Source organism: Hyperolius riggenbachi, chromosome 3 (genome assembly GCF_040937935.1).
Source record: "Hyperolius riggenbachi isolate aHypRig1 chromosome 3, aHypRig1.pri, whole genome shotgun sequence".
NCBI classification, from domain to species: domain Eukaryota; kingdom Metazoa; phylum Chordata; class Amphibia; order Anura; family Hyperoliidae; genus Hyperolius; species Hyperolius riggenbachi.
In genome coordinates, this window is record NC_090648.1 from 223,284,906 (window position 1) to 223,567,952 (window position 283,047).

Genomic DNA, 283,047 nt, shown 5'->3' on the forward strand with positions numbered 1-283,047 from the left:
GTGCACGTGTGACTTCAGCCGAAGTTGCCGGATTACCAGAGCCTCAAGTGGGACCACAGAAGGGATAAAGAGGATCCCGGGGGACCTCGCGGGCTACGGGGGTCTGGAGGAGGCCCCAGGTATGTCCAGATTTCAATTTAGGGCACTGCTCACGGTGACTGTGCCCGGCAAGTACCCTCTACCATATGTACAAGGCTTTCCTGTGAAATGCTTGCCTGAAGAGAGATTTTAGGTTGTAATGGAAGTTAGTAAGGACAGGTGCGTGCTGAACATGTTTGATTGGGTACAGCAACCTTACATTTTGATCTATGCAACCAAGATAGATCATGACATAGCTACTGTCCACAAGCTAGATCATGTGATAAGCTATCATGCCATTCAATATTTTCATACATATGAATGCTCGAAAAACTGTACAGTTCTGTGTGAAGATGAACCAAAGATAGGTCATTAATTTGGCCAGAATGTATGCTGAATGAATTTTCTAGCGATGTCTTTACCTCAAAAATGTTGACTGATACATTTCTATTTGGACAGTCTATTGATTTAAACTATTACTCATTTTTACAAGCAGCGGTAGTTTCATCAATGGCTTCATAGTCTTGCACTGCACTGAGGTGTACAAATAAAGCAAGGCAGCAGTTTTTCAATCAGCTGTACTGCGTGGTGTAATGTGGTACATCCATTGCTGTGCCTGAATCATTTTTTTACTTATTGGTCCGCCATGTTTGGCTGGCTTTAAAGAGAACCAGAGACGAAGCACCCTCATGTGTTATATTACATTTATCAGTGGGAACATGACAGTAAACACCTACCCTGCTTTTAGTTTAAATCTTCTCTGCTTAATCTGTCTACAATCAGCTGTGATAAGAATCCCTGACTGAGTCAGTCGAGGTTTGACCTGGAATCATTATAGCTGAGTCACTCTTTTGTGGAGTCTTTTCAAGCCCAAGCCTGCCACCTCCTGGATTAGATTTCCTGCTTTACATACTGAGAGCTCTGATGACATGGGAGGGGCTTCTGCTGCAGCGAAAATCTCTGAAACAGACAAGTGTGGCTGTGTGATCTGTGTGCTCTGTCTGTGCAGACGGTCATCATTATTATCAACTGTATGCAGTTTCATTACTATGAGAGACACTTCCTACAGGCAGCCACACAGCATACCAGAATATGAAGTTGAAAGCACACAGATGAAATGCTGCAGCAGCAGCCCTGCTTGTCTATAGTCTCATAGAGGCTAGACAGCACATCCAGAACACCTCATAACCTGGAAGCAGAAGGGATATGAGCCGGCGGCCATATTGGATATTTCCTGGAGCAATAATGGATAAAAAGCACTCAAAAAGGCACACCAGAGTGGCAAAATTATCGGGTAGAGCATTTATTCTTTAAAAAGCTATCAACTGATATGTTTATTTTGTGTGAATCGTTCATCTCTGGTTCCATTTAAAGACACCTTTAGACTTACTGATAATTTCTGCACTCCTGACATTCATCTAGATTCATGTAGAGTCTGTCATCTTAAATCTGTCAATTGACACAGATTAAAGAGAAACCTATTTCTCTTACAGTCAATGAAATGCAATGCCCTTTAACTTGACAGTGAAATCAGATGTACTAAGTCAAGATATATTAGGTCAAGTCAGATATACTAAATCTACTTTTTATTGGAGAACTCTATCTGGATAAAACAGTCATTTTATATCTATAGCATACATTAACGGCCATCAAACCCTCTCCCTTCTACAGTGGCTTGCAAAAGTATTCGGCCCCCTTGAAGTTTTCCACATTTTGTCACATTACTGCCACAAACATGAATCAATTTTATTGGAATTCCATGTGAAAGACCAATACAAAGTGGTGTACATGTGAGAAGTGGAACAAAAATCATACATGATTCCAAACATTTTTTACAAATCAATAAGTGCAAAGTGGGGTGAATACTAAGTGCAAGGGGGCCGAATACTTTTGCAAGCCACTGTATATACCCATCTTTCCCTCTGTATATTATCTCTGCAATATGATTGAAAAGAAAGTTCTTCACAAGGTTCCATTTCCACCTGTGTCCTGCTGTGTCCATCTTTTATCTTTTCTTATGGTGGATTGTAAAATATTGAATACACTTGTCTCAAAACTTTGGCCCCAAGCTGTTTAAATGGATGCTGTAGACAGTGACCACCACCAGTGTAAATCTACAGGTGGACACAAGTAGACTCCTATTATATCATTTAATATGTTACACAAGTACCTTAAAGGGGCCATGTAGTGAGCAAAAAAAGTGGTAAGATACTTGTGGCGGCAGGTAAGGGGGGGGAAGGTATTTACTATCTGTAAGATCCTTCTCTCCATCCTTGCTAATAGTGCGGTGGTATCTTCTCTGGTAATTTTCACTGCTGACCAGAGCTGACACAGATGTAGCCTCAGCCTCCTCCCCCAAGTGACATAAGTCCCACCCACCTTTTATTCAGTGGCCCATAAGATCACATAAAGATTTATGTAAGTCAGAAGGAGGAGGCTGGTGCTGAGTCTGGATCAACTCCTCCTGCCCTTACAGATGGTTGGATTGATGTGCAGATTACTGAAAGATTTCTCTCCGCCATACTAACAAGGATGGTGAAAGGATCCTGCAGGTCATAAGTACTTCCATCCTCTACCTGGAGTCACCAGCAGATCACCAATGTTGTGGTCACTGCAGGGTCATTTTAACCTCCTGAGCGATAATCCCGAGCTGAGCTCGGGGTATATCGCGCAGGAGGATTTCTCAGGCCCTGGTGGGCCGATTTGCATAATTTTTTTTTGTTACACGCAGCTAGCACTTAGCTCGCCGTGCCGTGCAGTCCCCCCCCTCCCCGACCCCTTGCGCAGCCTGGCCAATCAGTGCCAGGCAGCGCTGAGGGGTGGATCTGGACTCCCTCCGACGTCACGATGTCCATGACGTCGGTGACGTCATCCCGCCCCGTCGCCATGGCGACCGGGGAAGCCTAGCAGGAAATCCCGTTCTGAACGGGATTTCCTGCTTGCTCTGATCGCCGAAGGCGATCGGAGTGGGTGGGGGGATGCCACTGCGCTGCGGCTATCATGTAGCGAGCCCTGGGCTCGCTACATGATTTAAAAAATAAAAAATTTTAAAAAATAGTGCTGCGCCACCTCCTGGGCGATATAATTGTATCGCCCAGAGGGTTAAGGAGCATGCTTCTGTTGTCCATATGATGCATAAACATTCCTTGCTGAAGTTACAAAACAGGAATGTAGTTTCATTTTCTCTTAGTCTTTAGCATATCAATGTGTTAAGAATTTTGTAGCATAGCTCATTGTGGAAAATATAGTTTAGAAATGATACCGTAACACGCTGAAAAGAATTAAGATATGCTTTTCTTCAAGTAGGCTGTAACCAATCCCGACATGTCTCTCACAATAAAATACAAATCTCAACCATTGATCATACAAATGATCCATTTTATGAATGGAGAGAAATGGCAATGCATTATTTAAAGTGTCAGGCTAACAGTTCTCCAGGCAAGTGATACTGATCTGAGTTATGACAAGCAATCAGCATGAGACCATGTACTGACAAATGGCTGACAGCTTCATGTCCTTCTGATAGGCTTCATTTCACAGCATACAGTGTACACTATGATTGTTCTGTTTACTGCTGCCAATGTAATAATAATCATTAGTAGTTCTCAACCGTTTTGGTCAACCTAGGTCAAAAATTACTTTCATTTCCATACAAAGAGATATAGTGAAAATTATTTTATTAAGCTTTTTTTCTATAGACAAACACTATTCATAATTCCAAACTGGATAAAAGTAGCAAAAATATACACAGATATGGTGTGTGTGTGTGTGTGTGTGTGTGTGTGTGTGTGTGTGTGTGTGTGTGTGTGTGTGTGTGTGTGTGTGTGTGTGTGTGTGTGTGTGTGTGTGTGTGTGTGTGTGTGTGTGTGTGTGTGTGTGTGTGTGTGTGTGTGTGTGTGTGTGTGTGTGTGTGTGTGTGTGTGTGTGTGTGTGTGTGTGTGTGTGTGTGTGTGTGTGTGTGTGTGTGTGTGTGTGTGTGTGTGTGTGTGTGTTATGTGTGCATTTTTTCTAAATGCTGTGCACTCTCATATGAAATGTATTAAAAAGCATACTGTATATGGTGCACAAAAGGAAGCCACAGGCTGGCATGTTTTCTTTGCGCACCTGGAAAACCACAGTGGATATTAATGAGTCCATTCATTAATAAAGACTGTCGGGTCTAACGCATTTTTGTGCGTGGAAAAAGTGTACGTTACTACATTAGAGTACTTATGATCAGGAAAATGTGTTTAGTTACATATACAGCCCTAACATACTGTATCTAATGGCCTTAAAGGGATAAACTCATGGTCAAAAGTTTGTAAAAGACCTCATGCAATTCCCTTTTTCTCCTAAGTTTTCTCCTATGAGATTATTTTACATCTTCTGTTTAAAATAACTTTTCAGCACTCTCCAATTAAAGAGAACCAGAGCTAACCTAAAGAAAAGATTCTATACATACCTGGAGCTTCCTTTAGCCCCATACGCACAGATCGCTCCCATGCCGCCATCCACCACTGTCCGCAACTACGAGAACCGGCTCCCCGCTCTGCCGTCAGTCGGAGCCAGTCTAGCGTAGCAGAGGTGCGCTCTTTGCGTATCTCTGCAGCAGTGTATGGAGAGATACGTAGATGGCGCACTTCTCCAGCGTAGCCCGGCTCCGTTGACGTCACTGACGGGAGCCGGTTCTCGTAGATGCAGGCAGCGGTGGACGGCAGTGTGGGAGCGATCCGTGAGCATGGGGCTGGAGGAAGCCCCAGGTATGTATAGAATCTTTTCTTTAGGCTAGCTCTGGTTCCCTTTAAAGAATTAACAAAACATAGGTGATATGGTACTGTCAAAATGTTCTTGTTTGCTGGTGGCTTTTTTCTTGCTTGCTATTTTCTTGCTTGATGGTGGATTAAAGGGCATTTTATTGATAAGGTGTAAAATTAATTCCTCAGGGAAAACGTAGGAGAAAAAGTGCATCAAAAAAGGGGCCGCAGAGTTATTGTTGAACAGTGCAGCTGGAGTCTCACTTTCATATTGTTCAGCACTAAACACATAAAAGAGAGGATGCTGATGGGAGCAGCAAAGAACATTCTTTTTCTTCAAACACTTTTGATTATGATGCTCTGAGGCAGCAAAAAGAATTAGCAGCAGCACCAAAGGTCAGTAAGTGCGTAGTGTGCACTAATAATACATCTACATTCCTTGTGAAATGTATTATTGATTTATATGATGTCACAATATTCTGTTGCACTGTACACGGACTTCCCAAATTAGTCACATGAGCAAACAAGGGCAGTATGGACCAAAGCCCAGTTGTATAGCACAACCGCTCTGCACTGCCTGCCTAGCCTGGTTCCCTCCATTGCCTGGATTTCCTCATTCACAGATACAGCACCCTTCACAACAACCATGGCATGACGTTACAAGCGTATTTTCGAGTGGTGGAGATAGGTGGCCCAATTCACTTGTATTGAAAACTAGGCATGAGCTGCACAGTTTGGATTCTGCATACTGAATGAAACAGAGCTTTTAAACGTGTGGCCGTAGGAGGCGGGTTAACTCACCCTTGTCGCCGTCCATAGCCGATGCACTCCACATCGTGTTCCATCTCTCCAATGCTTCCTCCTTCATACCCGGATAGAGGATATATTGAAGTGATGTGGAATGCATGGGCTATGGTCGGCGGCAAGGGTGAGTTAAACCCCCGCCCCCCCTCCCGTGTCTACAAGTTTAAAGGCACCATTTGTTCCCAATGTGGAATCCAAACTACGGAGCTCTGCGGGGTTCACCCCTATAATGAAATTAGCTATCCAGCATTGGTGCCAAGCTATGGGCACTGCTCAGCACTGCAGTCTGTGTGAATGGACCCTTGCTGTTTTTAAACAAACTTACAAAATGCTGACTTCAAGTAAGTGTGACATTCTCAGTACCTTACAAGTACTTATTCCGACAGGATAAGCCCCTAAACACACGTAAAATGTAACTTTTATTTATACATGTATAAAGTCCTAATAGATTGAGGCAACAAAAACAACAACACACACACACATATGGAAATTGTGTAAACCAGACACACAGCATGTAATAATTGTTAGAATGTAAGTATACTTGAATTCTAGGCCTCGGGTACTAAAGTCTAGTAAAGACTTGAGATGCAGGGTCTCTTTAAGCATAGTTTCTCTGAGAGAAATTATGCAGTCATTTACAAAAAGCATGTTCCTCTAGAACAGGGGTCTCAAACTCGCGGCCCGCGAGCCATTTGCGGCCCTCGATACAGTATTTTGAGGACCTCACCAGCAAAAGCTTCCTTATAGTTCGCTTCAGTGCTCCCAAGTAACCCGCTGCATCCCCGCCGCTAAACGAGGGCTGCGGAGCCCCCAAATCGCCCGGGGGGCAATCCGACGGCATTTCCTGGAAGGGGCAGAGCTTTCAGCTTCAGCTCTGCCCCTCCTGACGTCAATCCCAGCACGGATCGCCGCCTCTCCCCACCCCTCTCTGTGAAGGAAGAGTGAGAGGGGCGGGCAGAGGCAGCGATGCGCCACGATTGTGAAATTCCTTATGTGGCCCAGCCTCATCCTGACTTTACCTCCTGCGGCCCCCCAAGTAAATTGAGTTTGAGACCCCTGCTCTAGAAGGACACATAATATGTTTTCAGGTCTAAATTTCCTGACATTCAGACTACGAAACGGTAATCAAAGCCGATATTTGGAAAACATTGCATTCCGTGCATCTAGGGCATAAAGCACTGGCGCACTAGATGATGAGGTAGGTCACATGTCCATGTCCGCCAGTTGTAGGCTTGGGGGTATGGCTCGGGTGATGTCAGAATTTAACTTTTTGATGTTCATATAAAAGTAATAGACGGGATGGCAGAGGGCTTTTCGTCTTCTGCATGCTATACTGTTCTCTACGCTTCCTATTTAGAATAATAGCTTCATGTCTGTATGCTGTAAATATATGTGATGTACATAGGACACATGTAACAGTAGATGCCTGATTGCTGAATAAACCCCTTAAAGGTGAAGGTGGCTGTCTCCGCTCTATCTCCTGTATGCTGTCACTGTGAGTTGCAGCTCTAAGGAGTTGCTGGTGCCGGCGTAAAAGGTGTGTTGTGCGGTTGCCAATAGCAACCAACGTATAGGTTCTTACAATAATGTTTGTGTGTTAGGACACTTAAGAGCTTTTTGCAACACAGAGGGAGATGAACTAGATATACAGTACGTTCAATCTTTGTTCAAATTTGAAGAAAAGAATGCAATCAGTAGGCCATATACACCAGTATAGGCCACTACCTAGTGCATACTATAATACTGTATGTGGCCTTAGACTGACGCCCTCCCTATCTCTACTACAAGCTAACAATTAGGTGGCAAAGTTAGTGCAACACCTCATCAACACATCCCACACCCAACATGTTTCACCCTTATCAGGCTTCGTCAGAGGTACAAATATTTACAATGCACATGTGTCAGAACGTAACTATAAACCTCCCACCAAAATAATAAATAACTGCTAGCGGGGGCGGAGTTAGCGCGCGATGCGGGAGGACGCAATTTAAGTGAGCTCCGTCACACTCCTAAAATCCAAGGCTAATATCCTGCTTTATAGCGAACTTACTTGCTTAATCTGGGTCTCGTGGCACTGCTGAACTCCTGGGGATCATAACCATGTCCATCAAGTTGGACTCCGCCAAGGCAGCCGCTGAGAAATTAGCGCAATACCAATGAACTTCCTCCTCCCAAGATGGCGCCGACGGGGAATCCATGCAGGCCGCAGAGGAAGAAGCAGAGGCCTCTAATAGTGATAGCGAACCGCCTATTCTGATTCCGGCATCTGAAGATACCGGAGAACTATCCTTGACCACGATCTATGAGAATCTTCTCTCAGCCATTACGGAATCGAAAACGTGCCTCACCACTAAGATAGAGAAGATGAAGGCGGAAGTTGGCCTCCTGCGTCAAGACCTCGGTATGCTCCGAGAACGCACTACCGCCTTGGAGGATCTGACAGCACCGTTCCCCAAACAGATCAAAGACCTCCAGACCTCTGATACGGCTACTAAGGAGAAGATTGACGATATGGAGAATCGTCTCCGACGCAACAACGTTCGTATAGTGGGCCTGCCGGAGCGTGCGGAGGGAGATGCTCCAGAGGCCTTTATGGAGCGATGGGTCGGATCCACGTTCGGGTCGGAGGGCTTATCATCAGCTTTTGTGGTGGAAAGAGCGCATCGGATCCCGGGCCGGGCCCCAAAACCTGGAGCGCCCGCCCGTCCATTTATAGCTCACCTTCTGAACTTTAGAGACCGGGATGCGATCCTGAGAATGGCCCGTCAGAAGGGAGCTCTCCCTTTTGAGAACGTTAATCTACAGGTCTTTCCGGATTTTTCGCTGGCCCTACAAAAGAGGAGAGCCACCTTCATTGAGGTAAAGAAAAAGCTGCGGGCCAAACATGTACCCTATTCTATGTCCTATCCTGCCCGCCTGAGAGTCGTACATGAGGGTAAGACGCTTTTCTTTGAGACACCCTCAGAAGCCATGGACTTTGCTACCAAGGTAACAACTGTTTAAAAGTTTGCAAAAGCAATGCTGTAGCGCTAGATGAGATGACATAATGTTTTTGGGCAGGTTGTTTGCCATGAAGAGACTCTCTACTACCCTGTTTTTTTCTCTTTTTTCTTCTGGAACTTTCCTCTAACAGCCTGGAACTTCTCCTTATCCTGTGGACATGGATACAATAGGCACCAGGTCGCCCAGAAACAGTCAGATTTGCATATTTTCTGAAAGTTCACTATTAATCTGAAATACCAGGAGTGAGATGGTGGACTCATGCCGCATTCACCCCCCTCAGAGGAGTAATCCTCACGAATCTGCACAAAATATGTTTTGTTTTTTCTGTTTATGCTTAGCCCTGATCTCCCCAGCTCCTTGGGTTGCGATATTAATCTCACTATATGGCATATATCATGTATGTGATGCCTATCAATCTTTATTATTCAATACATTCCCGTTGAGGCTGGTGGGGGGAGGGGTGTGGGGTGGGGAAGGGATTCTGGTTATGTTACGAGGGTATGATCGTGTGGTCTCAATGTATAGCAGAGTCTATCCTGTGGAGAATATTACTGTGAAGCTGGATAATGGCTAGGAGTTTAAAATGTATATCATGGAATGTTAGAGGACTAGGGACTGTGATGAAACGTAACCTTGTATTTTCTTTCCTAAAAAATATGACCCCGACATTTGTGTTCTCCAAGAAACGCACTTGACTGGAAGCACCTCCTCTAGACTTCGCAGACACTGGGTAGGGTGGGCCGCACACTCGGTTTATACTTCCAACTCCAGAGGGGTCTCTATTTTGGTTCATAAGAGGGTAAGGTGGCACATGATAACATGCAAAGTGGATCCAAATGGCAAATATATCTATGTACAAGCTGAGGTAGATTCCCTCCCGATTAAGATCGTAGCTGTCTATCTGTCCCCACCAGCTGCCCTTTCTGTTCTGATACCAATTATACCCTGGATCTTAAATGACAGGGTCACACCCATAATATGTGTTGGGGACTTCAATTTGGTGATGGACGAGACTATTGACAGGTTCCCTGTCCCCGCAGGGGCAAAGGGGTTAGGTCATACTTCCCTATCAGAATGGGCCCTTAATTTAGGATGGTTTGATGCATGGAGAACCCTAAACCCAGAGACAGCTGCCTTTACTTGCTATACACCTGCCAGGAAATCCCTCTCCAGAATCGATCTAGCTTTAGTCAATGACCTGGCCATTGCCAGGCTGGAATCTGCTGTACATTTAAATAGGGGAATCTCTGATAACTCTCCACTGCTGATACACTTCCGCTTGGATACCAGACAGGTTAATAGCCCCTGGAAGTTCAACAGCTTCTGGTTTACTCTCTTCCCTTCCCCAGATAGAACCATAGAGCAAATAACTACATATTTCCTTTGTAATAAAGATTCGGCCGCCCTATTCAGTGTCTGGGAGGCATTTAAATGCCACATGAGGGGATGCTTGCACGCCACAGTATCATTTATTAAAAGGAGCTCTCGGGAAAAAGAGGAGCGCTTGTCTGAGGCCTGCTCGGATGCTGAGGCCCTATATATTACCCAGCCATCTGATCAGAGCCGCAGACAATGGCTTCTAGCACAGAGGGAGCTAAACATCTGCTTAAATCATAAATCTAAGAGGAAATTGTTTTTTACTAGACAATCCTTCTTTGAATGTGGAAACTACACTGGAAGACTACTGGCCCAACTGGCCCACGGGGCTAGAGGATCTTCAGTGATTACAGGTTTAGGTAAACCTGATGGCTCTCTGGTTAATGCCACTTCTGACATATTAGAGGAGTTTGTCCTTTTCTATGACTCATTATACATCTCAAGACTGATATACTCTGAACATGACATTGTGCGATACCTCTCAGATTGTACCTTCCCTACTTTATCCCCTGAACAGGTAAAAATGTTAGATGCCCCCATTACAATCGAGGAAGTGGAGATAGCTATATCCTCATTGCAACCTAATAAGGCCTCCGGCCCTGACGGAATTCCAGCAGACTTTTATAAAAAATATAGAGATTTGATAATACAAGATTTACTAGCGGTATTACTGAGTATAGATTCCCAATCCGGCCTCCCCGATAGTTGGAATGATGCTACAATAGTTGTTTTATTAAAAGAAGGGAAAAATCCATTGCAGTGCGGCTCTTACAGACCGATATCCCTGCTAAATACCGATTATAAGATTTGTACCAAAATCATTTCCAACCGATTAGCCAAGGTAATTCTTGACATAATCCACCCCGACCAGACAGGATTTATGCCTGGTAAGGGGACGTCTATCAATATAAGGAGGACTTTAATACACTCGCAGATATCGCACAATGTCACTGGAGATAGAGCATTGGTGTCATTAGACACCATGAAAGCCTTTGATTCTATAGAGTGGCTTTTTCTAGATACCTGCTTGCAAAAATTTGGTTTTGGTCCTAGGTTTCTGGGCTGGGTGAGGGCGTTGTATCGGAGTCCAAGGGCAAGAATATCAGTAAATGGACTCTTTTCTCGATCTTTCACTCTTCATCGCGGCACTAGACAAGGCTGCCCACTATCACCCTTTTTGTTTGCTATTGCAATTGAAGCTTTAGCTATTAAATTTCGTTCTGCTTCTAATATCCGTGGGCTTACCTGCGATTCGCATACTGATATTATTGGCTTATATGCGGACGATGTAATTTTATTCCTTGAAGGCACGCATACTTCACTTAAAAATTCGATGCAACTAATTAATCAGTTCGGGGAATTCTCAGGTCTGCAGACAAATTGGGAAAAATCATGCATTATGCCCTTGGACTCTGATGCTATCAGTTTGAACTCAGTTGAGTGCCCCCTACAGATAGTTCAGAAGTTTAGGTACCTGGGAATAGTAGTAACCAGAGACCCAGCAGAGTTCTTTAATGCTAATATTTCACCTCTTCTATCTGAATTAACAGCCAAGTGCAAAGCTTGGAGCTCTCTCCCCTTGGTAGTAGTGGGAAGGGTGAACTTAATAAAAATGATTTCTCTCCCTAAGATTCTATATGTGGTCCAGCACTCGGCAGTCCCCATCCCCAAGTCATTCTTTTCTAAACTAAACAGCGTTGTTGCTTCCTTCCTGTGGGGCAATAAGATTAGAATAGGATTAAATTACAGACACTCACTAGGCCATTAGATGAGGGTGGTTTAGCCCTCCCTGATTTCTTTTTATATTATTTGGCCGGCCAGTTAAGATATTCAGGCGTGGATGCCCGGCCATAATGAATGGACTAGCGAGTTGCTACTGGCCCAGAACCTTCGCGGTAAAAATTTATTCACTTTTTTGGAAGCTGGCGCTGGGAACTCCTATACCTCTCTTTTGCCCCTACACAAGCTGGCACTACAAGTTTGGCGCTGTGGAAAGCGAACTTATAAATACTCTGAAATCCCTCTTGAAACCCCTTTATGGGAGAACTCCAGCTTTCCACACCTGCTGTCTATCCCAGAGCCAATCTTCTGGATCAATAAAGGTTTAATAAACGTATCACAGGTAACGACCAATAATGGTCTGACTCTCTTAGCCGAAGAGATTACAAATCGGTTTCAGGTCCCTAGATCCTCTTATCTTAGGTCATTCCAGCTTTCACATTCTCTCAGAGCCCAGTTCGGTAGAAGTAGCCTTCCCATATCTGACTATCCCTTGATTGGACTCTTAAAAACACAGGGTGTCCAAGGTTTAACATCATATCTATATACCCATCTATTGAACGCTAAATTTGAAGGTCTAGACATGAAGGGACCTGCCAAATGGGATACTCAACATTTAGAAATACAGGAGGAAGACTGGGAAGATATTTTTCTCTCAGTTCGCTTAGCTTCCCCAGCTGCTCATAACCGACTAATCCAACTATACATTGTACATCAAGCATATTGGACACCTGTGACGCTGAAATCTAAATATCTTAGAGACACAGCAGACTGTCCTAAATGTGGGAGCTCGGATGCAGACTTCCTCCACTTAATTTGGCAGTGTCCCAAAGTGTCCTCTTTTTGGGTACAGGTAACTCAATGTCTTGCTAATATAGTAGGTACCTCTGTCCCTCTTGCTCCTTTATTGTGCCTGTAATGGAGGAGGAAGACAACCAGCGATACAAACAAATCTTCCTGAGGGAAACACTCTTTCTAGCTCGGAAAACTATAATACTTAAATGGCTGGCTGCTGACTGTCCCCAGATTCAACACTGGAAAAATTTAGTCAATGAAGTGGTTCAATATGAGAAGATCCTTTTCACTCATAGAGGTGCACCCACGAAATTTGGGAAAATATGGGATATTTGGCTCGACTCCCAGGAAACACTGGACTCTCCACCAGAATGATGACTCAAATACTTAGTTTAAAAAGTACTGCGAGACTGCATGACATACCCCCGTGTAGAAGTAGGATGTTATACAAGTGCCCTGTTGGCACTTGGGTTGTATAAGTGACCCTGTTAAATTATCTGGCAACGTAGGATGCTCTCCTGTGCAATATACCATCATGACTGTATATGACTGCGATTCATATGATCTGCATGTTAATGTAAACTTAAGTTGATACTCCAGATATGTTTCAGTCATGTTGGATTGTATTACTCTTTTATGTCAATAAAAAGAAGTTAAAAAAAATAAATAAATAACTGCTAGCAAATATAGCCCAAGTCAGACCTCTAGATTTTAGTAGGGCTTAAGAGGGTGTTAGTCTGAACCTATATATTATATCATAGTATGCACTAGGTGGTGGCTTCTACTGGTGTATTTGAACAAAGACTGAATGTATATCTAGTTCATCACCCTCTGTGCTATAAAAAGCCATAAAGTGTCCTAACACACAGACATTACTATATATTGTGTGTCTGGTTGACACAATTTCCATATATATATATATATATATATATATATATATATATATATATATATATATATATATATATATATATACTGTATATATATATATATATATATATATATATATATATATATATATATATATATATATATATATTGACAATTCTGGATTTTGTATATTGGTGTACACTATTGTCTGTATTGTTTTGGACCCCATGTTTGTTTCTCACTTTGTACAGCGTCATGGAATATGTTGGCGCTTTACAAATCAATAATAATAATATGGGCCCCGGCATTAAGTATATTTCTCCAGAGCTAGTATTTACTAAAGAAAAGTGATGTATATAAATTCCAGTAATGTTTCCTTCTCATCTTGTCTTTTGCTTGCAGTGCTTTCTGCACACTATGGCAAACTCCATACATAACATTTATTCATGTGGATATAACATCATTGTAAACATGCTTATTATTTATGATAGGCCATCTGTCAATTCTTGTGTAGTAACATCTGTACATTACATAAATGCCTAATTTACCTCTGTTATGGTGCTTCCCTTGTTGGTTTAAGCACATTACATTTCCCAGGAATTAATTCTCTTAAGGGAATCAATATCAGCATTGAAGAGGTATCGTGTCAATTATCACATGCCATAGAATCTCTAGTGTGAATATCCAGAAATTATCAGTCATCTGTGTACACATGGGACTTACCTAACTCCAAATCAGACTTATGAATGAATTATCACTGCACAAGGAAAGCCTTTCCTATGTTGTCCAGGATGCAGTTATGGCTCTGTAACACATTCCCTGATGGGCTCTTGTTACTCTTCACATGTGGGCAGAATTCACAAAGCAGATTTATGCTGTAAGAAGTATGTTCATGGTGACCATTGCATTGCATTCCCCATAACAGCAGGGAACAATACAAATTGGAAAAGCAGCTCCACGCATTATGTTCATGTTGCGTCAGACACAGTGAAGCATACAGTAAAAGTATGCTTCACTTTTACTGTTAATGCACATGTTTTGTACGCAGTGCTTTATAATGCTGTATGTCATTATACCACAATGCACTCCCGCACTGTGAATGTCACTAGGTGGTGTATTGCCATGTGGCTAATTGCCTTACAAAGCAGCCGTTATGCCACACCACAACGCACCTCTGTGAAGTAGCCTAAGGCTGCAACAATTGACATGCATTGCACTTGTTTTAAAAACCCCAGACCAAAACCGGAGCCACGGATACAAATGTTAAAAATAGCAGCCGTGTTTACAGACTTCTCAAAATGGTTCCGGGGGATCCTTTTTGAAAAAACTGAACGGAAAGTCCAGATTTGTCGGGACTTAGCGGACCCCAGAAAATGCAAACATCTGGAGTTATTATTACATATTGATAGGTACGTGGAAGTACATCTTAAACTCCATATGAGGATGAGGACAGCAGAATAACTGCATTTCTATGTACAAATCTCCATTCTCCAAATCAGACCATAGAGTGAGTTGTTCTTTATGTGTTCAAAGCAGAATTAAATTCTGGGATGACAATTAAAAACCTTTATGCAGTTCCTCATTGACAATATACTTATCCTACCTGCCTTTCATCCAAAAGTAATGCAATGTTCCTGAATGTTCAGTGTTCTATCCACTTAGCTTGCACACAGAAGCACTCTGTTATCAATGAATCTCATCTCCTGCCATTAAAGATAAAATAACAATCCCAGAAGCCTAAAGCCTCTTACACACTTTAGATGGTTCTCAGCATATCAGGGCCTCCTCTGCCGAGAATCTGGAGTGTTGCGCACAGTGATCCCTGATTCTAACACCGACACCTCCCACCCACCCGACAATGGACTGCTGGGTTACAGTCCTTACATGATGTGTGTACAAGGCTTAAGCCAATCTCAGGAGAGCATAGCTCAGTGTGGAACACTGCTAAGGCTCCCAAGAGAAAGCAAAATTGAACCCATTAACCCATTCAGGTAGTTATTAAAGAAGGAGTTGTTCTCAGAATATCAGGATAATTAATAGTGTGGCTAATCAGAAGGGAAATTTAGACCATAGATTGGCTTTAACTTTGATACTATACATTCCTCACATTACTTTTAGTTGTTTTTTTGTTTGCTGTATGCTAAACAGGTATTACTATTATATAGATAATATGGAAATAAAGATAAGGGGAAATAACTCTTCAGAAAAGTTTTGCGCATCAGATACCATGTATGAGAAAGTTCCAGTCACTTGAAAGCAGACATGTCCCCTTCCCAAATATTCCATAAACTTAAACAGCTAAAAAAAGAATTGTTAATGTATGGAAAAAGCAACTCGGTCCCTAATAATTTTTGTTCCACAGCTCCTCCCAGCCATCCATGTACAGAATTGCTAGGCTTAGAGATAAATGCGATGCAGATCTACAGATAGGATCCCTTCAAACCAAAAACATTATTTTGTGGATTAACTCTCTTTTCTCTTCTGATATTTCTTGTTGTTTGAAAAAACACCGCACAGCTGCACTACATCTTTGTTGGTTATTTTGTAGAAAGAGCTAACATCACAAGTGCTTATCAAATACCCTTTTTTGTATTTTAGATTTTTCAGTTATATACAAGTAAATGGTTTAAGAATGTATCTTCCTAACCAATTGCTTTGGAAGGAGCTTTGCAAAATTAAATATTCTAGATGCGCCCCTGCACCACAATTACTGAGGGTCCAGGTGGGTTATGTTTCTCCCCATTATTTCCAGTAACATGTAATAATGGAAATTGTAATCTGTTCCTTTATCACCTTCGTGTTACTGCCAACTTTGTCCTCCCCTTCCACTATATATATTGTTCTCATATTCCCTCTGATAACTATCTTTTTTATATACCTAATGTGCCACCTTCCACAGAACTGTTTATTTACGTCAGAGCACTAGCACTATTAGAAATGCACATACAAATGCACGTTTTCTGCAATAAGAGATCATTCCCTTCCTCGGGCATAAGGTTATACAAAAAAAACAAAAGCACAAGCTTATATCCAGACAAGCACATTGCACACCAAAGGGCAGCCATTCATTAAATAGACAGAGGAGCACCGGGGAGAGGAGCAGCACAGAGAGGTCATGATTATTCCTGAGAGTCCATAAGTCTGAAGTGTGGAAATCAAACCATTAGATGACTGTGTGCTCTTCCCACCTGTCATCTGTGAGGGGATAAATAAGATGGCCAATAATGCATAGGCTACAGTTTATCCAGTTAACCCGGAGAACCACTGCCTTAGCCGTTTACCTTATGAATGTCTGGCAAGTGAATAAGTACTAAAATAAAGTATCACCTATTTCTTAATTAGGACCATGTCCATCCGTAGGGTTCATAATGCCTTATGTAAACTTTTTTTTAATGATGCCACAATCTGGACTAAACAAATAAGAATCAGGCTACCAGCTTCTCACTGGTCCACCCTGACCGACTCTCCAGAAACCGCAATAATGCAAATCACGGAATATGAAAAGATTAATGAAAGCTGAAGAAGTAGGGCAGACAATTTACGAAACGTTGTCCTCAGCTGTATGGCTCTATAGGTGGGGGGCTTTTCAAGGAAATGTTTTGTGTTCCACAGGGAAGGTGCCAGAGGCAGAGAAGGTGTCATGTACTTCTCTAGGGGCTGGGATAGCTGGTGCCCCCTCTTTAAATCACTGCATGCAACCTGCACCCACACCGGCATGTCAAGGGCTGTATCTGTTCAAGATCAACTTCTTTTAAGTATTATCTACTCGAAAAAATTAGAAAAGTCATGAGAGGTTTAATAGCTTCATTGTCAATTAAAGTAGCAAAATAATGGTTCAGCTTGGAAAAGCAGCAAGCTTGGTACACACTCTTGTTGAAACCTTGCAGAGTATATATAGCAAAGCAAGCAAACTTTACTAGATGATGGTGGAGTTTACAGTTTTTTAGATACATAAAAAAAATGTATATACAGATAGAAGAGTGCTGTTATGCATTTGCAAATCCTGTTTTGGATATTTGCTATATTTCCTGACCCAACTCAAGAATAAGAAGTCGCTCTATGTAGATGAGAAAAAGGGGGTTCAATCCTCCACCCAGGGTGGACTCAATATTATGCAGGAGAACAGAGGCGCCAAAAGGATAAAAGGAAGCTAAATGAGCTTAAAAACCAAATTCTTGGTAAATAGAGGAGGTAGTGGTGGACTTACCTCCTCCAAGTAGACACACAACGACTGTAATAAAGACAGTCAATATATTTTATTTATGAACTCCAAATATGCAATGCGCTTCCCAGGTTTGATCCTGCTTCATCAGGCAATAACAACGGAGCAATAGCATATGTGGTCAGTAGAAGAGGTGCCTGGCTCTTCTACTGACTACATATGCTATTGCTCTGTTGTTATTGCCTGATGAAGCGGGATCTTTACTACAGTCATTGTGTGTCTACTTGGAGGAGGTAAGTCCACCACTACCTCCTCTATTTACCAAGAATTTGGTTTTTAAGCTCATTTAGCTTCCTTTTATCCTTTTGGCGCCTCAGTTCTCCTGCATAACCTAGCACTTGATGATGGATGTTCTTTGTATGCCCATTCTTTTCCATTACAAGAATTTCTCAGGCAGTAATAATACAGTGAAATCTCAATATAGTAAACTCTGATATAGTAAACCGCTGAGTATAGTAAACTCAGTCCCCAGGTCTCGACCATCTGTATATATAAACATACAAAGTAAGACCAGTTCAGATATACTGTGGTAAACCGTAGTAAACTTCTGTTATAGCAAACTACTTGGCCAGGTCCCTTGAAGTTTACTATAAAGGCATTCTACTTTGTAAAATACCTACTCAAAATATGGTTGACATGGATCACATATACCTGCAGTTTGATTACTTTATATCTGTCTATCTACACAAACATAGACTTAAACCTATTAAACTTGCTGTATGTCGAGAAATACAATGTATATTTTTGCCCTGTGGGGACATTCCAGTGACTATCAAGACTCTGTAAAGCACTGTGAAGGATGTTAGCACTATAAATACATAATAGAAATACTAATGATAGTAGATTGCCCTGTGTGAAGATTTGAAGATCCTATGAATCCCATTAGCCCACATGTGATTACTATGAGGTGGTGTTGTCATACTAGAGTTGCAGGAGTTACAGTAGGTCCCTTTGATGTCCCCTCTGGAGTCTCACAGCTGCACCTGTAGCACAAAATCCTAGCTTCTTCATGCATATTAATCATTTCCCATACACCTGCACACGTTCAATCTCCGCCAGCATGGACAATGTAGAGTTAAGCCCTGCACACTGAGCAAACACGTGTGTAATTCTTCACAATGCTGCTGCCCCCCTCCTTAGGCACCTACTATATAAAGTGACAAGGGGGCAGAGAGGAGAGATCTGCACAGACATCCCTCAGACTCACACATCTCCACAGAGCGCACAGCACAGACATGTCTGCAGTTCCTCTCTCCAGAATCCTGCCCATTGGCTTCCTGGCTAACCTGCTGCTCTTCTCCTTCATCTCACTCTCTGTCTGCGTAGAGTTCACTGAAGAAACCGGCAAACTGGGAAAAATCAATGTGCTTCAGAGAGGAGGAAACCAGTGGGCAATCGGTGAGTGGAGCTTTTATAATACAAATATACAGACCTGCTTACACAAAACAATGTAAAAAGGTCAGTTCCAGGCAGGCAGGAGTAGGTGGATCTGATAACGATGACCTGTAAAGTTAAGATGCCCACTAACGGTACAATTTACAGTGAAGAATCGCCCGAGTGATCAGATAAATGTGATCGGCTTGGCAGAAAATAAAGTTTGTTGACATTTAATGATTCTAATGGTTATTGCTTGACAACAATATAGTCGATAGGAAAAAAGTGTTTTCTTTTATAATTGGTTGTGATGGATAGAAAGTACAGATTGTTTTTTTGATGGTGAAATAATTGTTGTATTACAACATTTTATTTCTGATTGCATTTATCTGATCGCTTGGGCGATTCTTCACTTAATATTTTACATTTAGTGGCACCTTTACAAGTAGCGTATCACAAAATATAAAAGGTAGTGCACATGATACAATTTCTGGCAGATTTGCCTGCCAGATAGATTTTTCCAACACGTCCAATCTGGTTATTGATCATTTTTCCGATCGATTTTCCGTTCACTTCTATGGAAATCGATCGAAAAAATGATCAGACATGTTGGAAAAAATCGATCTGGCAGGTAAATCTTCCAGAAAATTGTATCGTGTGTACCTAGCATTATTAGTGCAATAATAGTGCAAGAATTAAGGGCTCTGCGATGTGCTTCTGATCGCATACGATACGCAAAATGCAGCACTTGTAGTTAACGATAGAAGTCGCAGGACCTCTTTTCCCTCTTTACGATTGCGCTGTGATTTTTCACAATTAGAAATGTTGCACAGTCATAAAAATAACATTATTGAGCTGTCACCTCAGCCAAGAAAGTCACACCAATATTATGTCAGTATGACAAAAGTGACTTGTTAGATGGTTTTAAGCTCTCCTGATTTTGACTGGTTTCTTTCCTTGATGTATAGAGAGGGACATGCATGACAGCAAAAGTAGGTTCGGAGCACTGGCTGCTTAATTGGAACTGTCATCCTGCCAGAGTTGACATGCCGAATTAAGGAGGACATAACAGTGAAATGCTAATTATTTCTGTAGCAGGCAGCCACATGTTGCTAAACAACTTTATCTGACAAGCTGCTTAGAAAAGAGAAAATGACCAGGGATGTGGTACATAAATAATCCATAACAATGATAGTTATCAGAACAACATGAATCTGATACATTTGCTAAATGCTGATTATTTTATTGAAAAATGTATGTATGCACTTGATTTGTGATATAATCTAAACTCAGTAATACTGCAACAAGGCAGAGCAGAGAAGCATGAAACTTTACCTGATTACTGGTGTCACCATGACTGCTGAGGAGGAAAAGCTTCATAACATCTATAGCATCATTAGCAGTACTCTGTGTTACTGGATTGCTGTCTTGTGATCTTAGATTTAAAATTAGATTTCATTTACATAAGTCAACCCAAATGCAAATGATGTCATGGCATAGGGAGGTGCACTGTTTCTTGCAGAATATTAATGTTGTCTAAATGCTTGCCTATGTCTTGACTTAGAATGATGATAAAAATAAGTGAAATCTCTACCCCAGCAGCGTCCTGCATCTTGTCGCAGTGCTATATATAATATAAATTTAGTTTACATGTTATGAAAAATGAGTTCAGCCTCCACAGCCCTTCCCAGGTTCTGTTTACAGCGGATCCACCATCTGAGGAAAACAAATCCAGCCACATCCAGAGACAACCACTGGTTATAAAGGAAAAAGGGGACAAATACAACAAGCAATAAGGGGGGTAGCAAGAACTGAGTTTAGAGTGGACCGGGACTCTTGCACGGGACAGAAGGAAAACATAGAGAAATGCACCCTGTATGTATTTAGAGAGTTTGGCAGAGTCTAATAGTTGTAACTTGATCTCCCCCGTGTCACCTAACTGCTGTGGCAGATGAGCTTATTTGAAAGCACAGGATGTTAACAATATGTCTGCCTTCATAAAAGCAGGAAGTAAAACACTTCAGATTTATTGCAGGATTTGTATCAGCTGTAACAAAGACATGTTTTTCTTTAAAGGTTATTATGTTGTTGCGTATCTTTTAGAGCAGAGAGGAAGTTTTGAGTTCAAGGGCTGCATTGTCAACACACTTGCAAGAAGTGTGGAACAAATGTTTAGCTGTTGTCTATGGCAACCACACTGAATAACTTTTGCATTTATTTAACAGCTGGAGGCTGACAAATTGCTCTGCCCACTTTTGCACCAGTTCTCTTTGGAGCTGTCTTAATGAGCCTCCCCCTCTGTGAAAGGAGGCCAACATTAAAAATGTGTAAAATACATACATATAAATGTACATTTCTCCCAAAGTAAAATGCACTATATATTACTTTCTTCCTGTGTTTCTCTCACAGTAGGTAGTAAAAATCTCATCTTATGTGTGAACCCTGCCTTACTGAACTGCCGTTGCTCAAGCCAACTGCCATAATAGTTTGCAAACGAGTAGGCAGGCTGGCTGACATCTTTGTATAGTTCCTTTCCAGGGAGTGCTTTTGTAAATAAACACTGAGAACCCCCATGAGGAGATGGACTAGTCCAAAATCTGTCAGATCTGCCAGCTTTTTACTAGCTACTGTAAGTGATTGCAGCATAGGAGAAAAGTCATTTATAGTGTTTTACTCTGGATAAAATGTACATTTTACATGTATGTATTTTATATTTTACAATTTTTCACAATACTGGTCCTTTAAAAAAAAAAGGTTTCTTAAGTTTCATGGATAAGGGCCTGTTTCTGTAAGATCCTTAGAGTGACCTGTGTTTCAGTCAAAGATTATGTGCAGAGTTCTCTTTCTATACAGATTCTAGAAGGCCATAGAATGGAATAGAAGAGGGAACATTACAGGGAATAGGAAAGGTCAGAACGCAGCATTATCTATGGGACGTGCAGACTGGCTGTCTGAGCCTGGGATGGCCAGGGCCAAACAATGCCAAACAATGCCTGGTGTTTCTAAACACCAGCTTCTAAGTATTTAGGGTACAGGGCATAGGCTTCGCGCTTGCGCACTAGACGGATGTCAATCACAGAGTTCTGGATGTCAATCACAGAGTTCTATAAGCCAATAGCAAGTGTTTAATAGGGGTGACATCTGGAACCCACCCATATCCCACCTTCGGGGGCTTGTGGTTAGTTAACACTTGTGGGTCTGGAGGTTTTTCCATATATAAGGTAGATCCTTGTATGTTGGGGTTAGCTCGCTCATATTAATCACAGCTTTGCTCAATATCCGTATTATTACCTGCTGATGTTTGCTTTGCTTCGTATGTTTTTCAATATAAGTTTGTAACCAAGATTGTATCGAGTATCCCGGTTGGATACAATAAAGACTCTCTTAATTGGCTCTGGCGTTCCAAGTTCTGTGGAAATCTGCTACCGGCTGAATACTTCCCGAAGGTGATAAGGACCAGCGCTAAGGCTGTCAGGTAGTCACACACAGAGCCTAAATATTTGATTATTACAGTTTCCACTACACGCAGATTGGATGCAGAATGGATGCAGAAAAACTGACTCCAGTGAATGCCTATGGGTCTGTTTCCACTAAACGCGATTTTTCTGATGCAGATTTTCCCATAGGCATTCATTGGAGTCAGTTTTACTGCATCCAATCTGCGTGTAGTGGAAACAGGCCCTAAGGCTGGGGCACTAGGTGGTTGTCTGCTGTAGATAACGTGACCTGAAAATTATTACTACTGATGCACATATGGATAGGTAGCATGTTAATGCCTGTGAGAGGAGAATGGGGGAATAAACCCCCTTATGCTGGAGATTATAAAAGTAGTCAGTCAGGAAATTCCAGCTTGGTCCAAGTTTATCCCACAGGGATGGGCAATGTTCATACATACACACAATAGTTTCCCACCTTTCTTCTCATTTATCAAATGCTGCTCCTTTTTGCCAAGCTGTTAAAACCTGATCAGCAGAGTGGGTGACAATGGCTCACCTGAGAGCCATTGGGGGGGCCCAATGCAAAACTTGCACCGGGGCCCATTGCTCCTAAGCTACGCCACTGGTTGCAGCTACCTAGATTGCCACACTTCTGGAAGCTGGAAACACCAAAGCTGATTATGGGAGGCTTCCAGCAGAAGTACCTGTATGGTAGACAAGCTGAGGTCATGGTCAGGCAGAGTTCAGGCAGCATGGAAAGCCAAAGTTGCTACATGGTTCTCGTAACAGTCTTGTACAAGTAAATGAACTGGAGTCTAGGCATCAGGATCTATATTCATTCTTTGTGATCTCTCTGTATTGTGTACCTTCTTGAAGGTGGTTTAAACTTTAAATGCATTTCCTGGAGTTTGGAGACCTTTCTTAAGTTGAGGGGTGGTTTGGCACCATAACGTGACTCACATTTGTAAACAGCAATGTGTTGATTGAAGCAAATTTGGCCAGGACAATGTGGCAATATGAAAATGTGGCCAGGGATGTTCATCTGCAGAACAATACTAGATTGTGGGACCTAGTAAGTCTCATAACACAAGTGTTTCAATTCTAATTGTGCTAACCCACACAGCTCTCTACCATCTTGCAATATATTTCCATATATAATTGCAGGTATCATCCTAACTGCACCCTCTGTTCTGTACATTACTTTCTCCTGTCTTTCACTGGTGTCACCTCCATAAGTTCTTATATATAGTTCTTCTTACAAGCATTTCTAGTGCTCTGGAAATTCCTTCCCCATCGCAATGTTCATTCTTCAGCTGTAAGGATCTCAGGATGAACAAGAGTCTCCCCAATCTGCATTGCGATTTAGGGCAAGCCCCCCACATGAACAGAAGATAGGATGCGCCTGCCTGGCTACAGTTGCCCCCTGGACTTGTTTGCAGAAAACAAAGAACTTGAGGCTGAGGAGACCAGTAAACGCATAGAGAGTCAAGACAGAAAGCAGAGCGCAGGAACAGAACCAGAGATAGGCACAGGTAATAAGATAGTAGAGAGTTCAGAGAATAAAGTAGACTCATTACCAGGCAGCACAAGCCAGAGATTGTACACTTTGGTCAGTCAGTAGGTGATCCAGGAGATCAGACAGACTCATGCAGATTTAAGCCAGGAATCATGCATGGGTAATTAATCAGCAGAAATCCAAAGGGCCAGATGAAGATGATAGCAGAGAACACAGCCTAGCAAATCAGATAAGTGATCACCATGACAAGGCACTGAAGCACTGGGCAAAATCAGGATTTTCAAGGGTGGCGGGATTCCTGAAAGATCTCCCTCAGCCACACACAATACAGTATAATAATATGGTAGGACATCATGCTGGGTACACATAATGCAATTTCTCGTCTGACTGACAGGATCTGACGATTATTTCCTAAATGTCTGATCTGCTCCCGATTGACAACGGGATCGATCAGGAGCACTTTGGATACAGATAATAATAACAGCCAACATTGCTATGAAGGAGAAAGTGAAGCATTCACCCAGCAGGGGCACAGGGCTGTGCTCATACCTGACTCTGTTAGGTTCCCCAGAACTGCCCCATGCTCTTTATACATGCCGTTGCTCCATGCTCTGTACACAAGCTACTGCTACATCCAAAGTCAACTGTAACAGGGAAAGAAAGGGGGCGGTGCTATGGGCTGCAGGATACCTGCAGATATTCTGGTGTCTCAACTTGTGCCTGTCCCCAGACACTGCACCGGCCTGCACTGGTCTGAGTGGGGATTCTGGGCAGATGTAATCCCTCCCTGCATTTGCCTATGAGAACAAGGCTTGTGAGCATAATCGGACCCACCTGGAATGAATAAGGATTCTCAACTGAGTCAAAGGTCCTCAGGCTACATTACTGAAACCACCACTAGATGGTGGCAAACATGCTTGCTCATACTCTTTCTCTTAGCCCAATGTCAGGCAAGAGTAATATGGGGTTCCAGACAACATGTGGGAATGCACCCGCTAACCAGAGATGCTGTGGAGGAGGCAAGCAGAAACTTGGGTGCTTTCATTTTCAGTGTACCGGACAATATGCAGGCATTCTCCCACTGACTGGACAGGCCTCTAGAGAAACAAGGCAACACTGCCAGCAATGCATGTTCTGCCTATAGAGAGGCAAGCAATGAGCCTTGACAGTAACTCCTGAAACCTTCAAATTACCCCTACAACTAACTTATTCAATTAAACGTATAACTAACCTAAGACATTCACGTCAGTCACTGACTATGCACAGCTGCGTGTAGAATTTCACTAAGGTACTTAGTGCTACCCAATGGTCCATGTATTCTCAAATAAATGCATTTGAAGAGGGCGGGGACACCAAAAAGTGGCCTCTTATATCAGATCTCAGTTCTATTTGGTCTGTGCAGTTCATGCCCGTACCCCCTCATCAATCCCATAGCCCTTGGACACCCTCCTGCAGTTCAGGCTATGCTGTATATCTCTCCCCCCCCCCCCCCTCCCCAACTGGACCCTTAATAATGGACAGTATGCAACAAACCATGCTGGAGAGAGTCTGTAAAAGCTACCACACCTGGTTCCACCCACCAGATGTTCTTGGTTCAGCTGCTGCTTGTTCACATGTCATCCAGGTCCCATTGGTGCTTACTTAGTCCGTCTTGCTGCCACCATCATTGCTCTGGGCTCTGATCTCCACTGCTGATATTTAGCTTCATTGCGTCAATGAAGGTAAATATTGACAGTAGAGTGGAAATTAGTATGAGACTGAAAGAGAGTGACAGCAGAGGGACCTGGGAAACACAGTGGTGGGTCCGAGAAGACACACAGTCATATAGTGGATAAACTGAGAAGACACGACAAGTGGAACTAGGATAGTATTTGCAGATGAATAACCAGACAATGTACGGTACTTATCATGGCAGGTGTGCTGAGGAGGGGGAGACAGCAGTGGGCACCAGAGGGTGCACGGCCTACGACGTTTATCTGTGGTGTGAACCTAGCTTCTTGTGGTGTGAACCTAACTTCTTCCAAGGCTGTGCGTGCACACAAAGCCTCAGAAGAAGCTAGGTTCACACCACAGCGAAACGGTCTTGGGCCCACCACTGTGTTTCCCAGGTCCCTCTGCTGTCACTCTCTTTCAGTCTCATACTAAGTTCCACTCTCTACTGCCTCCCCCTTCTCAGCAGACCTGCCATGATAAGTACATTGTCTGGTTATTCATCTGCAATTGTTAAGAACTGTTATGCACTAGATGAATATAATGTATGGTTGCAAGCACTTTATTAAAAGCTACAGTGCCAACTTTTTTCTCTTCTTGAAATTTGAACATTGTGGTCTATACGGTTTTAGCACGTGGCTTCCTGCTGAGGCTCATCCTTATACAGTCTTATTCAGTACTTCCTGTACATCACAGCAGTTATTCTGAATGCCTGCCAGCTATCTATCATTGTTGAAACTAGGATAGTATGAGTATCCCTCTCTAGCATTCAAATCCCTTCATTGGCTTCCAATTCACTTCAGAATTAGCTTCAAGGTCCTATGTTTGGCCTACAAATCCATACACAAGTCCTGCCCAAGCTACATCTCTGACCTGGTCAGCAGATATACACCTGGCCGCCCACTTCGCTCCTCCAACAACCTCCTCTTAACCACCCCACGCATCTCGCACTCCCATGCACGACTGCAGGACTTCACTAGAGCAGCCCCCATCCTGTGGAACTCTCTCCCACTGCCCATCAGGCTCGTTCCCACCTTCAACACCTTCAAAAAAGCACTCAAAACTCACTTCTTCAAGGAGGCCTACATCAACTCAAAACTGCCCTAATCCTTTCTGCCAATAACTTCTTGCTGCACCCCCTCCTTTTGTGTCACCAACCCCTCCCTCTAGATTGTAAGCCTTTGGCAGGGCCCTCTCCCCTTGTGTATCATACATAACTGTGTGCACTTTACCCAGAATTTGGAACTTGTTACCACTCCAGTTTATGATCTGGCATTGTACTACTGTCTGCATTGTGTTGTGTATCTTTTTGCTATTACCTGTATTTATTTGTATCTATTGTCTATTACCTGTATTGTTCTGTCACCCCTGTTATCTTTGTCTGTAACCTTATTTATTGTACAGCGCTGCGTAATATGTTGGCGCTATAAAAATCTAATAAATAATAATAATAATAATAGGATATATGCCTATACCAGTAACCATACTGTGGGTCTCAAGAGTATAAGGAGGACTAATGTGGGAGCTAGCGCTTTGCTGGGAGCAACAATGGAGGAACAGGGCCGTTTCTTGGGCAGTGCGGGCAGGGCGGTCGCCCTGGGTGCAGACCAGCAAGTAGAAGAAGGGAGGCGCAGGCAAAAGGACATAACCACTAGGGAGCTGGTGACGCGTGGATAAAATGGAATAAGAAAGTTTACCAGCGCGATCACCTTCCTTGACTCCTCCTGGGCTGCCTGCGTCAGATGTCAAGTCATCATCACGTCACCACCGCGTGATGACACCTGAGGTACTGCAGGCTGTCAGTGTGCGGTGCCAGGGGAGGAGTCGGCTTTCTGGGCTCTCTTCACCTGTGTGTTTTCCTATTCCCTGCTTCCGCCTGGATGAGCAGCTGGTCACTAGTAATTAGGCAGATCTACTTGTGACCTGTGACTGTGTGACTATCCCTAAAGAGTAAGGGTTCACAAGTCCATGGGGGTTGGAGGGGGGGGGGGGGGTGAAGGGCACAATTTTTACACCATTGCCCTGGGTGCAATATAGCCTAGAAACTGCCCTGTGGGGGAATAAAGGGTCTTTTGATTCATAGTTGACCATTATACCTAATTTCTTTTTTAAAAATTCTTTATTTAAAGTTTTACACATAGCATATAGAAAATATGATATTGATACAAGGGAACCGTAAATAGTACACCCGGTTACATTTGTTGACAGATATTCCTATGCAATAGGTCAACCAACCGCGTTGACTTCCAAAGTCCATAACCAAATGATTAAATTAAGCTAACATATCCCTTTATAACCATTAATTGAAGAGATAGTAAATATTTTGACATATTGAAAACTTTTCTTAAGCTAAGAGAGTTGCACATGTCTGCCACTCATGTGCGCTTAACTATATAATCGGAGTTAGATTATAAGAGTTTTTTTTTATCTGCATCAAGAGGGACCTGAGGCCCTAAAGGGATCATACACTCAAGTGATCCCCTTGACGTAGATCTATTGTCTCTGACATAGTGACTGATTTTCAATTCGTAGAGTCAATGAAGTATTGCTCGTACATGTATATTACCCATGTAGCATAGATATGAATGCACACCAGGTGCACTCAATGTATACTGTTATTGTCCTTATTTGACCCACTTATCAGTATATGCATTCAGATGCTTAGTTGGGTCTATAATATCTAGTCTAGTGCTGGCAGTAACAAAGCCAGCGAAGTAGGAAAGTAAGTGGGAAAGAAGAGGGGGGAGAAGGAGGTATAGGATAGACTATAAAGAAACAAGTTTCAAATTCGACCCATCGCAGCCCATATAGCGGTCACACACAGTGAGGTTATTATTGCATTTAATGATAAAAGGGGAAGTATAAATTCTTTCATTATCATATACTCTGACAGTTTCAGAGTATTTCTCCATAATCCTGCGTAATCCGCCAAACATCCCATGGCCTCCAGATCTCATTAAATTTGCCTAGTGTATCATTTAGGCGAGCCGTGAGCTCTTCTAATCTCTTAACCTCCAGAATTTCGTTAATCAAAGCATCTTTAGTTGGTGGGTTTGTTGAACGCCAATGTTTGGCTATCAAACGTTTAGCCGTGTTTAAAATGATATTCACGAGCTTACTGGTTTTACGTGTTTGTCCAGGGTATGGGTATCCCAGTAGCATATTTAAAGGATTGCATTCTAATTGCGTTTCCAAGATTTCGCTCAGGATATTTTTAACCTTGTTCCAGAAGGGGATTATACGGGTGCACTCCCAGAATATATGATATATGCTGCCCTGCGTTTTCTGACAGCGCCAGCAAGAGCCAGAAATAGTTGGGTTCCATTTGTTGATAATCTCTGGAGTTCTATACCATAAGAAAAGAACCTTATAATAAGTCTCCTTATGTGTCGTACATATGGGGAGTAAAGAAGAAGCATTCCAAAGTCTCTTCCACATAGGGGGTGTAATATCAATAGATAAGTATTGTGACCATTTCATCATATATCTATGTGTAATTATATCAGATAGTGGGGTGGCTAATATTCGATATATCGTTGAGATGAGGTGAGGTTGAGTATGCCCCCTCGCGCATAACATCTCAAAAGGTGTGGGCGTCTCAAATGACCATGATCCACTTAATGAATGTATAAAATGTCTAATTTGGTGGTAATTATAAAGCATCAATGACGATAGTTTGAATTTCACCTTCGCTTGTTCTGGGGTGTATATGGTTTTGGTTAAAGGATCTATTAGGTGTCTTAATTGGAAAACTCCCTCTTTCAACCAGTGTTTTGCAAAATAGAGCATGGAGCTATTAGGTAAGTCAGGGTGAAACAATATATTGGTTAGCGTGGATGTTTGGGATATTAAGCCAAATTTTTTACTACTGTAGGACCAGATATGTTTGGTAAATTGTATTGTCTTCAGTAGGGGGGTGTGCACTAAGTTGGCGTTCCATAAGAGAGAGCATGGATGAATTGGTGCCAACCATATTTTCTCGATCTCCATCCATTTAGTATATGCATAATAGTGAGTCCATGGCACCACCTGCCGTAGATGGGCAGCCAGGTAATATTTAATAATATCGGGTAGCCCAAGACCTCCATGTTCCTTCCGGGTGATCATAACAGAGTTGGGTATTCTATGGAATTTCGAGGCCCAAACGTATTGTATTATATCTCTCTGTAGGGAGCGTAACGAGCTCATTGGGATCCTAACTGGTAGAGTCTCAAATAGGTACAAAAGTTTAGGGAGAATAGTCATTGATACACTGTAGATTCTCCCGAAGAAGGATAATTTGAGAGGTGACCATTTAGTAAGCAATTGTCTGATTTCTACAAAAAGGGAGGGGAAATTAGTGATATATAGTGAATCATAGTCCGAGGTAAGTTTAACCCCTAAGTATTTCAGCGATGTGGAGCACCATTTATAGGTAAACCTATTTTGCAGTAGAATGAGCTTGTCTGGGGGAACATTAATAGGGAGGGCTTCTGTTTTAGTGGTGTTCACTTTGTATCCAGACAGGTCCCCAAATTGACGTAGAAGCTTATGCAGATTCGGGAGTGATATATGTAGGTTAGTAAGAGTAAGGAGAATGTCATCTGCGAATAGTGACAATTTGTACTGCTTATGACCTATCTGTATACCTGAAATATCTGGTGAATTTCGTATAGCGGACGCCAGAGGTTCTATGCAGATAACGAAAAGTAATGGTGAAAGGGGGCATCCCTGCCTTGTGCCATTCTTAATGGGAAATCTAACCGAGGTAGCATGTGGTAAGCGTACTTGAGCTGAGGGAGCAGAATATAAAAAATGTAATGCCTGTATAAATGGGCCTTGGAAGCCTAGATATTGTAAAAGCTTAAACATGTATGGCCAGCTAAGCCTATCAAAGGCCTTTTCAGCGTCTAGGCTAAGTAATAAAGCCGGTGTTTTCGTATGTCTAAGAGAATCTATCAGGGAGATTGTACGTCTGGTGTTATCTCCCGCTTGTCTATAGTTAATAAATCCGACTTGATCCTTATCGATCAGGTCAGGTAATAAACCTGCCAGTCTGGTCGCTAGGATTTTAGTGAATATTTTGTAGTCGGAGTTTAAAAGGGCTATCGGTCTGTAGTTGCCACAGTCTGTGTCATCTTTCCCTGGTTTGAGGATTACTGATATATATGAGTGGCCTAGGTTGTGGGGGTGTTCTTTCCCTTCAAGAATGGCATTGAACAGTTGAGTTAAATAGGGACTTAAAATATCTTGATAAGTCTTATAGTATATATATATGACAGACCGTCTGGGCCTGGGGCTTTATGTAAGGGTAGTGATTTAAGGACTAGCTCAATTTCCTCTCGGTCTACAGGGGCATTCAGGACTATAATACCCTCAGGTTGTAATTTTGGTAGATCCGAATTTGATAGGAATTGTAAGAATGACTCTTTATTAAACTCGGGATGTTTCCCCCTCTCCAAGCAAGAGTAGAGTTTTGTGTAATAACTGGCAAATGCGTCTGCAATTCGTTGTGGATCTAGATGTTGTGTCCCTAATGGATCAATGATTTTATCCGGTGAGTGTTTCTGATTGGGACCCCTGAGCATCCTTGCCATCAAAGTATGGGGTTTATTCGCTTGAGCATAGAACCTCTGTCGGGACCATAGTAAAGATTTAGCAGTGCGGGTCACATATAGGTCTTTCAAATGGTTTCTTAAGGATACTAACTTTTTTAATGTTGTACGTGAGGGAGTTTGAGCATAGATTTTTTCAGCCTCTTTTATTTTCTCCGAAACTTCCCGGATCTGCATAAGCTTATCCTTTTTTCTCTTTGCCCCTAAAGCCATACACTGTCCTCTGAAGTAGGCCTTATGGGCTTCCCAGAGGGTCGATATCTTATCTACCGAACCTGTATTGATTGTAAAATATTCCTGTAGAGATGATTGTAGGAGGGATTTAGTTTCCTCATTTTGCAGGAGATATTCGTTAAGTCTCCAATGATAGGGTCTGGGACTTAGTGTTTCCAATTTAATTTCCAGAGTTATGGGGGCATGATCCGACCATGATATATCCAGTATATCGGCTGAGAGCATAAGTCTCAAAATCGGAATTGTAACCAGGAAGTAGTCTAACCTTGTATGGGTTTTATGGACCGGGGAGTAAAAGCTATAACGTCTTTGTGTCGGATCTGAGATTCTGACCGTATCAAAGAGGTGGTGGGATCGTATCCATTGTCGAAAATCTTTAGATAATTTAATTGTGGGTGTAGGGGGGTCGGGTTTAACCAGAGAATCTCGATCTAGATAGGGGGAGTGTAGCAAATTTAGATCACCTCCTATAATCATGGCTGGGCAGTCCATGTTCTCAATAAAAGTCATCACCTTAGAGAGAAATTGAATTTGTTTTACGTTCGGGACATAAAGATTGGCCAGTACAAACTGGGTCCCACCCAACAGACATTTGAGTATGATAAAGCGCCCTTTCGGGTCCAGTTTTTGATCTATAACTTTAATTCCTGAACCATTGGCCAGTAGGATAGCGACCCCTGCCTTACCTGATACATCACTTGCCGTATATGTATTCTGGTAGTGTTTAAGGGCAAACTTTAAGGAGCCTCCCCTCTTAAAATGTGTCTCCTGGATAAATATAATTTCAGCCTTTGAGTCTATAAATTGTTTTAGAGCTAGGTTACGCTTTTTAATGGAATTTAACCCCTTTACATTGTAAGAAAGGAGCTTCACTGTGGATGTCTGTGGGGTAGAACCCAATCTGCGTCATATGTCAATCTTAATTTGTATTTAGAAAACTGCTGGGCTGCGACAGGTCGAATAGAAACATAATCTTGTTTGAAAAATTGAGGGTCAGTACACTTGCAACAAGCAAATTTAGCAAAAGAGAGAAAATAACAACATAGCATGTCAAGAACAACAGAAATCAACATCATCATAGCAACGATTGCTAGGAAATAAAATAGAAAAAGGAATATTATTATTAAACAACTATATAGAAGCTTTGCCTGTAATTAAAATTACAGGACAGAAGTAAGAGCAAAATAGTACTCTGAGCCCAGAGCACTACAGAGTATGGTGGTGGCCTGTCCACTACACCTGTAGGGGTTAAGTGACTGGCGTCGAGGAGAGGGGGGGGTCTCCCCTGGGCTCCATACGAAAGCTCATATAAGGATTCCAGGTTGGTCGATAGTCTTTTCATGTTTCCATAGTAGATATGTTGGCTGATCGCCTGTTGCTAACACGTGATACTTTAGAGGGGTGTTCAGTCCACTCTTTTTGGGGTGACCGAGCATGTTTCACCGGAATATTCGGACGCATCTCTGTTACCGACTGTGGGATGCCCAGTTTCTGTAAGAAGGAGTCAGCTTCATTTATGTTGCCAATTGAGAGCATCCGGCCATCTTTTCTCACTAGTAGTTTGAATGGATAGCCCCAACTGTATGGAATGCTATGTTTGCGAAGGAGCGCAGTTACTGGTTGCATGTAGTGTTGGGCGAACACCTGGATGTTCGGGCCGAACAGGCCGAACATGGGCCAGATGTTCGGCATGTTCGGCCCGAACGCCGAACTCAATGGGAGTCAATGGGACCCCCGAACATGCCCATTTTGGGGGCCCTATGGGGTCGCAGGCATAAGGGGGGAGCATGCCCCGGTCGCGGGGGGGGTCGGAAATTCCCCCCACCCCCTCCGCTAGCGCTCCCCCCTCTGCCCGCTTCCCCATACAAAAAGTTTAAATCAAGTTCAATAGTACCTGGGCTGGTGGCATTGGCTGGCAGTGGAGTGAGGAGGAGGAGGAGTCCGAATAGCAGAGTGACGTTGAGGCCGGGCAGCGGGCGGTTCAGCGCTAGTACCCTTGTGGTACTTCCGCCCTTTCTCTGACCTCACGTCCTCTGCGTGATGACGCATACGAGGGTACGCGTGATGCGTACCCTCGTATGCAGAGGACGTGAGGTCAGAGAAAGGGCGGAAGTACCACAAGGGTACTAGCGCTGAACCGCCCGCTGCCCGGCCTCAACGTCACTCTGCTACTCGGACTCCTCCTCCTCCTCACTCCACTGCCAGCCAATGCCACCAGCCCAGGTACACTACTATTGAACTTGATTTAAACTTTTTTTATGGGGAAGCGGGCAGAGGGGGGAGCGCTAGCGGAGGGGGTGGGGGGAATTTCCGACCCCCCCCCGCGATCGGGGCATGCTCCCCCCTTATGCCTGCGACCCCATAGGGGGGCCGTATTGCGGCCTGTTCGGCCGAACAGGGCCCTGTTCGCCCGAACAGGGGCCCTGTTCGGCCCTGTTCGGGGGCATACAGAAGTTCGGGGTGAACCCGAACTTAAAAGGCCGAACACCATCAGGTGTTCGGCCGAACTCGAACATCACCCGAACAGGGTGATGTTCTGCAGAACCCGAACAGTGGCGAACACTGTTCGCCCAACACTAGTTGCATGGCCCTCCTTTTAAGCAGAGTAGAGACTGAGATATCGTTGAAGATTTGTACACGAAAACCATTATGCTCTATCGATTCATGTTTCCGTGCGGCGCGCATTAGGATCTCTTTACTTTCGTAAAAGTGGAATTTCGCCACTATGTCTCTGGGTCTTTTACCCGGTTCCGGTAGCGGGCCCAGTGATCTGTGGGCTCTATCAAGTCTCCAATCTCCCTCGGTTACGTCTGGAGCCAGTTTAGGAAAGAGTGATATCAAAAATGGTTTTATCTCCGGATCTTTAAGTGATTCTGAGACTCCTTTAAACCGTACGTTTTGGCGTCTGTCTCTATTCTCCTGGTCTTCTTGTTGTAGTTTCAGAACGGTCATATCATCCTTTAAAGTAGCATTCTCTTCCTCTAATGTATTGACATATTCCGTAAGCTGATCCATTTTTTTCTCCATATCATTTGTACGTGATCCGATTGAGGATATTTCGCCTCTCAGTTCATTTGATAGTTTGGATAACTCATTAGCATGTGACAGAGTAATTTTCTCAAACAATGCTGCTAATCTTTCATCGAGTACTTCCACTGTAAGAAACTGTGTGGCCAGTTGGTCTGGTTGTGGAGTCTGCGCCATTTTTCAATATCTCAATAATAGCACATACATAAGTCTTGTCGTGTGAAGTGAGAGTCAGCAGAGCTCTTTTTTGATGTTTAGCCCCCGGATCTTTATATAGTCAGTTGGTGGCTAGGATGAGGGTAAAGGCAGTTCAGGAGTGAGTGTAGTTGATGGTTGTGAGGGGAGAGGGTGATGGTGCTTATTAGCAAAAAGGAGTCTCAGACAGTTCCAGAAAGAAGGGAGACTGGAGGATTAAGATACCTGTATGGTCCTCTGGTAGTCTGCGTAGGGCTTCAGTATCAGCCTCCTGTAGTCAGATCTGCTCTTTGCAGCAGGATGCGTAATAGCGGCCTAGTCGCGCCGCCGAAGCCGGGGCCTCGCGTAGTTCTGCCGGCCGCAGATGGAGCACGTTTGGCGCGGATGTCCGCGGATGGCTGGGGAATCAGCTCTGGCCGCTTGATTATGGTGCTGGGAGGTCAGGAGTCCTTGCCTGTGTGCCCCCTCCTATTTTAATTCTATATTGCAGCTTTTATGGGGCAAATTACTGAGTCCAGGAGGGGAGCTGGGAACTAGGCTGCCATCTCCATCGGTTCCAGGCCACGCCCCCATTATACCTAATTTCTTACGAAAAAAATAGGGCTCAGTTAAATCTCTAATTGGGTTTTATCTAGCAAATGTGATACTGTCTATCCACTGCCCTATCTTGTTTCCTTCCATATAATTTTGGATTGCAGGGGCTCATAAAGACAGGTCTCTCACCTCTATATATATTTCTTGGTATCTCTGTATGTTTCCACAGACACCTGTCTATATTAATTGTCACATGTATGTTTTTGTACTATCTCTGTATTCTGCATTCTTTTTGTATATTACTCTTTGCATTGCCATGGAGATGATGATGCTATTATTGTATTATTGTTGGCATTGCTGTTGTTGTTACCAATTTTGTTATCTTATAGATACCCGCCAAAGACTAAAACACGTTGATAGCATTTTAATGGCATAAAAAGCAGATCATTTTAATAATGTTATGAAACGCTATATATTAATAAGAGCAAGACAGGATTTACATGTTGGGGGCTTTTGGATCACACAAACCTAGCTCATTAACCTCACCCTTCAGCATATTCCCCACCCTAACCTACATCTATTATCTGCTGATTGTAACGATCGGTGAAGCACAGAGAGAATCTGATTACCGGTGATCTGCAGAATCACTGGGAATACAGATGTATACCAGATTATAAGTGATCTGCAGTATCACCGATAATCCGATATACCAGCTAACCTCTGTTCACCTGAGTAGAGTGTAATGTTGGGTGTAACAGTAACACTTTAAGGATTAAGCCTCAGCGCAGTAAGGAGTACTGCACCGATTCCTTCCGAAGACCTGGACTCTCCAAGACGGGAGGAGTCAGGCTGAGGGTAGGAAGGATTGTCTTGAAGGAAGTGTCACTAACTGAACGGGGAACCGCCTCTAACAGTAAGGTCGGTTCTCGAGGTCGGACAAGCCAGGTCGTACACACACGGACAGATAAAGTACAGTATCAGGAGGCAGAAGCGGAGTCTAAGGACGAGCCGGGGTTCGGCAACAGAGTATCAGAAATATCAAGGTACAAGATCAGGATTCAGGAGGATAGTCAGGCAGGCAAAAGTCATAACAGATAATCACAATCAAACTAGTACTTTAGCTATCAACAGAATCTAGCTAAGTGTAGGATTACAGCTCCAGCTGGTCCCGGCACACTTGCGGATCTGACTACGGATCTGGGTGCTCCCACGTATGTGATCGCAACGCCAGACAATCAGCAACTGAACAGCCTGCAGTATATATACACAGGCACCTCTCCAGCACCTCCCTAAGTGCTGGACCAATGAGAAGTGGAACCAGAGTCAGCTGACCAGCCTGGTCAGCTGACTACCTCTGGCTTCCACAAAAAGCCTGCCTGAGTGCGCGCGCGCGCGTCACTCTAACTCCAGAGGGACTACGTGTCCCAGCCACACCAGCCCCGCTCTGCGGTGCCTCCGCAGCAGGGGCATGCGCGCTAACCGCCGCGTCCAACGCGGCGGTTTCTCCGCGCTCTGCTGAGGCCTGCCCGGGGACAGCCGCCTCATACTGAGAGGAGGCGGCTGCCTCTCCGTGTGCAGCGTCACTGTGTGCGGAAAGAGCCGCCTGCCGCTGGCTTATGGCGGCGGCTCTTCCACGCTTTCTCACACTGATTAAATAAAATGCAGGGATAAATACACTGGCATGTTTCATGACTCTCCCTTCACTGGTCCTGTAGAAGGGATAAGCTTATTCGCTCACACTGTCATCACAAGTGAAGGCTCTGAGTGGGGTTTGAGACAGCCAATGCAAGTTGCTTCTGTCAGTCTGGTGGTGCTGGACTGAATGTGCAACACTAAATATGCTGTGTAGGTAGGCCTTGGATGCTAGATGAGGTTGTGGGTGACAGAGTACTACCTCTAGTAAAGTGGGCCCAACATGATCACATGACCATTATTAGTACAATTAGCTTGTTCAGAGGGTCACTGTAACTTTTCATAGATGGTGGGCTAAAGTTTTGTTATTTAGGAGAGTGAAAGTGAACCTCTAGACTAAAAATCTACTCAGCAGCACTGAAAAGGCTTGGTGTTTTTTTAACAGTTTCACAGCAACAGAACTTTGTTTTTCTTACCTAAGCCTTATGTTTAGCTGCACAGAAGCTTAGCTCCGCCCCATCAAACAAATCTGCCCAGGCATTTTTCCCCTGATGCTGTGCAAAGTATGATGGGATTTCTGATGTTGTTGTTGCATAGCACGCACAGCTGGGAGGGGTGATCAGGACGCAAGACAGTTGGAACTGTGTCTTATGCTCCCTGTCACCTCCTTTCAACCAATAAGATGGCTGGCCCCATGAAATCACAAACATTTGCCTGTTCTTTTAAACCAGGGTGGATAAGAGATTATATTACCTATCTATTTCAATTAACATAACTAATGTAACTGACAGATAGAGATTGCCCGAACGGTTTGCTGGCGAACTTCCGTGGTTCGCGTTTGCGGAGAACCGGGAACTTTTCTGGAAGTTCAATTCACCCCCATAGTACATCATTAGGGTCAACTTTGACTCTCAACATCACAGTCAGCAGGCACATTGTAGCCAATCCGGCTACACTCCCTCCTGGAGCCACTCCCCCTTATAAAACGCAGGCAGCGTCAGGCATAGGACTCGTGTGCCTGCAGTAATTAGAGAAGGGAGAGCTGCTGCAGACTCTCATAGGGAAAGCTTAGTTAGGCTCTTGTAGACTTGTTAGCTTGCTCCTTGCTGATTCTTATTGCTAAAAAAGCACCCCACAACAGCCCTTTTGAGAGCTAATCTTGTTTTTGTGATCTTTTTTTTTCTTTTTTGTGTGTGTGTGTCCCACAGACACTTGTGTTGCATAGACAGTCTTGGTAATTCCTACTGTGTGTGCCACTGCCAGGCCCAGCACATTCAGTGACTAACTGTGTGTGTGACAGGTGCACATTGTAATACCCATCACTGCATATACCTACCTGTTGTTCACAGTGCACCTATCTACCCACGTGAGCGCACGCAGTGTCACTGTGCCTGTCCGGTACCTGTCTGTGTGTGACAGGTGCACATTGTAATACCCATCACTGCATATACCTACCTGTTGTTCACAGTGCACCCACCTACCTACGTGAGTGCACGCAGTGTCACTGTGCCTGTCCGGTACCTGTCTGTGTGTGACAGGTGCACATTATAATGTCCATCACTGCATACACCTACCTGTTGTTCACTTCAATGCACCCACCTACCTACGTGAGCGCACGCAGTGTCACTGGGCCTGTTCGGTACCTGACTGTGTGTGACATGTGCACATTATAATACCCATCACTGCATATACCTGCCTGTTGTGTTCAGTGCACCAACTTACCTACGTGAGCGTACGCAGTGTGATATTTAATACCACCAGTCACTGTACCTGTTCACGGAACGTGTATCTGACAGGTGCACATTTGTAATACCCATCACTGCATATACAGTACATACCTGTTGTTCACTTCAGTGCACCCACCTACCTACGTGAGCGTACGCAGTGTGATATTTAATACCACCAGTCACTGTACCTGTTCACGGTACGTGTGTGTGACAGGTGCACATTTGTAATAACCATCACTGCATATACCTGCCTGTTGTGTTCAGTGCACCAACTTACCTACGTGAGCGTACGCAGTGTGATATTTAATACCACCAGTCACTGTACCTGTTCACGGAACGTGTATCTGACAGGTGCACATTTGTAATACCCATCACTGCATATACAGTACATACCTGTTGTTCACTTCAGTGCACCCACCTACCTACGTGAGCGTACGCAGTGTGATATTTAATACCACCAGTCACTGTACCTGTTCACGGTACGTGTGTGTGACAGGTGCACATTTGTAATACCCATCACTGCATATACATACCTGTTGTGTTCAGTGCACCCATTTACCTACGTGAGTGCACGCAGGTACCACTCTGTGCATACCTGTTAACTGCACCTGTGTGACTGCCTGCCTTAAGACTAAGTCGCTCCCCACACAGCACCTCTGCCCGTAGGCCACTTGACTGCCTTCTCCGCCACCACCAACAGGGTCCAGGACTCCAGGTGGATTCCTGAATTTTTAAGGCCGCTGCTAGCAGCGGCCGCTATACAAATTTTTCTGGTGCGTGTACATGCCTGCCTAATTTTTCTGGCTGCACCGCAGCTGCAACAACAAAACAAAAGGCATGTATATGTGCCATTTCCCCTTCATGATCATTACCATGCCGCGGTGAAGGGGTTTGCGTATCACAATGAAGCAATGACTGACGGCGATATGAGTATTTCGGGGGGGATGGCACACCCAAGATAATAAGGTCGTTGCTTCATTGTGGACAGACCAAATTTGATCAGCTGGACAGTCACTGTTCTATCATTGAGCTACCACAGCCCGGCGACCATATGGGCTTGAAAACCGCCATGGCCTGCACTCTCGCCATGGTGCGCACCAGTCCAGCACGGCCGTCACTACACAAACAGCTGTTTGTGGTGCGTTACATAGTGAGTTTGGTGTGTCAGTGTGAAGCAGTACTCTAATTACACTCCCTGATTGATGTATACACATGCAAGATGTTTTAAAGCACTTTAGGCCTGCAATTTAGCATTCAATGTGATTTCTGCCCATAAAACGCTGCTTTGCGTCAAATCCAGATTTTTTCCCGGGACTTTTGGCGTCTATCCCACTCATCCATGGAAAAACTCAGATGTTAGTCCCCTTGAAACATCTTTTCCATCACTTTTGTGGCCAGCATAAGTGTTTCTAGTTTTCAAAGTCCGCCTCCCCATTGAAGTCTATTGCGGTTCTCGAAAGTTCGCGTGAACCAAACTTCTGCGGAAGTTCACTTTTGCGGTACGCAAACCGAAAATCGGAGGTTCGGGCTATCTCTAATGACAGAATGCTTGTTTAGGCTGAAGGTCCTCTTTAAAGAGAATCTGTATTGTTAAAATCGCACAAAAGTAAACATACCAGTGCGTTAGGGGACATCTCCTATTACCCTCTGTCACAATTTCGCCGCTCCTCGCCGCATTAAAAGTGGTTAAAAACAGTTTTTAAAAGTTTGTTTATAAACAAACAAAATGGCCACCAAAACAGGAAGTAGGTTGATGTACAAGATGTCCACACATAGAAAATACATTCATACACAAGCAGGCTGTGTACACCCTTCCTTTTGAATCTCAAGAGATAATTTGTGTGTTTCTTTCCCCCTGCAGCTATCTTCCACTGAAGTGTCAGGCTGTTTCTTCCTGCAGAGTGCAGACAGCTCTGCCTGTATGTAATTCCTTAGTATGTGAAAGCCCAGCCAGCTCAGAGAAGGATTTATCCAGCTTGTAAAAGATATGAGAGAAGAGAGAAGCTGCCCTAATCTAAATAATACACAGGCAGTGTGCAGAGAGGGGCCAGGAGGGGGAAGATACATCACAGAACCACAACACTGAAGAACTTGGCAGCCTTCCAGACACAGGCTGACAAGTCTGACAAGAGAGAGATAAGTTGATTTATTACAGAGATGGTGATAGTAGAACGTGCTGCAGTAAGCCAGAAAACATTAGAATAGCTTTTGGAACTTGTAGGATGATAAAAAACAGGGTGCAATTTTTGTTACGGAGTCTCTTTAAGCTCAATGTAGCTAAATTCTTCCTACAAATTGAGCGCCATTCATGACTTATTGCCACTTTCTGATAAATTGTGTAAAACTATGTTGAACCCTGTCACTTAAGACCAATACCGCTGCTGGTGTGAGCTCTGCCAAGGCGGATAATAACGATAATGAGAATCCAGCATGTGTACAGCAGCCCCTGACCCCTCTTGGCCTTGCAAATCAGTATGACTGGTTTTAGTTATCCCTTTCTTCTTCCATATCAGGGTCATTGTGGTTTCATTGTGGTTGATTTACTAAGATTTCCAATAAGTTTTGAAATCTATGTAGAACACTGGAGAACATAAGTGATTTAGCAAATCTGTTGTGTATTATTTTTAAATGTGTCTGCTTTTTGGTGGCAAAAGTTTGAGGCAGGGGTCACACTTGTCTTTCAGTTTTCTACACTTTGCAGAAAACTGAAAGACAAGTGTGACCCCTGCCTTACAGCAGCTAATGTAATTTATAGAGAAAACTGACAAATTGCGCAAGATGTCAGTTTTTTTTCTGCGTGCGAAATCTGCATTAAAGTGTGACCTTGCTTATTGATTAACATGAGTTCTCAGTAGAAGTCAGTTTTTCTGTGCAGAAAACGCGTACGAAAGCCTATAAGTGTGACCCCTGCCTGAAGCCTTCACTCTGGTGAATCTCTTAGGGCCTGAGCCCACTAATGCAGTTGAGTCCACTTTTCAGTTACACATCAATGTTACAGGTGCTGAAAAGCAGACAGAAGCGGACACAACTGCGCTAGTGGGCTCAGACCCTTATAGAATATAAGGTTGCATATAAAAACTGAAAATGATAGCACCAAGTTCAGCTGAATATGTGGACCTCTTAGTATTTGCAAGAAGGACACAGAGGGGATTTATAGATTTTACATCATCTGACAGAAAGGCGTAACAACAAATCATGGGGTCATGTAGCCAAAACCTGATCCCGCCCCCCACTTTAGGCACACTTTAGCAATGGCACACCCTCCCACATAGATATGAGAGGATATGGGAGCTCACACTCACAACAAGCAGCATGTGAAGGCTGGGAGGAGAGTTGTTCCCTATAGTTGCTCAGGTGCATAGCCTGCAGGAAACCAGTGAGGTCACCTCCTGCAGGGAGGAGAGTAGCCCTACATTATTCAGTTAAGAGTGTTCAAGAGGAAATATATTTTCCCTGCAAGCCCCTCATCAGTTTTTACACTTTCTTCCATGGAGTAACTGCATTATTCATCAGAAAATGTTTCTGGGGAAAAACATACTCTCGTGCCAGTTCTACATCTATGAGAACCCATTTATTTCCCAAGCTATCACAATGTACATATCTGGTAGTCATTTTAAGTGACTGATGGTCACAGGGTGAGGGGGGCACATGAATGGCACCGCCCCCCTAATGGTCGTACTGCTAAATGCCTTCCTATGTGTTTCAACCCACGGACCATCCAACCTTGTGGATGCAAACAGACAGGCTAGGAGGGAGCGTGTGAGCGCCACAAACACTTTACTACACAATATTTCAGTCACCAGGCTGCCACCACCTCTGTAGAAGGACAGAGGACCTGCTCTGACTATTCAAACCTGTGAATAAAATTGTTAAATAATACTTCAGGTAGCGACTCTTCAGAAAGGCTATGATTCTTTCTGCGGTGCTTAAAGCAGGTATGCAGCTGAGGAAAACGACCTTAAGTGTTTTATTGGAAATGCAATACAAATAATTAATATATACAGAAAATTATTAAAAGTAAAAATTATGGAGATAGTATTCCAGATAAAATAAAAGGTAAAAACAAAGAAAATAAAAAGAAATTCAAAGTTCCTTTGTTTTAGAATTCCCGGAATCTAGCCGTGGGTTCTCTTGCCAGCTTCAATCCATATGTGGTGTTAACAAATGGAGAACTCTTTGCTGAAATTGCTGTGTTTCTTTTATCCAGATCAGCTCTGAGGGCAAAACTCAGAGCCAGCCCCTGGGCTGGGGTTCGGGCTTTTTTTATTTTTGGCAGGAATCTTAAGTCCAAAATATACGACATTTCCACATCTCAGGCCACATTCATCACACACAAATAATAGTAGCAGATTTTGCAATCTCAAAGAATATGGATCACATTAATAGCAGACATGGATAGTGTAAGACATTCTGTTACTGAAAAGTTGGATAACGGTGCTGTGGCTTACCATGGCTCTGTACAAGAGGGATGAAAATGACCGTCATGTTACTAGTGATCAGACAATATACTTTTCATACCTATCATAAGTATGGTATCTCTTAAAAAGGCAAAATAAGAAATTATAGTTATTATATGTAGCCAGGACTCTCGCTTCCGCTCTGTCTGCCCCCATGCTGAGCTGAAAGCTTGCTGCTGGCCCCAGTAGCCAAATGGGGCTTTCATGCTAGAATTCACAGCTAGTTGTTAGCTGGGGGAAGCTGTTTCCAAGAACAGAGGTGCCACATGGTTTCCTGAATAGAATCTGTGTTATCTAGCTTGAATAGCCAAACCCCAGGGCTTTTGGCCCCTACACCCTGCACAGGCCATCTGAATTTAAACGTGAATCACAATCAGTGCAGAAAACTGATGTCGATTTTCATGGGTTCGTTCATGACAATGAACATATGGGCAGCTTAGCGAAAAACTGGGCCCCAAGCTACCCCAGGGGGCCTAGTCTGACTGGAACAGAATGAATTTTTGAAAGTCTTAATCATAATTTCCACCCACCAATAGAATTAAGAAGATTACAAAATAATAGTAATTCAAACTGATCATCTTCTACAGGTGATTTCATATTAGCACTCACAGCACCATATACCATGTGGGAAATTGGATTTCTCACAGGATTTTGTAAATAACCTATGCCAACTTGATAATATGAACCTTTTTGACCTACAATTAAAAAAAAATAAACAAAATTAAATTTGACATATATATATCATATTATTAATGAATGCAGAAATATACCTCTTTATTTATTCATTTATTTATCGTATTTATAAAGCGCTAACATATTACGCAGCGTTGAACATTAGTTACTTTCTTGCTATTAGTAAAAACATTGCTTCCCTATTTCTACTGTGTGTGTTTTAGCCACTGCTGCAGGACAGGAAGTAAAATCCGGGGGGGAGAGTGGATTGCATTTGAGTAAAGAGGATACAGCAAAGCGGGCAACAGTAAAGTAACAATGATGCCCATATGGAGCCTATGAAGGTGCACTTTTTTGTGTTTTGTGTGAAACAATTGTCAGGCTTGCTCTAGATGTTCATCCAGTAAACTGACAATGATGCCTATATTGAGCATCTGAAGATGCGCTCTTTTGTGTGAAACAATTGTCCAGCTTGCTCAGGGCACCACTCTAGATCAGTTATGTCAAACTCCAGTCCTCAAGGTCATCACACATTTTTGGCACAGCTCAAATTAATTGATAGGACTGAATAAGGAAAAGTGTGGTTCATCAACCTATTTTGGTTCCTGGACATAGAAACTACGTCCAGGAACCATGTGCGCTCCCGGCCGCGGATCGTTAGTCCAGAAATCAGTGAATCGGGCCATGGTGCCCGATCGCTGATTCCTCTCCCCCGCAGAAAAAGCGACAGCTTCTCTTGGAAGCTTCGCTTTTTCTGGCTTTTGCAACCCCCATGCGTCTCTCTAAGCATTTGTTACGCTTAGAGTAACGTCATGTAAACAAACTCATGGCCGCCATCATGTGGCCAAAAAGTAAAACTACAACTAAAAGTAAAAAAAAATAAAACACACATTTACATTATAAAACTATTGTTTACATCCAACCCTCCCAAAAATACCCAAATAAAATATTTAATATAAAAAAAAAAACATTACAATAAAAAACAAACAAACATGTAAATATTTACCTAAGGGTCTAAACTTTTTAAATATCAATGTAAAGATGAAATATTTCTATTTTTTTTTTTTTATTTTAAACTTGTAAATAGTGATAGGTGCAAAACGGAAAAAATGCACCTTTATTTCCAAATAAAATATTGTCACCATACATTGTGATAGGGACATAATTTTAACGGTGTAATAATCGGGACATATGGGCAAATACAATACGTGAGTTTTAATTATGGAGGCATGTATTATTTTAAAACTATAATGGCTGAAAACTGAGAAATAATGATTTTTTTCCGTTTTTTTCTTATTCTTCCTGTTAAAATGCATTTACAGTAAAGTGGCTCTTAGCAAATGTACCCCCCAAAGAAAGCCTAATTGGTGGCGGAAAAAACAAGATATAGATCAGTTCATTGTGATAAGTAGTGATAAAGTTATAGGCTAATGAATGGAAGGTGAACAATGCTCAAGTGAAAACGACGGAACGCGAATGGGTTAAGAACACATTTCTCCATTTCTTTGTCCATCCTAAAGACTGGCATGGATAAGACCCTCAAGGATTGGAGTTCGACACCTGGATGATCTTTTTTTGTCAGCCTTGTTAATTACACAAAGTAAGTGGGATTAATGCCTCTCGTTATTGCACCCTTTGCTGCTTACTCTTTATATATACAACTACTCTTGTCCTGTTTCATCAGATCTGTAAGATGAAGTCGGAACTTTACATACACCTAGGGTGAATTCTTTAAAACTCATTTTCTAACCTGTCCTCAGAATTTATACTAACAAACGATGAATTTGGCATATTGTCTCAGACATATATTTTGCGCAGGACAAAACTATTGTTTCCCAACAATGTTCAAAGATCTTTGTTGACTATATCACAATACCGGGGAGACACACATTTGCATGTCGTGCCTTCAAACAGCTTTAAAACTTCCAGAAAATGCCAAGCCTTGAAGTAATTAGACAATTAGCTTCTGATAGCCAATTAGCCTAATTGGAGTAGGTATGGGGATGAATTCTGAGGCTTACCAGCAAATTCACTGACTCTTTGCTTGACACAATAAGAAATTAACTTAGGCTACAGAAAAAGTGTCCTTCCACAAATCTGGTTATTAGGAACATGCAAGTAAAAACATAATGGGATCACACTGCTCTTATACAACTTAGGAAGGAGACTCATTGGCCCTTATTAAATTCCCTTTTCCTCCTAAAGGTGCGTGCACACGCACTACCAGCGGCAACGACGGGTCCGCCGGACCTTCCCGCTGGGCGGTCTTTAGCCGACAGTAGTGCGTGTGTACGCACTGTCGGCGGACTGATAAGGCTGTTTATGAACGCGAATCATTCATAAACAGCCTTATCAGTCCTCCAACAGCGCGTACGCACGCACTACTGTCAGCTAAAAGACCGCCCAGCGGGAGGGTCCGACAGACCCGTTGTTGCCGCTGGTAGTGCGTGTGTACGCACCTTAAGTTTTATCCTGATTTATATTTTTACACCTTAACAATGAATCACCAGCACGCAAGAAAATACTCAGAATAATTTTGACAGTACTTTTTCACCTACTTTGTGGTACTTTTCCAATTACAGAATGCTTAAAAAAATATTTTATATAGAAGATAAAAAATTATCCCCAGGAGAAAACTTAGGAGAAAAAGTGAATTGAATATGGGCCATTCTGTCTGCTAGAGAAGGTAAATCACTTCGGCATGAAACATGAAAAATAATCCCAGAACATCAGTAAATGACCTTGTGAATATGCTAAAGGATAAAGATGAAAGAGTACCTATATCCACGGTAAAATGAGTCCTACATCAACACAACCTGGAAGGCTGCTGGTCAAGGATGAAACCACTGCTCCAAAACCACCATAAAAGAAAACGGACTGTACAGGCACAAATGGGGCTTCTAAAGTCCAAACATAACTTTAAAATTGTTTTGAGGCCTGACTGACCATATGCTGAAGGTCACCATTTGTTCACCATGGCAAAGTGAAAATATATTAACCACTTAACCCCTACAGGTTGTGTTCCCCTTATGGACCAGAGCAATTTTCACCTTTTAGTGCTCCTCCCATTAATTGTCAATAATGTTATCATATACAGTATATAAGTAATGGGGAGCACTAAGTGTCATATATATGTTAATTTATTTATTGAGGTAAAAAGTAAAGGAACATATAAAAAATATATATAAAAGTCATCAATTGGATAGTATACACTCTGTTGCTTTTGAATCGGTTCACAATTTTGCATGCATCAAAATGACCATATACACTATACACTCACACATCACAGACTCACTAATGAGCCACCTGGTGATCCCGTTTGTAAAACTATATATATATATATATATATATATATATATATATATATATATACACACACTAGGCGATCTAAGCCCGTTTAAAAATGGGCTCTAGGTCTGTCACCGCCGTAGCATTACAGCGGGCCCATCCGCCATGACAGCCGTGCGTGCAAACGCCCCAGCCGGCCCGCCCTCTGGCCTGTCCTGCGTCCTGTTCCAACGGCTATCAGTGCAGTACATGTGCAGTAGTGCAAAAGCACTGACGCAGGGACATGGGACGCAGGGACACAGGGAGATTATATAAAGAGATACAGAATCTCATCTGAAAATTTTTTTTTTTAATCAGTTGGGATTTTTTCAGATGATATATATACTGTATATATTTTTTTACAATAGGGATCACCAGGTGGCTCATTAGTGAGTCTGTGATGTGTGAGTATGATCATTTTGATGCATGCAAAAGTGTGTATACGATCCAATTGATGACTTTTATATATATTTTTTATTTGTTCCTTTACTTTTTACCTCAATAAATAAATTGACATATATATGACACTTAGCGCTCCCCATTACTTATATATATATATAGTTGTATGTATCGTCCTACTGTATATATAGTTGTATGTATCGTCCTACTCCTAAACATGACTTAAAAAATTTACATTTTTATTTTGTGTTTATTGTCTTAGCAGAATGACACAGTCTTAAAGAGACACTGAAGCGAAAAAAAACGTATATTATGATTTGTATGTGTAGCACAGCTAAGAAATAAAACATTAAGATCAGATACATCAGTCTAATTGTTTCCAGTACAGGAAGAGTTAAGAAACTCCAGTTGTTATCTCTATGCAAACAAGCCATTAACTCTCCGACTAAGTCTTAAGGTAGCCATACACTGGTCGATTTGCCATCAGATTCGACCAACAGACAGATCCCTATCTGATCGAATCTGATCAGAGAGGGATCGTATGGCTACCTTTACTGCAAACAGATTGTGAACCGATTTCAGCCTGAAACCGTTCACAATCTGTGGTGGTGGTGGTGCTGCCACCGCTTCCCCCCATCCCGCACACATTACCTGCTCCGCCGGCGCGAGTCCCGGGTCTCCGCTTATCTTCTCCGCTCTGGTCTGGTCTGGTCTCCGGCATGCTTCCCTTCTTCCTGTCTGGGGGAAGTTTAAACAGTAGAGCGCCCTCTACTGTTTAAACTTCCTGCTGGGACAGGAAGAAGGGAAGCATGCCGGAGACCAGAGCGGACCAGAGCGGAGAAGAAGAGCGGAGACCCGGGAGTCGCGCCGGCGGAGCAGGTAATGTATTGCAGCTCTATTGCGTCGGTCGTCGGGCACTCGAACGCTGCTAGCGAAGCGCTCTTTACCCACGGGCGATCGACGGTTATTTTCTGCACGGCGCGATCGACGGGATCGGATGGAATGGATCGAAATTTGCCGTGTAGTGCGAACGATTGGCAGCAGATTCGATCCCAGTGATCGAATCTGCTGTCGAAACGGCGGCAAATCGGGCCAGTGTATGGCCAGCTTTAGTCCTGGAGAGGGCTGTTATCTGACTTTTATTATCTCAACTGTAAGTGAACTGTTTACTTTTTCTCTGCTAGAGGAGAGGTCATTACTTCACAGACTGCTCTGAAAGACTCATTTTGAATGCTGAGTGTTGTGTAATCTGCACATAATATAGAATGATGCAATGTTAGAAAAAACACTATATACCTGAAAATAAAAGTATGAGAATATTTTCTTTGCTGCTAATCTTCTAGTAATTATTCATAGTACACAACCAATTCACTATATCATATTTGTTTTTTCGTTTCAGTGTCTCTTTAAGCCAGAAGCCCTCTGGGAGTGATTTTCTGAGCACTTTGCGATTCGAAAACTCGTGCTAATGTAATGCTATGGGTGTAATCCCACTTGAGCAATGTGATTTTATAAAAATCCCCCATAGCATTGCATTAGCAAGAGCTTTTTCAAATCATTAAGAATTAGCAATTGCTCCTAGGGGGTTCCAAAGCCAAAATCTTTGAACTATTGGCCCTTGTTTTATCTATTCCCTGCACTCTAAAGTTGTTTTCTGCCAGGCAAGAATGTTATGGCTTGTAATTACTTATCATTGTGAGTTACATAGGTCCCACTACAGAGAAACTCTCATTTGCATACCTGAATTCTTAACCCTTTCAACTAGAAATGGAAATGTAGACTAGTTATATGTATACTTGGCTCTGTACGTTTATCTCATCATATCACATGTTAGTTCAGGTGCCCTTTAAGGACAGAAAGGTCAAGGTATTGGCATGACCATCACAAAGACCACTATCTGAGTTTGTGTGGGTGAAGAGATCTACAAACCTGTCCCAATTATGCTTCCTTTTTCTGTACTGCTGCACGCGGCTGCGTGCTCCCACACGCGATCGTGCCGCCACTCGTTAGCCCGGTGATCAATGAATGGTAATACAGTTCCCATTCATTGATCAAAGTAATGAATGGGAATACAGTTCCCATTCATTGATGAAAGTCCCCATTAGAAAGACCGACGGGTGTCTTTTAGAAGCCCCGCTCTTTCTAAAGAAAAAAAAGTTTCTCGTCCTCCCTTTACTTCCTGTAAGCAAGAGAGCTCACTTACAGGACTAAAAAAATGTTTGGGACTGGGGCCATTTTGTGGCCAAATAGTAAAACTACATCTACATACATTTTTTTTTAATAATACAATTTATTACATTTAAAATTACACACACACTCCAAAAAATACTCAAATAATTTTTTTAATAATAAAAATAATTACAATAAAAAAAACAAAAAAAAAACATAAATAGTTACCTAAGGGTCTGAACTTTTTAAATGTGCACATAAAGAGGGAATATTACTATTATTTCTTTTTAAATTATAAGTGTGAGAGATCGCGGAAATGCCGCCGCGAGTGCTACTGGGCAGGTGGCTGATTCCACGTCCAGTGCGGCGGTTTGCACGCAGCAGCGTGCAGCTGGTGTGGCTGAGCCTGTTAGTTCACACAGGTTTAGAGCTAGGCACGCGCGTTACAAGTCAGGACCTTTATGCCAGCAGGAGATGTGTCAGCTGATCAGGATGATCAGCTGATTCCTGCTGGACTCCTGATTGGCTGAGTGGTTCAGGCGGGGCGGCAGAGTCCTGCAACTATATATACAACTTGCTTGTCAGTTGCTGGTTGTCTGCCGTTGCGATCACTACGTGGAAGCACTCAGACCTTTAGCCAGATCCTACAGTGTGTTAGAACCAGGTGAACCTGGGAATTCACACTTAGCCAGATTATTTGAATTGTATTCTGTTTATGCTTAAGCTAGTTCCAGGGTGTAGAGACCAAGGACCTCACACCCAGCTTAGGGAACTGTGTTATCATCTGTGTTATTGTTATACTCACCGCGGGTTTCCTGTCTGGCGTTCCCGGGCGCGTGTCATTACGCGCGCGCGCGCGGGTGCGCTGGGCTTTGTAGTCCACACTCCTCACTCCGGGCGTACGGCGCTACGGCGTGCGTGCGTGCGCACAAGCGGGCACGCGCGCATGCGCAGATCATGACGCGCATGACGCACGGCGCACTGCGCATGCGCAGGCGTCAGTTTCGGCGCCAAGTTCAATTAACCATAGTATATAAACAGCACTGCCCTCTATGGCAGTGCTGTTGGTTCTGACAGTTTTGGCTATTGTGCTCCTGCCATTATTATCCTGATTATTTCCTGTTGCGACCCCGGCTAGTGACCTCGACCTACGCTCTGATCTCCGCCTGGCCTGACTTCTGCTTGTGACCCCGATTATCCTCTGATCTCTGCCTGCCCTGACCTCTGCTTGTGACTCCGACCTTCCGCTGATTGCCGCCTGCCTTGATTCCCGGCCTGTTACTGGATTACGTGTACTATCTCCTCCATACCGCAGTGTCTCCTGTTCTCCAACCCACTGTGGGATTACTCTGAGCGCAACCTGGTGGGCACTAGGCAGCGAAGTTCCCACAGCCCCCTCCTGGGGTTGTGGTCCTGCTTCCCCCTCAAGGGGTCGTGGGTGAAGACCCGTGGTCACTTAGATTCTGTGCTCAGGTGTCCCAAACAGCAGTGGGGCGGTCAACAGTCCCCGTACCGTAACAGTAACCAACAGCCAGTATGAACACTGATGGAGGAAATTCTCCGATGGAACTTCTCTGTGAACTGGTCTCTCAGCTCAGGATCTCCGTTGATGAAGTCCAGAGAGGCTACCTTGAAATCAGAGAACAGCTACGTGGCCCAGTTCCGGGCTCAGCATCTGCTCCAGCTCAAATGGCCGCTCCAGCTCCTGCAGTCTTGCCGAGACCTGTTCCTATGGAGGCAGCCGCTAACATCATTCCTGAACCCAAGTTACCTCTGCCTGATCGGTTTTCTGGGGATCGGTCGAAGTTCCGTTTGTTCCAGAGCGCCTGCCGGTTGCACTTTTCACTTCTGCCTAGAACTTTCGCTAATGAAGAAGTAAAGGTCGGGGCGGTGATATCACTTCTCCAGGGGGAACCCCAGGCCTGGGCCCTCCGTCTGGTCGAAGAACGTGACACTTCCCTCGGAAGCCTGGATACTTTCTTTGAGGCTATGAGTGAGCTCTATGACGATCCTGGAAGAACCGCCTCAGCTGAGATCGCGCTCCAGGCCCTCCGCCAAGGGAAAAGACCCGTAGAGGAGTATGTGACAGATTTCCGCCGCTGGTCAGGAGATACCAGCTGGAATGAGTCGGCCCTTAAATTTCAGTTCAGGCAAGGACTCTCCGATCAATTGAAGGACGAACTGGCCAGGGTCGGTGTACCCACAACCTTAAAAGAACTGGTCCATCTGTCGATTCAAATTGACCGCCGACTCAGAGAAAGACGGTTGGAGAGGTCCGGATCATCACGTCCTATCTGGTTTCCCACCGTTCCTGATGTATCCTCAGCTATGAATGCTCCAGTGCCTTCTTCCTCTTCTTCTGCTCTCGACATCCCTGAGCCTATGCAATTAGGTCTGGCCCGTCCGGCCTTGTCTCCAGAAGAAAGACAGCGCAGAAGAGCATCTAACCTCTGTTTGTACTGTGGGGCTCCGGGACACTTCCGAGTCAACTGCCCGATTAGACCCACGGGTGAGCCTCTGTTTCCAAGCTTCATTGATAATGTTTCCATCACCCCGACCTCCTCTCATATACCCCTTACCCTCTCGTTGCAGGGCCTCCAAGGAAAGATCATTAAGATAAGAGCCATCATAGACTCTGGGGCCTGTTCCTGCTTCCTTGATGTTGAACTCGCCCAACAACTTCAGCTTCCTACGCGTCAAAAAAGCCTGCCCCTGACCATCCAATTGGCCGATGGATCGGCCATCCACTCTGGTCCTATCACTGCTGAAACTCTTCCGCTTCTAATCACTATCCAGGAGGAACACCAGGAATACCTATGCTTTGATTTGCTTCCTTCCCCTTTGTTCCCAGTCATTCTGGGCATGCCTTGGCTAAGAACCCACAACCCCGTAATTGATTGGAGAACCGGTGAAGTTTCCCTCCGTTCTGAATATTGTGCACGACATTGCTACCCCCGGGCCGGCATTCTGTTCTGTCTGAACTCTCCCAAGAAGGATTTTATCCCAGCCGTGTACCATGATTTCCTGGACGTCTTTGATAAGACGGGGGCTGATGTTCTCCCACCACATCGCATCTATGACTGCCCTATCGACTTGCAGCCCGGGGCTTCCATTCCTTTTGGGAGGATCTATCCATTATCTGAACCTGAGACTCAAGTACTAAAGGACTACATCGATGAAAATCTAAAGAAAGGGTTCATCAGACCATCCACTTCTCCCGCAGGAGCGGGCATCTTCTTTGTCGAAAAAAAAGATGGATCCCTACGCCCTTGTATTGATTATCGGGAAATGAACAATATCACTATTAAGAACCGATATCCTTTACCGCTCATGCCTGACCTGTTTCAGAGACTTCGCACGGCCAGAGTTTTTTCTAAGTTAGATCTTCGGGGGGCCTACAATCTGGTGAGAATCCGAGAGGGAGACGAATGGAAGACCGCTTTTCGCTCCCGTTTTGGGCACTTTGAATATCTAGTGATGCCCTTCGGCCTATGCAATGCCCCGGCCACCTTCCAGCACTTTGTCAATGACATTTTCCGGGACTTTATCGATGACTTCATGGTGGTCTATCTCGATGATATACTCGTATTTTCCTCCTCCATTGAAGAACATCATACTCACGTCAAAAAGGTGCTGGCCCGTCTTCGGACCCATAGACTCTATGCAAAAGCGGAGAAATGTGAGTTTGGCAAGGAGTCCATTCAGTTCTTGGGCTTGAAGTTATCCCCTGAAGGAATCAAGATGGACCCCCAAAAGGTTGCTTCTATCCTGGATTGGCCAATACCATGTGATCGAAAGTCTGTACAAAGATTTATTGGTTTCGCCAACTTCTACAGGCGTTTTATAAAGAACTTTTCTAAGATTGTGGCTCCCATTACCCAGCTGACGAGCACCCGCCAGACCTTCCGTTGGACATCCGAAGCCCAAGTCGCTTTTGAAAGATTAAAATCATGCTTCACGTCCGCTCCAGTTCTAAGACACGCTGATCCGTCTAGAGCTTTCATTCTGGAGGTAGACGCCTCTGAAATCGCCATTGGAGCCATCCTTTCCCAACGTTTTGATCCTAAGGCCACGCTGCATCCTATAGCCTTCTTCTCCAGAAAACTGAACTCGGCCGAAAGGAATTATGACATTGCCGATCGAGAACTTTTAGCTATCAAGGCAGCCCTGGAGGAGTGGCGTTACCTGTTGGAAGGAGCAGAGCATCCTGTACTGATTCTTACCGATCACAAAAATCTTGAATATCTCCGTTCCGCTAAGAGACTTAAACCCCGACAGGCCAGATGGTCCCTCTTCTTCTCCCGGTTTAATTTCCATGTGACCTACCGTCCGGGCCTCAAGAACTCAAAGCCAGACGCCTTGTCGCGCATGTTTCAATCTGAGTCTACTACCCAGTCAACGCCAGAACACATCCTTTTTCCGCAGCACTTTCTTCTTCTGCAATCCGGTCTGCTGGAAGCTATTAAACAATCCTCTTCCCATCAAGATGTTCCTACCAATTTGATCAACAGAGAAGGTGTTCTTTACTTCAAAGACAAGATCTTTGTCCCGCCAGAGGTTCGTCTCCTTGTTCTACAGGCCTGTCATGACAACAAACTAGCGGGACATTTTGGGATCTCTAAGACCTTGGAGTTACTTCAGAGAGTCTTCTGGTGGCCTGAAATGATTAAGGACTGTAACCACTTTACCACCTCATGTGAGACTTGTGCCAGATCCAAGAGCTCTCGTGCCAAGCCTTGGGGTCTACTAAACCCCTTACCTATTCCCACACGGCCGTGGGAGAGTATTGCCATGGACTTTATTGTGGAATTACCATCTTCCAAGGGATTTACCACCATCCTTGTAGTAGTAGACAGGTTCTCTAAAATGTCCCATTTTCTACCCTTAAGGGGGTTACCAACCGCGGCCGAGACCGCGGAAGTCTTCATTAAAGAGATTGTCAGACTCCATGGACTTCCTACTGATATTGTGTCTGACCGAGGCGTTCAATTTACTTCAAGGTTCTGGCAAGGACTATGTAAGAGTCTAGGAATCCACACTTCCCTCTCCTCTGGTTTTCATCCGCAAACAAATGGTCAGACTGAAAGGACTAACCAGACTCTTGAGCAGTACCTCAGGTGTTTTACCTCAGCCTCCCAAGACAACTGGTCCTCCCTCTTACCCACTGCTGAATTTGCTTTTAATAATGCTGTGCATTCATCAACCAAGCAATCTCCGTTTTTTGTAAACTACGGGTTCCATCCCTCTTTTCTGCCCGGAATTTGCCCTGATTCCAATATTCCTGAGGTACAAGAAAGAATCACAGCCCTGGTGGACAATTTCTCAAAATTACAGGAAGAACTAAGACACTCACAAGAAAAGGGAAGGAGATTTGCCAACAGATTGAGGAGAGAGAGCCCGGATCTTTCTCCGGGAGATCTCGTTTGGCTCTCTACTTTAAACCTAAGACTTCGTTTGCCTTCTAAGAAGTTGGGTCCTAAATTCATTGGCCCTTTCTCAGTCATCAAGAAAATAAACCCAGTAGCCTTTAAATTATCCTTGCCAGACACGCTAAAGATCCATCCAGTTTTCCATATTTCTTGCCTGAAAAAAGTGGTACCCAGTACTTTTGCCAACCGTTCCTCCAGTCCACCTCCTCCAGTTCTAGTTGATGGAACGGAAGAGTTTGAGGTAGAAAAGATCTTGGACAGTAGAAGGATCAGAAATTCCGTTCAGTACCTGATCAAATGGAGGGGTTTTGGGGTTGAGGAGAACTCGTGGGAACCAGCCCAGAATATTCACGCTCCCAGGTTGATTAGACAATTTCATAAGAAATTTCCAGACAAACCATGTCCTGAGGGCACCCGGAGGTTGCCCCTAGGGGGGGGGCAATGTTATACTCACCGCGGGTTTCCTGTCTGGCGTTCCCGGGCGCGTGTCATTACGCGCGCGCGCGCGGGTGCGCTGGGCTTTGTAGTCCACACTCCTCACTCCGGGCGTACGGCGCTACGGCGTGCGTGCGCACAAGCGGGCACGCGCGCATGCGCAGATCATGACGCGCATGACGCACGGCGCACTGCGCATGCGCAGGCGTCAGTTTCGGCGCCAAGTTCAATTAACCATAGTATATAAACAGCACTGCCCTCTATGGCAGTGCTGTTGGTTCTGACAGTTTTGGCTATTGTGCTCCTGCCATTATTATCCTGATTATTTCCTGTTGTGACCCCGGCTAGTGACCTCGACCTACGCTCTGATCTCCGCCTGGCCTGACTTCTGCTTGTGACCCCGATTATCCTCTGATCTCTGCCTGCCCTGACCTCTGCTTGTGACTCCGACCTTCCGCTGATTGCCGCCTGCCTTGATTCCCGGCCTGTTACTGGATTACGTGTACTATCTCCTCCATACCGCAGTGTCTCCTGTTCTCCAACCCACTGTGGGATTACTCTGAGCGCAACCTGGTGGGCACTAGGCAGCGAAGTTCCCACAGCCCCCTCCTGGGGTTGTGGTCCTGCTTCCCCCTCAAGGGGTCGTGGGTGAAGACCCGTGGTCACTTAGATTCTGTGCTCAGGTGTCCCAAACAGCAGTGGGGCGGTCAACAGTCCCCGTACCGTAACAGTTATACTTCAGACTAGTTCCAGGGTGCTGAGACTACGGACCTCGCACCCAGTCTAGGGAATACTGTATTATAATCTGTGTATTCTTCAGACTAGTTCCGGGGTGCTGAGACCAAGGACCTCGCACCCAGAATAGGCATTGTTTGATATATGTTATGACTTATAGCTTTTCTGACTACTCCTCTGTCTTCTGATTCGGTACCTCGTATATCTGATATTCCGTTGCCAGACCCTGCTTGACTTGGATACCGAATCAGCCTTCTGTCTTTGTACTGTACCTGTCAGTGTGTTACCGACCAGGCGTGCCCGACTTTGAGAGCTATCTCTCCCCTTAAGAGATAGTCTCCAGACCAGATAGTGACATCCATCTTTGGGTGTCACTCACTTCCTGGTCCTTCCTACCTCCAGCCTGACTCCTCCCCTTGGAGAGCCTCAGGCTGCTGAAAGGTTCCTGTGCCTTCCCGAGCAGTATTCCAGCACTGCTGGTGCATTGCTCAAAGCAGGGCCGGGCCGAGGCATAGGCTGGAGAGGCTCCAGCCTCAGGGCGCAGTGTAGGAGGGGGCACACAATTCATTCAGCTGTCATTCCTAATTGTGTATGAAGCAGAAAGAAATAAGAAAAGGGGATACATAGCAGTGACTGCAAGCCAGATAACTATATATTAAGGTGTTGGGGAGGTTGTGGGCCCTGTGGCCCTCTTAGTCTAATAGCAATCCGTGTGTGACAGCTGGGGTTGGAGGGATGGAGGGGCGCACTTTGATGTCTCAGCCTTGGGTGCTGGAGGACCTTGTCCCAGCTCTGGCTCAAAGTATCACTGTTACACCAAACACTCACATACCTATAGGTGTCCAGAGGTTAGCAATATATCTGTATTATCGGTAATGCTGCAGATCATCAAAAATCAGGTATATATCTGCATTTTTGGTGATACTGCAGATCACCAATAATCAGATTCTCTCTGCGTGCTGACACCAATCGTTACAATAAGCTTGTAAATAGTGATGGATGCAAAACTGTAAAAATGCACCTTTATTTCCAAATAAAATATTGGCGCCATACATTTAAATTGAGTAATTACCGGGACATATAGGCAAATAACATACGTGGGTTTTATTTATGGTAGCATGTAGTATTTTAAAGCTATAATGGCCAAAAACTGAGAAATAAATGATTTTTTGTCTTATTATTCTTGTTAAAATGCATTAGTAATAATAATAATTAGTCTCGGAAAAACAAGATATAGATCAATTTATTGTGATAAATAGTGATAAAGTTATTGGCGAATGAATGGGAGGTGAAAAATGCTTGGATGCATAAGGTGAAAAACAGCATAAGACTGAAGTGGTTAATGAGCCACATTATTGGCATGCATATTTGCATATTTAATATGCGTCCAGAGAATAGGAATAATCTTCTATTCATGACGCCATTAAAGTGTAACACCTTTGAATAATATTCTCTGCACCATTAGAGAGTTTACAACGAGCTGTAGGGCTACTGTGGATTTAGTAGGATGGGATTCATTAACTAGAATCAATAATGTAAATATTTTATAATAGAAAAAGACCTGTACCAAAATAGCTGGTAATCTGATTTGCATTACACAGCAGAGGCCAAAATTTGCATGAAGTCAGCACACAAAGTAAAGCTAGTCGGGTAAAAAGTTGTGTAACCTTTCACTAATCTTTGTGTTTTAGGAATATTTGTATACGGTATTTCCCCTGGTATTCTATTTCCCATTACTGAATATAACCTTTAGTTTTCTCATTTCCTAGTACAAAATCTACTTCTCTCTGATAAATCAATACACTTTTACCAGCGTAATTGCCTTGAAGCTTTTCAGATTGCTGAAGGCATTATTTTTTACTGTGTGTGCAGGGCAAGGAACTGACAGGATATAAATAAATTATAAGTACATTTTGTAATGCCTTTTTTTTACTTGATACTAATAAATGTTAATAGTCCATATCTGTGTAAGTTAATTAGATCTTTTCTCAGAATCTATGATTTTATAACATGTTGAGTCTTTGCAGAAATGTGGAATGACATTACACTGTATACACGTCAAACACCCAGTTTGACATGACAGCCGTGGACTAGCTCCAATCACTGAATCCTTCACTGTCCAATCACTGAAATTTATGTCACAAAGTCGGGGCCTATTGAGACATTACTCTCTTGAGGAACCAGTCGTTTTCTATAATGATTTCAGCCCTGGGTGTAGTCCCCTAGGGTGGGAATCCTGGCTTTCTTTATGCCCCCTTCAAAATCAAAGAAGCCACTCTCCTGGGACCAATTGAAGGTGGCCACACACTATACATTTTTTTAAAATATCTTTTCAATTCTAGAATTGCAATCAATTTTTCTGACTGATTGTAACATTTTCAAAAATCTGACCAATGTACCACTCACATATTTTCAATTTCTCCTCAATTATGATAAAAATTATTGGAAACTGAGAAAAAAATGCTTAAGTCTGTACATCAAGAAATTGTCAATGTACCACACACCATTCAATTTTCATATAAATTGATCAGACAAATTCCAACACTCCTGCTCTTCTGTTATCGAATAAAAACAGGAAATTAGATTTCTCGAATGAATGAAAAAAAACTTTCGATTTTTTGGTACAACCGAAAGTAATTATCAAATTGGTGTAAAAATGGAACTTTTATGGTTTGTAACCACCTAGATCTCATTCCTCCTATCTTATAGAATCTGAATTTCACTTGTATTCTCACATGCCAGGTTACTTTCTACTATGTACTTTGAAATCTGGTACCGATCTCTGGAACAGGTCTCCCCAGCAATGAGGAAATGGCATGATAGGCTTGGCTGGTCTTCGGACCATAAAGAATGGGATTATATTTCTTTGAACCTGGCCAAATCCTTTTAATTCATTACACTATTGGGGAGAGAGGATATACAATTCTCTATTACTGGTAAAGGACATGCTCCCTGCTGTTCAATAGGGGATTAATATCATCTGCCACTTGTTTTAGAGGATGTGGGAAGTCTGTTGACCAAACAAACAAACAAACACAGAACTCTTATATCGCATTTTTCTCCTGGCGGACTCAAAGCGCCAGAGCTGAAGCCACTAGGACACGCTCTATAGGCAGTAGAAGTGCTAGGGAGACTTGCCTAAGGTCTCCTACTGAATAGGTGCTGGCTTACTGAACAGGCAGAGCCGAGATTCGAACCCTGGTCTCCTGTGTCAGAGGCAGAGCCTCTGACACCAACACACTGTTGGTGGTCTTGCCCTATAGCCAGCTAGTACTGGGAATATTGTTTTAGCATAGCATCCAAAGTCCCGGAGTCTCCTTCTTGTCTTACTTGATCCCTGGGTGTCCCTGTTACACAAGAAAGCCCCATCCTTAAGCAAACATCAAAATTCCCTAATGATACAGTTTTGTAATGCAGCCAAGGCCATTATTGCTACAGAATGGAGGTCTACTATCAACTTCATAATGTTTTCTCATAAAATTCAGGCTATTTATTTGCTTGAAAAGATCACATGCTCACTGAACAAGCGAGACGAGTAGTTTAGGAAGGTGTGGGACCCTTAGTCCTCCTGGCGACCTACTCAGGTGTTATTGTCTTTACTGATGCTATGGTACTTGCATTAACATGCCCCTCATTTATTCAGTAGATGTGTGGAGTATTTTGGTCTTTTATGTCTCTCTAAATTTTTATTCAGGTCACTATTGTATATGGCGGTACATTTATTGTCTCTTCCTCTAACCTTTTTTAGGGGATTCACAGCGGTTCTGGATGCTAGCCTGGCTTTCAGGGGCATAAAGAGATAATATGCATATTCAGTAGTGGTGCATTGTGGGTAACCACAGATGTTCACTTAAAGCTGAATTATTGTAAATTCCTCTGTTTTAGGAAGGCAAACTAACCTAAGCACTGCTTTTTAATAGGAGGGCGTTTTGGTCTCTTTTAGTTCCCTATACTCTCCTTGTGGTTTTGGGTCACCTTGAGCTGCTTGGTTACTGTGTCTTGCAAATCTGTAATGTTTATTTTATGTTCATAAAATATTTCCTGGTTGAGAAAAGAGAAAAGAAAAAGTAGCAGCTCCAATGTATATATGTTACGGCCAGAACCCAAAGTTTGGCCACTTCTAGTTCTGGCCGGCCACTTCGGTTCTGGCCGGCCAATGTGCGAAGTGGCCGCTGCGCTGCAGCCAATGTGAGAAATGGAATGATTCCTGTACCATTAATGTATCTTCTGGCCGCAGCGCAGCGGGCAAATGTATCGCAACCTAGTTCATTTAATGACATTAAGCCGGCTATGGGCAGCCGGCAGGGAAACACGTGTCCCCGAGAGTCGTTCGTCGCGCCAGGGAAAGCAGAGTGGGGAGGCTGCAGACATTGCTTCTGCCAGCACCCGCTCTGCAAGAACGGCAGAGAAGCCTGCAGCGACGAACGACTCCGGAGGGGACACGCGTGTCCCCAGCGGCTGCCAATAGTAAGAGAAGGAGAGAGAGGCGGAGGGGAGGAGAGAGAGGCAGAGCAAAAGCAGGCGGCTTCATCTGTTTCATTGCCGCCGGCTTAATGTCATTAAATTAACTAGGTTGCGATATATTTGGCTGCGGCCAGAAGATACATTAATGTTACATGAATCATTCCATTCCTCACATTGGCCGCAGCGCAGCGGCCACTTCGTTCATTGGCCGGCCAGAACTAGAAGTGGCCGGCCAGAACTAGAAGTGGCCAAACTTCGGGTTCTGGCCGTAACATATATATCACTTTAGAACACAGTTTATTCAGACCTACTTGGAACCACTTTGGGTGTGTACAGCTTTCAGAATATACCTTGGACTTCATTCTGTAATACTTGTTTAACACATTTATTTCTATGTATTGCAGCTCAAAACATAGCACAGATCTTTAGCTACCACATACCCTTCATTAGGTGATCACCCACTGTAGTTTAAAAAGTGTGAGAGCCAAGGTCAATGTAATTCCATAAAAGGGTTAGCAGTCTATTTTTCCTTTGATATTAAAAATGGTCTTTAAATAGCTACTAATTATTCTTGACAGTACATCAAATTGTGGAGTACGCATCAAATTCTACATTAGTTGTATGCATTTATACTTGTGTTGTTGGATGTCTAGATTGTGCAGTGTGTTGTCCTGATTGTACAGTGTGTTGTCCTGATTGTGCAGTGTGGTGAACTGCTCATTTATCTATGCTAACCCCACTATCTTCGGTTTTGTGCTATGTACAGCTCTACAAAAGATGTTGGCACTATATAAATAATAATATTAATAATGGAGTATCAATCTAATTATTAGATCATTTAAACAATCAGTTGCATTCTGAATGATCAGATCAGTTAAACAATCATGTTATTGTACATATACTCTCTAAAGCCTCATACACATGTACCAAAGCAGGTTAGTGATATCTTCTGTTGCTATGGAAGAAAAGGAGGGCCAACAACACGGCGCACAACACAGTAGCACGGAGTATGCAGAGTAAGTAGTAGACGGAGTGAAATGCTCTCGACCTACCAGCTGAGTCGCTCCACCAATCTTATTTCTCGCTAACACATCCATTGGAATTGTTGTTTGGTTTGCTGTACATACACTAGATTCTTGGCAGAGGCAGCCCTCACCAGCCGCCACACCCAGGAATATAGCGTGTGTACTGTGGCGTCTGATCTCCCTCAATGCAGCAGTGAGTGATCAGACTGGCAGATCGTCTGGACCCAGCGCAGGCAGAGGACAAGGGGGGAAAAGGAGGGGGAGAGCTCACTCAATAGACAATTTGAGAAAACTGGTTAGCCAACCGTGGAATAATCTCACCTGAGATTCTTGCCGATTAGCCCATATGGGTTGGTTGGCTAAAGAGCTTTTGTCCCACTCAGAACCGGGGACCAGGTCTTTCCAGCGATCTTCCTCCACAAGATGTACTGGCACATATGCTCCTCCGTCCACTGAACTTCAGTCCTGGATCAGATGTATGTTTATTAGAATAAATACTTTTACCTACACTACACGGCAGCCGCCTTTTATCCTTTCTACCACGCACTTGCTTGTCAGCTCACAAACTTACCTCCAGGTGCCTGCTGCTTGCTTGTGCAAGACACGCAGAGTGGAGTTTCTCCCAGCCATTACTCCTCACACAAACAGCCAGTTCCTGGCTCCAAGAGCACCTGCAGCCTGTGGCTTACAAGTGTAAAGCATACAGAGCTGCGTGGAGTATTATAGGCACAAATCTGATCCCTCCTGCACATCCAAGACACCTCTGTGCAGACACTCCTATGCATAAATGCGGCCGCCTGTAGCGGTAGGTAGCATCTGCGAGGAGTGGAAATAGATCTGATCCAGGACTGAAGTTTAGTGGACGGAGGAGCATATGTGCCAGTACATCTTGTGGAGGAAGATCGCTAGAAAGACCTGGTCCCCGGTTCTGAGTGGGACAAAAGCTCTTCAGACAACCAACCCATATGGGCTAATCGGCAAGAATCTCAGGTGAGATTATTCCACGGTTGGCTAACCAGTTCTCTCAAATTGTCTATTGAGTGCACTCTCCCCCTCCTTTTCCCCCCTTGTCCTTTAGAGATATCTTCACCACCCAGAGTGGCTTTTAAAGGAGCAGCACCAACTAACATACTTTGTCTATACTTTACATCGGTATTGCCAAGATCACTCCCTCTGTCGAGTACAGAGGTCAAACAACCCTTTCTTCCTCAGCGCAGGCAGAGGGCACAGTTCTCCTACTCTCCCCGCCCACTCTGTGCTGCTCCCTCGTGCACTGTGCTGTCGGCCCTCCTCTCCTTCCATAGCAACAGGATGTGTCACTAGACTGCAGGCTAGCAACATCTATACAGAACATGCCCCAACCTGTTGCCCAAGGGATTGTATCCCAACCCTTGCAGGCAACAGTACTTGTAGACAAGTCTTAGGCAGGGGTCACACTTACCAGCTTTCGTACACGTTTTCTGCACAGAAAAACTGTTTTCAACTGAGAACTCATGTTAATCAATGAGCTAGGTCACACTTGAATGCAGATTTCGCACACAGAAAAAAAACTGACATCTTGCGCAATTTGTCAGTTTTCTCTATAAATTACATTAGCTGTTGTAAGGTAGAGGTCACACTTGTCTTTCAGTTTTCTGAAAAGTGTAGAAACTGAAAGACAAATGTGACCCCTGCCTCAATATTCAGTTATATTTTCTATGAAAGTCTTAGGCAGGGAACACACTACATGCGTTTCTGCGCGTTTTGCCGCGAACGGCAAAACGCGCACGATTTTAGAGGCTATTGAAAATAATAGCCTAGCTCGGGAAACGCTGCGCCGCATGCGTTTGTGCGCGTTTGCGTTCGCGTTTTTTTCCGCGTTTTGTAGCCGCACAGTTTTCTGCTTTTTTCCGCACATTGCATGACACTACATGCCATGCAAACGCAGAAACGCAGAAACGCACGCGGAAAAACGCACGCGTTAGACGCGTCCGCAAAACCCGACGGAAACCTGGGAAACGCAGGGGAAAACGGCCCTGCAAGTGTGTTCCCTGCCTCAATGAACAGTTATATTTTCTATCACCCTCGAATTAGGTTTTGATTGGATTGCAAGTTAACGGTTGAATTATTGTTAATATTTTCAATCAGCGGTTGCCAGATTGAATGACAGATGGCTAAAAATCTAAGGTCACCAAAACTGATTTCTCATAGGCTTCAAGTTCTGTGCAAAAGGCTGACTAATCTGAAGCTACACATATGTGTCTACTGAAAATTACCATCAATACTACTGTACTGCAGTATGAGCAGCAATTATAATATAAAATATCAGTAAATATATATACCGTGTATAAAACACTCACTATGCTGCCTTGATGCAGCAGAACTGTATACTAGCGCATTACCAGCAGAAAATGCCACATTGTACTAGTAGGATCAAAGCACCACAAATAATATTTTCTTAAAAGCAAATTAATGTTCATGACCTCCTAACCATCAGATAAAAACAGGAAATTATTTAGTAGAAAGCTGATGTGGGCTTAGTGACAGGCAGGTGAGAACAACTCATTTCTTTCATATGTACATTATAACATCATTATTTCTAAATGAAGAAACAGTACAATGAGTATGCATTCACTATGAGTAACATTGCCTAACTGTGCAACTCACTTTTTCACTGAAGCAACCTGAGTCCTGCAGATCTTTGGTCAAAATGTTTTTCTGTGGTGCTACAGTAGAAGTGTGGGGGGAGTCACCCCTATAACCACTCATTGTAATCATGATAGCTATCAAGATATGCTCCAAAATTATTACAAGAAAACTTTATTCATGACATCTCATAACAAATACTCATAGTTCGGAGGTTTCTGGGCCATGAAGTCTGGTCCCTTTCTCAAGACATACACAACCAGATAGGATAGTGAAGCATTTACCATATATGTGAGTTACAGAGAACCCAGCAAGCTCATGGTGGACCAGAACTTCTAGGAGTGTGTACGGGGCTACAATGGACCAAAAAGCCCTCTTACTAAAATGCTATGTATGTGTGAGAAATGTGATCAGTAGCCATTCACCAATGATGTGCTAAAAACTAAAGTTGAATGTATGTAAGAGAAAGAATGTAGCAGCATGAGATCAGTATGATCAGCTGATTAGCAAGGTTCTGATTTGCTGTGATCACTTCCTATTTTACTACATGATCATGACTGACCAACAAATCACAGGCTTACAAATCTATCACCAAACTAATCACTTGTTTCTCTGCGGCCTCATTCACAGTGGTGCGGCATAACAGCCCCTCTGTAATGCAGCTCGCCGCACTGCAATGCGTCACCTATGCGATGTTCACAGTGCTGCATTGAGGTACAATGGAGTGTGGCATTGTAACATACTGCATGCAGTGCATTACCGCGAAACACATGCACTAACGGTTATGGTGAAACATACTTATCATTGACTGTATGCTCCACTATACACATCACGCATTGCTGTCACAGGGAACGTAACGCAATGCAACAGTCGCTGTGAATGTGGCCTATGAGTCCTCCTACAAATGAGCAACACTACTGATGACATCATTCCAGCCAAAACCAAACATAAACAAGAACTTACCGGTACTCAATTTCATGCAGTATCCAAATAATAATAGAATAAACCAATAAAAATAGGTTGCACAGTATTTCCCTAAATAAAAAATTACTCATGCCATTGTAAGTAGCCAGTTGAGGTGGTCAGTGTACTGCTAATGTGCTCATCTGAACATGAAGCAGGTAACGGGATGGAGAACTCTGCATGCCAGCCATCCTGTGCCATTGGTAACCACATCTGGATTGTCAGGAGCATCATCTGGACGGTCAGGAGCGATGGAGTGGGTTGTTATGGCAGCATATGAACATTGCAATCTCATTAAGCAAAAAGTCCAAAACAACAAATATTCAAGAGAGAAAAAAACCTCAGGGAGGGAGAACAAACTGTAAGATTAAACACAGAAATAAACATGCAGATATGAGGCTATTATTCTGTTTCTGCAAAATAGCTGTACAAAAAAACTGAAAGTTTTAACCTTCTGCTTTATTAAATTTAAACAAAACAAATAAATCACTAGGTTAGATAAAATGCACATACTGCAAATGGCTCTGTCTAAAGTAGAAACTGAACTGCAAGCAGTAAAATATTGGCGTAACATCCTCAGTTCTGTAAACTAATATCACAAGGATTGCATTTACATAAAATATTGATATGCTGGTGGAATATGGAAGAGAAGCTTATAGTGTGGCTAAATAACATCATAGGATGTCTGTCATTTACAGCATTTGGATCACATGGGTGTGTGGTATTAAGTGTGTATATTAAAAGTCTTTCTTTTCAAGAGTGGATTATTGTGGTCAACACAATCCATCATCTTTCTGGCTCCTTTTCTACCACCATCTTTCTTAATTTATGCATCTAATATGAACACTGTGCAAACATGAATACATCATGTTCTTGTTGGATAATTTACTTTCTGGAAGGCAAGTGTGATATCCCTTCCATGTCTTTGGAAACTTTTGATGCACCCGTGTTTTCAAAACATAAGATGGCACAGGCACTTTGGTAATGTGATAATGGGGTGGATTTGCTAAGGATGAAGAGAACATCATTCATGTACTTAAAGAGGAACTCCAGCCTAAACAAACATACTGTCATTAAGTTACATTAGTTATGTTTATTAAAATAGATAGGTAATATAATCTCTTACCCACCCTGTTTTAAAAGAACAGGCAAATGTTTGATTTCATGAGGGCAGCTATCTTTTTGGTTGAAAGAAGGTGACAGGGAGCATGAGACACAGTTCCAACTGTCCTGTGTGCTGATCACTCCTCCCGATTGCTAGGCAACGTGAATAACAACATAGGAAATACCATCATGCTTTGCACAGCATCAGGGCAGTTTTCTTTGATGGGCTGAGCTTAGCTAAAAATGCAGCTAAAAATGATGTTTTGGTAAGGGCCTGAGCCCACTGATGCAGTTGTGTCTGCTTCTTTCTTATCTTTATTTTATAGTAATGTTTATATATTTAACAATGCTGTAATGGGCTTAAACAAAATAATGTCTAATTTAAAGTGTACCTGAGACAGGGGTGGGGTGAAAATTCATACATACTTGGTGCTTCCTCCAGCCCCCTTCAGACCTTTGTCTTCCTCACCGTCCTCCCGGGCCGCCTTGATCCTCCACTAGGGTCCCCTGAAATTTCTCCGGTTGGAGCCAGCCGGCGCATGCACAGTTCAGCTGCGCAATCGCCCCCATTGTGCTCTTGTCACCGAGAGCATTCTGCGTCTGTGCAGGCTAAGTACGTGCGATGGGGGTGCACGCACACTTTTGCTGCGCATGTGCAGTACGCCCAACTGGAAACATTTCAGAGGACCATAACAGAGGATCAAGGTGGCCCAGGAGAATGGCGAGGGAGCCAGAGGTCTGAATGGAGCTGTAGGAAGCCCCAGGTATGTCTGAATTCCCCTATCCCCCCCCCAACCCCCACCTCTGGTTTTCTTTAAGAGCTCAGGTTTGAATTGATGTGCAGTAACTCAGCATTTTTTACCCTTAGACTGCCAGCTTTTTTTTTTTTTACAAAAGCTACACGCCAGTGCCAGCTATGTTTGTATTGTGTTTATTAAATGTCTTGCTCAAATCTACATGTAACAAAGTCCAAATTAATCAGTAGGTTTGTTATTATGGTGCAAATAAATTGGAGAGGATTGAGAATGATCATAATTATTATGATACAAAATTATACTAATAATTATGAACATCTATTGTAAAATAATCAAATCTTGCAGTAAAAGCATTTCATTAGTCCATCTTCAAGCTGCAGAGACTTGCAGTACAATTTGCATATTTCTGCATCAACTTAGAATTATTTTCATATTCCAAGTAAAGTAGAAAGTTGGCACTGAGCGAATACTTTCTACTAAATGCCTAAATCTCTGTGGCAAACGCCTAAACGTAAGTGGAGAAGGAATATGGGGACACAAAAAGGCTTTTAGACATCCGCTGCAGATGGAAGTAGTTTTGTATTAAAAAGCTTTTAGACATCTGTGGCCATATGGATGCGAAAATCACAGAACTCCTATGGACGTCCACTGGCGCATGGAAGGGGGTGTTCTGGGTGTCTGGAACCTCCCCCTGCACCGAGACTGTCAGTATAAATGTGTACAATTGTCCCAACGATGCTGCTGTGCATAGGCGCTTCACTACAGAGAGCCGCTCTCCGGGCAGCTGAGTAAAGAAGAGTCCTCCTCTGTCCCTCCCTTCCTCCCTTAGCTCTCTCTCCAATCAGTGGCAGCATTTTGAAACTGGCACCTCTCTTCAGCCTATAGAAAGAGAGGCAGCCGAGCCAGCCCACCCCCACACGCCTGTCAGCGCGCACATGGAGCCGAGCCTGGAGGAAAAGCACACTCCTCCAGTCCAGGATGACTGCACTGTCTGCAGAAGGAGCGGCTGCCGCTGGGTCACCCGATGTACTTCTTTCCCCCAGGGAGGCAGCCAGCCACTCTCCACATCCAGCTCTGCCATGTCACCACGCAGAGACCAGGGAGAGAGCACTGCAGCAGCGACAGTCACACAGTCAGCTGAGCTAGCCAGGTAATCTAGAACTGTTTTTGTGGCTCAGTCAGACTCCCGCATTCATCAGCCCTTCCTTGCCGCCTCTCAGTCACACAAGCTCCTCTGGCTGTCACTCGCTGCTCCTATATGTTTGTAGAAAGGGTCAAGGAGTCAGGACAGGGCAGATGATTAGCCAGGGAAGGGAATGTGTGTGGCTGGCTTTCTCATTCTCAGTTCTCCTCCCCAGGCTGCAGTGAACCCCCAGGTAGCAGTAAACCGGCATAATGTAACATGGGGAGGGGGACAAGAGGGGATTACTGACAAGCCATTACTGTGTAAGAGGTGTGAAGGGCAAGTTCTTTCTTTGTTAAATGTGTGATGTGAACAGGGCAGAAGGAAAACAGATATGCACCCTATATGTATTTAGAGTTTAGCCTGTCAAATCCCCCCCCCCCCCCCAATTTGTGTATTATTATTTAGCATTTATATAGTGTGACATTTTCTGCAGTACTGTACAGATTATATTGTCTTGTGGCTTAGCCATCCCTCAGAGGGGCTCACACTCTAATCCTACTATATTATTATTATGTACAGTACTTATATAGCACTGACATCTCCTGCAGCACTTTACAGAGTACATAGTCATGTCACTGACTGTCCTCAGAGGAGCTCACATACTAATCCTACCGTCGGTGGCAGTCTGAGGGTTAAACAATTGTCAATTACAGCCTTCAGGTTTAGCTTTAAAAAACCCAAATGATCTTACAAAGCCCAGCTGTGCATGAAATGACCCCATGAAATGACACAAAGCCCATATCTGCAACCTCAGAGTCAAGTGGAAACACACAACTAAACTATGCACACTAACAGTAAAATAACATGCCTTACAGCAGCTGACAATCCATAAGCGTTAAGCACACCTCCACAGGAGTTATTGAGCCTATTTGCTGTTGGCGGTGGTAGTTATTCTTATAAGTGCCCTAAGGATTGAACTTAACCATACCGTAAAAAAAATCTCACTACTGTGCAACTGTATGCCATCCTAGAAAAGAAATTAAAGAAATTAAAACATTAAAATCAAAATCAGCAGCTGTCACTCAGTTAGCTGGCAGCTGGTGAATTAGCAAGCAGCTGGACAGACTTGATTCTCTAAATTTAATTCCATTCCTGGGATAAGGGGGGAGTTGCATGATGGAAGAATGTTTTGCTCACCACCTTTTAACAAGCAGGTGACTAAAACTAGTAAAAGGTAGATACTTTATTGCTGAACAAGCCAATCACCTCATTACTACTGACATACAGGAATATTCTACAAAGCAGCTGCTGAGACATATAGTAACTAACACCCAAGGCATAAAACCACCCAATATTTATCCCCTTTCCCCTCCCTATTTCCATACACCACCCTAGCTGCAACTTCCACTCTGTACACAGACTTCTCCTGTCCTCCACTAGAAACCCCTCCATGGGCGTAACAATAGGGGCTGCAGCGCTCAGGGCCGATTTGGGGGGCTGGAGGGGTCGCAGCATGAGGGGAAAGCTATGACCACACTTGGCAGGGAGGGGGGGCGCCCCCCCCCCCTCCCTCACCTCGGGCTCTCCCCTACAGCTTAAATAACCATATGTGAGTAGCGGCGGGCAGCGGCAGCTACATACCTTCCATGTACTCCAGCGTGGACGCTTCTATCTCTAGCCTCTGACGCGACTTCCTGTATAAACAGGAAGTTGCGTCAGACACTAGAGAGAGAGAAGCATCCGCTCTGGAGCGCACGGAAGGTATGTAGCTGCCGCTGCCCGCCGCTACACACGTATGGTTATTGAAGCTGGAGGCAGGCGCAGAGGGGAGAGCCCGAGGTGAGGGAGGGGGGGACTGTCCCCCCTCCCCGCCGAGTGTGGCCATAGCTTTACCCTCATGCTGCGACCTCTTTAGCCCCCCAAAACAGCCCTGAGTGGGTCCCGGGGGGGCCCGCTTAAAATTTCTGCAGGGGGGGTAGGGGGCCCGCTTAAAATTTCTGCAGGGGGGCCCGGTGGGTCTTAGTTACACCCCTGAACCTCTCTTCACATTTTAATATACAAAACTTCTCACAAGCCTGGAATTCTCTTCCAAAACAGTTTATCACTCTTCAACCTTTAAAAACTTTTAAAGTGTAGCCCTTAAACTCACTGTGTAAAGCAAGTATATATTTCTAACCTTTTCTACTCTCTTTAGCTTTTGGCTAAGGTCTGTTGCATACTAAAACAGGAAGTCACTGCCTCTTTATACAAAGCTTATTGATTCTCTTAATACTTGTTTTCTCTCTATCCTTAGTCAAGCAAGGCTCGATTATGAACCAATGTGACTATCACTCTCCAATTCAAATCTGAAAGGTTTCTTCCACACACAGCACTATTGATTTTCAATACATACCAGCATGAAAGCCATTGAAAATCAATTGAACCACAATGTTGCACTGTTCAATGCAGTGAAGTGTTATGGGCCATTGACTAACCACAGCTCCTGCCCAAACCCCTGTTGCCCTAGATTTTCCTTCCTCTCTGATAGATACTTGTGATCAATTTTTCAATTCAATCAAAATCTGATGGATTGGACATGTTCAATTGATTAGACATGCTAGTTCAAGATGCCTAGTAGATTCAATTAGAGATGCTAGCAAGGGTAGCATTCTCGTCTGTATTGTTTCTTGTAATTGTTGTATGCTTTATTAGATATTTTTATCACCATTATAGCCCACTGTCACTGCGCAAAAATTGATTCAGTATCTGACATTTGCTAAAAGACGCATGCTGTGTTACCCCCACACAGTGTAACAGCAACACCCGCGTGACCAACCCTACTGTGTTTTCAGTGATATCTTTTTTGGTCCTACCTTGATTGGCTGTACCGAAAACAAAAAAATGATATTACTAGCCTGGCGCATGCCATTCACTCCAAACCTCATGTCTGCTCTGGCTACAGGCCAATGCTTGTAGAGGGAAGGCAGCACCGATATGCCGACAGTTGGAGCGTGCCCTGGTCCAAAAACACCCCAGTGCCTCCTGGGGAGTGCCAAGTAGAAACACAGGAAAGAGGACCGGCACCGCTCAGATGTATCAATAGCTCTTTATTAAAATTGAAAAGGCAGCTGCCCTGGCGCATGCCTGTTACTTCTTGCCTCACGTCCGCCCTAGCCACAGGCACAGCTATCCTGCACCACCACCAGCACAGCACACAGTATGTCATTTAGTCCTACTTTGGTGGGCTGTACCCCTAAAAAATTATTATTACGCTGGCGCATGCCTGTTACTTCTGGTCTCATGTCCGCCCTAGCCACAGGCACAACTATCCTGCACCAACACAGCACACAGTATGTCATTTGGTCCTACTTCTGTTGGCCCCAAGTATCTCATGTGGTCTTACCTTTATTGGCTGTACCCCCATCCCACCCCCCAAAAAATTATTGTTACCCTGGCGCATGCCTGTTACTTCTTGCCTCACGTCCGCCCTAGCCACAGGCACAGCTATCCTGCACCACCACCAGCACAGCACACAGTATGTCATTTAGTCCTACTTTGGTGGGCTGTACCCCTAAAAAATTATTATTACGCTGGCGCATGCCTGTTACTTCTGGTCTCATGTCCGCCCTAGCCACAGCCAGGCACAGCTATCCTGCACCAACACAAACACAGCAGACAGTATGTCATTTGGTCCTACTTCTGTTGGCCTTACCCCCTCATACAGAGGATGAATTTTAAATATTTATTCGGCAGGTAATTGTCCAGTTTTTCAGGCCTCCAGTGTGGCTGCATGAACAGAGTATTTACATGGTTTGGGCATTCCTTTCCTCTTTTATCAGTAGTGTATTTATAAGCTCTGCTTTAGCTCATACAGTTATCTGTCCAAGTCTAGCTGCAGAGTAATAGAGCCAGAGATCTGGGAAACCCAGGCCACAATTAATTGAGAGTCTGTAAAGAGAATTCATTTTGATTCTAACTGTTATGAGAGTTTGCCATTTCATTAATTTTTTTCTTAGAAATAAAAATAGGCAGAGCCTGAAAGAATAATAAAAATTGATTAAGAACTATCATTTTAATTACTGTTATTTGTCAAAGTATTTTTATGGGATTAATCTCTCAGTCTTTGAGTTGGCAATCCAACTTTCTGATAAGTGGATGAAATTCAGCGTCAAAGAGGGCTAGTATGGTAGAAGTCAATTTACAGTAATCCCTAAATATACAAGCTTAGTAGTTTTATAGAAAAAAAAGAAAAACTGACCCCAGCCCCTGGGGATTTTATGTGGCTGTATGTATGGTTAAAAGTATAAAATGGATGCAAACAGATTAGAAATTTTACAATTGGGCACAAAGACTAAAGATCAGATGTCACTGCTACTTATTGAGTGCAGTGATTGGCCAAATGACGGTGCCGTGGTCCCACCCACAAGACTATCGGCACCAGTTACCAAACGGAGCAAGGGGTGTCTGTGATTGGCTGGTCTGGTGCCAGCACCTCCACCTGATTGGTTGCGTGCCAAAACTTTCCCTCTGACCGGCCATGGTGATCTCTCACCAGTGATTCACCAGTGATTGGTTTTTACTGTAACAATAAGAGGCATATATGGACATTTCACCTACTTATAATTTCATAGGGAAGGGCAGCAGGTGCTACCTGTCAAATGAGGATGGGGATTCGGGGATGCCTGGATGAGGAGGGTAGTTTGTGTGCCAGGAAGGCGGGTGGGAGAGTGAAGAGGAGGCAGACACCAGGTGGCCTAAACTGTTTGCCCAAATGTCACCCCCTATCAGTCCCACCAATCCGTCCACAGTGTGAGGTCATTCAATGGAAAATTTGCAGAGCCATCTTCTGATGACAAATATTAAATATGCAAATTAACTTTAATTTCGCTAATATAAAATATATATTTAGAAAATCTATATATAAACAAATAAATTAGAAATATACTTTTTGTCTTACCAGGACACTTCATGGGTAAGAAGAGCTTACAGGATACATACAGATTAACAGAACAAGATCTGGAGGAGGAGGCAATCTTTCCACCACGTTCTATGGATAGCCTGAGAGCCAGCCTGCTACAAGAGCAACGCAGAGCACTGACACCAAGCCAAACACAGGAAGCACAGGTCTGTTTATATAACCAGCAAAAGACAAATAAGAAAAATCTGAAACACATATGTACAAATATTAAAGCCCCTTTTACACTTAAAGGGAACCAGAGACGAACGTTGTCTAAAAAATGAAAAAAGATGTCATACATACCTGGGGCTTCCTCTAGTCCTATAAGCCTGGATCGCTCCGACGCCGCCATCCTCCGCTGCTTCTATCGCCAGTACCGGGTCCCGTCACTTCCGCCGGATGCCACCAGTCTTCCGCATACCCAGGGGCTCCCTCCGGCTCTGTACGCATGTGCCTGCGCAGTACGGAGGGAGTGCACTGCGCTTACGTCGACTGGCTCGACTGGCCGAAATGACGGGACCCGGTACCGGCGGACAGAGGCAGCGGAGAAACGCGGCGTGGGAGCGATACAGGCTTATGTGGCTGTAGGAAGCCCCAGGTATGTATAACATCTTTTTATCTTGGTCTCTGGTTCTCTTTAAAGGGACCCTGAGCAGTGGATGAAAATGAAATTGGTACTTAACAGTCCTGCGCATGCGTGGTTCAGTCAGAAAACCGACACCTAATGGCTGGCGCTGGTCCAGGAAGCAATGTTGGGCCGACACTGTAGCGGAAAGTCACCGCTAAAGGAGCCGCCAGCGGGACCTGGAGATGAGCCGCAAGGATGAGGGAACCTCGCGGACTATGGTGGGCTGGAGGAAGCCCCAGGTAAGTACCAATTTCATTTTATTCCACTATTCAGGGTGCCTTTAAAGAGAACCCGAGGTGGGTTTAAAGAATGTTATCTGCATACAGAGGCTGGATCTGCCTATACAGCTCAGCCTCTGTTGCTGTCCCAAACCCCCCTAAGGTCCCCCTGCACTCTGCAATCCCTCATAAATCACAGCCGTGTGGTGAGGCTTTGTTTACATCTGTAGTGTCAGTCTCAGCTGCTCCCCCCGCCTCTTGCAGAGCTCTGGTCCCTGCCCCCGTCTCTTCCCTCCAATCAGCGGGGAGGGAAGGGATGCAGGCGGGGACTGGAGTTCTGCAGGAGGCAGGGAGAGCAGCAGACTGACACTATAGAGATAAACACAGCCAGCTCTGACAAGCTGTTTATCAGCAGCGTGGCTGTGATTTATGAGGGATTGCAGAGTGCAGGGGGACCTTAGGGGGGTTTGGGATAGCAACAGAGGCTGGGCTGTATAGGCAGATCCAGCCTCTGTATGCAGATAATATTCTTCAAACCCACCTCGGGTTCTCTTTAATGCATTGCTGCATCACGGAAACATTGCATCTCGTCGCAGGAGCAGTGATAGCCCTATAGGGTTATCACACTGTACGCAGTGAGAAATGGTTGTGGCATGCAGTGCGTTACCAGGCAACTTGCATGTATATCCCAGAAGTGAGGCATACTTTCAATGTAAAGTATGCCTCGCTGATTCGATCACACTGTGGCTGTAACACATGGTGCGACTTCTCAGGCACAGTGTGATCGTTAAAATCGTACTGCACCAAGTGTAAAAGCAACTTAAGTAATTTACATAGGTAAGTGTGCTGGGAAATTATTTGGTTAAATAGGTAAGGTAAACCGGCTTATTAGTTTGGCACACTCCAGAGCGTAATTTCCCTAGGCTGCGTCCATGTGCTCTTGCCATGATTGTTCGACCCCAATGGGGGAGATTCAGCTGTCATGTCCTCAGGTTTGCTTATGTAAGATTGTTTATTTAAAAAAAACAAAAATACTTACTCTGTTGAATCGATTGCAAAAAAGTCAAATACCCCCTGAACTCACCATAAACTCACTTGCATGTAGCAATTGGACTAAATGGGCGTTGCCATAGACGCCAATACAAGATAGCGGTCTTTGGGCACCAGAGCCGAAATTTGGGCATCCGATATATAGCAGGCGCTAATACACGTCCCGCTTGAACAGGAGACTGGAAACATCTGCCCGACTTCGGTTTCACCTAGGTCCTAGTGCGCAAGGTATAAAGACTGAGGGGAAGAAGGCAGAGAAACGAACAGAGCGCACAGACAGGAACAAACGGGAAGTCAAACCAGCCAAGGTTATACACAGGACATAATAATCACGTTAAAAGGGTTAGGCACAATATATAGTCCAGATACAGGCAAAAGGTCGGCCCAGGCAGCAATCGAGAATAGTCAGGTTCAGGCAAACGGTTAATTCAGGCAGCAATCAAGAATGGTCAGGTTCAGGCAAAGGTCCAGGAGATCAATCACAAAAGCTAAGTCTAATACAGACAGGAGAGCACCCAGCAGCTTGCAAGCTAATGCTATAATGGGCAGTGAGTGAACGAACCAGCAAGCCTTTTATACAACACATCCAATCAGTGGCTGGCCACACACATCACACACATCCAATCAGATGCAAGTCCCTGCCTACCAGACGCCAGCCACTAAACCTGACAGCATCTGAGAGCATAGGACGGGGGCGCATGACCATCTGCGCTTGTCCCCTGAGAGAGGCAGAGTGCGCGCGTGGCCCCGCCAGAAGGAGCATCAGAGCTGCTGCGCATTTGGACACAGAACAAAGTGTCGGGATCCAGCCCCGCCGCATCGGAAGCGGCCGCATCGCTGGATCCCCGAGATAAGTTTCTGACAATCGGACAAGTGCTCGGAGGCTTTCGATTGAAACTCTGCCTCCAAAATGTCCAAAAAATAAAATGAATGATAAACGTTCACCCCTGTAACCGAATGCAAGGCCGGATTTATAATTTTTGTGCCCCTACACCAACCATGCTGTGGCACTGCTTTCATGTGCAGCAGCGCCCCTCCCATGTCATGTGTATCCACCTTTTCCCAGCATTTGATCCATGTACTGTAGCCCCCTCTTTCATGTGTAACATCCATGTACTGTAGGCCCTCTCTTTCATTAAAGAGAACCCGAGGTGGGATTATATTATGCTAGTGGGGCACAGTGGCTGGTTGTGCACACTATCACCAGCCTCTGTTGCCCCATGGTGTGCCTCCATGTCCCCCCTGCGCGCCGCTATACCTCCCGCAGTGCTGGCGACAATGTTTACCTAAGCGCTGTCTGTCAGCGCCGCTCCCCCACCTCCTCCTTATCGGCGCTACCCGCCTGTGTCCCTTCCCTCCCGCTGATTGGAGGGAAGTGACGCGGCGGGTAGCGCCGATACGGAGGTGGCGGGGGAGCGGCGCTGACAGACAGCGCTTAGATAAACATTGTGCTGGCGACACGTTGCATGTCGCCAGCACTGCGGGGGTATAGCGGCGTGCAGGGGGGGTCTTTGAGGCACACCATGGGGCAACAGAGGCTGGTGTTACTGTGCACAACCAGCCTCTGTGCCCCACTAGCATAATATAATCCCACCTCGGGTTCTCTTTAACAGCTCCCTTGGACATCAGTTTCCCTTTTTCATGTCTTGCTCCCCATGTTCAGCCTCCTCTTTCATATGTAGCAACCCCTCTTTCATGACCAGGTGCCCCCTTGGGCTGTAGCCGTCCAAGGCCCGGGCCTTTGTGACCTTTTCAGAAATCCGTCCCTTACCAAATGTACTGGAAGTTGGCATGTCAGTTAATTAATCATTAAAGAGGACTCGTAACAGCTCATAGTAGAACAACAAAATGTGCAGAATACACATTTTTACAAACCCTTCTTGTACCTATTTATTGCTATTGGCATGTAAGCCGGAAACAGTAAATTCGGGCGCCTGAGGCTAGTGGACAAATCGGGCGCCGCCATTCACTCCTATAATAAATATCGTTTAATGGGCGCCCGATAGGAAAAAAGGGCGCCGGTGAAAAATAACGTTTTAAAAGCGGCGCCCGGAGACTTAATGTTTTATTACTGCTTCTCATGATTACACATTATTTAATGATTTATACATTTTTAAATATTATTTTTAAACGAAAAACAGTACAATATTTTTTTTCAAACATTATTTTTAAACGAAAAACAGTACATTTTTTTACATTATTTTTAAACGAAAAAACCAACAGGGGGGTCTTAGGTTTAGGCACCAACAGGGGGGTCTTAGGTTTAGGCACCAACAGGGGGGGTCTTAGGTTTAGGCACCAACAGGGGGTCTTAGGTTTAGGCACCAAAAGGGGGGTCTTAGGTTTAGGCACCAACAGGGGGGTCTTAGGTTTAGGTACCAACAGGGGGGTCTTAGGTTTAGGCACCAACAGGGGGGTCTTAGGTTTAGGCACCAACAGGGGGGTCTTAGGTTTAGGCACCAACAGGGGGGTCTTAGGTTTAGGCACTAACAGGGGGGTCTAGGGGTTAGGGGTAGGTACAGGGAGGGTTACTTAGGCACCAACAGGGGGGGTCTTAGGTTTAGGCATCAACAGGGGGGTCTAGGGGTTAGGGGTAGGTATAGGGAGGGTTACTTAGTAATTTTTTTTTTTAACGTTATTATACGTTTCAGTATTTAAACGAAAGATTAACGTTTTTACAATTGCCGATTTAATGCACATTATTTAATGATTTATAACTTTAAAAAACATTAATTTTAAACGAAATACAGTACAATACATTTTTAAACGTTATCCATGCTTATCGTTAAAAACCCGGCGCCCTTTTTTCCCAGCGCCCCTTTTTAACGTACGCATGTAAGCCCACCCTCCCAGTGATATTTAGCCTATACTATGATGTAATGCAGCCTTCTGCCTCAGAGCACTATGATTCACCTTGCCAGCAGTAAAGATGCTGGCATCACTGATACATTAAGGCTAGTTGCATACATGGTGCAGTGCAATTTGCAGGCAACAGAAGAGCCTACTGCAGTGCATCACAACATTGTATGCAGATTGGTCCCTGCAGCAGTCACATGCATGCTTCCAGACAGGAAGTGCATCATGCAATTGTTGTTATGCGCATGCACGTTGCACTGCTACCACAACCATCTATACAGATAGTGGTTGTGCCATTGACTCCCATACAATCATGTGCTGAGCAGTACTCAAAGCACTGCAGCCTCTGTGTGGCCCAAGACACTCCCATCGTATCGCGTCGCACCGCTGTGGCCTGTGGCCTATCTCATAGAGATTGATGGGCACTATGGAGGGGGCCGTGAGGGAGAGCAACACAATGCAGTAGTGTGAAAGCAGCCTTAAAAAATGTAAATCATGGTGAGGCAAGATTTTAATGTGGGCAAACCTAGACTAAATCATTTATAAATGAATATTGAAACTCCAAAGCTGATTAATCCTGTGCAAAGTTCTAGTTCAGCCATTGTTAACTCAGTGTCTATATTATACAATAAAAAAAAAGATGAAGACAATGATAAAGGACAAGGAGAGAACAATATGGGTGTGGCAATAACTGAGTGGCTTGTGCATATGTGGGTAGTGGTAATGTCTGTGTATGGGAAGAGGTAAGCCAAGAGCAAGGGAGGAAGCCCTGACAGTCCACAAGGCAGGTTAGGGATAGGTGTGTTTGTGGTTTGGGGGAAGGTGCTCTTGTTCGTCCTGTTTCTGGGATGTCCTCCACAGTGTTTTGGCCGGTTGGGCTTATGGGTACACTGGGTTTATTGATTCACTGGTGCCAGGGAGCTCATGCTGTTTGCTACAGAACATATAGCACAAGGTGAATGGAAGTGGACGTTACTGAACATTGTGTATGTGTGCAAAGTACATGACTAAACTTTGTGTATGTAGTGGGGCTCTTGCTTTACAGTGTCACTGTGTGTGCTGTGTTGCAAGTTATTTTACTGAGCACGCACCACTGTGTTTTACTTTAGTAAACTGCACAGGGGGTGAAGCTATAGCATATTGCTGACTGCATGCTATAGGAGTGATGTAATTTATATGTCCTCTGTTTAGTCACAGTGTTTGAGCTGCAGAGAGGACATGTGCTATTTTACCGCAGTGCCAAACAATCTTTTCTCCAAAAAGACTATAAATACAATAATTACAGGCTTGGAGAATCCCATTCATCATCCAATAGATCACCCTTCCCATAATGTTTACCTGCATCTGAAGGTACACAAAGAAATTGCAATCCTCCCATGATCCAGCAGAAAATGCATGAAAGGATATCATAATTCTTACAGCTTCAGCATCCTGGTCTTATGTGACCCTACAACCTAGGAGGAAATCAGTCAATGATATACATGTATCCTGTATGGCCCTTTAACCTGTGTGAGCTCTGTGCAGTTATATATATCCTTACTGTGATCCTATAACCTCAGGAGATAAATGCAGTGACAGACATATTCTATGTGGTCCTATAATGTGGATGAGTCCAGTGACAGGTATACATCCCATAAGGCCTTATTACCTGGGTATGATCAGCACAGTATCAGACCTGCATCCAATATGCCCCTATAACTATCCTCCTCTTGTCGCCTCCACCTAAAAAAAACTCTCCTGTATCTGCCCTTTTCTCTCACAGGACACTAACAAACTTCTAGTGCAGGCCCTGATTATCTTGCGACTAGATTAGTGCTACTCCCCGCCAACTGTTTAGCCCCGCTACAGTCTATCATGAACTCAGCTGCACGACTCATCCACCTCTCCTCCCGCTCCTGCAGCCTAATCCCCCTATGTTAGTGCCTTCACTGGCTGTCAGTTACAAAAAGGATACTATTGCCTACACAGCTATCCACAACCTAGCTCCTTCTTATCTAAATCAACTTATTTCCAGATACCATCCTACACGCAATCTCCACTCTACTAACAATATCCTTCTGTCTTCTTCCCTGGCCACATCTTCTCACTCCCGCTTACAAGACTTCGCTCAATCCTCTTCCCTCCTCTAGAACACTCTTCCTCAACACATCCACCACTCACCCACACTTACTTTTTTTTAGGCACAGTCTGAAAACTCACCTCTTCAGACAATCATATACTCCTACCTAGGACATTTCAGCCACTGACCACCATTTGTACCATCACATACACAACTTCCCTCTACCTACTGTCCTATCCCTTAAACCTTAATGCTGGATACACACGGTGCGTTCCCGAACTCGATGCGCCGCTCGATTCGCGTCGACTCGAATTTTTCCGACATGTCCGATTCGCGTTTCGATGGATCGTTAAGTCGATTTGGCATACTTTACATGTGAATCGACCTAACAATCATCGAAATGCACTCGGAAATAATCGAGCGGCCGGAAATCGAGCAGTGCATCAAGTGCGGGAACGCACCGTGTGTATCTAGCATTAGACTGTAAGGCCTTTTGGCCACGGCTCTCTTCCCCTTTTGTCACTCAATGCTGTGTAATGTGTTTGCATACCTCCCACCCGTGTAAAAATATGTAGTTGATTTGTTCACTGCATCAGCCTTAATCCACACTTGTCTTGTATGAACTGTTGTTGTTATACCCTGTATGCTGTTGTACAGCGCCATGGAAGATGCTGGCGCTATATAAATCAATAATAATAATAATAAAAAAATGTAACGTGAGTTGGGGATAGAACAGGGAGTCCATCTAAGTGAATCAATATCCCAAATTACTGTTAATCAGTAAAGAAATACAATTACCTGTTATTTTGGTTGGCTTTCTCCAAGTAGCAGCACCAATAGAGCTTGTCGAGTACCTAGGCTCATTCACTAAGGATACAAATCTGGGTCAGTGGCTCATTTAGAAACATCACCACTTACGTTGGTAGTGAATTAAGTGCAACAGCTAGTGAAGTGCTCCTTTCTGTGTGTTTTGTATAATCCACTAAATGGGTATGGAACAGACACGCAGATCATAAAAGCTATTCTTGCATTTAATGGCCATTAATACTTTTATTTCTCATTAAACAGCTGCAGTGACATGACCTGCACAGTGCACTTTTTCAGGTCATTTATGCAGCTGCTTGTACTTCATACATGTTTTTCAATAAAATATTTGAAACAGAAAATCCTTGGTCCTTTGTAGAGGTGACCTGAATAGTTCTCCGGCGAGCACTATTCAGTGAAGATCAGGTATTCATGCTCGCCCAGCCAATCAGCCTGCACTCACTCATGGACCCTCCCCCCGCCCCCTATAAAAAGCAGCGCCCGCCATGTTCCAGTCTGTGTTCAGCTGGAATAGCTAGAGCAGCCTTTTTCAACCTTTTTAACCTGGAGGAACCCTCCAAATAATTTTTGGATCTCAAGGAACCCTTGCATTTATTTTAGAGGAGACATGGACATGAAAGTAGGTGTGGCTGGCTATTTTACTACCCCTATTACACTGTTACTCATTATACTGTCTTCTTGTTCTAGTACTTTTTATTGATAGGCTCATTATTAGTTTGATCCCCGATTTAGTGCTTCTTTTTACAATACCCCTATTATATTGTGCTCTATCATACTTCCCCCACGATGGAGAAAAATGCCAAGGAACCCCTGCAGAGTACTCAAGGAACCCTGGTTGAGAAAGCCTGAGCTAGAGGAAAGGGAGAGACATTGCTGGAGGTAGGGAAAGCGGTAGTTAGGCTTGTTTATTTTGATCCTCGCTGGCTGATAGCAATTTAATCATCCCGAACAGCCCTTCTGAGGGCTACTTCATTCTTCTGTTTTTTTTTAGTGTGTGCAACACTCCACAGCCCACAGGCACCCACTACAAGCAGTGCTCCATGGCCTGTGTCATTATCACTGTATTGTGTTTGAACTACTGTTGCAGCATTCTCAGTGTCTGTGTATTAGTGCACAGACAGCGCAGTGGCACAGAGCCACACACGTGCCCACTTACTCTGATATCGAATTGTGTGCTATATAAAAGCCTTTTTTTTCCACAACTGCTGCAGGGCCTCTATTATTATCACTAAATTGTGTTTAAAGTGTTGGTGCATATTCTCAGTGTCTGTGTGTTAGTGCACAGACAGCACACTGGCACAGAGACGCACACGTGCCCACTTACAGTAATATCGAATTGTGTGTCACATGTTTACCAGTAGTGCTCCAGGGCCTCTGTTATTATCACTTTATTGTGTTTGAACTGCTGTGTATCTCGGTGGGTGACCCTACACAGCCCACTGACAACCAGAGCCGTGTACACTAGAGCTATTGTTTCTGCCATATTCAGTTGCAGGCACCTCCACTGCATTACTTTTCACTTGTTGCAGGCATAGTATCCCAATAAAAAAAAAATGCCAGGCAGAGGCAGGCCACCCCACAAGTGTCCTCAAGGTTGTGCTGCTGTGATTTCCTGCGGCCCTGGAAGAATGCAGTGTTCAGAGGGCATGTACCCTTAACCTCCAAAATTCTGAGGACATGGTTGACTGGCTTACACAGCGCACCACATCTTCTATAGCTTCCGCACAGAACCTCCTTGACGCACTGTCCTCCTCTTGCTCTGCTTCTGGTACCCAACAAAAACTTACCACCACCACTAGCAACACAGCTGCTCCTCTAGATGTGTCAGAGGAGTTATTCACACATGATGCATTTAGTGATACACTTGGGGTCATCCAGCCAACGGGCCCTTCAACGCCTGCTGTTGCCACCACCAGAATGCCAATATTCTAAAGCTCACCAGTGTGGCATTTTTTTGTTTGTGTGCCTCTGATACCAGCAATGCCATCTGCAACCTCTGACAAAAGAAACTGAATTGTGGGAAACCCAACACTCAACTAGGGACAACTGTTTTTTACGAAGGCACCTGATCGCAAAACACAAACACCATGGTATGCACATATTAGTAAAAGCAGCACACAAATATGTTAGAATTAATTTTTGATAAATTTGACAAACAAAAGAAAATAATAGGTTGTACAGTGAGCCAGTATGCTTGCTACCACCATAAAGTTCTATAGTAAACTTCACATCCCATCCAGAGCTCTGGTACACGTGACAGCATGGCGTGGTGCCACGCTGGTCCATTTACTTGAGCATAACGCACTAACTTAATTAACTTTCTGTAAATGACATTGACATTTTCTTTAAAAAAAACAAATACTTTTTTTTATAAATAACAATGCCCAAGCTGGTCCGTTCGGTTGAGCGCACATGCAGCACCGGCACAGCTAAGGGCCATACAGACCTGTTACCGCCCAATCTCGCATGGCTGCATAACTAGTTAGCATGGTGGAATTCCAGAACCTCTGTTATCACTGTATTGTGTTTGCACTATTGCATAGCTCTGTCTGTTAGATATTCCACAGACAGAACACTGTCACTAAGGGGCTGCGGGGAGGAGGAGACCTTTTGTGACCTCAGTGAGGAAGAGGAGCTGGCTATCTCGGCCTTGTTCAAATGGGGTCTTTCATGCTGTCCTGCCTGTTGAGTGAGGGACCACAGTATAAAAATGCTACTGGACCCTCGCTATAAGCACAAAGTGGCGGAACTGTTACAGAGGTCTCACCACTTTTAAACCCTTAGCTCCTCTTGATGTTTGTATGCCCCTCTTAGTAAGCAGTAGTGATGGCCAAGCCCAGTTGAGTGGGATACTCCCACTCAACACACTAACTGTTGTTTGGTTTATTTTGTATTGATAGCACCCCCCCCCCCCCCCCCGAAAAAGAAAATTACAAAACATCTAAAACAAAAGATTATTTCAAGCTAAATTAGTTTTGGAAGAGATCTAGTGCATGATCCCTGGGCAGAACAATAAAAACAAAAGGGTAGGCTATTCAAAGCAAAGTAATTGTGTGGGCTATGGGCAAAAAATGATGCTGGTTGTTTCCAACACTTAAAGAGAGATAAGGTTATCACACAGCTGAATGGAAGGCTCATGGTGAAAGAACTTCTCATACAGGAAAGCCAGCTTGTGGACATATTTGCAGGGTGCTGGCACTCGGATGGTCCCAGGCCAGTTCCAGTACATGTGGCACAATTTGAAAGTCAACCTTTGTAGATGGTCATGGCTGAGGTTTGCAGTGTTCATTACACATATATAGTGAGTGGGAAGGGCTCGTCGGCAGGTATTAGCTCTGGAATTACCACAGTTATCAGAGTAACATATCAGGAAAAAACAATGTAGAATTTTATTTTATAAGTTTTTTTTTTCAATTCTCAAAATGTCAAAAACACAAATATGTTATATATGTAAGTATATTTTCAAAAAAAAACTTTGTCAAGCAAGGTCAACTAAAAAAAGAGGGTAATTTCACTTCAGATTTCCATACATGCGTCGTTAGACTCAGAGGAACTATTTACTAATATTTACTAATGACTTTTTTACCATCTAGCCGCCAAAAAATCTTCATACTAACCATAATTGTGTACTTGTTTTCCAGCAGATACTGAGGAAGATCCTGGATCACTATTTTAGCAGGTCTCGGAAGTAGAGAAGATATTTATTTTCCTGTACATACAAAGTAAATATATATATATTTGTGCCTGAGATGCCGAATTTATTTCAGACATTCCAAAGCTTATTGTTTACAAATAAAACAAAACTACTAATGACAATGTGGAGTGTTCTCATTCATAATTTTAAAGTGAGGTTTTATATTCATGTTTAAGTAATGACTGTCGTCTACAGACTATGTATGAAGTATTTTTTCTGACGCTTTGCACAGTGTTCCCAGCAAACCTGTGAATAAAAGACATTACTTGCACACAAAAAGCATAATATTACTCTCTCTGTATTGTTGGCATAAGTCATGGTCTAATGTATGCAAACGTTGCTTTATAAATAAATGCAAAATAAACGAATCAACTCTTGTAAGCAGACTGACATGTTAATGAAACTGCAAGGCCAAGATGCAGATGGCAGCAGCAGTAGCTGTCTCTCCCACAGCCTTATTGAGAACGGTAGCCCATACAATACAATCCCAGCATGCCTCTGATTCTTCCCTTCATTTTTCATGCAACTGCAGCACCTAGCTAAGAAAACGGACTTGGATTCAATCGATGATTTAGCATAAATAGCAGTCATAAAGTGGAGCTCTGACAACGTAATGTTGCTATTCGGCAATTTAGAAATTGTTATTGCATTTTGAACATTGTTCCTTGAGGCCTCACTCACAGTGGGACGTTGCGTTATAATGTGACGTTAAAGTCACAACGCAGAATTACAACTCGACGAAAAAAAGGTGGTAACGCACATTAATACTGCGTTACAGTCCTATAGGTACGGTAAAGCATATAGGCAATGAAAAGTATGCTTTCCTGTACCTGGTAATGTGAGCGTTTAGAGGTAAAGCACAGCAAGCAGTGCATTACCATATGCTACACGTTACAATGCGACGCTGTCGCACTGTGAATGTCCCATAGGAGGAGCATTGCAGTGCGGTAAGCTGTGTTATAAGAGTTTATAACGCAGCCCGACCACGTCCCACTGTGAATGAGGCCTAAACCCACTAAATGGCTCACACTGAATAGAATACTGTGTGAAAAGGGCAAAGCGTGGTACACATCTTTAATTATGATTAGCCAATTACTAACCAATACCGCCTCCTTGTAGTATGAGGGCCAACTGATATTGAATACGATGAGCAGATTGTCTAGGTAAGCTTTCATACTAAATATAGGTGCTAAAATTGGTCAGTGATTGGCCAATTATAATTGAAGGTGTGTACCAGGCTTTAGTCTGGATGTAGTACTATCACGGAAACTTAACTATGTTCCTCTTATGTGCCATAAATTACAGGGTCACTGAGGCCCCTTGCATGCTGCATCGCACCCAGGGCCGGCCCGCCCATGAGGCGGGGTGAAACTTTTGCCTCAGGCGGCACTTCTGGGGGGGGCGGCACCCGCCCGTGTGTGTGGGGGGCCGCCCGAGCTGGAGGGGACAGCGGGCAGGAAGGGGGGTATTGGGCCTAGCGGCGGGGAGGGGGGTCGGACCCCCCCTCCCTCACCTGGGTCCCCCGTCCTCCGCTCCCCTCCAGCTTTAACAAGGTCCGTGCTGGCTGCAGCTATTTGTAAGAGGCAACGGGCGGGGATTATTCACCTCTTCCTCGTTCCAGGCCAGCGTGCGCTCCACTGACGTCACTTCCTGCTACGCCGCAGGAAGTGACGTCAGTGGAGCGCACGCTGGCCTGGAACGAGGAAGAGGTGAGTAATCCCCGCCCGTTGCCTCTTACAAATAGCTGCAGCCAGCACGGACCTTGTTAAAGCTGGAGGGGAGCGGAGGACGGGGGACCCAGGCGAGGGAGGGGGGGGTCCGACCCCCCTCCCCGCCGCTAGGCCCAATACCCCCTTCCTGCCCGCTGTCCCCTCCAGCTCGGGCGGCCCCCCACACCCACGGCTTGGGGGGGGGGCAGCGGCGGCGATTTCTTTGAAAATTGCCTCAGGCGGCAAAAAGTCTAGGGCCGGGCCTGATCGCACCGCTTTACTTTTCCACACCACAAGACCCCTGCAAGTCTATGGCGACTTGCACAATTCACGCGATGAGATGCAGTGCACCGGAACTATCCTAATCGCTGCAATGCCAGCACAAGGGCTGACGCGTTACCGCATGATCTGTGCCTACTGCACAGATTATGCAGTAATGTAAGTCAATGGGCAACACAGTGTGTGCACGACGAGAGCGCGGAACGACGCAGTGCGCATGTGCAGATTGACAGGAATCCCAGTGACTTACTTCCTACCCAAGCAGGAAGCCTTCATGTGGCCCTGTAACCGCACCGTGGCACAGGGTTATATGAAGGCTCATATTTGCAGTGTGATGCTTGCACTGCATCGCACTACTAACAATAATCCTAACATTTGTATAGCACTTTTCTCCTGTTGGACTCAAAGTGCTCAAGAGCCACCCTGCAGTGTTAGGAAGTCTTGCCCAAGGACTTCTTACTGAATAGGTACTAACCCTAGCCATATTAGGAGTGCAACCTGCCTGAGAGTTACACATTTTCCAATACATCTTTTTTTTTTTTCTAACTTAAAGGACAACTGATGTGGATGGTGCATGGAGGCTGCCAGGTTTATTTCCTTTTAATCACTTGAGGACCAAAGTGCTAAACCCCCCTAAAGACCAGGCTGCTTGTTTCATAATTGGGCACTGCAGGTTTAAGGCCAAGCTGCAGGGCTGCACAACACAGAACACGAGTGATTTCCCCCCCCCCCCCCCCTTTCCTCCCCACCAACAGAGCTCTCTGTTGGTGGGGTCTGATCGCCCCCCTTGTGTTTATTTTCTTTTAAATAAATATTTATGTTCATGTTTTTTTACTATTTTTTTTTCTCCTCCAATGCCCTTCCTCCCCCCAGCCGGCCAATCACGCTATCGGCTGTCATAGGCTTCTGCCTATGAGAGCCGATCGCTCTCTTGTCCCCCAGGGGGACAGCCGTGTTACACGGCTGTCCCCAGTACAGCGCTGCTGCTGATCGCAGCACTGCACTGTGTAAATAGACGGCGATCACGGCGTTTAACAGTCTCCCGAGCAGCAATAGCCGCTCGGAGACTGAAGACGGGGCGGAGCTCTGCCCCCCGAGGAGATGCGCACGCACCCTGTGCGCGATCTCCTTCAGTAGCCGACTCCAGGACCTGATGCCAATTGTCGTTAGGCGGCCTGTGGCCTGCCGCCGCAGCCACGCCCATTGGCGTGAAGCGGTCTTAGAGTAGTTAAATAATACCAGTTGCCTGGCTATCCACCTGATTTTCTGCCTCTAATACTTTTAGACATAAACCCTGAAGAAGCATGCAGCAGATCAGGTGTTATGGACATTTTTGTCAGATCTGAAAATATTAGCTGCATGCTTGTTTCTGGAGTGGACAGAGGCGCCACAAGGATAAAATATTCTAAAACATTTAAAATGAGAGGAGGCAAAGGTGGACTTACCTCCTCCAAGCAGACACACAGGACTATTGTGTATATTCAAAAGTAACAATCATTTATTTACATACTCCAGAAAGACACAGAGGCGCTGAGCTTTGCACCAGAACTATCTGAGTTTTATGCTCCATCTCTATTGCCTGATGAAGCGGGATATGCCCACGAAACGCATTGCACTTGCACTTTCTGGAGTCTTTCTGGCAGCCTGCATATACCTCTCATTACAGTTGGCCTTTGGGTCTAGATCATTAAACACCTGAACTTGAACGGTTGCACATATAAAATACAATGTAAATAAGAATGAAGTGAAGCAGTGAGCAATAATAACTTACCATTGGTCATGGTGACCGCACTAAACAAAGGAAGAATGATGTCTACTTGGTAAGGTTTCATGCACTTGCTACCTGAAAGTTTTTCTCAAGGCTTAGCAACCTTGCTTTTTAAAATGTGGGCTAAAAATACTTCACTTATACACAATATTCAACCCTTTCAGATTACAGGTACCCTAAATTCAATATCAAATTAGTTGAATTCTTTTAATTTTCCTATTTGCTCCTGTATGTATTTGATGCTAGTCTTATCACTCTACCACACTGCAAGGACATAATACTTGCATGTATACATGGGATCTTTCAAGAAAAAAATGGAGGTTACCGGTACTTACTTACCTCAGTAGGGGGGAGCCTTTTAATGGTCCAGAGGCTTCCAAGATACTCCTGCAGCCCACTGTTCCAGCTCAGGCTCTCTCAATATCCATTTGGCTTACACCAGTCTAATAGGTTTCTTCTGGCCATGAGCGCAGCCGTGGATGAGCACATCCTAAATGAGTATGCACGAGTAAGGTCTTTGCATACCCAGTAGAACAAAGCTCTCATGTACGGAGGAAATAAGCTGTGCATGAGCAGCTTTATTCTACTAGACAGAAACCTATTCAACTGGCGCAAGTCAAATAGGTACAGCATGACCCTACATTGGAACAATGGGCTGCAGGACCATCCAGAGGCTTTCCACTACTGTGGTAAGTATGCAACTTTTTTTTCTCAGTTCAGGTGTATTTTAACTAAGACTCATATAGGGACTGTCCTGTGCCTTGACAAAAGGGACCTCTAGTGGTCCTGAAACGATTGTTGGCTCTACACGGTCAGATGGCATGTTGTGTGTGTAATGGAACAATAAACCTGTGAGTTCCTGCAAACTGTTTGAGTCGGGGCCCTTCTTTGGAATACTGTGTATTTTACCTAGACTGAAATAACGGTCAGGTGAGAATGGTGAGTTTCTGGATTGCTGGTGCATACTTGCACTCAAGATCATGGGCAGCACGGTGGCGTAGTGGTTAGCTCTCTCGCCTTGCAGCGCTGGGTCCCTGGTTCGAATCCCAGCCAGGGCACTATCTGCAAAGAGTTTGTATGTTCTCTCCGTGTCTGCATGGGTTTCCTCCGGGCACTCCGGTTTCCTCCCACATTCCAAAAACATACGGATAAGTTAATTGGCTCCCCCTAAAATTGGCCCTAGACTACAGTACGTACACTACATAATATATAGACATATGGCAATGGTAGGGATTAGATTGTGAGCTCCTTTGAGGGACAGTTAGTGACAAGATATATATATACACTGTACAGTGCTGCGTAATATGTCGGCGCTATATAAATACTTAATAATAATAATCATATGAATTAACAGCCAAGTATGCAAAATTGCACAGCCATTCTCAGGCATGCGCAATGTGTGATGGCTTGTGCATGAACACATATGTATTAGATGCCACTGGCACCAAAAAGCATGTATAAGGTTGGCCATGGGTCAAAGGTAAAGCGCAGTGTTAAAATACGTGTGGCCCTTGACTGATGTAACAGGACATGGGAAACTCTGGAGCTAGTGAACTGACCACCAGCAGCTCTTAAATATGTAAGTATTTGCGCTATCATAGACACTGACTTAGCAACATCCTGCAGCTAATAATTGGAATTCACTTGGAGTAAATGGCATCTGATATGCAAGCCTGGTTCATTTTGATAAGTTTATCAGGCAGTCCACATTCATTGTGGACAGTCAGATGTGTCAGTCATCACCCCTTTACACTGAACACCCTTTCCAGTTTTCAGAAGGGTAAGTCAGCACCTGCATTATACACTTTGCAAGTTTCAGGGACTGAGCCATCCTATGGGCCAAGTGGGCTCTCCACTGAGGTGAGTAATTTTTGCACCTGGTGCCAAGGTTGTTAATGGTGTTGCCTTGTTTAAAGGTTGGAGCATAGATGTTGTAGAGGAGAACAGTTCTGTCAGAAGCTGAGGTTTCAAAGAATGCCATGGAACTCTACATTGATGGCCCCTCTGAGGGACAGTTAGTGACTAGACAATATACTCTGTACAGTGCTGCGTAATGTGTCGGCGCTTTATACATACTTAAATAAATAATAACTCTCATAAGATCTTGCTGCTGCCTTGCAAGATTGTACTCATCCTCCCCCTGCCGGTCCACGTATTCATGTCTTGTAAGGTCAGCCACCATCTACCATCTCCTGACTGGACCTAATTTCAGAGTGTGTGATGAGAAGGTCCACCACTCTTTTTACATGCTGGTGATCGCCTTCTTTACACAGGGCCCTTGGGGTGCCGACTGTGGACAACTAAAACACTAACCTACATTGACAAACCAAGTACAAATGAGAAATAACAAACCTTTTTGTAAATGAAATGGCCTGTGTCTAAGAACTGTTTGCACAGTCATTCCACAGAAAGGAGAGAGCTTACTCTTCCACGGGGATTCTGACTCTTCTGACTTTGCATGTATGACATTTTGAGTAATCACTCGTATATCAGTAACAGCTGAGAGCAAGGAAAGGAAGCTTCTTCAGTGAAACAAGCAGAGTTACTGCATAGTGTGACCTGAGGAGACAAAAAAGTACTCACAAGTAGATCGAAGAAATATATTTTGTTAAAATGTAATGCTAAACTATATAGTAGTGATTTGATAAGGTTTTTTTTTTTGTTTGAGAAAACTGGAGATACCAAAAGGAGACTGCAACAGGGTTTCCAATACAGGCTGGCCATCTCTGATTGACTGACTAGGGAATTATGGGATAGCCAACAAACCCAATTTAATGTCATTTGTATTGCAATGCAAACAAATATTTACACTGTCTCAAAAGCACCATAAAAGTACATTTCTGATGATGAAGCTCATCGATAAAGAATATTTTTTAAGGTCGGTTCACACTTGTTTCAAAATCGTATCCGTGGCTCTGTTTTTTGCCCTGGACAAAAACGGAGCCACGAATACCAATGTTAAAAATAGCAACCGTCTTCACACACTTCAAAAAAACTGATCCGTGGGCTCCATTTTAGAAAACTGAACGGAGTCCGGATTTTGCAGATTTAAAAAAAAAAAAAAAAAAATGGATCTCCCTCTACACAGAGAACTTTTGCACAAAAAACGGATGCCAAAGCAGATTGCCTACTGCCTACTCCTTCCCCTTAGCATTCCGACCTGCAACCTGACAAGTGTACACCGACCCTAAATGAGGTTTGGGAAGGACTGATGCTGTGAATTCTTCACACTCTGCTCAAGTAAAAACAGAACATACCAGTATGGGTGCAAAAGTGCTGGGTACTTAAGAGCCTGACAGTCATTTTGCACTTCTTCCAAGGCTGTCCCATCTACTGGTCAAAAGAAATCCTGCTCGTGTTATAGTATTTTTTGTGACCTGGTGGAATTTGTGTCCCAGAAAAGGTTAGTGGTAGGTAGTGGAGAGGTTAGTGTTAGTTAGGGGAGCTTAGTGTCAGACAAAGGAGGGGGAGTTAGAGTTAGATAGAGGATAGGTAGAAGGTAGTTTTAGGCATAGGAGAGGGTTGGTTAGTGTTAAGCAGATGGGTTTTAAAGGTGGAGGATGCAAGGAAGTGGATGATGCAAATCCTATTTGTTGTTTGCTTCATAATAAGTTGTAGGCATGTTCTGTCAACGAAATTGTGCAAATTCTCAGACAATTCATTTTAAATCCAGATTGTGAGGCAACAAAACACTAAATGGGGGGGGGGGGGGGGGAGAGGACTGGGACCTTTTGGCCTGGGGGGACAACACAAACTAGAGGCCCGTTTCACGGCATCCCCAGCCCAAAGCCATATCTTTCTTGTGTGCAAATCTTCAAATTGTGATGACTAACAGCCCCAGCCACACACGCACGCACACACACACTATGTACCTGATGCCTAACCCCATTTCTCTGCACAATCTACCTGTCTGTGTCTGATGCCTAACCGTAAAGGAGTTATCAGGCTTTTTTTTTTTTAATAAAAATAAGTGCTACTTACCCAGGGCTCGTCCAGCCCCAAGCTCCCAGCATGTCCCTTGCCGCAGCTCTGCAGTCAGCTGTTCGCTGCCGCTGCCTCCCAGCCCCCGGCGATGACGTCAGGCCGACTGCGCCTGTGCGAGTGGCGCTGTCAATCACCGCCACATGGACCAGAGCGTACTGTGCAGATGCAGAACTACTGCGCCTGCGCAGTACACTTCGGTCCACGTGGCGGTGATTGACAGTGCTGCTCGCACAGGCGCAGTACAGGCCGACATCCAGGTCGGACTGGTGCCATCGCCGGGGACTGGGAGGCAGCGGCAGCGAATGGCTGACTGCAGAGCTGCGGCGAGGGACATGCTGGGAGCGTGGGGCTGGAGGAAGCCCCGGGTAAGTAGCACTTATTTCATTAAAAATGCCTGATAACTCCTTTAAACAACCCCCCCCCCCCCCACACACACACACAAACCTACCTACCTGGTGATGCCCAACCCCACTCCTGCCCACCCACCATACAAACTACTTGTCTGACACCTACCCCCCCCCCCCCCCTCCAACTACCTGTTTGACAGTGCCTAACTGCCTTCCTCTCCCCTCCCCTGCCGCCAATCACACCACAAGAAGAAAAAACGTTCCCCCTCAGGCCAGGGTCAGAATGGGGATGATTATCACACAAAAAAAACTCAGAGGGCACTGGCCTGGGCAGAGAATTGAATTTGATAGCAGTAGCAGGCAGGCAGCAAAGTGTGAGTAACTCAGTGACAAGAAGGGAGAAGAAGTACAGAAACAAAATGTATAAAAACCACCTTCTCCTCTGGCAACCTGGACCCGACCTCCTCTATCCTCCTGTCTCCTCAGTCCTACACCTCCTCCTCCTCCACAGCAGCAAGCAGCTATAGGTGGCATCTCCGACTCCCAGCCCCCAGAGTGTCCGACTCCTCCAGCCAGGACAGCCAGCCAGCCACTCGTAGCCGCAGCTCCAGGCCCCCAGCCCCCCCAGCACAGAAAGCTGAAGAGTGAGACAGCTCACTTCGATGACACCGCAGGCACAGCAGCACGTTGCGGGCGGCAATGGCTCCAGGTGGGGGGCGGAGTCAAGCAGGGTCAACCCACCGGGCCGGAGAGGACCTAAGCTATTTGTGTCCTTGTGCCGCTCACATCCACCGCAGGCGCAGCCACGCACAAGGGCACACCACGGCCGGCCGCCTCAGCCCCTTCTCTGATTGGATACTTCAACTTGCCGGGAAATATCGTGCGAGGTTGCGATCCCCACTGCGAACCTGTCACCTGTGGTATGTCTGCGGCCGCTGCGTATAGCAGCGGCTGGCCCTAATTACTTAAGATTTGGGCAGCCCGGGGGGCAATTGCCCCCCGTCCCCCTGGGCCAGTCCTCCCCTGGGGACGACACACGAATACCTTTGCAAGGGACTGTATGTAATGCAAATTACAGCTACGCATAGACTATACAATGTTACTTCCAGCAAGGATGAAAATGTGTGTAAATGAGTAGTCCACCAACCTCAGGGAATACAATGCGGTGATACAACATACAAAACCAGCACAACATTTCCGGCCTGTCGCCCTTTGTCAAGAGCGCAGGCTTCTGACACAAATATGCAACACATATAGAGAAATGACTTACGCACCACACCCAAACAATTGGGGGGAGGGCACATTTTTGAACATTTGTTAACCCTTACGAGGGTAAAGAGCAGCAACACATATTAGAGAAAGCATCTGAGACTGAAATCTGCTTTTTACCCTGGTGTGTAAGTTATTTGCCTATATTGTTACATTTTTGTGTCAGAAGCCTCAGCACTTGACAAAAGGTGACAGGCTCGAAACGTTGTGCTGGTTTTGTATATCGTATCACTGCATTTATGAAGAAAAAAGAAGTTGCATACATCTCCATTAAGGGTCGAGTCCTGCATGGGAATCATTGCATACCGTACTTTGAAAATGTGTGTAAACATTCAGAGAAGTCACTAACAAATAAGTTCAATAAAACAAAAAGATTATAAATTAGTATACAGTTATACCATATTCTATTTTATAAGCTATTAGTATGTAAGTCATTTAAAAACAGGAACTTGGAACACATTGCATATGCAGACATTAGGATAAAATGCTGCATTCTTTTATATTATTATATTGTATTAGTGGATTACAGTGTTATGCGGTTGGAAATAAATGGTTCATGGAAGGAAACATTTTAAAAGAGCCTCTGATCAAAGTTATTTCAACCAAGTGAGACTTTTCACTTGCAAATCACAATTTAATTACACTACATCACATGATTGAAGGTAAAAATACGGTTATGATCAAAAAATGATTCCAAGATGACAGGCAGTTCTCGCTGGGAAAATTAGATACATCTCAGTAATGAAATAAATATGTCACCTCTTGTTCAATTAAATGCAATCTGCCTATGTGTATAGAATGAATGGGGCAATAATGGGTGTATGTGTGTTTTAGCCTTAGAGGACCCATTTAGCCTGATGGTGATTAAAAATGGCACCTCTTTATAGGCAATCCTCATGTATATTCTCTGCTGTACTCTTCTGTCAGCTTCTAAACTCTGAGGCTAGGTCCACACTAGGCACGGTTGCAGGACGGACGCTGCAGTCCGGGATCAGGGGAAGTACCACCAGACCACAAACTGATCCATTTTCAAAAAAAAAGTGCATCAGTTTTTTACCCCAAAAAACGGACAGAAAACGTCTCTATCAATAGGAAGGTAGTGGGATTATTTTTTGGGCCAATAATAAAGTTCAGGCTATCCGTTTTTTCATCCGTTTTTGGTGCTATTTTGCCTGTGGAGATGGAGTTGCGTTTTCCCATTGCTTTTCACTACCCATCCGTGTATCCGTGGTCCGTAAACATGCAGCAATTCCGGACCTTTCGTTCAGGTTTTGAGAACGGGTCCTTGAAAACGCAGACAGATCTGTTTTTTCTTGGGTGAGGACGGCTGCTATTTTTAACATTAATATCCGGGACTCCGTTTTTCATCAGGGCTGAAAAACGTAGCCACAGATACGTTTCCGGACCTAGTGTGGACTAGCTGTTAGGGCTTGATCCAGAAAAATGGTGCTAACTTAGTTAGCATGCCTAAAATACCCACAGTGCGACTTTTCGGGTGCACCCAGTGCAACGTTTTAGGGGCACCCAGTGCGACGGTTAAGTCGCACCCGGTGCGATGTTTCGCTAAGCTTTGCACGCGATCAGTTAAAGCTTTGGGCATGATAACTGCTTAGCACCCTAGTTAGCACGCCCAAAGCTTTTAGGCGTGCTAACTGAGTTAGCACTCTTTAGTGAATCGAGCCCTTAATCTCTGTACCAGTCCAAATGAAACATACAGTGCGTCTCCCCACATATACTCACTGCACACCTGTGGAAGCTTACATAACAACAAATAGATGGAAGGATGCACACTGTACAGTCTTGTCACCTTTGCAGCAGAGCTGCACTCACTAATGAGGCTCTGCCAAGTCCCAGTGTTTGGACAGACTTCCTTGCCTGGAACGTAACATATGAACTACTCCAGCACCAGTCACACTGTCCTCATCACCGCAGTCTCTAGCCTCCCATTGTCACTAAACATTGTACATCTCTAGAAAGCTTCTGCATATCACAAGACATGGAACCATCAGGGGCAATACAGAGTAGGTAAAACACTCAGCTCTACTAATCTGAATTTGGACGGGGTCTGGTAAGCTCATGCTATTTCTGATACTGCAGCTGCAATTGCACATTCTGTTCCTATAACTTTGTCGAAAGGCTTTCCCTGCAGCCATTTATAAGCCATGTGCCACTTGTCCAGCCCAATCTCTTTAGATGGTTTAAAACAGGAGTGTCAAACTCCATCACAGAAGAGGCCCAAACCTGAAATACTGTACCATCTTAGGTGGGTACCACACCCATCTGGGGTGGGTGGGTCTCTGGTGGGCACCCTAAAAATATCAGATGTAATACCTGGATGTGGTCCCTCACCAATGTGCTCCTCTGGATGGGAAGGCAGCATGCTGTCATCTGCAGTAAAAGAAAGGTGGCAATGGAGAACGCCAGCCTATGTTGTATACACTATTGCATAAATCTGCTCACAACAAACCAGAAGTTACATATGCATTGTAGGATACCCAGGCCACTGGATTGAGTTGGAGTGGAGGGACTGGCAGCTCCAAACAGCTAATAGCTGTCTCACTTAAAAGAATATTTGATCACAGCTTTCGGCAGTATGGCAAAGATTCCATGCTTTTAAAGGATACCCGAGGTGACATGTGACACGATGAGATAGACATGTGTATGTAGAGTGCCTAGTACACAAATAACTATGCTGTGTTCCTTTTTTTCTTTCTCTGCCTGAAAGAGTTAAACATCAGGTATGTAAGTGGCAGTTCCTGTCTGTGTCAGGATTGAGTCAGGCTCCAGTGTGACCCTCACTGATAATAATATGTAGAAGCTTTCCAGAGGCGCCAATAGAATAAAAGTCACTTAAACGAGCTTAAAACCGATGGCGCAGTGGGGGAACTATACCTACCATCCATGCGGACAAAGCAAACAAAGGAAGGACTGTGGCATCAACAGTCAAACAACAATTTATTTATACTCCACAGTAAAAATAGGCAACGCGTTTCACGGGCTCAATCCCGCTTCATCAGGCCAATCAAAAAGGAGCATACAGCTTATCAGCATCAAAACCACACTGAGCGCCTCTGTCTCACTGATAAGAAATTACAACCCTAAAACACTTTCCTAGCGGAAAATGGCTTCTGAGAGCAGGAAAGAGATAAAAGGTCAATAGTTCATAGATTTTAGCTCTGACATACTTTGACTATTGAGCAAAAACAATAAAACAGTAAAAACTTGAAAAGTAGATTTAAATATAAAATAAAACAGTGGAATATCTTAAAAAGTCATTTTTAGGAGAAGGAAAATAGATACAATTGTTTATTTCATTCATTTATTTTCACCTCGGGTGTCCTTTAAATGGGCAGCACGGTGGCGTAGTGGTTAGCTCTCTCGCCTTGCAGCACTGGGTCCCGGTTTAAATCCCAGCCAGGGCACTATCTATTGTATGTTCTCCCTGTGTCTGTGTGGGTTTCCTGTGGGCACTCTGGTTTCCTCTCACATCCCAAAAACATACAGATAAGTTAATTGGCATTCCCAGACTTTATGGCATCCCTGACAATATATTTTCCAACGTAAGAGTCCAATTCACTTCCTGGCTCCAGCAAGAACTGTGCAATAAACTTCAAATTCATCTGCAGCACAGTGAGGTAGTGGATAGCACTCTAGCCTGTGTAGCACTGGGTCCCCAGCCAGAGCACTATCTGCACGGAGTTTGTATGTACTCCTAATGTCTGTGTTGGTTTCCTCCGGTCACTAGTTTCCTTCCACATTCAAAAAACATACATATAAGTTAACTAGCTTTCCCCTAAATTGGACCTAGACTACAATGAATATATGACTATGGTAGGGATTAGACTGTGAGCTCCTCTGAGGGATAGTTAGTGACATGAATATTTATTCAGTAAAGCACTGCGGAAGATGTTGGCACTATATAAATAATAATAAATCTTTTACTTCGCCAGACCAATAAGTAAACAGAAAAGTCTAATCAAGCACCGTAACAGTATTTAAAGTGTACCTGAGATGGTACACTGGCCCTTATTTATACCTACTTGGGGCTTCCTCCAGCCCCATAAGCACCGTGGGCTCCCTTGCTGTCCTCTTTGGCCCCTCGATTCTCGGTAATCCGGTCAGGCGCGGAATTCTGAGCATGCAAAGCTCAGTTACGTGCGTGCCCCTGCCGTGCTCCCGTCCACTGAAGCATTCTGCGCAGTACTGCTGCACAGGTGGCACCCGAGGATCAAGCCGCGCTCATGGGGCTGGAAGAAGCCCCAGGTAAGTATACATAAGGGCCAGTCTCAGGTTCACTTTAAGATGTTTCTACTTGGCCACACAAGCTAACTGGGCAAAAAAAGTAAACACTTATCTGTGTATGTTGCCATTCTGCTAAGACGTTTCTGCAAAATAAAATTATTTTGTTCATTAGTGAATTTGTTTCATTAGAAATGAGAGGCAGCCTTACTTTCTATTCACCGAAAGATGCCAGTCTTTGTGATTCACCACTGCTTACCTTAGCCCATGTTAACTTCAGGTCAAACAATGCCTGGTGTGATGTAACCAACAAGTGCAGGAAATCCATATTTTTTTAATTACAATACAAGTTTTCAACTCCATCACTTGTTTGTACTGCATATTTAGCTGATGGCAATGTTTCTTGCCTGTGGTCTTCACCCGTCACAAAAGTGTACGTGGTAAGCAAATCTTATGTGCAGGTGTCTAATCAATGCGACAAAACGTCTGAGATTAAATCAATGCTTGTCTGCTTAGCAAAGGTAAAACTTCGAATAAAGGCTAGGAAAATAAGCAATACAAAATCTTCAACCGTGGATGCTTTGCAAACCAATAAGAGCTTTTGCTTTACGTTTGATTGTATATACAGTATAAGTTTGAATACAGCACAGTGCAATTTGGAAGGACGTCTGTTACAATGCATTCCTTTGAGGGTCATGTCTACATAAAATGACCAATATGGTCAAACCATCGTGCTCTAAAGAACAGATCAGCTGCTGTGTCACTCATTTTTTTTACTTGCTTAGAGCCAGAGTAATATCTAGAAATCATGGGGCCCCATAGCAAAAAAAGGTAATTTTGTTCCCCAGGTAACTACCAGTATAGGGAGCTAGTTATACCCTCCCCAGTATTAGGTAGCTGCAGTATAAGTAGAGGTACCCGCAGCATGGGTTGTCAGATGGACCACTACAGGTAACCAGATTAGCCCCCCAATATAGGTAGCCAGATTAGCCCCTCAGTATAGGTAGCCAGATGAGCTCCCAGTATAAGAATCCAGATAGCCCAGGCGCCCCCCCATATAGGTGGCCAAATTAGCTCCCACCCCCCTTCCCAAGTATAGGTAGATATAAAAGCCTCCAAGTATAGGCAGACCACAAGTGTAGATAGCCAGATGAGATGCTCCACGTATATGTAGCCAGCTTAGCCCACAAGTTTAGGCAGCCCCTCAAAGTATATGTAGCCTCTAAAAATATAGTTAGCCAGATTAGCCCCCCAAGTATAGGTAGCACCTAAAAGTATAGGTTGCCCGATTAGCCCCCTCTTCCCAAGTATAAGTAGCCCCCAAGTATCGGTAGCCAGATTAGCCCTGCAAGTACAGGTAGCTAGACTAGCCCCCCAAACTGTAGGTAGCCAGATTAGCCCCCCCCCCCCCCCCCCCCAATCGCTGGCCAAGACCACTATAGTGATCCCAAAATGTTGCTTACAGCCATACTGTAATAATCAAAGGAGGCAGGAGCTACAACCCAACGTATGAGTTCACAAAGAGCCAGCCCTCTATTAACCGCTTGAGGACCACAGGCTTACACCTCCTTAGTGACCAGGCCATTTTTCACGATTCAGCACACTGCAGCTTTAACAGTGTGCTGCACACCCATACAATTAGCACACAAATGAATCTGCCCTCATTTTCTTGCCACCAACAGAGCTTTCTGTTGGTGGCATCTGAATGCTTCTGCCATTTTTTTAATTAATATTATTGCTTTATTTTTTTCATTTTACTTCCTCCCTGTTCACTCCATCCAATCACATGGATCGCCTCTCATAGGTATCAGCCTATGAGAGCGATCTGTTTCCCTGCCTATCTAGGGGACAGCCAAGTGACAGGGCTGTCCCCCATACAGCGCTGCACTAGGCTGCAGGGCTGTCCAAGTCATTTTCGCCTTTGTTTTTTGTTTTCAGCCTGCCAGCCACAATCGCATCTCCATAGCTCAGTGGGGATGCGTGTGCGATCCCCGCTAATCTCCGCCCCCAGGACTTGACGCCGATTAGCATTAGGCGGTCCTGGGAAGCCACCTTCCCAACGTCTATCGGCGTTAGGCAGTCGGGAAGGGGTTAACGTTAACCCGGAGCAGCCCGGAAAAACAAAAAAATACTTACCTAGGTAGATGGAAGCCTCTAGTCAAAAATATCCAACAAGAGCTTGTCAAATATGTTCTTGTGGCCACAAGCTCTTGTTGGATATGTCCAGAGGGTCCATACTGCACGAGTTTGACCGCACCTACGCAGTAAGCCAAGCTACTGCAAAGGCATGGCTCACGCAGGAGCAGTATGGTCACATGTATTCATGAAGAAGAGCATAGTGGCAAACTTTCAGAGGGTCCTGGACAGTTGCAATGGTCTTAAGGAGGACTTGAGTAGGCTTTGGAGGATCCCGAGTCTTTTCTTTTCTTAGGTAAGTATCCAGGGCTGTGGAGTCGGTACAAAAATCTTCCGACTCCAACGTTTCTGAAACCACGACTCCGACTCCGGGTACCCAAAATTGCTTAGACTCCTACTCCGACTCCGTAGTCTAATACTTAACAGGGCTATGGATTTTGTACAAAAAATCATGCGACTCCGACTCCTCAGTTTCTGAAACCACGACTCCAACTCCGACTCCGGGTGCCCAAAATTGCCCCGACTCCGACTCCACAGCCCTGTAATTATCTAACTTTTTTCTTTGATGCCTCTGGTTTGTTTTAAAGTGTGATGAAACAGGAAATTGGAAACTAGGTACAAAAGTATTAGTGTAACATAGTTCACTCCCACAACTTTTTGTTATATATTTATACATTTATCTGTATCCCTGCATACTGGAAGGAGCAGAGCAAAAGGAAGCTCTATTCTGGTTATAACCTTACTCCTCGCTGGCTCCACCCCTATAGTGACTTGTTGCCGTGGCAACAGCTGACACATAATTTGGGAATGAACCTGAATTGCGCAGCTGCCACTGGCTCAAACACGCTGACATCACAGTGACTGGCATCATGTTTGGACCAGTGGCAGCTGCACAATTTTGACATTCTTCACTTGGGGTGTACTCACTTATGTTGCAGGTGGTTGAGACATTAAAAAAGTCATCCGGCAATCTATCCAACCACCCCGATCAACTTACCTGGGGCTTCCTCCAGCCCCTTGCAGCTGACATGTCCCACGCCACAGCTCCACTTTCAGCCACCAGCCCAGGCCCCCGCAGGTGCAGAGGCCGACCTCGAGGTCATCCTCTAATGCGCCTGCGCGAGTGCCGCTGTCAATCATGTCCACGTTGTCTGGACTATACTGCACCTGCGCACTACAGTCCGGACAACGTGGAATTGATTGACAGCGGCACTCGCACAGGCGCAGTAGAGTACGGCCTGGTGAGACACCGTCGGTAACCCCGGGCCGTTGGCTGAGAGTGGAGCTGCGGCGTGAGACATGTCAGCTGCAAGGGGCTGGAGGAAGCCCCAGGTAAGTAGACCGGGGGGTATGATAAAGGAGCCTGATGACTCCTTTAATGGCTGTGTTTTATTTTGATGTCATGGCATATTTACACTCTTACACAAGCTGTACACTGTTACACACTGACTAATTTACATTGTATCAAAGTGTCATATCTTCAGAGTTTTCCCATGAAAAGATAATAAAATATATATAAGAAAAAAGGCAGCAGCAAAGCAGTGTCATTGCTCATTTTCTTAAAAAAGGTGTAATCTGCAGACAAGTACGGGGCATATGGAGACTGACATTGACTTTAAAAATGTTGTTTTCCTGGGTGTCATTCTATTCTTCTGGTATTAGTAGTATAAGTTATGCACCTTTCATAAGCAAGCAGCCAGTATTGTTGGTGTTCTAAATCAGAACAATGTTCCGAATTCACCTGAATACTACACATCAGCGCCATTCAAACCTAAACATGCAGAGAGGGTGAGAGGGCGTTCACTTACATACGCTTCACAGCGCCATTTACTTGACTCTGATACTTTCTCCTTTCGGCTTTGGAAGGAGGAAGTAAGTAATTCTCCCTGACTCTGTCCATAGGTTCAGTGCTGAATGGTGCTGAATTGTGGTGTTTGGGTAAATTATGAACAATGTTCTGAATTGGAACATCAACACTAGCAGCCAGTGGAGTCAGAACACTTTATCGGCATACTTGCTCTCAGTCAGTGACTCAGAATGCATTACAAGGCTTGGGAGTCAGCACAAAAACCTGGAAAGATTTTCTTGTAACGAAAGTCCAATGGCACCTTCCATATTTCTTTCACTTCAGATTGATTCATGTATAATCTTTTTTTTTAAGGAAACATTAACTGAAAATGAACGTATGAGATAATTCATTGCATGTGTGGTTCTTATGGTTAATAGAACTATCTAGGAGTCTCAATTGTCAATTTAAGAGCTGTATTGATAAGACTGAATTCTAAACAGCAGCTACAGTCAAGTCCATAAATATTGGGACATCAACATAATTCTAACATATTTGGCTCTATACACAACCACAATGGATTTGAAATGAAACGAGCATAACGTGCTTTAACTGCAGACTGTCAGCTTTAATTTGAGGGAATTTACATCCAAATAAGGTGAATGGTGTAGGAATTACAACAGTTTGCATATGTGCCTCCCACTTGTTAAGGGAGCACGAGTAATAGGACAATTGGCTTCTCAACTGTCCTATGGCCAGGTGTGTTATTTCCTCATTATCACAATTACAATGAGCAGATAAAAGATCCAGAGTTAATTTCAAGTGTGCTATTTGCATTTGGAATCTGTTCCTCTCAACTCTCAAGATGAGATCCAAAGAGGTGTCACCATCAGTGAAGCAAGCCATCATTCGGCCGAAAGAACAAAACAAACCAATTGTGGTTGTGTACAGAGCTAAAAATGTTAGAATTGTGTCAATGTCCCAATATTTATGGACCTGACTGTATCCAAGTGTGATGTAAAACCTGCTTCATTCAGCTGCAAAACAAAAGACATAATAGTCTTGAACTTTCCAACCATACTCTTTTATTGGCAGTATTTCATCAGCTAAATAGTTCTGTTTTGGTTTACTTTTTAGGAGAATTGCTGCTTTTACATTGCCTCATTTGCACAGATCATAGGTGTCAAACTCAAGTCCTGTAGGCCAAATCTGTCCCATCTCGCCATTTGATGTGACCCGCAAGAGCTTCAAATGTGCATGATTGTCTCTAATTACGGTATGTTTAAGACTATAAGCCACTTTTTCTCACCCAAAAGTGGGAACAAAAGTCACTGCATCTTACAGTCCGACTTACAAACTCCTGGCCACGCCACAATGATGGGGATTCCCTGCACTGTCCTTTGTCCCGTGTCCTCCTTCCCTCCAGTGCTCCCTCTGTGCAGAATACTTAGCAGCAGACGCCAAGCATGTGTCTCACCTGATTCGTGGGTGGCTGAGGAGATCAGCAGCACCTCCTCTCCCTCACTGTTCCCATAGTGCCGGTTGCGTGTAATGATGCAATCAGGAAAAGCCGGCATTAGAGCAACAGTGAGGGAGAGGAAACGCAGCTGATCGCCACAGGCACCTACAGATCAGGTGAGACACGCTCAACTTCCGCTAATTACTCTGCACGGAGGGAGCAATGGAGGAGAGGAAAACACAAAGGACAAAGGAGGACACAGTGGAAGACACGAGTGAGACAATAGAGGACACAAAGGGGCACGAAGCAGGACACAAGGGAGAGAAAACAGGACACAGGGGGGCACAAATGGGAAAGGAGGAGGACATGAGGGGGACAAAAGAGGACACAAAGGGGGACATAACAAGGACAATAGAGGACATCAGGGGCACTAAGGAGCATGGAGGAGGACCAGTGGGGGGACAATAAAGGGCACAGAAGGCTACCAGTCTATTTGAATAGACATCAGGTGAAACATAAGGGGAGGGGACTGCGAGCACCCAGGGAAACGCAAGGGTAGGAAGTCCGCTAGACCATCAGTGAAACGTAAGGAGAAGGCCTGCCCCCTCTTACTGATTGGCTAGATGCCTTGATGGGAGTTACAACTCCACAGCCCTCTCACTGACTGGCCCCTATGGCAACCAGTGCTAGTGATTTGCAGCCACCACAGGCTGGGACCTCCACCTTATACTCCGATTGGTTGGATGCCTTGCCTTGATGTGTGTTACACCTCTGTCCCCTTAAATTTCACAGGTGGTCTAGTGCTCTCCCCCATGTCTCCCTGGTGGCCTAGTGCTCCCCCTCCATTTTCCTGGTAGTCTAATGCCCACCCCCCACCTTACATTTCCCTGTAAGTTTAGCGGTCTCCCTCCACTTACATTTCCCTGGTGGTCTAGTGGTCTTCCTTCTCTCACATATCTCTGGTGGTCCTCACCTTATGTTTTCCTGGTGGTCTACGAGTCCCACTCCCCTTCCCTGGGTGTCTAGTGGGCTCCCTGCTTTTATGTTTCCCTGGTGGTCTAGTGGTTCTCCTCCCATTTTCTTGATAGTGTAGTGGCCCCCCTTATGTTTACTTGTTGGTCTAATGGTTCCCCTATCTTAAAATATCCTAGAGGTCTAGTGTTCCCCCTTCCCATCTCTGGGGGTCTAGTGGATCTCCTGTCTTTGCATTTCCCTGGAGGCCTAGTGGTCTCCATCCACTTAGGTTTCATGTGGTTCCCCTTACATTTCACTGGTAAACTATCGGACTTCCTACCCTTATGTTTCCCTGGGAGCTAGTGGTTCCTCCTCTCCTTATGTTTCCCTGGTGGTCCTCCTTCTCTTACATTTTCATGGTCATCTAGTGATACCTCTCGCTTATTTCCTTGTTGGTCTAGTGGTACCCTGCATTGTATGTTTCCATGGAGGTCTAGTGGGCTCCCCTGCTAGTTTCCCTAGGAGTCTAGTTCACCCCCCTCCCCTTACATTTCCCTGACAGCCTGGTCCCCACTCTGCTTACATTTCATTTCTCTTGTGGTCTAGTGGTCGCCCTCCTCATAGATTTCCCTGGTGGTCTAGTAGACCCCTTTCCTTTAAGTTTTGCTCATGGTCTTATGGTCCCTCTACACTTGCATTTTCCTAGTGGTGTATTGGTCCCTCTCCCCTTACATTTCTTTGGTGGTCTAATGGTCCCTCTCCCCTTAGGTGTCCCTGGAGGACTAATTGTACCCTCACCTTAACATTTCATTGGAGGTCTTGTGGTCCCCCTCACCTTACATTTCCCTGGAGGTCTTGTGGTCCCCCTCCCCTTACGATTCCCCAGAGTTCCCCTTTCCCTTACATTTCCCTGTGGTTTAGTAGTTCCCGTAAGCTTCCCTGGTGGTCTAGTGGTCCCCCTCCCCTTATGTTTCTCTGGTGGTCCTTCTCACCTAATGTTTCACTGATGGTCCACCTTCTTTTTCATTTCGCTGGTGGTCCCCCTCGCCGTTTTCCCCTGGTGGTCTAGTGGTCCCCTCTCCTTACATTTTCCTGGTGATGTAGTCGTCCACCTCCCCTTATGTTTGCCTGGTGTCTAGTATCCCCCACCCCTTATGTTTCCGTAATGGTCTAGAGGTCCCCCTCCTCCCCTTACGTTTCCCTGGTGGTCTAGTGGTCAGCCCTCCACTTACGTTTCCCTGGTGGTCTAGTGGAGCCCTCCACTTATGTTTCCCTGGTAGTCCCCCTCCCCATTCGTTTCCCTGAAGGTCCCTATCTCTCATATGCCGAGATCGGCAGCAGGAGACATAACTGGTAAGAATCTCCCTATACCATCAACGAGCAGCGCTCCTATGCAAACACTCCATCTAGCCTCGTACTGTCTGCTGCATGTCCCGGCTTGATGACGTCATTAACCAGAGACCAGGTGCTGGTACTTGTGGCTGTACGAATCTGGCTGCAGTGCTGATCGCAGCCAAGCGGGGGTCGCCGGTGAAACGGACGGAGGGTAAGATCCTGTTTACCTCTGCATTGCTTCCGGCTGCCGAGCGGCGAGCGCTGCATGGGGACGAACGGGAGGGGGGAGAAAAGGAGGGACATCGGACTACACACAAGCTTTTATTTTATTTTTTTTACAAATACATATAAAGAGTGCCATTGTGTTGCTAACCTGTATTGTACAGAAGGTGAGAAATGTTAATATAGTAAGTAAAGTTTCCTTGTTTGAGAACCTGGTAATTGTTACAGTGCTAAAGTAAACGCGAGACGAGGGATAGCAGGATTTATACCTACCTGGGGCTTCTTCCAGCCCATATAGTCCATCAGCTCACTTGAGACTAGGGATAAGATAGTTTATACTTACCTTGGGATTCTTCCAGCTCCTATAGTCCATCAGCTCACTTGAGACTAGGGATAAGATGATTTATACTTACCTTGGGATTCTTCCAGCTCCTATAGTTCATCAGCTCTTTTGGTATCCATCAGGTTCCATCTGCTCTGCCACTGACAACTTCAGTGGTGGATGCCTCCTCAATTGCGCTCACGTTGTGGGGAACATTCTGTGACTGTGCTGGTGCAAAATGCTCTCAGCCATGTGTAGGGTTGCCACCTTTTGATGGAGAAAATACTGGCTATGGGGTGTGGCCTGGAGGGTGTGGCCTAAAAGTGGGAGGGGTTTGTTACGACCCTTTTTAAAAAAAATAGCACAAGTAAAATTTAAAATTATAAAAATAAACACAAATGCTGAAATGTTAAAGTTTAAAGAACACCAGTATGGTTAAAAATTGCCCCGGGGAAGCCTATAAATCCTAATGAGGCTTCCTCCATCCTCCTCAGCCAGACCGATACTGTGCTGGGACCCCCGTTGTCGCTGCGCGCAGTAGCAGCTTTCCACTTGGGCTCTGTGAAAGTAGTCGAGCCTGATCAGGTCTGCTGTACCAGAGCAGTGCTTTTCAGCGCTGCTAAATTTGGGCGCAGCCGGCGCCACCATCGACTATAATGTCAATCACATCTACAGCGGTGCTCAGTGAGTAACGTCTGCGCCGTCAGAAGACGTAGCCGAGGTTGCTTAAAAAAACACAATAATTCAGCCTCCAGCAATCGCTGGAAGCTAAATTATATCATTCCCCCACTATCCATGGCGGCTTGGAGGGGGAATAGTAATTAACATGGCCCGGACTTGTGCAGAAGCAGGATCAGCCATATACCGGCTGTGTCCTGCACCCAAGTCCACCGGCACCAATTTCAAATGTATGCCTGCTGTACTGTGCAGGTGCCTGCAAAGTAGGTCAGACCCAATCAGGCTCGGCTATTTCTGTTATGTGCCAACAAGGAGATCTTGGGGGGGTCTTTAATATCCAGAAGCTTATTCTATTCCCTCCCGAGGAAAGTTCTCCCTAGGGGCACTTTTTTTACTAAGGTACACTTTAAAGGTGTCCATTAATGATATATTTCCACGACTGATAGATCATTTCCAATCAATGTGGTAATCGATCTGATGCAATTGGCCCTGCCCTATTAATGACTGAATAACTGGTAGCTAAGTTGATCAGATTATCAGAATCAAACTGGTTTTCGGATCAATCCTATCGAATTGGCTAACGGGAATTTGTCCATTAATGGGCATGACCAATTGTTTCTGCCTGATTACCATGGAAACGATCAGCCGCAGAATTGCATCATTAATGGGCACCTTAAGAGTCTGGAAGGGAGGGCAGGGGCTGATGGAGGGTTGGGGGAGACAGGGTGGGGGGAGGGGGGGGGCAAAAGAGGAGGAGCAAGAGAGAGGGAGGAAGAGAGAGAGGGGTAGGGGGGTAGAGAGAAGGAGGGGGGGGTTAGAGAGATAGAGAAGAGAAAGGGGGGGGAGACACACACACACACACACACACACACACACACACACACACACACACACACACACACACACACACACACACACACACACACACACACACACACACACACACACACACACACACACACACACACACGCGTACTCTGCTACCTGCTTCGTTGTCTTTACACAGTAGCACTTCAGCTGTGACAAGTCATTTGGGGGACCTCTCTCATCTCTTGACGCTGCTGTCTGGGGGGCTGGGCTGGCTCATTGGTTGCTGTTTGTCACTGCACACACCACAAGAGTCAGATTCAAGAGGCAGAGTCAGACCAGTCCTTTTCCTACACATTGCAGCTCACACAGACAGCAGCACATTAATTACGTGCTGGCTCTGCTGAAGACGTTTCTCTGCCTTCTCAGCGGAACTCTTCCGTTCCTCTGTGTATTTCTCTCCCTCCACACACAGTGTACTGTGAGGCTTTGCCTGAGCTGAGCAGCTAACTCCTATAATCATGCCAGGAGGACAATTCAGAAGAGTCGACTCACGCAGGGTCGGACTGGGTCCCTTGGGGCCCACCAGAGAAATTTCAATTTAGGGCCCATCTGGGCCCACCCAGCCCATGACTCGGAGGCATAGCACACATACCCAACCTTAAAGAGACTCAGAGAGGAAGGAAAGTACAGCTCTGATATTTACCCGGGGCTTCCTCCCACTCCATAAACACGTCTAAGTCCCACCCCGTCCTCCTGTGGTCTGCCGTTCAGCTGCGGTGAACTCCGTTACCAGCCTCAGTCGATGCCAGTCAGGGTCTACTGCGCATGCGCAGACCTCCCGCGCATGAACAGTAGACCCGGACTGACGTCACTGTGCCTGTTACCAGGGCTCACTGTGGCTGAATGGCAGACTGCAGGACGACGGGGTGGGACTTAGACGTGTTTATGGGGCGGGAGGATTAACAATTACTTGTTAATTCTGGTACAGACGAATGACGATTGTAGACAACAAGGACTTGGACTTGATCCATCTGGCGATAGCTTGGGGCAAATTACTTTACAGACACATTATCCTGTAGGCTAGTGTTGCGTTCAGTTGCTTGGAGGGAAGCTGGGGGACAATGAGTGGTGCATAATGGATTGGCACATAGTGGGCTGGGTGAGTAGGAGAACAATGGCATTGTCCTTGCCTTCAGACAATATAAACTGTAGTATGAATCTTTTACTGATGCATCAGGGCCGATGGACAAACACTAGATTCTACACATAGGTGGCCCCAGTTGGCTGACTCTGTTGAGAACTATCTAGCATGTGTATAAAGCCTTCAGTTCTCTGTGAGCATATGGCCTTTGTCTCATTGTGTATCTGAAAATATTATGGATTTCTAAATCTGATCACTGAATTCTTTCTCTATTATATATTCAATTTTACAGCTGGTTTCCACAATGCCTCTTGTGCTATTATGTGGTTTTCCATGCAGTGGGAAAAGTCAAAGAGCATTACAACTGAAAGAGCATCTGGAGCAGAGTGGGCGAAAAGTTTGCATAGTTGGAGACCATTCTCTTGGAGTTGATAAGAATTCTGTGTATGCAGGTAGGAATACTTGTTTTTCATGACAGCGTATAAACTATAATAATAAAACACAGTTGATTTCTCATGTCAAAACTTTTATAAACTTTTGAATCGACTGAATAAAACCAGTGAAAAACATGTTCCTCACAGCTGTCCCCCAGAGAGTGCTTTCCTTTGACCCCTTTAAGCCAGCTCATACATTTTACACTCCACTTTTAGAGACGTGGCTCTGAGGAAGCACAGAGACTATTGACTATAATTGGCCTCAATAAGTTTGCAGTGAAAGAGTTAATATAATTAATTTTAAATCTGTGTACCGTGACCATCATTTCTTTATCAGATATTGCATATACAGTACTCTGCGGTTTTTGAGAACCGAAGCCTACTGTTTTCAATTACTTTTTCACAAAAATGGTTGTGTAAAGATAGAGAAAGGTATGTGAGAAAACCTTTTCCTCAGTGACAACTCCAACAGGCACTGCTCACAGGCCCCTGAATTATGGTCCTATCGGTGACATCGAAGCGTTACAATCATTGTTGTTTGTGTTATGTAGTTGTTGCTTTTCTGACTGCAGCTTCATTTTGGATATACGACTTTCATTGTTTGCACTGCCTCCTGCTTTATGCATACACTGGGAATGAGAACGTGGCTGTCAGGTAATGTTATTTGACACTGTCGACCACTCCCTCCTCCTCCACTCCCTGCAGCTAATGGGCATTCAGGACCTAGCCTTAGCCTGGATCTCCTCCTACCTCTCCAACCGCTCCTTCACAACATTTTTCAATGGCTCCTCATCCGCTCCTACACCCCTCTCAGTTGGTGTTCCTCAAGGTTCCGTCCTAGGACCACTCCTGTTCTCACTCTATACTGCCTCAATTGGTAAAATCATCTCCTCCATGGGTTTCAATTATCACCTGTATGCCGACGACACCCAGATATATCTCCACACCCCAGATCTCTCCTCCTCTACCATGGACAAAGTCTCTGCCTGCCTCACATCCATTTCCACCTGGATGGCTGCCAGGTACCTGAAGCTTAACCCTCTGGCAGATAATCCCGACACTGTATCGGGGTGAAAAAAGATGCCCATTTAGATAATCCCGATACAGTGTCGGGGTAAAAAAAAAAAGTTTCCCAGCACTTTACCATGGGTTGCCCTGGTACAGGGTGCACAGTCCCCTTTCTCCGGACGGTCCCCAGTGTCTCTGATGCCTTCTGGTCAGGACGAGCCTTCAGATCCCGCCCTCCGATCCCGTCCTCTGGTCCCCTCCGGTTCGCATCTCTTTCCGCATCTCTTTCCGCGTCCCTCCACCCTCTTGTGCCCTCCGATCCTCTCCTCTGGGCCTTCCGATCACGTCCTCTGGGCCACCGATCCCGTCCTCTGGGCCACCGATCCCGTCCTCTGGTCCCCTCCGGTCCCTCCTCCTTTCGCGTCTCCTTCCTCCTCTCCTTTAGCCACACGCAATGACGTCGCACGTGAAGTCGACGCTAGGGGGCGCGGCGGTAAATTTGAATTTGTATTGGATTGAATACACATGTATCCAATCCAATACTCAGTAAAAAATAACAAGTTTGAAACAGTATAAATAAAATGACACATAGGAAAAAAAAAACACCATTTGCTGTTTGGATTTTGCTGGTGACACTTGCACTGATATTTCTGCTGATTTTTCTGGTTTTGACCCTTGCTTGGACTATCGACTATTCTATCGACTGCCGCCTGGATTTGACCCTTGCTTTTTGATAACGACAACACTTTGATTGCCGCCTGGATTTGACCCTTGCTTTTGGATAACGACGACGCTTTGATTGCCACCTGGATTGACCCTTGCTCCGAATAACGACTACGTTTTTTCTGCCGCCTGCCCTGTAATGGCTTCCAGCTCCCGTAGACGCCTCTCCCCGCGAACCCTGATGCAGGAGTTTGATGACAGCGAGGATGAGCAGCTGTTATTCTCAGACTCAAGTGACAGCTATGTGGCGAACATGTCATCATCTGACTCAGAGTCTGACAGCGATGACTTCACCGAAGAGGTTGAGAGCATCCGCACATGGATCGCTAAAGACCCTACCCAGAATAATCCTGCCCCCCCCGCGATTCCCATTTACAGGCGAACCCGGCCAAAAAGTTCCCTGTGATCCTAACCCCCTGGCCTATTTGAAACTTTTTTTGGACGAGGCCATAATCCAAATTATAGTGGAGGAGACCAACCGCTATGCGGAACAGCAGCCTGGTCCATTCAGGAGGTTTGCTAGGGGAAAAAGGTGGGAACCAGTCACCCAGGATGATATATGGCTATTCCTGGCCATCCTCATCCTCCAAGGGGTTGTGGGGAAACCCCGCCAGACATCATATTGGAGCACCAACCGACTGATTGCTACACCTTTTTTTGCGACTGTCATGTCAGAAAACAGATTTAGCCTCATCATGAAAAACCTGCATTTCATGAATAATGAGACCTTTGATGAGGCCACCCATCCTGCCCCCAAACTGTGGAAGATCTACGACCTATTTCAAATGGTCATACGCAAATTTCAGTCCGTGTATGTTCCAGAAAGAGACGTTAGCGTAGATGAAAGCCTAATGGCGTATAAGGGGAGACTTGCCTGGAAACAGTATATCTCTTCCAAGCGTGCCAGATTTGGGATAAAATCGTTTGTATTGTGCGAATCTAATTCCGGATATATTTGGAATGCCATTATATACACTGGTAAAGGCACACAATTTGACCCCAGCTACAGCCAGTTTGGCCTTGCATCTGCCTCTGTCCTCTCCCTCATTTCACCGCTTCTTGGTCAGGGATATTGCCTGACCACAGATAATTACTACACCTCCCCTGAACTATATGAACACCTCATCAGACACAAGACTGATTCATATGGCACTGTCCGGGCTAACCGTCGCAATCTGCCATCAGCCTTTTTAGCTCAGAAGCTGAAGCCAGGGGAAATCACAGCATGGCAGAAGGGTAAACTGATGGCCCTCCGCTGGAAGGACAAAAAAGATGTTTCCGTTTTGTCAACAGTCCATAACACTGACACTGCTGCAGCCAAGAATCGTGCTGGGAAGACAATCCAGAAACCCCAGGTCATTCTGGATTATAATCAGACAATGGGTGGGGTGGACCGTGCTGACCAGTGCATAACATTCTACCCCGTTGTGCGCAAACAGCAGCGCAAATATTACAAAAAAATCTTTAGACATCTGGTGGAGCAGTGTCTTTGGAATTCTTATGTCCTCTACAAGAAACAAAATGACAGGCCTCTTCCTCACTTTGACTACATTTTGAAGGTTTGTGAGGAAATATGCTTACAACATCAGCAACCACAATCTGAGGCGAATAGACCAGGACGTCGTGCCTCCTATGTCGTAAATCCAGTGCGACTAACAGGACGTCATTTTGTAGAGCATGTGCCACCCACTGAGCGCAAAGCAACACCTACCCGCATGTGCGTGGTGTGCTGCTCTAAGAGGGGGCCGAATGGAAAAAAGGTGCGCAAGGAGACGCGCTTTTACTGCCCTGAATGTGATGTAGGACTTTGTGCTGTCCCTTGCTTTAAAATATTTCATACTCAGGAAGTGTATTGATGTTTCAATACTTTTTGTGCTGCAACTGCTGCTTGATCTGAATTAAGATGTTTTGTTTACGTATTGTTACTATTAAATGTTTTTTTTTGCCATGATTTTCATGTTTTATTATTTTATTATGCTTAGGATAAGCACTAGAACCTTGTTTGCTAATGATTTGGTAAGTTACAGGCCTGAAATATTAAAAAAAAAATTCATTGGAAAATTCCATAGACTTTTTTGGACAGAAATTAAGGGAGAATTGAAACGCCCAGGAGGTTAATTTGGACAAGACTGAGCTTCTAATATTCCCACCCCGCACAGCTGCACCCCTCCCAGATCTGCACGTCACTATTGAAAATACTACTATCCACCCTACCTCCCAAGCCCGCTGTCTAGGCGTTACGTTGGACTCTGAACTTTCCTTTACAGCCCACATCCAAGGTATTGTCAGATCCTGCAACTTCCACCTCCGCAACATCTCCAAGATCCGCTCCTACCTGTCACTTGACACCACTAAACTCCTTATCCATGCCCTTGTCATCTCCCGCCTAGACTACTGCAATTCTCTTTTATCTGGCCTCCCCTCTAACCGTACTGACCCACTTAAATTGGTAATGAATGCGGCAGCCAGACTGATACATTCTTCTCACCGCAGTGCCTCTACAACTCCGCTCTGTAAAGCACTACACTGGCTCCCCATCAGCTTTAGGATCAATTTCAAAATCCTGTGCTTGGCCTACAAATCAGTGCACAAGACCTGCCCGACCTACATCTCTGATCTGGTCCACAGGCACATACCAGCCCGCCCCCTCCGATCCTCCAATGACCTGCGCCTAGTCGCACCACGCATAACTCAGTCACACGCACGATTGCAGGACTTCACCAGGGCTGCCCCTACACTTTGGAACTCTCTCCCACCAGCCGTCAGACTCGCCCCCACCTTTAATACCTTCAAACAAGCTCTCAAGACTCACCTCTTCACGCTCGCATACCCCCCTACACCAGTATCATAATATGTTCTGTTAGACCCCCTCTCAAAAGACGCACCTATTGTCTCCACCCCACCCTTTAGATTGTAAGCCTCTGGCAGGGCCCTCCTCCCTAATGTATCCATCTTGATTATGCAATCTTACTCACAACCACCCTTCTTGTAGACTCGAACAGTCTCTATCTTGACCTATGACACTGTATTGTTATCAAATCATTTGCATGATCTTGTTTTGTTGTGAGTTTCCGTATGTTCTACCTGTATGTTAACCCATTTATCTATTGTGCAGCGCTGCGTAATATGTTGGCGCTTTATAAATACAATAAATAATAATAATAATAATAATAATTTGTTCAGAGGGCTGGCTGGCTGTGATGCTGCAAAGGGCTCACACTTGACAGATAATTTTACATCTCAAAAGGCCAGAGGATCATGTCTGAAAATAAATCATTTTGCAAAGAAAGAGATTTGCAGTGCTTGTAGATTTTTTTTTTTTTCTTTTTCCTTTCTTGGCAATATAAAGATTTTAGAAATCATTGTTCAACTATGCTGATAAACCACCTCGAGTACTGTAGCTGTCTTGTTTCAACTGTCTTTCTACTAATTCAAGTAACACTAGGTGAAAGCAGTTCATAGAAAAAAAAGCTTTACTAAGGTGATAGATGTATTGATGCTGGCAGTATTTATTAAATTGGACTCAATTAAGTATTCTTCAGACAGCAGGAAAGCTCTGAGGGGATTTAACCCTTCTCCACTTTGTGAAAAAAAAAGTATTCATTATTATTAGTACTGTATTGTGTATTTACATAACGCTGACATCTTCAGCAGCACTTTTACACAGTGTACATAGTTATGTCACTTACTGTAGCACTTCATGATTTACAAAGCACACACCATTGACAAGGCCAAGTCTAAGCAGTTTTTGTGACGAGCATGCACTGCATGAGTACAAGGGAAAAATGGCATAGTGTTAGCTCTCCTTGCTACAGGTCTGAGGTCTCTTACAGCTATTGTGCGAATCCAGTCCTGTGATACTGAAGCTCAGAGGCGCCTAAAGCCATAGGCAGTCCAGGCAATAGCTTGGAGGGCAATGATGGGAAAAGGCACAGTAAATTACTGTCAGCCCAGGGAAAAAAATTTCCCTGTCCTGGAAGAACGTGTTAAAGGTCTGCAGAGAAAAAGCTTTCTGCTTTCTTAACAATTGTTCTAATGACTGCATCTATTGAGCCACTGATAAAGAATCATTCAGATCTTGTATTTATAGACTTTCCCTAAGCAGAAGGTTATTTATTTTATTTATTTATTGTATTTATAAAGCGCCAACATATTACGCAGCACTGGACAATACATAGGGATACATACAATATTTAGGGATGACATACAGCAAAATGACAATACCTGAATACAAGAAAGACCAGATCATGCAGCACAGTATGAGTACAAGGTAATGCTTAGTCAGTCACTGGAGGGGAGCATGGAGATTAGGCAAGTTAGGTTCACTCAGATGCCTAGCCTAGATGGTCCTTTGGGTTCACAGTAATGGAGGTGCATGATCAGGTTGGACACAAAAGGAGGAGGACCCTGCCCAAAGGCTTACAATCTAAAGGGAGAGGTAGGGACACGAGAGGTAGGAGACCAGAGTTCAGCTGTAGGTTTAGAGCACTTGTGAGGGGTAGTAGGCCAGAGTGAAAAGGTGAGTTTTGAGGGCTTTCTTGAAGATGTTGGAGGGGGCTGCCCTAATGGGTGGAGGTAGGGAGTTCCATAGTGTTGGAGCAGCTCTTGAGAAGTCCTGGAGGCGTGTATGGGACTGGGTGATGCAGGGGGGGCGGTTAGGCGGAGTTCATTGGAAGAGCGGAGTGAGCGGCTAGGTGTGTACCTCTGAGTAAGATCGGAAATGTAGGTTGGACAGGTTTTGTGGACAGATTTGTAGGTCAGACACAGTATCTTGAATATGATTCTGGACCGGATCGGAAGTCAGTGGAGGGATTCAAGGAGGGGATCCGTCATGGTGGAGCGATGGGAGCAGTGGATAATTCTGGCTGCCGCATTCATGATGGACTGCAGTGGGGCTGTTCGGGTCATAGGGAGACCAGACAGCAGGGCATTGCAGTAGTCAAGGCGGGAAATTATGAGGGCATGGATGAGGAGTTTGGTGGTGGCAGAGGTCAGGAAAGGGCGAATCTTACAGATGTTACGAAGGTGGAAGTTGCAGGACTTTGTGAGGTTTTGGATCTGGGGAGTGAAGAGAGTGCGGAGTCCAGGGTGACACCCAGACAGCGGGCTTGAGAGGTAGGGTGAATGGTAGGTTTTGTTTATAGCTTTCATCAGCACCTCTCCTCCCCTTCCAGAGGCTTTCATATCACAGAGCTGATTAGAAAAAAAAAATTTATTTTCTGTTCCTGAGAGACTGACAACTAATGGCGCATACACACTTTTTCAAACTACGGGTCCATCAGAACCTCCCGCGTGGCGGTCGTTCCGATGACTGTTTTTGACTGATCCACTCAGCGGATCAGTCGAAAACAGTCTTGTCAGTCTGCCGACAGCTTATACTCACGAGGAACTGTGCATGCCTCCCGCGGGGCGATCGTTCTGACGGACCCGTAGTTTGAAAAAGTACAGCGTGTGTACTCACCTTAAAGAGACTCTGTAACAACATTTTCTGCCTTATTTCTTCTATCCTATGAGTTCCTATACCTGTTCTAATGTTCTCTGGATTACTGCAGCCGTTTCTAGTTGCACATACATCACTTCCTGGTTAGCGGCCATGTTTTTTGTTTGTAAACACTGCCTAAAACTGGCAATTAAAAGCCAAGATTGCGGCGGGGAGCGGCGGAAACGACAAAGAGGAATCCAAATCACAGTGACTTAATTGGTATGTTTTTTATTTGACAAATCGGACAGTACAGATTCTCTTTAAGGGTATGAGAGAAAAGCTTTCTATTCTCTGCACAATTATTCTAATGGCTGTGTCTGCTCAGCCACTGATAAGAAATCATGCAAAGTTTTGTAGGGTTACAGACTACCCAGCAAGCTCATGGTGAACCAGAATACAAATGTAAGAATTATTTTAAAATGTTTTCCACCAGAACTCCTTTGAAGAGCTTTAATTTCTCTTTCTGAGTTGTATTTGGTATATAGTAATGTTCATAAAAGTGTGCTGTGTCACCTCCTCTGGTAATTTAAACTTCTGTTCTGTTGTAGATTCCAGAAAGGAAAAAGACCTACGTGGAGCTTTAAGAGCTGAAGTCGAAAGGTTACAAAATCCACCATACCAAATGTTAACACAGATTTTACTAGTGAGCTGACTTATGAAAATGGGCACAAAGTCAATAAATCTTCATACATCTTTTTATTTCCACGAGGAATGTTACTGTTTATTTGTCAGTGCTTCTGAGTGCAATCTACACTGATAGAGAGCTGTGCAGTCAGGACAATTATAGTGTGCTGTTTACAGATTGAAGAGGATAGTACATCATTATACAAGGTGGCTTCTGCCAATAGTAGCTGACTATGATGGGGGGTGAAGGGGAGCACAATGCCCAATTAACCATATAAGAAATAAGCTGTTTGGAGGCAGTTTTTTTCATTGAATGTTAAGCCAAGCTCTAATTAGATATTAGTAAAATTGTTACCTTAAAGTATTTTTCAATTTACATTTCCATGTGCTTACTATCATGTTACCATCAATGTATTAAGTACTGTTTATAGATAAGAAGCTAAGGCGGTAAATAGTAATCTATATTTGAATATTTACGACTGTTGAGCTAATATACTGGCGAGTGGCTACACAGAGGTCATTTCAGTTTTCCCAATTTGCTAAGGTTCTCAAGGGTAGAAGATCAGTGGGGATCAAAAGGTATTCTGGAAGCTGTAGGTGCATGGCCATGGCCTCAAATGTATAACTGATAATTATTTTTTTTTTACTACCCTTGTTATGATCCCATGTGGCCCATTCACAAGTTGGGAACTAGAATTGTGCCTAGCTATCTACTGCACCCAGAGTTAGTGGAAGAGCAGCCTCCATTTGGTTGCCTGTTTTATACAGCCAGAAGGAAGTCAAGTGTACCTTACATGCAAATCTACACCTAATGTTTATCTACTGTAGTAAATGCCCAGTTTTTGTACAGTAGGACTGCAATTACGGAGGTGGCTGTGGCTTTCTGTATTTGTAGACATGTATCTGATAGTGATTAAAAAATACAGAATATGGTGGCAGACACTCCTTTTTGTGTACAGAGTTGACCTCCTATAACAGCAAAAAGACTTGAGCATCACCATAAAAGGAAAGATTGCAAACTGAATTGAATTTTGGTCACTCCTAAATAAGATGTATATGACAGCATTATTTTATGACATTTTAAATAGATCTAATCTGCAATATAACATCGCAATAAATAAATAAATAACCATTCAAATAGTTTGATTATAAAACAATGTAAAAATTAGCAAAAAAAATAAATGATTGTGCCCCGGCATGCATGAACCTCAAGCAATATGTGCAACTAACAAGGGTAAATTAATTTTCTAGATCAAAAATTTCCAAAGTGTTCAGACATAATTGTATGTGAATATATATCACTTGTTGTACTTTGCGTCACTGGCTCCAGGACCTCACGCATTGATACTTCCCCACCCCCAATTGAACTGTAAAGAACCTTCCATAGTCCTATCAGATCTGTAATGTCCGTCAATTTCAAAATTACGATTGGGCAGCATGTTGGGGCAACACTTTCATAGTATATGGATCATACACATTATAGATTTTTGTTACCCTTCTGTTGGTGTCCTGTCATGTGTACGAACGTCTTCTACAGACAGAAGAGTCACTACCATAGTACTACTACTATACGTAGTCTGTGGCAGACCGCTTAAATCGTGTCTTCACTCTTTCTGTTGTCACGTGTGTACAACTCTCACCAACTCAAATTGTCGCTGCCATAAATATGCTGTTGTCTCTTGTCTGTTTATCATTGCCTAACAACAACAACAGACAAATGTATGCCGTGTGTATCGGCTTTTAAGATGGCCAGAGGTGATGAAATTAAAAAGTTTGACTTTCTGTTTTTTTATTAAAATCGATCATTTGTACAGCAAAGTCGATTTTATGATCAAAAAATTTAAAGGTGCAGGATTAATTGTGAATTTCTTGATTTATAATCTAGTTGTAACGATCGGTGGGCGCAGAAAGTATCTGATTACCGGTGATCTGCAGTATCACCGGAAATACAGATATATACCAGATTATAAGTGAACTGCAGTCTCACCGATAATCCGATATACAAACTAACCTCTGATCACCCGAGTAGAGTGTAGTGTTTGGTGTAACTGTAACACTAAGAGGACAAGGCCTCAATGCAGTAAGGAGTACTGCACAGATTCCTTCCGCAGACCTGAGCTCTCCAAGACGGGAGGAGTCAGACTGACAGTAGGAAGGGATATCTGAAAGTGACCCTCAGGAGGAAGGATCGCTAACAGAGCGAGGAACCGCCTCTAACGGTAAGGTCGGTTCTCGAGGTCGGACAAGCCAGGTCGTACACACACGGACAGATAAAGTACAGGATCAGGAGGCAAAGGCAGAGTCAAAGTACAGGCAGGGTTCAGCAACGGGGTATCAGAAATATCGGGGTACAAAATCAGGAGGCAGAGGCAGAGTCAAGGAACGAGCCGGGGTTCGGCAACAGAGTATCAGAAATATCGAGGTGCAAGATCAGAGTTCAGGAGGATAGTCAAGGCAGGCAAACGTCATAACAGATAATCACAATCAAACTAGTACTTTAGCTATCAACAGAATCTAGCTTAGTGTAGGATTACAGCTCCAGCTGGTCCCGGCACACTAACGGATCTGACTACGGATCTGGGTGCTCCCACATATGTGAACGCAACGCCAGACAAGGAGCAAGTGAACAACCAGCAGTATATATACTCTAGGACCTTTCCAGGACCTCCCTAATTGCTGGTCCAATGGGAGCAGTGGAATTTGTCAGCTGACCCAGCTGGTCAGCCGACACCCTTCTAACTGCTATTTAAACTCTGCCTCTGTGCTCGCGCGCGTGTAAGTCTGAATCTTGGTGGACTATCAGTCCCAGCCACACCAGTACTGTTTTGCAATGTATCTAATGCGGGGGTCGCCTCTGATGTGGATTCCGCCGTTACCAATGCGGATTCCGCCGCACTGCCCATGCGGCGTTTTTTCCGCGTTGTGACGCCATGCTGGACGCGGAAACAGCCGCCTCACCTCGAGAGACGGCGGCTTTTCCGCGTTTCCTCACAGTACCCCCCTCCCGAGGAGTGGACTCCGGACAACTCCCACCAGGCTTCTCGGGATGTACAGCATGAAATTCCTTCACTAACTCGTCCGCATGCATGCGGTTCCTAGGTACCCATTGCCTCTCCTCAATCCCGTACCCCTTCCAATGTACGAGGTACTGTACCGAGTTCTGTACAGTACGTGAATCTATGATCTTCTCCACTTCGTACTCGGGTTGGGCATCCACCAACACGGGAGGAGGAGGAGTAGGACCCACCTGGACTGCTGGTTTAAGAAGGGACACGTGGAAGGACCTCACCCCCCGCATGCTGGTGGGAAGGTCAATGGAATAAGTAACATTATTAATCTTCTTGGTCACGGAAAATGGGCCCACAAACCTGGGACCCAGTTTGGCAGATGGCTGCTTCAGGGTCAAGTGACGTGTGGACACCCAGACTAGATCCCCTGGCCGAAACTTCCATTCCACGGACCGTCTCTTATCTGCTTGACCCTTCTGACTCTGGAACGCCTTCTGTAAATTCCCCTTAACAATTCCCCAATTGTCCCTGAGTGATCTCTGCCAATCTTCCAGTGCTGGAAATGGAGACGAGACAACTGGAAAAGGGGAAAATTTGGGTGACCTCCCTGTTACAATCTGAAATGGGGAAAACCCAGACGAGGAATTCTTTAAATTATTTTGAGCGAATTCCGCGAAGGGCAAAAATTTCACCCAGTCACTCTGCGCCTCAGCAACGTAGCATCTCAGAAATTGCTCCAGGGATTGGTTAATGCGTTCTGTCTGCCCATTGGTCTGTGGGTGGTAGCCTGACGAGAAAGACAATTTCATGCCCATTTGGTGGCAAAATGCCCTCCAGAATCCAGACACAAACTGGACTCCCCTATCAGACACGATGTCTTCCGGAATGCCATGCAGCCGGAAGATGTGAATGATAAACAATTCAGCCAGTTCTTGAGCCGAGGGGAGTCCTTTCAGGGGCACAAAATGGGCCATTTTGCTAAACCGATCGACTACCACCCAAATGACCGACATGCCTTCAGACCTGGGCAATTCCCCCACAAAATCCATGGACAAGTGGGTCCATGGCTCACTCGGGGTGGGCAAAGGCTGCAACCTTCCTACAGGTGCCAGCCGGGAGGGCTTACTCTGGGCGCACACCGCACACTCCCTAACATACTCCTTGCAATCTGTTGCCAAGGAAGGCCACCAAGCACACCTGGCAATCAGATCCTGCGTTCTGGCAGCTCCAGGATGACCAGCATTCTTATGGGCGTGAAAGAGTTGCAGAACCTGTAACCGGAATGGTAATGGTATGAACAAGACCCCTTCGGGTTTCCCTTCAGGAACCTCCTGCTGAAAGGGACCCAAGATCTCTGTCCACTCTTCCCAAGACTCCGTGGCGGCTAACACCAGTTTCTGCGGAATGATGGATTCAGGAGTGGGAGGCTGTGCTGTCTCAGGTTCGAAACACCTGGAGAGGGCATCTGCCTTGATGTTTTTGCTACCTGGAGTGTATGTGATTATAAACCTGAATCTCGTAAAAAACAAGGACCACCGGGCCTGACGGGGACTAAGCCTCTTAGCCCCCTCGATGTACTCCAAGTTCTTGTGGTCGGTGTAAACAGTGATCGTGTGCTCTGCCCCCTCCAACCAGTGGCGCCACTCCTCAAATGCCAATTTAATGGCCAGGAGCTCTCTGTTGCCTATATCGTAGTTTCTCTCCGCCGGAGAGAACCTACGGGAAAAGTACGCACAGGGGTGTAGTCTTCCCTGTAACCCTGATCGCTGAGACAGCACAGCCCCTACCCCGACCTCCGAGGCATCGACCTCAACAATGAACGGATAAGCGGTGTCGACATGTCTCAGGATTGGTGCGGAACAAAACAATTTTTTCAGACTAGAAAATGCATTCTGAGCCTCCGGAGACCAGTGGGTAGTATCTGCCCCCTTTTTTGTGAGACTGGTAAGGGGTGCAATGATCGTGGAGTACCCTTTTATAAACCTCCTATAATAATTTGCAAAACCCAGGAATCTCTGGAGGGCTTTCAGGCCCACAGGTTGCGGCCATTCTAGGACAGCTGTGACTTTAGCAGGGTCCATTGACAGACCTGAGGTAGAAATCACATACCCCAGAAACGTGACGGATGTCACCTCAAAAATACACTTTTCTAACTTGGCGTAGAGTCTATTCTGTCTTAATTTGTTTAGGACCAATTTCACATGGACCCTGTGTTCGGGGAGGTTATTGGAATAAATTAATATATCATCGAGGTATACCAGTACGAATTTACCCAATACCTCCCGGAATACCTCATTGATTAGTTCCTGGAAGACGGCGGGCGCATTGCACAACCCGAAGGGCATCACTAAGTATTCGTAATGCCCGTCGGGTGTGTTAAAGGCCGTCTTCCATTCATCGCCCCTTCTAATGCGGATTAGGTTGTATGCCCCCCTCACATCTAACTTAGAAAAGATCTTTGCAGTAGTGACCTGCGTGAATAAGTCGTCTATCAATGGTAACGGATAGCGATTCTTCACCGTGATTTTATTGAGACCTCGGTAGTCGATACAAGGTCGAAGACCCCCGTCTTTTTTCTTAACGAAAAAGAAACCGGCCCCAGCAGGTGACCGAGAGGGCCGAATAAACCCCTTGGCCAGGTTGTCACGAATGTACTCCTGCATGGCCAACTTCTCGGGACCGGACAAGTTATACAGGTGACCCCTAGGGGGCATACAACCAGCACGGAGATCAATGGGGCAATTGAACGGGCGATGAGGAGGTAATTGATCAGCAGACTTGGGACAAAAGACATCAGAAAAATCGGAATACACCTCGGGAACACCCTCCACGTACACCTTGGTCTGACCCAATGTCACCTTTCCTAGACACTGTTGGTGACAACGATCAGACCATCTGGTTACCTGACCCGTGGCCCAGTCGATTTGTGGAGAGTGGGCCTGTAACCAAGGCATGCCTAAGATAATAGTGGAGGTTGACATGTTCAAAACGAAAAACTGTAGCTGTTCCCCATGCAATACCCCTATCGTGACCCTCACCTGCGGAGTCTGAGACAGGGGACGATCCCGTTGCAGCGGGGAATCGTCTACTGCCGTGACCTGAATGGGGGGACTTACTGGAGTGAGAGGAATACCCAACTCCCGAGCAAATTCAAGGTTCATAAAATTGGCCGCTGAGCCAGAGTCAATAAAAGCTTCAGTGTCCACAGACTTATCATCCCACGTAATAGTACAGGGGAGAAGTAACTTCTTCTCTTTTTGGGGTGAGAATGAAGTGCCTAGGGTGTCACCCCCCACTACTCCTAGGCAGACCCGTTTCCCGACTTGTTAGGGCAGTTTCGCACCCTGTGCCCTGCTTCTGCACAATACAGGCACAGTTGTTCTGTTATTCTCCGCCTACGTTCCACCTGGGTCAATCTTGATCGACCAATTTGCATGGGTTCGGGTGGTGGTGAGGCTGGAGAGGGTGACACCGGTGGAGATGCCGTTACTGCGGGCATACTGTGAGGTGCCACATACGAAGTCACCCTGACCCGGTGACTGCCCCTAGTCTGCCTCTGATGGCGTAGTCGACGATCGACTCTGATGGCCGATGATATGGCCTCATCGACTGTTGCGGGCTCGGATAAGGTTAGCATCAAATCAGAGACCTCCTCCGACAACCCAGATAGAAAATAATCCATCAGAGCAAAATTGTCGAATCTGGCGGTAACAGACCACCTACGAAATTCTGCTGCGTAATCCTCGACCGACCCTCTGCCTTGCCGCAAAAGTTTGAGCTTCCGCTCTGAAGTTGCCGCAAGGTCAGGGTCGTCGTATATTACGGCCATAGCCTTAAAAAATTCCTCGACTGAGGTCAGAGCTAAATTAGTGGGGGACAGGTTGTATGCCCAGGACTGGGAATCACCAGTTAACAGTGTTTTAATGAAAATGACCCGTTGGGTCTCAGTCCCCGAGGATCGGGGTCTTAACTCAAAGTATGACAACACTCTACTCTTGAAATTCCGGAAGTCAGACTTGTGGCCGGAAAATTTATCAGGTACAGGCATACGTATGTCATCACTAGGAGGGGATCGCACTGAATCAACTGACGTCTGGAGGGTTTGCACAGAGCCTGAAAGGGCATCAATCAAAGCTTTGTGCTGGCCCAGTGCTTGATGGAGGTTATCCACCGAAGTGGCAAGCATACCCAGACGACCAGTGTTTGCGTCCATTTTGATTTTTGGTCTGGCGTTCTGTAACGATCGGTGGGCGCAGAAAGTATCTGATTACCGGTGATCTGCAGTATCACCGGAAATACAGATATATACCAGATTATAAGTGAACTGCAGTCTCACCGATAATCCGATATACAAACTTACCTCTGATCACCCGAGTAGAGTGTAGTGTTTGGTGTAACTGTAACACTAAGAGGACAAGGCCTCAATGCAGTAAGGAGTACTGCACAGATTCCTTCCGCAGACCTGAGCTCTCCAAGACGGGAGGAGTCAGACTGACAGTAGGAAGGGATATCTGAAAGTGACCCTCAGGAGGAAGGATCGCTAACAGAGCGAGGAACCGCCTCTAACGGTAAGGTCGGTTCTCGAGGTCGGACAAGCCAGGTCGTACACACACGGACAGATAAAGTACAGGATCAGGAGGCAAAGGCAGAGTCAAAGTACAGGCAGGGTTCAGCAACGGGGTATCAGAAATATCGGGGTACAAAATCAGGAGGCAGAGGCAGAGTCAAGGAACGAGCCGGGGTTCGGCAACAGAGTATCAGAAATATCGAGGTGCAAGATCAGAGTTCAGGAGGATAGTCAAGGCAGGCAAACGTCATAACAGATAATCACAATCAAACTAGTACTTTAGCTATCAACAGAATCTAGCTTAGTGTAGGATTACAGCTCCAGCTGGTCCCGGCACACTAACGGATCTGACTACGGATCTCGGTGCTCCCACATATGTGAACGCAACGCCAGACAAGGAGCAAGTGAACAACCAGCAGTATATATACTCTAGGACCTTTCCAGGACCTCCCTAATTGCTGGTCCAATGGGAGCAGTGGAATTTGTCAGCTGACCCAGCTGGTCAGCCGACACCCTTCTAACTGCTATTTAAACTCTGCCTCTGTGCTCGCGCGCGTGTAAGTCTGAATCTTGGTGGACTATCAGTCCCAGCCACACCAGTACTGTTTTGCAATGTATCTAATGCGGGGGTCGCCTCTGATGTGGATTCCGCCGTTACCAATGCGGATTCCGCCGCACTGCCCATGCGGCATGCGGCGTTTTTTCCGCGTTGTGACGCCATGCTGGACGCGGAAACAGCCGCCTCACCTCGAGAGACGGCGGCTTTTCCGCGTTTCCTCACACTAGTCTAATGAATAGGATGTACAAAAAATGTAAAATGGTGCATTTTTTGCCAAAGCTATGCAACTGTGGGTATTAGGGAAATATTTGTCTTTTCTGTGTTGTAAATACAAAATGGAATGTGTAATAGGTAGCCTGTTATGAACAAACAGCTGAACAGTGTATCAATATCAGTAATTATAATCAGTACAACAAACACATTTATGCTAAATTTATACATTTATACTAAAGCAGATATTGCTGTAAGCAAATACATCTGTTAATGTTTCTGGATGGATTTGGCCTTTTATCCAGAGGTTGTATAGAATAAGAGAGTCACAGAAGTATGTTAATCATTTGGGTAGCTTTATGAATTAAATGATCCTTCTTACTAACTAGCATATCTTATTCCAAATGTTGTAATCTTTACTCTTGAAAGAAATGCCCTCACATTTCCTAATCAATAGTACTAAAACAAAAAAAAATAATGTAATTTGTTGGAAGCTTTCTATCTTAGAAATTAAGTGGATTAGATTTAGCAAAATTTGTGCGTCTTGGAAATTTGTATTGAAATGTATTATTGTTTTATGCTATTTTAGAAAATTGAATAAAGAAGATGTTGTGATTCTGGATTCCCTCAACTACATTAAAGGTGACTGCTTCTTTTCCTTCAGTATCTTCTTGTTACCATTGTTATTAGATTGTGTTCATGTTCTCTCCACACTATAGATGCCATCTGATTAATGATCTCTCAACTTATAATGGGCTTTGACTTGGGTGTTCCTTCCCCCGTTGTCCTCTTCTTCTTAGTAATAATAATATTATTAATAAAAATGACGTATGTAAAATGGTTTCCTCCCATATGACGCAAAGTGCATCCTCTTCTCTCCCGTATGCGCTTTTTTTTTTTTTTTCTTTCTTTCTTTCTTTCTCCATTTTGCACTTTCATATTCAGTCTTGAAAAGGACAGTGCTCATCTTAAACAGTTGTATACAGTCATCATTTTCTGACAGTATTAGGCTCCCTGCACACTGCAAATCCGTTTTGATTCCGATTTGCATTTCCGATTTTCCCTGAATGCAATCAACAGAATCAACAGAAATTGCAATCAACAGAAAAACGGAGGAAAAAACGCAGCATGTAGTAACAATTAAAAATCGGAATCTGATGTAAAAACCGATTTAAAGGGATTCTTTTGCGAAAAAAGTAGGCAGTTGCAAAATGTGACAGATGACAGGTTTTGGGCCAGTCCATCTTTTTAAGGGTGGCCATACATGGTACCATTTTTTTTCATCCAATCTTATCATTTCTATGTAATATAAGGGAGCGGCCTAAATTATCCTTTCAATATATTCGCTTAATTTACCCTTCTACTACATAGAAATGGTAAGATTGGATGAAAAAAAATGTACCATGTATGGCCACCTTAAAGAGGAACTCCAGTGAAAATAATGTAATAAAAAAAGTGCTTCATTTTTACCATAATTATGTATAAATGATTTAGTCAGTGTTTGCCCAGTGTAAAATCTTTCCTCTCCCTGATTTACATTCTGACATTTATTACATGGTGACATTTTTACTGTGGGCAGGTTATGTAGCTGCTCCTAGCTGTTTTGGCTGTTACAGACAGCTGTAAACAGCTAATTCCTGTCTGTGAGCCTTGTTACATTGTGGCAGTTTGCCCAGAGTACCGCGGTACTCAGAGCTTCTTGTGGGAGGGGTTTCAGCACAAAATCAGTCACACAGCGCCCCCTGATGGTCTGTTTGTGAAAAGCATTCTATTTCTCATGTAAAAGGGGGTATCAGCTACTGATTGGGATAAAGTTCAATTCTTGGTTGAAGTTTCTCTTTAAGGGGGATTCTCAGGGCTTTCTTTGTTTTCAACAGCATTTCCTGAACAGCAGTTTAACTGCCAAAATAGCAAGATACCAGCCGGCCTCCCTAATCACTTGCACACTATTATGTCAGTTAGATTTTGCAACTGTTGTTCAGGAAATGCTGTTGAAAACAAAGAAAGCCCTGAGAATCCCCCTTAAAGAGGAACTCCAGTGAAAATAATTTAATAAAAAAAAAGTGCTTCATTTTTACAATAATTATGTATAAATGATTTAGTCAGTGTTTGCTCATTGTAAAATCTTTCCTCTCCCAGATTCACATTCTGACATGTATTACATGGTGACATTGTTACTGTGGGCAAGTTATGTAGCTGTTTCTAGCTGCTCTGGCTGTTACAGACAGCTTTAAACAGCCATTTCCTGTCTGTGAACATTGTTACATTGTGGCAGTTTGCCCAGAGTACCGCGGTATTCAGAGCCTCTTGTGGGAGGGGTTTCAGCACAAAATTAGTCACACAGCGCCCCCTGATGGTCTGTTTGTGAAAATCATTCTATTTCTCATGTAAAAGGGGGTATCAGCTACTGATTGGGATAAAGTTCAATTCTTGGTTGGAGTTTCTCTTTAAGCTGGCCACTAATGGTCCAATTTCTAGCGAAAAATCGTTTGAGCGATCAGAAATTCTGATCGGATTGGTTGTAAATAATCTCCATTGGTGGACACAATCGATTATGAACGAGTGAAAAAAATGTCGCCCGAATGAATTTTCGTCGAATGAAAATTTGGATTTTCTTGGTGGTCGTGATAGATAGGAAGCAAAGATTGGTTAGTTGATGGTGTAGTGAACGATTTTTCGTCCGATCAGAATTTCTGATCGCTCGAACGATTTTTCGGTAGAAATTGGACCATTAGTGGCCAGCTTTAAAAAGATGGACTTTCCCAAAACCTGTCATCTGTCACATTTTTTAACTGCCTACTTTTTTCGCGAAAGTACTCTTTTAAACATCAGAATCGGATTCGCATGCAGTGTGCAGGGAGCCTTAAAGTGACATTGAAATGAAGAAAAAAAACTCACGATATAATGAATTCTTTGTATGATACAGATAATTAATAGAACATTAGTAGCAAAGAAAAAGGTGTCATATTTTTATTTTCAGGTATATAGCTTTTTTTTTTATAACATTGCATCATTCTCTAATAATTGCAGTTTCCACAAATACACTCAGCATTGTAAAGGATTTCACAGAGCGGGCTAGTAACCCTTTGAACTTTTCTCTGCAGAATAACCATAAACAAATAAGAAACAATGAGAGACAGTTGAGATAAGTGCTTCAAAAGACAGTGCTGTCCATAACTTTATAAAGTAGCAGAGCTCAAAGAAACTCTTTTTACAACTGTACTGGAAACAATTTGTGACTCATATCTGTGCTAATAATGTTCTATTTCTTAGCTGTACTACACATACAAATCATTATATCATAAGTTTATTTTCACTTCAGATTCCTTTTAAAGCGGTATTGTCACCATAAAAATGAAATTTCAACAGCAACTGGTCTGAGTGTATTAAGTGATAAAGATGCTAATCCTGCATTCAAAACTTGCAAAACTTTCTGCTGTTATGGTTTGGAGTTATCACATATTTTAGGAGCACTGGCCCTAGTGCCAAACAGTGCCAAAAAGTAGAATGCTGGGAGTTCTTTTGAATGCTGGGAGTTCTTTTTATCTATAATATATTCCTCCTCTTCCATTTATTTCTTTTTCCTATTCCTCCTCTTCCATTTATTTCCCTGCCTAGCTGATCACTTGTTTACAAGCAAGGCTGAGGTGACTCAGTGATTGGATGTGTAAATAAAACAAAAAGACTCTGGGAGGAGGGCAGCTAATGAATACACAATGAGCAAGAGAAAGGAGGGGGGAAAACAAGAGTCAGGGAGGATATGATGTCAGCATTAGCTTGGCAAGATGGCCACTGCCTAGAATAGGATTTTCTGCTTTTCCTTTATAAAATTCACAGGAATCATTACGTGGATAGCACAATACATCTGTTATGTAAGTAGAAGTAGTATTTATCTACCTATATATGTGTTTTTTATTTCTAGGTTAGAATGGGTGTCGCGTGTTCTTTAAGGTGGCCATTAATGATACAATTAGCTGATCATTTATGAACGATACTTTGTATGAACGATCAGAAATGATCGTTTGAGACCACGGACAAAAATCTCCTGGGTTGGCAGAGTTTTGTCTATTAGTGGTCTCAAAAGATAATTTCCGATCATTCATTCAAATAATTGATCGTAAACAATCATTCAGCAAATTGTACCATTAGTGGCTATCTTAACAAAAAATTACATTAGAGGTATTTTGTAAAATCAGATATGTATGTTCTCCTATGATTACTTTGTGGACTACACCATCTTGGTTAATGGTATTTATTTATATTTGATTAACCATTAGACTGCCGCTGACGTCTATAGGCAATTCTGTGTTTCTGCATCTATACGTCACAGACATCTGAAGGCGGTTTGGAACAAAAGCACTACTTCCTCCTGCCACGGATGTCTATAGGCATTTTTGTTCCTCTATATTCCTTTGCCACGGACAATTAAAGGCATTTTAGGACATCGTTTTGGGACAGTGCCAACTTTCTACTTGGCTGAGATATGCATATAATTTCAAATCGATGCAGAATTAGGCAAATGCTACTGCAAATCTATGCAGTAAAAAACAGACTGGCACTTCTCCAGTCCCTACTGAGCTTTGCTGATCTCATCCTCCTTTCTCCCCGCAGCTGTAATGCCACCTCTCTTTGCCAATACCTCCATTGGCTGCAAATCACCCAAACTCCTACTATCATTCAAATCAAAGCTCTACATAGGCTATCCTCTCCATACATTTCCATATTAATATCCAGATGTCATCCCTCCTGGAACCTTTGCGCCTCCCAACAGACCCTTTTCCTCCTCTCACTCTCGCATGCAGGACTTTTCACAAGTGTCACTTCTGCTTTGACACACTCTTCCACAGCTTGTCCATCTTGCTAAGCCTGGAAATTTTCAAATGTACCCTCAAGATACACCTTTTCCATCCATGTCAGCATACTATGGGGTTAATCCCGCCCCTTAACCCCTCCAGGACCTGTCATTATAAATTTGTAGCCCTCCCCTGCACCAGTGCTTTTTTTTCTCGTCTTCCTCCAGAACTGTCACTTGTACCCTCAAGATACCCCTTTTCAAAGAAGCCTATAATTTGCTATAGCTGTAATTTAAAGCTCACTGCCTCATTTGCTAACCCATTTGTCTATTCTTTGTGTCCCAACTCCACTACCCTCTAGATCAGGCATGGGCAAACTTGGCCCTCCAGCTGTTACGGAACTAAAAGTCCCACAATGCATTGCAGGAGTCTGACAGCCACAGTCATGACTCATAAAGGCAAATGCATTGTGGGACTTGTAGTTCTGTAACAGCTGGAGGGCCAAGTTTGCCCATGCCTGCTCTAGATTGTAAGCTTGCAAGGGCAGGGACCTCTCCCTTGTGTTTCCTGTTTTTGTGCATTTTAGTAAATAATCTTCCATCAGTATTGACGTTTTTCAAACTAAACAATCAATTGTGTATGTCTGTACTTGTATCACTAGTTGTCCTGATTGTACAGTATGTTGAACTGCTCATGTATCTATGCTCCCCATTATTATGTTTTTGAACATTATACAGTGCTACGGAAGATGTTGGCGCTATATAAATAAAACAAAATAATAACAAGCATAATTCTCAATCGTCTCAAATGTTTTTGCACATCAATTACCATCCCTACTGACCAGTGTGGACTTCAGGACATATAGATTTGAGGAAGACATTTACCGTATATACTTGCATATAAGCCGAATCGCGTACAAGCCGAGGTACCCACTTTTTCCTCAAAAACCAGGAAAAAGGTGACTGACTCACATATAAGCCTCTCCCCAGTATAGCCCCCTCCACAGTAGCCAAGTCATCCCCCCCAAAGCCCCAAGGATGATACAGCTGTGTCTCAAGTTGTCATGGCGTCATAGATATGAGACAGCGATTGCCACATAGGCAGAATCCTCGATAATTGCACCACTAACACTTTGCTTGCATGCTCCACCCCACAAGCCAGGGGACATAGGTAGTCTTGAGCAGTGCACTCTGCACACCATATTGCAGGGAGCCAGCTGGAAAGATCAGGATCACTAGTGCGTGATCTTTAGACTCCTCAGCCAGTAACAAATCCTGCTCCACCATCTGTTCTGCTCCACTGACTTGCATATAAGCCGAGGGGGTAACTTTTTTTTTCAGCACATTCTTTGTGCTGAAAAATTAGGCTTATATGCGAGTATGACAATATTCAAACATCACTGGCATGTAGCTTTAAAAAAAACAAATACTGGCAGGCTTAATGCCGGCACCCAAATTAGTCACTGAGCACTGCTAAAGCCTTCATTCTCATTACGTGCTATGGATGCACCCAAATCCTCAGTGCAGCTCTGTGCCAAAATTAGCTGTCTTGCTGCAGGAGGCTGGAAGAAGAAGAATCAATGTACTTAAAGGAAGCTAAAAACATCACATCATTGACTGGGCTGGCTGATAGGCCAAAACTTATTGGTTTAGTGTACCCTGAAGGCTTATACACGCCATGCAATTTTCTCATCAGCTCAACAGATCCATTGATAATTTCCAGCATGTCTGATCTGCTTCCAATCGAGAAATGGATTGATTTTGTGCAGTACTGATCTAAAAATCAATCCCTTTCTCGATCGAAAGCAGATCATCAGACATGCTGGAAATTTTCGATCCATCTGTCGATCTGATGGGAAAATTGCATGGTGTGTATAAGCGTTTTATTATTTTTGCTTTGTATACAGAATGAAGATGGACCAAATCTATCCAAGTTTAAAAAGGCAATGGTTTCCCAGTTGCTAGACCAAATTCAAATAAAATAACTAGCCTGTAAACATGGACATGTCCTGCAACCGTGCATTTAAATATGTAGTCATCTTGAAATATTAGGATATGGTATTAGTAAATTGACTGTACAATACAACCTATCTGTAAATGGAACTATGCAAAAGATAATGGAGCAGATGGCAGCTACCGGTAAATATTTAAATCCAATGAGAGCAGATAACAAGTGCACACTTGCAGTCGATTACAATACATATTCGGTCTAACCTGTAAATAACCTTTTCCCTGTGGACTGCTTCCTGCTTATTAATGGAATGACGCAGGGATTGCAACTGATGGCTTCTTTTTTTTAACTTGTCCTCTTTAAGGTAAAACTTTACATATCTCATGATGGTAATACAACATTGTAAACATGGCTCTCTTGGTGTATGTTTTGTGTCACTGAGGGATGGATCACACTTGGATCTGCAGGAATCACGGGCGATTCCTCGCAAACATTTTGCTGCACAATTATGCGTTTTGTGGTGCATTTAATTTTTTTTTTTTTTTACAGTAGCCATTGATTTTAATGGAAAATCACATGCATTGTGCAGAAAAGTAGTGCAGGTTGTGTTATTATTAATTTTTTAATTTTTTTACACTATGCTGAATCGCATATGCCTCCAGAAAACGCAACAACCTCATAGGCTATCATTGTAATTACAATTGTGATTCTGCATGCATTTTTTGTATGCGGCAAAACCATGTGGATTTTCTCAAATGTGATCCCTGCCTGAGAGAAATCAGACATTTTGTGGGTCAGTTGTATGTTTTGATTGAGATGTAATCAGCCGACTCACTGGTCTGGAATGACTGTTTTGGGAAACCCACCAGAACCACATGGGCAGTAATACAAAATCCTTGCTTTGTATTCCGGTCAGTTAACGTAGTTTTATAGGCAATACAGGATAGCATGTGTTGCCCAGTTCATTTTTTATGACACTGTCATCCCATTATTGGTCATTTTGCGCACCAGAAATTACTAGTCAGAGTTCACTAAAGATTGTATGTATAAATACACATTTTTTTATTTTAATTTTTTTTGGTTATTTTCTAGGATACAGATATGAGCTGTTCTGTTTGATAAAACATGCACAGACTCCACACTGCCTGGTATGTTGCATATTTATATTTGGATTTTATTTTTTATTTTTTTACAACTGATTTGGGACTGCATGGCTGAAGTGAAAATAAACTTATGAGATAGTAAATTGTATTTGAAATACGGATGATTAATAGAACATTAGAATTATAGAAAAGTCTCATATTTTTAGTTTGTTTCATAACTTTTATTTTAAAGATTGCATGTGACCGTCACAGTTGCAGTTTACAATCTACACTGTGCCTTTTAAGCTGAAAAAGCATAAGTGATGACCCTTTGTACTTTCCTGTACTATGGGCTCGTTCAAACTATGAGCGTTTGCTGATTTATTTTTTTTTAAGCGCTGGCGATTTTAGAAATCAATCATTTGAGCGTTTCGATTTCTTTAAAATCGCAAATGTTCTACATGTACCATTTTCTGCGCACTTTAGCTCAATGGCAGGTATAGGGAAATCGCGAAGTGCTTGAAAAAGTGTTTTATATAGCGATTTCCCGAGCGCTTTTAAGAATAAATACATTGTATTTATTCTTTTTTGGTTCAAAGAGTTCACTTCCGGACTGATGTCAGGAAAATAAAAATCACAATCGCTCATCAAAAGCGCTTACAAAATCGCTTTTCTAAGCTCAAAGTGCAGGGAAAAGCGCTTTAAAAAGCTCAATAAATCGCTCAGCGCTTGCGATAGCGCTGGCGATTTATAATGTGAACAAGGCCTCAAACCTTATTTGTCATCTCCCTTATAGATATGAGCCTTTTGGCTTGTATTTATTTTTTAGGAAACCTGCCTGAATTCAACAAGCTGTTTGACAAGCTATTTTGCCTAGATAACTTACATCTTTTTTAACTCTTGCTGTACTGTAATAGAAAGGGATTTCAGATAATTTCTTAGTAGGGCTAGTATGTTTATCTTATCTTGTCACATGATATCTCATCGCAGAGCCTTTTTTTACTCCTTTTGTGTGATCACAGTGCAAAGCAAACAGAGCTCAGCTGTCTTCGAACAGCTGAGTGTAGAGGGGAGCGGGAGTGCACGGAGCCAGTGTATTGAAATCTATGCTTTGGCACTGATAAGAGTCTCCGAACAGGGCATAGAGCACATCCGGAACCAGTTCAAATCAGTTATGTATTTTACATTGATAAATTAAGGAGCTTCTATCCAGATTAGAACAAACCCTGCTAATAAACAAGGCAGATATGTGAGGGCTGCTACCAGAGCCAGAAGGGGCAACTATAGTTACAGACAAGTTTCCCACATGTACTCTTCTTCAAATATACATATGTGCTCTGCATGTGGTGGGAGGGGGGCAGACCCAGACCTAACCAGAAAATTAACACTTTACACTCGCAGATAAGTCGTTATCCCAACACACACTCCACCTTCATGGCTCACATTTCTGGTTATCTTTGAGTATATACAGTGTATGAATTGTATTGATTTAAATTTGATGTAAATTTAAATGTTACTCAAGCTCTGAACTGCCCTTACCACCCAAGATTTTGGCTAAGGTAAAACAGCAGGAGGCAAGTGACTCTGCATAAAAATCTGCATCTTCCAACCATATAGATGGGAAGAGATTTATTTATTTATTTTATTTCTTTTTTTAAGTAGAAAAAGCCTATTTTTATTTCTCTTTTAAACTGTATTCACATTTCTTTAAGTATGTCAGTATAGCAACACCCTGGCCTGTTTTCATTGTGATGCCTGGAGTTTTGCTTGTCAGTCTGTAAACCTCTTAGAAATTGGACTCCACTAATGCAGTATAATATAACAAAGTTAAATACTGTATACATTTCAATATTTTCTAAACACCAGAAATTACGCATACGCATTTGCTTTTGCCGCTGAAACGAGTTGCATCACAGATGTGAGTTCTTAGAGTTCTCCCTCTTCTCTTTCCTGATGAAGGAACCCTCAAGTGGCCCCGAAAACGTTGGCTCGATTAGACAATAAAAGCTTAATAATTAATGTCAGAAAGTCTTTAGTCACTATTCTGAGGGTAACTCTTTTATGATTCAAGTAACATTTTCTTGTCTTCCTGTGCGATGGGGCTGACCTCTCAGGCAGCTGTATAAGGCCTGAAGTTTCCATTTTGCAGTCTAATTATAAAAGATATTCCTTTTATCACCTTTCTCTTTTTTTTATACCAGTGTCTTGAGAATGTCACCTTGTCTTAATGGGTCCCATTTATACTTGTGAGATTCTGAACCCAAGGAGCTAACGTAAAGGACAGAATGATGGGTGATAATGGAATGCTGTAGGTCTTATCTGTTTGTGTTTTGTAGATTCATTGTGTGACATCTACAGACATCAGTTCCAGCTGGAATCAAGACAGAGGTCCAGATGAACAGTATACAGAGGACATGTAAGTATCAGGATCCCAAAACAAGACTGACCTGCAGAATAGGACTTAAAGGACACCTGAGTTGAGAGGGATATGGAGGCTGCCATATTTATTTCCGTTGAAACAATACCAGTTGCCTGGTTGTCCTGCTGATCTCTTTGGCCGCAGTAGTGTCTGAATCACACACCTGACTCAAGCATGCAGCTAATCTATTCAGAGTTCATTCAGAAACACCTGATATCCATGCTTGTTCAGGGTTTATGGCTAAAAATATTAGAAACAGAGGCTCAGCAGGACAGCAAGGCAATCTGCATTGTTTAAAGGGACTCCGAGCTCATCTTAAAAATGAAAATTGTACTCACCCGGGGATTTCTCCAGCCCAGTGCTGGTCGGGAGGTCCCACGACGGCGTCCTGGCTCCTCTCCTAGTCCCTGCTCCGGAATGGCTGACCGGCGGCAGCCCGGGCGACACTCGGCCGAGTGTCGGGCTTCTTCTTCCGCGTATGACGCGGCTGACGTCACACGCCGGCCGCCTTGCGTCATCACGGCGGCCAGCGTGAAAGTACGGCGTATGCGCGATTAAAGCGCGCATGCGCCGTACTGCCACGCCGGCTGCCGTGATGACGCGAAGAAGAAGCCCGACACTCGGCCGAGTGTCGCCCGGGCTGCCGCCGGTCAGCCATTTCGGAGCGGGGACTAGGAGAGGAGCCAGGATGCCGTCGTGGGACCTCCCGACCAGCACTGGGCTGGAGAAAGCCCCGGGTGAGTTTTAATTTTAATTTTTAAGATGAGCTCGGAGTCCCTTTAAAAGGAAATAAATGTCAGTCTCTATATCCTTCTCGGTTTAGGAACACATTTGTTTTTTCATACATCACAAATCTGGCCTGTGCCCACAAACTTTGCTAACACTGTGATTTCCAGACTAAAGCTTCTCATTGGCCCAGTGCACACCAAAAACCTCTAGCAGATCCGCAAAACGCTAGAGGTTTTTGAAGCAGATTTCAGAGCGATTCTAGGCATGTATAGAGAGGTTTTCTAAACATGCCTAGCGTTTTTTGCAGTGTTTTTGTGTAGCAGATTCAAATATTGTTACAGACAGTAAAGCTGTTACAGAACAGCTTCTGTAAAAAAAACGCCTGGAAAACCGCTCTGATTTAACGTTTTTCAGAGCTGTTTTCCATTTTCCTATACATTACCATTGAGGCAGAAACGCCTCAGAAATCTAAAAAGTGCTGCAGCCCCCCGAGTTTGCGTTTGTGGAAAAAACAAGCTGCACTGGTGTGCACCATCCCATTCACTTTCATTAGCCAAGCGGTTTTCCCCCTGCAAGCATCTTAAAAAGCGCTTCAGAACCACTCTGGTGTGCACCAGCCCATACACAGTAAGATTGGAATCTGATGCCTTGCATAATACAAATACATAATAGTTTGATTTTTGAGTATTATATCTCTGACCACTTCAGAGTATGGACCCAGTCATCTATCTATAGCCAGCAAGAATAATGTTTGCTGCTAATCCTGCTTTACAGGATATATAGAACTATACTAGATGGATTGTAATTTACCAGAAAAAAATAGAATTTCCTATTAAATGGTCATTTAGATAGCGAGGCTTTGAAACCATTGCCGATGACCAAGCTGCTGAAAATACAAATGTTATTCCTATTTAATTCCCAGTCTAGTGTCGCTTTGTGGAATTTCCCTTTAATGTTTGTGAATTTGCAATAGTATGTACACCTTCCTGTAGTAAAAGCTTTTACTCAATTCAAACTTTCCTGGATTTTGTAAGGCTGAAATAAAAATCTGGCTGCAAAATCTGTATGGAGGATAACTAATGTCTTTCCTCAATCTGTGCTTAGTATACTGTACATTATGTATAAATGTACTGAAGCACAGGCCATTTAGGAGGACGAAGACAGAACAATGACTGCAGATATTTTGCAGATGTTCTTCACAGACAGCAAGCATTGGTCTTAATTCAAGTAGGAGAGGTTTCTGCAACGTGTGTACATGGCAAGTATAGAAATACTAAAAATAAAGAAAAAAAATGTCAGTATCTTTAAAAAAACATATTTTGTGTACAGTGCTTTTTTTTTTTTTTTTTTTTTTGCTGATGGTGGGAAGAGAATTTTACTGATAAGGTGTGAAAAACTACTGGGAGAAAAGTTTATTAAACCAAGGCACGGACAAGACAAAGAACATTTACATTGCGCTTTTGTCCTGGCGGACTCAAAGCGCCATGCGCCAGAGCCTTTGCCTCTTCCATTTTTCCATAAACTTCTGAACTGCAAGCAGTTGTCTCGTAGAGTCTTGTCTCCACTCCTGTAAAGGCTTAAGTGACATAGAGAGCAGATGAGAATATGGTTTATAATTTTCAATTTAGATAAAGTTTGCAGAATTGCAGTTATTCTCTGACATTTTTCAGCCCTAAACAACCTTGCTATACTGTATCAGGGCATACTGTCTCTAAACCTTGAGTGTTGTTATTAGTATAGAAATCTATCCCAGGATCACACACTTCTAGAATGATAGGGCAGAGCCACATAGGTTCCATCCCATATCCTCAAAGGTCTGTAATAGCTAAAAAAAACCAGAACAATTTATATTTACATGAGTAAAGACAGCTTTGACCATTCACTGGGCCACTGGGGGTCTCCTTTGTCAAGGCACAGCACCCCCCACAATGATTATCTGTGGACTGTTAGAACTGTAATTACGCATGTAATAATAAATTGTTTTTTTTTCGGGACATTGTGACCAAGTCTCAGCACGTGCAGCCCACAGCATCGGCAATGTTGAACATACCTTCCGACACGAGTCCAACACTGTCCGTCCTCTCTTGCTGTGTGCCGGCTCTTGTGCACGGCATACTTCCTGGTTCCTGTATGTCATATATAGGAAGTATGCTGTGCATTGGAACCTGCAGGAGGCAAAGTGGATAGACGGGCATCACTGAACTCGTGCTGGAACAGCTTTGGAGGACAGAGGGGGCATAGAGGGGCAAGAGAGAGACCTAGAGGGGACACAGACAAAGGGGGCACAAAGAGAGACTGGGACAGAGGCGTACAGAGGAGGGGAACAATGCTTGAAGGAAATTGTGAATCAAAACGAAATTGTGATTTTGGACAGACATCGCTCAATTCAATTTTTTCCTAAAATCGTTCAGGCGTAATTATTGCTACATACCAGAATAGGGAATTGCATGGATATTTCCATCAATCCTAACATAATATTCATTTACGTTGTTTTCTCAGAGTATCCGTTGTATAGTCAGTGTTCTCCCCAGAATTGTTTTCCAGCCGGGTGGCATGGAATAGTAGCCGGGTGGCATAAAAAAGTAGCTGGGTGGGGCAAGATGAGAGAATGCAGGGCCGGTGCTTCTGTGTGCTACTCTGCTTACAGCATAGGGGGAGGTGAGCTGATAACAGCTGGGTGCTCACTAAAAATAGCCGGGTGGAGCACCCGGCTAAAAGAGCCTAGGGAGAACACTGATAGTGCTGTGCTGTGCTGAAGGGGATCAAAGTGACGGACTTTGTTCAACACTTTGATCCCTGTAGCCTGATGCCATCCCTGACTAGACCCGGAAATGGTGTCCCTAGGGGCAAGCCCAAATACCCTCACATAATTAAATAATGTGGCACAGAGGCAAGGCTTGGGGCTGGCAGTAATCAAAGCGTTGGACTTAGTCCTGATGCCATGCCGGACTAGGTCCCGTAACAGTTCCCCTAGTGCAGTAATGGCTAACCTTGGCACTCCAGCTGTGGTGGAACTACAAGTCCCATGAGGCATTGCAATACTCTGACAGCTCTAAGCATAACTCGGGAAGGCAGAGGCATGATGGGCAGTAATATGAAGAGGAGGTGCACAGGACCAACCACAGCAGGCTTCCCTAGAGTGCTCCAAGCCCAAAAACAGTTCCACCAGACCAGTTATTTGAAGAGATGAGAGCAGCTGGGCACATCCAGTAAAAAAACACGCCTTTATTAGAACAGGTTAAAATCAATTTCAAAGTAACGGCATCAGTCTACCAGGAAAAAGAGGGACAAACGTGTGAAGGTGTCAACAGCTGTTTCGCACTCAACTGTAGAGTGCTTTGTCAGGACAAAAGAGCCCCCCCCCCCCGTAGTCACCCCTTAAATAGTGTACTCACTTATTTCCAAATCGATGCGGGAGGACGCCAGACCCAGCACACCATCAAAATGCCGTCCCCGGAAGTGGTCACCCGCAGCAAAGGACAAATCAGAGCTGAGGGTCCACAGAGTACCAAGCCCCGGCCCTTGTTAGTGGCCAAACCCGCCCGGCATAGAACCTGCCCCCTACAGATCTCGAGTGACGTATACACTCAACAGAGATCTGCGCCTATCACCATCCGGAGTGCACGAGATGCAGTGCAAAAAAAAGCAACGCACCCCGCACATCACGGAAGCGAGAGGCGTCCTTAGTTACTGTTACTACCTGCATGAGAATTGACAGCAAAAGCTGTCTACACACGGGGAATCTCACAGACATCAATCTGCACCAATATTTGGGCGCAACAGGCATCAAACAGAACGGGTATCACCCAAGCTATGAAGGACGGCAGCAAAAGCTGTCCTGCTGCATAGGGACCAATGGACTTATTTACCTGACCAATCTCGTCTTTAGGTGCGCTGCCGCTGGCCTCCCCCCACACACAGATCAATTCCTAAAAAACACAAAAGGTGAAAAAAGGGAGTGTAATTAAAAATACAATAAGCAATATTAAAAAGCAACATATCTCATTACAAAAACACTGAAAAATCATTCCTTTCATTTAGTCCCAAAGGACCTACAGCTTCAAAAAAAGAAATCCAGAAGCTTTCCCTGTGTTGTAATTTTCTGACCCAATCTCCGCCCCTACCATCTCTGGTTACTACTTCCAGCCCAAAAAACCTTAACCCAAATGCACAGAGTTCATGTGGTCCATAACCCTTGGGCAGCCCTTAGCACGAGGATTTCCCAGAGATCTACAATGTTCTTGGTATCTATCCTGCATCATGCGGGTAGACATACATACATATATAAATTCACAGGGGAAGATAAGGGCATATATAATTCCCTTAGTTTTACAATTAATAAACTGTTTAAATCTCACTGTTTTTCCAAATCTGCTGAATTGTCTACCAGTGATTAAGAAATTACAACAGGAACAAGAGTTACATCTGTAATTACCGGGGGGTCTGCTTCTACCCAGCCAATTAGAGGTATTGCTGCTCACAAATTCACTATGGGACAACTGATCCTTCAGGTTGGGAACCTTTTTATAGGATATACAAGGGGTCTGTCGACACTTGTCTTCAAGGAGCTTGTCCTCCTGTAATATCCACCAGTTATTATTAATCGATTTCTTGATCTTATCAAATAGAGGGGAATAAGTAAAGTGCATAAAGAATCTATTCTGCTGTCTTTTTATTTTGGGAATCAACAATGACTGTTTATCCTTGTTGGCAGCTTTTTGAAAGGCCTCAAGAATAATTTCCTCCTTGTAACCCCTGGCACGAAGTCTATCCCTCAGCTGTTCCGCCTGTTCCAGGAAGTCCTCCATTGTGGTCACGTTCCTCCTGAGATGGAGGAACTGGCCAAAAGGGAGAGACCGGATGGTAGAAGGGGGGTGGTAACTGGAGGAATGTAGAATTGAATTAACCGCTGTGGGCTTTCTATATGTCTTAGTGATCAATGACCCTCTACTGACATCAATGTTCAAGTCCAAAAATTCAATGGATTTCTCACCCCAAGTATGAGTAAAGGCCATATTAACATCGTTGTCATTTATAATCGTCATAAATTCCTCAAAGGACCCAGCATCTCCATCCCATATAAGTAGAATGTCGTCTATGAAATGGATCCAGAGTTTGATCCTCCCCAGAAACGCGTTCCCCATCGAAAAGATGTGGTTGACCTCCCAGTGGCCCATGAAGAGGCCGGCATAGGTGGGGGCAACCGGGCTCCCCATTGCCGTGCCGACCTCCTGACGGTACCACTGGCGGTTAAACAGGAACGCATTCCTGGTGAGGACAAACTCCAGACCCGCCGGAAGGAACCACTGTTCCTCATCTGAATATTGGAAAGCTGGGAGAAAATGTGATATGGCCTAAAGACCATCTGCATGGCAAATACTACTATACAATGCAACAACATCTATCGTGGCTAAATGATATGAGGACTGCCATTCAAAAGAGTTCAAAATATTCAACACCTCTACTGTATCCCCCACATATGCTGGTAATGATCTCAAGAGGGGTCTTAATTTAAAGTCCAAAAATTGGGAAAGGGACTCCTTAAGGGAGCCAATTGCAGAAACGATTGGCCTCCCAGGCGGTTTATCAGTAGATTTGTGAATTTTTGGGATGGCATACCACACCGGACTTCTAGGATGTTGTGGTACCAATTTGTTGGCCAAAGTCCTATCTAAAGTCCCATTCATTACTGCTTTTGACAGGAGATTCTTAAGTTCCAAAGTGTAACTAGGGGTAGGGTCACAAGGCAATTTCGTATAGGTGGCTCTGTCGTTTAATTGTCTAAGGCACTCAGCCTGATAGTCCTTAGTGGCCATGACCACCACCCCCCCTCCCTTGTCGGCTTCCCTTATGGTTAAATCTTTATTATCTTTTAACCATTTTAAGGCCTGTGTCTCCAAATGGGAAAGATTCATAGGTGCTGTAGGGTAGATCAATGCCCTGCAATCTTCCATCACACTCTTGACAAAAAGTTCCACTGAACCACCTGGGATGGAGGGTGGGAAGAGCCTAGGGAGAACACTGATAGTGCTGTGCTGTGCTGTGCTGAAGGGGATCAAAGTGACGGACTTTGTTCAACACTTTGATCCCTGTAGCCTGATGCCATCCCTGACTAGACCCGGAAATGGTGTCCCTAGGGGCAAGCCCAAATGCCCCCACATAATGAAATAATGTGGCACAGAGACAAGGCTTGGGGCTGGCAGTAATCAAAGCGTTGGACTTAGTCCTGATGCCATGCCGGACTAGGTCCCGTAACAGTTCCCCTAGTGCAGTAATGGCTAACCTTGGCACTCCAGCTGTGGTGGAACTACAAGTCCCATGAGGCATTGCAATACTCTGACAGCTCTAAGCATAACTCGGGAAGGCAGAGGCATGATGGGATTTGTAGTTTTTTCACAGCTGAAGTACCAAGGTTGGCCATCACTGCCCTAGTGGAACCTAAGTGTTCATATTCCATGGCCTGCCATGCTGTCAGCTGTAGCTTAGTTGAGGGTAGCTTTGGATAACTGTTGGTGATGACCTATTGTTGTGGATTCTTTAACCGTTCTTACCATTGCAAGGGATCCTCTTCCCAACTGAGATTCTATACCATTAACAGCCAATCAGGATCACAGTAAGACCTTGTTGAGATGAATCTGCTCATTAGCAAGAGATGTCTTGAAAATCTTTGACTTGAGTAGAATCATCTGACTGTTATTAGCCTCTGATTAAATGATTACATTGTTCAACTATACTGATTATTCTAGCCTGGCAGATATATTTTGGCTAGATACATTCATTCTATTCCATTCCCTCCATTTTAGCTGTGCAAGTGCCTATGGGGCCAACATATCCAGAGTTCCCACAAGGCTATATTTATCAATCCTTTTGTTGTATTACGACCTTACTTTATACATGTTTTGTTTGGACTCTCCATTAGTTATACATTGACGTTGTTTTCCGAGGACAGTGTTTGGAATTGTAATGTGATTATCAGTAGAATTCAAAGTATGCTGCTTTTTTCTTCATTGCGATACTGTCACTTCATTTGTTTTTCTTGACTGACAGGGCACGAAAAAGAAAATCATAATTTTGCCTTGGAGGGAAACAGAGAATAATTCATTAGAAGCAGTTTTAACATGCAGAGCTCCACAAGCCTCTCTCTGGGGGGTTGTACGGATTTCTGAATTGGTTAGTTCAAAGGCGCCATCGACGCCTGCTAGAAATCTTGTACGTCTTTTATTCCAACAAGAAGCTCTTTGAATTGCAGATGAGGAGGAAAGATTTTCAGATGTTTAGAGATTAGTTGGAGGCGACTAGAATACCAAGTTTTTTTCTCAGCTTGCAAAAACTGTTTTTGAGAACAATTAAAATTGCTTTTCTTCTACTTAATATTTAATATCATTATTTTAACTGATTTATTTCCAAAGTAAGTAGTGTTTTGCTTCTGGAAAATGCTGAAATTCCAAACCTTTCCTGATCTTTATGCCACTACTTGTTGATGAGTAAAAGGAGTAGCCAGCGATTCAATACCAAGAAAATGGAAGGTTCATGTCATAGGGGTAAAATAAACACTGCCCTTTTTCAGGTGACAACATTCATATTCAGGTATCTGATTCCTTTCCTTGTGGCTCTGGGGTGAGAGACTGTTAAATGGCAAATGTTCTCTGTACACATTCTGCAGTGTTTCCCATATTTTATATTAAATGAAGATATCAGAAAATGTGCCTATGTATGCAACTCAACAGATCTCTACTCCTCTTTCAGATACATTTTTGATAGCTACATGATATCACTTATTGTACAACTTTGCATCCTTTAGATATTAGGCTTGAAGGCTTAAAAGTTTGTGCAAGTCTGTCTGTAATGCTGACATATATGCAATAAAGCAGTGACCGGGGTAAGATCACCTGGATTTGTGCACTTTTTTAATTTATGGAATTGGAGGTAGAGATTGGCTAAATCCACCTAATTATTATTATTATTATTTATTAGATTTATATAGCGCCAACATATTACGCAGCGCTGTACAATAAATAGGATTACAGACAATGATAACAGGGTTTTTGAGTAAACAGATACTAGTTGCGCTGGGTCTGTATCATTCACCCAATATTATATATATTCAAACCGTTATTCAGTAAAGCATCTGAAGATTTATTGATACAATAAATTACATTACATTACATGTGAGTCAAGCAATAATAGTATATAACTGTCTCATTCAGACTAACAATCATCCACAGACCCTCCAATGTGCATAGATTGCCAAAAAATAAGTAAATAGAAAATATAAATATGTAAAAAAGGCCTTAGAGATAAGCAATTGCAAAAAATAGAAAAAAATAGAAAATATCATGCGGATACCTGAAAATAGTATATCAATAATTATAGATTGGACTCCCTCCAACGGAAAAAAATGCTTGTATGTCCCAATATAGATCACAATGAAGTCTCATAGAGGGATGACACCCCACGACTTAATATGAAATCGATCTTCCAATGTAGGTTACGCTTATAGATGCCAGGCGTCAAAGGCTCTAATCGGCAGTGTAGATTGCATATAGTTCATATAGTTCATGAGTGGACTCACCTCCTTCCTCAAAAGCCAGTAGTGTTTACAGGTTGTGATAACGGTGAATGTACTCACGTCCTGGGGTAAGAGCTGCTAAGAGATTTACAGGGGGTCCAGTTCGTGTGTCTGAGCTCCGGCCGGCAGCTCAATGACACTATTCGGCTCCGTACTGTATCCACGACCATCCGCAGCGATCGGGTGTAGTAGTTCCGGGTGGCCGCTGGTCTACTTCCCGGTGACGTCACCTGCTCCTCGCACCATGCGATCAAAGTCAGTTGACTTTGATAAAGGCAGCTGAAGTCTGGCGAAACGCGTTAGTCTTATCCCTCACTCTGCACCATCCTACATTGTTTAGCGAGGACTCTTACAACAGGCACTACTAGACATAATTTGTCTATCATCCTCCGCTAACCGCAATCCAGCGATAACCTAGCAATAGAGGACGCGAGGAGCAGGTGACGTCACCGGAAGTAGACCAGCCGCCACCCGGAACTACTACACCCGATCGCTGCGGACGGTCGTGGATACAGTACGGAGCCGAATAGTGTCATTGAGCTGCCGGCCGGAGCTCGGACACACGAACTGGACCCCCTGTAAATCTCTTAGCAGCTCTTACCCCAGGACGTGAGTACATTCACCGTTATCACAACTTGTAAACACTACTGGCTTTTGAGGAAGGAGGTGAGTCCACTCATGAACTATATGAATTATATGCAATCTACAATGCCGATTAGAGCCTTTGACGCCTGGCATCTATAAGCGTAACCTACATTGGAAGATCGATTTCATATTAAGTCGTGGGGTGTCATCCCTCTATGAGACTTCATTGTGATCTATATTGGGACATGCCAGCAATTTTTTCCGTTGGAGGGAGTCCAATCTATAATTATTGATATACTATTTTTAGGTATCCGCATGATATTTTCTTTTTTTTGCAATTGCTTATCTCTAAGGCCTTTTTTACATATTTATATTTTATATTTACTTATTTTTTGGCAATCTATGCACATTGGAGGGTCTGTGGATGATTGTTAGTCTGAATGAGACAGTTATATACTATTATTGCTTGACTCACATGTAATGTAATGTAATTTATTGTATCAATAAATCTTCAGATGCTTTACTGAATAACGGTTTGAATATATATAATATTGGGTGAATGATACAGACCCAGCGCAACTAGTATCTGTTTACTCAAATACAATTATTTTGTATGAGGAGAGTGGGTCCCCATATTTAACTAGTTAGCAGCGGGCAGAACAGTTAAACATACCTACCTAAAGCGACCTCCACCTTTTTAGAATTATAACAGGGTTGACAGAACAATACAGGTAACAGACCATAGATACAACAATACAGGTAATAGCAATAAGATACACAACACAATGCAGATAATAGTACAATGCCAGATCATAACTGCAATGGTAGTGGTAAAAAAAATTTCCAGTTCCAAATGCTGGGTACAGTGCACACAGTCAAGTATGATACACAAGGGGAGAGGGCCCTGCCAAAGGCTTACAATCTAGAGGGAGGGGCTGGTGACACAATCTAGAGGGGGTGCATCAAGAAGTTATTGGCAGAAAGGATTAGGGTAGTGTTGAGTTGATGTAGGCCTCCTTGAAGAAGTGAGTTTTGAGTGCTTTTTTGAAGGTGTTGAAGGTGGGAGCGAGCCTGATGGGCAGTGGGAGAGAGTTCCACAGGATAGGGGCAGCTCTAGTGAAGTCCTGCAGTCTGGCATGGGAGTGCGAGATGCGTGGGGTCGTTAAGAGGAGGTCGTTGGAGGAGCGAAGTGGGCGGCCAGGTGTATATCTGCTGACCAGGTCAGAGATGTAGGTTGGGGAGGACTTGTGTATGGATTTGTATGCCAAACATAGGATCTTGAAGCTGATTCTGAAGTGAATTGGAAGCCAATGAAGGGATTTGCGTAGGGGAGTTGTGGAGACAGAGCGGTGGGAGGAGTAGATGAGTCTGGCTGCTGCGTTCATGATGGATTTTAGGGGGGCGATGCGGTTTTGAGGAAGGCCTGACAAGAGGGAGTTGCAGTAGTCCAGGCGGGAGATGATGAGGGCATGGACAAGGAGTTTGGTAGTGTCTGGGGTCAGGAAAGGCCGGATCTTGGAGATGTTGCGTAAGGGGAAATAGCAGGCTCTAGCTACGGTTTGGGTGTGGGAGGTGAAGGAGAGGGCCGAGTCCAGGGTGACACCCAGGCAGCGGGCTTGTGTGGTTGGATGAATGATTGTGCCATTGACAGTGACATAGAGGTCAGTGGGGGTGAAGCAGCACAGGGCGGGAAGATCAGGAGTTCAGTCTTATCCAGGTTTAATTTTAGGAACCTGGCAGACATCCACGATGAAATAGCTGAGAGGCCAGAGGATACCTTCTCCATGGTGGTGGTGGAGAGGTCAGTGGTATGGAGGTAAATCTGGGTGTCATCTGCATATAGGTGATAGTTGAAACCCAGAGAGGAGATGAGTTTTCCGATGGAGGCGGTGTAAATGGAGAACACCAGGGGACCAAGAACAGAGCCTTTGGGGACCCCAACTGAAAGTGGGAAGGAGGTTGAGGAGGAACCATTGAAGGAGGTCTTGAAGGAGCGATTTGAGAGGTAGGAGGAAAACCATGCTAGGGCATGGTCTTGGATACCCACAGATTGCAGGGACTGGAGTAGCAGGGAGTGATCAACAGTGTCGAATGCTGATGAGAAGTCTAGGAGGAGAAGGATAGTGTATTTTCCTTTGGCCTTGGCAAGCGTGAGGTCATTGACGACCTTGGTGAGGGCAGTCTCGGTGGAGTGGCCTGGCCGAAATCCTGATTGTTGGGGGTCAAACAGGGAGTTGGAGTCAAGGTAATGGGCCATGCGTTGGTGGACTAAACGCACCAGGAGTTTAGATGTAAAAGGGAGTAAGGAGATGGGGCGGTAGCTGGATGGAAGTGAGGGGTCTAGTGAGGGTTTTTTAAGTAGGGGAAGTACAGTGGCCTGTTTGAAGTCAGAGGGGAAGGTACCCATGGAGAGGGAGAGGTTAAACAGAGGGCATGCTCCAAGATGTGGCTAACAAATATCTGAATTGGTACGCCACTGCGATATTACGATTTTCATTAGATATTAGACAATATTTCAGCAGAAATCTTGTTTAATCTAGATTGCGTCTCCAGTGCTGCTAGCTTTGTATTGCATTACTAGCATACCTAGCTACCAAGTGCCTGGTCAGTGCACAGGAGCAACAGACAGGTGGTGAATTTACCACCTCCAGCATCCTATCACTTGCATACCTACCTACCAAGCGCCTGGACAGTGCACAGGAGCAGCAGACAGGTGGTGAATTTACTACCTCCAGCATCCTATCACTTGCATACCTAGCTAGCAATCGCCCAGACAGTGCACAGGAGCAGTAGACAGGTGGCGAATTGACCACCTCCAGGAACCTATCACTTGCACACTTGCATACCGAGCTAGCAAGTGCCTGGACAGTGCACAGGAGCAGCAGACAGGCGGTGAATTTACCGCCTGCAGCATTCCATCTGAAATGAACCTTATGGTGGTCACTAATGATTTAATCTTTTTACTCCAATATTAAGATTTCTATGTACCATAATGTAAGAAACTGCCTAAAGCAGGGGTCCCCAAACTTTTTCGGTCAAGGGCCGGGTCAAAATACTTTAGACTGCTGGGGGGCCGGATGATGTAGAAAAACATTATACTGAACCTAGGTATTGCAGACAGTGCCTACTTACAAGTGCAGCCTCATGTCTCAGCATGCCAGCATGTTCAGATAGTGTGCCCCCCCCAACTCAGCAAGTGCAGTTATTATTCCACCAACACAGCGAGTGTAAATATTGTGACCCCTAGCATAGCAAGTCATATGTGAGCCATAATGTCATCCCCCCTCCCCCAAAATAACACCCTATCTCCAGTAGTTGCATGAACTGCAAATTACCCACCCCTACACATGGGCACACTCATTCATGCGGTTCCTGAATATGTTTTTGTGTGCCAGACAGTGAGGCATACCTAGGATTGGAAGGCATTGAATGACTGCTTTCTGGCTTCCATGTGGAAGGGTAGTGCCAACACTGCTATTCTATATGCAGTCACCAGTATTTAAAGATGTAGCGGGCCACATCTGTATGTAATACAGTTTGTGTGTGAAGGGCCGGTAAAAAAGCCTCAGGGGAGCCGCATTCGGCCCACGGGCCTTAGTTTGAGAACCACTGGCCTAAAGTATCCATTCAATATATTCAATCAGTTTTACATAGATTTGGTAAGATTGGACAAAAAAGGGGCCACCATAAAAATGATCTTTGTCTGCTTTCCTTTGTTTGTGTGGATTCTCTCAAATATTATTTTCTGCCATGTCCCAAATATTGTGGTAGGTTAATTAAATCCAGTCAATTGTGCCTTTAAACTGTGACAGACATTTGATTTTACCCCTTAAAGGACAGTAATTTATGTGAACTGTGGCATTGCAGTCTTTAAAGAGCTAAGAAAAATAGTCTGTTATTATGTGAATGAGTAAAATATAATAAGACACACTCTTGCTCCCTTCTGGATACAACCTGAAAGACTTGAGAAAGACTGAAATTGATGGGTGTAGGTTTTCATAACTGTTACATTGATAAAAATAGTTTACGCTTAGAAATATTTAGATTTGTGTGATGTATATCTCAAAGCCCTCAAGAATGTCAAATGTTGTAGTAATGGGTTTGTCATATGTGCTTTTACTTGACAGATTTGATGCTTTGGTACAGAGATTTGAAGCACCTGATTCTCGGAATCGGTGGGACAGCCCGCTCTTTACTGTACAAAAGGATGATGTGCTTCCATTGGAAGAGATCTGTAATGCAATTTTCCACAGGAAAGCCCCTCCACCCAACCAATCCACACAGACCGTAAGCAATATATCCCTTCTTTGCACATCCACACGTGGTCTTGCAAGACAGGAGAAGCAGTGCAACACTCTCGGAGATCTCTAGGCTCCATTGCAGAAATCTGCCTATCAGCAGCTGATGTATTGATCCTAGTACTGATTTTCTGCATTAGAGGATACATTCTCTTTTCAATTGCTTTGTAAAAAGCGACGGTAGTGCAGCAAGGAACTCTATTGTTCAGATGTATCAAAAGGATAAGGTAGGAAATCAGTCAAAGGGACCATCCTCAGCATTGTTACCTACTGTTGTACACTCCGTGTTTGAACTTCTCCCTGTATGATTCTATAATTTAGAGGGCACTCAGAATCTGATGCACCAAGGCCTCGTACGTTCAAAAAGCCTCAGTGGTGATATCATGCAGGAACTTCCAGATAGTAACATGATGGGAACTAGAAGAAGGTCACTGTGTCACAGCAGAGGTTCAACCTCTTGCAGCCATGCCCCCTACTCTGGTACTGATAGAGGGGGGGTATGGCTGAGGAGAGGGTGTTCAGCTTAGAGCACAAGTGGAGCAGCTTGCAAATTTGCATGCAAATACCTATTACAAAGAGCTTTGCACCATTAGGATCTGAACTATACCGGTGTAGCCACAGCTTGCCTTACTGAACTCTCGGCAGCTTTGCATGTTTTAATGTTGCTTTTTCCATATGGGTCTTGCAAGCAGCTTTAAATAATATTTGTATATGAATATATGATCTTTGTGGTACACAATTCAAGATAATTTTTTAATATTTTACATGATTGCTTATATATTGTTATAATTTGGTTCTCTTTAAACAGTATGTAGGCTAGTATTCCCTCTGCCAGGCTGATGCTGGCCTTTTAAGATGGTAGAGGGAAAATTGATCTTACCATTTATATTCTTCCCTTATATACTGTTGGATAGATGGATTATGTTCTAAATGTGTTTTTTTTTTTCCAAACAGCAACCTTTGTCTTCCACAAACTTCCTACACGAGTTGGACAAGGTGACGCAGGACGTTGTGACTGTGAGTGTCACATGACTTGTATGCTTTTGCACATACTATACATTAGGAGAATGACTTTTAGTTGCATTTTGATGTCACCTTCCTTTTCCCCAATGAGATAAATCTCCCCTGAACAATTATCAGTAAAGGTAACAATATTACTTACATCGATGTTCTTTGAACAAAAAAAAACCCTCAAAAATTTAGATTGATGGCAATTTTGTTTTTTACTCATTAAATTAGTAAAACTGAAATCCTTCTACTTAAAGGGAACCTAAACTGAGAGGGATATGGATGTTTCCTTTTAATCAATACCAGTTGCCTGGCAGTCCTGATCCCTTTGGCTGAAGTAGGGCTGAATCACAGACCTGAAACAAGCATGCAGCTAATCCAGTCTGACTTCAGTCAGAGCACCTGATCTGCATGCTTGTTCAGGGGCTGTGGCTGAAAGTATTGGCAACACTGGATCAGCAGGAGAGTCCGGCAACTGGTATTATGTTAAAAGGAAAAATCCATATCCTTCTCAGTTTAGGTTCCCTTTAAAGGATACATGTAGTGAGGAGGTATATGGATAAATACAGTATATATTTTCCTGCCAAAATTATCCCCTCCAATTTTCTGACAAAATGTTTGGTAACCAGGATATTCAGAAGGCACTGAGCTTTGAAAAGGTTCGCATCAACAATACAATCCTGATTGTACAATCTTTACCATATCTGTGTAGTAGTTGGGTGAATATATTTTAATACTCTTTCTCGTTACTAATGCTGGGATTACTGTAATTGGAAACATTGGGAGACCCAAAAACCATATCCTCAATGGTGTGCCAGAACACCAATAATATACTCATATAAGTACAAGGATATATAGTAAAAAAAATATTTTTGAAGAGACAAAAGTTTCAAGATGATCTTACATTTTAATGTATCAAAAAGTTCTTCTGTAAAAACAGAGTTCACTAATCTTCAAGCGAATTCATCTTTGCAAACAACATCCCATTATCAAGTACCAAAAACATACGTTGAAATATGCAATTGTTTAAAGAGACTCTGAAGCGAGAATAAATCTCGCTTCAGAGCTCATAGTTAGCAGGGGCATGTGTGCCCCTGCTAAAACGCCGCTATCCCGCGGCTAAACGGGGTCCCTTCACCCCCAAACCCACCCCCGCAAACCTTGGTCGTAAATCTTCTTTTCCTGGAGGCAGGGCTAACGGCTGCAGCCCTGCCTCTAGTCGCGTCTATCAGACGCGCATTGCCGCCTCTCCCCCGCCCCTCTCAGTGAAGGAAGACTGAGAGGGGCGGGGGAGAGGCGGAGATACGCGTCTGACAGACGCGCGATTAGAGGCAGGGCTGCGGCGGTTAGCCCTGCCCCAATGGGGAAGCGCTCCCCCGCTGTACGGAGGGGATTTGGGGGTGAAGGGACCCCCGTTAAGCCACGGGATAAGGCGTTTTAGCAGGGGCACACATGCCCCTGCTATCTATGAGGTCTGAAGCGAGATTTATTCTCGCTTCAGACTCTCTTTAAAAAGATTTTTTAAAGGATTGCATATTCCAAAGTATGTTTTTGGTACTTGATAATGGGATGTTGTTTGCAAAGATGAATTCGCTTGAAGATTTGTGAACTCTGTTTTTACAGAAGAACTTTTTGATACATTAAAATTTAAGATCATCTTGAAACTTTTGTCTCTTCAAAAATATTTGTTTACTATATATCCTTGTACTTATATAATGCTGGGATTACACTATATGTTGTTTTTGTGTAAGAATCGTTCCGATAGATGCCTTTGATGATAAAATTCCGACATGTCCGATGTTCCGCTCGTTTCGTTTCCGCTCGATTTCTTATAGAAGTCAATGGGAAAAAAATAAGAAAACCGAGTGGAAGATAAGAGAATCGAGCAGACAATCGAATTGCTAATAGATCACGCGCCGAATCGAATGCGAAAAACGTACCGTGTAATCCCAGCATTAGATTTGATAAGATAATACAATCAAACCTCTATCATTGATGGGGACCTTAAAGCCTGCTACACACCTTCATCTTTGATTAGCCAATCACTGACCAATTTTACCACCTCCATTTAGTATGAGAGTTTATCTACACAATCTGCTTATAGTATTCAAAATCTGTTCACCCTAATACTACATGGACGTGGTAAAATTGGCTTATCATTGGCGTTTACCAGGATTATGTCATCTTGTGTTCCTCACCAAAACTTCTCCCTTATCAGAGCAACATGTAATTAAAGAGAGTCTGAAACCTAATAAAATACTTATTTTTACCTGTACTTTTGTTAAGCAATATCAGCAGTGCTGAAACGCCGCGGCAGAACGAGGGCTTTATACCCCAAAATCCCGGGGCAAAAATTCATGACTTTCCAGGTCGTGGATTTTGCTGCCCAGGGAGGCAGAGCTTTGTGCTGTAGCTCTGCCTCTACTGGAGTCAATCTCCGTGCTGATCTCCGCCTCTCCCCACCCCTCTTTGTGAAAGAAGATTGAGAGCACCGAGAGGAGATTGACTCCAGTAAAGGCAGAACTACAGCACAAAGCTCTGCCTCTTACAGGAAGCACTCCCCGAGTTTTGCCCTAGGGATTTCGGGGGTATAGAGGCATCGTTCTGCCGCGGGAATGCGGTGTTTCAGCACAGCTGATATTGCTTAACAAAAGTAGCAAGTAAAAAGTATTTTATTAGGCTTCAGACTCTCTTTAATGATATGCATTTAAAGGAGCCATCAATCAAATGATCCTATCCCCAGTACTACTTACTCGGGGCTTCCTCCAGCCCCTGGCAGCTACTATGTCCTTCGATACAGCTACGCTCTTAGCCGCTGGCCCCCGATGGTGCGCTGGAGGACCTCCAGGTCGTCCACTACTGCACTTGCGAGAGCGCGGTTTTCAATCACCTGTACGTGGTCCAGAGGGTACTGCACAGGTGCAGTAGTTCTGCCCCTGCACAGTAGGCTCTGGACCACGTGGAGGTGGTTGACAGCAGCGCAGGCACAGTAGAGGACACCTGGTGGGGGACTGGGAGCCAGCAGCGGAAAGCGGAGCTGTGGTGAGGAACATAGCAGCTGCCAGGCACTGGAGGAAGCCCTGAGTAAGTAGTACTTGGGGTAGCATCATTTGATTGAGGACTTCTTTAAGTTTAGTTAAAGTGGGATGAAACTCAAGTGTCATCTTTGATCTAAAGCATTAAAGTATAAAATAGCTATAAACATAAACTGGTATCCAAGTTAAAAAGGGTTAATACTAAAAACTGCCCAAATAGAAACAGGCCTCCCTATTGCCAGAAGACTCCTTTTTAATAACTAGAAGAGTAGATCCCCCCCCCCCCCCCATGCAAGAATGGTGTAGAGGAGTAATACATTTCTTCTGCGGGGGTCTGCGATTTCGTGGGGGTAGGTTGGGCGTGAGGATAGGTAAGCAAATGCGTGAGAATGTTCCCCTGTGTGAATGGAAGCAGCCGTCCATGGGACAGCGCCTCCATTCATAAAGAACGTCCATGCATCACTTCCTCTATGGGTCGTAATACGACACATAAAGTGAGTGGCAAGGACATCTTGTGGCCAAAAAGTAAAATTACATCTACATTTTATTTTTCAATAAAGGACCTATTAGAACTTATTTTTGCATTTTAAATTAGCCCCTGACCTCACACACTCCCCAATAGCCCTCCCCCCCCCCCCCCAAAAAATACAAATAAATACATGAATGGTTACATTAGGGACTGAACTTTAATGTATGTCAAGAGGGTATATTATTATTACTTTATAAATTATGGGCTTGTAATTAGGGATGGACACAAAACTGAAAAAATGCACTTTTATTTCCAAATAATATATTGGCGCCATACATTGTACTAGGGAAAAATTTTAAACGTTGCAATAACCAGGACAAATAGGCAAATAAAATGTGTGGGTTTTAATTATGTTAGCATGTATTATTTTAAAACTATAATGGCCGAAAACTGAGAAATAATACATTTTTTTTTCTTATTTTTCCTGTTAAAACAGTTTTAGAATAAAATAATTCTTAGCAAAAACTACACCCCAAAGAAAGCCTAATTGGTGGCAGAAAAAAACAAGATATAGATTGTTTTGTTGTGATAAGTAGTAATAAGGTTATAGGCGAATGAATGGAAGGAGCGCTTACAGGTGAAAATTGCTCTGGTTTTTTAAGGGGAAAAACTCTTGGATATGAAGTGGTTAAAAAATATGTAGCCAATTTTTTTCAAACAATAATACAAATCCTATTCTCAACATTAGGAGGACACCAATGAAGACCTATGAACTTTTGGGTTATGGGCGATCTGTCGACAGAGGCGCTTAGCCAGGCTATTGACCCAACTTTGTACCCTCCAAAAATGTTTGCCTGATGGGGCAGGATTGTGACCCGTGAAGTGCGTTGCAACTTTGGAGCTTTTAATAAAAAGTTACTTTATACTGTGAGTAACGTCCCATTGTCTGGTTTTCCTTTCTATGAGGGAGGTGAGTCTACCAACTTCCCCCTTTAAAGAGAGTCTGAAGCGAGAATAAATCTCGCTTCAGACCTCATAGATAGACACGACTGGAGGCAGGGCTGCAGCCGTTAGCCCTGCCTCCAGGAACGACCAAATTTGCAACCGAGGTTTGCGGGGGTGGGTTTGGGGGTGAAGGGACCCGTTAAGCCGCGGGATAGCGGCGTTTTAGCAGGGGCACACATGCCCCTGCTAACTATGAGCTCTGAAGCGAGATTTAGGAGTCTCTTTAAACAGCTTTTAATCGTTTTTACTCGGCGCCTCTGTGTTAATTGATAAGGGAGGGGAAATGACCATATACAGCACCACAAGCAATTGTATAAAGGTAAATCAAAATTTATTGAATATCAAAACACTATATAGTCATAAAAACAATTAAAAACAACCCCTGCTGATTGGTCATCCTCAATAATGAATAATAATCACCAATATAGGGTAATAATAGAAGTGAAATATAGGTTTATATAATCATATAATCATATGAGGTGCTCAATGTTTGAGCAACCACAATGATAGAACCCGGGTTCAAATAGACTCAATAAACATAAGTGCAATGTGCAAAAACAGTGATTATGGCACAGGTTATACCATGCAAACAACCATAAATATTAACAGTAATAAATAAAGTGCATAGTGTATGGAGGAAACATGTGAGATGCAAAAAGTGCTGAGTATGATGCTGGAACTGCGAGAGCATGTGCAGGGAGGAGAGCGCTTACGTGACCCAGGAGGATGAATGAGAGGAGACCAGCAAGGAGGGATGCCCCCGGCAGACGACTCAACCGGTATCGCGGCAGTCACGCCGCTTTATCAAGAGAGGGGGATGATAAAGCGGTGTGACTGCCGCGATACCGGTTGAGTCGTCTGCCGGGGGCATCCCTCCTTGCTGGTCTCCTCTCATTCATCCTCCTGGGTCACGTAAGCGCTCTCCTCCCTGCACATGCTCTCGCAGTTCCAGCATCATACTCAGCACTTTTTGCATCTCACATGTTTCCTCCATACACTATGCACTTTATTTATTACTGTTAATATTTATGGTTGTTTGCATGGTATAACCTGTGCCATAATCACTGTTTTTGCACATTGCACTTATGTTTATTGAGTCTATTTGAACCCGGGTTCTATCATTGTGGTTGCTCAAACATTGAGCACCTCATATGATTATATGATTATATAAACTTATATTTCACTTCTATTATTACCCTATATTGGTGATTATTATTCATTATTGAGGATGACCAATCAGCAGGGGTTGTTTTTAATTGTTTTTATGACTATATAGTGTTTTGATTGATTTACCTTTATACAATTGCTTGTGGTGCTGTATATGGTCATTTCCCCTCCCTTATCTATTGAGCAGTTTCTTGTGACCTAGCACACATTGTTTACACGGTTGTGCGAAAACACTCCTGTTGTTGCCTCTGTGTTAATGCTTTACAAATTGACCCAGTTTGCCCGTGTTTCAGTGGTTTATGCTCTAGAAAAGGCTTGGTGGATGAGAATGGAGCAAACCTCTGGAGGAGGCAAGTATCTGACTTTCCTTTCCCTAAACCTCACTGGCTTTACGTACAGTTATATTGTCTGTGTAAGAAAATAAATGTATTTGTTTTTACAGGCTGTATTGCAAGCTCAGAAGACAAGCGTTCCTGGAGACATCGTTGCAGTGCCAGGGGCCAGTGAAAAAATATCCTTTGACATAGCAGTGAATGCATATTCATGAACATCTCTGCTCCAGAATGGAGCCACTGATAATCTGATTCCTCTACAGCCTGTGTAAAAAACACAGAATGTAATCATTTAAAAATAAATGTAAACCCTGAATTAGAAATAGCACAACTTAAAGTTGAAATGTAAGCCCCGTACACATGCAAGATGTAACTGCCGCCGCGGCCTATGACGGCCGCCTCTGCCTAGAATCCAGCATTTGTAAAGCGGGCCCTGAAGTCGCTCAAGTGATGTCCAAGAGCAATGTCCTCACCGGTTACCTTGGTGCCGCTCCATTGGCCCTCTGTCCAAGTTGTTTCTGCGGCTGTTGTTTGTATCCTAATGTCTGTTGGATGAAATAGAGGTATTGGCTTCCTGCACCTATCCAAGCTCTGCAGACCGTTTTGTACATCGGCAAAGTGACGTTAATAACTCAACATGAACACTGACTGTCAACCCATTAGTGCAAATCTGCATGATGTATGTGAACTAAGGCTTCGGTGGATTAGTCTCCAACACCTTTAGGCTACTTTCACACTTACTGCATCACGTTAGGGCAGACTCCCCCGCTGCTCTCCTGTCACAGTGGCCATTAGTCTCAATGAGACATGACACACTATGTGCAGTGCATCACCGTGCAGCAGAGGTGATGCAGACTCTGCAGTGCAATTGCTGAGTGGGACAAGTAGTACCACGTGGCAGGCATTTGCACTGGAGTCTATGGCACTGCAACAATCTATTAGTATTGTTGCGGTGGGGCTCGCATGCACCGATTGGCCGAAAAACAGTGACGCACTTCTTGTCCAGCAGGAAGCCTGTCACTTTGTGAGGTGGAGCTATGAATATTACTCTGCCAGCGCACTCTGCCACAGGGCAATGTGCACGGGGTAATGGTACCATAGAGCAACATGCACAGGATAATGATTGTCCTGCCCTGGGCTCTCCTGATGCAGGACAATTGCACCGCACCATTTGTGAAACTAGCCTCGAAATCCACATATCCAAAAGTTTTTATCCAACCAATGTTTGTTACCAAGTCAGTACAAAAATCACCCGACTCCTCAGTTTTAGAAACCACTGATTCCAACTCCAGGTACCCAAAATTGCTCTGACTCCTCTACTCCGACTTAGTCTAATACTTGCCAAAGCTCTTGAGTTGGTATAAAAATCATCCGACTCCAGGTACCTGAAATTGTTCCGACTCCTAGAGCTCTGACCAAGCAAATAACAACCTTCAATTCAGGCAACTACTCTATTCAATACTTGTTAAACCTAATGAAATTGTAATCTCATTCAGGCAGGTCTTATGCCATCCATTTAACAAAGGTGCTGCAGTAATTTGGACACTGGGGATAGCTGTTGATAGACTATCAGTAAAATTACTGATATTGTACTAATGGGCAATGGGTAATACGATCGTACAGTGTTTCTCAAACCTGTCCTCATGACTACCCAATGGTGTATGGTTTGCAGGCAACCTCGCCTATGCACAGGTGGGGTAATTAGTTTCCCAGCTACATGGAATCCACCCAGCTGAGACACTAATTACCCCACCTGCACATAGGTGAGGTCGCCAACAAAACGTGTACCGTTGGGGAGTCACGAGGATAGGTTTGAGAAACACTGCGATAGTAGAACATCTGTAATTTCTATTAATATTTTACTATTGACAAACCGACCCTATTCTTACACTAAATTTCCCTCTATCGCTGGCTAACCCTTACCGGACCTGCCTGCCACAGTATTCACCGTACTTGCGTTGCCTTTGCTGCTAGAACCCCCTTCAGCAATATCTGTGCTGCCTAAAAACTAGCATCATCGGCGCTACCAGTCCTTAAATTGTATCCTGGGTGCTGCTATAAAAGCAATTGACATTGCAGTCTATGTGGCGTCCATTTAAAGGACCTCTGTCGCGAAAATCGTAAAATTTAAAATATATGTAAACCTACACAATTAAGAAGAACGTTTCTTCCTGAGTAAAATGAGTCATAAATGACTTTTCTCCTATGTTGCTGCCACTTACAGTATCTAGTAGAAATCTGACATTACCGAAGTGTTAAGAATATCCAGTTGTTGGCAAGGTTTCTATCACCATTTACAATAGACCTTCTGTTATGTGAGTGTTTATGTCCATGATGTACTAAAAAAGAACAACAAAAGTTTTTGAGGTCTAGTTGTGTATTTTATTGCTATTTGATTTGTTTTCCTTAATAAGCATACATGCAGTTACCCCGGATCTTGACTATGTCGGAGCTGAGGAGGCTTCGCCAACAGTTTATTAGTTATACCAAGCTGCATCCCAATGAAAACATTTCACAGCTTGCAAATATGTTTGTGCAATATCTAAACCAAAGCATTTGCTGATAGCACAGTCACCAGGAGATGGGTTTACTGAGGAGATACAGTTGTCTGCTACAGCTTTCCATTCCCCTGCAGATCGAAAGAGGACAGACTCCCTGGAAAGACTGTTTCTTTATTTTTATGCTTTTAATGAAGCAAAGTGTTCTGAAATAAAATATTTAATTTCTCAATATGTTGAATTTGCTCACTGATCAGGATAGCACTAAGGAAACCCTGCACAAGGGGATTTGTGCTGCAGGGCAGGTGCTGACCGGTTTTTGCGCATGGACAGCATGGCTGCACTAGTACACTGACGAGAGCACAGCCACAGTATCATATCTGATTAGACCATGTTGGATATCCTTAGAGGGTCCCAGCGCTAGGCTCGAGGAACATGGTGGAAGCCTCTGGTCTATACAGATTCCCGACGCTTCCCTCTACTACGTTAAAGGAGAGCTGAAGTGGGAGGGAAAATTCTACTACCTACCTACCCCTGGTAAGTAGAATTACTTAGTTCTACCTGGGGCTTTTTCCAGCCCTCCGCAGTATTTAAGGTCCATCAGAGTCCTATGGGTCCCCTCTGTTGTGCTGCTGTCACCCTAACTAAAATCCGCAACTGGCCGACTCGCACAGTTACAGTTCTTTACAACTGCACATGTGCAGAAATCTCCCGGCAGTGAAAACTGCAACTGCGCCATAGGTCGTGGACTTTAGTTGGGGTGACAGCAGAACAAAGGAATAGAATCCAGAGGACTCTGAGGGACATCAGATACTATGGAGGGCTGGAAGAAGCCCAAGATATGTACAACTGAACTTTATTCCCCCGATTCAGGTTTCCTTTAAAGGGATCTTTGCAGCAAATACCAAACAAAGTTTAAAATCGGTGGCAGACACAATGCTTCACCCAGAGTATCTTAATGGCAATCTGGAGCAGTGCCCTGTATTATTTTACCTTTATTTTCCTGCAGTTTCTCCTGATTTCAAATACCTGTAGGAGCTGCCATGTTAACACGCCTCCCTCCTCACTGCCCTTAGCCAGCATCAGGGTGTGAAGTTGAGCATGTGTGACTTCTCTGTTTGAAGCACAGTGCCCTGTCATCCTACTGATGAGAAATTTTTTTTGCTCTCTACTACTGTGTAATAAATATTAATTACAGCTGCAATTAACTGCACCCTGAGTATAGCAAAGCTGCGTCTCTGTCCTCCACGGCTCCAGGCTTGGCTCTGCTGCCCGCCCACTGCACCTATAGCGCCCACCTATGCTGTCACCCTGGAGCACCCATAACATATCAGGGAACTATGGGTGTTCCAGGGTGACCGCTCAGATGGGCGCTTTTAGGTGCAGTGGGCGGGGAGGAGGGCAGAGCCGGGAGCCGCAGAGTACAGAGACGCAGGTTTGCTATACTTAGTATAGCAGAGCTAAAGCACCTTTCAATTTGGATCCAAGGCTCCACATTGGTCTGTTAATAGACCAATGGGGAGCCTTGGAGTGAAATTCAAAGATGCTTTGGCTCTACCTATACTAAGTATAGCTAGAGCTGCGCGGGGACCAGTGGTGTGTGGCAGTGGTTGCGCAGGTCATCGGAGATCTTCAATCAAGGTAGCAAGATAGAGGTTATTGGCGTAGGACATTAATTTACTAAGGATATTGGGGTGGGAACATTTTTTTGAAGGTACAGGAAAGTATTTCTGGCTAATTTAGACCAGTTGTCTGTCCTGCTAATCCTCTGCCTCTAATACCTTTAGCCATAGACCCTGTACACGCATGCAGCAGATCAGGTGTTTCTGACATTATTGTCAGATCTGACATGATTAGCTGCATGCTTGTTTCTGGTGTGGTTCAGACACTACTTGTATTGTTTAAAAGGAAATAAATATGGCAGCTTCTGCACGTGCCAGCGCATCCACATCATGTGGCGTGTACTGCGCCTGCTCACAACTACTGTACAGGGGGAGTATGCACCAGATGACGTGGATGTGCGGGCTTACTACGCCTGCGCAGTAGTTCTGCGCAGGCACAGTACTCGCTGGATGACGTGGACGCGCTGGCACGAGTGCCCGCGCAGGTGCAGAAGATGGTCGCCATCGTTGCGGGCGGCCAGCAGGGGCACAGAGGACCACCGGAGCTGCGGTGAGGGACTGAGACTGCTGCTTGGGGCTGGAAGAAGCCCCGGGTGAGTAAAAATAGATTTTGTTATTCGCATTGGAAGACCATTAAAGGAAACCTAAAGTGTAAGGGACTATTTCCACTGAGCCTGAATCTGGGCCAAATCTGCAGCGTTTCCCTCACTTGTGAGCTGCACAGGGAACCGCCTGTCTTTCTAGCGGCTTGCCTTCCAGATCACACTTCGGTGCGAATCTGGATGGCATGCTGCCGAACCACTATAGCTGTGCCTAGCGCAGCTTTAGGGATTTGGGCTGAGGCTAGGCAGCCTAACGGAAGCCACGGCTTGCAGTGCAAAGAAGTCCTCACTTAGGTTTCCAGTTTAACTTACCAAGGGCCTAGGCCTTGTTCACATTGCGTTCGGCTCGTGTGTCCGGCGCGGTGGGCTTTTTTTTTTCCGCGTGTTTTTTTTTAAGCGGTTTCCGGCATTTTCTGCAAGTTCGCTAGTTTTTGAAGGCGCTTTTGCGGTTTGGTTGTCCAAACCTGCACCTCTACAATTCGGAGTGCCACAAGGATCAATCCTATCCCCTCTGCTGTTTGCAATCTACATGTTGCCACTCGGTACACTTATCCAACGACATGGCCTGACGTACCACTGCTACGCCGATGACACACAGCTATACCTGTCCTTCAAACCTGGTGGAACAGACCCTACCCCAAAAATAAACTCTTGCTTAGCTGAGCTTCAGGCATGGATGAATGATAACTGGTTGAAACTGAATGCTGACAAAACTGAGGTCCTGTTTGTCTAAAGCCAGTGCTCGCCATCAAAACAGCTCTATCCTAAAGCAACACCAATCAGGATTGGGAATTCAGACATAAACAGCTCCAACCTTGTGCGCAGCCTTGGCGTACTAATCGATGGGGAATTGAGTTTCAGAAACCAAATTTCATCTGTAGTTAAATTTTCCTTCTTTCATCTGAAGAACATTGCAAAGATTAAACATCTGATTCCCCCAGAGGATCTTCAAACCCTAGTCCACGCCTTCATCACATCACGGCTGGACTACTGCAATGCCCTTTATGCTGGCCTCCCCAAAAAAGACCTGCGTCGCCTGCAATTAGTGCAGAATGCTGCTGCCAGATTGCTAACAAACCAGCCTCGCCACTGTCACATTACACCGATCCTTCGCTCACTGCACTGGCTACCAGTAGAATGGAGAATACTCTTCAAGATTGGACTGCTGACATTCAAATCCCTGCACAATCTGGGCCCTGGATACATGAAGGACTTGCTGAAGCTGCACCACACCTCTCACAACCTCAGATCAGCAAGTTCTATAAACTTGGTCACTCCCAGAGTGCACCTCAAAAAATCTGGAGACAGAGCCTTCTGTCATGCTGCCCCTACTCTTTGGAACTCCCTACCACATCCAGTAAAGACAGCACCATCCCTGGAGCTATTCAAATCCAGACTGAAAAGCCACCTGTTTAGCCTGGCATTTCCAGATTTATAAAATTCTTCCTCTGTACCACGATGGTCGGAGCCATGCTTATGCGCTTTGAGTCCCACGGGAGAAAAGCGCTTTACAAATGTTATTTGTTGTTGTTGTTGTTGTTTTGCAGAGACTTTTGACCAGGAAAAAAATTCAGAAAAAATAAATACAATGTATTTTTTTAAAAAAACAGCTCACACAATCGCTTGCCAAAGCGATTTTGTGAGCGTTTTTCCTATACCTTCCATTGAGGCAAATCTCCTCAAAAATGGCCCAAGCACCGCTTTTCAAAGCGGATCGCAAACAAACTACTCTGATATGAACTCTCTCATAGAGAATCATTGCACAAGCGCTTTCAGGGCGATTTTGAAAATCGCCTGCGCTTAAAATTTAACAAAACCGCCTATAATGTAAACAAGGCCTACTGCTTTTTTTTTTTTTAATTAGCCAATAAATGGTATATCCTGGTCAAAACTTCCTGTGTACAAGCTTTTGTCTGCAGCAATACTTAGCTACTAAGATAAGGAATTACACACACAGGCCCATATGCAATTAACGTTCTCTACTAGGAGATAATTTCCACTTTCTATGTAAAATAACTTTTATGCATTTTATAATTGCAAAAAAGTACCTAAAAGTTGGTGAAAAAGTGCTTTCAAAATTATTTTGAGTATTTTCTTGTTTGCTGGTGGTTCAAGTCATTTTATGAGAAGGTGTAAAAATATCACCGAGAATTGCATATGGGCCACAGTTTGTCTCTCCTTCCTGCCTTTTCCCCCTCCCCTTGCTGTCAGAGGGCTGGTGCACACCAAGACTGGTTCTGAGCGGTTTTTAAAACGCTTTCTGGGGGAAAACCGTTTGGCTAATGTATTGGAATGGAATGGTGCACACCAGAGCGGCTCGTTTTTACCCCAAACGCAAATTCGGGTCCGGCAGCATTTTTGAGATTTCTGAGGCGTTTCTGCCTCAATGTAAAGTATAGGAAAGTGGAGATCCGCTCTGAAAAACGCTAGATCAGAGCGGTTTTGCAGGCGTTTTTTTATGGTTCTTCCATAATAGCGCTATCATTTGGACAATCTGCTCTGGAAGAAGCCCCAGGTGAGTGAAACTTTTATTTTTTAATTTGCCAGATGTATACCTCTTTCACAGTAGGACGTTGCGTTTTTGATGCGACGTCAAGGTCGCAACGCAAATTACATCGCAATGCCCCGTTATCGTCGCATACTGTAGAGCATACAGGCAATGAAAAGTATGCTTCCAAGTCATTACTGAGCATGTGCAAACAGTCTAACGCAGCTAATAACGTGTATAACGCACAGCATGCAGCACTTTCTAATAACGCTACATGTTACACACAAACGCAACGTGTGCACTGTGAATATCGTACAGACTTAGTATTGCTGTGTGTTAGTCTGCGTTGAAACATTTTCTAACATGTGACTTTAACGTCGCACTGTGAAAGAGGCCTCAAAGCGATTCCGAGCTGAAGCTCTGGATCAAAATCAGATACTCACTTTAAAGAGAGCCCGAGGTCAGCTCAAAAAAAAAAATAGGCTACCTGATGAGAGCTGATCAGGTAGCCGCAAAAACCACCACTCCCGTGGGCTGCCATAGCCCACTTTCACTTACGTGACCCCTGGGTTATGACGCTGCACTGAGAGACTGTGTTGTCTCTCATAGCATGTGGGGGAGCGGCAGGAGGTGCTGCAAGGGATCCTGTAAGAACGCCAGGGCGGGGCCGAGGCATAGGCTGGAGAGGCTCCAGCTTCAGGGCGCAGTGTAGGAGGGGGCGAAGAATTCATTCAGCTGTCATTCCTAATTGTGTTTGAAGCATAAAGAAATAAGAAAAGGGGATACATGACATGGCAAGCCATATAACTAGATATTAACCCATTCGCGTTCCGTCGTTTTCACTTGAGAAATGTTCACCTCCCATTCATTAGCCTATAACTTTATCACTACTTATCACAATGAACTGATCTATATCTTGTTTTTTCCGCCACCAATTAGGCTTTCTTTGGGGGGTACATTTTGCTAAGAGCCACTTTACTGTAAATGCATTTTAACAGGAAGAATAAGAAAAAAACGGAAAAAATCATTATTTCTCAGTTTTCAGCCATTATGGTTTTAAAATAATACATGCCTCCATAATTAAAACTCACGTATTGTATTTGCCCATATGTCCCGGTTATTACACCGTTAAAATTATGTCCCTATCACAATGTATGGCGACAATATTTTATTTGGAAATAAAGGTGCATTTTTTCCGTTTTGCATCTATCACTATTTGCAAGTTTAAAATAAAAAAAATATAGAAATATTTCATCTTTACATTGATATTTAAAAAGTTTAGACCCTTAGGTAAATATTTACATGTTTTTTTTTTTTTATTGTAATGGTTTTTTTTTTTTTATATTAAACATTTTATTTGGTTATTTTTGGGAGGGTGGGATGTAAAGTAGTTTTATAATGTAATTGTGTGTTATTTTTCATTTTTTTAAATTTTAGTTGTAGTTTTACTTTTTGGCAACATGATGGCGGCCATGAGTTTGTTTACATGACGTCACACTAAGCGTAACACACGCTTAGAGTGACTCATCGGGGGGGGAACGGCCAGAAAAAGCACAGCTTCCAAGAGAAGCTGTCGCTTTTTCAGCGGGGGAGAGGAATCGGTGATCGGGCACCATAGCCCGATACATTGATTCCGTGGCTACCGAATCCGCGGCCGGGAGTGCGCGTGCACGCGCGCGATCGGCCGCGGGAGCGTGCGGTAGCGCGCATGGTTCCTGGACGTAGAAACTACGTCTAGGAACCAAAATAGGTTAAGGTGTTGGGGAGGTTGTGGGCCCTGTGGCGCCTCTTAGTCTAATAGCAATCAGTGTGTGATGGCTGGGGTGGCAGGGATGGAGTGGCGCACTTTGGTGTCTCAGCCTTGGGTGCTGGAGGACCTTGTCCCGGCTCTGAAGAACGCCCCTGGTGGGCGTTTTAAACAGGGAATTCCTCTCCCCTCTGTTTATCTCTGAGTTAGTGTCAAATCTTGTTGCTAAACTCGGTGGGCTATAGCGTGGTGGTGGGGGGAAGAGAGCAGCGGTTGGGGACACAGAGTCATGTCATTAAGCAGAGAACATGGCTCTGTGTCCCTTCTGCCCCCCCCCCCAAGATTGACCTCGGGTTCTCTTTAAGAGAGGGAAACCTCAGGGTCCTATTGAGGCTTTCCTCTGTACTCTGCTGTCCCGTCGCTGTGTGCGGCTTCCCTCCGGCTCCTCGTCTTGCAGTGTGGCCATGCATATACAGTAGGATGAGGCCCTTGGCTCTGGTTTACTGGGCAGGCTTGCGCTTCCCTCTCTTTAGGCAAGTATCTAATTTTGTACCCGAGCTTTGGCTCGGTTACACTTTAAAGGATACCTGAGATGGGACTACAGGTCGTATTTATACTTACCTGGGGTTTCCTCCAGCCCCATGAGGTGCGTGAGCTCCCTTGCCATCATTTTCGAATCTCCCCGGTAATCCGGCTGGCCGCGCTCTAGTGTGCATGTGTGGCTTGGCCACATGTATCCCCTGTCACGCTCCCGCAGAAAACTCCCAGGCACACAGGAGCACACAACTGGCCAGGTTTCCCGGGGAGGAGGGGAGTTTGAAGACAATAGAAGGACCAGAGAGGATGGCGAGGGAGCCCATGCACCTCATGGAGTTGGAGGAAGCCCCAGCCCCAGGTAAATATAAATATACCCTGTAGTCCCATCTCAGGTACACTTTAAAACTAATAGGTATAAAAACAAGACGGATTCTTGCCTAAGGAGAGGGAATGCTATGGGTCCCATAGCCTTACCGCATGGGCCACTCTTTCCAGCGGCAGCTCCTCCATTTGAATCCCCAGCCGCTGAAGGCTTTAGAAGTCTTCAGGAGCCGGAGTCCTACCGAAGACTGGCGGCTCTGTAATGCGCATGTGTGAGCACGACAGTGTGCTCGCACATGCACAGTAAGGAGCAGCCGTCCTAGGTAACACTTGGGTTCCCAAAGACTTCTGAAGCCTCCTGCAGCAGCAGAGTGCAATATTCCAACGATTGGTTGAGTACTGCTACTTGGGGACTCAGTGCTGAAATGTAGGGACTGTGAGAGGAGTGGGAAGGGCAGGCTCTATACTAGGACCCAGAGCCTTCCCTCTCCTTAGGTATCAGTTTTTTTTCGATTCCCATCAACTTTACAGAGAACCAGAGATAAGAATATAACATATTTATACATACATGGGGCTTCCTCCAGCCCCATAAGCCTGGATCACCCCCACGCTGCCTTTCCCTGGTGCCTCTGTCCGCCGGTACCGGGTCCTGTCATTTCGGCCAGTCTAGCTAGTTGATGCTCCCTCCGTACTGCGCATGCGTACAGAGCCGGAGGGAGCCCCTGTGCATGCGAAAGACTGGTTGCGTCCGCCGAAAGTGACGGGATCCGGTGCTGGCGATAAAGGCAAAAGAGGACGGCAGCGTGGGAGCGATCCAGGCTTATGGGGCTGGAGGAAGCCCCAGGTATGAATAACATCTTTTTTTATTTTTTAGGCAGTCTTCGTCTCTGGTTCCCTTTAAGGTCGGGTTCACATTGGCACGCATCCGCTCCTGCGCTGCGTTCCGCGAAGTGGAGCAGAAGGATTGTGCAGGTCGGGAACGTCCACTCCAACAAGCGGAACTGAGCGAAATGTGAACTTTTCCATCGGGAAAGCATTGCTTCCGCTGCTGCGATCCGCTCATTGGAGCGGAACATAAGCTATTTAGAGCCTGAACCAAGCCTAACTTTAACCACTTGAGGACCGTGGGCTTTACCCCCCTTAAGGAGCAGGCACTTTTTATCCATTCAGACCACTGCAGCTTTCACGGTTTATTGCTCGCTCATACAACCTACCACCTAAATGAATTTTGGCTCCTTTTCTTGTCACTAATAAAGCTTTCTTTTGGTGCTATTTGATTGCTGCTGCAATTTTTACTTTTTATTATATTCATCAAAAAATACATGAATTTTGTCAAAAAAATGATTTTTTTAACTTTCTGTGCTGACATTTTTCAAATAAAGTAAAATTTCTGTATACATGCAGCGCGAAAAATGTGGACAAACATGTTTTTGATTAAAAAAAACAATATTCAGCCTATATTTATTGGTTTGGGTAAAAGTTATAGCGTTTACAAACTATGGTGCAAAAAGTGATTTTTCCCATTTTCCAGCATCTCTGACTTTTCTGAGCACCTGACATGTTTCATGAGGGGCTAGAATTCCAGGATAGTATAAATACCCCCCAAATGACCCCATTTTGAAAAGAAGACATCCCAAAGTATTCACTGAGAGGCATAGTGAGTTCATAGAAGATATTTTTTGTCACAAGTAAGCGGAAAATGACACTTTGTGACAACAACAAAAAAAAAAAGTTTCCATTTCTTCTAACTTGCGACAAAAAAAAAATGAAATCTGCCACGGACTCACCATGCCCCTCTCTGAATACCTTGAAGTGTCTACTTTCCAAAATGGGGTAATTTGTGGGGTGTGTTCACTGTCCTGACATTTTGGGGGGTGCTAAATTGTAAGCACCCCTGTAAATCCTAAAGGTGCTCATTGGACTTTGGGCCCCTTAGCGCAGTTAGGCTGCAAAAAAGTGCCACACATGTGGTATTGCCGTACTCAGAAGAAGTAGTATAATGTGTTTTGGGGTGTATTTTTACACATACCCATGCTGGGTGGGAGAAATATCTCTGTAAATGACAATTGTTTGATTTTTTTTTTACACACAATTGTCCATTTACAGAGATATTTCTCCCACTCAGCATGGGTATGTGTAAAAATACACACCAAAACACATTATACTACTTCTCCTGAGTACGGCGATACCACATGTGTGGCACTTTTTTGCACCCTAACTGTGCTAAGGGGCCCAAAGTCCAATGAGTACCTTTAGGATTTCACAGGTCATTTTTGTTTCAAGACTACTCCTCACGGTTTAGGGCCCCTAAAATGCCAAGGCAGTATAGGAACCCCACTAATGACCCCATTTTAGAAAGAAGACACCCCAAGGTATTCCGTTAGGAGTATGGTGAGTTCATAGAAGTTTTTATTTTTTTGTCACAAGTTAGCGGAAATTGATTTTAATTGGTTTTTTTTCACAAAGTGTCATTTTTCGCTAATTTGTGACAAAAAATAAAATCTTCTATGAACTATTCCTAACGGAATACCTTTGGGTGTCTTCTTTCTAGAATGGGGTCATTTGTGGGGTTTGTATACTGCCCTGGCATTTTAGGGGCCCTAAACCGTGAGGAGTAGTCTTGAAACCAAATGTCGCAAAATGACCTGTGAAATCCTAAAAGTACTCATTGGACTTTGGGCCCCTTAGCGCAGTTAGGGTGCAAAAAAGTGTCACACGTGGTATCGCCGTACTCAGGAGAAGTAGTATAATGTGTTTTGGGGTGTATTTACATATAACCATGCTGGGTGGGAGAAATATCTCTGTAAATGACACATTTTTGATTTTTTTTTTTTTACACACAATTGTCCATTTACAGAGTTTCTCCCACCCAGCATGGGTATGTGTAAAAATACACCACAAAACACATTATACTACTTCTCCTCAGTACGGCGATACCACATGTGTGACACTTTTTTGCAGCCTAGGTGCGCTAAGGGGCCCAACGTCCTATTCACAGGTCATTTTGAGGCATTTGTTTTCTAGACTACTCCTCACGGTTTAGGGCCCCTAAAATGCCAGGGCAGTATAGGAACCTCAACAAGTGACCCCATTTTAGAAAGAAGACACCCCAAGGTATTCCGTTAGGTGTATGGCGAGTTCATAGAAGATTTTATTTTTTGTCACAAGTTAGTGAAAAATGACACTTTGTGAAAAAAAAAACAATAAAAATCAATTTCCGCTAACTTTTGACAAAAAATAAAATGTGGTCTATGAGGGGGCGAATTTTGTGGAACCGGTCATAATCAGGGTGGCCTTTTAGATGACAGGTTGTATTGGGCCTGATCTGATGGATAGGAGTGCTAGGGAGGTGACAGGAGGTGATTGATGGGTGTCTCAGGGGGTGGTTAGAGGGGAAAATAGATGCAATCAATGCACTGGGGAGGTGATCGGAAGGGGGTCTGAGGGGGATATGAGGGTTTGGCCGAGTGATCAGGAGCCCACACGGGGCAAATTAGGGCCTGATCTGATGGGTAGGTGTGCTAGGGGGTGACAGGAGGTGATTGATGGGTGTCTCAAGGTGTGATTAGAGGGGGGAATAGATGCAAGCAATGCACTGGCGAGGTGATCAGGGCTGGGGTCTGAGGGCGTTCTGAGGGTGTGGGCGGGTGATTGAGTGCCCTAGGGGCAGATAGGGGTCTAATCTGATAGGTAGCAGTGACAGGGGGTGATTGATGGGTAATTAGTGGGTGTTTAGGGTAGAGAACAGATGTAAACAATGCACTTGGGAGGTGATCTGACGTCAGATCTGCGGGCGATCTATTGGTGTGGGTGGGTGATCAGATTGCCCGCAAGGGGCAGGTTAGGGGCTGATTGATGGGTGGCAGTGACAGGGGGTGATTGATGGGTGGCAGTGACAGGGGGTGATTGATGGGTGATGGACAGGTGATCAGTGGGTTATTACAGGGAAGAACAGATGTAAATATTGCGCTGGCGAATTGATAAGGGGTGGTCTGAGGGCAATCTGAGCGTGTAGGCGGGTGATTGGGTGCCCGCAAGGGGCAGATTAGGGTCTGAACTGATGGGTAGCAGTGACAGGTGGTGATTGATGGGTAATTAGTGGGTGATTAGGGTAGAGAACAGATGTAAACACTGCACTTGGGAGGTGATCTGACGTCGTATCTATTGGTGTGGGTGGGTGATCAGATTGCCCGCAAGGGGCAGGTTAGGAGCTGATTGATGGGTGGCAGTGACGGGGTGATTGATGGGTGATTGACAGGTGATCAGGGGGATAGATGCATACAGTACACGGGGGGGGGGGGGGGGTCTGGGGAGAATCTGAGGGGTGGGGGGGGGGGGGTGATCAGGAGGGAGCAGGGGGCAGTTTAGGGCATTAAAAAAAATAGCGTTGACAGATAGTGACAGGGAGTGATTGATGGGTGATTGGGTGCAAACAGGGGTCTGGGGGGTGGGGAATCAGTGTGCTTGGGTGCGACATAGGGTGGCTGCAGCCTGCCCTGGTGGTCCCTTGGACACTGGGACCACCAGGGCAGGAGGCAGCCTGTATAATACACTTTCGGGCTGGCACACATCATCCTTATGGCAGGCTTTCACCTGTGAGGACAAGTCACGGCCTGTGTCTGGTGGAGAAAAAGGAAGGTTAGAGCCCTGTTGACAGTGGATGTAGGCAAATTCGACGTGTAGGTTATCACGTCGGAACACCCTGCCTGCACTCTAGAGCTAAGCTACATGCAGGAAGGACGGAGGAGGCAGGACGGGGAGAAACATATTGCTGCACAGAGCTTGTTTTCGGGGACCCTATCGGTCACAGGACACACATACAGGGAAAATAAATCACTTTAGCTACAGACTGTCCTTAGCAATGCTAACGCGTGGATACACTGTACTTTCACCTTTCGCAAAGACTTCCTGTGGGTAGTGAGGTGCATTTCTATCAAAGGGAACCAAGGAGATCGTGCAGTGTACGCGGGGAAGCTAATTCAGTGCAACACGCTCTCGGAGGGGGACAAGTTTAGAGTGGGACGTGAGGTTCCAGGTGGGTGAGTAGAAGTTGCACAGCGTTTCCTCCTCGGAAGTGCTAAAAGAATGTGTTTATGTCGGGGTGAAGCAGCGAGTTCCTCTCACTGCTTACTCTGCTTACATTGCTATAATGCTGGCAGGGGCTCGGAGCTGAAACACAGGCAATAATCACTGTAAATGATTGGCAATCTGTTGCTTGTTTTGCATTTCTACATTGTAAAAATAAAGGTAGTGTTTGCATGTGCTGCATTGGATTCTGGAAACTTTCATCCCTAGTTCTGTAATTCTTTTCTCTTAACCCATATAAGTCCTGACCAATATTTAAACCCCATATATAGGCACAGATCTAAAAATGTCATCTAATATGTATTTGTATGAATTGAGGCTTTTATAGTTACAAATGATGCCTTACATTTTGATTGCTTGACCTGAAACAGAGTTCAGTGATACAGCTTTCAACCACTGTGGGTGTGGCTGCTGCAGAATTCATGATTATCTCTGTTGCGAGAACCTGGCAGTACACTGTTTCATACCTGGCATGTCATGTGGGCGGTTAATCATTTTCCTGTGTTTTTACCTCCACCATGTGATATGTAATCTGGATCCGGCAGCAATCCGACTTAATATTTTATGAAATGCTGCCAGCACTAGCCTTGTCCGACAAAAATACACACCACGCGCTTCCACCACAATTGATCCTTGTTTATTATTCAATTGCTAAAACTGTCAAATATGGTCTTCTTTATTATAGACTTACGTTAGGTTCTTTGAAAACATTGAATTGGACTTCCGATCTGCAGAAAAATTGCAACCACATAATATACAGTCCATTAAATCTGTTTTGAGAAAATTGCAGCTTATGGCACAGTCAGATAGTGCTGCAGAAAAAATACATAAGTACATTGTCAGGCTTTCTGACACTATTTTACTATTGCTATATTATTTTTTTATATATTAGGTGATTAGGGAACTTGCAAAATGATAAAAATAGAAGCTCTGCAACTGAGTGCCTGCACAGCTCTAGGAAAACATTTGTGCAGGCACTATAGTATATGCACGCTCCATGGTTGTAAAAGTCCATAGAAACTTTTATTGGCACATAACAGGTACAGTATTGAGTCGGCTGAGATGTTTCGCACTAGGCATCCTTACTCATAGCCTTAAAGTGGGATTGTCAGCCATAACATCAAATTCATTTACCTGCTGCTCTGTTTTTATTATGCAGTCTACAACCTGACCCTGCATTGCAAGCATTCTAATATAATCATAAATGTTTCTGCTGTTACAAATCTTACCTCAGTCAACCTGGCTCTATTTGGTACATTGCCGAGGAGAGGGAAGATTGTCATCTCTCCCCTCACATTCCTGCTCTTCACTAATTGGCTGAGGACAGTTCAGTGTGACACAAGGCTGAGAAGGGAGAAGCTGCTGAAATACGTTCTATCCTGTGCTTGTGTACATGTGTTTATAAAGCAAGCTAGATATGACAGTGCAGTTTGTAGGAGAAAAAAAAAGTCAGGCCTTGTTCATATTTCGTTCGGCTCGTGTGTCGGTCCACGGTGGGCTTTTTTCCCATGTTTTCTGGCTATTTTCTGCGCGTTCAATCGTTTTTGTGGGCGTTTTTGTAAGCGCTTTGGAAGAGCGCTTCAGTCTTTTGATCTGGAAAAAATAAATGTAATGTATTTAAAGAGAACCCGAGGTGGGATTTAATTATGTTACTGGGGCACAGAGGCTGGTTGTGCACACTAAGACCAGCCTCTGTTGCCCCATGGTGTGCCTCCATGTCCCCCCTGCGCGCCGCTATACCCCCGCAGTGCTGGCGACACGCAGCATGTCGCCAGCACAATGTTTACCTAAGCGCTGTCTGTCAGCGCCGCTCCCCCGCCTCCTCCGCATCGGCGCTACCCGCCCGTGTCCCTTCCCTCCCGCTGATAGGAGGGAAGTGACGCGGGCGGGTAGCGCCGATGCGGAGGAGGCGGGGGAGCGGCGCTGACAGACAGCGCTTAGGTAAACATTGTGCTGGTGACGCGCTGCGTGTCGCCAGCACTGCGGGGGGGTGTAGCGGCGGGCAGGGGGGACATGGAGGCACACCATGGGGCAACATAGGCTGGTCTTAGTGTGCACAACCAGCCTCTGTGCCCCAGTAACATAATTAAATCCCACCTCGGGTTCTCTTTAAAAAAAAAAAAAAAAAACGCTCACGCAGTCGCTTGCCAAAGTGATATTGTGAGTGTTTTGCGGTTTTCCTATACCTTCTATTGAGGCAAATCACCTCAAAAATGGCCCAAGCACCGCTTTTCAAAGTAGATCGCAAACGAAACGCTCTGATATGAACTCTCTCAGAGAATCATTGCACAAGCGCTTTCAGGGCGATTTTGAAAATCGCCGGCGCTTAAAATTTTACAAAAACGCCTATAATGTGAACAAGGCCTGAGGGCCTGTTTCCATTACATCCAAATTCGTATTGCAATTTTCTGCAGTGGCTCCACAACCAATGCATATCAATGGCGTGGTTTCCATTGAACGTGGGTGAGCCATTGCAGTGCGATACAATGTGCTGCAGGGCGAAATATGGATTGCAGCACACATCTAAATTCCCTTTAGCAGCCAGTGACACATCTGGACTTCCGGGAAGACACCTGTAGTTGTATGCGAAGCGAAAAGCTGAATGCAGAAAGCATTGGAGCATTTTACTAGCACTTTTAGCTTGTCTGTAAATCACTAGAGCTTGAAAAAGCGCTATGGCAATGCAAATCAATAGTTCACACTGTGGTGATCCACAGCGATTAGCGTTTTGCTGAAATCTCAAACTTTGTGCATCCAGCATTTTTGGAGCAATTGTATTTCAGTATTAAAGAATCACAAAACGCAATTGCTCCAAAATCGCTTTTCTGGCAGTGAAAAATTACAGGAAAATCGCTGTGCAAAACGCTAGTGATTTTACTAGCGTTTTGCAATTCCTAGTGTGAAAAGGGAGGATATTATATCAGGACTGTCTTTAGTCAGAGGCAGCAAAAATGGAAAATGCCTGAAACAGTTTTCTCTCTATTTTACTATATAAAATTAACTGAAATCAAAACATGGACAGTACAACACACATTATGTAATTAGAGCAAGTATTTATCTACATATGTGTTTTCTTCCTTTCCTTTGGATGTCCCTGCTGCTTTAACCTCCTTGCCGGTTATCCCGAGCTCAGCTCGGGGTAACCTGCGCAGGAGGATATCTCAGGCCCCGCTGGGCCGATTTGCATAATTTTTTTTTTGTTACAAGCAGCTAGCACTTTGCTAGCTGCTTGTAACTTTCGATCGCCGCCGCTCGCCGCCAATCCGCCGCGCCGAGTCGCTCCCCCCCGCCCCAGAGCCCTGCGCTGCCTGGCCAATCAGTGCCAGGCAGCGTTGAGGGGCGGATCGGGATTCCCTATGACGTCCCGACGTCCATGACGTCGGTGACGTCATCCCGCCCCGTCGCCATGGCGACCGGGGAAGCCCTGCAGGAAATCCCGTTCTCAACGGGATTCCCTGCATACTCTGATCGCCGAAGGCGATCGGAGTGGGTGGGGGGATGCCGCCGCTTAGCGGCTATCATGTAGCGAGCCCTTGGCTCGCTACATGATTTAAAAAAAAAAAAAATTAAAAAAAATGTGCGGCGCTGCCTCCTTGCCGGATTTTTTAGACCGGCAAGGAGGTTAAACAAATAACATCTTTGTGAGGTGTATAAACTCTAAGGGCTCGTTCACACTTGAGCGGGAATCGTTTTTAAAAACCGCTAGCCTATGTTAGGGCTGGTTCAGACGGACGCTTGCGGAGCGTTTACCGCAAGCGTTCGGACAGTCGCGGTAAACGCTCCCATTCAAGTGAATGGGAGCGTTTACACTGAGCTTTTGCGCGCTTTTACCCGAACGTGGCGTTCGGGTCCCGATTTTCGCGAGCGTTCGGGCTGCCCCTGAAAGCAACGTGTAGCTTCCAGGGATCGGCCAACTGCGACGGCTAATGTTCCCCTACGGGAAAAAAAAAACCGCGACCGCATCACGACGCGACCGAAGGCTACTGAAAGCCTGACCGCGCAGCCGCCGCAACGCCCCCAGACGCGACGCTACGCAGACGTCCGTCTGAACCAGCCCTAAGCCTATGGCAGTGTTCTCGTTAACCACAAATGCGTAACATGCAGAGTTTTGCCGGCAAATCGCGATTAGCTTGCATAGCACCGCTAATCGCGATCGCTCCCAAAACTCTTTTTCCATGGAAAAATCACTCCTGCAAAACGCTAGCGGTAATCACTGGTGTTTTGCGGTTTTAGGTGTAAATGGGGCCTAATACTCCCTTAGGGTGTGCATGCCAGAAACTCTCATCCAAATTTTAAAGGCAAACTGTCCCTAACCTTGCTCATAGCCATACAGGTAAAATTATGCAGATACAAAACCTTTATTCAGTTCACCACAAAAAGACTAAATATAAAAAGATATCAACAGCTTCTTGTAGGAGCAACTTGTGGAACATATCCCCTCGTCTAACCAGAGTGATGAGAGTTTCTGGGATGTACACCTTAAGGGGTGTGTCTTAGCGTTTATATACCTCTGTCAGATAGCATTGCCTTGGATCAGTAAAGGTGGGTACACACACATCAGATAAAAGTCTTTGGAAAATGAAAGATCACAGACCAATTTTACCCCCTTCCATGTAGTATAAGAGCCAGGGCTGTGGAGTCGGTCCAAAAATCCACCGACTCCGACTCCTCAGTTTAGGATTCCACCGACTCCACGACTCAGACTCCTCTAATTTGCATATTACAATTTTGTTGATTAAAAGTATGTAACATGAAATTCGTCTCATAACTGCCAACGCTTAGGAATTTTACAAGACAACTGAAGTGAGAAGGATATGTAGACTACTATATTTATTCCCTTTAGACTAAAACTAGTCCTTAGTAATAGTACTTGTAAAAGGTACAAACCGGAACAAAGAACATCTATCAGGCCCTAGGCAATGTAAGTGTGGGTACATGTAAGAATGATGTGCAGGTACTCTGCAGGGGAATGAGGAGATTGTAAACAGACAACACCTCTGTGTTCAATGTGCACAGCATTCTCAGTGGATTCCCTGCAGCTCTGTGAGGAGTGCATATGTAGAGTATAGTACTACTGTGTAACAAAGTAAACCTGAGACAGATGAAATTAAAGTTTTATACATACCTGGGGCTTCCTCCAGCCGCCTTCAGGATAATCAGTCCCTCGTTGTCCTCCTCCACCACCTGGATCTTCTGCTATGAGTCCAGGTACTTGAGCCAGTCTGGCGTAGTGCGCATGAACACACTCCACCGCTAGGAGCATACTACACCTGTGCAGCACTATTGCGCAGGTGCAGAATGTTCCTGGCTGTGGGAGTGGCATGCGGCCGGACTGCGCTGACTGGCTGAATTACCAGGACTCATAGCAGAAGATCCGGGTGGTGGAGGACAGTGAGGGACTGATTAGCCTGAAGGGGGCTGGAGGAAGCCCCAGGTATGTATAAAACTTTACTTTTCATCCGTCTCAGGTACCCTTTAATTTGTAGTCACCAAACCAAATTTTAATAACATATCAAATTATTTGATTTCATCAGCAAAGGGAGTGCATACATTTGCATAAATCAGCATCAGTGCAGAATTATTTCCATCTCATTGACCATCTCTATTAGTGACACAGCTACACATCAGGCTTTATTCTTACAGCATAGATGTTATTTAGTATATATAAGAGATTCCTGTGTACGCATCATATATACAGTCACAATCAGATATGTATATCTGACCTTAAAAATACGGGGACTGCTTTATTGAAGCAGCACAAGTAACTAATTTTGATTGGTTTATTTCATTTTTGTGGACTAAGCACAGCTATTACTGTATATATACATTATTTTTAATGACTATTATCTGAGAAATAGAACATTTTATCATATTTTCTATTTTAATTACAGTTACAAATTCATTAGGAGTCGGAGTCGGAGCATTTTTTCCCGACTCCGACTCCAGGCACCCAAAATTGCCCGACTCCACGACTCCGACTCCGACTCCACAGCCCTGATAAGAGCATACCTACTCAGTATATTCTATTGAGCTGAACTCCCCATCAGATAAAAATCTTTGCAAGATGCTGTACACAAAGATGCTGTACACATGCAAGAGATCAGTTCCTGCAAAATATCCGTTCCTGCAAAATGCATTCATATCTGCAGATCTCATACACACCTTGTTTAATGGACAATCATCTGCAGATCAGATCCACCAGGATAGATCTTCAAATCTGCAGATGATTGTCAGATCTGCAGATGAATGCCTGTTAAACACGGTGTGTATAAGATCTGCAGATATCATAGACTATGAATGCATTTTGAAGGAACTGATCTTTTTCAGATACTGATCTTTTGCATGTGTACAGCATCTTTGTGTGCAGCATCTTGCAAAGATTTTTATCTGATGGGGAGTTCAGCTCAATAGAATAGACTGTGTAGAGTAAGCTCTCCTACTACATGGAAAGGGATAAAATCGGTCTGTGATTTTTCATTTTCCAAAGACTTTTATCTGGTGTGTGTACCAACCTTTAATGGCAACTGTTTTCCTTCACTTAAGGTTCCCCTTAACACCCAATACACACTATTTACTGGCTGAAATGATCATTTGGGATTGTTTCAGGCGACTGTCTCTCATCAGCCAGTGATAGCTTATGCACTCTAGGCTTAGCTGAGCTGCATATATTGATAAGTAGAGAGAAAGCAGGCAGCTCCATGAAGTTCCCCGGGGCAGAGTAATTTGCCAAAACATTCTGTTGTGGATGATTGCCTGTTGCTCGTAATTTGACAGGTACAGACAATGACACGCCTGTACAAACATCAAACTGTTGGTGTGAACAATCATGAATCACCACTGAAAATGTATTATCTTACTTTTATTTCAGGCTGGGCCACTATGGCAAATCTAGACATGCAGTGTTCAATGCAGGCAACCCCTGATTACCTACATTTCTTTTATCACGTATTGTTTTTGCTTCAGTGCTGCTTAAAAAGTCAAAAGTCAGTTATTGCAAAATCATCACTCTTTTTATCTTAAGTAATGTAGTTGTAGTCGCAGAGTAAAATTATAGATATAATCTGGGTAGAAAAAATAATGGGTTTTTTAAAACTCTAGTTTGACCTCACGGTTTAATGCATACGATAGTGAATCTTATTTAAGTAGCAAATCACAAAGTTTTATACATTGTACATTTGAACTTTATGTAAGTAAATACTGGCTGCACTCTGACACTACTTGCTACTAGCAGAGCGGGAGTTGCTTCCCCAGCACATAACAGATCAACTAGCACACCACCTCCATGTGCTGTTGATTGAATAATTGCAAAGTGTTAAAGGATACCCGAAGTGACATGATGAGATAGACATGTGTATGTACAGTGCCTAGCCCACAAATAACTATGCTGTGTTCCTTTTTTTCTTTCTGTGCTTGAAAGAGTTAAATATCAGGTATGTAAGTTGCTGACTCCGTCCTGACTCAGACAGGAAGTGACTACAGTTTGACCCTCACTGATAAGAAATTTCAACTATAAGACACTTTCCTAGCAGAAAATGGCTTCTGGGAGCAAGAAAGAGATAAAAAGGGAAAAGGGGGCATTTCTTATCAGTGAGGGTCACACTGTAGTCACTTCCTGTCTGAGTCAGGACCGAGTTAGCAATTTAAATACCTGATATTTAAATCTTTCAGGCAGAGAAAGAAAAAAAAGGAACACCGCATAGTTATTTGTGTGCTAGGCGCTGTACATACATATGTCTGTCTCAACATGTCACATGTCACTTCGGGTATCCTTTAAGGCATGGACACACACTCAATGTGCCTGACTGGGATTGGAACCTTATAGCCTGGTACACACATCCAATTATGATTGGCCTATTTTACCACTTCCATGTAGTATGAAAGCTTATCTACACATTCTGTTCATAGTAATCAGTCTGTTGGCCCTCATCTACATGGAGGTAGTAAAATTGTCAATTGATTGGCCAGTCAAATTGGATGTGTATGCACCTAATCCCACGGGCGGCATTGCAGGGCGAGGCTAGGCAGGCGCATTGCTCACATGAAGAAAAAAAAAAATCAACCTGTTCTGTTCTATGCTGCGGGGGCTGGAGTGACATCACTAGGTAAGTGGGAAAACCAATGTTACTGGCCAAAGTAATCCAACAGGACAGATTGCTGGCCCGAATGGTCAAGAGGGGTGGTTGGTGCCGTACCCATGCTTGTTTCTCAGCAGAGGAGGCTGTTATCATCTAGCATGTGTTCAGAGCTTTAGTCCGTCAGCAGCAGAGAGAGGAAGTGGATTGGGTCAGGTGATCTGTGATCAGAGAGAGAGAATATCTGACGTACACTCTCCACACAGAAACCTTAACTGTGGGGGAGGACTCTGGACAGCAAACGTTTCAGTAAAATTGCAATGTCATTTCTGTATGTAATAGAACTATGGAACTCAGCTGATCACATATTTTTATTATATTTGCTGCAAAATGTACATATCTGCAGTGCAAAACTATGTGCATTTTGCAGATTTGCTATCATATGCCTTAGAAATGGGAGGTTGAACTACTAGGATTTTAAAAAAACGGCTTCTCTTCAGGCTCAACAAAGTGTATCACACACTTGTCAACTTGTCTTGTCCATCTGTCAGACACAGACCATACTGGGACTGTGCAGTAAGCTTCCGGCGACGTCAGCAGGAGCGCGGACGTGCAGGTGCAGTCGGAAATTCCAGAGGTAAACCGGAGGCGGGGACCGGAGCATCGGCGAGTGGCTGCACGGACACAGGACATCTGCGAGGGGCCATTAGAAGCCACAGGTAAGTTCAACTCTCTTTTTTCCCCCCTACAGTACTCCTTTAAGTCAAACATTGATTTGCATTCTTGTTCAGGGTCTATAACTAAATGTATTAACCTCCCCAGCGGTATGGACAGAAATGTCAGTTCAAAAAAACATGCTGTGAACAGTATAAACTTGCATACACATCAATACTCTCCTGCACTGTATACTAGACCCTTGCTTGACACATTTTGGCAAGTTACAGGAAAAAAAAGTTTTAAAAATAAATGTTATCACTGTTTGCACAGAAATCCTGGGGAAATTGAACGCTGGGGAGGTTAAAGGGAGAGGATCAGCTGGACTGCCAGGCAATTTGCTTTGATTAAAAGGAAATAAATATGGCAGCTTCCATATCCCTCTCACTTTAGTGTCCTTACTTGAGGAGGTGAGCATGGATTCTGTGTCTTTCTTGTAATTTATGCTCCTTGTGGCCAGAGTTAAATCTAGTGTTCTCTATCTCTGTTCTGTAACTATTGTCAGCATTTACACAGCTCCTGCTGTTGTGTGTATGGTGCATATGAATATATATATTGGCTTCAATTCACTAAGCTTAACTCCTGTCTTTAATAACTCTTCTGAGCTGTTTTACAGTCATCACCATGGTGATATAATTGTGATAACTGTAAAACAGCTCAGAAGAGTTATTAAAAACAGGAGTTTAAGCTTAGTGAATTGAGGCCATTGTAGGGCCTTGGTGAGGTAAGTCTGAACCACTTTCTATTCCTTGAGAGAACGTTCATGTTGCAAGACAGGACATTAGGTTATGTGCTCCTAATCTTTTGCTAGGCCGATGCACTGTATGCTTGTGTACTGCTTTATGCATGCTATAGAGACAGATTAGGAGACATACAAATTCAGGGCAGCCTCTGGATGGCGTACGTGACTACACAAGATAAGGAATTGTTTTTGCAAACTAAAGGTGCCCATAGATCTAGTGATGTATGGGCACATTCGACCAAGAGACAAATCTCTCTCTTATCGAATCTGAAAAGTGAGAGATCTGTCAGCTGCCCATACACCACAGGCAGATTCCCGATCAATTTCATGCTGAAATCAATCTGAAATCGGCCCTGTGCGCCGCCTCGCCGCTGTGCCCCCCATGCCCGCCGTGCTAAAGTGTATACATTACTGTCTGCGGCCTCCGCTTGTCCCCGCCTGTTCCGGGTGCATTCTCCTCTCCATACACGCACGCCCCACGTGGTTTCCTAGTAAGGGCGCTTGTGTGATGTCACACATGCCACGTGGGGTGTGCGTGTATCTGGAAGAGGAGAATGCGCCCCGAGCAGCGGGGGACAAGCAGAGGCCGCGGACAGGTAATGTACCGTATATACTCGCATACAAGCCGAATTTTTGACCCCCAAAAAGGGGGCCAAAAGTTGGGGGTTCGGCTTGTATGCGAGTCATGTTGGTCCGCGGGTCCCCCCCCCCCCCCTCCGCTGTTCCGCGGGTCCCCGCTCCCCCCATGGCCGCCGCCGCTGCTATTACCTGTCCGCATCTTCTATTTCCCTCTCCGTGCTTGTAAACATGCACAGCAGCGCGCCCGGGTGTTCCGACGTGATAACCTACACGTCGAATTTGCCTACATCCACTATCAAACGTATACCAGGAGGGTTAGGGGTTAGGGTTGGGGGAGGGGAAGGGATAGTAAAAGTCTATGGGATGTAGGTTAGTTCGACGTGTAGGATAAAGTGTTGGAGCACCGGCGCTGCTACTGTGACGAGGCAGGAGGCAGGAAAGAGCACGGCTTCCTGTTACTATGGGAACCGCTCTTTCCTGGCTCGCCGCTCGTCACAGTAGCAGCGCCGGGCGCGCTGCTGTGCATGTTTACAAGCACGGAGAGGGAAATAGAAGATGCGCCAGGTAATAGCGGCGGCGGCGGCCATGGGGGGAGCGGGGGACTGTACTTGCTGAACTGGGGCACTTTACTAGCTATACTGAGCGCTAAACTGGGGCACTATACTAGCTATACTGAGCACTATACTAGCTAAACTGGGGCACATTACTAGTATACTGAGCACTATACTAGCTATACTGAGCACTATACTAGCTAAACTGGGGCACTATACTAGCTATACTGAGCACTATACTAGCTATCCTGGGGCACTTTACTAGCTATACTGAGCACTATACTAGCTAAACTGGGGCACTATACTAGCTATACTGGGCACAATACTAGCTATACTGAGCACTATACTAGCTAAACTGGGGCACTATACTGAGCACTATACTAGCTATCCTGGGGCACTTTACTAGCTATACTGAGCACTATACTAGCTAAACTGGGGCACTATACTAGCTATACTGGGCACAATACTAGCTATACTGGGCACAATACTAGCTATACTGAGCACTATACTAGCTATACTGAGCACTATACTAGCTAAACTGGGGCACTATACTAGCTATACTGAGCACTATACTAGCTATCCTGGGGCACTTTACTAGCTATACTGAGCACTATACTAGCTAAACTGGGGCACTATACTAGCTATACTGGGCACAATACTAGCTATACTGAGCACTATACTAGCTATACTGAGCACTATACTAGCTAAACTGGGACACTTTACTAGCTATACTGAGCACTATACTAGCTAAACTGGGACACTATACTAGCTATACTGAGCACTTTACTAGCTAAACTGGGACACTTTACTAGCTATACTGAGCACTATACTAGCTATACTGAGCACTATACTAGCTATACTGAGCACTATACTAGCTATACTGAGCACTATACTAGCTATACTGAGCACTATACTAGCTATACTGAGCACTATACTAGCTATACTGAGCACTATACTAGCTATACTGAGCACTATACTAGCTAAACTGGGCACTATACTAGCTATACTGGGGCACTACCTACCCATACTGGACACTTTACTAGCTATACTGGGACACACTCGGGGAATAAGGCGGCCAGCATTTCCTACCCCCGGCTTATATGGGGGTCAATCATTTTTCCCTGGTTTTTCAGGGAAAAGTTGGGGGGTCGGCTTATATGCGGGTCGGCTTATATGCGAGTATATACGGTATACACTTTGGCATGGGGGGGGGGAGCATAGCGGCGAGATGGCAGATGGTTTCGTCGATTGTCGGGAAATTGCACGCCGTTCCCACCATGCGCCCCACATCTTGCATCAACAATGCGACCAATTTCCGTCCCAAAATTGGTCGCTTTGTCAGTTGGGCATGCACTTGGCGGCACTGACTCATAGTTACATAGTTACATAGTTATTTTGGTTGAAAAAAGACATACGTCCATCGAGTTCAACCAGTATAAAGTACAACACCAGCCTGCTCCCTCACATATCCCTGTTGATCCAGAGGAAGGCGAAAAAACCCTTACAAGGCATGGTCCAATTAGCCCCTAAAGGGAAAAATTCCTTCCTGACTCCAGATGGCAATCAGATAAATTCAGTTTGAATATAATAATAGAATTGGATGGTCAATCGGCCACACCAAGTCGCCTGATATATGACCACCTTAAGACCTCTGTTTTTAGCTTAGCTGTAGGGATAACAGTGGTTCCTGGATGCCTGGTCTGCAGTGAGTATTTGCATGAGAGTGTGCAAAGAGTTATTTGATTTTGCTGTCGGATATGACAAGAACAAAGCTCAGTATAAACAGCTGTGTGACCACACTTCTCCACTGCAGAGCTAAACAGCACCGCATAGGTCAAAGCCCACGATTATCATTGTCAGGATTACAGCCGTGCACCACCCAATATCAATCAGATTTCTGAAAGAAAAAATTGTAAAAATGTACCGGAATGCCGCCACTGTTAACTTTGCATTGTATGATGCAGTATGAAATGTACTGCTAATGGGCTGCTTCATACCGGCCTATCCTGATAAGTTTTGATCAAAGGTGCCCTAGGTTTTTTTCAATTTATTTTTGTTTGATTCAAAGGTTTTTTTTTTTTTTTTTTATCAAATGTCTAATTTATTGAAATTATTGCTTAATACTGTATATGTCTGTTTTTACACTCATAGCACTAAGCAATAGAGTTTGACTGGCTCTTGAACCAGCTCTTCAGTGAAAGTGCAGAGTGTGCGGTGACTTAAAGTGAGCCTTAAAGTAAAACTTTTACTGCTCAAAAAGGTTTATAAATGGTTACTGGCCTTGCTTCCATTATAGGAATTTTGGTTTCCATCCTTCTGCAGGTGCAATCCCTACTGCCAATGCAATAAGGTAGTTTATGATAATGTGTAGATAACATCTGTATAGAAAGGGTTATGGCTGTAGATTTGGCCTCAGGGATTTGCATACTGATGTGCACGCTGCCGTCAGGAGAAAGATGGGACGGGAGCCTGGCTACCAAAAGTTTCCTATGTTGACAGCAGGGCAGGTAGCTTTTTTTATATGCTGTATGGAAGTAATAGGAGCAGTCTGAGCATGCATCTTCTACTTTTCAATGGCCAACCATACCAACAGTCTATGCTTTCCTAATAGACATTTTTTCCTCTTCTATTTAATCCTTGTCAGCTGTACGATAGTACACTATGGGAATCCGTTGTGCTTCAGAGAACACTCCCCTCTCCCCCTTGCTTTTTTCTTATTATATATACCGTATTTTCCGGCGTATAAGATGACTGGGCTTATAAGGCCCCGTTCACACTTGCGTTTCTGGGACAAACGGACTGGATGACCGGATTGGATCCAGATCGAAACCGTACGGTTCTGATCCGGATCCGGTCCGTTTGCATCCGTAGCATCAGGTATGAATACGGCTGCGATCCGGATCCATTTGTTAAAAGATATAACACACTATATACAATTGTTGGGGTCTGGGAGGTCAGCAGACGCTGCACCTGTAGAATCAGTTCCTCCGTTGTGTAGGGCCTCACGTCCGACATACTACCAAACAGCTCCAGCACAAAGTCACTGCTGCTCCACTCCAGAAATGCTGGGCCCATGTGTCCCCATCCAAAATGGCCGCTAGAAAACGCATAGGAAGTGGGGTAGAACGTCTGGATTTTATAGCCAGTGTGTTCTGTGTTTTCCGTTTCCCATTGGTTTCTATGCACGGATGGTACAGTCAGGCTCCGGTCCGGGTGCGTCGGACGCATGTGAACGGCCGCATAGACTTTGCATTGCTATGCGGAACGTACGTTCCGTTTGTACAGTATACGGTCCGGATCCGACTCGGCGAATCCAGACAGCGAACGCTAATGTGAACCGGGCCTAAGACGAGCACCAAGTTTTCCAGTTAATAAAAACATTTTGGGATATACTCGCCGTATAAGACTAGTCCTCTTGACTGTTGGACATTTGTATACTGTACTGTATGTACTTGTGCTATACTGTATAAACAGGTACAGATACTGGTGCTTTACTGTTTGTGGCATCCAGTATATAACAACCAGTCAATCACGGCAAGCTGTGTACGCTCCCGGCGATTGGCTGGTTGTTGTATACAAAGCCTGCTTGGATTGGTCAGCTATCCCTGTCTCCAAGACTACTTGTACAGCACCACCCTTGCTGCTTTCATATGGTCGCCTATTACGGTGGGGATGCGGCCGCGGACGTTTTTGTGCTCGCCCCACCATATGCGACAACCACAGATTCTTCAGTCTGGCTCGGAAGTTTTAGCACCTGCCCTATAAGACAACACCCGGCGTATAAGACGACCCCCTACCTTTGACAGGATTTTTCTGGGTTAGAAAGTAGTCTTATGCGCCAGAATATACAGTATTTTGCATGTGTATATGTTTCATGCGGCCTGCTTTGTGTTTCCCTACAGATTGCAATGGCTGAGAGTGAAGCACAAGCTACAGAGCTTCCTGCCACCAGTGAAGAGAATACTGGCCAAAGTCTAGATGCCACAACACAAAATCAGCTGCCACCTTTGTGCAGATTTTTTTCCAAAGGTTACTACTGCCAGTATGGGCGAAGATGCCGATTTTTACATCAGCGTGCAGAAAAGAAGGTTCCCCAGAAAAAGGACAACCTAGAAAAAGCACCTGATTCAAGTGAGGCAGCAGGTTTATCTCTTCCCCAAAGCAAAAATCCAGTGTCCACAAAACCTTACTCTGAACCTGCAAAGAGGAAGCCTCAGAACAGAAGACTGTGCCGCTACTTTGCATCTGGTTACTGCTCTATGGATGCAAACTGCAGATTCTGGCATCCAGAAAAGCTTCCATCTGTATCTAATGACCAATCTGTGAGCAAGAAACCAGCCTCAAAAGACAAGACGGAGCGGCCGGCAGCAGGTCCAGCGGAAATCAAGGTTGTAGATGCCACTCCTGACACTAATGCCCAGTTACGAAAGACAGAAATCTCCCAGCTATTGAAGAGGTTTCCTAAAGCAATCGTTCAAGAAAGGGAAGATGGAAAGGTCACGTATTACAGGTTAACGATTGAGCCTACAGATCCAGACTGGGTAAGATGTAGTTGCTATGTCATTAGTGTGAAAGAGAATTGGCCAACATACTGAGTACCAGCATTGCTAGTTTTAGATCCTAATCAGCATATGTGCTATTTCACATACAGTCACTAAAATGGGTTACAGGCAACAAGTCCTTTATAAATAGGAAAAAAGAATTGCATTGGCAGCTAATTTTTTATCAGGATAGGTTCACTTACAGAATTGTTTCTGGTTTGGTGTTCCTTTTCGGTATCCTGCGTTTGAAAACCCAAATTATACTGAACATCGTACTTTAGCACCCAAATTAATAGATAGGATTACAGGAAGGCCACTCATGCCGCGTATTACATGACTGTTATGCTTCTTGCTTCCGGCTTGGAAGGAGGAAGCATAGTAGTCATGTAAAGTGCTACACAGACTGCAACCCCCGTGACCCTGTCCACTAGGTTGGCTACTGAAGTCCGGTATTAATTCGGGTGTCTGAATGTAGGTACCTGCATTCAAACACCACCACTAATTGTTTCTTAGCACTGACTAGTCAATTTAAGAGACCTCATTTTTGAATATTTTAATAAACGCTGAGGTCTTGGTTGTATACTTTTTGCAGATAGTAGGAGCCACACATCATGTCCAGGTTATTTGTGTTGTGCTGTACTACCAGAGCCCTACACTGGGATGTATAAAGCAATAGAGCAAGTGTACAAGGAAATGTGTTGTAAAGCCAACCTATACTTGTGAGACTTATTGGCATGTCCGGGCGTTGTGGAGTGCTTCATTCCTCTGTGATTCTCCTGTATGTACCTGCCCTTTGTGTGACAGAAGTCTATTTTTGTGCAGTTTTAATTGTTTTGAAAGTAAGGATGGTTTATTTTATGATTTATGTGTATTGTGACCTGCACATGTAATATGGTTTCTATATGTCTGTTGTAGACGATGATGACCAAGGTCATCACATTGAGGAGGTTATCTGGGTATGGTGTTTCAGGGTGTGGCTCATCAGTCCGCTGCAGGCTCGGAAGAGCTGGTTATGGTTTAGCTTTAGCGTATCTCGCATTTCTTCTGCCCCACTGTTATCTTGCATCTTTGCTGGTGCAGATTTGCCAGGTGCAGCAGACTTGCACTAGGATTTCCCAAGGGTCCAGGTCCATGCCAAAGCTTATCAGAGAGACTTTCATTGTGTCTTTTGAAGCACTTTTTCTGTCCATCTTCTGTGTGTTTGCTTCCCACCAACTCATAGAAGTAGTATAGGTAATCAAATAGTGACACCTACACATTCTGCGGTAGTGTTGGTGTTCCAATTCGTTCTAGTGAATTCAAACAACCAAATACTCCTGACTGTAGCTATTCAGTTCTCAAATAAGTGGACAAGGTTGTGCTTCATTTGACGTGACACACAACAGTGAACTCCTTCTCCTGACCCTAGCTGCTCGTTCAGGTGCTGAACATCGGTGGTTGGGAGCATTCTGGTGTTCAAATTCACTATACCAATTTCAAATACCAACAATAGCTCGAGGTATGAAAACCACAATAATGCCCTTCTATTTCTGCTGCATTTAAGGACAGATAACTGCATAGACAGGTGAATGTATAAAGGAAAATTACCTTCTTATGGCCACTTCACATCAGGAACTTTCTCATAAAGGCAATGTATCTATCATGTTAAAGTGTGCTTTCTTTACTACTGGCTGCCAATAGAGCAATTTAGGGCTGGTTCAGACGGACGTCTGTGTGGCGTCACGTTTGGGGGCGTTGCGGCGGCTGCACGGTCAGGCTTTCAGTAGCCTTTGCGTCGCAATCCGATGTGATTGCGTTTTTTCTTCCCCCTATGGGGACATTAGCCGTCGCGGTTGGCTGCTACATGTTGCTTCCAGGGGCAGCTCGAATGCTAGCGAAAATCGAGACCCGAACGCCGCGATCGTGTAAACGCGCGCAAAAGCTCGGCGTAAACGCTCCCATTCACTTGAATGGGAGCATTTACCACAACGTTCTGAACGCTTGCGGTAAACGCTGCGCAAGTGTCCGTCTAAACCAGCCATTACAGGCACCATTTCAGCAAAGAATGTTCAAGAACTTGAGCAGTGATAAAGCAACAGTGTTGCTGAGTATTGTTCGAAGTTCTGAATCATTTTGATGTTTTGTCTCAGTTAAGGCATCCTAATGGTGTGTACCGGTATTTATGTTTCTAAACAAATCTATGTATCCCATTTTGATGTTGCATGTACAGTATATAGCTGTGTGCTTTAAAGAGAATCTGTACTCTAATATTCTTACACTAAAAAGCATACCATTCTATTCCTTATTTTTTCCTGTGCCCCTCTGTGCTGTTTCTGCCAATCTCTGCTGCAATCCTGGCTTGTAATTAAGTTTTAGGCAGTGTTTACAAACAAACTAACCAGCTTGTTATAGGCTTATATAAACAGAGTGTGCAGGGGGCCTGCAGAGGGTGTGTATCGCTTCTATCCAATCACAAGCAGCCCTGCACATTCCACACATTCAAGCCTTAGCCCGACAGACACGACAGAAGAAAGGAGATAAGATGTATTACAGAGACAGTGCAATTAGGAAAGGCTGCAGTAAGCCAGAGCACATTAGAACAGGCATAGGAACTTATAGGATAGAAGAACTAAGGCTGAAAAATGTGTTACAGAGTCTCTTTAACAACTTGTCAGCATACAGGATTCAGTCTGGTGAAGGTTGAATAGCCGAAAGCTTACTTTTATTCTTTTAAGTTAGCCAATAAATGGTATCATCCTGATTCAAAACTTCTTGCTTTTACTGATGGCTAACCTGGAACAGTACTCTGCTGTTACTATTCAGTGGCAAGTGAATGATTACATAGGCTTGCAGCTTTAATGCTGGATCCACTCCATACAATTTTTCGGCAGCTTTACCTGCCCGATCAATTATTTCCAGCATGTCCGATCTGAGAATCGAATGATTTTTTTTAATTTTTTTTTTTTTTTTTTTTTTTTATTTAAATGAACGAACGGAAATCTGTCATAAAATCTTTGGACTCTCAGATTGGACATGCTGGAAATATTCTCTTGCAGGGGCATCGCTAGCCCTATTTTGGGGGGGCCCGTGCCCCCAATCTGTCCTGGGGTGCCACGGATCTCCCGGCCGCTGCTGCCCTGCTCCGCTGTCCCCGCTGCCATTCAGACTTCGATCAGCGCCGGGCGACCAGATAGAGCGGGCGCTAGGACCTAGTGGACACTGCTGATATGCGGAAGTGAAATCACTTCCGCATATTTGTGCCCGGCGCCCGCTCTATCTGGTCGGGTCGCTCGCTGATCCTGAGGTCTGACGCGGCAAGGTAGGTGGGGTGGGGAGCGCGCCTGTCACTCACTACCTAACGGGAGTCCCTGCTGTCACTTACTACCTAACGGGGGTCCCTGCTGTCACTTACTACCTAACGGGGGTCCCTGCTGTCACTTACTACCTAACGGGGGTCCCTGCTGTCACTTACTACCTAACGGGGGTCCCTGCTGTCACTTACTACCTAACGGGGGTCCCTGCTGTCACTTACTACCTAACGGGGGTCCCTGCTGTCACTTACTACCTAACGGGGGTCCCTGCTGTCACTTACTACCTAACGGGGGTCCCTGCTGTCACTCACTACCCAACTGGGGGTCCCTGCTTTCACTCACTACCTAACTGGGGGGTGCCTGTCACTACCTAAACTGGGGTACTCCTGGTGCTACCTTAACTATCCAGGCCAGCCAGCCCAGCATCACCACCAGCCAACCAGCCCAGAATCACTATCAAAAAGGCCACAGCATCACCACCAGTCAGGCCAGCATTTACTTCAACCAGCCAAGCACAGCCCAGCATCACTGCCAGCCAACCCAGCCACAACATCGGCCACAGCATCACCGCCAGCCAGGCCACAGCATCACTGCCAGGCCTTTCAGCTCACACATCATCCCCAATCCAGCCAAAAACAGTATTGCCAGGTACAGCAGCCAGTAGAGGAGAATTCAGAAGCCAGGTGAGAGGTGTCTACCATATTAAGGGGGCATTCTGCCTATTTATGTGAAATGCTGTCTATTTATGTGCCTCATGACTGCTGAATTTGTCTTGTTGGGGGCCTCATGATTGCTGAATTTGTCTTGTTGGGTGTCTCATGATTTGTTGGGGGCCTCATGATTGCTAAATTTGTCTTGTTGGGGGTCACATGATTGCTAACTGCGAGACTATGGGAAAAGCTGGATCATCATCATATGAGACAATAGCATTAAACCTACTTTTTTAGCTTTTTAAAACAGAAAATAAAACTGGGAGGTTCTAAAAAAATGAATTTATTTTTTCAGCAGTAGGATGGATGAAATTGTTTATCTTTTCAGTTTTTCAACTTGGATTTTCCATAATGTTCATGCATGTGTTAAAACGTTTGTATAGTATTTAGTTTAAATTGCTGTTGCCACTTTGTGATAGATAAGTGACTTGTGGGTTGCAGTTTGGGCCTCCAAAAAGTTCGCCACCACTGTCCTAATCTAATGTATGATTGGCCCCACCCATGGCCACGCCCACTCACTGCATGACCATGACCATTTTTTGCCGCTGCGCGCGCCGCACGTAGCCCCCACCTAGTGCCCCCAGGTGCCACCGATCTCCAAGGACCCTAGGAACGCCCCTGTTCGCTTGGGCAGGTAAATCTGCCGAAAAATTGTATGGTGTGGATCCAGCATAATACAGTACTCTTACCTCACTCCTGCCTCCTCCCAATCCATCTTACTGATACTAAATGCAGGGCTGTGGGACAAAAAAAGGGACAAAAATCATCCGATTCCTTAGTTTATGAAACTACCGACTCCAACTCCGGGTACCAAAAATGGCTCAGACTCCAACTCCTCGACTCCGACTCCTTAGTCTAATACTTACCAGGGCTGTGGATTTAGTATAAAATCATCTGACTCCGACTCCTCAGTTTATGAAACCACCGACTCCAGGTAACCAAAATTGCTCCAACTCCTCGACTCCAACTCCCACTCCAAAGCCCTGACTAAATGTGAGGAATAGCCACAGTAACCAATGAGAAGGTGTGGGCTGCAACTTGCTTTAATTTTCATTGCATCTCTTTGTCAGTTTTAACATTTTTACTGACTATAGCTTTTGGCTCTGTGTCTGGTATTATAATTTTTGTGTTTGCTTTTTATTGCCTGGTAGTGCGATAGGTTTGCGTTAAAGTTAAAAAAAAACAAAAAACCTTGTTACTGCTGCCTAACAATATTATAAGAAAGAGCCTTTATTATTATTATTATTATTATTATTTATTGGATTTATATAGTGCCAACATATTAGACAGCACTGTGGGGGGCGTGGCCAGCCATGAAGCTGTGAGGACGTGCAGATCCCCAGCTCTCCCTTACCCGTGATCTTTCCGGCGGTATCCTGCTGTCAAAATTAGCCCAGCCGTCCTCAGTCTGGTCCCGGAGGCTGAGGGGTTCACAGAGGAGCGAAGGGATGTCTTCCAAACCAGCCCAGAAAGTGGTTGGACCGGCAGAAAAGCTCGCGCGGTTCGCCCGCGGGACGACACAAGATGGCGCCGGCGCTCCTGCAGTGGATACAGGCAAGGCGGCGGAGACGGAGAACTCGATCCCCTGCAGGGAATCTTCCCGCCAGCCAGATGGTTCACATCCACACTCCTCGGGTAAGACCCAGCCATCTCCCACTCACCTACCCAAGAGAGACAAGCTGAAAAAAGCTGCGCAAAACGGGGACAGTCAGTGCGAGGAAGCCATAGTGGGTGTGTCGTAGGCCACGGCAACATCTCCCAAATCCACTTCTACTCCACCCAAAGCTCCTGATAAACCTGGCGGCAGAGCACATATTGGGTCCCTGACCCCACAATCTGGGTCACCTTCATGCGGGTCCAGTAAAGGGAGCGTGTCTGCTGGGGAGGGAGAAGAGGGAATAATGGAGGAGGTAGGGGAAGAAGACAGCCAAAACACAGAGGAGCCATCTAGAACTGACATTATGGAAGCTATTAAAAGCTTACACACATCTCTTACTACAAGGCTGGACTCTATTCAGGCTGACCTATCCTTTGTCAAACATGATTTATCCAAAGTAAAGGATCGCACAACTGCAATAGAACGTAGAGTCAGCGAGTTGGAGGATACAGTCGCTCCAATGCAGCAAAATCTCCAGAGAGTGACAAACTCCTCATCTGCCCACTCCACTAAATTAGATGATCTTGAAAACAGGGCGCGCAGGGACAATCTGAGGCTGGTAGGGGTTCCTGAAAAGGCAGAGGGTTTACAGCCTGAAATCTTTTTTGAGAACTGGTTTAAAGATGCCCTGCCTGGTCTTATTGTTTCTCATGCCTATGCAATTGAAAGGGCACACAGAGTTCCTGGGGGTCCGCCAAAACCGGGGGCTACCCCTCGACCCATTGTGATGAAATTCCTCAACTACAGAGACAAAGTGGCCATCTTACGGGAAGCCAGAAATCAACCTGATCTTTTCATTGAAGGAGCTAAAGTTTCGATATATCAGGACTTTTCGTTAGAAATCCAGAAGAAAAGAGCCACTTTTATCCAGGTTAAGAAACGTTTGCGTGATAACCAACTGCAATACAGCATGTTGTTCCCAGTAAAGCTGAAAGTAATGAAGGACAACAAAGCGCACTTCTTTTTTTCCCCAGAGGAAGTATCTCAGTGGTTGGATGCCCAAGGTCTTCCCATATGATAACAGAAGATCACTTCGCTCATCAAACAATATCTCTGACTATTAAGCCACTACCTACAAGCGCCACATCCTATATAATATCACTGAATTTAATACAAGGGTGACATTACGGGTCTTCACCAGAAAACTGAGGCTTGTATGATATGTTTATGTGTTTTCTTATATGCTTTTTTCCCCCCTGCTTTTTCCTCTTCGCAGATATACAAGCCTTAGTAGAGGACTAACACTGTTTCATACATGTATTGAATGTATCCAACTGGTCACGTACGTTTATTACTACATGGATAACTGGCGCAACTTATTAGTATGCTATGTGCAGGACTCTCACAGTTCTAGTGGCCTGATTTATATCAGTCACACTTATATTCTACACCATTGATATATATGGCTATAATAATAAGTAAATAAGTCTGGGTTAATGCTTATCCTACTTAAACACGGGTGGGGAGGGCTGGCCACCTTGGTTACCCAGGTTTAAGTAAGTTCGGGGAATGAAACTTCCTGGAGTTGGGAGCAGGGAGTGGGTGGGTTAGGGGTTGTTGGAATGTTTAGGTTAGTTAAGAGGACCCTACATTCATTTACGGCTGGGATGAATATACCATCAGCTTCCGCTAATGATCCAAAAGCTCATACTAAAGACATATATTATGATTATGGCTAATTTACGCATAGTATCGTGGAACACTAGGGGTTTGAACGATGTGATAAAACGCAGATTGGTATTTGATTATTTAAAAAAGCTAGCGCCACATATAATCTGTCTACAAGAGACACATTTAACTGGTGGTAGAGTGCTTTCCCTAAAAAAGCCCTGGATAGCTGGTTATCATGTGTCTCACTTCTCCTCTTTTTCAAGGGGTACAGCAATCTTACTTAGCAAACAATTTACAGGCTCAGTGCATAGTGTCCAGGTCGATACAGAGGGCAGGTTTACAATTGTCACGATTATTGTCGAGGGGAAAAAATTCACGATAGTATCTTTATATGTACCTCCCCCTTTCTCGGCCTCGGTCCTAGATGCCTTGGCTAATAAAATACGAGACAAATTGGATAACCCCATTCTGATAGCTGGTGATTTTAACGCAGTCATCGATCCACAAAAAGATAAACTCTGTAAGAGTTCCCGGTCCTTTCCTGCCCTCAATGAGTGGATTTCAAATTTAAATCTTACTGATATTTGGAGATGGCGTTTCCCAGACAATTCAGAATTTTCATGCTACTCGGATCAATTTAACTCCATGTCTCGTGTTGATATGTGTCTGGGCACCAGGGATATTTTACCATTGGTTGAGGAAATAAGATATCTGTCTCACGGCATCTCGGACCATTCTCCAATGGTCTGTGTTATTCGCTGCCCAGCTCCTTTCCAGACGGGTCATTGGAGGATGGGTCCCTGGTGGCTTGAAGATCAGACAATTTTAAACCCTTGTAAAGAAGCAATGGTACACTTCTGGGATGAAAATACAGGATCAGCTGACTTTAACATATGTTGGGATGCAGGTAAAGCAGTCTTAAGGGGGGCATTTAGAGCCTCATTGTCAATAATCTGACAAAATGACCAAGCTTCACATGATTTTAATGAAAGAAAAGTAAAGGAGGCTAAAACGCAACTAATTCTGGCTCCTGGACCAATTACATATGAGGCTTGGGCTGTGGCAAGGAGATCATACGAGCTGAAGCTGATGTCACGGGCAAAACGCAGGGAAATTATATCTAGACAACAAACCTTTGAGTTTGGTAACAAATGTAGTAAAATGCTGGCGTATATGCTAAGATCGAATGATTCAACGACTGCTATACCTAGAATCCTGGACAGTTCGGGTACACTCTGCACTTCCTCAACAGATATTGCTAAAGAATTTTTTCAATTTTACTCAGAGCTTTATACTAGCAAAAGTAGTAAAGATTTGAACTCCATCTCTAAATTTCTGAGCGAAATAGATCTTCCACGTATTGATGAGGCGACTAGGCTGGCGTTGGATTTGCCCATATCGGAGTCCGAAATTTCCCTAGCCATACAATCCTTTAAGAAAGGCAAAACTCCGGGCCCGGACGGTGTTCCGGTGGAGTGGTACCTCAAGAGTAAATCAATCTCTATCCCACAGTTGGCTAAGTTGTTTACTCACTCTCTTCATGTCGGTCAGTTTCCTGACTCTATGTATGAGGCTTTAATTATTTTATTACCCAAACCCAACAAAAACCCTGATCTTTGCGAGTCATATAGGCCTATTTCGCTGATAAACACTGATGCCAAAATTTTAGCCAAGGTCCTGGCCCAGAGGCTTAATCAATATATTCCCCATCTGATTCATGAGGATCAGACGGGTTTTATCCCTGGTAGATCCACTAAAGGTAACATCAGGCGGCTTTTCTCCAACATTCAATTCCCTCACAGCAATAAAGGATCCAGAGTCATCTTGTCCCTTGACACTCACAAGGCCTTCGACTCAGTCGAATGGCCTTATATGAGGGCAGTGTTGGATAAAATGGGCTTTGGCGAAACATTCCGGAGATGGTTTGACATTCTGTATGCCAAACCACGCGCAAGAATCAGGGTCAACTCCTATATATCAGAACCCTTTAAGATCCATAGGGGAACCAGACAGGGCTGTCCCTTATCCCCTCTACTATTCGCATTAGCAATGGAACCTCTGGCTGAACACATTAGGTCATCCTCTTCTATTTGTGGGCTTAAGATCCATAAACTAGAAGAACGTATTTCATTGTACGCTGATGACGTCCTTTTGTATTTGGCAGATCCCGGTCCATCGCTGGTCGAAGTCTTCACAATATACAAATCTTTTGAGAAGATATCAGGCCTAAAAGTGAACTGGTCTAAATCGGTTCTCTTTCCAATCGATCCTGCGGCAACGGAGGTAATAGACCCCTCCTCTCAATTAATGGTAGTTGAGTCCTTTAGGTACCTTGGGGTAAATATAACACGGAGGATAGAAGACTATATACAATTTAACCTTATCCCTCTTTTAGCTGCGCAGGAGAGCAAATTTAAAAACTGGAATAAGCTTCCACTTAATCTTGTGGGTAAAGTCACAATAATTAAAATGGTCTATGCCCCTAAATTACTGTATGTTTTACAGGCGTCACCAATCTACATCCCTAAGAGGCTCTTTAATAAAATAGACTCTATGGTAGTTAGTTTTCTTTGGGGCAGTTCCACTCCGCGACTAGCACTATCCACTCTACGTCTTCCAACAGCTCTTGGGGGTCTGGCACTTCCAAATTTTCGCCTATATTACCTTGCGGCCCAATTAGGAGTCATTCAAAAATGGATGAGCGCTGATAGACTAGATGCATCCATGAACCTGGAAGCTGATATCGCTACCTCCTATGAGGCGTTAGCCAATATTATATATAGAGGTGTAACGCCAGGTAAAGTGGGAACATCTCTTCTCAATTCCTCATTAAAAGTATACACCTCAACAGAGAAACTGTTTCCCAGCACAGAGCGTGCAATTTCCCCCAGTTCCCCGTTGTGGGCAAATCCTCGCCTGCCTGAACTTATTAAAATGGAAGATAGTCAATTCTGGATCGAACGTGGGATTAAATACACTAATCATATCTTTGCGGATGGTGAGTTTAAATCTTTTGCTAGATTCAGATCTGAGTTTGGTCTTCCTCGGCATTCGTTGTTTCGCTATTTCCAGCTTCGTGATGCTATTAGGTCCCAGATGGGTACCTCAGGGGTATATTTTGAGCCTTCTGAGCTGGAACTGATGGTTCTAAATAAAGACACTTCTAAACAAATTTCTAGATTTTACATGGCTTTGTCACTTAAGCTAGGTTTTCAAAAATTTGAAATAATTAAATCCAAATGGCAGTCTGAACACTGCGAATTAAGTGCAGCAGATTGGACAGAATTAGAAACTTTTTATATGCCTAGTGTGATAAGTGCTAACGATAAACTAATCCAAATCAAGTGGCTCCATCAAATATATTATACTCCGCTCCAGTTATCTAAAATGGGCCGTGGTATCAGCTCGGAATGCAATAAATGTGGCCAGTCCAATGCAGGGTTCATTCACTGTGTATGGGAGTGTATACCGGTCCAGGGTTTTTGGGGGCAGGTTACCCAGCTTCTTACCCAGATACTACATAGACCAGTAGACTTGTCCTTTAAAGCCTCGATGCTAAGCATCATAGACAACACTTCCTGTGGTAAGCATAAACAGTTATTCCTCAGGTTAGCTTTTTTCTACGCAAGGAAATGTCTATTATTCAAGTGGAAGTCTTCTTCTGTACCAACTTTGAATGAATATAAAAAGTTAATTAATCAGAATCTGCCCTTGTATTGCCTTACCTATCAAACTCGGGGGCATCCCACTAAATTTGATAAAGTATGGGGGCCCTGGGTTGATAATGCTAATTCTGTAATTCCTAATTTGGATATCACAGTACATATTTCAGATCTGCACTTGTAAATGTTTTTTTTCCCTACAATCTTAATAATTTCAATGCTCTTTTGGTGTATTTAGCTCATATGCTGGTATTGTTTTGGTCTGTATGAAACAATTGGAAGAAATTGTAGATGGTTTTTTTTTTCATTACCTAATTATTGATGGGGTCCTCTTGGGTTTGGGGATTGTGGGTCAGGGGGTGGGGGGGGGGGGTCTTGTTGGGATTGTTGGGATTGTATGTTTTTCTTGTACAAAATTCAATAAAAATTCTCTTTTAAAAAAAAAAAGACAGCACTGTACAATACATATTACAGACAATGATAACGGGTGACCGACAACACTATAATACAGGTAATCAGCAATAAGATACAACCACACAATACAGATAATAAGCAATAAGATACAACAACACAATACAGGAAGACCGTATGATACACAAGTAGAGAGGGCCCTGCCAAAGACTTACAAGCTAGAGGGGGGGTGGTGACACAAAAGGAGGGGGAAATGCATCGAGAGGTTCTCTGCAGAGAGATAGCAGCGTTGAGGTGAGGTAGGCCTCCTTGAAGAGGTAAGTTTAAAGGGCTTGTTTGAAGGTGTTGAAAGGGGAGGGGGCAAGCCTGATGGGCAATGGGAGAAAGATCCACAGGATGGTGGCAGTTAAGTCCTGTAGTCGTGCATGGGAGTGCGATATGCGTGGGGTGGTTAGGAAGAGGTTGTTGGAGGAGCGATGAGGACGGCCAGGTCAGAGATGTAGGTTGGGCAGGACTTGTGTATAGATTTGTAGGCCAAACATAGGATCTTGAAGCTGATTCTGAGCCGTATTGGAAGCCAGTGAAGGGATTTGCATAGGGGAGTCATGAAGACAGAACGGTGGGAGGAGTAGATTGGTCTGGCTGCTGCATTTATGATGGATTGTAAGGGGGCAATGCAGTTTTGAGGAAGGCCTGACAGGAGGGTTTTGCAGTAGTCCAGGCGGGACATGATGAGGGCATGGACAAGGATTTTGGCAGTGCCCGGGGTCAGGCAAGGATATTGGATATGTTGTGTAAATGGAAATTGCAGGCCCTAGCAAGGGTTTGGGTGTGGAGGGTGAAGGAGAGGGCCGAGTCGAGGGTGACACCCAGGCAGCCTTCCATGATGCCATGTGCTTAAATGAGACTGTCTTTTCGGTAGGTGTGGATAAGTAGATGAGGTGGTGAAATCCTCACTCTGCTCAGCTCCGTAAGCTTACATTGCTGATTTGATGCTTGACATAGCAAGAAAAGCGGGCTGACAAAGGTCCTGGTGATTTGCACTTACTTGCAGGTTCCAGGAGAGAAATGGCTGTTCTTTTATAATACAGATGTATTCACATTTAAACGATTAAATGAATTAGCATGAAGTTCTGCTATAAGGCGTTCCATACAGAGTAAAAATTGCCTGCATCAGTTTTGTTTTTTTTGTTTATTGATTTTGCTCCTTTTAGCTATTGGCAGGTCAATTTGTTTTTTCTTTTTTTCTTTTTTAATAGCCAACAGAACAACAGCTGGCAGTGTCTACATCTTCCTGCCACTTCACTGAAATAAACATCCTGACCAACCTATAAAAAAGGCAATGGGCCACAGTTGCAAGCCATTGGCATCCTACTTAAAGAGAACCCGAGGTGGGTTTGAAGATTATTATCTGCATACAGAGGCTGGATCTGCCTATACAGCCCAGCCTCTGTTGCTATCCCAAACCCCCCTAAGGTCCCCCTGCACTCTGCAATCCCTCATAAATTACAGCCAAGCTGCTGACAAACAGCTTGTCAGAACTGGCTGTGTTTATCTCTATAGTGTCAGTCTGCTGCTCTCCCCGCCTCCTGCAGAACTCCGGTCCCCGCCTGCATCCCTTCCCTCCCTGCTGATTGGAGGGAAGGGACGGGGGCAGGGACCGGAGCTATGCAGGAGGCGGGGGAGCAGCTGAGACTGACACTACAGATGTAAACACAGCCTCACAGCATGGCTGTGATTTATGAGGGATTGCAGAGTGCAGGGGGACCTTAGTGGGGTTTGGGATAGCAACAGAGGCTGGGCTGTATAGGCAGATCCAGCCTCTGTATGTAGATAACATTCTTTAAACACACATCGGGTTCTCTTTAACGCCAAAGTCTCCAGCACGAAATCTGCCTGCAGAAAATAAGATTTAGTTGTACCAAGTCACTGGGGCAGTTTGTATTGTGTTCAGTACCAATGGTCCCAGCAGGAAGAACATATTGGCAGATGAGGATTCTGGTATTTTTAGATGCAGGAAGGAAGCTGCTGTCTTGCAGCTTAAACAGAGGTCTTGAATGGAAGTGATTTTAGCCTTACAGGTGTGCCTGGAGGGAGAGAGCAGAAGATGCTGTCTCACAGCTGCAATTCTGTCATCCATACCTATGCTATGACTGCCACAGACTTGAGAATAATGCTGAAGTGGCAAAATGAATGTAAAATGTTTGCGTTCTTGATCAGAGATGAGCGTTTACATTAAACTTACAGTTATCAAGAAACATTGGATATTTTGCCAGATATTCTATCTTTATAAAAGAAATTGTTGTATACCGTAAGCTATTCTGTAGTTACACTCTTGATATCTAAGGGATCATTAAAGATAACGGTCTTAGGGTGCCCATTAACAATACAATTTTAGTGAGCAACTGACCTTCTGATTGATAACTGCGATGAAAAGGAATCGATCTGGCACATACATGGAAGAAAAATTATATAAACAATCTGATCATTTCAATTACAATTAAACCTTACATTGGATTGATAACCCGACTGATGAATTTATTCTCTGTTGTTGATCGGCACCATCAACACTATTCAGTCGGTGCAATTGGAAGATTGATCATTTATTAAAATTGTATCGTTAATGGGCGCCTTTGGTAACATTTCCTTATACTGAAGCAATACTTATGAAAGCTGATTCATATACAACATGACATGTAACCGCAAGATAAGCTTCTTCTTCCGGATTCGCCGTTGTGTTAGGCAGGGCTGTATCTGTTTGTGTCACATGCACTTCTTATCCCATCCCCTACCTCCTGGATTATATACTCATCTGATTATTTATGTTTCCCTTTCAGCCTTTTGACCTCCGAGAGATGGAGATCATGCTAGAGTTTCCAGAGGATTATCCCATGCAGGTATTTGTGCTACGGGGGCCAAGTCTAATCTAGTGCTTGCTGCTCCTGCTTTCTCCTGTACATGTCACGCTTATGAGACTTACTGGTCCATATGCTATCCACTTTTTCTCCAGAGTTTTGTCCTAGGTGACATTTTTACACCTTGTCATAAAATGACTTTTAAACCACCAACAAGTAAGAAAATACTCAAAATAATTTAGATAGTACCTTTTCACCAACTTCTATGTACTTTTTCCATTGTAAAATGCTTGAAAGATATTCTTAAGAGAATATGAAAATGATCTTCTAGGAGATAACTCAGGAGAAAAAGTTACTTGCATATGGGGCAGTGAGTTGGCCATATGCACTTAGATGGAAGTTACCATGCTAGATGCCATTTATGAATGAATAGGTCACTTTGATTAAATATACCTGAAATGGTTTTGCTGAACCAATGATTAATTGATATCATTCCAACTGATTTTACAGGTCTGTTTGATTGTTACCCAGTCTGCAAGTTTATGGTCAGATTGAGAAATTCCATGTAGATGACTGCTGTTGGTTTATCCAAGATAAGAGTTGTCACAGTGTCACTGCCTGTGTGTCCCCCTTCCTTCATTGTAGCAATGCGTATAGATGTATGGCAGACTAAAGCATGCATATTTGTGAAAGGTCATTTGTATAACATGTTGGATTATGTCTGCATGTCTGACTACTATCTGAAGTCTGTAGAAAGCATTTCTCTAGTGGTTTTGTGCCTCTGTAGGAAGCTTTTCTCTAGTGGATATTTTATACCTTATCGCTTCCTGGAACACTATATACATATTTACTATTTGGCCCATCATGCATTGTGAAGAGTGAAATGTAGTTCCAATGTCTCCTATCTGGGAGAGCAGTCAGGCTTATCTATATTCTCCTTTCACCTCACACATGCAGGAAGCGGAGTTCATTCTAACAGCCTCCTTCACTACAATTAATTCCACCTCCCTTCACTCACTCTTCTTTTTTAAAGATTACCTTCAGAGGATTAAAGATGTCCCCACGCAGATTCCCAGAGGGAATTTAATAAGATCTGTTAGTTTTGCTATGACGTCTGCTGTATTTTCATCGTTTCATGCTAGTGCTTTTTGTTGAATTATACAAACACAAAGATTGACAGCAGATAGCTTTGTTTTATATGGTCCCTCTTACTGCGCTTCTTGCTGCTCATATCTGCTTATCATCCCCTCTTTCCATCATAGTTTGAAGTATTAAGTCATTTAAATCTTATAAAGGAGAATGCCTGGTTATACTGAAGAAAACGTATATATTCTGGCTGTAGCAGTTTTTTTTCTACTTTGTGAATAGCTTTTTTTGTATGTCTAGCAACTGAGCTACATAAGCAAATATACATGTATTTATTTGACTTTTAGGTGTTTACAATACTGATGCCTGAGGATCAAGTTTTACCCTCATCTATGGCCAGGTAAGGCAAATTCAACAGTATGTAATAGAAAACCACTATTGCTAGTTGGGGGTACGAAAAGGGCAATTACTAGAGATAAACCGGTGTTGTTCTGACATAGAAAGGATTCTATTGTTCCCCAAAAGAAGGTTTGGTTGGGGCAAGTCTGCCAAATGTGTAGAGTGTGTCCTATATCAAGATTGCATCCCAAGCACAGGGCTTTTTTTTGGGAAAATTTGATGGTGGGCATTGAGTACCATCGGTTGACTAGTTTCAATTGTAATAGTTGTAGACCAGGGTCTGGTACTATCCAGATAGATTGAATTACTCATGCCTAAGTATACTCCATTATAATATTATATAGCTCAGCTGCCTACCTATTCCTCCCCCACCCACACAGTTTTTCCTTATGGCTTGGTATAACAGGTGCGAGGGGAATCAGATTTTTGAAAGAGGCTGTGGCATAGTCTGGGCCACACTATACTTCTCAAATTCAGAGAGTTCCCCATCTATTCATTGCCAGATTTCTCTAGTTTCTTCATATAGCTTTTCAATTGATTCTCTCCCATCTGTGTACCACATGTTTTCCCCGTCTATAATAATCTTTCATTTGTTTCAGGGACGTAGCAATAGCCATAGCAGCCATTGAAACTGCTATGGGGCCCTGGAGCAGAGGGGGCCCAGGTGGTTCTTGATGTATTCACCATTAACTTCCTTGTGTTCCTTCACCCCCTCAGTGCCCATGGACTATATTCAGTGTAGATTGCACGAGAATGTAAATTGCCCAATCAACTCATATCCATAGGGTAGGGGCAGATGGCATTGCTCAAAAGCGCCTACATCTGAGGCCCCCATTAAAGTTTTGCTATGGGGCCCAATAATCTCTAGCTATGCCAGTGATTTGTTTAAATCTTATCTCTGGGTCAAAACCGTTGCTTATAAACCATCCAAGTTTGTCTGTAACGGAGAAACAGAGGATTTCAGTGTGGCTAGGATTAGTGTTTGGTTTGAAGGGTTAGCTTTCTGTATGTACTTTAACCGTTGATAAATAAGGAGTTTTACTAGAGGATGGCCACAATTACTTACAGCATGTTTTTAATTAGTTTTATGTCTAGGAAAAGTTTGTTGGTGTCAATATTTGCCAACTCCATAGGTGCTTAGGGTTTAGCGTTTATTCGCCACGCTAGGATTCTACATAAATGAACGCTTTGGTAGTGTTTGAATACTTCTTTACAACTGTCATGTTGATTGGGGTAAGGCTGTTAATAAAGTTTGGGAGGGGGGTGGGCATGCTGTTGGAGGGGGTGGGTTAATTTTATATATTTTTCTTTACAAAAAAATGAAAACAACTTTATTTTATTTTAAGAAATAGGATATTTTATGAGCATATTCCCTGACAAAAAGTTTGAAATATATCCCTGCATGCAGTAAATACATCTGTGCAGCAGCTTTGCATGTTATTTAGCAGGCAAACACTGTTGCCATTTTAAATGGTCTTAGTAAATGCACATTTGCAAGTTTTTGGCACTCACTCTTCCTGTTATGCTGGATTCACACCATACAATTTACCTGCCAGATCTATTATTTCGAGCATGTCCGATCTGAGAATCAATCGATTTTTTTTTTTGCGATTTTCTGAGCAATTTCTGTTTGTTTCTACAGAAATCGCTCAAAACATTGATCGATTCTCGGATTAGACATGCTGGAAATAATCGATCTGGCAGGTAAATCTGCAAAAAAAATTGTATGGTGTGGATCCAGCACAACAGTAGTACTAATTGATGTCTTGATAAGTAGTGTAGTGCCATTCGTGACCTGTAGTATTGTCAAAGCACATGGCTTATATTTGAGTTCTGCCTGTGATTACGGTTGAAGGTATTTATAACATTATCTGACTATTCGTATGTTACAGGTATATTCGTGAAGCCTCTGAGGCATGGCTGCAAGGAAAACATGCAACTAACCAGCTGATTGGGAAGGTGGAGCTTTTATTCAGGCCCTATCTACACTGGTTAGATCGCAACATGGAACGATTGTTTACAGAAGCAGCTCGGCTGGTAATGTCTTTGGTATTCTTTGAGAGCAGATTTAATGATGATAAAACATTAGTGGCAGTTTATTTATTGTTTTTACTTGCCATATCTAGTTGAAGAGAGACATTGAAGCAGAAAAGGCTGGACTGGAATTTGTACCGTATCAGCAGCTCCAGGCTGCCATCACAGTTAAATCAAGTGAAGAAGTTAATGCTGATGGTGATGTGCAAGAGAATGATCTACAAGACAGCTCTGCAGAAGATCTGGAAGACGATGAGTCTGATAGCTGGGTTAGCTTTGATGAGGATGATGATGATGAAGAGGAGGAACCTGGCACAACAGCTGATGGCATGAAGACTGTAGAAGAAGGAGGAAGTCATGGGCCAAGGAAGGGGACAGAAATACGATTCTTGGGGTTGAGACTAGGCGTAGGAGTGGGAACGTTAATCGCATATCGAATTGTAGTGAGCTTGCGCTGCAGCAGGTAAGAAATGAGAGCTACCATAAGAAAATATCCTAAATAAATCCTTGCCCTTGGATTATAAAAGTATCACATCTGATACCAGAGGAGCATATGTGACCTGTACCTGTGGGCATTATTAACTGCACTTTTCTGCTGTATAAAAAGCTATCCATAAAACTTTATTTTCTCTTGTGGAAATTGGGAAGCTTAAATGCGAGACCACAAGCCATTATTAGATACGATTTCTTGTGCCTCATAGTAAGGCAGTTGAGCCACTGATGTATAATCATTCACATACTTTATATTTTTGCTCTGTCTTTTCTTATAAAAGTAAAAACCCTCTCATACGACGCTTTGGGAGTGATGCATGTTAGGAAACCAAAGTTGCTTACTTAAAGAGACTCCGTAACAAAAATTGCATCCTGTTTTTTATCATCCTACAAGTTCCAACAGCTATTCTAATGTGTTCTGGCTTACTGCAGCACTTTATACTATCACAGTCTCTGTAATAAATCAATGTATCTTTCCCTTGTCAGACTTGTCAGCCTGTGTCTGGAAGGCTGCCAAGTTCTTCAGTGTTGTGGTTCTGCTATGCACTCCCCCCTCAGGGGGGAAAGAAACACACAAATGATCTCTTGAGATTCAAAAGGAATGCTGTATACAGCCTGCTTGTGTATGGATGTATTTTCTATGTGTGGACATACTGTACATCAACCTACTTCCTGTTTTGGTGGCCATTTTGTTTGTTTATAAACAAACTTTTCAAAACTGTTTTTAACCACTTTTAATGCGGTGGGGAGCGGCGAAATTGTGACAGAGGGTAATAGGAGATGTCCCCTAACGCACTGGTATGTTTACTTTTGTGCGATTTTAACAATACAGATTCTCTTTAAAGCAAATACATTAATTGCAAATACCTTCTGTTCTAAATGGAACCTGAGATGGGGCCACAGCATAAAAATATACATACCTGGGGCTTCCTCTAGTTCCCTCCAGCCTGATTGATCCCATGCCGACCGCTTCTAAGTCCCCATTCGCCCAAATTTTGCCCCAGAAAGTCCTTTGGTCCAGGGCCAACTGCACGTGCGTGGCTCCCAGCGATGGGAGCGAGATGGGGGAGCGCCTGGCCGGGCTGCAGCTGTGCCATCTTACCTCAACTGGCGGATTTTACAGGGCCAGTTGCTGGAAATGGGGAGTGATCAGGCCGGAGAGAGCTGGAGGAAACCACAGGTATGTGTTTTTATGCTGTGGCCCTCTATCAGGAAGAAGGCAATTTATACTTGGCGTTGCTTTTAAGTAGGAGGGCTTTTCAGTTTTTCCTAGTGGGTTTTGGTCACCATGAGCTGGGCATTCTGTATGCAGTTAAGCTATTGCTTGTATTTTTTTTTTTTTTTTTATAAAGCTACTGCTTGTTTTTTACTATTGCTTATGTATTCTCTGTGGCATCTTTTTAGGTGTAACATCACAGCCGACCTATCACTGACTGGAAAGCTCCCATGTACAGCCCAGTGTGATAAATGTAACAGTCAGATCTCTGGGACATTCTATCCCAGTATCCTGCATCAATACTCTACCATCCTGGGATATGTGGAATTTCAAGGAGCCGCTGCCAAGGATCTTGTTTTACCAGAGTGCACTTTCATGGTTGGCTGTCTAAATTGTTCTCATGAAGAGCCAGTGCAGGTACTGGGGAACACTGGGGAAATCGGGTTTCTGGACATATATAAATCTGTGATTCAGTTAATTGTGTATTGCCTGTATAACTCTATTGAGAGACTATATCCACTCGGTAATTCACTGACCTGGAATAGTAATGCAAGTTAATACTTTCACATGATTGCTGGTTCTGCATCAGTGACTCATTACGTAACACAGTGCATGACTAAATATAAGGGGACACTAACAAGTTCCAAATAAGTCAGAAATTAAGGCAGCTTCCATATTTTGTATCATTAGATAGCAGTTATCACAGTTTAATTTTATTTTCAAACCCTCGGTGCTGCTTCTGTGGCTTGCATTGGCTTAGTTCCATTTTCATGACCCCTGGGGTCATGGCACTGGAAGCTCCGCTCTGTTCATCTCACACAGAGCGGAGTGCAGGGAGGAGGGGGAGCGGCCATGGAGAGGCAGAGCTGTCCAATGGCAGCTAGGGAAGGCCTTCAGGAACTCCCCCAGTGGGCGTTTAGCAAGGAATAACTCTCCTACCTTCCTCTCAAGATTGACGACAAGCTGCAAGTCGCCAATTTCGGGGGTGATGGGAGGGACACCAAGGCATGTCATGCAGCAGGAAACATGCCTCTGTGTCCCATCTGCCCCTCACCCGCACCTCCTCGGGTACTCTTTAAGATTTAACATTTATTGAACAGTCTCAAATTAAGTGGCGTAACTATAGCGACCGTGGGGGGGGAGGGGCAGTTGCTACCCCCTTTTGCTGAGTAGCACAGTGGAGCAGTTTTATATACCTGCACAAGTTCTGTTTTGTAGAAAAGGATCAAGATAAAATATGGCCCAATGCTAGCCTTCACTTTCTCTATAGTCTTTTTAGTAAGCTGAGGTTGGCGTGTAGGGGGGGGGAAGGAGGGGTTACTAGTCACACAAGGGGATTTGTTCCCAAGAGGGGGCCCCATGGTAATCTTGCTGAAGGGTCCCACAGGTTATATCTGCACCCCACCTCAAATTGACAATGTTTCAATTAGAGACTGGTGTGCTCCTCTGGGTGGGAAGGCAGTGTGCTGTCGTTTACTGTTTACAGTGAGGCACACTTGAAGCTCTGTAGGGCCACATAAAATGGTAAGAAGGGCTGCATTCGGCCTGTGGGCCTTGTGTTTGACACCTGTGCTCTCATTAGTAGACTTGTGTTTCTTAAAGGGATACTGTAGGGGGGTCGGGGGAAAATGAGCTGAACTTACCCGGGGCTTCTAATGGTCCCCCGCAGACATCCTGTGCCCGCGCAGCCGCTCACCGATGCTCCGGCCCCGCCTCCAGTTCACTTCTGGAATTTCTGACTTTAAAGTCAGAAAACCACTGCGCCTGCGTTGCCGTGTCCTCGATCCCGCTGATGTCATCAAGAGCGCACAGCGCAGGCCCAGTATGGTCTGTGTCTGCGCAGTACACTCCTGGTGACCTCAGCGGGAGCGAGGACACGGCAACGCAGGCGCAGTGGTTTTCTTACTTTAAAGTCAGAAATTCCAGAAGTGAACCGGAGGCGGGGCCGGAGCATTGGGGAGTGGCTGCGCCAACACAGGATGTCTGCGGGGGACCATTAGAAGCCCCGGGTAAGTTCAGCTCATTTTCCCCCGACACCCCTACAGTATCCCTTTAAATCTTGTCGTATCACAACACATCCCATGTAATTACAATGTTTTTTTTACACATAGCATCATACATTATAAGCAGAAACCATAATAACAGTATTAATCAGAAAGCATGTCACATGAGTTGAGCTGCCACAATACATGAATGTGTCATGGCATATAGGTTAGGAACCAAGGCAGTATAACTACACAGAGGAGGAATACTATTTTGAACTTGAAAACAATGTACATTTGCAATTTTGTCTTTACTATTTATTTAATTATTTATCTTTTGTGTAATATTTATGTAACTATATAACCTTTTTATTTCGCTTGTTTCATCAATCTGAATTTCTGCATTTTGTCGTCCTCTCTCACCAGAATTTGTCTTTTGGTGTAACTAAAGACATGAATTGCCTTAAATGCCACAGCAAACTCAGCATACTTGCTGAAGCTGCCAGATTCCAGAAGGTTGAGCGGTTCCCAAATAAAGCCTTAGGTATGTTACATCCTTTAGTGTTCCTTAACCTTGTCCTCAAGGTCCTCCAACACTGCATGTTTTGCAGGAAAAAAAATGTTCACCAGGTGTTGAGGTCTTGAGTGAGACTTGCTACTTCAGTTTTGCTTTATGATCTGCTCCCTGGCAGCACTCAGACACAACTGTATGTAAACAGTTGTTTTAATGTGGGCTGAAACGACAGGAACTGCAGATCATAAATAAAAACTAAAATAGGAAGTCTTGCTGAGACTTCAGCACCTCTCTGGGCTTCAGTGATAGAAAGAAAAACTGCCCCAGAATGCACAGTGGCTCATCTGCAGCGTAGGCCAATAAGCATGTTGAAAATCAAAAAATGTGCATACATAAGGCTGGAATCATGCTTTAGAGTGTAAAAATTATTATTGGTGATAGTCCTGTCTAGGAGAACTCATGGAGAAGCATGTGATTTGTTTGGTCAGCTGATTGATTTGCAAAGCTCTGAATTGCTGTGGTCACATGACCATGACGATCAGAAACATACACATCTATCACCTGACCAAACTAATCTCATTCTTCTCCATGAGTTCTAGACATGACCCTCACTAATAAATCTATAGATTTTAAGGGCACTCTCTTTTTAATTTTAATATGATTTTTAATTGGAGTTTAATCCTGCTTTAAATTCAAGTGAGGTACAAATCAGAGATCAGAGGCAAGTCTGTAAACAAACCAAGAGTTGGGGCAAGCTGCAGTCAGTCAAGAGTCCAGGAATGGGCAGAGATTAATTGGGTCATAGTCACTCAGGTCAGAGCAAGTTACACACTCAAAGGCAAGGTTAATGAAGATGGATAATCAGGTTTGTACATGGATAACAAGAATACAGAGACCTGGCAGAACTGGGTTTCCAGACACCAGGATTCCAGTGAGACAAACCAGGTTGAAGAAATGAAATAGCTAAACATGCTGGGAACTCGGTGACTAAAATTGCGGAGCCACAGCTGTAAGGGATATAAAAAGATATAAGCTCTCAGCAAAATGGAGGTTAAAATAGGAAAGAGGAACAGCATGGAAGGGAACCTGCATGTATAAACAAGTGACATTTCATTGCGTTCAGATACTAACTCCAGATTCTGGGCTGGTGCACACCAAAACCCGCTAGCAGATCCGCAAAACGCTAGCAGATTTTTAAACGCTTTTTTTTATTTTTATGAGGCAGTTTGCTAGCGTTTTGCGGATTGCTGCTGCGGTTTTCAGTATAGTAGATTTCATATATTGTTACAGTAAAGCTGTTACTGAACAGCTTCTGTAACAAAAACGCCTGCAAAACCGCTCTGAAGTGCCGTTTTTCAGAGCGGTTTGCGTTTTTCCTATACTTAACATTGAGGCAGAAACGCATCCGCAATCCAAAAAATGCCTCACCCAGGCATTTTTCGTTTCTGCAAAACGCCTGCCGCTCTGGTGTGCACCACCCCATTGAGATACATTGACCAAGCAGATCCGCAGCCGCAAGCGGATCTGAAAACGCCCAAAAAGCCGCTCGGTGTGCACCAGCCCTCTGTGATCATAACAATTGATTCTCCATAGCAGAAGAGAAAACTGAGCGAGTTAAGTATTTTTGTACTTGATGAAATGAGCCCCCAAAATAGAGAATGCACTACTGCAGTTTAAATATTTAGCAGATATTTAATTTTGTTACTTGGTTTTAAATAATTGCAATTTGTAAAATTTCAAGCTTGTTTAAGGTGACAGAAAATATTTTTGTAATTGCTAAACTTAGTAACTTTTTTTTTTTTTTGCTTAACTAAAAAAAAATAAAAAATGTGAGAACGTGTAACCTTAATGAGCTGTAGAGTGTTATTGCAGCTTGACTTTGTTGTAACATGTTAATTAGGACATAAGCATTAGTAAACTAACTTTAAACATGTCAGTCCATGCAGGGATTCTTTTTTCCTACTAACAATAATGTTGTTACAGGTAGCAAAAATCAACTACTCTATGGAAAGAAAAAACTTAGAGATCCGGCAATTAGGTCTGGGAAACCTCTTCCAGATCAAGGGACCTGTAGACATTACAGGAAGAGCTGCCGCTGGTTTAGGTGAGCCGAGCAAAGCTCTTCTGTAGAAACACATGGAACATGGGGACAAATTGCATTACATCCTGACTATAATAAATGTGAGGCATTTCTATGGACTATATTCCTAAAGAATAACGTTCTTTCAGTGAAGCCTAGAAAAGAAAGGGATTGCTGTCATAGAAAATAGGAGAAAATATCTTACTGGTTATTGTGTTTTAGCTTCAAGCTGTATTGATCAAAGAATCAAGGCATTGAAGAATACAAACAGTATTGTGACAGAATCCCATGTAGGGGAGTATCAAAAGATATTCATACAACAATACAAAAGACAACACTGTAAAGAAAACACATTATATGCAGCAGGGGGTAAGACACACGTTTAAGGTTCAAGAATGTAATACACTTCTGTCAGGTTAGCCTAAAGCTGAATATTCAACTTGCAATGAAGGAATATGGATCACCGCAATATCCCACATTGATGAACGCTCCCCGATTCATCTTCCTGCGGGCAGGTATGCGCAACGTCACACGACGGGTGTAAACGAGACTTCAAGCAATCGCGGTACTTTGCAGGGGAGTTGTCGTGGATCTTAAAGATGAGCACACCAAAGCTGCTCGCGTGGTATAAGGGGAGAAGGGATTGTTTGACTAAATAGTGCTGCCCAGGGATTCAGGGCAATCCCATTCCTTAAAGCATCAGACATTAACTGAAGGTAGATCTACCAGAAAACTTCAACCTAGATTCTCGGCAGAGGTGGCCGTCATTGGCCGCCTCAGCCAAGTTTCCTCTAGCGTGCGTACAAGGCTTTTGGACAATGATTGCTCAGTGCCAAGCCCTTGACATGTACAATCATGTAAATTTGATACCAGTTGTGAGAAATGTTAGTCTTTCGCTTTAAAGTGGATCTAAACTCAGAACTTCATATCTGCTCTAAAAGATTAGCCACAGCACAATAACTTTTAGGGAAAAATATTTCAGCATTAGTTTATGGAAATCCTAAAGAAGAAAAAAGTTTAAATTGGTTTCACATTCTTGGGAGCACAAAAAGGGTTAAGTTTCACAGTTTACTTTACCAGTAGAGAGTCACAACTTTTGAGGAGGAGGCATCTGATGGCTCTGATTCACATCTGCTGATAAGACTAATTGGAAATACAAGAAGAACAGAGCTGTGAATTTATTAAGCAACTATGTGTTGAACAAAGACTTTTAATTGTGTGCTTTGCTAGAGTTCAGGTCCACTTGAAGAATTCTGAGGCGCTTTAGCCATGGACTGAAATATTTCAGTACACTCACCTGCTCATTCATTATGGTCTCCTGCCACCTTTTTGGTGGCTTAATGGGGTGCAGAAAGGAATCATACCATATCATAAAATTAATCTGCAAAATCCACTAATTATTATTAGGTGATTTCATATGAAGCTTCTTGAAGACCTTGAGCTCTACTTTCTCATGTCTACATATACAGTACAGCTCCATACTTACATGAATCTAAAAAAAAAATCATGAGAAGATATGCTCTAAAATGAATTCTAGGCTTAGGACAATCAAACGCAAGAAGGAAGACAACACCAAGAGCCGGTAGTACATTATGCTTCATTTGGTGGAAATAAAGTAGATATAAAATGCTTGTTTACAAACCCTGGTTGTCATCCAGATAACCACTCTGTTGACTGAAGGGGGGGGGGGGGGGGGGGGGCGGGTAAGCCCGTTCCCACTCAGGTCTCCAGAAGTTCCTCTGTGTGAAAGTCACTTTCCAAATAACAAGGGTAGTTTGTGTGGATGGAATCCATAGCCCAATGTGCCAAACTCAAGGACATCTGCTAGCAAACTGATATAGAAGGTACCCAAAAAGAATAAAATAATTAAAAGTTGTTTAAAATAGCATGGTAAGATATCACTTTCCACCCAAGAAAGGGGTGTAGAGATAACTTTATTCTAGTACCATCAAATAATGAGGGAGTCGTTCTGTGCTGTAACACGTCCTCCTAATAAACAACTTTCCCATCATCCATCAACTGGCTCATTGAGTGAATGACTTTGCTGGTCCTGTACAATCACCCAGCTAGTTCTAGTGGGAAATTTGGATTTTCCAGTCAAGGCTGTTTTACAGGACCTCAACCATATATGCAGATCATTGATTGTGTATGCAGAGGCCTGTGGATGGCACAAACCATGAAAGGCTAGTTGATTTACAGAGTGACAGCTCCTCTTGCTTCAAGTTGCTTCAATACATTTGCCTTAAGTTGTCTGCTTTTAATAAATACCTAGGGATCTGCCCATGTTTTCAGTATGTTGTATATTTGTGTAATTTCTAGGCAACTTTATTAGTGGAACGTTCGTTCATCACATACAAGTGAGATCGGGTAAAGTTATTAAAACCGTAAAGTGAGGCTTTATTCTTTTATTTTGTAGAGTATTATGGAGTCACATGACTGTTACTTTTCTATTTAGACCACCCATGATTCTTTGGCTTGAGAAACATGATGAGGGGGCATGCTATGTTGACATAATTACCTTTATACGCAATTTTATTGGAGGGAACAGTGAACCTCGTCCTACAGTTCAAGCAAAATAGAGGAAATGTTGCAGTCACATAAATAGGAGTGCCATATTGTAAACATAGCATAGTGGTTACCATGCTGTTCAGGGATTGACATGTTTTCCTGGTGTTGATGTTTACATTTTTAAGTACTAATGCATTATACTTGATGAAAGCTGACTGTTCTGATTGCTCCACTCTTTCTTTCAAATGTTTTGTGCCAGGTTTCCATGCTGTGGGAAAGCCTATCCTTGTGATATCTGTCACGATGAAGTGGAAGACCATGTTATGGAGTTAGCAACTCGCATGCTATGTGGTTTTTGTGCTAAGGAACAGGTGAGGAGTTCATTCTAGTGCCAATAAGCACATGCAGGATTCATCCAGCAGATGGCAGCCAAGTCATTTCTTTCTGAGAGCCAGTAATTTCTTTGATGATGCAGATTACCTCTGTATGGACAAATTATAAAACAAGAAAGCATCTAGTGGTTAATGTATAAAATGACAAATACTATTTAGCTGTAGAATAGACACAAGATAAAATGTAACTGTAGCCTTTAACGCAGGATGCTACCAAACTTCTTTTTAAGGTGTGTGCGCGCCTTCAGTGCCAGGATTGAGTTTGATCCTGTTGGTGACTTTGTGGGGAAACTGCGCCATACAGACATGTTGCTCTGGTATACCAGAGCACCGTGTATGGTCTCTATCGAGGCCTCCCGCTTCCATAGAGATGCCACAGCTTCCAGCAGAAGTAAGGAGAGGGAGGATTTACAGTATGAATCTTTCAGCAACATATCAGAGTGGCTGTACACACACTAGATTGTTGGCAGAGATGTGCCTGAGTGCCTCTTCGGAGGTTAGTCTAGCATGTGTACAAGGCTTTAGATAAAGCTGATAGCACACACTACAAACTTAGAGAACACTTACTTTCTCGTTATAATTAGTAGTCCTAATCAAATTTAAGGTTTTTCAAGTAATGTGGTCCCTATTTATAAACTGGATGAAGTCTCTCTGTTGTCCAATCAAATGCAGCCAGCACAACCTTGCATTATCTCCTGTGCAATAATTTACCCTAAACCTTTCCATTATTGCCAACATATACAGAATAAGTTACATAAGACATGCAATGCTGACTTTTTGGCTTGACTACTGATCCATTATGAACACCTTAGTTCTGAATAGGAATGTGAGGAGAGAGCTTACAGATCTAGAATGCAATAGTGTGTGTGTGTAGTCCTGTGCAGGAAGAAAGGTGTGTGTGTGTGGCCATCAGTGCGAGTTTGGTCAGAGGACCTGTGAGATTTCCAGAGGGTCACAATACAAACAGTAGAGGCCTGCAGGATTTATTGCATTGCTGTGACCTCTGAGATAGCCCATAGAAGAATATGAGTGAAATAAGTTTGATGGTGGCACGATTTGTGGTGTCAATAGGAATGTGAAAGACACCTTGGAAGATGATGCTAGTGATTTCAGTACTATCACTTTAGAGCGTGGCCTGATGAACTCCTCCCTCTTTCCGCCATACTCCAGACCTGGCACCATGGTGCACATGAACGTGTTTGCGGATGCACTTAAAAGCATCAATAATGCAGAGAACCGTGTCAGGCGTCAGGTCCTCATCAGGCCGTGCTCTAAAGTGATTGTGGGCTTCCTTACTGTGATGATGAAGCATGGCTACATTGAGGAGTTTGAAATAATTGATGATCACAGGACTGGAAACATTGTTGTCAATCTTACAGGCAGACTAAACAAGTGTGCAGTCATTAGCCCCAGATTTGATGTGCAACTGAGGGAACTGGAGAGGTAGTGATTTCAGTAGGCAGGAACTGGAGAAGACAATCAGAAGTTATCTAGGAAAAGAAACCGTGGCTAGGAGGTAGAGATCATTAAAAACTGGAACAGCATTCTGAAGCATTTGGAACAGCACTCGAATCTGAACTTTTGCGGACCGTGGCAGGAAGGTTATCTCACCTTTGTCATTGCCTATGTGTGCTGTGCATCATGTTTCCTTCAGTCTTTCCAATACTTCCCCCTTCCGGCTGTGAAGGAGGAAGTATCGCAGAGATGGACCGTGACATGGAACACAGCGCATAGAGTTAACTCCCCCACCCCCTTTTCCAAAGTCTGCAGAAGTTTTGATTCCAGTTCTGATTTGAATGACCATGCCTAGTTGAGAGATAAATGCAATTTGGAGGGAAATATAGGCAAACTGCATGGACTTCAAAAGATGGAAGAAAGGGGCTGAGTCATTGCCATACGCAGGCAGTGAATGACAATATTATTGGTACTAACCACAGCAGAGCACTGCGGATCACGCTTATTGCACAACACGCGGTACTCTGCTGTTGTTAGTACTGGTAATATTGCAATGTGCTGCCTGCGCACAGTAATATTACTATAAGTATGTGAATCAGGCCCAAAGAGAAAATGAAAAGGAGTGAGTGGCTTAAACAAGCAACAGTCAGATGAAAACCCACCCCGCCTTCATGTTTGTTCCCACTACTAGGAGCATTATAAAAGTGTAGTCCACTATATGGGAGGACAGCAGGTGAGACCATGTCAGATAGGCTTAGACATGTTACAGTGACCCCAAAGAAAGTAAGGACATTACAAATAAAAAGGTTTTGAAGACTGAGCAGGCATTCCATAGGTTACCAGATATAGGTGGGTTGAGTGGGAAGAAGTGGAATACGAATATGGTTATTTATTGACAAGTTTTAAAATGTCACCTAGTTGAAAACTCAGAAGAAAAAGTTAATTACATATGGGCCCAGGTGTTGTTTCTACTGACTTCCAAACAAACAAACATTCCTCAGTGATGCACCAGCCAAAAGTAAAGATGTTGCCACCGGTGACTTGCCTAAAGTCTTAACTGAGAAACTCCTTATGTCTGGTTATTAGTTTGCATCTTTTTATTTATTTATTTATTGATTTATTAATTTTTAGATCTCTTTATTAACCCCTTTGGCACTAAGAACGTAACAGCTACATCCTGCATTTGGCTGTATGGAGCTGACGGGACTTAACTGTTACTGACTTCAGGTCTGGGCAATCGCATCGGGACTGAACAGGGAGATTAAGCTGTCACATAACAGCTGACATTTCCCCTCACTGGCTTCTGATCACATGATCGCTATGGCCTAGTGCACGGTCGCGTTTTCAGATCCGATTGCAGATGTGGAAACGCTAGGGCAATGTATTTTAATGGGGTGGTGCACACCAGAGCGGGAGGCATTTTGCAGAAATGCATACTTCCGGGCTGCTGCAGATTTATTATTGCGGAGGCGTTTCTGCCTCCAATGTTAAGTATAGGAAAAACGCAAACCGCTCTGAAAAACGGCAGTTCAGAGTGGTTTTGCAGGCGTTTTTGTTACAGAAGCTGTTCAGTAACAGCTTTACTGTAACAATATCTGAAATCTACTACACCAAAAACGCTTCCCAAAACCGCAAAATGCTAGGTGAAACGCTACAGAAAAATAAGAAAAAGCGTTTCAAAATCTGCTAGCATTTTGCGGATCTGCTAGCGGTTTTTGGTGTGCACCAGGCCTATGTTTACCGCCAATCGTAGTGATCACAAAGCGGAGGCGGAAGAAGAGGACCCACTCACCTTTCCTGACGCTCCTCCAGCGACCGTCTCTCCCCTCCACTCTGCCCGGTGTCCAGCCCTGCACTGCCTCTAGTGTCGGGTCCTGGCTTGATGATGTCATCAAGCTGGGACCCGATACTTAGTGGCAATGCGAGGCTGGACGGCAGGGAGAGCTGCTCGTCGCTGGACCTGGAGAGGTAAGTAAATGTCTGAGGTCACCTAATCCTCTTTATGCGGGTGAAACCTATGCCTGGCTATCTATACTGGGGATACCTCTGCCTAGCTATCTATACTGAGGACACCTATGTCTGACTATCTATACTGGGGTCACCTATGCTTGACTATGTATACTGTACAGTGTACCTACATAAAAGCATTAATACTTACCTGGGACTTCCCCCCCCCCCCCCCCCAGCCCATGGGCTCCCTCTCCATCCTCCAAGGACACTCCTATCCTCCTTCTTGCAGGCCCAGTCTCTCTCTCTAGTGGTCCCAAGGCATGCTGTACTGCATATGTGCGTCACAGCGGCACGCATCCTTATCGTGCTCATAACCCCACCCACTTTTAAAACCACACCCTCTACATAATACAATTTTTAATTAACCTTTTCTGTTAACCATTTCTTTCTTTTTTTTACCATTAAAAATACTTGTATTTTTTTTTCAGTTCAAGGCAAAAAAAAGTAACACTGTAGCAAAAACCCATCTTTATTTAAAATTAAATATCATCACCATAAATTTTAACAGGATAATTTAAGTTTTGTGATAAACTGGAGAACTAGCCTAATACATTTTCTGGCTTTTATGTACAGTAGCACGTTATAAATTTATAGTTTTACACCTTATAGTATTTAAAACTATAATGGGTAATAGCTAAGAAATGTATTTTTTCAGGGGCTTTTTCTACTTTTTTGCTTTAAAAAGCATAAAAAATAAAATCTTTCTTGGGAAATAAAAATTCCCAAAGAAAGATTTGTTTGTTCTGGGAAAAAAAATAAAAATAAATAAATATATATAATTATCTTAGTAGCCTTGAGTAGTGACATAGCTAAAATATCAAAATTACTCTGGTCCTTTAGGGGTTTTACCGTATATACTCGCAAGCAAGCCGAATTTTTCACCCCCCCAAAAAAGTGGCCCAAAAGTTGGGGGGTCGGCTTGCTTGCGAGTCATGTGCAACAGTGCCAGTATGGGTAGATGGGTGGGTAGGTAGTGCCCCTCCCCGCTCCCCCCGCGGCCGCCGCTGCTATTACCTTAGGAGGCGCCGCTTCCTCTAAACCCGTCATGCTCCGGCGGTAACTAATTCACAGCAGCGCGCTCCTCGGCGCTGCTGTGTGATGACGGAGGAAACCATAGAGAGCGGCTTCCTGTAGCGGCGATATGTATCGCCGCTACTATGGGAACCGCTCTCCATTGTTTCCGACGTCATCACACAGCAGCCGCCGAGGGGCGCGCTGTTGTGAATTAGTTACCGCCGGAGCAGGACGGGGTTAGAGGAAGCGGTGCCGCCTAAGGTAATAGCAGCGGCGGCCGCGGGGAGGGGCACCACCTAACCACCCACCCACCTACTCATACTGGCACTATGCTAGCTATACTGGGGCACTATACTAGCTATACTGGGGCACTACCTACCCATACTGGGCACGATACTAGCTATACTGGGCACTATGCTAGCTATACTGGGGCACTATGCTAGCTATACTGGGGCACTATGCTAGCTATACTGGGACACTATGCTAGCCATACTGGGCACTATACTAGCTATACTTGGCACTATACTAGCTATACTTGGCACTATACTAGCTAAACTTGGCACTATGCTAGCTATACTGGGGCACTATACTAGCTATACTGGGACACTATGCTAGCCATACTGGGCACTATACTAGCTATACTGGGGCACTATGCTAACTATACTGGGCACTAGACTACCTATACTGGGCACTTTACTAGCTATACTGGGGGACTACCTACCCATACTGGGCACTTTATTAGTTATACTGGGCACTTTACTAGCTATACTGGGCACTATACTAGCTATACTGGGACACACTGGGGAGATCACGCGGCCAGCATTTCCTACCCCCGGCTTATATGAGGGTCAATCATTTTTTCCTGGTTTTTCAGGTAAAAGTTGGGGGGGTCGGCTTACATGCGGGTCGGCTTGCTTGCGAGTATATACGGTATATGCCGATGCTCAATTGATTAATGATAAATTAATTTGGGTTCTTTCATAGTAATAATAATCTCTTCTATTCATCCTTGTACATTTATTTGTTTCATTTCTTTCATACATCTCCCAGAGTTCAGTTCTACTTTGGTATAGGGTCTATTCATTCCATTCTTCCTCAAACATTAGGACCTCTCCACATGCCATCTTAATAAATTTGTTCCATTCACTTACATGCATTTATTATCTTTTCAGCCACCTAAGTTGAGCTCTTCGTTAGTAGTAGTCTATACATTCCTTTCATTCTCCTACATTTAGCTAATGTTGTCAAATCTGACAATAATGCCAGAACACCTGATCTGTTGCATGCTTGTCCAGGGTCTATGGCTAAAAGTATTAGAGGCAAGGGATTAGCAGGATAGCCAGGTAACTAGTATTGCTTAAAGAAAATAAATATGGCAGCCTCCCATATTCTTCTCGCTTCAGTTGTCCTTTAAGGATCAACCCCTTTCAATATAATACACTCTGTTTTTTGTTCTGTATCCGATTGATTACCGATTCTAAACAGAGGTTGAAGAGGAGAGGGGAAAAGGGGCACCTTTCCTCACACACCATTCTGCAATCTGAAGTCTCTAGCTACACAGACGTTCAGCCTTACACAGGAGAATTGATTTTCATACAATTCTCTGATTCTATCTATAAAAATGCAATTTATACGGAATATTTATGTTTTACATAAGACATGCCTTGATATTATATCAAAGGCCTTTTCGGCATCAACTGTAGCTACTATAGTCTTTTTTTAAATTTATTTATTTTTTCTTTTCACACTTATGGATAAAGCTGAGGGCTGCATATACAATTCCTTGAATAAATATTTGTAATCGGGCTGAATTTGGTTGCATGTATGGACCAGACCTGCTGCAAAATCTTAGGCCGAAGAGCTCGATTGGGTGTGCAGCAGTAAGGTGTGCGATATCGGGACGAGCAACAGAACTCCCAGCGCTGTCCCCCTAGAGTAGAATGTGCCCCCTCCACCCTGGTGTCTGTGCATGAATACTTCACCTGTCAGTGTCTGCCGCCGTCTCTGTCTCCGCACCAGTACACCAACAACCACGTGGGGCACCTGTGTGGTGAGGAGTGCAGAGACCACAGCAGACACAGACCGTTAATGTATTTATGCACCGGGGGGAGGGGGGGGGGTGTACATCTTCATTTGGGGTCCAGTTTCCAAGGTTAGTGAAGTTTATGGTGGCCAACAGATCTCTCTCCAATCAGATTTGATCAGAGAGAGATCTGTCTCTAGGTCGATCAGCTGCTAAAATCACTAGATGTATGGGTATCTTTAGAGGGCAGAGGATCAGCAGGACAGACCGGTAATCTGAATTGTTTAAAAGGAAATAATTATGGCAGCCTCCATATTCCTTTCACTTTAGGTTCCCTTTAAGTGATAAGTCTACTTTAAATTGCAGTGGATCAAATGGATGGGAAATTCTAGCATTTGTAGTGGATGACCTTTAACCACTATAGGACCGCCGGTTGGCGTGAACGCGGCGGCTCCTTCAGGACCGCGTAATGCCAATTGGCGTCAAGTCCTGGGTGCGTGTATTCCAGGAGATCGGACACACATCTCTACTTAAATGACGGAGCTCTGCTTCGTTATCAGTCTCCCATCGGCGATTGCCATCTATTTACCACCGTCTATTTACACTGTACCGATCTATGGCAGCGCTGTACTGGGGACAGCCGTGTCACTCGGCTGTCCCCTTGGGAGGCTCAGGAGCGATTTGCTCTCAAAGGCTGATGCCTATGACAGCCGATCGCTGTCATTGGAGGGAGGGAGGGAGGGAAAAAAATACAAAAAATAGGAATGTATTAAAAAAATATATAAACAAGTAAATACACCAAAAATAAATAAAATGGGGGAGCGATCAGAGGCCATAAACAGAAAGCTCTGTTGGTGGGCAGAAAAGGGGTGGGGGATTCATTTGTGTGCTGCATGGTATGGCTCTGTAGCAAGCTTTTAAAGCTGCAGAGCCCTAAATTGTAAAACAAAATAGCCTGGTCACTAGGGGGGTGTAAGCCTACGGTATTTTTAAGAGGTTACCGTAATCTTGCAGATGTTTGAATACACCTTCAAAAAAACTTTTTTCTAATTTAATGATTATTTCCTGTTTAGTTTTCACTGTGCCTTACAGAGTACAAATTCCTATGGTTTTATTTCTATGAATTTGAATCTTTGTCCTCTCCATCTAGGCATGTAGTAATGGGAAGCCGTGCATAGCCTGTGGAAACATGATGAATAAAAACATCCAGTCTGTGCATTGGGAAGGAGGCAAAGGCTGCAGGAACAAGGTGAAGATGTCTAGGTATGTATTTACTTCATCACTTTGCACTTTTGTAGTAATATGAGTATGTCGTATACTGCTGGGATATCGTTAAGCAACTCACCAACTGCCTACAGCTCTACAAAAGAACCATAGGAACAGTTACTAGGTTTGATTCAATGGCTGATGCAGTAAACTAGTCGGTTGTGGCTATGTTACCTTTTGCTTCAGCATTATATGTTGTTGTTTGTTTGTTTGTTTTTTGTTTAGTTTTTTTTGCTATTCCCTGTGTTTTTGCCTCTACTTTTGTTTGTTCATTTCCTTGTATGTCATTTAGTTTCTTAATGAAGGGCCTGTTTCCACTATGAAGTGATGTTCGTGTGGCTACCTTGCCGCATCGCATCACTTTCGCTGCCAGTCGCGTCACTTCCACATCGGGAGATGCGGAAGTGTATGTGGGGGCGACGGGCGGATGCGCGAGAATCTGCCGCTCTGCACACAATGAAAACTGTTCCATTGACGTTTATTGGTTTCAGGACACCCGCGGTGCGATTTGGCTATGTAGCCGCATCGCACCGCATGTAATGAAAACGGGCCCTTACTCCCAGTGTTTATAATTATTGCAGTCAGTGACATGGGATTTTGTCTTTAGCCTTTGCTTTTATAGAATGTATTTAGTTTATTTGTGACCCTTTGGTTAGTGTAGATCAGGCGTTCTCAACCAGGGTTCCTTGAGTACTCTGCAGGGGTTCCTTGGCATTTTCCCCCATCGTGGGGGACGTATAATAGAGCACATTATAATGGGGGGTATTGTAACAGGAAGCACTAAATTGGGGGGTCAAGAGACAGCGTAATGAGTGGCAGTGTATTAGGGGGTAGTGAAATAGACAGCCACACTTACTTTTAAAGAACAAGCGACACCCATGCTAACCTAGAAATAAAAAACACATATATAAGTAGATAAATACTACTTCTACTTACATAACAGATGTATTGTGCTATCCATGTAATGATTCCTGTGAATTTTATAAAGGAAAAGCAGAAAATCCTATTCTAGGCAGTGGCCATCTTGCCAAGCTAATGCTGACATCATATCCTCCCTGACTCTTGTTTCCCCCCCCCCCTCCCTTCTCTTGCTCATTGTGTATTCATTAGCTGCCCTCCTCCTAGAGTCTTCAGACACTCCCACTGAGGTGTATACTAACAACTGCACTGTCTTTTTTTATTTTTTTTTATTTACACATCCAATCACTAAGTCACCTCAACCTTGCTTGTAAACACAAGTAATTAGAGGGTGTTTCTGATAAGCAGCTAGGCAGAGAAATAAAGTTTAGCAAGTTTTGAATGCAGGATTAGCATCTTTATCACTTAATACACTCAGACCAGTTGCTGTTGAAGTTTGATTTTTATGGTGACAATCCCGCTTTAAAGACCATGCCTCCTGCAAAATAAATGCAGGGGTTCTTCGAGACCAAAACATTTTTTTGCAGGGGTTCCTTGAGATTCCAAAGTTGTTTGCAGGGTTCCTCCAGGGTAGAAAGGTTGAGAAAGGCTGGTGTAGATTTTAATGGTCTTGTTAGTTACTAATACTATAATTTTTCCTGACAACGATAATATATACAGATAATAGCTCTCTAGACAATCTAGCCACCTCAGACTTTACATCAAGGATGTTTTGTATTGACGTGTATAACAGTCAGTACTGCTAGGGAGTTTAATCACTTGACCACTGAGGGGTTTTTCCCCTTCTGGACCAGAGCAATTTTTACTTTTCAGTGCTCTTCCCTTTCATTCACCAATAACATAATCATAACTAATCACAACAAAATGATCTATATATTGTTTTTTCCGCCACCAATTAGGCTTTCTTTGGGTGGTATATTATGCAAATAATTATTCTAAATACATTTTAAATGGAATAATAAGAAAAAAAATATTTCTCTGTTTTCGGCCAATATAGTTTTAAAATAAAACTTTCTACTGTGTATAAAACCCACACATTTTATTTGCCCATTTGTCCCAGTTATTGCAACGTTTAAAATATTTCCCTAGTTCAATGTATGGTGCCAATATTTTATTTGGAAATAAAGATGCATTTTTTTTCAGTTTTGCATCCATCATTAATTACAAGCCCATAATTTAAAAAATTAATATACCCTCATGACATGCATATTAAAAAAGTTCAGTCTCTAAGGTTTATGTCTGGTTTGTTTTTTTGTCATTTCATTTATTTATTTATTTAATGCAAAAGTTTTATTTTGGTAACTATGGGAGAGTGTGGGAGGTAAGGAGAATTTTAAATGTACGTGCTGCTTTTATTAAAAAAAAAAATGTATGTAGGTGTAATTTTACTATTTAGCCACAAGATGTCCTCGTGCATTATCTTCCCATGAGTACTATTAGTACGCTAACCAGAAGTAGTGCGTGGATGTGTTACTTTTGCTATTACAATGATCGCAGGCATGTTATTGATGCTGGCGATCAGTGATGAGCTCCGGATGAAATATGAATCAGTTTTATTCAGATTTCATCCAGATAATTAGTGCAGCTGATGTGGCTGGCGGGGGGGGGGGGGGGGGGTTAAACTTACCCAGAAGTCGTCTTCTTTTACCCATCCCACGTCGCGTCTCACACTGCGTTCCAAGCCGCTTCACGTGTCTACAGTGGCTGGATAGTGTACTGGTTAAGGGCTCTGCCTTTGACATGGGAGACCAGGGTTTGAATCCTGGCTAGGTCAAGTACGTATTCAGTAAGGAGTTCAAGGCAAGACTCCCTAACACTGCAGGGTGGCCTCTTGAGCGCGTCCCTGTGGCTGCAGCTCTTGAGCGCTTTGAGTCCGACAGGAGAAAAGCGCTATACAAATGTTTGGATTATTATTATTATTATTATTATTTACTACGCTTCCTCCTTCAACCCGGAAGGAGGAAGCGCAGTAGTCACAAGAACGCGGCTTGGAATGCGACGTGGGAGGGGTTAAAAAAGAAAACTTCTGGGTAAGTTTAACCCCCCTCACCCACCCGCTCAGCTGCACTAATTACCTGGGTGAAATCTGAATGAAACTCATTCGGATTTCTTACGAAGCTCATGCCTGCTGGCGATCACTGACATGGGTACTTAGATGAATGAATTAATCTCCCCTCTAATGATCGGCGGTGAAAACGCGCACGGGAGCAAGTGGGAGTGCGCGGGTAGCAATAGACTAATATCTACGACCCTGGGATTTCAGATGAAGTTAATACACCGCCCATCAGACTTGCTCCCTCCTTCAACACATTCAAGTCAGCCCTCAAAACTCACCTCTTTATGATGGCCTACCCATCCCCTACCACATAGTACCTCTCTACTGAATATTTGTTCCACAGCCCTACCTAGTGCTTCCACCCCCCCTCCTTTAGATTGTAAGCCTCTGGCAGGGTCCTCCATTGCCTAGTGTAGTCTATAGGATTGTGTGCTCCTTTCCTATGTCAGCCTATACTTGTATTACTAAGCCTACCTAACAGCATATATCACATGATCGTGTATCTTGTACCGTTTGCCTTGTATAACTTTGTTCTATGTTACATAACCTTGTCATGTCTGTCATCCTTATATCATTGTATATATTGTCCAGCACTGCGTAATATGTTGGCTCTTTATAAATACAATAAATAGTAATAATACAGATCAAGTCCTAAATTAAGACTTTATGTGATTATTTGTCTACATCATAAAATTACATTTTATATTTATGTATACGAATGCCTTTTTGATGCATATTATTTTATATTTTATTTTTTGCTTCCACTTGGGGATTGTTCTTTTATTTATGGAACAGTTTTCTTTTTGTAAATTTAACTTGTTACTTATGCTCTTATGTATGCATCACGGCCTGTTTCCACTACACGCAGATTCTGCATGCAGAAAACTGACTCCAATGAATGCCTATGGGCCTGTTTCCACTGAACACGAATTCTCTGATGCAGATTTCCCATAGGTATTCATTGGAGTCTATAAGGGCCTGTTTCCACTACACGCAGATTCTGCATGCAGAAAACTGACTCCAATGAATGCCTATGGGCCTGTTTCCACTGAACACGAATTCTCTGATGCAGATTTCCCATAGGTATTCATTGGAGTCTATAAGGGCCTGTTTCCACTACACGCAGATTCTGCATGCAGAAAACTGACTCCAATGAATGCCTATGGGCCTGTTTCCACTGAACACGAATTCTCTGATGCAGATTTCCCATAGGTATTCATTGGAGTCTATAAGGGCCTGTTTCCACTACACGCAGATTCTGCATGCAGAAAACTGACTCCAATGAATGCCTATGGGCCTGTTTCCACTGAACGCGAATTCTCTGATGCAGATTTCCCATAGGCATTCATTGGAGTCAGTTTTCTGCATGCAGAATCTGCGTGTAGTGGAAACAGGCCCTCAATAGTTTTTTTCGTAGCCAGTTTACTTTTAGTGTCTGTTATATATAACTGGGTTACAGATGGCAAACTGGTGCCTTTTGAAGACTCCAGTGTGATCTTTACTGGACTTGTTAACCACTTGAGGACCACAGTCTTTTCGCCCCTTAAAGGGACACTTAAGTCAAACAAAAAAAAATGAGTTTTACTCGCCTATGGCTTCCAATAGCCCCCTGCAGCTTTCCAGTACCCTCGCCGTCTCCCTCCGATCCTCCTGGCCCTGCCGGCAGCCACTTCCTGCTTCGGTGACAGGAGCTGACAGGCTGGGGACGCGAGTGATTCTTCGCGTTCCCAGACACATTAGCACCCTCTATGCTGCTATATGGTATATGATATATGCTATAGCAGCATAGATGGTGCTATTGTGGCCAGGAACGCGAAGAATCACTCGTGTCCCCAGCCTGTCAACTCCTGTCACCGAAACTGGAAGTGGCTGCCGGCGGGGCCAGGAGGATCGGAGGGAGATGGCGAGGGCACCGGACAGCTGCAGGGGGCTATTGGAAGCCCCAGGTGAGTAAAACTCATTTTTTTTGTTTGACTTAAGTGTCCCTTTAAGGACCAGAGCCTTTTTTTCCATTCAGACCACTGCAGCTTTCACGGTTTATTGCTCGGTCATACAACCTACCACCTAAATGAATTTTACCTCCTTTTCTTGTCACCAATACAGCTTTCTTTTGGTGCTATTTGATTGCTGCTGCGAGTTTTACTTTTTATTATATTCATCAAAAAAGACATGAATTTTGTCAAAAAAATGACTTTTTTAACTTTCTGTGCTGACATTTTTCAAATAAAGTATAATTTCCTATACATTTGAGCTCGAAAGTTATTCTGCTACATGTCTTTGATAAAAAAAAAAACATTCAGTGTATGTATATTGGATTAAAAGTTATAGCGTTTACAAACTATGGTGCCAAAAGTAAATTTTCCCATTTTGAAGCATCTCTGCCTTTTCTAACCACCTGTCATGTTTCATAAGGTGCTAAAATTCCAGGATAGTATAAATACCCCCCAAATGACCCCATTTTGGAAAGAAGACATCCCAAAGTATTCAGTGAGAGGCATGGTGAGTTCATAGAAGATTTTATTTTTTGTCACAAGTTAGCGGAAAATGACACTTTGTGAAAAAAAAAACAATACAAATCAATTTCTGCAAACTTGTAACAAAAAATAAAATCTTCTATGAACTCATCATACACCTAACATAATACCTTGGGGTGTCTTCTTTCTAAAATGGGGTCACTTGTAGGGTTCCTATACTGCCCTGGCATTTTAGGGGCCCTAAACCGCGAGGAGTAGTCTGGAAACCAAATGCCGCAAAATGACCCTTGAAATCCTAAAGGTACTCATTGGACTTTGGGCCCCTTAGCGCAGTTAGGGTGCAAAAAAGTGTCACATGTGGTATCGCCGTACTCAGGAGAAGTAGTATAATGTGTTTTGGGGTGTATTTTTACATATAACCATGCTGGGTGGGAGAAATATCTCTGTAAATGACACATTTTTGATTTTTTTTTTACACACAATTGTCCATTTACAGAGAGATTTCTCCCACTCAGCATGGGTATGTGTAAAAATACACCACAAAACACATTATACTACTTCTCCTGAGTACGGCGATACCACATGTGTGACACTTTTTTGCAGCCTAGGTGCGCTAAGGGGCCCAACGTCCTATTCACAGGTCATTTTGAGGCATTTGTTTTCTAGACTACTCCTCACGGTTTAGGGCCCCTAAAATGCCAGGGCAGTATAGGAACTCCACAAGTGACCCCATTTTAGAAAAAAGACACCCCAAGGTATTCCGTTAGGAGTATGGTGAGTTCATAGAAGATTTTATTTTTTGTCACAAGTTAGTGAAAAATGACACTTTGTGAAAAAAACAATAAAAATCAATTTCCGCTAACTTTTGACAAAAAATAAAATCTTCTATGAACTCGTCATACACCTAACAGAATACCTTGGGGTGTCTTTTTTCTAAAATGGGGTCACTTGTGGGGTTCCTATACTGCCCTGGCATTTTACGGGCCCAAAACCATGAGTAGTCTGGAAACCAAATTTCTAAAAATGACTGTTCAGGAGTATAAGCATCTGCAAATTTTGATGACAGGTGGTCTATGAGGGGGCAAAGGTTGTGGAATCGGTCATAAGCAGGGTGGCCTCTTAGACGACAGGTTGTATTGGGCCTGATCTGATGGATAGGAGTGCTAGGGGGGGGTGACAGGAGGTGATTGATGGGTGTCTCAGGGGGTGGTTAGAGGGGAAAATAGATGCAATTAATGCACTGGGGAGGTGATCGGAAGGGGGTCTGAGGGGGGTCTGAGGGTTTGGCCGAGTGATCAGGAGCCCACACGGGGCAAATTAGGGCCTGATCTGATGGGTAGGTGTGCTAGGGGTTGACAGGAGGTGATTGATGGGTGTCTCAAGGTGTGATTAGAGGGGGGAAATAGATGCAAGCAATGCACTGGCGAGGTGATCAGGGCTGGGGTCTAAGGGCGTTCTGAGGGTGTGGGCGGGTGATTGGGTGCCCTCGGTGCAGATAGGGGTCTAATCTGATGGGTATCAGTGACAGGGGCTGATTGATGGGTGATCAGTGGGTGATTAGATGGCAGAACAGATGTAAACAATGCACTTTGGAGGTGATCTGAGGGTAGGTCTGGGGCAATCTGATGGTGTGGGTGGGTGATCAGATTGCCCGCAAGGGGCAGGTCAGGGGCTGATTGATGGGTGGCAGTAACAGGGGGTGATTGATGGGTGGCAGTGACAGGGGGTGATTGATAGGTGATTGACAGGTGATCAGTGGGTTATTACAGGGAAGACCAGATGTAAATAATGCACTGGCAAATTGATAAGGGGGGGTCTGAGGGCAATCTGAGCGTGTGGGGCGGGTGATTGGGTGCCCGCAAGGGGCAGATTAGGGTCTATTCTGATGGGTAACAGTGACAGGTGGTGATAGGGGGTGATTGATGGGTAATTAGTGGGTGTTTAGAGGAGAGAACAGATGTAAACACTGCACTTGGGAGGTGATCTGATGTCGGATCTGCGGGCGATCTATTGGTGTGGGTGGGTGATCAGATTGCCCGCAAGGGGCAGGTTAGGGGCTGATTGATGGGTGGCAGTGACAGGGGGTGATTGATGGGTGATTGACAGGTGATCAGTGGGTTATTACAGGGGGGATAGAGGCATACAGTACACAGGGGGGGCGGGGGGGTCTGGGCAGTTTAGGGTTAAAAAAAATAACATTGACAGATAGTGACAGGGAGTGATTAGGGGGGTGACTGGGTGCTAACAGTGGTCTGGGGGGTGGTCTGAGGGGTGCTGTGGGCGATCAGGGGGCAGGGGGGGGGGGAAATCAGTGTGCTTGGGTGCAGACTAGGGTGGCCTCGGACACTGGGACCACCAGGGCAGGAGGCAGCCTGTATAATAGGCTTTGTATACATTACAAAGCCTATTATACGCGTGTCATGCGGCGATCCGGGTGATAGTAACCTGCCGGCGCTTCCGAACGGCCGGCGGGTTACAGCGCGAGGGGGGCGGAGCCAGTCGTCGGCGGCTGATCGTGTCACGAATGACGCGATCGCCGCATAACCACGCCTGCCGCCGCCCCTGCCGATGGGCGTATTGCGGGCGTTTAGGCCCGGTCTTTGCCGCCGCCCATCGGCTGGGGGCGGTCCTTAAGTGGTTAAAGTGTACCTGAGATGAAAGACATCTCAGGTACCATACTTACCTGGGGCTTCTTTAAGCCTCCTTGAGGCTGCTCAATCCCTTGCTGTCTCCCCGGGCCACTCCTGTCCCCTGCAATACAACCCGAAAGCCTGGTCGAGTCGCACTTCGTCATGCATGTGCGGCCAGGCGTACTCCCCTCGTCACCTCCTATCCTAACCGCAGGACGCTCCCAGCCGCGGGAGTGCCACGGGCCGCACATGCACATTGAAGCACGACTTGGCCAGGCTTTTGGGCCATATTGTGGGGGACAGGAGCAACCCGAGGAGACAACAAGGGATTATCTGAAAGAGGCTAAGGCCATCTGTAAGTGGCTGCTTGCCTCTCCTCTCACTCGTAATGCCAGCCTCTTGTCTCTATGTACTGGATCCTGGCTTGATGACGACACAAAAGGTTTGCGTTAGTACCAGTGAGAGGAGAGAGCCAATCACCACAGGAACCACGAGGGGTGAGACATACTTACTCAGCCATGCTTCCAACTTGTTGCCAGTCTCCACAGGAGAAGGGGGGAAATGGGAAATGCACATCAGGGCATTACACCCTGGATAGTACTCCATCGTATGGAAGCAATACATTTCAGGATCACTTTAAAGCCTTATTATGAATTGCTTTAAAGCCCATGACATTAACTGATTTGAAAATGTTTACTTACTTGCAGGAAGGATAAGCAAAAATACTCAAATTGCTCAAAGACTATTTCACGGAAGAGTACAACCAAGTGAATCCGTTCCATGCTCAGCTGAACACTTGTGAAGGGGGGTAAGCACATTCCTTATACCAGCTATTCCTTTTTACAGGCTGCTAGTATTTCATGGTTACTTTTACAATGCTCAGTAGCGATGGTCAGTGAGATGCTAGTAATTCCGGCTTGCATGCAGATACAGAATGAGATAAACATACGTAAAGTAGCAATCCTACATAAAACTTGGATTTGTTCCCTATTTTCATTATTCTTCTCTGTAAGGGTTAATAAACAAGTACTATAAATTCCAGTCTCTATGTAGTCAGTGTCAGACTGCAGCATAATTCTCCCTAATAACTAATAAAAGGTTATAAAGCATTTGACACACATTCCTGGAAGCATGGAAGCGATAAGAAGTTCTATAATTCATCATTATTCTCTATGGGAGCTGAAGAAATATGAGTGGCAGCAGTTTTTCTTCAAATATACATTTTAACCCTTAAAACCAAAATAAGCATGTAAGATTCCAGGAAAATCTTGTTCAGGATTATTTATACAGATAGAATTGTTATAACTCCTAGTATATTTTTGCTTCAGTTGAATTTTAAAGAAAATCTGTACTGTGAAAATCTTACATAAATAAAAGTACCAGCGTGTTTGTTGTCTTCTCCTAGCCCCCATTGTAACATTTTTGGTGCTCCTGCTGCTTTCTTGGTGATAAAATCACTGTTTTATTTATTGTTTTTGTAAACAATGAAGATGGCTGCTAAACAGGAACTACATCAGAGCAGGTGCCTGTTTGCAGAGGCTTCTCTCAAAAGTGACTTGACTGCTGTAATGTTTCTCCCACTTGTTGCCTTAGCTGCTTGTCTGGGCTTTGAACTGATCTTTCTGCACTCACAGCTGTTCACAAGGTCACAGACACGCTGGCTGTGAGCAGAGACCTGTCTGTGAGGGATAAACAAAGCACACACACAGAGCCTGCAGGGGGTGTGCATAACTTCTCCCTATCACAGCAAAAGGCAGTGCATTCCTCTGTGCCTTGACAAACCTTGACAAAGGTAGGATTAGGTATAGAAGATTAGATCTATTACAGAGACAGTGCAACTAGAAAGGCTGCAGTAAACCAGACCACATTAGAACAGGTATAGGAACTTATAGGATAAAAGAAATAAGGCTGAAAATTTTGTTAGTCTCTTTAAGAGTGCTTATAGAGTTAAGAAAAAGCCCAAATGTGTGGGATCCAGGATCCAGAGGCTTCCCCTCCCTAAGGTAAGTATACATAATAGGCTCCAGCAAACCTTGCGGTCTTGCTTAAGCCAAACACAATCACCCAGAGTACAATGAACGATATGCAATAATCACGAATGTAATAATCTGTAGTAGTAAATCCTACCAGAGTGTGAGATGTCAGATTTTAATTGCACAACCATTGAATACAATTTAGGGGTGGTGCACACCAAGAGTGCTTCTGAGCGCTTTTAAAACCGTTAGCGCTTGGAAAAGCGATTGGCTAATGTATTTGTATGGGATGGATCACACCAGAGCGATGTGATTTAATTTTTTTTCCCCCCAAAATGCAAATGTGGGTCCTGCGATTTAGCCTCAATATTAAGTATAGGAAAGTGGAAAATCGCTCTGAAAAGCGCTAGATCAGAGCGATTTTCCAAGTGTTTTTGTTATATAACCAGTACACTACCAGCTGTACAGTACCTAAAAAAAAAAAAAAAAAAAAAAAATACACAAAAACACGCCAAAACTTCTAAAAGTACTGAGCATTTGCGATTACGCTAGCGCTCTTAGGTGTGCACCGGCCCTAACTCCGGAGTAAACGCTCTGGAGACATTGAATTAATTGCTTGTTTTTTGCTTGCATTTTGGTGGCAACCATGTGAACATTATGTATTTATGATTTATATAGCACTTCCACAGTGCTTGGCAACATATACTGTACAGTGTTGTTACTGACTATCCCTCAGAGGTGCTCACAATCTAATCCCTACCATACTCCTATGACCATCCTAGTCTAGCCCCAATTTTTGCTGGAAAGCCAATTAACTTATCTGTATGTTTTCAGGGTGTAGATTAGAAAGTAGTGTCCTGGCCCAAATACAGACTGGTCACTCGGCTATGCATGAGGAAAGTGTAACCAAGAATGTTTTCCTGCATAATTATGAATCAAAAAATTGTAAAACTGTATGTAGCATTTCAACATTTTTTTTCAACATATTTCTAATTAATTTACATTTCCACCCCTTGCAGAGGCATAATTATGTTGCACTCTTTCACCCAGAACACCATCTAGTTCAGTACTGCTTTTGACCACAAGAGGGAGGAACATTATTACAAATTCTACAAGCTGCAAATAACATTCCATGGCTATCCCTCCTCAAACAACAAAGAGCTCCAACCAAAACTTTTAATTTGATCTTAGAGTGGGGTAGGGTTAGACCCTACGTCAGAATTTTACTGCTGTCCTTGCTGGGTAGAATTACTCAACATCCAGTCCTAGGCACATTACAGGAAAATAGAAGAAATCCCACAAGAAAAGGGAGATCACATCTCTTAAGGATAGTTATCTCCAGTTTCTCCACATAATCAATTTTAAGGGGAACCTATAGCAGCAGATTTTCAAAAGATTTCAGCATGGATTAGGTTGTACCACAGAGTTGCACTGCTCGATGTAGTGAAATGCTATGGGTTAGAAGCCTATGTGTCCCTCGCCACAGCTCTGCTCTCAGGCAGTCTCAGTCTTTCCATAGCGCCGCTTGGGGTCACTCTCCTGTGGCCGGGAACATTATCCACAGGTGTAGAAGTACTGCAGGAAGCTCACGGCCGCGGGACGCAAGCCATGTGGCCGTGCACTCATTCGTGCTCAGAAACCACCGACCTGGCCATGTCTGCAGCTGCTTCGAAGGAGGCCCTGTGAGAATGCCTGAAAGTGGAATTGCAGCGAGGGACACATAGGTTTCTAGGGGCTGGAGGAACCCCCAGGTAAGCATATCTGAAGTTTTTAAATTTGCCTCATGCATCCTTTAAAGACAACCTGAGCCGAGGTGATTTTTGGGGGTGGGGTGGGGGGGGGGGGGGGGGGGGGTCAGGTGGGACACAGAGGAATGTTCTCTGCCTCATGACATGCCTCTGTGTCCCCCAACCACCGCTCTCTGCCCCCACCACCACCACACTATGGCCCCCCGAGATTAGCAACAAATTTGTCGCTAACTCGGAGGTAAACACAGGGGCAAGGAACTCCCTGTTCAAAACGCCCACCAGGGGCGTTCCTACAGGGTTTCCTGATCTCCCCGGCCACGCCCCTGCTGCTTTCCCGCCTCCCTGCACACTGTGAGAGACACACAGTCTCTCAGTGCAGCGTTGTGACCTATAGGTCACGAAAGTGAAAGTGGGCCATTGCGGCCCACGGGAGCAGCGTTTTTTGGAGGGTTTGAGGAAAGATTTGTTGCAGTCTTTTTGTAATTGTTTTTTATTTCTTAGTGTACTTTAGTGTGTTTCCAATATGGTCTTGCATTATCTATTTTACACCATTTTTAAGAAGTAGGTAAATAAAAAAATCTGTTTTAACCTCCTAATTGCCATTTTGTTTTTCAGATTCCAAATTGTTGTTTATTCGAGGGATATATCCAGTACTCAAACCCCTGGTGTTGCAAATAGCAACTGGAACAAATGGCTTGTGGAATCGGTTTGAACTTTAGAATGGAAAGCACTTACATTTTGCAGTGTAATTTTCTTACGCAAGTAGTAGCTATATATGGCTTTGCACACATCAAGATTTAATCGCAGACAAATAATCCGAATAATAAACCAATTACAGATATTATGTTTAATTTAATTGGACTAGTGAACGCATACATCATCTGTCCGCATATTATTCCAGACCCATCCCATTCATTTATATGCTGTAACTAGAGACAGCCGGTGAGATGCTAATCATTTTTAGTTGATGCAAATTTAATGTTGATTTTATGCAAATTATGCAGCTTGGAATTAGACCAATCACAATCATTACTTGTGCTGGGAATACACGATGCGTTTTTGAGGCAGAAAGATAATTTCCAACATGTCCGAACTCTCAATCGTTTTACCACTCGATTTCTGATAGAAGTGAATAGAAATTGATAAGAAAAGATAAGAGAATCGAGCCAGAAATGGAGCGGAAAGACAAATCGAAACACGATCAAACGGCAAATCAACTGCAAAAACACATCGTGTATTCCCAGCATTAGGTATTTAATTGACCCAATTCCAAGCTGAATACAATTCAGTCAAATTAATCTAAAATTTCTATCAACTTTATCAATTGTTAGCTTCTCATTCACCATCTCTAGCTGTAATGCAAGTGCAGAACTTTGCAATGCCTGCTTGAGCGAGATATCTTTTAATCATTCTCCACACTTGTGTGCAATAAATCTTTGTTTGATTTAGAATATCGTCACACTTGTTTCTGTTGGCATTACATGATCAGTTATTAGTTTGAAAGATCTGCAACACTGGCATATAACCACGCTGTGGACACCGCATAAGTTCTTAAAGCAGAACTGAAAATAAACGTGCGAGGTTCAGTATACATGCCCGGATAAGCCCTCTTGCACAAACACCGCTCCCCCATGTGCCGATGTCACCTCCATGCAGAACGTGATTTGGAAAATTCGGGCAGGTGTAGAGTGCGCTGCAGAGCGTGCTTCAGCATGTATAGCTACCTGTCCGGCTTGCATTCTTTAGTGTCCTGTGCAGCTTCTGAACTGGCTGCTAGTTTCAGGCTCACTGTCATGTTACTGCAGTGAGCTTGGCGCTATAGTGGCTAGTTCAAAAAGCTGCACCGGACACTAGAAGATGCAAGCTGGATCGAATACAGGTAGCTATACATGATGAAGCAAGCTGCATATCTCATAATGTTACTAGCCCAATGTGTCTTCATGTAACTTCAGGTATGCTTTAAGCCTTGTAGTCTAGATGGTTCTTGGCAGTCGGTGCCCCCTGCCGAAAATCTAGAGTGTGTACAGCGGCCACTGATCCTCTCAGATGCATCGTTGAGAAATACGAACTGTTGGATCATCTCGGCAACCACAGGCCATCCCTATTGTTCTCCTACACACCCTGCCCCACACACATGCTACAGTGATTTTGAGAAAAACTGTTTAGAGCACCTGACCTTCTTTCCAATGGTGGCTCTGTAATTCGAGCAAAGGCATACTGGGATCTAAAGGCCTACTATTGAGCTGGTTCTCGGGGCTGTTCAGTTACATGCTTAAAGCCTAAATGACAGCTCTGGACAACTTTGTGCTTAAGGAAATGTGTTGAAACCACCATACAGCACTGTGACCTCTGATCTATTTCCTGTTATGTCGACAAGGGTGCAAGTTTACAGAACCATCTAGTCTACAAGCTTTACTTCTACATTGGATTTCAAAATTAATGAAAACAAGTTGTGTTTATTAGACACAATCCCAAAACCAAATCGTCAATCAAGGAAACCAGCAAATTTTTTATGAGATCATCAAGACATCAAATAACAAAGGGGTGAAAATGATTTTAAACCTTGGCAAGGTATATACATTAAACAATGATAAACTGCTAAAAGTCAGCAAAAAAAAAACCTGGCATCTTGGGATAAACCATATTATAATATTCTAGGCAGAATAGCAATTATTAGATGGCCTACAATGTTGTTTCTATTACAAGATATTCTTATTTTTTACCCACAGATTGGTTTAAATTGTGGAGAAAAACTTTTCAAGAATTTATATGGAGAAAAAAAATGTCCTAGAAGCACATACAAGAAATGAACATGCCATAAACAATATGGTGGTCTAGGTGCACTGGATAAGTTTACAACTGCTACCAGGGTATTGGTGTTGATAGATAATTAGTACGGCATTTATTTAAGAGCCACAATCTATAGATAACCATGGAGCTGACATGCTATGAAGTCAATATTGCACTTTCTTGGCACCAAAAATAACAACGCATTGAACAGGATTGTCAGCATACCCTTCCCATACCATATAAAAAAAGAAATTACACATCCTCCTCTTTCTACTCTGGGATGGTTCAGGCAAAACAGAATTGTCCTAGATATTAGAAAAATCTCACAGATTTGTAGCTAAAACAATGTCTTATGCACTACAACAATCTGAGAAAATCAGCTCAAAAATTTCAAGGAACAATTTAAGAAATCTAAATGCCCACTTTGAGAAACATTATTAAAGTCAAGGAATGGTTTCTGCTAGAAAGAAAACTTCATAAAATTCTCTCTCTAAAATACTGAAAGGTTTTGGCGCGACAAATCTCCAAAACATTATTAGGATGCAAAATAAAGAGTATAGACCTTAAAATAACTGTAAGTGATGAACTATGGTCAAAGATATTAAAATCAGTATGGTCCATCTTGAAAGCTACAATTACTCCAACCTAAGGTCATTAACAAGCCAAATTGTTGGGGATGTAATAAAAATTGTGGTCATTTACCTGTGGCAAACATTTTCTAAAATCCAATAGTTTTGGCAGAAGATTAAAACCATTTTAAAACTTACCGGTAAACTTGCAAGTGTTTTGGGGGACTACAGAAGATAACAGACCATAAGACTCTACTGGCATTTGATGCACCTAGGAGAAAAACCACAGGGAAAAAAAATTATTCTAAATCTGGACCTGGTGCGTCCATGGGCGTCTTGTAGAACTTCTCCCTCTAGTACCTCTTATGTTCCCCTTGTACCTCGTATCCCCCCTGTGCCCTCCTATGTTTCCCTCTTGTGTCCTTCTGTGTCCTCCTCTTCCCCCGTGTCCTCCTGTATCTCCTTGTTCCCTCTATCCCCATGTTCCCCTCCTACAGTACAGTTTTACTTGTAAGTTAATATGAAGTTCAGTCACGGGACCACGCGGCCCAGAGGAGGGACATAGGAGAACATATTATTCCTTCAGAAGAAAGCATCACCACCATCCCCATTTGTTAATCTGAGCCAATGGACTCGCAGGTGGGACAGAGGCTCCAATAGGAACACTCGCTGAGTAGCGGTGACCTATGTTAGAGATTGAACTGCACATTAATACACAAGCAAAGCCGTAGTTTAGGAGGACTGAGATCGATGGCAATTGGGGTCCAGTGGCAGCAGATGCTGCAGCAGACGCTTATAGGGGGACACCAGGTGCCAGTTCGAATATGTATTATTCAGACCATAAGACGCACTGATCCCCCCCCCTCCCCACTTTCCACATCATGAGTTGCCATTGCAGGTAATACCTCTGAAGTGTGTAATCAATTTAAATTTGTTTTAAGATAATTGTCTCAGCAACTCTATGGACAGTACTTAGCTTAGTAAAATGTATAATAATCTGAAAGCAAGCACAATACACAGCATACAATACATAAGGTGTTTCTTATAGTCCAGCAATGTTGCTGAATCTCTATTCCTGCCCATTAGGGACATATAAATATTATTATTGATTTATCAAGCGCCAACCTTTTCTGTGGCACAGTACAGAGTAAGAGACAAACATGGGATACATAATAATACAGACAACGGTATACACAAAATATATAGACATTGGTACATAATACAGAATGGGTAGACATAGTAATTACAGTGACAAATGTAACATGAATAAATTGTATAGCAGTTTCCAAGACACAGAATGGTGAGAGGGACCTGCCCTTGCGAGTTTACAATTTATTCTAGAGGAATAGGGAGGAAACAGGATGTGGGGTATTACACTATGGGCTCTATTTACAGAACGTCTCATACATTACTTATTGATCACCTAATTGATAACAAAGCAAAATAATCAAAGTAATGTTCCTGATTAAATTCATGTCAATATTACTTTTCTTACCTTAATTTTATTATATTTTTGCACTTTGGGAGCTTAAAATGTAACATAGATAAGGCGAAAACCGAGGGGAAACGGGAGAAAAAGCTTTGTGAGTCATGCCCAATGTGTATACCTAGAGGCGTACAACTTGGCTACGAGGTTAAAGGAGAATGGCCTAAAATATGCTTATCAGAAAAAAATTAGTTTAAAGGGAACGTGAAGTGAGACGTGTATGGAGGCTGACATTGAATTCCTTTTAACAATACCAGTTGCCTGTCAGCCCTACTGGTCTATTTACCGTATTTTTCGGACTATAAGACGCTCCGGACTATAAGACGCACCCAGGTTTAGAGGACAAAAACCAAGAAAAAAAATATATTAAACCTGGGTGCATCCATGGTGCAGGGGTGTCTTGTAGGCCTTTTCCCCCCCAAGCTGTCTGCACCAGCTACACAATAACTAAGCTTCAGTGCCCAGCTACACTAGCCCCTGCTGCCCCACCAGCTAGACTAAGTACCCTACACTAAAGCCTATTGCCCCACCAATAACCTTGCACTACACTACATTGCCTTACACTAGTCCCTGATTCCCCCACCAGTTACTACACCACACTAATCCACCCCTGCTGACCCACCAGTAACACTACACCCTACATTAAACTAACCCCTGCCTCCCCACCAGTTACAATAACTAAACACTTCAACATAGATGATCTCACCTATCTAGTTGTCCCTGAGTTGTCCTGTCCTTTGATGTCAGCTGTGATGATTGACGTGGCAGAGGAGTGTTGTCACAAGTCAGGCATCTCAGCAGGAGCTGCAGCGGCTGTCCTCTTCCAGGTATTGTGGCTGGCGGTGGGGGGCTTTGGGGTGCAGAAGAGCAGCGATTCAGGGCTAATTGCAGCAACTGTAATCTTCTAAGTTCCTGCACGGCGGCGGGGGGGCCAGATGAGGAGCGATCCAAGGCTAATTGAAGGCAGCGGCTGTAATCTTCTAAGTTCCTGCACGGCGGCGGGGGAGCCAGATGAATAGCGACCCAGGGCTAATTGAAGGCAGCGGCTGTTATCCTGTATCCAGCACGGCGGCGGCAGCGTGGCATTAGACGGGAGATCGTAGCGGTAGTTATGACTACCGATGCCTCAGTACTTCCTTGTTTATGCCCCCTCATGACGTAGGACGCTCATGCGTGTCCTACGTCATGAGGGGGCGTAAACAAGGAAGTACTGAGGCATCGGTAGTCATAACTACCGCTACGATCTCCCGTCTAATGCCACGCTGCCGCCGCCGTGCTGGATACAGGATAACAGCCGCTGCCTTCAATTAGCCTGGGATCGCGCCTCTTCTGCCCGCCGCCATGCAGCAACTTAGAAGATAACAGCCACTGCAATTAGCCCTGAATCGCTGCCGCAGCCGCTGCAGCTTCCGTGCAAGCACATGGCATGGAAGCATGAAGAGCTGGCCAGAGGCGGATCATTGCGGGCATCAAGGCGGATGATTGGCGGCTGCATAGAGGGGAATGGAGGCGGCTGATTGGCTGCATGGAGAGCGGGCAATGAGGCAGATTGGCGGCTGCATAGAGGGGAATGGAGGCGGATCATTGGCTGCATGGAGAGCGGGCAATGAGGCAGACTGGCGGCATGGAGCAAACCACACACCCAGAGCATCACAGACGGAAATAGTGAGAAACGGTTTTTGTTTTTTTGCAATATTTGTACTTCTTTTTTTGCTACCTTTGGACTATAAGACGCAGGGACTTTTTCTCCCCACTTTTGAGGGAGAAAAAGTGCGTCTTATAGTCCGAAAAATACGGTAGCTGCCGTAGTGTCAGAATCACACCAAAAACAAGCATGCAGCTAATCTCAGATCTGATAATAATGTCAGAAACACCTGATATGCTGAATGCTTGTTAAAGTGGACCCAAATTAAAAATACAAGATTTCAGAACTAAAATGTATTTTCTAAATTATAATAATAAATAGCAGCCTTTTTTCAGCTACATGATGACAAATCTAAAATATTTTACATGTTTTAGAGAAACCCCTCCCTTCCTTTCAAATTGCCGGGACAAAATCCGGCAAAATGCTGGCGTAGGTAGTGTCCGGCAATGGAGAAATTGCTAATGGCTGCCCCCAGTATAACACTAGTTATTAAAGGAGAAGGGTGAAAAGCATGCACTGAAATGCTCATAGGCTTGAAGGAGTGTTTATTTATCTTTGTATGTGTTAGAGTGGTGAAACTAAATATTTTGAATTAAAAAAATGTTTGGTTTGGGTCCGCTTTAAGGCTTTACGGCTAAAGGTATTAGTGTCCCTTGTGTCCTCTGATGTCCCCCTGCATCTTCCTTTTTCCCATAGCTCCATGCCACGCTGTCCCCCTTGTCCTGCAATGTCCCCTTAACCCTCTTCTTTCCCCAGCTCCATGCTGCTGTGTCCCCAATCTTTAGCATATGGGGAAGACGTACAGAAATGTGTGTTTTTTACTGGAGCCGATGATCTTGTAGGCGGGACAATGGCTTGGTTATTGGTTCAATCACTTCACTCTCTAAATAGCAGCGAGTGCAGCAATTGGTCCAATGACGGAGCCTTGGTCCTGCCTGTGAGACCATCAGCTCCCATAAAAACACAAGTTGCTGTACTTTTTCCCATTACTGCCGCTAGGGCTTACTTTCAGGATAGGGCTTATATTTCGAGCATGCACAAAGTTCCTGCTAGGGCTTACTTTCAGGGGATGTCTTAATTTCAGGGAAAGAGGGTATTACCTCTAAACTAAAGGGCAACCCCAGTTTTACATAATAATGCAATTATGTGGCTGCCAGTCTCCAGGCCCCGCCACTACCACTATTATGTGACTTAAAAGCTAACTTACCTGTAGGGTTTTAAAAACTAACACACACATGTATGCAAAACAGGCTGGGTCCCAGATGTCCTCATGGCCCAGGATCATGATCATGTGAGAACAAGGATATACAGTGGAGGAAATAATTATTTGACCCCTCACTGATTTTGTAAGTTTGTCCAATGACAAAGAAATGAAAAGTCTCAGAACAGTATCATTTCAATGGTAGGTTTATTTTAACAGTGGCAGATAGCACATCAAAAGGAAAATCGAAAAAATAACCTTAAATAAAAGATAGCAACTGATTTGCATTTCATTGAGTGAAATAAGTTTTTGAACCCTCTAACAATAAAAGACTTAATACTTAGTGGAAAAACCCTTGTTTGCAAGCACAGAGGTCAAACGTTTCTTGTAATTGATGACCAAGTTTGCACACATTTTAGGAGGAATGTTGGTCCACTCCTCTTTGCAGATCATCTCTAAATCCCTAAGGTTTTGAGGCCGTCTCTGTGCAACTCTGAGCTTGAGCTCTCTCCATAGGTTTTCTATTAGATTAAGGTCCGGAGACTGACTAGGCCACTCCATGACCTTAATGTGCTTCTTTTTGAGCCACTCCTTTGTTGCCTTTGCTGTATGTTTTGGGTCATTGTCGTGCTGGAACACCCATCCACGACCCATTTTCAGTTTCCTGGCAGAGGGAAGGAGGTTGTCGTTCAGGATTTCACGATACATGGCTCCGTCCATTTTCCCGTTAATGCGATTAAGTTGTCCTGTGCCCTTAGCAGAAAAACACCCCCAAAGCAAAATATTTCCACCCCCATGCTTGACGGTGGGGACGGTGTTTTGGGGGTCATAGGCAGCATTTTTCTTCCTCCAAACACAGCGAGTTGAGTTAATGCCAAAGAGCTCTATTTTGGTCTCATCAGACCACAGCACCTTCTCCCAGTCACTCACAGAATCATTCAGGTGTTCATTGGCAAACTTCAGACGGGCCTGCACATGTGCCTTCTTGAGCAGGGGGACCTTGCGAGCCCTGCAGGATTTTAATCCATTGCGGTGTAATGTGTTTCCAATGGTTTTCTTGGTGACTGTGGTCCCTGCTAATTTGAGGTCATTCACTAACTCCTCCCGTGTAGTTCTAGGATGCTTTTTCACCTTTCTCAGAACCATTGACACCCCACGAGGTGAGATCTTGCGTGGAGCCCCAGAGCGAGGTCGATTGATGGTCATTTTGTGCTCCTTCCATTTTTGAACAATCGCACCAACAGTTGTCACCTTCTCTCCCAGCTTCTTGCTAATGGTTTTGTAGCCCATTCCAGCCTTGTGCAGGTCTACAATTTTGTCTCTGACATCCTTGGACAGCTCTTTGGTCTTTCCCATGTTGGAGAGTTTGGAGTCTGCTTGATTGATTGATTCTGTGGACAGGTGTCTTTTATACAGGTGACTAGTTAAGACAGGTGTCCTTAATGAGGGTGACTAATTGAGTAGAAGTGTCTAACCACTCTGTGGGAGCCAAAACTCTTAATGGTTGGTAGGGGTTTAAAAACGTATTTCACTCAATGAAATGCAAATCAGTTGCTATCTTTTATTTAAGGTTATTTTTTCGATTTTCCTTTTGATGTGCTATCTGCCACTGTTAAAATAAACCTACCATTGAAATGATACTGTTCTGAGACTTTTCATTTCTTTGTCATTGGACAAACTTACAAAATCAGTGAGGGGTCAAATAATTATTTCCTCCACTGTATAGCAGAAAATATTTTTGAAGAGACACAGTTTCAAGATGATCTTAAATTTTAATGTATCAAAAAGTTCTTTTGTAAAAACCGTTCACAAATCTTCAAATGGATTTATCGTTGTAAACAACATCCCATTATTAGATACAGAAAACATATGATGTATGCAATTGTCCAGGACCATGATCTGCAAGCTACGCCGTACCCCTCTGCCTAACCGTAGCACCCTCCAAACCACCCATGGTACTTAACTAGCCACAATTAGCGGCTATAAATGAAAAACTGTGGCTAAAAGTGGCTATTAATGGTAAATGGTGGCTTTAAGGCTTGGTTGCCCGAGTTACCGTCTATAGTTGCTAATTGCAGCTTTTAACATTTTAACAGGGCGCATTCGCCTCCCTTTTCCCTTGCTTAAGTTGTGGAGGTCTCATGATGACATGATGATCTGAGGCCATGTTTCCATAAGTATAGCAGATGAAAGCAAGCAGCAATGGAAATTGATGAGCCGGTTTAACCACTCCCCGACCGCCTAACGCACAGAGGCGGCCGGAAAGTGGACCCCGCAAGGACCAGCTCATGCCCAAAGGCGGCGGTCCTTGTAGGGGCATGGGCGGCGCGATCGCGTCATTCGTGACCCGAGGGTTACTAGCACCCGGGTCGCCGCATACAAAGTGTATAATACACTTTGTAATGTTTACAAAGTGTATTATACAGGCTGCCTCCTGCCCTGGTGGTCCCAGTGTCCGAGGGACCACCAGGGCAGGCTGCAGCCACCCTAGTCTGCACCCAAGCACACTGATTTCCCCCCCCCCCGCCCCCTGATTGCCCACAGCACCCCTCAGACCCCCCCCCACCCCCCAGACCCCTGTTTGCACCCAGTCACCCCCCTAATCACCCATCAATCACTCCCTGTCACTATCTGTCACTATCTGTCAACGCTATTTTTTTTGTTTAGGTCCTAACTACCCCCTGGGGACTCCTGATCACCCCCCCACCCCTCAGATTCTCCCCAGACCCCCCCCCTGTGTACTGTATACCTCTATACCCCTGATCACCTGTCAATCACCCCCTGGCACTGCCACCCATCAATCAGCCCCTAACCTGCCCCTTGCAGGCAATCTGATCACCCACCCACACCAATAGATCGCCCGCAGATCCGACGTCAGATCACCTCCCAAGTGCAGTGTTTACATCTGTTCTCTACCCTGAACACCCACTAATTACCCATCAATCACCCATCAATCACCACCTGTCACTGTTACCCATCAGATCAGACCCTAATCTGCCCCTTGCGGACACCCAATCACCGCCTACATGCTCAGATTGCCCTCAGACCCCCTTATCAATTCACCAGTGCAATATTTACATCTGTTCTTCCCTATAATAACCCACTGATCACCTGTCAATCACCCCCTGGCACTGCCACCCATCAATCAGCCCCTAACCTGCCCCTTGTGGGCAATCTGATCACCCACCCACACCAATAGATCGCCCGCAGATCCGACATCAGATCACCTCCCAAGTGCAGTGTTTACATCTGTTCTCTCCTCCAAACACCCACTAGCTACCCATCAATCACCCCCTGTCACTGCTATCCATCAGATTAGACCCCTATCTGCCCCTAGGGCACTCAATCACCCGCCCACACCCTCAGAACGCCCTCAGACCCCCAGCCCTGATCACCTCGCCAGTGCATTGCTTGCATCTATTCCCCCCCTCTAATCACACCTTGAGACACCCATCAATCACCTCCTGTCACCCCCTAGCACACCTACCCATCAGATCAGGCCCTAATTTGCCCAGTGTGGGCTCCTGATCACTCGGCCAAACCCTCAGATCCCCCTCAGACCCCCTTCCGATCACCTCCCCAGTGCATTGATTGCATCTATTTTCCCCTCTAACCACCCCCTGAGACACCCATCAATCACCTCCTGTCACCCCCCTAGCACTCCTATCCATCAGATCAGGCCCAATACAACCTGTCATCTAAAAGGCCACCCTGCTTATGACCGGTTCCACAAAATTCGCCCCCTCATACACCACCTGTCATCAAAATTTGCAGATGCTTATACCCCTGAACAGTCATTTTGAGACATTTGGTTTCCAGACTACTCACGGTTTTGGGCCCATAAAATACCAGGGCGGGATAGGAACCCCACAAGTGACCCCATTTTAGAAAAGACACCCCAATGTATTCTGTTAGGTGTATGACGAGTTCATAGAAGATTTTATTTTTTGTCAAAAGTTAGCGGAAATTGATTTTTATTTTTTCAAAAAGTACAAAACAAGGAGAAAAGTAGTTCCCTAAAAACCGCACCACTCAATTGAATAATCAATAATCAACAAATTTTATTCAGTATACAAAATTAAAAACACTAAAAACAGTAGATCATGGGGCACATGATAATATTGATAAATAAACAAAATAATTCATATAGCCACAAAGCCTGCAACCAACTCCTAAATAAATACACAAGTGTGAGCTAACGGAGTATGACAGTGTATATAGCAGAGATCAAAGATCCCTTGGCAAGCTGTCAGCCAAGCATGTGCAAAAAGTGTAACAATAAGTAAAGTGCATAGTGCAAAAGACGAGGATGAGATAAGGGTTCCACCCATCCAAGAAGGATATAGGCAAATGTGAAAGGATATAAGCAGATGTGCAAATAGTGAGAAGCAGGTAAAGCGCAACGCAGTGCTAAGTAGTGTAAAAATAGACAGGGCTTGGAGCTTACCAGGATATCGGAATGTCAGGCAAGGGAATGGGGTGCCCCACGGACGCCGTCGCGATTCGCTGCCTAAATGCGCAGCTTCGACTGGGCTAAAGGACCTACGTGAATAGCCGGCTTTAAGTACAGGACATATGTGGGCGGGGAGGGGGAAGCCACTATGCTAAAATGTTGTGTGCGCGGCCGCGCACTAGAAAGAACCGGAAGCCACGTCAATAGACGCCGCCCCGCTTCCTCCCTCAGCTCACAAGGCTCATGGGAAATGTAGTGCCGGAAAATAGATGAAATACTGAACGGGGCTAATAAGGCTATAGTATGAGGATAGTACGCCCCATGACAGAAACAAAAGAAAAGATAAATTCCTCATATGAATAAAGAAGGGGTAAACAAATAAATAAATGAATAGGACTAATAACCTATAATAAATATAATGGTCAAAAATACAAGAAAACAAGCAGATCTCTATCTCAATAGAAATGTAAATAGTCAAATGTTGCCATCTAGTGGACAAACCTGATATTACTGCAGTTTCAAATACATCAATAGGGAAAAACCCATATCGTATAACAAAACTTTACACATAAGAATGTACATTATATGTATAGACATAAAATAGGGCACAGGAAGCTCCGTCCAAAGAACTTTTTCCACAGACGCCAGAGGGGCAAGGAAGAACACTGTAGACTGTTATCATGCATCAGCATAGGCAAATCAGAAACAATCCAGAATTCAGAGATCCTACAGGAAGAGTAAACGTTAGTAAACATATTGAATAAGCATGTCAAATAAATGGATGAAACCACTCATATAAAATCACCAATGTGGACCATTTCACAAAGGTACCAAGAAAGTATCCAATAAAATAACATAACAATAACCAGAGAGATTACCCCAGGAAAATTTATAGACGGGTGTATGATAGTAAATATGGTAAAAATTGAACTACTCACAAATTCCAAAAACATAAGGTCACAGCATCACAGAGCAGAACCAGAATGTCAGAAGCAAAGGAACCAAAAAGAGACACAACAAAGCGAAGAAAAGGCATCATGGGTGTGATCCAAGCCAGTGAACCCACTCACCAAGGATATCACCGGTCAGGTAAGTATTTAGTGTAGAAAACCCAAAAAGGAAAAATCCTCATTGAGACCTACCGGTGATTTTGAGCCTAAGTCGAAAATCCATCTTGTTTCATGTCTCAATAGTGACGTAACAATATTGCCGCCCCTGGAAGACATAAATACACGTTTTAAACCACACACTGTCCAACCAGTTGTCAATCCCCCATGTGCTTTTAACGCATGATCTGCCACAGGGGTAAGGGGTTTACCTTCTAGGAAGTCCCTCTCTGCCAAACGAATGGTCGAGAGGTGCTTCTGAATGCGTGTTTTCAGTTTGTTTTTGGTTTGACCCACATAATATAGATCACATGGGCACCTTAACAAATAGATGACTGCTTCTGTCTGGCAGTTGATAAACTCCTCAATACGGTGTGTTTTAAATGTTTTGGGGCTGACTACTTCCTTAGTAGGTCTCATCAAGGGGCAAATACTGCACCATCCACAGGGAAATCTTCCCTTGGTTTCCAGACGTGTGCTGGATTGTTGTTGAAAATGGCTCCTACACAGACGGTCCTTGAGTGTAGGTGCTTTTTTGGCTGTTAAAGTCGGTCTGGTTGTGATGAACTTCCCCAAAACTGGGTCAGTGTGTAGAATTGGCCAATGTTTTGTCAAAATACACTTTAGATCATCCCAACTTGTGTTGTATGGGGTACAGAGCCTTACCGTAGAGCTGGTCCGTTTTTTCTTTGCGTATAGGAGTTCTTCCCGTCTGGAGTGTTTAGCTCTCTGGTATGCTTGTTTGACCGTCCGTTCGGGGTAACCCCTCTGTAGGAATCTCATTTCCAAATCCTTTGCTTGTCGCTCGAATTCCAGCTCCTCAGAGCAATTCCTTCGAACTCGCAGGAATTGTCCCGTAGGAATGTTGTTCTTTAGCTGCTTTGTGTGAAAGGATCCATAGTGTAATAAAGAATTAACTGCAGTGGTTTTTCGGAAAAGAGTACTTCCTATTTGCCCATTGTCTGTAAAATAAAGATGCAAATCCAGAAAATCCACAGAGACAGGTGAAATCTTAGATGTTAAAACAATGTTCATGTTATTTTGCCCCAATTCCTGAATAAATTCCCTGGCTACTGTTTCGGGGCCCTCCCAGAGAATCAAAATGTCATCTATAAAACGGTACCACCCCAAAATGTTAGGGTGGTACCGTTCCAACGAGGGACCCCATACTGTCTCCCGCTCCCACCACCCAAGAAAAAGGTTGGCGATGGCGGGGGCACACTTTGCCCCCATGGAAACACCATGGGTCTGTAAAAAGAATTGTCCATCAAAAACAAAGAAATTGTGGGCCAATATAAATTCTAGAAGACTAATCAAGAACAGATTGAATTCCGCTCTACCTGTTGTGGTGGTAGACAAGAAATAATGGACTGCTTGACACGCATCATCATGTTGGATGTTTGTATACAAAGATTCCACATCAAGCGATATAAAACAAGTACCTGTTGGAAAAGAAATGTGATTGAGTTTAGTAATCAGGTCCAATGAATCCCGGACATACGAGTCCAGAGTAACATGTTCCTGTAGGAAGAAATCCAGAAAACTACACCCCTTCTCAATGAGGCTGCCTATCCCCGCAACGATGGGGCGGCCAGGTGGACACTCTAAATTCTTATGGACCTTGGGCAGAAGATAAAATGTTGGAATTACTGGTTCTTTAACTGTAAGAAAACCCTTTTCCTTCTGGGAGATCAGACCCCTCTCTCTGGCCTCATCTAAAAGATGATTGAGTTCCGTATTAAATTGAGCTGTTGGATTGCCAGAAAGGCGTTTGTAGTATCTTCTATCTCCTAATTGTCTTTTTACTTCCTTCAGGTAATCACTGGTCGGCCACAGCACAATATTCCCACCCTTATCCGCCTCACGGATGACAAAATCGTCTCTAGTGGATAGTTCAGAAATGGCAACATTCTCTTACCTAGTTAGATTGGACGTATGGGGACGTTGTGCAGTTAAACTCTCTATGTCCTGAACCACCAGATCAAAGAATATTTTTATTTGTGGAAAAAGAGACAGATTAGGTAGAAAAGTAGATTTTGGTTTGAACATACCTCTTGCGGTCTTCTCTCCATCAGACCCCATATTGTTCTCATTCTCACTCAGCAAGTCCATGAGGTCCTCAAACACTTGTCTGTCATTTTCATCCGGGAGATCAACAATCTGCTGTGTTCGCACATCCAGTTCATTACTTTCCCGATGGTATAAACGTTTCAAAGCTAGTCTTCGACAAAACAAATATATATCTTTAACCACTTCAAAGACGTCCATGTTGTTAGTTGGAGAAAAGTTAAGGCCTCTCTGTAAGACACTTAATTGGGCCGGGCTAAGCTGGTAGTCTGTTAAATTAATGACCTGGAGGGTACTCATCTCCTCAATTCCCCTGGGCTCACATTCAGCTTTCTCCTCTTGTTGGAGAAATCCCCGGGGCTGTTTATCCCTCTTTCGTTTGAAAGCAAGGCCGCCCCTTCTGCCTCGCTTTCTGTTTCTAAAAAATCAGTACTTGTTTCAGACAGAGATGTATATTGTGGGACATTAGATGTAGGTTGTTTTGGGTCAACCGGTTTTGGTTTTTTCACTCTTCTAGGTCGTCTCGGTTGTTCATAGCCCTGGCCTTTTCTGTTACCCCGATGCTTCCACCTGAAGGCCTTCCCAGATGCATAGTCATTTCTATCTCTTATTAACTTTGTCTTTTTGTTTTCAATAGTCACCTTTTCTACTTGTTGCACATCTTTATCAAGTTGTTGCAGGAAGGGTTGTACTAGTCTAACACTATCAAACTTGTTCAACTGGCCCAACAGACTATTAATCCTCTCTTTAAGTTTGGGTAACAGATCTTTATCATGCTTTAAGAGCATGTCTATAATAATAATGGAGCACTTTCCAAGCCCCAATTCCCAATCTTTCTTTTCTTGTTCGGAAACTTCCCAGGAAGGAAAGATCTGAACTCTAAGTCCTCTAGGGAAAATACCCTCTTTCTTATAGTTCTCCAAACTGTGGCCATTCCACCATAATTTGACATACTCAGCATGTGTACTTTTTATCTCATAACATAATTTTTTGAAATCCGGTGGAAACCTCGGATCTTCCACCACTGTTTTATTGCCAAAGATCTCATTCAGCTGGGAATTCCAGCCCCTCTCAAGGCGATTTAATGCTTCCATCATATGCAAAGTCCAGTATCCAACAACGAAAAAAACTGACCAATCAGTAAACAATTCATATAGAGGGAAATATCCAGGGATGTGCTGTGGCCCTAGAAAAGACCAAAGAAGGTCATGAGGAACATAATGAACCCGATTTGTGTGTGTTTATTTTTTTCACAAAGTGTCATTTTTCACTAATTTGTGACAAAAAATAAAATCTTCTATGAACTCGCCATACACCTAACGGAATACCTTGGGGTGTCTTCTTTCTAAAATGGGGTCACTTGTGGGGTTCCTATACTGCCCTGGCATTTTAGGGGCCCTAAACCGTGAGGAGTAGTCTAGAAAACAAATGCCTCAAAATGACCTGTGAATAGGACGTTGGGCCCCTTAGCGCACCTAGGCTGCAAAAAAGTGTCACACGTGGTATCGCCGTACTCAGGAGAAGTAGAATAATGTGTTTTGGGGTGTATTTTTACACATACCCATGCTGGGTGGGAGAAATATCTCTGTAAATGGACAATTGTGTGTGAAAAAAATCAAACAATTGTCATTTACAGAGATATTTCTCCCACCCAGCATGGGTATGTGTAAAAATACACCCCCAAAACACATTATACTACTTCTCCTGAGTACGGCGGCCCAAAGTCCAATGAGTACCTTTAGGATTTCACAGGTCATTTTGCGACATTTGGTTTCAAGACTACTCCTCACGGTTTAGGGCCCCTAAAATGCCAGGGCAGTATAGGAACCCCACAAATGACCCCATTCTAGAAAGAAGACACCCAAAGGTATTCCGTTAGGAGTATGGTGAGTTCATAGAAGATTTTATTTTTTGTCACAAGTTAGCGGAAATTGATATTGATATGGTTCATATATACTGCCCTGGCATTTTAGGGGCCCTAAACCGTGAGGAGTAGTCTTGAAACCAAATGTCGCAAAATGACCTGTGAAATCCTAAAGGTACTCATTGGACTTTGGGCCCCTTAGCGCACTTAGGGTGCAAAAAAGTGCCACACATGTGGTATCGCCGTACTCAGGAGAAGTAGTATAATGTGTTTTGGGGTGTATTCTTACACATACCCATGCTGAGTGGGAGAAATATCTCTGTAACTGGACAATTGTGTGTAAAAAAAAAATCAAACAATTGTCCTTTACAGAGATATTTCTCCCACCCAGCATGGGTATGTGTAAAAATACACCCCAAAACACATTGTACTACTTCTCCCGAGTACGGCGATACCACATGTGTGGCACTTTTTTGCAGCCTAACTGCGCAAAGGGGTCCAAAGTCCAATGAGCACCTTTTAGGCTTTACAGGGGTGCTTACAATTTAGCACCCCCCAAAATGCCAGGACAGTAAACACACCCCACAAATGACCCCATTTTGGAAAGTAGACACTTCAAGGTATTCAGAGAGGGGCATGGTGAGTCCGTTGCAGAATTAATTTTTTTTTTATCGCAAGTTAGAAGAAATGGAAACTTTTATTTTTTGTCACAAAGTGTCATTTTCCGCTAACTTGTGACAAAAAATAATATCTTCTATGAACTCACTATGCCTCTCAGTGAATACTTTGGGATGTCTTCTTTCCAAAATGGGGTCATTTGGGGGGTATTTATACTATCCTGGAATTTTAGCCTCTCATGAAACATGTCAGGGGGTCAGAAAAGTCAGAGATGCTTGAAAATGGGAAAATTCACCTTTTGCACCATAGTTTGTAAACGCTATAACTTTTACCCAAACCAATAAATATAGGCTGAATAGGTTTTTTTTTAATCAAAAACATGTTTGTCCACATTTTTTGTGCTGCATGTATACATATATTTTACTTTATTTGAAAAATGCCAGCACAGAAAGTTAAAAAAAAATCATTTTTTTGACAAAATTCATGTCTTTTTTGATGAATATAATAAAAAGTAAAACTCGCAGCAGCAATCAAATAGCACCAAAAGAAAGCTTTATTAGTGACAAGAAAAGGAGCCAAAATTCATTTAGATGGTAGGTTGTATGAGCGAGCAATAAACCGTGAAAGTTGCAGTGGTCTAAATGGAAAAAAAAGTGCCTGGTCCTTAAGGGGGGTAAAGCCCACGGTCCTCAAGTGGTTAAATAAACCAGATGTAAATTTTAAAGTCATCAGTCAATATTTCCTATCCCATGAAATACTTACCTGGAGCATCCTCCAGCCCCTTGCAGCCTACATGTCCCACAAAGCATCTCCGCTCGCAGCTGCCGCCTAGGGTCCCCGCCGGTGCAGAGGCCGACCTCGAGGTCGTCATTACTGCGCATGCATGAGGCGCCACTGTAATCAAGTCCACAGTGCGCAGGCGCAGCAGCTCTGCAGACAACGCGGGCTTGATTGACAGCGGCGCACATGCAGGCGCAGTAGAGGAGGTCGGCCTCTGCACCGACGGGGACCCCGGGCCAGCGGATACGAGTGGAGAGCTGGAGGAAGCTCCAGGTAAGTATTTCATAGGCTAGCACATATTGACTAATGGCTATTTTAATGGTACAAATTTGTTTATATCTGATATAAGTCTAATATCTAAGGGTAATAACAATGCAGAGGCGTTATTAGCAGATGATATAATTGCTTGAATGATCCGATAAATATCAGTCTTGGCATGAAGCAAAGAAACATGCAGCAATGGAACAGCCTGTGCATGGCAGTCATTCCACACAGTTTGCACAGAATGCAAGAGTAATCTGCCAAGAATACAGTGCTGTGGTTGTTTAGCAAAAGGTCCAACATATCATATTCATTGAGGGTAACTCAAACCAAACAGTCACCACACTGCTTTGAATCAAACACTGGATCCAGGGTAATCCATTATGGCAAAGACTACAATTGTAGAGTAGCATCCATGAAAAAATGGCGCTGGGAAATTTGGGCACAGAGTGAAGCTGAAAAACAGCTCACCCTGCTTCTGCAAAAGTCCTGTGGTGTTAAATACTATTCCCCCTTCAGGCTGACATGGACTCAGGAAAGATGTAATTCGTCTGGCAGCTATTGCCTAAATGCTAGACTTTCAGTGCGTCTGGAGTGTTACAATGAGAAGTATTAAGAAGTGTTGCCCTGTTAAAAGGTTCCCATACATTACTCAATTTGCTGCATCAATCTCTGATCTGGTTTGATTTTCCTTGCATGAAAGGGGTCTGCAGTGTGAATGTCTGGAGTGACATTTTAATATCTGGATGAGCAATGGTCCCCCGCTCAGTCTCCCACATGAGTAATATATACTCCCCTGGCCGTGGTGAGTGTTGAAGTGGTGCGTAAGCCCACCTGTCCGCTGGCACGGCTCCTGCTTTGTCCTGTCTTCTCTCCATCACTGTCAGGTGCCTGAACCCGTGACCTGATAGCATGTACATGGTGACATGTGCCACCGGGTCATGGCATACAGGTGTCCCAGGGGCGACGGAGAGTAGACTCCAGAGGATCTCTCCAGTGGACAGGTGATCTTAAGGGGAGGTATACTTTTCCCATGTGGGGAGGCAGAGGTGGGTGCACAGATTAATAGACCAATAGATTTCACTGGATACCCACCCCTCCCAAATAGGAAGAAAGTTACTTCTCTCTATGGATAAACTGGGCTTCTCTCAAACCATGAATCTCTCTACCCAAAAGGCAAAACTTTGGGTCTCATATTCCATTCAGATGTTTGAATATTCAATGTAGATATTGATCCAGTAGTTTGATCAGACCACCACACCTATCAATTTTTCCCATGCAGCACCAGCTGTAAAACACCAAGGGCTTTATTCACTAAGACAAATAGCATGCCTTATCAGAGTTAAAACACCTTATTAGAGTAGCCTAGCGAGCGTTATGAACTTATGTCTGCTAATTGGCAATGACGAGCTCCACTCGTCCTGCCCTGAGCCCCTGTGGGTCCAATCACTTTAAAGTACATTATCCCCACACTTTGATTGGCCCAATAGGCTGCCTGTCACTTGGCAGGCAGCCTATTGGGCCAATCAAGTGTGAAATAATGTGCTTTAAAGTGATTGGACCCGCATGGGCTCAGGGCAGGACGAGTGGAGCTCTCGTCATTGCCAATTACCAGGCATAAGTTTGTAGCTCTCGCTATGCTACGCTGATAAGCGTGTTAACTGTTAACTCTGATAAGGCATGCTAATTGTCCTAGTGAATCAAGCCCCAAGTGAATGAACTGATAAAATATTGACCCTTGAAAGGTTTGACATCCCAACGCTTTCAAAACAACCTTTTTTTTTTTTTTTAATGGATTCACAGATCACAGTTTAGACATTGACTCAATGGTCCTTAAAGGATACATGAGGTGGAAAAATGAATGCATCTTTACTTACCTGTGGCATCTTCCACCTAAAAGTCTCTGTGTACCTCACCGCAGTTCCGCACTCACCCGGTCTTCTGCTGTCCCCTGCACAGCAGGTAGCGACCCGGCCAAGTTGTCGGCTTCTGCAGATGTAGACTCTCAAGAAACAACATATTTGACTCTACAAATCTGGCTTTAAAACAATCTAAGTTGGGAAACAGCCCCCACCCATATCTTCAATGATCTGCTCATGGCAAGAGACAAAGGTGAGTGTTCCATTTTAATTATGCTTAATCTCTCAGCAGCTTTTGACGCAGTCAATCATGAAATCTTGCTTTTCAGGCTGCAAGAGTACAGTGGTGGCATAGATGGCTTACTTTTCCAATGATTCAACGCCTCCTTGTGGCCTTTCCTCTCCAGCCATGTACCACTAAAATACAGTGTGCCCCAGGGTTTGATACTATCCCCTTTACTGTTCACCATATATATGTTACCACTTGGAAAGAACATGGTCTGATCATTCAAACCTGTCGTGGCAGACCCTACTCCAAAAATAAATGTGTGCTGAGCTTCAGGAGTGGATGAATGAAGTCTTGCTAAAACTAAATGCTGACTAAACTCAGGTTCATGTTATAGGAGGTCATCGCTCAACAGCAAAGCAGCGCCAGTCTCAATCAGCACCATTAAGTATCGGGAGTTCAGACCTGAATAGCTCAGACTTTGTGCTCTGTTTTTTTTTTTTTTTTTTTTTTTTTTTTTGTGAACAAACTGTATTTTTTGTGTTTCTGGAGTTCTAGTTGTGGAAGTTCCCCTTCAGTGCCAAGTGCTGTATATAAATGAGACACAATGTGGCCTCAATTCACGGAACTTTACCAAACACTTTATCAAACATTTGATAATTTACCGGTACCTCATGGGTAAAATCTAATCTTGAATTCACTAAGGTGTTATATATTCATTGAACGTTTTTTATATTAAACAGCTTTATTGAGCAGATCAACAGATATACAAAGCTTTTGAAAGCAGAACAAATAAAACACAAGGTAGTAACATACTAACTAAACATCAAAAAAAGAAAAATAATGAGGGGGAGCATCCGAAGGACATAGTGTGGATAGTCGGGCCATCCGGCCTGGGAAATGGGGTATCTGGTACCTCCTTCTGAGATCCCAGGGGTCAGTCAGTCCTATCCGCCCTTGATATGAGATTATATTGCTCCCTCTAACACATTCATAAAACTGTATACTAAAAATAAAAAAAAGAAAACATACATAAAAACAAGAGACAGGAAAAAAAGAAAAAACTAGCTATCGAGATACATTCCTGCATATGGTATCTGGTTTCAGGTGTCCTGAATGATTCCAATCCTGTATAACATTCTATGATATATGAACACATATGTCCAAGGGAGGTTAAGAACTCCTATATGCTTTCCAGGATTCCCAAATGAGATCAAATCTTGTCATATTCTCAATACTATAGAAAAATACCCGATCCATTATCATCATTAGGTCCAGACGTTGAGTAACTAGTGATAATTCTAGATCTGTGGATTTCCATTTGAAGGCTATTGACCATTGTGCGGCTAGTAGCATATATCTATATAAAGGCCTAAATCTACCTGGCACATCATCATTAAAGGTATATAACAGATAATGAAACCGGAAAGCCAAACACCTCCCGAAACATAGCTTTCCATGAGTCCCAGAACCGCTGTGCTCTGGGGCAGTCCCAAAAGACATGCAATAACGTTCCCTCCATTCCACATCCTCTAAAACAGGTCGAAGGAACCGAGGGATAAATTTTATGAATTTTAGCCGGGGTGTAATACCAGCGAAACAAGATCTTGAGTGCTGTGTCCTTAACCATATTAGATTTGACTACACCAGAGACAGCGGTCCGGATATAAGACCAATCTGTTGGATCAAATTGAGTTCCTAAGTCGCGCTCCCAGGCTCTCATGTATATCAGTTTATTCTCACTATCACATCCCATAAGCTGGGCATATAGGGATGAAATTAATCCTTTTCGTCGTGAAAATCCAAAATAGAGTGACTCAAACATTGAGGGATCAAACTCTGGGGGTGATGAAAAGATGGAGGAGAAGTAATGTTTTATTTGACAAAAGCGGAATACTTCCTCCGGGGGAGCATCTTGACTAAATCTGAGCATATTAAATGTAATTGGAACATCTCTAATCCAGAATTTATTAGCAGTACAAAGGCCTTTATCCCTCCACCAGGAAAACAACTGTGGGTTCCTAAAGGCCGGAATAAAACGTGGATTACCAAAAATGAAGATCCTGGAGGAGGGAAGGGTCATGAGCTTATATGAAGTGGCAATCGAGATCCATAGCTTAGTCAGTGACGATACAATCCTGTTCTTGCTAGCAAGAGTTGATGTGTCTCTTTTAGATACAACCGTGACCAATGTAGATAAGTAAAATGGGAAGATTGTGGTAGATTCAAACTGATACCAAGTGGGGGGGGGGGTTAGAGTTTATTCCCCAATCTAAGATTTGACTGAGTTTAGATGCTAAGTAATAATGCCATAGGCTGGGTAAACCAATACCACCCTGTAAAGGGGGTCTGTACAGGACTTGTGCTCGAATTCTAGCAGGTTTGCCATCCCAAATAAACGTATTAATTTTTGGCTGTATGCTAGATAAAGATTTTTTAGATATAGTTATTGGGAGCATGCGAAACAGATATAACAGTTTGGGGAGAATGATCATTTTACATGCTACACATCTGCCTAGCCATGAAACCTTAAATGAGGACCATGATTTCAAGAGTTGAGTAATATTATTAACTGCAGGTGAAAAGTTAGTTCCGTACAGGTCCCCATAGCCGGGTGTAAGAAAGACTCCCAAGTATTTAAATTTAGTTTTACTCCATTTGAACCCATAAGTAGAGTCTAACCATTTAATTGTATGTGGATAGAGATTAATCGGGAGGGCTGTGGATTAAGAGGGATTTACCTTAAGGCCAGAAAATTTAGCAAACTTGTCCAATATTTGGAACAAATTGGGCATGGTTGTTATAAGTCTAGTCAAGAACAGGAGAGCATCGTCCGCATACAGGGTTAATTTAATATTGTCAATTCCATAACCATGGATGTCAGGATGTCGTCTAATCGCCACCGCCAGAGGCTCTAAAGCAAGAGCGAATAGCAATGGGGAGAGAGGGCAACCCTGACGGGTCCCACGTTTGAGCTGAACAGGAGCGGATGATGCACCAGGGATGCGGATCACTGTAGATGGGGAGTCATACAATGCTGAAACTGCTGTAATTATAGGGCCAGTTAGGCCAAAGCCTTCCAAAGCAGCGGTCAAATACTGCCAGCCCACTGAATCGAATGCCTTACTAATATCTAAACCCAACATCATAAACCTAGAGTTTTTAAGTTCAGCATCCTGTAATATGTTCACCGCTAATCTAACATTATCAGAGCCTTGCCTGCCTGGGATGAATCCAGTTTGAGTGGGAGCGACAAGATCACGCACCATAGAGCCTAATCTAGAAGCCAGGATTTTAGCAAAGAGTTTGATATCATTATTAAGGATAGATATAGGTCTGAATCCTGCCGGGGTAGAATGATCAGTATCCGGTTTAGGAAGCAGGGTCATATTGGCCAAAAGCATTTCAGATGGGAGTTTTTCGCCATGAAGAACGGCATTAAACATAGACGTCAGAGGGTGCAGTAGTGTGTCAGCAAATTTTTTATAATATAAAAGAGAAAACCCGTCTGGGCCCGGGGCAGTAGAAGATCTAAGCGACTTAATTGAAGCTAACACTTCCATGGGAGTGATCAGAGCATTAAGAGCATGCAGCTGATCTGGTGATAGGGAGGGCAACTGTAAGGTGTCCAACCATGCTTTAAGTTCCGTGATGTTAGATAATATTTCGGTTCCTAACAAATTTTTATAATATTCCTCAAATATTTTTAAGACTTTGGGGGGTAGTACCTCCTCTCTGCCTCCAGGACTTTTTAATTTATAAACATGTGGGGGTTTATAATATTGATTTAATTTACGCGCAAACTGAGTAGAGGGGTTATTGCCTCGTAGGAGAAACTTTGCTTTGGAGAATTTCAACACTTTAGCATGAGAGTTATCTAGTATAGAGTTCAATTCGGTTCTCTTCAGGTTAATTTCATGTAAAATTTCCCTAGTTGTTGTTCCATAATGTCGTTTATATAATAAGTCTAGCTCGGCTGTTAGTGCCTGAATTTTTTGTGATTTTAGTTTCTTTGCCCGTGCTGCTTTTGCCATAAAGATACCTCTCAGAACTGGTTTATGAGCTGCCCACCTTAGAATAGGGGAGGTGTTGTCCTCATTGTTAAACAAAAAATATTCCTCCAACTCTCCCATCACAGACTGTCTGTCTGAATCCTCAGCCAAAAGAGAGTCGTTAAGTCTCCAGTTGCCGGGATTGAAGGGTATGCCAAGACCAGTCAAGGAGGACTGAACCATATGATGGTCAGACCAGCCACAAGTAATAATATCCGAGGAGGAAGAGTTGGAGGCAATTATTGGGGACAAGTAAATGTAGTCTAAGCGGGCATAGGATTGACGAGGGTGAGAAAAAAAGGTATATTGCCTACAGCCGATGTTATGGGCTCTCCATATATCTATAACTTTAGCTCTAGAAAGGAAGCTAGTGAGTTTTCTCGGGAAAGTTTGCGCAAAAGGGGATTGAACCGATCTATCCAGAAGTGGGTTAGCTACCGCATTGAAGTCTCCTGCAACTATCAAGTGTGTTGAGGACAGTCTGTCTAGTTGGGATGATAAGAGTTGTAAAAAGGTAGTTTTAGAGGCATTGGGAGCATAACAATTAATCAGTGTAACAGCTTTACCCTCCAAAATACCTTTGAGAATTAGAATTCTGCCCTCCGGGTCCATGAAGGAATCAATATGAGTGAATGAGACTGAATTATGAAACACTATAGCTACTCCTCTAGCTTTTTTGGTAAATGAGGCATAATAGGCCTTGTTATATAACCGGTGTGAAAAAGTAGGTGGTTTAGAGTTAACAAAATGCGTCTCTTGTAAAAATAAGATTGAGGCTTTCAGGCTCTCATAATGTTGAAATGCTTTTCTACGTTTGACTGGCTCATTTAACCCCTGGACATTATGCGTTATCATATTGAACAGTCTAGGCATGAGAAAACTGTAACGATGAAAAATATAGCATTTACACTTTGTGGCTCATTATCTTTTTGAATAGACAGGACTCCTGTAGAATGCAAAGAAAGACTCAAATATCCTAAGATAGCAGGAACATAGCTACTTAAACCAAACATATAAAACAAACATAAAATCAACATTATCTCTGGGCAATCACTCCTAACTGTCCCACGACTAGTAGGCCCAGAAACTCTCAGTGGCTTAACCAGGACCACACTGAGAGGGGGGGGGGGGTGATACCCGTATCACTAAACCCAAATTGGGTAAAGAATAGTTAAAGTGGTGCAGCAGTGAAGGACCGTTTCCCTGCCATTTTAAGTATTAGAGCGCCAAGAGCGGGGAGTGTTGTTCAATGGTTGTTTACGATATTTCTCCAATTGAGCGAGAGTGACTTGTAGGCCTGGTGAGTTCAAAAGAGACACTCCTTGCTCCAATGTAGATATGACGTGGATTTTGCCATCCCGGGAAAGTAGGAGTTTAGTAGGGAATCCCCACTTATACTGCACCTGTTGCTCTCTGAGAAAGGCCGTTAGAGGAGCCAGGGACCTGCGCCTTTGTAACGTAAACTGCGACAAGTCAGTGAAGACTTTGATGTTGCTATATGGATCCGGAAGTTGCTAATTCTGACGCATGAAAGAAGAAAAAGCATCTTTAACATGGTAAAATTGAAAGCATGCTATGGTGTCTCTAGGAATCCTCTCAGGTAGAAAAGCGGGCTTAGGCAGTCTGTGAGCCCGTTCAATTGTATACTCAATGCTGGAAAACTGGGGTACTGCTGACCTGACCATTTCTATCAGATAGCCCTTCAAATGCGCGCTATTTATCGATTCATCGATACCCCTGAATTTAAGATTACAGCGGCGATTACGGTCCTCTAGGTCAGCAATCTTCAGCTGAGTAGCCTCGTTAGCTGAATCATGGCGTTCAAGCACAGTGACAGTCTTATTGTGTTCCTCTATTAACATGGAGACACTGTCTTCAGTGAGTGACACACGAGCTCCCAGATCATCATGAAACTGTTGCATAGAATTTGCTATAGTCAGTATCTTGTTTGTCATGGAAGTTTCCAGAGCAATCATCATATCTTTAAGAAAAGCACGGTCCACAGGCTGGTTGGAGTCAGGAATCTCTGCAAATGCACTGCTGTGGCCTGTGACTGCTGTGAGCAGGGGGAGAGCTTCTGCCTGTGAGTCTACCGGGCCTGACAGCCTGGGCTTAGATTTGGCCGGGCTAAGAAAGGTGGGGGAGGGTATCCCCTGTTCAGAGGACTCTGAGGCTGATGGACTGCGGGGCAGGGCCACATTGGAAGCCTGCTTAGCGGGTGCTTGTGAGGCGCCTCCGCGGCTGGATGCGGTATTCTGTACGCTTGCCGCCTGTTTATTGCTATGTGATGCGTTCGTCATGCATACTGGCAATGCGGACTTACGGGTCCCGGAGGAGCCGGCGCCATCTTGCTCTCCATGCGGCCCAGGTCTTCTCCGCTTGAACATGTCGGGGATGCGTTGTGGGAGCTGGATATCCTGCTGTGAGGGGCTGGAGGCTTCCATCTCCTCCTCCGCTGGGGTTTGGGTCTGATTTTCCCCGCCTGGCATGCTGTGAGATGTCGCTTTGGCTGGCTGGGATCAGGAGCTCTTCACACTGCTGCCATCCACACTGAGCTCCGGCCACGCCCCCCCATTCATTGAATGTTTTATCGGTAAAACATTCGATAAATATATAACCCCATTCACACCAACACATCCACAGACCACAGCAGATGCACTGAGGAAGCCCACGTGACGATTAGTGGGCGTAACGCGTATGCGAGGCATGGTTACATGCCGCCGGAGGAGAGCGTGTGCCGCTTTGTATCCCTATACTAGCACATGGATCCAGCAAGTCTGGCCGGTCAGAGAAGACTCCCCCTCAGCCCTCGCGTTTGCAGCAAGTGATGGCAGTGTTAGCCGCGGGACGCCGCGGACACAAGCCCACGAGTGCAGAGATGAATACATAAGAGACGAGACGTAATACGAGGTGGTGAGTGCTGCAGTGCAGCGTTGGATTAAGCACTTTAACAGGACTATTATACCCGGAAAGCTCGAGAGGGCTCTAATAGCGTTATGGGAACGCAGCTTGCCATGGAGTAAGGTGCATTGTAGTCCGTGGACATTAGTATTTCCTTTAAAGATCCAGAGCACTATATGGAACTGTGATGTGGAAGCTAATTTGATTAGACCCCAAACAGAATTCCATTGACATATGTGACGTCTTAAGGAAAACTATTTAGAATTGTTAGTTGCTATTCCCAACAGAGCATTGTCAGAACTTGCTTATTTGGCCATACAATTGCATGTGAGTGTGTTGGTGTGAATGGGGAGCGCTCCAATCCAAATTAGGCATTGTTTTTAGGGGGGAGGGGGTTGTTTATATGCGGGGTGTTTTTGTATATTGATATTCAATAAATTAACCACTTGAGGACCCAGCCTTTACCCCCCCCCCCCCCCCTTAAGGACCAGCGCTGTTTTTTATGATCTGTGCTGGGTGGGCTCTGCAGCCCCCAGCACAGATCAGGTGGCATGCTGAGCGATCAGATCGCCCCCCTTTTTTCCCCCTATGGGGATGATGTGCAGGGGGGGTCTGATAGCTCTGGTCGGCAGGCATGTTGCGGGGGGCACCTCAAAGCCCCCCTCCGTGGCGAAATTCCCCCCCACCTCTCCTACCTGTCCCCCCTGGTGATCGGGGCTGCACAGGACGCTATCCGTCCTGTGCAGCCTGTGACAGGATGTCCTCTGTCACATGGCGGCGATCCCCGGCCGCTGATTGGCTGGGGATTGCCGATCTGCCTTACGGCGCTGCTGCGCAGCAGCGCCGTTCAATGTAAACAAAGGAGACATACGTCTCCTGCGTTTACATTTAGTCTGCGAGCTGCGATCAGCGGCTCGCAGGCTATTCACGGAGACCCGCTCTGTGATCTAACAGGAAACGGCCGCTCACACGAGCGGCCTTTCCTGATTAACTAGGGTCCTCCAGCTACCACTTTGCCGCCGCACGGTATGAGTGTGCAGTCGGCAAGTGGTTAAGAAGCATTGTGAGAAATTGGTTCCCTATTTTGTTGCTAAGGCTATTGGCACCTGTTACTCCCCCATTAGGGGTTAATGCATAGTTAACCCCCTTGGCGGTATGAAAAATACCGCTAGGGGGCAGCGCAGCAGTTTTTTTTTAAATTTTTTTTTTTTAAATCATGTAGCGAGCCCAGGGCTCGCTACATGATAGCCGCTGCTCAGCGGCATCCCCCCGCCCGCTTCGATCGCCTTCGGCGATCTCCGATCAGGAAATCCCGTTCAAAGAACGGGATTTCCTGGAGGGCTTCCCCCGTCGCCATGGCGACGGGGCGGGATGACGTCACCGACGTCAGGACGTCATTGGGAGACCCGATCCACCCCTTGGCGCTGCCTGGCACTGATTGGCCAGGCAGCGCAGGGGTCTGGGGGGGGGGCCGCGCGCCGCACCGGATAGCGGCGATCGGGCGCGCGGCGGCGGCGATCGGGGTGCTGGCGCAGCTAGCGTCCAGCAAAAAAAAAATTATTAAAATCGGCCCAGCAGGGCCTGAGCGGCAACCTCCGGCGGCTTACCCCGTGTCACACACGGGGTTACCGCTAAGGAGGTTAATAACCTGTTCTCCAGTATTTAATATTGGTTTAAATACAGCACTCATCCTAATGCTGCTACCAGTTCCCCTGCTGATCAAATAATTTGGAACCTTCCAATATACTTTTAGTGGGTTCCAAAGCTACAATGAAAGCAGCGTATCAGCACTCTCAAAGTTGGTTGCACCGATGACATGAGCACAGAGAAACATAGACCTGTGTAAATGACCTCCTAGAATTCGTTTTCTCTGAGCAGATATTACCTGAAATAATACTAGACAATTACATTCCGTAAGGTGTGTGCGCACATCCAATTTTGATTGGCAAATTTTACCAGTTCCACATAGTGGTCAACTGATTTTACTATACATAAATTGTGTAGGTAAGCTCTCATACTACATGAAAGTGGTAAAATTGCGCACTCGATGGCCAATCAAAATTAGATGTGTGTGCGCACCCTTAATTACATGTGTGCTTGACAGATTTTCTTTTTTTTTTAACGTAATTTTTATTGAGCATTTTGAAGAAAATGTACATATGGACAATAAAAGTATATTGAAAGAAATACATGTGGTTTCACGCTTTTTTTGGGGAAAAAAACATATCATGGCAGATTTTTCAAAGGCCTGAACAAATAGACATGTATTACTTGATATTAATAATGACTGTAGTATAGTGAGAACCTTTATATCATTACATGGAAAGGGGAAAAGAGGAAGTGTAGAATGACTAAAGGGTGGAAGGGAGAGGAAGAATAGAGGATAGCGTCACAGAGGGCTCCTGTATTGCTCTCTTCCCTCCTGAGGACCCATTTGATATGGAGTTGAGCATAAAGAGCCAGACTCCAGAAAGTGAAAAAGAAAAGACAGAGAGTAAAGAAGAAAAGAACAGGTCTTCCTTCTCTCTTGTAAAACAGAGAGAAGGAAGATATATACAGTATGTATATATGTTATTTTGCCTTGCTTGCCTCTTCCCCTAATGTGGTTATGCCTACGTAGGTGTGATGGCCAACTTTCCCAAGGTCCCCTGCAGATCTTCCATAGCGTACCAGCTAGGATATTTAAAGGGTTCCATGATATTATTTATCTCTTGTGTGGTAAAGTTGGACACAATGAACAGTTTCCAGATCTTGAGGAATTTTTTGGAGCTCTTTTCCATGTGAAGAAGAGTGTCCATTTTGGCCATTGTTAAAGAGGTCCATTAGTTTTGCGTTTAGGTCCCATATGGTAGGGCTGGTCGGATATATCCAATGATTAAAGCTTTCCGTGCTGCTGCAAAGGATAAATGCACAATATCAGAAGGCGTCTCTTTATGGTCTGATTGTTCATTGTGAGTAGCAGAGGCAGAGTGGTGAAAGAGCAAAGTTGCTGGGTCCATGGTGAGTTTCTTAAGATACATTTTGTTGGTGAACTTGACCACTTCAGTCCAGAATAGATTTTTTTTTTTTTACAGTTTGATTTGGTTTCTCTGAATTACTGAGTAAATCTTGTCAGGGATTTCACATGCCTCTCCTCCAGTCTAATAATTTCAACATAAAGTCTTTGTATCCCTATTTCCCCTTTTAATCTGTGAAAGCTAAATAAGAGATTATGTGGCAGAGACCTTGTTGTACTATAATCAGAGAAAAAGCATGTGTGCATCAACCAAGTGAACCTGACAAATCTGGCTTTGCAAATTTGGCCTATTGGCTAATCACGAGACATTGCTCATGCAAATAAGCATTTGCTTTCGCATGCCTAAATATGCAGGGTCAAAACCAAAAACCGCAAAACAATCGCCCTGCGGGAATTAGTTCATGCTATATAGCACTATCCAGGGGCGCCACGAGGAGGCTTCCCATTGCCCCCATACAACCGGGGGGCCGCGGGGGTCCCAGGCACTCTCACCGCCTGGAACCCACACAGCGGCACCCCGGAGGTGGAGGCCAGGGGGTGCAGGCGATCTCCCCAGCGTGGCCAGCGCCGGGAAGAGCCGCCCGCACACACCTCCCAGGATTAAAAACAGGCACTTACCTCAACGTCCATTGCGTTCTGCTATATGCGCATAACCTGGGCGCGACACATAAGGGGCGGACAGGCGCAAATAGCCTGCTCTAGGGCTCTCACCTCCTAAAACAAGCCACTCACTACCTGCCCTCAGAAGAAAGAAATGCAATGCTAACTATAATCAGAGAAAAAGCATGTGTGCATCAACCAAGTGAACCTGACAAATCTGGCTTTGCAAATTTGGCCTATTGGCTAATCACGAGACATTGCTCATGCAAATAAGCATTTGCTTTCGCATGCCTAAATATGCAGGGTCAAAACCAAAAACCGCAAAACAATCGCCCTGCGGGAATTAGTTCATGCTATATAGCACTTTCCAGGGGCGCCACGAGGAGGCTTCCCATTGCCCCCATACAACCGGGGGGCCGCGGGGGTCCCAGGCACTCTCACCGCCTGGAACCCACACAGCGGCACCCCGGAGGTGGAGGCCAGGGGGTGCAGGCGATCTCCCCAGCGTGGCCAGCGCCGGGAAGAGCCGCCCGCACACACCTCCCAGGATTAAAAACAGGCACTTACCTCAACGTCCATTGCGTTCTGCTATATGCGCATAACCTGGGCGCGACACATAAGGGGCGGACAGGCGCAAATAGCCTGCTCCAGGGCTCTCACCTCCTAAAACAAGCCACTCACTACCTGCCCTCAGAAGAAAGAAATGCAATGCTAACTATAATCAGAGAAAAAGCATGTGTGCATCAACCAAGTGAACCTGACAAATCTGGCTTTGCAAATTTGGCCTATTGGCTAATCACGAGACATTGCTCATGCAAATAAGCATTTGCTTTCGCATGCCTAAATATGCAGGGTCAAAACCAAAAACCGCAAAACAATCGCCCTGCGGGAATTAGTTCATGCTATATAGCACTATCCAGGGGCGCCACGAGGAGGCTTCCCATTGCCCCCATACAACCGGGGGGCCGCGGGGGTCCCAGGCACTCTCACCGCCTGGAACCCACACAGCGGCACCCCGGAGGTGGAGGCCAGGGGGTGCAGGCGATCTCCCCAGCGTGGCCAGCGCCGGGAAGAGCCGCCCGCACACACCTCCCAGGATTAAAAACAGGCACTTACCTCAACGTCCATTGCGTTCTGCTATATGCGCATAACCTGGGCGCGACACATAAGGGGCGGACAGGCGCAAATAGCCTGCTCTAGGGCTCTCACCTCCTAAAACAAGCCACTCACTACCTGCCCTCAGAAGAAAGAAATGCAATGCTAACTATAATCAGAGAAAAAGCATGTGTGCATCAACCAAGTGAACCTGACAAATCTGGCTTTGCAAATTTGGCCTATTGGCTAATCACGAGACATTGCTCATGCAAATAAGCATTTGCTTTCGCATGCCTAAATATGCAGGGTCAAAACCAAAAACCGCAAAACAATCGCCCTGCGGGAATTAGTTCATGCTATATAGCACTATCCAGGGGCGCCACGAGGAGGCTTCCCATTGCCCCCATACAACCGGGGGGCCGCGGGGGTCCCAGGCACTCTCACCGCCTGGAACCCACACAGCGGCACCCCGGAGGTGGAGGCCAGGGGGTGCAGGCGATCTCCCCAGCGTGGCCAGCGCCGGGAAGAGCCGCCCGCACACACCTCCCAGGATTAAAAACAGGCACTTACCTCAACGTCCATTGCGTTCTGCTATATGCGCATAACCTGGGCGCGACACATAAGGGGCGGACAGGCGCAAATAGCCTGCTCTAGGGCTCTCACCTCCTAAAACAAGCCACTCACTACCTGCCCTCAGAAGAAAGAAATGCAATGCTAACTATAATCAGAGAAAAAGCATGTGTGCATCAACCAAGTGAACCTGACAAATCTGGCTTTGCAAATTTGGCCTATTGGCTAATCACGAGACATTGCTCATGCAAATAAGCATTTGCTTTCGCATGCCTAAATATGCAGGGTCAAAACCAAAAACCGCAAAACAATCGCCCTGCGGGAATTAGTTCATGCTATATAGCACTTTCCAGGGGCGCCACGAGGAGGCTTCCCATTGCCCCCATACAACCGGGGGCCGCGGGGGTCCCAGGCACTCTCACCGCCTGGAACCCACACAGCGGCACCCCGGAGGTGGAGGCCAGGGGGTGCAGGCGATCTCCCCAGCGTGGCCAGCGCCGGGAAGAGCCGCCCGCACACACCTCCCAGGATTAAAAACAGGCACTTACCTCAACGTCCATTGCGTTCTGCTATATGCGCATAACCTGGGCGCGACACATAAGGGGCGGACAGGCGCAAATAGCCTGCTCCAGGGCTCTCACCTCCTAAAACAAGCCACTCACTACCTGCCCTCAGAAGAAAGAAATGCAATGCTAACTATAATCAGAGAAAAAGCATGTGTGCATCAACCAAGTGAACCTGACAAATCTGGCTTTGCAAATTTGGCCTATTGGCTAATCACGAGACATTGCTCATGCAAATAAGCATTTGCTTTCGCATGCCTAAATATGCAGGGTCAAAACCAAAAACCGCAAAACAATCGCCCTGCGGGAATTAGTTCATGCTATATAGCACTATCCAGGGGCGCCACGAGGAGGCTTCCCATTGCCCCCATACAACCGGGGGGCCGCGGGGGTCCCAGGCACTCTCACCGCCTGGAACCCACACAGCGGCACCCCGGAGGTGGAGGCCAGGGGGTGCAGGCCATCTCCCCAGCGTGGCCAGCGCCGGGAAGAGCCGCCCGCACACACCTCCCAGGATTAAAAACAGGCACTTACCTCAACGTCCATTGCGTTCTGCTATATGCGCATAACCTGGGCGCGACACATAAGGGGCGGACAGGCGCAAATAGCCTGCTCCAGGGCTCTCACCTCCTAAAACAAGCCACTCACTACCTGCCCTCAGAAGAAAGAAATGCAATGCTAACTATAATCAGAGAAAAAGCATGTGTGCATCAACCAAGTGAACCTGACAAATCTGGCTTTGCAAATTTGGCCTATTGGCTAATCACGAGACATTGCTCATGCAAATAAGCATTTGCTTTCGCATGCCTAAATATGCAGGGTCAAAACCAAAAACCGCAAAACAATCGCCCTGCGGGAATTAGTTCATGCTATATAGCACTATCCAGGGGCGCCACGAGGAGGCTTCCCATTGCCCCCATACAACCGGGGGGCCGCGGGGGTCCCAGGCACTCTCACCGCCTGGAACCCACACAGCGGCACCCCGGAGGTGGAGGCCAGGGGGTGCAGGCGATCTCCCCAGTGTGGCCAGCGCCGGGAAGAGCCGCCCGCACACACCTCCCAGGATTAAAACCAGGCACTTACCTCAACGTCCATTGCGTTCTGCTATATGCGCATAACCTGGGCGCGACACATAAGGGGCGGACAGGCGCAAATAGCCTGCTCTAGGGCTCTCACCTCCTAAAACAAGCCACTCACTACCTGCCCTCAGAAGAAAGAAATGCAATGCTAATTATAATCAGAGAAAAAGCATGTGTGCATCAACCAAGTGAACCTGACAAATCTGGCTTTGCAAATTTGGCCTATTGGCTAATCACGAGACATTGCTCATGCAAATAAGCATTTGCTTTCGCATGCCTAAATATGCAGGGTCAAAACCAAAAACCGCAAAACAATCGCCCTGCGGGAATTAGTTCATGCTATATAGCACTATCCAGGGGCGCCACGAGGAGGCTTCCCATTGCCCCCATACAACCGGGGGGCCGCGGGGGTCCCAGGCACTCTCACCGCCTGGAACCCACACAGCGGCACCCCGGAGGTGGAGGCCAGGGGGTGCAGGCGATCTCCCCAGCGTGGCCAGCGCCGGGAAGAGCCGCCCGCACACACCTCCCAGGATTAAAAACAGGCACTTACCTCAACGTCCATTGCGTTCTGCTATATGCGCATAACCTGGGCGCGACACATAAGGGGCGGACAGGCGCAAATAGCCTGCTCCAGGGCTCTCACCTCCTAAAACAAGCCACTCACTACCTGCCCTCAGAAGAAAGAAATGCAATGCTAACTATAATCAGAGAAAAAGCATGTGTGCATCAACCAAGTGAACCTGACAAATCTGGCTTTGCAAATTTGGCCTATTGGCTAATCACGAGACATTGCTCATGCAAATAAGCATTTGCTTTCGCATGCCTAAATATGCAGGGTCAAAACCAAAAACCGCAAAACAATCGCCCTGCGGGAATTAGTTCATGCTATATAGCACTATCCAGGGGCGCCACGAGGAGGCTTCCCATTGCCCCCCATACAGCAGAACGCAATGGACGTTGAGGTAAGTGCCTGTTTTTAATCTTGGGAGGTGTGTGCGGGCGGCTCTTCCCGGCGCTGGCCACGCTGGGGAGATCGCCTGCACCCCCCAGCCTCCGCCTCCGGGGTGCCGCTGTGTGGGTTCCAGGCGGTGAGAGTGCCTGGGACCCCCGCGGCCCCCCGGTTGTATGGGGGCAATGGGAAGCCTCCTCGTGGCGCCCCTGGATAGTGCTGTATAGCATGAACTAATTCCCGCAGGGCGATTGTTTTGCGGTTTTTGGTTTTGACCCTGCATATTTAGGCATGCAAAAGCAAATGCTTATTTGCATGAGCAATGTCTCGTGATTAGCCAATAGGCCAAATTTGCAAAGCCAGATTTGTCAGGTTCACTTGGTTGATGCACACATGTTCTTTCTCTGATTGTAGTTAGAGACCTTGTTGTACCCTGCAAATTTTACTCAGAAATGAACCGCTTGTGAAAGGGAACCTGAGGTGAGAGTTATATTTATTTTAATCAATACACATTGCCTGGCTGTCCTGCTGATCATCTGCATCTAATACTTCTGCTCATAGGCCCCGAACAAACATGCAGATCAGGTGCTCTGACTGAAGTCTGACTAGATTAGCTGCATGCTTGCTTCAGATGAGTGCATGCTTGTTTCAGGTGTGTGAATCAGACACTACTGACCAGAAGAATGTGCAGGACTCCCAGGCAATTGGTATTGTTTAAAAATAAATAAATATGGCAGCCTCCATGTGTCTCTTATCTCAAGTTCCTTTTACTGTTATGTTTTATTATTCGAACGTTCCACTCTACAAAACGTGCAATATAAAGGTGAAGTTCGAAAAATTTGAATATTGAATATATTGAATATTATTTCAGTAATTCAACTTAAAAGCTAAAACTTACTTATTTGTTAAAATTTTGATGATTATGGCTTACAGCTTATTAAAACCCCAAAAAATCAAAATCTCAGAAAATTAGAATATTACATGAAACCAATAAAACAAAGATTTAAAATTGAAAAATGTTGGACCTTTGAAAAGTGTAATCATGCACATGTACTAAATTTGGTTTGGGCCCCTTTTGCATCAACTACTGCCTTAACGCCGAGTGGCATGGATGCTATCAGCCTGTGGTACTGCTGATGTGTTATGGAAGAGCAGGATGCTTCAATAGCGGCCTTCAGCTCCTATGCATTGTTCGCTCTCATGTCTCTCATCTTTCTTTTGGTGAGTTTGCTGACCAATCTAGCACAGAAATCCCATGGTGATTGAACCAGGTTATGGTACTTTTGGTAGTGTGGGCAGGTGCCAAGTGCTGCTAGAAAATAAAGTCAGCATCTCCATGAAGCTTGTCTGTGGAAGGAAGCATGAAGTGCTCCAAAATCTCCTGGTAGACGGCTGCGTTGTCTCTGGACTTAAAGGATACACTAGGTGACATGTGACATGAGATAGACGTGTTGTACAGTGCCAAGCACAATAATAATTATACTGTGTTCCTTTTTTTCTTTCTCCGCCTGAAAGGTTTAAAATACAAGACGAACCTAGGTTTAGAGGGCAAAAACCAGGAAAAAAAAAATACTAAACCTGGTGCGTCCATGTTCCAGGAGCATCTTGTAAATGTTCTCCCCCAGTTGGTATCCTCCTATGTCCCCTCCTGTCTGTTCACAGGTGTCCCCCTCCCCCTTTAGTCCCCAGGTCCCCCCTTCTGTCTTCCCAGATGTCAACCTTCTGTCCCCAGGTGTTTCTTCCCGTGTCCACGCTATCTCTGCAGTGTCCCCACTACCTTTCCGTGTCCCCGCTTCTCTCCTCCATGTCCCCGCTACTTGCACATGTCCCTGCTTGATGTTTAAATGTATTCAGTGTAGTGCTGCTGCAGGCTCTTACCTCTCCAGCAGCGCCCACCGGAATAGCCGACCTCTTCACCGCTGCACTTCTCACTCTAGTGTTGACCTGTACTGATGATGACGCGTCAGTACAAGTCGCATTCACTAGAGCGAGAAGTGCGGCGGTGAAGAGGTTGACTATCCCCACAGGTGCTGCTAGAGAAGTAAGAGCCTGCAGCAGCGCTACACTGTATAGATTTAAACATCAAGCAGGGACACATGCAAGTAGCGGGGACATGGGGGAGAGAAGCCGGGACATGGCGGAGATATCGGGGACACAAGAAGGAAACATGGGAGATAATGGGGACAGAGCGGGCACAAAGGCAGGAAATACCCGACGTGACGGGGGGTCAGCAGTTTATATCAGCGGGCGTTTGGAAGTCGGGGATTTCCTGCCTTTGCCTTATAAGACGCAGGGACTTTTTCTCTCCATTTTTGGGGAGAAAATGTCTTATATGGCAGAAAATACCGTAAGTGACAGTTCCTGTCTGAGTCAGGACTGGGTCAGACTACAGTGTAACCCTCAGTGATAAGGAATTACAGTCATAAAACACTTTCCTAGCAGAAAAATTGCTTCTTAGAGCAGGAAAGAGATAAAAAGGGTCAATGGTTCATAGATTTTTAGCTCTGGCATACTTCAATGAATGTGTCATTGAGCAGAAACAATAAAACTGTAAAAACATAAAAAGTAGATTTAAATTTAAAATACAACTGTGGGATATTAAAAAAAAAGTCATTTCTAGGAGAAGGAGGATAGATGCAATTGTTTATCTTATCAGTTTATTTTCATCTCGGGCGTCCTTTAATGAAGCACAATGGACCAACACCAGCAGATGAAATGGCTCCCCAAATCAACACAGACTGTAGAAACATCACACTGGACTCTGTGTCCTTGGTCTCCAAATGAGATGCAAAATTTGCTCTCATCAGTAAAGAGGAGTTTAAACCACTGAGCAACAGAACAGTTTTTTTCTTTAGCCCAGGTAAGACGCTTCTGACATTTGTTGTTCAGGAGCCGCTTCACAAGAGTGATACGACATTTAAATCCTGTGTCCAGGATCCGTCTGTGTGATTGCACTAACTCCAGCCTCAGTCCACTCCTTGTGAAAGGCTACAATGGCCTTTTCCTGACAATCCTCTCCAGGCTACAGTCATACCTGCCACTTGTGCACCTTTTTCTTCCACACTTTATCCTTCCACATAACTTTCTATTAATGTGCTTTCATACAGCACTTTGGGAACACCCAACTTCTATTGCAATTATCTTTTGAGGCTTTCCCTCCTTATGCAGGATGTCTATCAGGCCTGGTGCACACCAGAGGAGTTTTTCTGAGCGTTTTGAGTTTTTGAAACCTCCTGCTAATGTTATCCTATGTGTCTATGCATGCTGGAGCGATGAGATTTTGTAAAAAAAAAAAACCCATAGCATTACATTGCGTGTGGGGAGCTTTTCTGGTGTGTCTCTGCCCTCAAAGATGGTTTCCAGCACAATTGTCAGGTCAGCAGCCTTTCCCATGATTGTGATTCCTACTAAACCAGACAGGCCATTTAAAGGCACATAAACCCTTTGCAGGTGTTTCGGATTAATCAGCTGATTAGAGTCTTACACTTTGAGCCTAGTTTATTGAACCTTTTTACAATATTCTAATCTTCTGAGATTTTGATTTTGGGGTTTTCATAAGCTGTACGCTATAATCATCAAAATTATAACAAATAAAGGCTTGAAATATCTCGCTTTGCATGTAATGAATTTATTTCATACATTAGTTTCACCTTTTAAATTGAATTACTGAAATAAATGAATTTTTGCATGACATTCTAATTTTTTTAACTTCACCTGTAGTCATAGAGACTGCTCTTCTTCACAAATAGCCCAATAGCCCATCATGTCATAAAACAGTTGCATGAATCTAAGAAGATAATGGAGGAAAAGTATAAATGGAGGTTAATGAACTAAAAAAAAATGAAAAAAGTATACTGTGCTGCCCATAAGTATTCACACCCCTGGCAAATGTTGACTTATGGTTACTTTTATTCAACCAGCAAGTAATTTTTTGATGGGAAATAACATAGGTGTCTTCCAAAAGATTTATAAAACGATGTACAAGAGGCATTATTGTGGAAAAACACATTTCTCTGTTTTTATTTAACCTCCCTGGCGGTAAGCCCGCAGGGGGAGATCTCAGCCCCTGGTGGGGCGATTTACATGCTGTAAATTGCTGTGCGCGCAGCCAGCACTTTGCTAGCCGTGCGCACAGCTAGATCGCCGCCGCTCTGCGGCGATCGGCCGCACACAGCGGCTGAAGAGGGCCCCCCCGCCAGAGCCCTGCGCTGCCCGGATCAATGAGTTCCGGGCAGCGCTATGGGCTGGATCGGGTGTGCCTGACGTCAGGACGTCGGCTGACGTTCATGACGTCATCCCGATCGTCGCCATGGCGACAGGAGAAGCCAAACAGGGGAACGCGTTATATACGCGTTCCCCTGTTTGCTATAGATGCCGGCGACTATCGGACTAGAGGGCCACATGCGCCCTCTAGTGGTGTTTCATGTAGCTACCACTCTGGTAGCTTTACATGAAACAAAAAAAAAATTAAAAAAAAGGATTTTTTCCATTTGGAAAAAAAAATTAACCGCCAGGGAGGTTAAATTTGTGCAAAAAGTCCCCCAAAAAATTATTCATACCCTTCACAAACTGTCACAGTCTGTGGGAAAAGCCAAAGTTCTATACCGTTCCAAATAGTCCAAGCTGTTCTAAAGCATTCTAATTACCCTGATTAATTTGGAACAGCTGTTTTAATCAATTCAACAGGTGAAAAACAGCAGCTCCCTGCAGTTGGTTTGTGGACAGTCATGGCTAAGACAAAGGAGCTCAGTGAGGACCTGTGGCTGTGCATGGTTGCTGCTCACTAGTCAGGAAAGGGCTACAAGGCCATTTCTAAATCGCTACACTGCAAAGTATTATTAAAAATACAAGATGTTCCGCACTATGGAAAATCTCAGAGGACGAGGTCGGAAGCCAAAAGTGACACTGTGCTGGCCAGGAGAATAGTGAAAGGGGTGATAAAGAATCCAGGGATCACCACTAAGGCCATTCTGGTGAATCTGGGCTCTGCTGGTGGTAATATCTCAAGGCAGACAATCCAACGGACACTGAACACTGCTGGGTTCCACTGATACAGAACAAGGAGGATGCCACTTCTCCAGATAAGGCACAGAAAAGCTCGCTTGGCCTTTGCAAATGCTCATTTGGACAAAGAAGAAGACTTCTGGTCTTCTGTGAAACAAAAATGGAATTGTTTGGTCACAATGATGTTTCCTTCATTTGGCGTAAAAAAGGAGAAGCCTTCAACCCAAAGAACACTATAACCACTGTCAAACATGGTAGTAGGAACCTAATGCTTTGGGGTTGCCTTTTCAGCCAATGGACCAGGGATCCTAATCACAGTAAACGGCACCATGAAAAAAAAAGTAATACTGTACATGAAGATTCTCATTTATTTTATTTTATTTGCACTGCTTACCCAATTTTGGCCACAAGATGGCGCACATCCATCCTTGTAATTACCCAATGCATGCAATAGCATTTCAGCCACCTAATAAGTGTGGTCTGCTTGGGTATCCGTAGGAAGGAAGTGCTGCCCTCCTGGATGCTTCAGCTGGAACGCATATGCATTCCAGCGCACTATTGGTAGCTTAGAAAGTAAGTGAGCGGTCTCCATCGGTGCAAACATGCCAAACGCTGACTCCAGAGTGTATTTAGCACCCGGCCAGCATCCAGCCCACACCAGAGCCTCCTTAGAAGCGCACATACGCGTGAAACGGCCGTAAGGCTAACAGTGCCCAGCACCCACCGCCACCCACACCGCTTCTCAGATTGGTATGTCGCATGCTTGCACTTATTGTGTTTTTGCCTGTAATATGTCACACTATGGAATAAATAGCTGATCGCAGTGCTGGTCACCTCTCCTCTCTCTCCTTCTCCTGCACTGAATAATTTTGGACTGGACACTTTTTGCTCAAATGTAAATATAAGCTGAGAAATATTTTTCGTTTTGTTTTTTTGTTCCACAATAACTCCTCTTGTAAATCGTCTTATTATCTTTTGGGAGACACCTATGTCATTTCCCGTCAAAAAATTACTTGCTGGTTGAAGTAACTTTAAGTCAAAATTTGTCAGGGGTATGAATAATTATGGGCAGCACTGTAGATGCAACTTGATCAGATCTGTGAAATATTCACTCAACTCAAAGTAGTTCATACTGTTTCCTTTGCTTTTAACCATGTAATGTTTTCACAATACATCCACTTACTGGAGCTGGAGACCCACAAGGGAGTTTTTTTTTTTTGGGGGGGGGGGGGGGGGGGGGTGGGGGGTTACCCACAATTGATCTGCATCCAATGGGAAAACTGCTCTAGCAGCTTGCCAATACCCACAGTTCAAACCTCAGTGGGTGAACTAACTGAAAAGTTGTACCTTGCCCTTCCCACATCATTGGTTTAGTGTACAGTTTCAAATCTCCCTCATCCCTATTTAGCCCAGAACCATGTGTCCTTTCAAAGTACACTTGTGTAGTTAAAATAAAAGCTCTCTCTTACATGTTTGCTGCTCATACCTTTTTTTTTTTAATAACCTTTTTCTTTCAGATTGGTGCTGACATCTCTACTTGTTCCAGGTCAGCGCTCCTTTCCCAAGTGCATCCTTTCCATGCACAAGCTGTGCAATATTCAAAGCAAGCATAGTTAGGGCGCAGGCGCATGCTCAGTAAGACTCAAAAGGTAGATGAACAGAGAACAGTATTAGTTAAAGGATACCCGAACTGACATGTAACATGATGAGATAGACATGTGTATGTACAGTGCCTAGCACACAAATAACAATGCTGTGTTCCTTTTTTTCTTTCTCTGCCTGAAAGGGTTAAATATCAGGTATGCAAGTGGCTGACTCAGTCCTGACTCAGACAGGAAGTGACTACAGTGTGACCCTCACTGCTAAGAAATTTCCCTTTTTTTTTACCTCTTTCTTGCTCTCAGAAGCCATTTTCTGCTAGAAAAGTGTATTATAGTTGGAATTTCTTATCAGTGAGGGTCACACTGTAGTCACTTCCTGTCTGAGTCAGGACTGAGTCAGCCACTTGCATACCTGATATTTAACTCTTTCAGGCAGAGAAAGAAAAAAAGGAACACAGCATAGTTATTTGTGTGCTAGGCACTGTACATACCCATTTCTATCTCATCATGTCACATGTCAGTTCGGGTATCCTTTAACCTATTTTGGTTCCTGGACGTAGTTTCTACGTCCAGGAACCATGCGCGCTACCGCGGCCGATCGCGCGCGTGCACGCGCACTCCCGGCCGTGGATTCGGTAGCCAGGGAATCAATGTATCGGGCTATGGTGCCCGATCATTGATTCCTCTCCCCCGCTGAAAAAGCGACAGCTTCTCTCGGAAGCTGCGCCTTTTCTGGCCGCTCCCTTCCCGATGCGTCACTGTAAGCGTATGTTACGCTTAGAGTGACGTCATGTAAACAAACTCATGGCCGCCATCTTGTGGCCAAAAAGTAATACTACACCTGTAAAAAAAAAAAAAAAAAAAAAAAATTAACACACATTTACATTATAAATCTATTGTTTACCTCCCACCCTCCCAAAACTACCCAAATAAAATGTTTACTATAAACAAAAAAAAATTACAATAAAAAAAAAAACATGTAAATATTTACCTAAGGGTCTAAACTTTTTAAATATCAATGTAAAGATGAAATATTTCTATATTTTTTTTATTTTAAACCTGTAAATAGTGATAGATGCAAAACGGAAAAAATGCACCTTTATTTCCAAATAAAATATTGTCGCCATACATTGTGATAGGGACATAATTTTAATGGTGTAATAACCGGGACATATGGGCAAATACAATACGTGAGTTTTAATTATGGAGGCATGTATTATTTTACAACTATAATGGCTGAAAACTGAGAAATAATGATTTTTTTCTGTTTTTTCTTATTCTTCCTGTTAAAATGCATTTACAGTAAAGTGGCTCTTAGCAAAATGTACCCCCCAAAGAAAGCCTAATTGGTGGCGGAAAAAACAAGATATAGATCAGTGCATTGTGATAAGTAGTGATAAAGTTATAGGCTAATTAATGGGAGGTGAACATTTCTCACGTGAAAACGACGGAACCTGAATGGGTTAAGCTGTTAAGGAGTTTGGGGCAGGGAAGGTAGGACAATGGCAGGGGGAACATAGGAGGGAACATCACCACAACTGCTATTTTTTAAAAGGAAATTAATATGGCAGCCTCCCTCCCTATCACTCTCACTTCAGGCTTCCTTTAACCTCTTGAAGACCACAGGTTCATACCCCCGTAGTGACCAGGCGATTTTTTACAATTCAGCACTTTGCTTCACTTCGATTTATTAACCAGCCATACATCTTACCACCCAAATTAATTTTACCTCCTTTTCTTGCCACTACTAGAGTATTTTTGATGGTCTCTTGATTGCTGCTGCGATGTTTTTTTTTAATTCATTTAAACAGTTATTTTTTTAAAATAAGATATCCTATTTTATTTCCCTCCCCCTAAATTGGCTCCAACTGCGATCCTTACACTACAGTAACCTCTCAGACATCAGCCTATGATAAGAATTAGATTGTGAGACCCTTCTGGGGATAGTTAAGTGACAAGGGAGTCCCCTGTACAGCGCTGCACTAGATCGCAGCGCTGTACAAATGTAAATTGCTTTTTTCCCCTTTATTATAGCCTGCCAGCTCCGATCGCGGCTGGCAGGCTGCTGACGGATCCCTGCAGGGAACTCGCGTGCAAGAAAGCGCACGTTCTCTGCTAATCCTGGCCACCGCACTTTGACGCTAATCGGCGTTAGGCGGTCCGCTAGTAGTCATGCTCCCCCCGCCCATCGGTGTTAGGTGGTCTGGAGCTGGTTAACCTCCTTAGCGGTATGGACGAGTTGTTACGTTCATTACCGCCGGAGGACGCCGCTCAGGCCCCGCTGGGCTGATTTTCATAATTTTTTTTTTAAAACACGCAGCAAGCACTTTGCTTGCTGCGTGTTGTATACGATCGCCGCCGATGCGCCACTACCCGCCGTGTAAGGGCCTCCCCCCCCCCCCCCCCCGAGACCCCTGCGCAGCCTGGCCAATCAGTGGCAGGCAGCACTGAGGGGTGGATCGGGACTCCGGATGACGTCACGACGTCATCACGATCGTCACCATGGCGACGGGGGAAGCCCTAAAGGAAATCCCGTTCAAGAGCGGCATTTCCTTATGGCTAACAGCGCCGGCGGCGATCGGAGGGGTGGGAGGGTGGGAGGGATGCGGAAGGGAGGGGGGCATCATGTAGCTAGCGCCAGGGAGGTTAAGGGCTAATTCACACAGATTCCTGGCATATATTGTTTAAGCATAGCTATCAGAAGTTTATAGTTTAAATGAAAGAGTTCTGATGGGTTGGAAGAGATTTTTGACTCCAATCATATGTAATGTATTTTGGCTGAAGAACAATGCCCATGGAATCCCACGGAATCAGTTAAGGCTTTACTTTGGGCTAAAGCCTGAGCCTCAGTCTTGTCAATATTCAACCTAAGCCCTGACCTATCACCAAAAGTTTTAATTAGTTTAAGTAAATTGGGAATGTATGTGTGGGGAGAGGTCAAGCCTCCTTTAAATGCAGACCTAAAATTTGCAATAACTACTATCTGTGATAAAATATTCCACATTTTAAAGGGACTCCGAGCAGTGCAGAAACTATGGAAAGTTGCATATCATTTTAAAGCTCTCTTTCTCCTCTTTCCGATGATATATAAACCGCCACCCTACGCCTTTTAGTTTTCGCTATTTTCGCAATTGAAATTGCCGCGGCTGCGATTTCGATCGCGAAAATAGATAAAAACTAAAAGGTGTAGGGCCGCGGTTTATGTGTCGTCAGAAAGAGGAGAAAGAGAGCTTTAAAATGATATCCATCTTTCCATAGTTAGTTAGTTATATTGTATTACACAGGACGACTTTTTCTCAAAGTCAGCAGCTCCATTCAGCAGAATGGAGCTGCTGAGTGCTGAATTTAGGAAAAAGTCGTCCTGTGTAATACAATGTAACTATGGAAAGATGGATATCATTTTAAAGCTCTCTTTTTCCTCTTTCTGACGACACATAAATCGCCATACACCTTTTAGTTTTCTCTATTTTCGCGATTGAAATTGCTGCCTCTGCAATTTCGATCACGAAAATAGCGAAAACTAAAAGACGTAGGGCGGCGGTTTATATATCATTGGAAAGAGGAGAAAGAGAGCTTTAAAATAATATGCATCTTTCCATAGTTTCTGCACTGCCCTTTAACCACTCTTACTGTGAAGAACCTTCGTAAATAGATGGCAAAACTTTTTTTTTTTTAATCCATACGCAGATCATTCCTCCTTGTTCTTTGTGCAAGCCTAGTGACAAAAGGCTCATCTGATTTTTTATTTTTTTATTTTGGGGGGGGGGGGGGGTAAAGGAGACCTTCCATCCCTCTCATTAATTGAGAATTAGTATGCCAGTGTCTCACAAGTTTGATTTATATCGAGGGAGTAGCATGCTAGCATTTCATCATTTTATTTCCCATTTTTGCACCCCAGAATTGTAATTGCTATATTTGCTTGGCACTGAATAAGATTGCTTAACTTAGTATCAATCAGTATTCCCAAGTCCTTTTCCAAATATTATGTTCCCAGCTCTATGCCATTTATCTTTTATGGTGTTCTACCATTGGCAGATCCAAGGTGCATTACCTAAAGGTCTATACTCAAGGAAAGATTTAGTCTGTCAATTTATCAAACGATCATTTATTCCACACAATATCTTGTAACGGTTATTTAATGAAAATTTGTTTAACAACGCTTAAAGACAGCCGACAAACCATGACGATCGCTTGCTTTGAAACACCATAATGAAAAATCACATCGGAAACGATCATTCAAATTTACGCTAAAGTCAACAGACTTCAGCAAAAAAAAATCATTTAGTTTAAACAATAATTTTTCCTCCTTTCCCGTCTGCATCACGCCGCTTCCAAAGTTGAAAGACAATTGTTTGTTGGCGGAGTTTCATGATATATCATATCGTGGGTATGTAGCTTTACATTTATCTACATTAAATTGCATATGCCATCTGTCTGCCCATATGTCCCTGCTGTCAGGCTCCTGTTGTAATATGTCACTATTCTGCTTTGTTTTTATAATTCTGCTTAATCTTGTATCATCTGCAAAGATGGAAACATCACAATGGTTTTCATCTACTAGATCATGAATAAACATATAGAAAAGGATTGGACCTGGTACTGACCATGATAACAGTTATGTGATCTTTTTGGCAGCACTATTTGCTTTCTGTCCCTTAAAGTGAACCTAAAGCCTATCAAAAAAAATGAGATTAACTCACCTGGGGCTTCCCTCAGCCCCCTGCAGCCGATCGGTGCCCTCGCAGCTCCGCTCCGATGCCTCTGCACCCGCCGACCAACACTTCCGGTTTGGCCGTCACCGGCCGACAGGCATGGGAACGCGAGTGATTGTTCGCATTCCCAGCCTGTATATCGCCCCCTATACTGCTATTGTGACCTCCTGGCCGCAATAGCAGCATAGGGGGCGATATACAGGCTGGGATCGCGAACAATCACTCGGGTTCCCATGCCTGTCGGCCGGTGACGGCGAAACCGGAAGTCGTCGCCTGCGGGTCCAGAGGCATCGGAGCGGAGCTGCGAGGGCACCGATCGGATGCAGGGGGCTGAGGGAAGCCCTAGGTGAGTTAATCTCATTTTTTTTGATCGGCTTTAGGTTCACTTTAACATGTTCTCTATTTACATATACACATTTTCTTCTAGTACCTGTATCCTCCGGGTTCTAAACTATTGTAAGGAATAGTGTCAAAAGCCTTTGCAAAGTCCAAGTACACTAAATCTATTGCTTCCCCAAAATCCACATTCTTCTTCACTATTTCATAAAAGCTCTGCATGCTGGTAAGACAAGTAAACTCATGCTGAGATTATTCTGAGGTATTAAGTCTGGTATAACATTATTATTATTATTTAGTATTTATATAGTGCCAACATCTTCTGCAGCACTACAGAGTATTTAGTGTCACATAACAGTTTGTCAGAAGAACCTACAACCCAGTGGCGTCCCTACCACAGAGCGCAGGGGGGCGGGGCGCACCGGGTGACAGACACCCAGGGGGTGTCTCCACGACCCCCCACAGCAGCACAGCAGGAGGGGGAAGCAGGGCTAGAAGGAGAGGCTGTGAAGGCAGCGGTGGGGAGGGGGGAAATATCCCCTCCCTCCCTCACCTGGGACCTCTCCTTCTGCCTCTCTCTCCCCCTCCAGAAATTAGCGTCGACAAGTGCGGGGCGGCCGGAGGCGTATGGACAATTACTCACCTTATTTCCGCGTTCCAAGCGTGGAGCGCAGCGTCATGACGTTACAGGTCTCCGTCTTCAATGCCGCCCACTGTGCTTCCTGATTAGCGGAAGCACAATGGACGGCATTGGAGGCGGAGACCTGTAACGTCATGACGCTGCCATCGCTTGGAACGCGGAAATCAGGTGAGTAATTCTCTGTACGCCTCCGGCCGCCCTGCACTTGTCGCCGCTATGCTGGAGAGGGGAGAGAGAGGCAGAAGGAGGGGTCCCAGGTGAGGGGCCCCTCCATCTAGCCCTGCTTCCCACTCCTGGGGCACCTACATTGGGGGCAACTATACTAGCTTACTGGGGGCAACTATACTAATTTACTGGGGGCAAAAATACTAGCCATACTGGGGGCAACTATACTAGCTTACTGGGGGCAACTATACTAGCCATACTGGGGGCAACTATACTAGCCATACTGGGGGCAACTATACTAGCTTACTGGGGGGCAACTATACTAGCTTACTGGGAGCAACTATACTAGCCATACTGGTGGCAACTATACTAGCTTACTGGGGGCAACTATACTAGCCATACTGGGGGCAACTATACTAGCCATACTGGGGGCAACTATACTAGCCATACTGGGGGCAACTATACTAGTCATACTGGGGGTAACTATACTAGCTTACTGGGGGCAACTATACTAGCTTACTGGGGGCAACTATACTAGCTATACTGGGGACAACTATACTTACTGGGGGCAACTATACTAGCTATACAGGGGGCAACTAAACTATACTAGCTATACTTGGGGCAACTATACTGGCTGGGGCAACTATACTGGCTGGGGCAACTAAACTAGCTATACTGGGGGCAGCTATCCTGGCTGGGGGCAACTATACTAGCTATACTGGGAGCAGCTATCCTGGCTGGGGGCAACTATACTGGCTGGGGGCAACTATACTAACTGTACTGGCTGGGGGCAACTATACTAGCTATACTGTCTGGGGGCAACTATACTAGTTATACTGGCTGGGGGTGACCATACTAGCTATACTGGGGCAACTATACTAACTATACTGGGGCAACTATACTAACTATACTGGGGCAACTATACTAGCTATACTGTGGGCAACTGTAATAGCTATACTGTGTGCAACTGTACTAGCTATACTGTGGGCAACTGTACTAGCTATACTGGGGGCAACTATACTAGCTATACTGGGGCAACTATATTACCTACACTAAGGGCAACTATACTAGCTATATTGGGGGCAACTATACTAGCTATACTGGGGCAATGGCAGCGACATTCTCCAAGCACCCCTAAAGCACCCCCCAGCGTGAACTGACTTTCGGCGTCTAATAGACGCTGTG

General features: G+C 44.2%; 3 protein-coding genes and 1 long non-coding RNA gene across 9 annotated transcripts; 3 read left to right on the forward strand and 1 right to left on the reverse strand.

The window, feature by feature from the left end:
• Nucleotides 1-18,832: 18,832 nt before the first annotated feature.
• On the forward strand, nt 18,833-84,952 carry NMB (neuromedin B). 2 transcript variants are annotated; one of them, XM_068272601.1, is made up of 3 exons: nt 18,833-19,059; nt 73,266-73,429; nt 84,540-84,952. In XM_068272601.1, exons 1-3 carry the CDS (start codon nt 18,897-18,899, stop codon nt 84,588-84,590), a joined length of 378 nt encoding a protein of 125 aa, XP_068128702.1. In that variant the 5' UTR covers nt 18,833-18,896; the 3' UTR covers nt 84,591-84,952. The 2 variants fall into 2 exon arrangements, with proteins under 2 accessions (XP_068128702.1, XP_068128703.1); XM_068272602.1 differs by having other exon boundaries at nt 84,543-84,952.
• A 21,011-nt stretch (nt 84,953-105,963) lies between these two features.
• On the forward strand, nt 105,964-159,816 carry LOC137563414 (protein KTI12 homolog). 2 transcript variants are annotated; one of them, XM_068275828.1, is made up of 10 exons: nt 105,964-106,068; nt 109,323-109,482; nt 117,226-117,277; nt 126,235-126,287; nt 133,481-133,536; nt 135,807-135,886; nt 149,900-150,059; nt 151,025-151,087; nt 157,197-157,265; nt 159,506-159,816. In XM_068275828.1, the coding sequence occupies exons 2-10, from the start codon at nt 109,335-109,337 to the stop codon at nt 159,647-159,649; spliced, it is 825 nt and encodes a 274-aa protein (XP_068131929.1). In that variant the 5' UTR covers nt 105,964-106,068; nt 109,323-109,334; the 3' UTR covers nt 159,650-159,816. The 2 variants fall into 2 exon arrangements, with proteins under 2 accessions (XP_068131929.1, XP_068131930.1); XM_068275829.1 differs by lacking the exon at nt 105,964-106,068 and adding an exon at nt 106,146-106,246.
• On the reverse strand, nt 138,026-171,852 carry LOC137563415 (uncharacterized). Its single transcript, XR_011030345.1, has 3 exons — nt 171,794-171,852; nt 140,488-140,547; nt 138,026-138,194 (listed from the first exon to the last, which is right to left on the reverse strand). It is a non-coding gene; the product is annotated as an uncharacterized lncRNA (long non-coding RNA).
• On the forward strand, nt 171,631-235,102 carry LOC137563412 (uncharacterized). Of its 4 annotated transcripts, none has more exons than XM_068275826.1 (13): nt 171,631-171,940; nt 186,547-187,185; nt 201,364-201,423; nt 202,815-202,867; nt 204,759-204,903; nt 204,993-205,363; nt 206,797-207,025; nt 209,017-209,134; nt 211,088-211,208; nt 213,952-214,063; nt 221,737-221,849; nt 230,638-230,738; nt 234,267-235,102. In XM_068275826.1, the coding sequence occupies exons 2-12, from the start codon at nt 186,553-186,555 to the stop codon at nt 230,699-230,701; spliced, it is 2,019 nt and encodes a 672-aa protein (XP_068131927.1). In that variant the 5' UTR covers nt 171,631-171,940; nt 186,547-186,552; the 3' UTR covers nt 230,702-230,738; nt 234,267-235,102. The 4 variants fall into 4 exon arrangements, with proteins under 4 accessions (XP_068131927.1, XP_068131925.1, XP_068131926.1 ...); XM_068275824.1 differs by having other exon boundaries at nt 171,631-171,936; XM_068275825.1 differs by lacking the exon at nt 171,631-171,940 and adding an exon at nt 180,610-180,777.
• The last annotated feature ends 47,945 nt before the right edge of the window (nt 235,103-283,047 follow it).

Excerpts from the sequence above, each read along its gene's own strand:
- NMB (XM_068272601.1), top strand. The coding sequence starts at position 18,897 with ATGTCTGCAGTTCCTCTCTCCAGAATCCTGCCCATTGGCTTCCTGGCT. Across the intron at positions 19,060-73,265 it reads AGGAAACCAGTGGGCAATCG|GACACTTCATGGGTAAGAAG; the intron begins GTGAGTGGAGCT and ends TTGTCTTACCAG. Across the intron at positions 73,430-84,539 it reads GCCAAACACAGGAAGCACAG|CAGATACTGAGGAAGATCCT; the intron begins GTCTGTTTATAT and ends CTTGTTTTCCAG.
- LOC137563414 (XM_068275828.1), top strand. The coding sequence starts at position 109,335 with ATGCCTCTTGTGCTATTATGTGGTTTTCCATGCAGTGGGAAAAGTCAA. Across the intron at positions 133,537-135,806 it reads CACAGACTCCACACTGCCTG|ATTCATTGTGTGACATCTAC; the intron begins GTATGTTGCATA and ends TGTGTTTTGTAG. Across the intron at positions 151,088-157,196 it reads TGACGCAGGACGTTGTGACT|GCTGTATTGCAAGCTCAGAA; the intron begins GTGAGTGTCACA and ends TTGTTTTTACAG.
- LOC137563412 (XM_068275826.1), top strand. The coding sequence starts at position 186,553 with ATGGCTGAGAGTGAAGCACAAGCTACAGAGCTTCCTGCCACCAGTGAA. Across the intron at positions 207,026-209,016 it reads CTCATGAAGAGCCAGTGCAG|AATTTGTCTTTTGGTGTAAC; the intron begins GTACTGGGGAAC and ends CTCTCTCACCAG. Across the intron at positions 211,209-213,951 it reads AAGAGCTGCCGCTGGTTTAG|GTTTCCATGCTGTGGGAAAG; the intron begins GTGAGCCGAGCA and ends GTTTTGTGCCAG.